General features: G+C 41.9%; 3 protein-coding genes across 3 annotated transcripts; 2 read left to right on the top strand and 1 right to left on the bottom strand.

Annotated features, from left to right (window-relative positions):
• Positions 1–42,288: 42,288 nt before the first annotated feature.
• On the top strand, positions 42,289–42,696 carry Nhlh2 (nescient helix-loop-helix 2). The gene has a single exon (XM_027940220.2). It carries the CDS (start codon positions 42,289–42,291, stop codon positions 42,694–42,696), a length of 408 nt encoding a protein of 135 aa, XP_027796021.1.
• Positions 42,697–103,628: 60,932 nt separating this feature from the next.
• On the top strand, positions 103,629–164,950 carry Casq2 (calsequestrin 2). The gene is made up of 11 exons (XM_027940276.2): positions 103,629–103,944; positions 125,281–125,365; positions 128,298–128,398; positions 130,392–130,503; positions 135,728–135,801; positions 142,123–142,253; positions 143,653–143,698; positions 149,392–149,446; positions 159,743–159,843; positions 161,995–162,069; positions 163,726–164,950. Exons 1-11 carry the CDS (start codon positions 103,711–103,713, stop codon positions 163,951–163,953), a joined length of 1,242 nt encoding a protein of 413 aa, XP_027796077.1. The 5' UTR covers positions 103,629–103,710; the 3' UTR covers positions 163,954–164,950.
• A 6,308-nt stretch (positions 164,951–171,258) lies between these two features.
• On the bottom strand, positions 171,259–224,077 carry Vangl1 (VANGL planar cell polarity protein 1). Its single transcript, XM_027940217.2, has 8 exons — positions 223,976–224,077; positions 214,944–215,150; positions 207,503–207,635; positions 202,672–203,279; positions 185,063–185,196; positions 183,534–183,666; positions 182,450–182,684; positions 171,259–178,236 (listed from the first exon to the last, which is right to left on the bottom strand). Exons 2-8 carry the CDS (start codon positions 215,012–215,014, stop codon positions 177,976–177,978), a joined length of 1,575 nt encoding a protein of 524 aa, XP_027796018.1. The 5' UTR covers positions 215,015–215,150; positions 223,976–224,077; the 3' UTR covers positions 171,259–177,975.
• Between the last annotated feature and the right edge of the window lie 64,281 nt (positions 224,078–288,358).

Below are 288,358 nucleotides of genomic sequence, written 5' to 3'. Positions count from 1 at the left end.
TATCTGTGATACTTTTATGAAATAATTATACAATTTTATTGAGACAATAAAAAAAACACCTAAGTAAATTTGGAGGTATATTATGCTCATAGGTTGGAAGCCTTAATGATGCAAAGATTTTTTTTTTTTTTTTTTTACAAAATTGATCTATACAGTTAAAGCAATTCCAATTAAAATACTATCATATTTCATGGATGTTGAAAACTGATTTTAGAAGTTCTATAGAAGAATAAAGCAACCAAGATTAGTCAAGATGTTTAAAGAATGAAAAAGAGGGACTCACAGTCTCAGATAAGAAGACTTCCAAGAAGCTGCAGTGAGACAGTGTTACTTGTGTACAGACAAACTCTACAGTAGAGTAGACCAGAGAATGCAGAAACAGATCCTGGAAGATCATGGAGCTTTGATAGTTGATAGAAGTGATGTGGGAGGTCAGTAGGGGAAAAAAACTATTTACTAATTTTACTGGGGGGAGGGGATAGCCATATGGGAAAAAGTAAGATTAGTTTTTAATTGCACACCATAAATAAAAATCTCCAGATAACCCAAAGACTAGAACAAAACTTTCACGTTTTCTTGGGGGGGAAATATAGGTAAGTATCCTCCCCATCTCAAGATCAGGAGAAATTTTTAAAGAACAGAAGTGCTAACCATAAACAAAATTGATAAATTCTAGTATTTTAAGAACATAGATTTATCAATAAACACCTTATAGAATGTGAAAAACAACTTTAGAATTGGGTTGGGAGAAATACTTCAATATATATAACTGACATGGATTAATGTTAGTAACATATATTAATAACTCCTTCTAAACAGTCATAAAAAAATAAACATCCCAGAAGAAAAACAGCAAGACACAGGAATAGGTATTTTATAGAAGAGAGAATACCTAAAAAGATGTTCAGATGGAGGAAGATACTGATCAAGTCCCTAACAAGATATATTTTATGTTTATTCAATTAGCAAAATTAAGGCCTTCAATGATGCTAAGTATTGGAGAGGATATGGTTCCACTGGATCTTCTATAAATTGTTGGTAGGAATGTAAATGTGTATAAACTCTAGAAAGCAGTCATTTCATTTCCAGACATATATCTGAGACCACTATAGAACACGGATGCAGATGTTTATACTCTGCACTCTTCATAATGGTGAAATCTGGCAGCAACTGACACAGTTGCTTTTGGTATATTCACGTATTGAATTTCAGTTATATGAAAACAGTATGAATGTTGGGTTTGTCCAGGCCCTCTGAGGAGAAGATGCCGAGGTGGGATTAAAGGCGCATATGTTTTCTTAGGAGACATATTTGCTTGTGAGACAAAACTAGGGAGGAGCCAGGCAAGGGTGGGAGAGACTGAGAAAGTGAAGAAGAAAGGGAAGGAATGTTAAATAGAAGCAAACTAGGCTGCTGTTGGGTCTGAGAAGGTTTAGCAGGTCACCCAGGTGTGTCCTTAAGCCAACTTCAGCCGTCAGAGGAGCCTGTGTCTCCAGGAAGGGAGCTGCCCTAGTGTCCCTGGCACCCTCAGTCATTGACCGGGAACAGGATCCCAGGAGCAGTGAAAAGCTTATCCTTGGTGCAGCTCAGCCATGAGGAGAGAGTGCAGCAGTGGAAGGCTGGGTCAGTTACACTCCCAGTGACTGCAGGTCTGTGAGGTACCCTCCTGGCCCCCACGTATGGCTTTGCAGTGTACTACTGAGTGGGACAACGTAAGAAGATTGCAAAAGGGATAATGTCCTTTATATGAAGTTAAAACTAGTTAAAGGCAAAGACCAAAAAATCAAAATCTAAAACATCTTTTAAGAATACGTAAGATCAAATGGCGTGTTTTTAAAAGTGAGGAAATGATACAGACAGCAGCCAGGACAATGGGGACAAGGCAAAAAGTCAGGGTGCAAGAGTGGATATGAGCTATTGCTAATATTTCAGTTTTCATATGTTAGCAGAGAGCTCATGTGTTTTACTGATATGGTTTAAGAAAAACAAGTTAATAAACATATGCATGCGTATCAACATAAACAACCAGGACCACGCATGGATGAAAAGGGATACGACGGATGTCATTCTGTGACTCTATTGACAATATTGTCCATTTTCTCTTCTATTCTACTTTATTTGTCTCTAATTGTTAGTGACTGAGCTATTGATAGAGAAGAAATTATCTATATAGCACAGATCAAATTATAAGTTTGTTAGAGTCTGTCCCAGTCTGGTAAGTTGGAATTTGTATTCTCAATAGAGTGTCCAAAATCGAGGTGCTCAAATAGGAGAAAGAGGACAGTTGAGAGGTAATGCCATTGCTGTACCTGGGCTTTTCTCCAGGAGTACTTGTCAATCTCTTTCTCAGACAATCCGAGAGCCTGAAGTTCAGAGTTCTAGGAGTAAGGATCTAGTATTTGAGGCATTAGGTTCAAGGGACCAAGGAGACAGCAAAAGATAACAAGCCAAGGATTATTGAGAGGCCCTCTAGCATAGAGACTGTGATATGGGACCTGAAGCCACTCTCTAGGTTTGATCCTAGCTCGACCACATTTTAGGTTTTCATCTAATCTCATTGTTCCTTGATTCCCACATCTATAGAATGTGAATAATAGCACATTCTCTGTAGTGTTTGTAAAAAAAAAAAAATGACACAATATACATAAGATGCTTAAAACAGACTGGGCCAGTGTATGCACCAGGATGTGCCAGGGTATGACTGTAACAGGCACCTCTCAGAGGCTAGCATCATTAACAAAAGGTATAATTTTTGTGTTAAGATTTAGATCTGAAGTATCCCCCCAAAGCTCATGTGTTGAGAGCAAGATCCCCAGTGCGGCATGGTTCAGAGGTGGGGGCTTTTAGGCAATGACTGGATCATGAGGGCTCTGACCTCACCATTGATAGTTGGCTGGACTACTGAGAGGAGGGACCTAATTGGAGGAATCAGGTCACTGGGAGTGTTTTCTGGAAGGGTTTATCTTCTCCCTGGTCCATCGTCCTCCTCCACCCCCCTTTCTGTCTCCCATGAGCTGAGTAGCTTTCCTCCACCTCCTCCTTCCACCATGATGTTCGGCCTCATTGCAGACCCAGAGCAGTGGGGCTGGCTGACTATGGGCTGAAACCGTGAGCCAAAATAAATCTTTCCTCCTTTAGGTGGTTGTTGTCAGGAATTTTGGTCACGGGGATAAAAAGCAAACACACACATTCGTCATGTACACAAAGTCAGGGAGCCCAAGGTAATGGACCCTGTGCACAGCTGTGGGATGTCCCTGAACTCCTCCACAGAGATACTTAAAGCCAGGGGGAGGGAGATTTAGGATCCTCTATAATGGTTTTATTTACCCAGCATCAAGAACTCTGCCCATGTGGGTTTTGCTGCTCATCTATAAAGCATCAGCTGAGGGGCTCTGTTCCATATCGTCTCCCTGCAGAGTCTAGGTAGATAGAGTCTTGCTATTTGGAGAATTGTTGATTGCTAAGGCAAGGGGGAAAAGATATGGCAACCTGTGCACTAGTCTTAGAGCTTTATTCTCAGATATGTCATGTGTCACTTCTACTCACATTCCACTGGTGAAAGCAAGTCACATGATCATGCTTTACTTTAAGTGCACAAGGAATTACAAACCTACACATTCCTGGAGATGGGAAAAGCAAGATATTTGTAAATAACACATACCTGATGCTATCTTCTAGTTATCATTCTGGAAGATTTGCAGAGTCCATTGAAATCTGAAGATTTGCAAAGTTCATTGCTTTTTATTCCTGTGACCAAAATTCCTGGCTAGAACATTTACAAGTTAATAGGACACAGAGAGGAGCCAAAAGGGCAGTTCAGATTGTGTGCAGGTCCCTCCTTTACCAGTCCAGATGCCTCCAAGGGACCATATCTTACCAATACTTATATTACGAATATCTGGAAGCATCTGGTCAGGCCCCCCCCCCCCCCCCCCGCCGCCAAACATCTATGACTGACACTAGTGACCAAATGATCAAAGAATGAAAAGCAGCTTCTGGAGAATGTCCCTAAAGTAACCATCTGGGTCACTTCCAGGATTACAAGTTCAGGGCCTTATATCAGTTTTCTGGGTATCACTCAACCATGTACTTCCTGATGTCAAAAGTTCTAGAAAGAAGAGTCACCTGGGTCACCATGTCTGCTACATGCATCAGTTCTTTGCTGCTGCTAAGGAATAACACCGGCAATATCTCCTATGGTGTGACAAAGTGTATTTGAAAATGACGGAGGAATAAACGTCCTTCAGACCAACACTCAAGCCTGTAGGATCTCTAATGGCATCAGCACGACCTGGCTCCAGCCCATTATTCCATCTTGAGACCTGTGGATATGCTGAGCTAAGTTACTGGACTGCATCAAAGCCCCCACACACAGTTCTTACTGCTTTGACTTACTCATTCCCAAATCAACAATGCCATTTGTTCACCTTTAGCAAACACTGTTTATATCGTGATCAACAATTGACATTGTCCCCGTTCTCATGGAACTTTCAGACCAGGATAAGGGTAGGGAGAAGGACTGATGTTAAAAAATAAAATATAAGTGGTCCTATAATTGAAATCGAGCTATGCCATCTGAAGGGAAAGATCGTCATCCTATAAAACCATGTAACAATAGGATGTGATCCAGGTGTGGAAGGGACTACAGAGTATGTCAGGGACTCAGCAGAGGATTTCTAGAAATGATTTTGAAGCTGACATCTACAGAATGACTACCCATCAATCAAAGTTTTGAAGAATGAGAGGAGTGCTTCTAGGCAGGAAGAAATACTGGGCCAAAGGCTCTGGAGCAAGAGGGTATATGATGAAAACTAAAATAATAATAATAAAAAAATAATAATAATAATGTTTGGATAGAATGCAGAAGTAGAGAGAGAGTGTGACAAACAAAGTTGAACTGTCAATTCTATTAAAAATATGTTTTCATCACAAGAGAAATAAGAAGGTTTTGAATAAAAACAAAAAAGAGTCTTTTTAAACGTATGTGAGTCATTGCATAATGTCCACGGAGGAAGAGGGAATACACAATGTCTCCCTGCTGTCCTCTGCTAATGGGAAGGAGGGTCAGTTTCAATTGCTATTTCCTAAACAGACTTCCTCTAAGCATGAGTCCCTTGATGTCCCTTTCAAAAAATATTGCATTCAAAAAATTGATGAAGCAGTTACATAGTATCAAGCCCCAGAGAGTCACAATACACATGAACTACATTAATGGTTAAGTTCTTTAGGAAAGATGAATACTGTTTAACCCAATGTTTATAAAACTTCTGTGATTTTGGAGGTATTTTGTTTTCAAATAAATCCTATTTCCAACCTGTGGAGCTAAGGTCCAGTGAAATACTTTCAGATTAGCATAGACTACTTGGGTTCATATGTGATTGTAAATATCAGTTTAAAAGATCAAAGGAAACCTTTCATAGATATAAAAAATTAATATGGAAAGTAACAAGAAATCAGCCAGAAGAACTTCAAGAGACTCCAGAACATCAATATGTTGAAATCCCACAGTTGATAATGGCTGGGTGGAAGACAAGAAGGACAGTTTTCAAATAACAGCTTAGAGCCCCAGTAAGCCTCTGGGTGGGGCTGTTGATCCCAGGCTGTTCTGTGTCAGGAGAAACGGTCCAGAGTGTTTAGTAAAGTTCTGCAAAGTGTAAGGCTTCAAGAGCATGAATCTGGACTTCATGGTGGCCTGGACCCATGAGCTGGGGGTGTGATGGCACAAGATGCTTAGAGTAAACCTCCTTTGTCATTACTAAGTCCACAAAGAAAGTGAGAGAGAGTCGAGATTCTTCACAGAAAAAGGGCTGGAGCCTGTAGTTCAAAGAAGCGGAGAGAGTCAAGGGTGTATGGTGGAGTGCACGTGGCATGGGGAGAACTGGGACAGGGGGCAATCTCACGGCTCTTGGGGTAAGTAACAGGAGGAAATGAGTAGCCTGTGTCCCAGGCTAGAGCGGGAAGGTGGTGGTGCCATCAGGCTCCTCAGGGATTGGAGTGGGAGATTCTGAAGGCTGGAGATTAATTTAGAGATTCTAAAGAACTTCTCCAAAGCCTTGCAGCCCGAGCACAGCTGAGCCCATGCTGGAAAGCCATGCCCTTACCCCTCAGTGCAGGCTGTGGAGCCCGGTAGTGACTCTGGCAGTGCAATATTAGTCATTAAAAACAAACAAAAAAAAAACAACAAAAAAACTAATGTCTCCAGAGCCTAAATTACAAAGAGCTTTTTATTCCTTAGAAATAAAAAGAAAGGCTAAATTTTTCAGACAGACCTACACCTGGGAATTGAAAATGGGCAGTTCCCAAAAAGAGATATTGGGTGTTTTCTTTTTTGCACACTCATTCACAAAAATGTGTATGGACTTTGGGTTCTGGGAAGAAGGGACTGAGCACCTTTGACCTTATCTCTCTTGCTAAGGACTACTGAAAACCCTGGGCAAAAAATAGAATTCAACTCTGGAAGGTCTCTGAAAAGTGGATGAAAGCAGGCAGGGTGGGCAAGGATTACTGGACTCAAGGAATGAGCCTGTGGTGATTTCTATAAGTATTTAAATTTTTTTTTTGCCTCTTCTATATCCCGATGTGGGTGCTAGAGCAGACTAAAACCTAAAATTGCCAATGTGCATAGACAGAAGAAAGCCCCAAGGAAAGCCAGTCTCTAGAAGAGGAGGACTCCAAGGGACCAAATCCTTTTGACCTTACCAGCCCTATTCCAGGCAGACATCTGCATTGTTACCCCTCCCACTCCCAGGGGTCCCCTGAGATGGTCCCTGAAGGTGGAGCCCTATTGACTCTTCCTGCGCTGCACCAGGCAATTGCCATCCAAGAGGGAGAGCCTCTCCTTTCCAGCACAGAAGACTCATTGGGCAGGAAAAAAACCTCCTCTTTCTAACTAGAACTCAAGGAAGGGGAAGCCCTGGGAGCCAGCTGGGGGGAAGACTGAGGAATCATAAAGAAGGAGGGACTGGAACAGGATGTGCAGTTCTGACTGGAGTTAGCACTGTAGACACTGAATGCTCAACTGTAGGGTAAACCTTGCTCAGGTTTCAGACAGGCAGCTGGGTGATGAGCAGGCGGCATGGACCAGAACGGCACTGTGATTACAAAGTAAGACTAGGCTATGCAGTCTGAACCCAGCTGGTTTGCCTGCTGATTTTTTTTTTTTTAAAAAGTCAATTCATTTTTTTAGAAAATTTAAATAGGACTTACAGGTTTTATGACCTAGTCAAAATGTCCAAAATATAACCTAAAATTACCTGACATTTCAAGAGCCAGCAAAGCCAAAACAACTAAACAACTCTTAAGAGAAAGGGCCGAATTCCTCCTGTTTACCACAGTCTCTAACAACACAAGCAGGACTTCTTCATATGTTTTTGCTTTTGTGATGCTAAGAATGGAACCCAGGGTTTTGTGCATGCTGGGCAAGTGCCCTACTGCTGCTGAGCGTAAACCCCAGGCCTGACTTAATGTCTTGATAAGGACTTACATTGCATAATGTGAAAATGAAACTTTTGAGATTTCCTTGAGTCTGGTTTTCATTTCCAAACTGCCTTGTGTTTTCATCAGTTTAGTCTATTCTAAGACCATCTATATCTGCTGGCCTATAGTGGGTCCAGGAAAAGAAAAATGTCACTCACTGTGGTAATGGGAGGAATAAGTATATGAGGTCTGAGAGAAAAGGTGTTAGATTAGAAAATTTAAAAATTTCTCTTTCAGTCCTGACTGGTGCTGACAAGTAACTTGAAACTGCTGAGCAGATGCTGCCACTGGGAACAGCAGGGTACAAGTGCCATCCTGCCCCAGAGCTAAGGAGGCAGGGTTTCAGCTAAACCTGCCGTTGCTTACCTTCTTCCCTGCAAGCAGGTCCAGCTAGCTTTGGGGGTATGGAAGTGAGAGGAGGATAGGGATGATAGGAGTGAGATTTTATATTCGAATATATTAAGTTAAAAGGATATATTAAGAATATATTAAGTTAAAAGTCTACGTCGAAAATGAGCAAAAGAGAGGAAATGGTAGCACTGGCCAGCTATGAGAGAGTAAGACAGTGGACATAAAAGAACTCAGTAGTATCATTATCAAACTTAACACCCTAGTACACATTTCTGTCTCTCAGAGGTGCTCAGATTCCAGGGTAGAACTTCCTGAGGAAAAGGAGTTTTACTACATAGAAATCCAAGTGGGTCTGGGCTGCCAACAGAATAATTTTTGTTTTCACTTAGAGTTAAGACCTATTCCTTCACCAAGAAAAAAAAATAGCTTGGAAAGTACAGGTGTGCTCCCTAAACAATGCATGAACAGCCAGCCCCTCCCTTCTGCAATTAGAGGAAGCAGAGTCCCAAATGACCAGAGATTAAAACCGCTGTGATTATTTTCATTTCAAAAAGGGTCCACTTAAAATATTTACTCTGATAGTTCCTTCAAGTGTGGACCACCTCTAGGGCATTTAGAGTTCTTTCATAAATCATTAACTGCAAAGTCAAGGGCATGCAGCGAGAGGGAGAGTTCAGAGTCCTCGCCTATGGAAGATCAATGGAAGTAAAGGTAAATCATCTCTGCAATGATGGGAGTCAAGGGGAGAGATGAGACTGTGACTTACACCCAAGGCTTCAGAAAATGTGTCCACAGAAAGAAGGGAGCCAGCAGCCCTGGGTATATGCAAGTGGGAAACTGCTCTTCCCCAAGTTGGCTGTGTGGCATGGAGAATTGGGAACATATCCTGTCACCTCTCTCAAAGGATCTGTGAATAGATGTGACAGGTATGGCCAGCGTTAAATCCCTTCTGCCTTCTGGGCCCCACTTGCTCATTATCAGAGGGCCACGATTTCATTTCAGATTGTCAGTGCAAAACCTGTTGTCATATTTTATGTGATGATGTTGACTCTGCTATGAAATTATACCCTGAGAGTACCCCAGAGCTGGCTCAGTACATATAAATAGCCATTTATCAGATGCAACCCATAATCTCCTTGTTGCTGTGACCCATTCTGTAATTTTCCCTTGGCTGACAAGCTACAAATGAAGAGTGCACTTAGATTTCAGTTAGGAGGTTTAAAATATGGATGTGGATATAAAAAGCTCAACCCTTCAAGAAGAAACCAGGGAATTTTCCCATTAAATTCTACGGACTTTGGTCCATCTGCTTTGTACTCATATAAGAATCCAGTGGTCCTTCATGGCCTCCCATATGATTTCTTACCACCGATTCTCTTGCCAACTCCCTCTCCACCCATTTCTGCATTTGTTCCCTGTTTCTCCCACCAACACGTGTCCTTTTCTCATCATGCATAGAATGTCTCTGCAAGCTGAGACCCTCTTGTTTGTGGACAAAGTGATGCAAGCTTCAGCCACTGAATTTATTCTCTTTCCACCAAAACCAACCTACGATAGACTATTACCATGTGCCAAACACCACTACTAGAGACCTTGCACATATGCTTCTGTTTTATATATGAAGAAACTGAGGTTCAGAAAACACTTGAGCTATGACTTGAACTAATAAGACTAACAGATTCTGTATTAGTTTCCTATGGATGCTGTAACAAATAATTACATGGTGGTAGCCTTGCTTCTTCTAGCTTCTAGAGGCTGGCTATTTGCATTCCTTAGCTTATGGGGACATCTCTTTGCTCCATCTTCACAACAGCTTTGTGTGCCTCCATCAAAACTCCCTCTACCTTTCTCTTACAAACATGCCTACAATTGTGTTTAGGGCCCATTCAGATGATCAAGACAGGCCCCTCCTCTCCAGATCCCTAAGGTAATCATATCTTTTGCCATGTAAGGTAATAGTCACAGGTTCCAGGTATTTAACATGAATATCTTAGGGGTGTGTGTGGGGCTGTTTTTCAGCTCACTGCAGACTCAAAGCTGTCAAAATCCCAATGGACTGAAATCCCCATCTTTACCCAAGGACAAGATGTCCTTGAGCTTTGGGGAATTGGAAAAAGGAGCCGCCATATTGTTCCTCAGCCAATCTTCACTTACATGAAGTTTCCAGGTGCCTGAAATCCACAAATTCCTTTAGATTCAAACATGAAAGTTTCATAAGAAAGACACCTGGGAAGAGTAATAATCACCTTGATCCAGAGAAGTTTATTAGATGAACTTTAATCACTCCCAGCTCTGAGAAATTACACACAAACCAGGTCACATCTGAAGGCCCAAATTGGGCTTTTCCTATTTCGCCATGTACCACATTATGTTCACATAAACAATGACTTTGAAATGTCCCTTGAGCCAATTTTTTTTTTTGAGGTTTTATCTGCTGGGCACTAAAACATTTGGATGGAAACATGCAGTACTTAATTAATTATGTGTACATTTTTATCTACATAATAACTTTGCTATGCTTGATTATCCACAGAAGTTAGTTACCCAGCAAGCCCTTTGTAAGTTGAAATTGTTTGTCAAATTGGCATTTCTTGATCTATTTATTTGTTGTCTCTATTGCCTCATGGCTGGGAACCCTCCAAAAATATATATATTTTTTTCTTTGTGAAAAAGACCTTTGTATAACCTTTTTAAATAATGTTTATTTTTTTCAAAGAATTTTATGTCAACATTTAAGAACATCTTTGAAAACCGTCCATAATTCTACCAACCTAGCAAAGCACAGTTTTAAGGTCCTAACCTTATTGAACATGACAGTGCTCTTCTGTCAACGGCTTGAGATTGTATGCAAAAGAGAAACAGGGAAAATATTTGCTTTTCAGTTCTGAGGCATGGATCTATTTCATGATTTGATTAAAGCACGTAGGTACCCTGGCAACAGTCACTAGTAAATAGGTTCTCATCACGCCCTCGCACCTGAGCATGTTAACAGATGCAATAAAATAAGTGGGCCGTAACCTAGAAAATTCCAAGTTCCTAGGAATTTTCATCATGTCTCATGATGGTAGAACCCAGGGTAGAAGTTTGTCATAAGAAATTAGATGGGTCCTCATGGAGCTTCTGGAACTTCTAATGCAATATTTTCCCTCTTGGATTCACATTCGCTTTCAAGACCTTGTCCATCATCTATTAAGCCCAAGGAATGCTCATGTTAGAATTACTAGAAAGTACTAGGGAAATATTTCCCCCTTCTTGGGTGAAAATACTAGCCTATGGAATATTGTTCACATTTAAAGAATTGTTTAATGTTTTAATGAGAATTGTCATGAGAACATCAATGAAAATGATAATGAGCTCACTTCAGGGGGAAATCATCAGACTGGTAGCTGTGCCATGCTGATCTTGGTATTTCACCCTTTATACTCCTGAAATACAGCCCCTAACACACATTACCCTAGTGCTCTCATGGTGACTTGATTGTCACAGAGAAGATGGGTGGGCCCTCATTCAATCTAAGCTGGGAAGGTTTCAAAGCAGAATGCTTTCCCAAACTCTGGGGAGCTTGCAGGAGGAAGGCGAAGGACAATTCTTGAATGTTGGCTTTGATTTTTGTGACAAACGAAGGAAGTGTGGGTGAGGGGTGGCAACTTTTCTGTAGCACCTCAACCTTCAAATTATACCAAAGGGGTGACCCCTTCGTGTGCTTAAAAAAGTGAGATCTTCATGGAATATGTGTGTGTGTGTGTGTAAAAAGAGACTGAAGAAGAGACAAAGTCCACCCACACTGAAAGAAATCGACATCAAACAAGTCTCATAGCAAGCACAATTAGAAGAGGTTTGTTTTGTTTTTTTTTTGTTTTTTTGGTTTTGCTTTGTGAAACTGAGTAAGGCAGCAGGGTGTTTTGTGGAAAATGGTATTGACTGGGGAGGGCAGAAATGTAGCTGCAGATGTGACCGGAAGCCTCTGTGTCACTGTGGGCAGGTCAGAAAATCCCTCTCTGCCCCGATTTCCTCATCTGGGAAGTGGGTGCTAAAGCTGACTAGCTAAAAGGTGATTTCCAGCTCTTAAAATCTGACTTCACTGTTTTATAAGGTCAGAGTTTCTTAAAACTGGGTTTTGCTTTATAATTCCACAAAGCAATAAAAATTGGATTCTATTAACAAATGTCACTGGAGCACCACCTTTGTGTTAGACTCGATGCTGTTGATCCTCACCACTCACACACAGGAACATTAGATTATGTTTCCACTAACATTTCTGTTCTCGCCTAATGTTTGTTTTCAGAGTTAGAGATTCATCTAATCCAGAAAGGCTCTTGGAGATTCAGCCCCGCCATATGCCTAGAGCAGAAGCGTCCCAACACATGGGCCTCTGACTGAACACTTACATGCTTCCTCTCAACTAGCCATCAATGACATTGTCAGCTCTAATTTAGAAATCTTTTCCTTAGGTATCAGTCTGCTTTTGTGTCACTGTGACCAAAATACTCAACACGAATAAGAGAAAGAAAAGTATTTTGGTTCACAGTTTCAGAGGTTTAGTCCACAGTCAACGAAGTCCATTGCTCTGGGCCCAAGGTGAGGCAGAACATCATGGTGTAAGGGCATGGTGGAGACAAGCTACTCTGTGCTTGGTAGCCAGGAAGCAGAGGGAGAGGTAAGTGGGGAAGGGGCCACAAGGTGGTGGTTTCTAAAATACATACCCACCCTTGCTTTAAAAAGAAGTGCATTTGTCCTTGTTCAATCTTCTTGGGCAAGTCCTCCTCTGGTTGCCCTCAGGGCTGACATAAGGGCTTTTCCCAGGCACAGCCGTGCATCTTTCATCCAACCAGCAAATCTGCACCCAATTAAAGTGAGAAAGGGCCTGTTAAGTTCCCCAAACTCTGGGGAGCCTGCAGGGGAAAGGCGAAGGACAATTCTTGAATGTTGGCTTTGATTCTTGTGACAAACGAAGGAAGTGTGGGTGAGGGGTGGCAACTATTTATTCAATAGTTAGTGCTCAAATCTTTTCCCTGCCATTATCAGGCTATCCATTACCATTCAAAGATAATTTTCCTCGATAGAGAAGATTAAAGAAAAATTATGAAATGAATTGTTCTGCCTTCGTGGTGCTGCTGTTAACACTAAATTGAGCAATGGCAATTGTCCTCCCTGTCCTTCTTCAGCTCCAAACATACCTTAAGAATCTTTTGAATCATCTTTAGCATGCTTCACAAGCTTCCCCGAATTCTGTGCTCTGGTGTGTAGGCATAACGTACCCATTTGTGGCCTTCTGTGTCTTAGCTGGATGTTCGTCATTCACCTTGTGCAAATCTTTTAAAGACCTAAAATTATCAGGATCTCCTTCTTTGGTCAGGCTGAATTGTCTCCTTCCATGCCACCTACTTTTCTCCCTAATCATAATAATTTACAGCCAAAGAATTAAAATCTCTGTTTAAAATCATTTTTATTCTTTTTTCTTTTCTTTTTTTTTTTTTTTTGGCGGGGGGTGGGGACAGGGGCACTTAGCCACTGGACTACACCCGCATCCCTTTCTTATTTATTTTTTATTTTGTTAAATTGTTTAAGGCCTCACTAAGTTGCAGAGGCTGGCCTCCAATAATGGGATCCTCCTGCCTCAGTCTCCTGAGTTACTACTGGATTAAGGTGTGTGCTACCACACCCAGGCTCCCTACAGCTTCTCTTAAGTCACCTTCTCTTTTTTTGTATTTAGACAAAGGGATCACAGCTAATTTTTTCTCCAAACTTTTTGAATTTTTTTTTTCTTTAAATCTCAGTCTGGTGTCAGGACTTTGATATTTTCTCCCTTCTCTATCATGTGAAGGTCCCTTGAACATGAGGCTGCCGTTGATTCCACTACTTTCCTCCCAGTTCCCTGTTTAGGTCAGGAGAGACAGATGGTAACCACTTCCACCTTCTGAGACTTAATTTCTAGCAAAGGAAGTCAAGAATTTGTTAGGTATTGTGGGTTTTGAGGGTGGAGTGGAATGAGACTTTAGTTATTTTAAGCAAACTTTTCATTGCATTTTAACTCTTGGGCAGAAAGTCCCTAAATCATGCCTATAGAGATCAGTGAATTTTCACAAATGAACACACTCATCTAAGTACCCAGTCATGGAACCTATCAGCTCCATTATCAGCCTTTCCTCTCACCTCATAAATTAGTGTTCATGGAGTTATCATCTGCGCTGTTGTGTACCATAATAGGTAGCAAACACTTGTTGAGAACTAAACTATATGCCAAGCGCTATGCTAAACACCTTATAGACATCTATATGCTGCCTACTTTAATCTCCACAACAGTTCTACCGAGTAGGTCTTATTATTATCCCCATTTTAAATATAAGAAACTGCAGTTTAAAGAGGTTAGGTTACTTGCCCAAGATCACTAACTGGGATTCAAACCTAGGTCTAGCTGATTCTAGAGCCTACGCTTGAAACCATTCCATCAGGGCCCTGGCCCACAGCTTCCACCAGCAGACTCAGGGCAGGGCTGAGCAGCCCCAGCACCAACGACATCTGAGGCTGGAGAATTCTCTCTGTGGCAGCTGCCTTTGCCATTTCAGGATGTTTTGTAGCTTTCCTGGCCTCTACCAACTATATGCCTGAAGCACCCTCATCTCCCATCACTCATGATGATGAAAGATGTCTCCAAACATAGCCACAGGTCTATGGGGTAATAGTGCCTCTAGCTGAGAGCCCCTGTTATAGATAACCCCTCTTTCCATATTCTCACCCATTAGCTTTCTGCTAGGAGCCTATGCTCAGATGCATGGATGATACAAGGTATGCACCTTCCCCATAGGCAGTGATGTGCTGAATCCTGGGACCCATCAGTTTCTTTGGAAGTTCTGACCAGCAGTTGCAAGTTTCACTCACGTGTTTTACTTAACAAACTGAGTTAAGGGTTCTGCTTTGTTTTGTCCTCCAAATCCATTCAATGCCATGGGCTCTGGTACAATCGTTACAATTCCTGTTTCTCTTTTCTTTTGCCTTCCTGTAGGAAATCACTGGGTACTTCTTCCCAATCACTCCCTTTTCCTACCTTGAACTCATCCTTTTCCATACATAACTATCTGTCAGTCATGGAAGAAAGAGCTGCCCTACCCATGATGGCATTTGGAGAAGCAGTTATTAAAAGTCTTACTTACAAAAGAAGAATATGATGTAGGGAAACTAAGGCTGGATATTACAGCAGCCTGGGTGTCTCAACACAAGACGTTGTTACTACTCCTAGTGAAGGATGGGAGGAGGGAAATTCTCACAGGTGGCTCTGGCTAGAACAAGCCAAAGAGAAGACATGGGATCCCAGTGAAGCAGCCCCAGGCACAGAATAAGGGCAGGAGGGCAGTGGGCAGATCTGCAGGGCAGGTGGAAGGTGTGCAGCACAATACCTTAGTTTCGTCTAAGCACATTTCACTGGTCCCTTTCCTAGATTCCCCTTTGACTCCTGTTTACCAAATCACAGAGCTTCTTGCCAAACATATTCATCCTCATTTTTCAGAGATGCCTTCTTCTTGCCAGGAACTTATCATTCTGGTATCACCAGCCCTGGTTTAGAAAATCAAATCCTGTTTTTGGATACAATCTAGAGAGCCAGCTGTTCATTTCTCTCCTGTCTTTTCCAAAATTACCAATCTCAATTGGAAGAAGAAATGAGATTTGTCTGGTGGCCCTGGATGGATTTCTCCATCCGTTGGGAATAAACCACCTTTTAGTTCTTTACCTGATGTTCGGACCAGGATTTCTTGAACCTGTCAGTGCATGAATTGTCTCTTGGTTTTTCTCCAGGGCAGGTGCTGTCTTTTCCTTGAATCTGGATTCATCCTGAGCAGGAAGGTCCTTAGGACTAAAGGAGAGTATGATCAGCCTTGAAAGTGAATGTTCTTTTTTATTTTTTTTTGTCCCCAAGGCACACAATGGTTGGGATGCCCCTTTGCCTTCTTAAATTTTCCCTCATTCTGGATTATTTTTCCCACTCAGTCTAGGTATTCTTTGTCATCTCTGCTAAAGACAGCAGGGAGTATTTCCTCGAGGCTTTTCACCTTCTCTAGGAAGATCAGTGGTCCCTTATGGCACATCTGAGACAGAGAAGAGAAGAGGTTGGGGGAGACTCTTGAGTGCTTCCTTAGGCGTTTCTACCACCTGAGCCTCAAGTGGAAAACAAATTCCATGATTCCTCCACTGTTTTGGCTGTGGGCTTCTGAGTTCCTGGCCTCTTGGGGACTCATGGTGACAGTGCCATTAAATTGACATGGCTGCTTTCTCCCTCTCTCACCTCACTTTGGATACTCTGCAAGGTATTGCTAATCCGCAGTGCATGGCACTAGCGGTGAATTGAGTTCAGTTCCTTTCTGTGAACACAGTGAGGCAGCAACACAACTGGCAATACTTATTATCTTCCCATCTCTTGCTTTGCGTTCTATTTTGCTGCTGGGATCCTTGTCATGATTAGATAATGTTATGCCTATGGTAAGACTTTTCTTCTCAATATACTAGTAAATTTGTCCACTGGAAACACAGACACATAGGTATATGTACATGTGTAGATATTTTTTATTTTTGAGGAGTACTGGGGATTGAACTCAGGAGCACTCGACCACTGAGCCACATCCCCAGCCCTATTTTGTATTTTATTTAGAGACAGGGTCTCACTGAGTTGCTTAGCGCCTCACTTTTGCTGAGGCTGGCTTTGAACTCTCCATCCTCCTGTCTCAGCCTCCAGAGCCACTGGGAATTTAGGTGTGCACCACAGCGCCCAGCTGTGTATGTATTTTAGATTAAGGAAGGTGAGCACTGTAAAAGAGCACTTAGTTATACTTGTGAACCACCTACACATACAGGCAAACACTTAAATTGATAGAAAATAATTATGACAATCTTTAAGTTATGTGATATTTTTGCTTTTCAAAGCACTTTCATCTTTTTCTAAATGTTTACAGAATTTCTGTGGAACGTGGAAAGCAGGAGTTAGTTTTCAGATGAAATGACTCAGGTAGAAACATTTGATTTATTATTATTGATGATTTCACTACTTTTACATTTGTTATCTGTTCAGATTAAGTCAACCTCTTTAAATTCTGCTGTCAACATCAACATTAATTTCTTGATTTGAAAACTATACTAAGGCTCTATCTTCATTTTTTTTAAAATCTTTTTAATATTTATTTTTTAGTTATCGGCGGACACAACATCTCTGTTTTGTATGTGGTGCTGAGGATCGAACCCGGGCCGCACGCATGCCAGGCTAGCGCGCTACCGCTTGAGCCACATCCCCAGCCCTCTATCTTCATTTTTAAGAAATATATATATTGAAGTATTTAGGAACAAAGGAGTACAATCTGCTGCTCATTTGTAAATAATTAGAAAAGATTATATTTGCATGTGCATGTGTATGTGGATGTGGGTGTATATACACAGAGGTAGACTGAGTATCACCCAATTATCCTGAAAATTGGGAATTAAAAGGAAATAATTTTAAATCATCTACTAGTCAGATATTATGGGTGAAAAAGTTATTATATAAAAGGTTAAATATATTTATATAGCTAAATATATTCTTTAGAAGGTGTTATCCAAACATTTAGTCACATATCACAATTGGTCAAAAATTGTTTGAACAACATGGGTCTATTTATTTATAATTTACACATAAGCACTAATGCACTGAGATATTATAGGCATGATAAGGTGTCCATATTCCCCCAAAGGGAATACCTAGATAGTAAATAAATTATAACTTGAAATAATATTCATTTTTAAAATTAATAATAGAAACTTTCTTTCTATCTTATTAGAATAAGATTAACAAACTAACAAATAATGGAGAAAGCAATGCCATTGAAAATGCTTAGTTGATTTTTTTAAAAAAATCTTGCTTTAACACTTTGTGATTCAGCAATTCAAAGTTGTGATTGACCACTCAGTCTATTCTGATTCTTGGTGGTGTTTGTTGGTGTGTTGTTTTGGTTTTGGGTGCTGGGGATTGACCCAGGGCCTCCTGCACACTAAGCATGTGCTCTACCACTGAGCAAATACCCAGCCCATGATTCTTGGTTTTAAAAATAATGTAAGTGAGAAAATATCTTATAATATGTGCATATTCAAATGAAAGAGGTGTATCATTATCTGAACATGCAGGTTTCGTTAAAAATTATTTGGTAAAGTTTTACTTTTCCCTGCTATAAACCACATTTCCTTGCAAACAAATCAGAAGGCATTGACCCTCAATATTCAAAACACCTGGCCTTAAAATTCATTGAAATCCCTTGCTTTGGAAAATTTTTAAACAGACCAACATTATTTCTAAATTGTCTTTAAGAGTACAGATATTAGGGTTTTGAAATAGATGACACACACTTTTTTTTCCTGGTAATAAAATCACATTCTTATCCTTCAGAATTGTTCCTCGAAAGCATCAGTTGTTTTGTGAAACATTGTCATTTTTTTCCCATCTTGTTTCTTTGAAGGAGCAAATTAATTTTGTTTTTCTTTTTTGGTCACAAAGTATTTAATGGCTTATGCTGTCAGAGAAAGGTCAGTGACTTTGGAGCACTTCTTTTTCTGTAAAAGAAAAATGTTAAATTCCACCTCAAAGTTCATAGCTCTTCAAGGTGATTTTTCATGAGTTCACCAGCAGATTTCTCTGGCTAGAAAAGATTTTCATAGTCACTTCTCATCTCATTAAAAATGCATCATAAAGATTCTTCTGTTTTAAAGGTCTTGCTTTAACAAATCTGGCCAAGTCATTGATGTCCTTAGCACTCAGACCACAAGCCCTGGGAGTCACTGAGAGCAGCATGACATCTGGAGGTAGGGTTCCACTGCTAGCCCCACCATGCCACCGAGTGCCCGCATGGCCTGTGACCAGCTGATACTGATTCAGTGAGGTCATTACTGTCAGTCTGTATATTAAACACTGGTAACATTTTTAGTTAAAAACCAACCTATAAAATAAAGTTTGAATATTTTCTTCTTGTCTTCCAAAGGATTGGCTTCTACTTCTTTGGGGGTACACACACCTTAAGAGGAACATGGCTTTGAGATTATATTCCAGTTCATCTGCCCTTCCTTCATTGCTGCCCACCATATGCGGCGTCATCATCCTAATCACTGTAGTTTTTCCATCACTAAGTTTGAATTGCATTCTGCGGCTCATTCTCGAATGTTTCCATGCATTGCAATATTTGCCTCTTTAGACCTCATGATTTACAAATCCACCCAGAAAGGCATGAAATGAAGACACCATTCTAATTTTACAAATTGACATAATGTAGGATTTGGGCATAAATATTGCTTGTCATTCCAAGATACAAGAAATAACTAAATGCCTATATACTGGAGGCTGATGGAATGAACTATGGGCATCCATACAATGGAGTAAAGTGCAAGTTATAAATAAGAATGACTTCTTGAACTGAAGTGATTGCAGAATATATTGTTAAAGAAAAAGAGGAAGTACAAAATCTTCTTTTAAAATTTTATTGTTATCATCATCATCATCATCATCATTATTATTATTATTTGGGTACTGGGATTTGAACCCAGGGGTGCTTAACAACTGAGCTACTTTTTTTTTTTGTATTTTTATTTAAAGACAAGTTCTCACTAAGTTTCTGAGCCTGCCTTTGAACTCCCAATCCTCCAGCCTCAGCATCCTGAGCTGCTGGGGCAAAATCTTTAACATGCTACTTTATATAAAAAATAAGGCCTATAGGTATGATTACACTAGTGGTGTGACTCTGCACCATGTACAGCCAGAGGAGTGAGAAGTTGTGCTCCATTTGTGTACAATATGTCAGAATGCACTCTACAGTCAAATTAATTAGTTAATTAATTTTCAAAAAAGAAACAAGGGAACATTAGAAAAATATGTGTGTCTTCTCAGTCTGTGAAAAGAAATAGAAATACTTACCAGAAACTAAAGAGACTAATTACTTACAGGAAGTAGAAGGTTATCGCGTCAGGAGAATAAGGGGAAGAGGGTGGAGAATGAGCCACTTTGTCAGGTATTTATTTTATCCAGCTCTGACTTTTAAAACCATATTTTAAAAATCTATTCAAAAATTAAATAAATAATAAAAATCAGCCAGGATGTAGAGAAAACAAAAATGGAACCTAAACAAAAATAAATCAATTTAGCAGAATTGTAATTGAATAACATCATCATACCAAAGAGTTTGGGGAAAAAACAAAGTGAATTTTAAAAATATTATTTTGATTGGATAGGGCACCAGTCAGGGTTCAACCAGAGAAAGATCAGAAGGACTTGTACGTTGAGAGACTGGTTGCAAAGAAAGGGTTTGCAATATTGTGGGTCTGTCTGGCTTAGGAAGTCCAAGTCCCCCTGGGGAGGCCATCAGGAGGGCAGACCAGAACTCCGGAACTCCTGCTCCTGAGTGTGGGCCGAAGCTGCTGTCTGCAGGAAGAATCCTTTTCCTTCAAGGACTCTCAGATCTTTTCTAAAAGCCTTTCCATGATTGAATTAGGCCCACTCGGATTAGGATTATTTCCTTTCCTGAAAATCAACTGATTGTGGATTTCAGTCCCCTCTACAGAACACCTTCACAGGTTTGGTTGAATAAATGAAGATTAGATCTTAGCCACATGGACACGTCCAAACCTGTGTGAGTCATTTTCCCATCACCATAACAAACACCCAAGATACCCACTTGTAAAGAGAAGAGGTCTATTTGGGCTCAGTTTTGGAGATTTCAGTCCATGATTAGTTCACCCTGTTGCTTTGGGTCTGTGGTAAGACAGCACATCATGAGCAAAACCACTCACCTAGAGGTTGGGAATGAGAAAAAGAAGAAGACGGGGTTGGGGGAGGCAAGGCATGCCCCCAGTGACCAGAAGACCTCTCACTAAGCCCCACCTCCTAAAGTTTCACCTCCCAAGATCATCACCCCTGTACCAGCCTTGAACACAGGTGCCTCTAGAGTACAGTCAATATCCAAACCGAAGCACTGATCATCACAGACACCATATGGTAAAGAAAGAAATAACTGTATGCAAATACTGTAGTGTGGTTAGTAAGTTATTCTTCACAAGGGGTGACTAGGCAATTTTAAAACTGTGCATTCTTTGAGAAAATAATTACATTTATGGTGCAGAATGTGAGCTAGGTTTCTAGAACTACCAATAAGGAAAGGGAGAAGGAGGAGGTAAACCCTGGGTGTGTTGGGTTGGAAGAGGAAGTATCAGAGATGTACACGAATCTTTGTGTACCTTCATACTTACATTTGATGGCTGTGTCTGAGAGGGCCAGGCAACACTGACACCCTAGGTCCCAGATTGGGCTTCTAAATCTCATTCTAGAAAGAAAGAAACAGAGAAAGGAGAGAGAGAGAGAGAGAGAGAGAGAGAGAGAGAGAGAGAGAGAGAGAGAAGGAATTTATGGAAAATGACTGATTTGAAGAGATGGGAAAGAGAAAATACAAGATGATCCTGGAACATTTTGAGGTTCAAGAAAGTCAAGAAATGCTCCCAAAACAAGGAGGACATATTGAAAGGGTACAGGAGTCAACTAGAAGCAGCTTCAAGGACCAAAACTGGAAATGTAAGCAACAAAATCAACAGTGAAAGAGTAGAATATAATTCAGAGAATAAAAAAAAAAAATTCACAGAGCCATACTCACATAAATACAAATAAGGAGAAGGGAAAACTCTTTCATAGAGTGGAATTCCAATTAATAGGGCTGGGGATGTAACTAATTAGTAGAGTGTTTGTTTCCAATGTGAGAGGCCCTGGGTTCAAGTCCCAATAACACACACACACACACACACACACACAAAACCAATGAATAAATGTATGAAGAATTATGAAATAGAAAAAGACTCTTTAGACATTTGAAAATTTTCTATTTCATGATTCCATATACATTTGGCCACTCAATCTAAACTAACTCCTACCCCCATCACACACGACAGTAATCATAGTTGCAAGCAAGAATCATCAATGCATACATAAATTGGAAGAAAAAAAGTTCAGGAAAAGCAGGATAATTGCACAGTCACACAGTGTCTCCCCACAAGATGCTCATTAATTATAGGAAAGAAAGTAGTAACTTTACAAAAGAGAAAAATGACAGGTACCATTTTAAACACATGATATCACCATTGCTAATTGTAGTTAAGGAGGATGTTAATGTTTGAAGGCTACTGTGTAAAGGGTAGAAAGAAACTATTTTTGCTGTTTTTTATATTTTTGGTAAATGTGAAGCTATTTCACACTGAAAAAATTTAAGAAGAGAAATTACAAAGAGACGTAAGTGATGATTGCTTGCTAATATGTATTGATACTGCCCTTGTCCACCATCATCTCTTATTCAGGGTATTGCAACAGCCAGTGTCTGATGCTTTACCTTCACTCTCTCCTTTTCCAATTGATTCACTAAACAGTAGCTGTAGTAGTTTGATGGTCAGCTTTCTGTTGCTGTGACAAAATACCTGAGAAAATCAACTTAAATAGGAAAGGTTTATTTTGGCTTATGATTTTAGGGGTTTCAGTCCATAGTTGCTTGGCGCCATTGTTTCTGGTCAGAACATCATGGCAGGCGAGTGTGACCGAGCAAAGCCACTCACCTCATGGTGGTCAAAAACAGGGAGCTGGGGGTACGGGATGGGACAGGACAAGTATACCCTTCCAGGGTTCAGCCCCAGAGATGTTCTTCCTCCAACTAGGCCTCCCCCCTACAGTTTCCACCACCTCCACTGGGGAGATGAGAGCCCTCTTGATCCAGTCCCTTCACAAAATCCCAACCTTGCTGCAACTGGGACCAAGCCTTCAACACGTGAGCCTTTAGAGGACTTTCCAGATTCAAACTATAACAATGATATTATATATGAAACCAAAATCATGTCATTCCCACACTTGCCCTGCTTCAGATTTCCAATTAAATCCAAACTTTTGGTAGTACATGCCATGGCTTCAGTTGCCCTCCTGTGCTCTAGCCAGACTGGTTTTCTTTCAGTTCCTCCTAAGTACCAATTTCTTCCCTGCCTCAGGGCCTTTACATATGCTGTCTTTTTGCTGGGATCATTCTTGCTCTACCTCTTTGCCTGGCAGGCTTTATTCATCCTTCGGGACTCACCTAAATGTCACTTTGGAAAGAGGCCTTGTATGCCTATTCCCCACTCCAAAAAAGGATTGATGTCCTCTAGTTCTTCACTCTGTCTTCTTCACTTATTTTTTTCTTAACTTATGCTTTTTGTTTGTTGGTTTGTTTAGTATCTGTTTTCACCTTTGAACTATGAACTTCGTGATGACAGAGGTTGTTTTCTTGTAAACAAATATGTCGTGTTTTTTTTTTTTAATTTGGTAAATAAAATTATAGAATCTGGGCCAAGCAGAACATAGTTCTAATTCTGGAAGAAGACACAAAGTTCTCCACCCAGGGAGTAGCCGTCATACTGTCCATGTGGGAGGTCCACTGGGGAGGCTCAATTGCCTTCAGGACTCCACCTCAGCAGTTACAGAAGCTGATTGGAAGAAGCTGCAAGCCAGACATGATGACAACAACCACACAGTGCACCCAGAACCCCCGGAGCGGTGTTTGGGGGACCATTTAGGAGTACTGCAGAGCAGCTATTACTGGTGTATCTCAGGAGTCCCTTGAGCATCAACTTATTATGTGTGACATGAAACATAATTGATGTTGATACCAATGACCCTAGTCACTGTCACCCACTGATTTATGTCCTGCCTCCTTTCAGATACAAGGCCCTGTGGTCAATATGAAACAATTAACTCATGTTTACAGTGGTCCTCTGAGCAGGAGATTTCTACCTTCCCCCCCCCCCCATTTTTTTGATCAGAATTGATTATAAAAAAAAAAACTGGGCTAATTTCTACCAAGAAAATATAAGATATGAAACTGGCTCTCAAAAACCTAAGTCATCTGCAAAATAGCCTTGGGTGGAGACTCATTTTCTTCTCGATGGTGCCAGGGCCCCAGGACTGCAGGTGAAACCTGGGCCCTCGGGTCACAAAGCTTCCCCTCCCACAGGGTCTGGACTTCCTGGCTCAGTCCCACATCCGCTTCACCTCTGGAACTCAGATCGCCTCCTCCTGAAAGGAACCCTTTGTCCAGCTCCCAACCCCAGCACCCTTACCCCCTGCCTGGGCTCCACCCTTCCTCCTGCCCCAGCCTCCCCCGCTCCCAGCCCAGACGGCCGTGTCCCTCCTGGGTCTGATTTGCCTTCCAGGGTCGCCCCCTCTCAGGCCTCTCCCACGGTGGTAGGTGAATGTAAACCACACTGCTCTTGGTGCTGTGGGAAACCCGTCTCTTCCCTGAAGACATGGAGGTCCCTCATTCACCAACCCCTGCAAACCTTTAGGTGGTCGTGGTCCTCACTTTCAAGGCTGCTCCGGACTCACTCTTCCACCTCCAGGCAAATATTCCTGCTCCTCTGAGGATGTTGCCACTGTGCCCCGCCATTTTCCACTCCTCTTCCCTCTCACTTAGGGACTTTCCTGATGCACTGAAAACTCGAGGGTCCCCACAGTCTTCCTGTCCATAGCCTAGTGACTTCAATCTCCTGTGGGATGACGGGCCAGCTCCCAGCCTGTCTCTTTCTTTTTTTTCTCTCTCCTTCCTTCCTTCCTTCCTTCCTTCCTTCCTTCCTTCCTTCCTTCCTTCCTTCCTTCTTTCTTTCTTTCTTTCTTTCCTTCCTGTGGGTTGAACCCAGGGGCTCTTAAACACATTCCCAGTCCTTTTTGAGACAGGGCCTCACTAAGTGGCTGAGGCTGGCTTTGAACTTTCCATCCTCCTGCCTCAGCCTCCCATACTGCTGTGATTGCAGGCGTAAGTTCCCAACAGTGATTCCAGTCACTGTTCCCATGGAGCTGAGAGTCCTCCCTAGAGCACTCTGCTTCCTAACCACAAGGCCTCTCCTTCCCACTCTCTCGCCAAGCTTACTTTTTAGTTTCAAGCAACCTCCATTCCTAGGTTCCTCCAGTCTCCCTCGGTCCCGTGGGATCTTGCTTCCTTTCTCCCACTCAGCCTGGACTCAGAAGAATCTGGCCTCTGCTTCTACCATGGAAACCGCTACCATTGAGACGAACAAGTAAGTAAACTTGACGCTGCTAAACCCAAGGCCACTGTTTTCATTCTTCCTTTCACTGAAGATTGCTGATAGCAATTCTCTGCTGCCTTAGACACCAGGACCATTTCCCCCTTCTTAAAATGCTTGACCCTCTTGGCCTCTGCGATCCCACCCTCTCCCACTCCTCTTTGTACTTCTCGTTCCATTATTTTGCTGCCTCTTTTGAAATTTCTCTCCTCGGGCTCCTGTTGTAAATGTTGCTGATCTTTCGGGGATTTGCCCTTGGCTCTTGGAGGGATTCGTGGGGTATTAGCTGGGATCGGGCTCCTGGTTGGATTCCTTGACCGTGTGCTCATTGGGTGGTAAGTACTAGGGCCATTCCTTTCCCCTTTCCTTCCCGGCTCCAGAATGTGGACGTACTGCAGAGCTCTCTCCTTGCTCCACTGTCCTTTAACTGTGCCCACTATTCTCTGGGCCATCCCATCTCATTTCAGGGCTTCGTTACACATGCACCAAGGATAATGAGAAGCCCACACTGCTCCCCTGAATTCCAAGCTTTGGAAGTCACATCTTCAGTTGCCTGATGGGTGCCCCCACAGGTGTCTCCAACTCAGATTGGAAACCACACTTAACTGCCTCTAATTCGCCTTCTTTTCCCATTTAGAGGAAGACCTTATGGGTCCTCCTGTGGTTTCACATCCCATTAGTCAAGGCCTCCGTCTCCGTCGCTACGTGCTTTGTACCTATCCCTCCTTCTCTGTCTTAAGTCAGTATCTTTTCTCCACCACATCATGACAGCAGTTTCCTAGCGGGTCTTCTTTCCTCAAGTCTGATTTTATATTGACAACACAAATGACATATCATTCAGACCTTGTCACCTGTTCAATATAAGTGTTTTAACGTGTCGTTTAAGATTCTTGATGAACAGATTCCTGCTTAACTTGCTAGGCGAATCTCCCCCAACAACCTGGCCATGTTACTTGGCTTTTTGTCATTATAATAAAACACCCAAAGCAAGGCATTTATGAAGAAAACAGGTTTGGAGGTTGAAAGTCCGAATGGCACTTAACAGGCTCTGGCAAGGGCGCTGTCCTTGGGTGCATCACAACATGGCAGATGGCAATGGTGGGAGCGTGTGTATGGGGAAGCAATCACACCTTGAGCAGGATGTGGGGCTGGAGAGCAGGCTCTCTCCTTTTATAACCACCCTCTCCTGGAAATACCAAGGGGTTGCAGGAGAACTACTTCAATCTCTTTCAAGGTCATGTTCCCAGTGACCCAAGAACCTCCCATCGGGCTCCTCCTTTAAGATGGTTCTACCATCTTTTGGGAGGTTCCACCACCTCCCAACTGCTGCACCTTGAGAACCAAGCCTTTAAGACTTGGGGCACTGGGGGACTCTCAAACTTTATTAAAAGCACAGTACTGCCTTACATTTTTCAATCTAATAGCATTTTTTTCTTATGCATAAAGTAGCTTCTTGATTCCATTATCACCTAAATAACACCTGCTCAACATTCAAGGCTCAGCTGAGCTGTTTCTTCCTCTCACAAGTTGCCTCTGCTGGGCATCAGTCCTCCTTGTTCCTCTTCCCTGCACCCCCAAACAAGGTTAATGGAGCCTCCTGTGATCTCCCATAATGTGCTGTGAAAACACTAGATCAGTATTTAGTGCAGGGCTTTTTAAATACCCATTTTATTTCTCTACCTCTCCCCTAAAGACTCTCTTCTTTAACTCCTCCTATACTGTGTATGGCTCTTGTCTCATTTTAATCACTAACTTTTTTGCCTTTGAAAATAAGTCAGCTGAGCAAGGATCCATTTTTACATTAGGGGGTGGAGTGGAGAAGAGGCCATGGGGCGATACATCCTATTTGGCTTCTTTGGTTCTGCAGCTGCCCCAGTGCACTGACCTCTGCTGAACTAGTTGGAAGGTGCTGGAGGCCAGGAAAGGCAGCCACAGTCAGGGTCAATGAACACATCCACTGAACACATTCCTTGGCCTTCTTCCTGGTCCCTATGCTACTTGTGGGGTCAGATTACAGGAACCACGGTTTACCCCTTAGGATAATGTATGCACCCAGACCCTGCATACTCTCTACCTTGCTGATGTTGTTCTCTTTGATTTTTAAAAAAAAAAAGACACTTTTATCTGTGTCTACTGCAATGCTCTCCAATGTTAAGGCTCAGTCCAAGTGGTCCTTCTCCATGTACACGTCTCTAAGACCAAAAGTTACACTTAGTTCTCGTCTCTAAAATCAAATGGGTATCACCATCAATGTGGTAAAATTTAGTCATTACCTATCATCTTCTCTAGGGTTCTGTTTTTCTTACCTGACACCATAATTGACCCAATCCATTTGGTGAATGAACAGATCTCCTACAGTCGGAGATCTTGGGTTCATTTATTCAACAAGTAAATATATGTTGCCTATGTACAAAGTATCAGGCCTGTACTGTGCATGGGCGGAACCAAACAGCCACTGAGACACAAGACCAGCCCTCAAGGAACTCACAGTCTAGGGCAGTGTTTCTTAAGCTGGGGGTATGCAGACCAACGAGGATCTTAAGGTCTAAGAGAAAGTATTTGAATTTCTAACATTTCTAATTTCTAATATTCTAGAAAAGTTTTCTAGAGAAAGACTAAGATTTGCAGATATTCAATATGCGGATTGCTCCTGGTTCTCAGTTGGCGTCTGTGTCACAAGGTCATATGTCCTATAAAGGATCCTCAGGTAGAGTGGAACACTCAAACTCAGAGCAGTTGCCAGTAGAGACCACTGGCCTTTAATCACTTTCAGCCTCCCATGATGTTCTGCAGTGGGGGTGTACTTGGATAAGAATATCTGCAGTGATATTATCCAGCTTTGAGAAAATTAGCCCTGCTGGGCTGGGGATGCAGCTCAGGGGTAGAGCACTTGCCTAACATGCACAAGGGCCTGGGTTTGGTTCCCAGCAGTGCTGCAAAATAAACAACAAAAAAAATTTTTTTTGACTGTCATAAAGAGACAAGTGACCTAAAAATAATGCATTTTAAATAGCATTACTTAAGGGTAATATTAATAATGCAGGCACAAGGAACCAGTAAGAAAATGGCAGTGAGCACTCTCTCCTCTCCTAATAAAAACACTTTACCACCCATATTTTAATTTTTTAAGAATTACTCTAATAAGAATTTGTCCAAAAATTCAAAACTATCAAGAACGTTAATTAACAACGAAACTCAACCTAAGTGTATCTTTTACCTTGAGATACACCTAATGATAGTTCAATACCATAATACCAAAACTTTAGATAATTAAATGTGAGGTGTTTCGTTTTGTTTTGTTTCCTATTTAGGATACAGGAAGCTCCAAAGAATGTTGCTCCCATTTTAATCATGAGAAAAGTCCAGACCAAAAAAAAAAAAAATAAAAAAACTGTGACTTGTAATAAACCTGTGGGAGAGCAGAGGTCAAAAGACAATGCAATGACCTGAGTTCCAAAGGGAGTCAAGCCCTTCCAAGGGGGAAATGAAAGACATAAACTCTCTCACCCATTGCAGGCCACAGTTCATGTGGGGAAGAAGAAATCACCTGTGTTATAAAGGAACTGCTAGAGGTTGAGTGTGAGCTGGTGTGTCAGTCCGGAATCGTGAGGGCCCACCAAGGGAGTTCATACTCATTCACAGGCTGCTCTCCGGGGACCTCTCCTGAGTGCTCTGGGGGCAGAGCAGGTGTACAAGGGTAACTAGGAGGCTTAGGGGGTCAGACCCCAAACACCATTTGCTTCTCTCTTGTGAAGCAAAAGCTTTGTGCTTCTGGGAGAGGGACAGCAAGGACTGTTATCCAAAGCACAAGAAAAGATGCATCCAGGGGAGGAAGAAAGGGCATAAGAAGAGACAATCTCTGGGGAGAAGTACAAAATCATTTGGGGTCTAGGATCTTAAACTAACATCATGCAGTTTTCCCATCTTTGGGGAAGGGAAGGAGAACTCCTGCCCTAGGTCAACCACAAAGATAGGGCAGAACTTGGCTGCACAAGGAGAAGAAGCAAGAATGCCCAGAGAGAGGCCTAAGCACAGAGGCCCTCCCTAAAACTTAGACTGGTCCAGAAGAGCAGAGAAATCCTCTTCCTCCAACACAAGCCTGGCACAAAGAACAAGCAACAGCAGGCTGAGGCTGGGGAGGAGGCAAGCCTGTGGCAAGAGACCTATCCTGTGGTACAGGCATGTGGGGCAGCTGATGGTGGTGCTCCTCATAAGCACCATCTATCAGTGAAGTACGTGGAGCCTTTGGTGGGTACACTACTGGTAACTACAGGAACAACAAAACCCCAACCCAATTCAACTCCTAACTAGATTAAGTGAACTCTGCACATTACTAACCTCCTTATAAAAGAAGAGTCATGGTCCCTTCCCATGAAAATTATTTACCCCAGTCTCTACATTCTGTGGTTTGGGTGTGGTTCTGAGTATTCCTCAAGAGTGTTTTGTGATTGAAAGTTTGGTCCACAGAGTGGCACTACTGGGGAGATGGGGCCCCAGTGATTCCTAGATGTTGGAATAAGCAGACAGGGACTTTAGAAGGACTAAGCTTAAAGTGTGAAAGAATATAGTAAGAAAGGTAGAAAGCATGCATAAACAAATAGGGAAGTTCACGGGAAAGATGGACGTGTCTGATATTAAAAACCCAATATTGTAGAAGAAAAATGCTTTTGACATACTTGTTAAGTAGACTGAACCCCGATGAAGGCGTTAATCAAATTGAAGATCTTTCAAAAATAATTACACAAATAAAAACAAAAGGAAAGAATAGTGAAGGAATAAGACCAGAAGGAAGCATTCAAGAAATCTGTGGCAGTAGCAAAGATGACAATATATGGAGTTCCAGAAGGATAGGAGAAAGGGAAAGGGGCAGAAGAAATATTTGAAGAAACAATGGCCAAGAATTTTCCAAAAATAATAAATCCAAGGTCAGATGACCTCAATGAGGAGATACAACAACTGAACAAAGAAAAACATTACACACAGGTATACAGGTTGACATGGCTGCCTGGCCACCAAGCTGGTGCAGCCAGCTCACCGGTCTCTACTGAGCAGCAGCACAGTGGTGGCTGGTCCGCTGCCTTGGGGAGCCCACCATACCAGCGTGGGCCTGAGGCACGGTGCTGGCCTGCAGAGGTGAGCTGGGGCAAGCCAACCTGTCACCCCATGGTAGCCCAGCCTGTACAGGGTGTGGATGCCCACCGAAGATGCACAATCCATGCAGTGCTACTGAGCATGCGCGATTCACTGACTCCAACCTCCAGCTTCTGGAGAAGTGGGGAGAAAATGGAAGTAAGGCAAACTGAAATGGGATTCAGGGCTAACCAGTAGCAGTTAGTACTTTTCCAAACTCTAATTAACATAATTTTGGACAAAGAGCATTGGTAATTTTTTTTTTCAAATCCTGATTAGCATAAGTTTGAGCCAATTAGCGTTGACCCAAGTGCTACATAAACCCCTAGACTAGCACACTCAGATGGCAACTCTTCTTGGGGTCCCTTTTGCTCTATAAGAGTTCTTTTTCTTTTTCTTTTCTTTTCCCCTCCCTCCTTTCCTTCCTTCCTATACCCAGGATTGAACCCTTGAACCACATTTGCATCCATTTTTTATATTTTATTTAGAGACAGGGGCTCAGTGAGTTGCTTAGAACCTCACTAAAAAAATTGCTGAGGCTGACTTTGAACTCAAGATCCTCCTGCTTTTGCCTCCCAAGCTGCTGCGATCAACTGCATTGGACAGGAGTTCTGTTTCTATGCACATTTGAATAAATTTCATTTATACGCACTCCCCCTGTTTTCATTTTTTGAATTCATGAGATGAGAACCCAGAAAGAAGAAATTGGCGGTGAGCTGCTGGGGTCTGCTGAAACACTGGACGGCACAGCCCACCATTAAGAGCTGCAGCCTTATGCAGACCCCACCCTCCTGCAGAAGCAGAGAAACTCCAGTCTCACTTGACAGCAGAAATGGAGGATTGAAGTTCAATTCCACGTTCCATGTCACAGTCACTCTACTGAAAATGTAAAAAAAAAAAAAAAAAAAAAAAAAAAAATTGAAGAGGCAGTTGGAAGAGGGAGGAAGGAACTCGGTGTGTACAGAAGAACAAAGATAAGAGTAGATTCTGACCAGAAATATATAAGTCCAAAAGAAATGCAGCAAGATCTTTCAGGTACTGAAAGAAAAAGTAAAAAACAAAAACAAACAAAAAACCTTTATCACTCAGAATTTTATACCCAGAGCAAATTTTTCTGAAGTTTAAAAAAAAAAAAAAAAAAAAAAGCATTTTAAGAACAATAGCTGAAAGAATTCTATTTTAATACCCGTCAACTTTCTCTGGAATAAATGTTAAAAAGATGTTCTTTAGACAGAGGAATGCATTGTCATATAGACACCTGATCTACACAATAAAATGAGGAATACTGGAAAAGATAAAACGAATACTACTCAGCAATAAAAATGAGCAACTGTATGGGTGAATCTCAAAGTTATAACTGATTAAAAAGAAAGTAAACAAAAAAAGAAAATATTGTATGATTCTATTTATAGAATCAACAATTGCTAGTGACAAAACAATGTCTAGAGACAGAACATTGATTAGAAGTTTCCTCTGGGGTAAGAAACAGGATGCATGAGGAGAATGGATCACAAAGAGTATGATGAGTATGTTTACCATCTTGATTGTGGTGATGTCTTCAAGGTTGTGTACATGTATCAAAATTAACTATATTGTGCCCTTCATATACATGCAGTTTTTTTTTTGTGTGTGTGTGTGTGTATCAGTAAAGCTATATGAGGGAGTAAATACAAAATAAAATCACAACGAGAGAACTCGGCACCTATTAGAATGGCTTAAAATAATTTTTAAAGCTAACAATAACAGATGCTAGTGAAAACGTGGACATACTTGAGGTTTCTAGTGGGAAAGCAAAATGGTACAGCTACATTGTAGAGCAGTCTAGCAGTTCCTCCTAGAGTCAAACACTCACTATAAGGTAAATATAACAATCTCACTCTTATTTACCCAGGAGTACTGACTTTACATGACCTCATGAAAACCTGTAGATGTACCAGATTTATTACCCATGTTGTTAACATCCAAAAATTCAGAAACCACCTAAAGCCTACTAATTTGTAAATGGGTATAAAATTTTTGCAACATTTGTATTGATACATGTAACAACTGACTACTGATACATATAATAACATGGGTGAATATTTTTTAAAAATTTATGCTTACATTAAAAAGCCCAGATTCAAAATTCTACATACTGTTTGTTTTATTGATTGAGTGATTGGTTGGCATTCTGGAAAAAGAAAAACCATCAGAACAGAAATCAGATCATTAGTTGTCTGAGGTTGAGCTTGAATAAAGGATTGGCTACCAAGAGGTACAGGGTGATAGAAATATTCTGTATTTTGACGATGTTGGTTATATATTAATTGCATAGTTTGTCTGATTCATACAATAGAATACCTTTGAAGGGTGAATTTTACTGAATATAAACCATACTTTAATGAACTGACCCTAAAATGTATGCATCCAAAATACGAAAGCAAAAGTTTTTTAGTGACGTTTAAAATCACACTACGCTCAATCCGGTATTTTAAATATTTCTCTAGGTATAAAGATAAATGTTTAGAAGCCTTTTTGGAGGTTTAATTTTATAGCAAAAGCCAACCTCTTGGGGAAACAGCTACAGTAATACGCAGAAACCAATAAGGTAACAAAAATGTTTCCCCGTATTGGCAAGTTCCATTGATATACACCTGAGAATCATCGCTGACCACTGTGGAGGATTTGAAGAAACAAGTGTTAAAAATACTTTGTAGTGTTGGATCATGAGATTTGTTATTTATTTGGATGAAAAAAACCAGCAGCAATTTCTACCCTGTTTCAGCCCATGGTAATTTATAGATTCTATTTCAGTAATGAAATACCATAAAGAACTATTTATAAGGGGCATTAATGGGAAAATGTATGGGAAGAGATATTTTCACAAATGAGATGATCTTTAATACAAGGAATGATTTATAGAAAAATTGTGCAGGCATAACCACTGAGGAAAAGGCTTTTTGATTCAAATAAACATAAAAATGGTCTGTGGGCAGAGATACCACTACAAACAAAATTTATTTAGCAAATAATTCCTGTCCAGAATTTGCATAAGGATTTTGAAGCAAAAATGTCCAGGATATACTGCATAGTTAGTTTTAAAGTAAGAGTCTTTTGCTGGGCATGGTGGTGCATCCCTGTAATCCCAGTGACTAGGGAGGCTGAGGCAGGAGGATTGCAAGTTTGTGAACAACTTCAGCAACTAAAAAAAAAAGTCCTTTAAAATATAATAGACTTAGTCATTTTTTTAAAAGAAATTAATTTGTTTTAATTACTGAGCACCTCTGATACACTGATTTAGGGGCTGGAAATACAAAGACTAGCCTAAAGTAACATGCCACCCTGTCCTCATGTTGCTTGTTTGGCATTTTAAATTTAAAGGAAACAGCTACATACAAATAGATATTCTCTGATATATTTGTTCTGAACATCATCTAACTGCCCAACAATTAACAAGGCAAAGATTAAACTCTAGCTTGTCAAATTCTTAAAAACTAACCATTAAAATGAGAATTATGAATTAAATAATTAGAATTTTCTGAATAATATTGCCAAATAAAAAATTAATTGATAATATGCCATGAATATAAAAAAGGTATGGAAAAATTCTGGAAAGGAACATCAGAATGAAAGAAATAGATAAATTCAATGTTCTACAATGTGTTCTCTATAATTTTTTGTTGCAAAAATTTCATTTAGTAATTTGAAAACAATAATGAGAAAAATAATATACTTTTCATAAGGAACATTGTAAAATTTGCTGTGTCTATGTTCTACTGTGCTAAAAATCTCATGCAATTGACTCAAAACATACACGTAGTTGAGCAATTCTAACTTGTAAATAAAGACATCTCAAGTCTCAAAACATTTTAAGCAATTTCAAAACATTTTGAAATGGCAGTTTCCCAAAGTATGTTTCATGAGTGTTCTGTATAGTTTTAATTATTTTCTGGAAATTGTTTAATCTATGAGATCATTTTTGCTACTTACATTAATCTATGTATTCTTTATATCTCATATTTTTCTATTATACCCATAGGTGATATTGTCAATATCTCAAGGTCAAATAAGTTTGGAAATGCCAAGCTAATAGATATAAAAGTACTTTGAAACCTGTAGTGTGCTTTCTAAATAAAAGACTTTATTACTATAAGGCTTATTTACTATATATTGAGACTTGGCAATAAATGAAAAAGATTATACTTTTCCTACAAAGAAAAATGCTGTAATAAGTGGAAAAGTACTTGAAAAGTTGTTCACCTTGAAGCTAAGTGTTCTAAAATTATGTATTCGGTGACACTGTGGATACCAGCAGATGTTTTTAAATGAGCACACACTCAATGTGTGTCATTAAGTATATATTTCAAATGACTTAACTGGCAGCTGTATAAAAAGAAATTTGTACTATGATTTATTTTTTCAAAAGAAGACATGTTGAAGAGATACTTGGAATTTTTTCTATTGTTATGTGGGTTTGTTTTTTTTTTTTTTTTTTTTTGCTGCTCAAAGTAATGGAAATGTACCATTCATTAACATCTTTTATACCTGAACACTTTAGACACTTGGAAACATAAATTTTCAAACTGTTAAAAAGATTTTCAAATCAAGAGCTTCAGGAATTTTAAACCCATTTGTGAAAACAATAATCAGATTCAAAGGAAACTTGATATTCAAATTTCAACAAAGCTTTGACATATTGGCAAATAAGAGGGGAAAATGAGAATCATAATGTTGTCAACACAGTAAGGAATTTCTATTGGAACCTTTGAACTGTTTGGCTTACATAAAATAAACTGGAATTTTACTGAATTTTTAAAGGTGGGGAATGGTCATCTCCTTGACGATATCAGCCTGGCAGCATTAGAAGTAAACCACAGACAATTACAGAAGGAACTAGGAGATGTCCTTGTCTGTCTTCACACTCCAATTGTGTTGGCTCCTGCACTGATCAAGTTTTCAATGGTCTTAGTCCTAATAGTAGTCTCTTCCCTTAAAGAAAGTAAACTCAAAAGGGAAACAAAATAAATAAATAAACAAAATAGTGAACACCCTCATCACTTAAAATCAAATACAAAAAAAAAAATGACAATAAAGAAAACTATTTAATAGATAAAAGAGTAAAGAGATAATACAGCATAACTAGATTGTGGTATAAACATGACTTGCTCAGCCTGCTGATGTTCTAGGAGACTTATTGAACTACAATTGGCATACCAGAGTTGAACAGCACAACTCAATGTGGTTTTTTTAGTGCATTTAAAGAGTTGTAACATTATCACCAAAGTTTAATTTCAGAACATATTGTCACATCATCTCAGCTAAAACTGTCCATGAGGAGTCACCCCCCCACACTCCTGCACTGGCCCTCTGCAGCCAGTTATCTCCTCTCTGTTGCTACTGGTTTGCCTGTTTGGGGCTTTTTCCTAGGAATGTAATATTGCAGTATGTATTCTCTTAGGTCTGGATTCTTTCATTCATGTTGCTGTATGTATTAATACTTTATTATTTTTTTTTGCTTGTCTTTATTGCCAGATAATCAATTGTATCATGTTCTGGTTAACCATTTGGTTGTTTCTTTTTGATTGGTTTTGTTTTTAATTGAAAAATGAAAATATATACATTTATAGTATATAACATGATGTATATTATAAATGTGTGTATACACACATAAACACATTGTAGAATTAAATATTCATCAACGCACATATTTATCATTTTTTGTGATAACATTGAATTTTTGTGTTACATTTTGCTCTGCTCTCTAGGCCATAAAAAACAGGTTCTAAATAAATTGAGCTGAAAAACAAGACCATCAAATCATGTTTTCACAAAGGGTTAAACAATGACTTTAACAAAATGAAAGGGGCTGGAAACTTATCTCAATGGTAGAGCCCTGGCCCCGCTGCAACAGGCTCTGGGTTCAATTTCCCACACCACCTCCATGACAAATGAAGCCTATTGCTATCATAAAACATATATTACCAGTAATATGGTGTACCGTTACTAGGTTTTTGTACTGTTAATAAATAAAAGTAACTATCTCATAAATCCTTATTTTATGTTTATTATTGCTTTAAGATGTTTTGTACACTTAAAATTATATAATATTCTAGCAAAGTAGTACATACACCCACACATATGTATGTATGTATACTTATGCACACACTGGATACGCCTGCTCAAAGCTTTTTATTGATGGGGTGCAATATTTAAGAAAATAAATTGGAAACAGCTAATAGAATCGATTATAAAATCTTGGTAGTCCAACTTTATCTGGCACAATTTTATATAGACAGTATTTAAAACTATTAACTCACTGACCTCCCCCCAAATGCAAAAGGTGGCAATTCATCTATGTTTGTGTGAATGTGTATTTCTTCCTTAGCATGCACATTTTACTTGGTGAATAATTCTGCATGAGTATATTTGTATAGGACACAATGATCACAGAAGCAGTATATAGTGGTTGAAATACAATTTCCAAATTTAGATCACCTGAGTCTGAATTTTGGCCCCATGATTTATTAGCTATGTGACCTTGAATGGATTACCATTCTTTTCCATGTCCCAGTTTCTTTGTATGCAAAATGGGGACAGTAACAGAACCTGTATCATAGGTCTGTGGTGAAGATGAAATGAGTTCATGTGTGAGTCCCTAAACCTATTGTTTGACACCTGGACAGTATTCATTAAAGGCCAGCTAGCCACCAGAGCTACAGATACACACACATACACACACACACACACACACACACGATCTGACGGGTATATCTGGACACATTATATTTTCTATGTAAATATATATCTGGTGTTCAATATGTACTTATATTGACAAACAACAACAATATTATTAATAACATTTAATATTTATAGCCAACATACACCAAGCTTGAGTTTTCGGCATCAGTTTAAGGGCTATGCATATATTGCCTACTTCACTTTGGGGAAAAAAAAATAGATGACATAACAACATAATGTAACATCCTATATTTTCATTTTTCTCATTCTTCAGATTAGGAAACTGAGGCCCAGGAAAAGGCTGAATAACATAGCTAGCCTAAGTTCACATGGCTAGCATGTGACAGAAAAAGAAAATACAGCTCCCTAGATCATCACCTGTAGGTTTAATAATAGTATTAAATATTACTCTTATATTTCATAATATCTTTATTTGCATGGTTTTGTTAAATGCTTTCGCATACATTGAGACTTACTACAAGCCTGTGCAGGGAGAAGGGCAGGGTTATTATCCTTGCTTTCATAGGAAAGAAAAAATACAACTGGGACCATGGGTGCTTTTTGGTGGAAGTGTTTCTATGTTGCAAATGTCCACAGCCTCTACATGCAGTAGCCAACTACCACAAATGAATTGAGTACTTATAGTGTGTCAATTCTGAGGTCAGAGCTGGGGAAAGAAGCAACAGACCTTTTCTGGAAGCCTCACAGCCTACTGGAGAGACAGGATTGGAAACCAAGATTCACTGTACATAATATGTAGTCTCAAAGGGAGATGTGAAAGAAAGGCTTATGGAGCACAGAAAAAGGGGCCATCTGTGCCAGGGAGGTCTTCAAAAAGGCAATGGTGGTGGGGGAGGGGGAGGCTTTCCTGGAAGACAGAATGCATGTGTGTGTGTGTGGGAGTCCATGTTTGTGTCAATGACAATGAGTCTAGGTGTGGCTGTATATAGATCTGAATATGTACCTACAGAGGTTTAATAATGTAAGCATTAATTATAAATATGCTGGCTTAACAGTGTGTAATAAATAAGCCTGAACATGAAAGAGAATTTGTCTGGATTCACACACAGCATAGCAGAATTGGACCAGCCTTATATGTGCACCCTCTACACCCACTCCCCAAGACCAGAGGAACCAGGGACATGGGTCCCATCCTGCTCCAGCAGCTGCCCCGTCATGAGCTAAGATGATTAAACCCATCAGGTTTTTCAGTCCATCATTCTGGATGTGTAGCCCTCCAATAGAGCCAGCAAACTTGTATGAGTACTGGGGGTGAGGAGGTACAGGCATCTATGGGTGTGCATCTGTGTACACATTTCTGGTTTTAAGGAAGTGCTTAGTGTTGGCTGCTCCTAACCAGATTGGGAAATTTCCTTTCTATCTTCATCTTCACTACCTTGGGGAGTTTATCCACTTACCTGTTTCCATTGCTACCCACATGAGGCTGCCTTTTGTCTCCACTTAGATGTCCTGGGGATATCTTAAATACACACTCCTGTGCTAGGGCTGAGCGGAAAGGCAAGGCTGAACTGTGTCAGTGCCCCTGTTCCTTGGAGGCACTCTTTCTTCCGTCCTATTCCAGCCTCATTCTGGTCCAGGTATCCCCCCCCCCCCCCAGAGAAGTAAATGTGTCATCAAAGGCAAATAGTGCTGTGGCAGCTATGAGGACCCCAGAGGGTCATTCTCAGGGGTAGGCTGTTCAATGACCTCCCCACTGCTAATAAAATCTGTTTTTAAGGCAAATCTGATAAAGGAGTTAAAGTGAAAACTCCTCTCTACAATTCCTCCAGGAATTAAGAATGTGGACATCAAGGCTATAATACTTATTTCTTTTAAGATGAACCAATCAAAAGAGCTAAAATGAGCACAGATGATACCTAATCAATGGAGTAATTGACAAAATGTAATTGATAGCAAATAATATGTAATTAATGGTCACCAACATTATCTCTATTAAGTGGCAAAATAACTGAATCCGTTATAAAGCGTATAAATTCAGGGCAATGGGGTTGTACAAGGCACAGGCATTATGTACTGAAATACACTGGTGATTTGTAAGTGTTTACATCCTAGCCCAGTGCACTGCCACACTGCTAAATGTATTCACATGTTAAGATGGGAAAGAATAAGGTGCAATAATCTACACATGTAGCATGTCATATTTAAGTTGAATGAATGAGTGGATGAAGAGAAAAACAAACACTATCAGGAAAGTAGAATTGTTTCATATAGTGGTCCCTGACTACTTAAATTCTGTTCCTAGTTCCACCAATGATTTATTCTATTTTAAGATGTATTTTAAAATTCATCTATTGATGTTTGATTCATAGCAAGATATCTCTCAAAAATATCAATATGCTTAATCAAACCTTGTTGAAATGTCTTTCAAAATGCAAATACTCTTTAATAAATATTAATTGCATATCTGAATACTTCATGTTAATTGTAGTATCTTATATAACATATATTTCCACATGTTGGGCACAAATATTTCTCTAAACATGAAGGAAAGATGCTGGGTTTATAATACGCCAGAGAATTTTTTTCCATAGTCGGGATATTTTTAATTGCACTTACCTACTGCACTGATAATCTGAAAATAAGAAATACCCTGATTATGGCTAGAGATTCTGTTTAAAGGCTATGGTTTCTATCATGGACTGCTTTCAACTGTTATATTTTATGGCACAGATTCAGTGGGAATCTGATCTGCTAAAATATTTGGGCTGTGAAAACTCCCACACTGTGACAGATGTCAAGTCCAATTAAGTGACTCGTGTCCAGGTTTCTGTCCAATAGGATTTCCCATTAAATATCAATTTAGGGGGAAAAAAATTCCATCCCCTTCTTAAGCCTTTATCTCTTCCACCATCTCCAGGCTGAGTCAATTGGTACCAGGAGAGCCAAGAAGCCACACATGCATCTCTGCCTCTTTGCTCTGGCTCTCCACCCTCTTCCTGTCTTTCTCTGCTTCTCTGTCACTGTTACTCCAGGAGACGTTCACTTTTCACCAACCTTTCTCCAAGCATCTCCAAGCCACTGACTATATATATTTTGCTACAAGGTAAAGAGAGGAGGGGGTGGGGCGGTGGGTGTAACCAAGCTTTGAAAGACTTTGAAACTGGAAAATAGGTGCCTTTTTATAAAACATACAAGTAAATGAGGGATGAGGAAGAGGCGACCTTAGCTCTGAGTTACAGTATTGTGTTCCTGGGAACTGGGGAGACATCAGCTGAACAAAGCCTTATCTAGAAAAAAAAAATCACTTCTGAGCAAGATCTCTGCCCTGCACTTCCCAGTTTCTGCTCAGCCCTATTAAGGGAAGGAAAGGATCCTTCCGGGGCAGAATCTTATCTTAACCATCTTTCTTATTGATTATTCCGCTATTAGAAAGTGGAGGAATCAACCCTTTGATGTGATTGTGTTTATCTCTGCATCTCTTTTGTTATTTATAGAGCCCTAGAAGAGGAGAAAAGCAGGAGACTTTTCAACACATCGTTTAGAAAAAAATCAACAACGAGTTTTTCAAAATGTTTGAGAACAATTAAAAGGAAAAGGCATTTTTGATCTATCAACTAAGTGAACAATCATTCATGTCACCCACATTCTGAGATACCGTTCCTCGATGTGGGCACCGGCGAGGTGGCAACTGCTCCTGCATTTTTGAATGTAATAAACATTTGCTGCTTTTAATATTTTCCGGAAATCCCCCCTCGCTATTCCCTGGAATTTTAACTCTAAAAGATTGGAGAAAAGATTATCGAAAGGGCTTTTGCAAGGTAAGACTCCTTTACATTTTTTTTTTCCAGCTTAAAACTAAGTTCATTCATATTGCATTTATTTCAGTCCGGAGTTAAAGAAATAAAATGCATACACGACATAGTATTTATGAATATTTAAAATATGCCTGGAGGAGAATTTAACATGTTTTGAGGGGAACCCAGGAACTTTTTATGCGAACTACAACTATGTCGTGGCTTATTGTGATTTTCTATTGCTCGCCAGATATATTTTTGCCCTTTCAAGCCGACTGTGTAAATGCAAGTTATTTTACTTATAAAGGTAGCCGAGAAAAACCCATAGGGACTCAAATGTAGTTCACCTGGAACATTTGTTTTTATTTCGCCTTAGAGGATCTGTTTTCCTTGCACGGAAACGAAAGCTGTTTTGGAGCCCGATTCGCTCAGAGGCAAGCGCGGTGCTGGGAGCAGATCCTACATCCCCCGCTTTGTTTCTCTAGGAGCAAGCCCTCCTACATCTTGCATTCGCGGTTTTCTCGCGCGTGGAGAGTCTCTTGGGAGGCACACGCGGGGACCAAGTGTTCGCAGCCGGGTTGCCCCTCCGGTTCACCTGCGGGCTGTGCACGCAGCTGGTGCGGGAGCCTTTCCCTTCCAGCTGACCCCTTTCTTGAAGCCCAAATTTCCCCCGAAGCCCAGCGGTTCAGAGCGGGCCCCCTCCCAGAAGACGCGCAGGCCGGGGTCTTTCTCCAGTGGTCCGGGCTCGGTGGCTTTTCAGGGAGGCCATCATCAGAAGACCGCTAAACACAGACTCTGGGCCTTGGCCAGGCCTCCCGTGGACAGTTGCGCGTCGGGGATCATCAGTTCCGGGAGCGCCCAACTTTGCCGCGTAGATGCCCTTGGCGCCCAGGCATCACTCAACTGTCCGCCCGCCCCGCCACAGTCCCTGGCTTTCCCCATCCCTCTCCAGCCTCTCCTCCTAAAGCGACGTGACCGCCAGCATTTTCCCCGTGAGGTGGTCGGCAGACTGCCGGGCATTGTGTTATCTCACATCGCTGCGTCCCTAGGTCCCCTATGTGTGTGGCTGTCTGTATGACAGATGGTGCACCCGGAGCGTGCGAGGGCATAGGAGTCAATTTTCTTTTGAAAAGAGCCTACACGTTTTTCTTTAGTATTTCGGAGGAGGGTGAGGGTTACCAGGAAGCCCCGGGCAGCCTGCTATCAGCCTGAGCTCAGGGATAGGGGTCACATGCAGCCTGTACCCCAGAGCAGTGCGCCCCCCGTGCAGCACCAGGACCTCGGGCGCGGCGGCTTTGCAGCTGCTCTGCTCCAGACCCTCTGGACGGGAAGCAACCACGTTTCCCCGTGCCATTAAAACCTAGGTGTATTCATCGTTTCCAATCATTCGTTTGTCTGGAAAGGGGACGAAGCGAGGGAGGCGATGTAGCGCAGTTGATGGTAGGCCAGAGGAGGCACAAAACCCCACCGCGCTCAAGGCCTGAGGTCATTCCACAGCCCCAGGGCCACAGGCCAGTCTTGGCCTCTTGTGGGCAGAAGTATCTGTCCGGGATGTGGCCTAGGCCACGGAGAGACCTCGCCAGCTCCTGCGCCTCCGACCAGCTACTCGGCGCTTCCGCGCGTAATCCCTCCTTGCGCGTGGGCCTGCTGTGGGGAGGGGGCCCGGGATGTGCGACCGCCTGGAGGGCCGGCGTGGCAGGCATCTGTCTTCCATCCTTTATAGCAAAAGAAGATCCCGATTCCCTTTATTGACTGATTTTCTAACTCCCCTTCAGCCTCCAAAATGATGCTGAGTCCGGACCAAGCCGCCGACTCGGATCACCCCAGCTCGGCGCACTCGGACCCGGAGTCGCTGGGAGGCGCGGACGCCAAGGTGCTGGGCAGCGTCTCGGACCTGGAACCGGTGGAGGAGGCCGAGGGCGACGTCAAAGGCGGCAGCCGTGCCGCGCTCTACCCACACCCGCAGCAGCTGAGCCGGGAGGAGAAGCGCCGCCGCAGGCGGGCCACGGCCAAGTACCGTTCGGCCCACGCCACCCGCGAGCGCATCCGCGTGGAAGCCTTCAACCTGGCCTTCGCCGAGCTCCGCAAACTGCTGCCCACGCTGCCCCCGGACAAGAAGCTCTCCAAGATCGAGATCCTGCGTCTGGCCATCTGCTACATCTCCTATCTCAACCACGTCCTGGACGTGTAGGGCAGGGGGCGCCGCGGGAGGCCGCCTGTCCCAGCGTTCGCGAAAGGCGACCGATCCAGGCGGCCGCCACTGGCAAGGCAAAGGCGGCGACGGCCCAGCGGGAAGGCCTCCGGGAGACACTTGGACCGGGGAAGAAGCTCACAGCCTGTTCTCTCTGGTCAGTGGGACAACAGGGGAAGGTTTCCTTCGCTGGGAGGTGGGGTTGGCTGGAGAGCTCTGGGGCGCACAGAGGGTATTTTCCAGGCCAGAAGAACCTTCTGGAGGCACCCAAGATGAGCCGCCCTGGGGCCTTCCCTCTGTGTAGTAGGCTCCCCTTAAGGGTTATTGCTTTAACCCACTGGAGACTTTGAGTTCTCCTACACATCTTCATATTTTGAAAGAAGGAGGGCAGAAGCTCAGAGTACAGGCTCAGAACTTTAAATTGTGTGGAATTTTTCTAATTGACAAATCACCAAATGCTGGCAAGAAAGAGAGGAGGGAACTTATTCCATACAAAGATTAAGGCACAGGAAGGTGGGACAGCAAACTTTCTGTCAAAAGAAAGATTATATTAGAATTCAAATAAAACAAACCCTGAATATTTGGTAAGGTTAAAAAGACACATGGAGAACAAATACACTGTGGAAGGATTTGAGCTTGGTGAGATTTTAACCCCAAGATAGACCATTAAAGTAGACAGGATAAACCATATTTAAATGGAAAATTTAATATCTGATTGCTTTTTCAGGCCAAGTGCCCCTTTATATATCCAAAAACATCTATTTGTGACCTTAAATATGTGGACCCATAGGTGCAGTTAGAAAAAGACAACCTATTTTTATTTATGTTAGAAGGAGTAGAGTATTTTTTTCAAGACATTTATTTTTCAGAGTGGTGATAATTTTACTTTGGATACTCTGTGCCAATTTATTTATAGTCAAGTGTTTACACTTTTTCCTGTGGAATAATTATGTCTAACTTTTTATGTGTATGTTGAGATTATACTGTGGTCTTTCTTTTGCTCTAATTATATTGCACTTGTATAAGAAATTTCCCACTTCTCCCTGTTTCTAAACATATTTTATATATTAAGATGTTTGTTCTTGAAAGGTTCTTTTGTTGTGAGATCAGCAACACTAGCACTTCACTATTATAGTTTTTTAAAAAAGTAAGTGTTGTTTTTCTTATCTGTATTTATGTCTGAAAAGTACTTTACAAACTGTTTATAAGGAGAGTAGCTTCTTTGTGTGTGTGTGTGTGTGTGTGTGTGTGTGTGTGTGATGTTTGTGTGTGGGATGATTTTAGGAAATTAAGTTATTTTCCTAAAAAAATAAAATAAAATCAGAACTACTTTCCTCTGTGACAACCAAAAAGAAAAGTCTATAACCTGACAATGTTTCATGTTCTCAGCTGTGAAACTCTTAAAGTGAGGAGTGTATTTTAGAGACAAGGAAAAAAAAAAAACACATCTGCTATCCAAAGATTTTAGTCTTTTTCAGGGTTTTTTTGTGTCTCTGTTGCTTTATATAATGCAATATTTTGTAGTGAAAATAGATATAATCTGGTTTCTATCTGACGAGTTTTTCATATCTCATGAATGGTGCGCTGTTTTGCATATAAATAAAGGTATCAAATAAAGTCCTCTCTTTTATTTTAAGCATCTGTCTAAAACTAATGAACATGCTGGCTAAGCATGAAATATCTTAATGGATTCAATTCCTTAGAAAGGAACAAGTAAAACAAAAACAAAAACCTTAATGTAGACATATTCATATACTGAGATTTGTGTATTTGATGCTTTTCTAAAATTGGGCATGGATTACTCTATAAGTGCATATCCCACATACAAGAGATGACATAGATCATGCTACCCCCCAGTGAGGAAAAGCAGAATGTTTATGTAAAATATTACTTGAATCACAGATTCTTTTGCTTTAAAGAAAAAAAAAAGTAACTATCTTATTAAGCAATCGTATATAGTAATCAACCCCTTCGAGGCAGAGTTGGGAAACTGAGGCTCCAGAAATGACCTGCATTAAGTCACATAGCTACTTAAATGGCAGTGAGAAAAACTGCTATTACACTGTTATGCAGTGACAACTCTCCCTCATGGCCCTTATTAAAAACAGGAGTATATTACTCTTGTAATACTCAAACATTTAATCAGTATACAGATTCAGGACCTAACACCTGCAAACAAGGAGATAAAACAAGACCAAAACCTGGACCAATCTTGAGACAGGAAGAATGTCATTTACAAAAGCCTAGGGCTCGTATAAAAATGTGAAATAGTCATCTACAAGTAGCATATGTAAGTATCTTAAAAACTAGATGTCTGTAGGTGCACACACATATATAGAACAACATGAACTATGAGTCTATATCACACCAAACTCCTGGTTTTGGTATACAAAATTCAATTATGGAGATGCTTGGTTTATGTACCCAGCATCTGCAGGATTATGAACATTTATCACTTTTCTCCCAGGTTTCTGGTAGTCATACTTACAGTTCCCAAAACGTGGGACTTCATTTGGTTCCCTTTTAATGGAGTTGCTCAGTAGGAAAGCACTCCCTACCCAGGACATGGAAGAGAGCAGCACCAGACTTTGCCTGGAGTCTAGACAAGGTTTTGGCACCACAGTATGACTGGCCACTGTCTGACCTACAGAGACATATGCCGTCTAGGACACTTGAGTGGCTGTAGGTGTACTCACTTCTAGGCAGTGAGAGAGACAACTACTCTCAGTCCTCGTAGCACCTCTATTAAGTAACATAAAATGTGTCGCTGTTCTTATGCCAGCGAAGTAAGGTCAACTTCTTACTTCTGGAAGCCTTCTGAGAGCCATCTTTTGCCGAGTGATGTGCCTCATTTTTGACCGACCAACACAGTCCTCCCATTCACATCTAAGAGGGACCGGTTCACTCACCTGCCCTTACCATTGGAGTTGGATGGAGGGCAGCCTCCCTTCCCAGCTACACAATCCATGGGAATTCCAGGAGAGGATCTTTGCAATGTCATTTCAAATGCAAAGCCACTGAGCACCCTCCAGAGAGAAATGAGGCACTGTGACACTCTGCTGGAGCAGAGGGTGACTGATTTATCCCTTGAAGGTAGCATGGACTCAGTGATTGGACAACCTTATGTGAGAGAGCAACAACTCTCTGGAATAATGGTGATGGTACATTGGTTATTCTTAAGTCGAAACATTATTTATTGACAATCTACTGTGGGCCAGGTGATGTTCTAGATACTAAAAGTAGAAAAACTGTATTGTTCTGGAGAACACCATTTTGACAACATACAAATAAACCATTTAATTTTAGATAATGCTAAATGCTATGGAGAGAAATAAAGCACTGAAAGGCAGGGCAGCAGGAGGTGCTGGGTGGGGAGTACTTTAGACAGGGCTGTTAGGGAGGCCTCTCCAAGGTGACAAGCTCTGCCTAAAACTTCCATCTGCCTGGCCAGCTTCCAAAATAGCTGCCACTTGAATTGCTTTTTCTTCTCATCATCTGTTACCATGTCCTGAGTGCTTATGAGCATAGAAAGAGCCCATGTGGACCACCACCTTTCCCCAGCTGGCCCGGGCCTTATCCTTCACCAAATTTGGTCTTTCCCTACACCAACCTGGAACCACCTGGAACAACAGTTCCTCCTGCTACTCTCTCACCTCTCTGCCCCCCCCACCGACTGCTCAACAACTTGCCCAAACATTGCTACTCCCCAGAAATCTTGGCCCCATCTAACCCAGTGGCAAGGCCAGGTGTGCTGAGTATCTCTCTGCCTAGATGACATTTTCCTTACTTCTACCACGGACCAGAGACTTCCAGAGAACAAGGAACAAAGGTGCTAGCCAAAAGGAAAGAAACAAAAGAAGAAAAAGAAAGGAAGAAAAAGAAAAAAGTCATTTTTTTCCCCCCAGGGAGAGGGCAGAGGGGTTGGGCAGTGGGGGAGATCATGGGATCGTGGGTGGCGGGATGGAGTGGGAAAGAAAGGAAGAGCAGACTGAGGGGAGAGGCAGTGGGTATGGACAGGAGCCAAGCTGAATGGGAATGGGAGACTTGTGGGGGAACACCTGCTTCCCACAGGAACCCTGTTTGGGGGCTACCTCCAGTGGCTCTGCTCCATAAACACATGTCACCAAACTGTGTGATGAGGTAAGTAGACAAAATCAACCTCCAGGATGCTATGATTTAGGTAGTTCACATCACAGCTGTCTGTCCCTGGATGCCAGTTTCTTCCCATTTAAGAACCAACCTTGAGAACATACAGCCAACGCCATTTTCCAGGTGCAGATGGGCTCTCTCATTATTATTAGTAGTAGAAATACTAATAGTTAACATGTGTCGAGTTTGTAGGATGCGCTCGCTGAGACAAGTGTATGGATGCATTATCTCATATAATTCTCACAACTCAGTGGGAGAGACACTTTAATCATTTCCATTTAACATAGGAAGAAATTGAGTCTTCAAGAAATTAAATAACTTGCCCAGAGTCATGAAGCCACATTTGTTGGTGTATCAAAGTGTCTGTGCCTACCCATCATATTCTAAAGGTGTCCTTTGATATTGGGTGGCCATGCCACACCCACCCTCCCTGTGGCCCCCCATACTGCCTTAGCCATTCGTGTGCATAGGGGAAGCCTCAGCTCTGGGCACACCTAAAGTGTACAGGGACAGCAGTGAACAAGGCCACTTCACCCAGAAGATGGATGAGCAGAAGCCAAACCTGAGGCTCTGCTCTGTTTGCTAAGTTAAGTGTGCACCCTGAAGTGGCTCTAAACTGTCTGGAGGAAAGGAGGCCTTTTTCTATTTTGCAAGAAGACCCTGCAGGCTGGGCCAGCAATCCTGGGCCAGCACCCCTGAAGGGGAGTCTGCAGCCAACCTGGCGCTGTCCGTGGCCTTACTGTGCACCAGCACATGGGTGGGTCTGACTCTTTAGTGTCCCCCATCTATATTCCTCACTGTCTCCTAGTCTTTAGAAACATCTTCAAAAATCATTCTCCTGCCTGAAGACTTACCTATTTTGAAACAAATGGAATTCAAGTTCTTTTCCTGAACAAAGCAATCTTTTAGTCTTGATCCAGACGCTCACTAGCAACCATCTTCAGCCACTCTCCCCAAGGATGAATGTTGCTGCCAAATCCAAATTTCTCATTTCCTCAGACAAGTCAGGCCCCCTTTTTTTTGGCAGGGGAGGTACCAGGGATTGAACTCAGGGGCACTTGACCATTGAGCCATATCCCCAGCCCCCCCCTTTTTTCCTGTATTTTATTTAGAGACAGGATCTCACTGAGATGCTTAGCACCAGGTTGTTGCTGAGTCTGACTTTGAACTCTCTCTGGATCCTCCTGTCTCAGCCTCCAGAGCCCAGCCGGTAGATTACAGGCTACAGGCATGTGCCAGGCCCTTTTTAACCTGAGTCTTAGCACTTATTTTTTCTCTGCTGCTGATCATTTCCTCCAATCTTATTTTCCACACAGAAAATTCCAATTATTGCATAGTGACCCAATTCAAACATAACCACTCTGCAATGCTTTCTTGGACTTCTTTGATAGTATTAGCTGCTGTGTTCTTTGAGTCCCACAAACATACATCATTATGCTAGAATTTATTGTTTCTCTCATTCCTGATTCTGGAAGCCAGGTTCATACACTGGCTCTGACTTATCCTAAATGTATGACACTGAGTATGTCTTAATCCCTTAAGTCTCTGATTTTGAGTATGTAGCATGGGACAATATATGTTCCAATCTCAAATGGATGCTATAAGGTTTCCATGGGATAATGTATAGTTTTCAGAATAAGAGAACAAAGTAAATGGTCAATATATGCAAGCTATTTCCTAATGTCTTTGTATTTATACTATTCATAAGAAGTTAAATATAAGCTAAAATCAGTTTCAATTTATGAATGTCTTAAAGATTTCTGGTCTCCACCAAGTATATGTATCTGCACATTACTAGCTCTACAAAGAAATCAGAAAGTATCTCTGTCCTCTAAGAGAGAAAACATAAGTAAGTGAATAGTTCATTAATAGTGAACTGTGGAATATGCCTCAAACACACTTGTTTAAAGTTATGTACATGTCTAAAAATGTCACTTTACTACCTGTTAGAGGCTTGGCCTTTGAATTTTCTGTTATCACCTTGGTTTTTAGCAGTGCCAAAGGCTGTGATAGACACTACAGCAGAATGGTCAGGAACAGATGTGAACAAAGTATGTTTGTGTAAAAATTCCAGCTCTCCTACTAACTGGCTGTGACCTTGAACAGATTATTAATTCTATGCCTCATTTTTTCATCTGTGAAATGGGGGGGGGATACAGTACCTAGCAGTAATATTTTGGGGATGACTGAATTAAGTCACATAAAACACCTAGAATATGTCTAGTGCCAGAGATTCAATAGAATTAACTGTATTAGCTCTTAAGTTAGGTGACCTTTTCAAAAATAGAATTGAATAGTTAAACTATTCTTGAGGTTATGGACAGAGAAATTGTTGAGGTTTTCTGGTCAATTTTGTTAAATATTTCCAGGTTGGGAAGGAAGACATTTCTCATCTCCTTGCTGATTATTCCAGAAAGCTATCAGGAAAAGGGTAAAATTCAGGAACTTCTTGAGTCATGAGAAAGGTGGTATGATTGATAGATGTGGGGAGGGAGTCCTCTTAGGATCTTCTGGAGTCAAGATGGACTAACTAGAAGAAAAGATCACTGAGGTCAGTCTCCTAGAGAGGAGCAAGGGTTTGACCAAATAAAGAGATGGAGATGAAAGAAATGCCTCCAGAGGTACATAAATAGAAAGTAACCAGGGCTGGAGATGGTCCTAGGAGTGGCAAGAGGTAAGTTGTTCCAGAGGGTGGATCTCTGTGATGAGGGGGAGGTTGCCTTAGATCAGGTGTTGATCCTCTGGGGCTTGGGTAAGTAACAATCAATTGGCATGAATTTTTCACCCAACTGCATTTTACAAATCACTTTTATGGAATAATTCGAGACATCTACAAAAGCCAAGAGAATGGTACAATGGATTCTAATATACCCAACATCTATATTCAATAAATATATCTCATTTTTACCCTTATCCTCTCTCCCACTATTCCTTTGAAATTTTAATTTTTATTGTCTATAAATATTAAAAGATAATATAAATAATATGAATACATAAGTATTGAATTAATAAACGTGATTCACCTGATGTTTTTAAAATTGTGACTAAATCACAAACATGTTGATCAGTTTAAGAAAAATAATAGGCTTGTAATAGTTATGAAAGTAAATTTTAATAATAAATAATAATAAAGCAAATCTTTTCAATATCATCAGTGGCTGTTTCTTTTGGGGTTAAACCAAAAAAACAAAACAAAGCAAAAAAAAAAAATCACCATTTCTGTCTTCATATTTTAATATGTCCATGCATTCTAAATGTATTAACAGAATGAAAGCAGTTCACATGGGAAATTTCAATCTGAAGATAATTTTTTTAAAAAAATCACAATAAATGATCATATGTGTGATCATTTTTAAATTGGGACCCAAACAATTCTAAATACAAAATCAAAAACAAAAAAACCCCACCCAAACCAAACCCAACAAATGTGCATTCAGTGCATGTAAGTGAAATGTAAATTTCCAAAATAACATACATGCCCATTTATATCAGATTCAGCTGTCACAATAAATTCACTGTAACAGACAGTAATATGCCTCTAAGTCCCTTCCCCTTGAAAGTCATAATATTTCTGGGAACTCATTCATTTTCTGGTAAGAATGTGTTCATCCAAGGGAAAAAACAATGTTGAAGGTGTAGGTCTGTATGCTCTAGAGATTCTAGGCTCAACTTTTTTTTTTTTTAATACAAGTTATAAGGTATTAGTAATTGTATGTTAAAACAACCATTTGTTTTTTGAAGTAAATCCCAAACATGGCATCTTTTCACCCATGAAAACACTGGTCAGTCTCTGAAAGAACAGGAACACTTTTTTTTTTAACTTAACAAAAATACCATTATTGCAGTAAAACATATAAACAGCATTTCCTGAATATCATCTATGAGCACTTGTATTTCTAAAGAATTTCAGAGAAGGTCTAATATACCTTTCCCTGATTATCCTCTGCCTACACCTAGTTTGATAATCTTGTTGGTCATCTTCTATCTACTTTGAAAATTTGCCTCCTGTCCCATTTACTTTGGTACTTGTTCTAATGCAAACGTTTAATGTGAGCCCCTTTCCCCCTGCCCGCTGCCTGTCATGGGTGCCATGCCTCAGAACTGGTGTCCTAGCACAGAGGGCCACACCACAGTCCAAAGCTGCCCTGCAGGGTGTGCAGGGGCAGCTGGCACTTGGCGGCTATCTAATGACAACATAGTCGAAGAAAAAGTTATAAAGGACCAATAGAACATGTTAGAGCAAACACATTGCTGGAACCCACTTTGGGCAGTTTTCAGTATTTTTTTTTTTTTAAATCAATGCCAAATTTTCTTAGGCATTGGTCAGGATAGGGGTTAGAAGGTGACCTGGAGTAGGAAGCTCTGTGCAGACTTAGGAGAGTGGGCCTGCCAGCCCTCCCTGACAGCAGCAGCCTCTGGATGCCTGAGTGTCACTAACAACAGTTCCTTGTGTGCGCCTTTCAGTTTAGCACACTCCTCTGTTACTCGCTAACTCTGTGAGTCTCTCAAGCCTGTATTCAGAGGAAATCACTGATACTAAATGGTTTAGTGACTCACCTACAGTCTCACACTGCAGGGCAGAGCCACCTAGAAGTCTTTGGATGCCAGTCCTGTGCTCATTCCACATGTAGGCCCCACATTCTCTACCCTGGGCTGTGCTGCGGCCTGGGGATTAACAATAATATCAGCAAAAATAATTACACAGGCATAGCTTCTACCCTGTGCCAGGCACTTTTCATTGTTAGCACACTTGATTCTCTAAAAACTCAGTGAGGTAGGTGGTATTATTTTCTAAATTATAGATGAGAACACTCAGACATAGAGAAGTCACATAGGTTACATGGCTAATAAGAATTTGAATGGAAAACGAGCCCAAAGAGCAATACAATTCAAAGGCACTTTAATAAAATGAAAAAAAAAATAGTTTCTTTTTCTTGGTGGGGAAAAAAAAGAAACAAAAACTATAGTAACTGAAAGTTAGAACAAATGTTCTCAGAGACAGCCCCAGTCCTGGTCTAGATTTTGGTCCTCTTCAGGCTTGTGGTCTCAGGCCACAGAGAGAGGGCTCAGCATCACAAAGGGTGGATCCTTGCAGAAGGGCTAGTGCTGGGCGTGTTCTCAAAGTAGCTTTGCAAGGTCCCCTGCTCACCTTACTGCTCAGGATCAGGCTTGGGGAGGATGTCAAATAAGCCACTCTGGCAGGATGATCCCAACAACTCTGGCTTCAGAAAACATGCAGAGAGGCTTAGTGGTCAGTGCCCTGTACATTTCTCCTAAAATGAAAAAAAGAAATGAGTGCCTTTATTAGAGGAGACTCAGTGTGAGTAGAGGGAAATGTTCATTACGACCATCGTAGCTCATTAATGAAATTTTTTGAAAGTGAAAACCTGAAAATTAAAGTTTGCGGCCGCGTTTTGGTGTTTGAACTTGAGGAGTTCAGAGCTGCCCGGGTCTGCGGCAGGCTCCAGCGAGGCTGGCGGGTGGCGAGTGCTCGCGGGCCTCTTGTCTCTGCGTCCTGGGCGTATTTGCATGTGGGCCCGGATTTGTCTTTGGCTTCTTGTATGGTTTGGGATGAGACCCTCGAGTCCCAGGGGAGGGGGGCAGGTGTTACTCCAGTCGAGCGAATGGAACCAAATTACAGGACCGTCTGTCACCTCCTCTGGGAGAAGGTGGAGGGAGGGAGGGGGACTGCAGCCCGGGAAGGGAAGAGGGGGAGGGGAGAGGCCAGTGGGGACGGGAACCCAGAGCCCCGCTGCCCGCTCGGGCTGGCCAATGAGCGCCTCCTTCTCCCGAGGATGTTCCCGGAGTCAGCCACCCGACACCAGCACCCCGCGCCACAGGGGACAGGGCCGCAGAGCGGCGACCCGCCCGCGACCCTCAGCTGTCCCTGCCCCCGCCGCGTCCACGCGGCGCCGGCGAACGGTCACACTGGAATTGGCTTTCACTAAATTGACTGATATATATTTTCTGACTGCACTGACTTGGGGGCTGTGTGTCTCTATTCCGCTGAAAACAGAAACATCTAATGGATCCATTTACCTTCGCCTTTTAGTCTAGAGGAGCGGCTTGCTCTTTGTCACAGACACACTTTGAGCCACCCTAGTTTGCACGCGTGGACGCAGAGTGCACTGCGGAGTGTCAGCCGGGGTGGGCGCAGCCCCTGCACCTGGGCGGCGATCCGTCCTTCAGCAAAGCGAGTGAACGCTGATACCACCCTGCTGCTGTCGTGTAGCTTCATTAACATTTGGAAGTTACTTTGAAGCTACCACCTATACCGAGAGAAGGATGAACACTTTGCTGTCTCGGGAGGTCCCCAGAGATGCTCCTCCTACGGAAGGTGGAAGGTCCCAGGAGGGCAGGACAATGTTATTCTAAGCTACCCAGGAAAAACACAAACAGCTAATGTGAGTCCTTTGTGGAAAACAGAGAACAGGAATAAAAAATTGCCATCCTTTGGCTTTCTCTTGTAGATGGAGTGGTACAAAGCACAGAGGAGAGATTGGGTGGGAAACAAGATCTCAAATCAGAGAGCAGTTCTAATAAGAGACAAGTTCTTGTCACATTCTCTGGACCTGCATAGAGAAAACGGTGTTTTTAGTGCCTATTCTTTCTCCCTGCCTCTGGGGTAGGAAAGGTTAAAGAAATTGTCAGTTTCTAGTAGCACTTTCAGGGAGAAAAGAACTGAGGCATAGAGTGATGATGTACTGCAGGGCCAAGAAGAGACAAATTTCTTCCCCCTTTCTTTGACAATAAAATGATTGACAGAGATAATTCCTCATGTGAGGGGGGGGGGGAAAGAATCCCTTGCAGATAATGGGCTCTGCTTAGATTGTGGCTGATAAGACTCTGTCCATCTGATGTCAAGTGATGACTGAGAAGTGAAAAATTAATTCCACTATCCAGCTGTTATTGCTGCGAGGTTCCCAAATACCCAGATGTTTAGAAACATCCAAACATCTGGGTATTCGACAGCATGTTTTTACTGTGTATCCAGATGTTTGGTGTTGTGTAGACAAAGACCAAACATAGACATGGAAAAGAAAAAAATCACTAACTGGGAAGAGGGATGCCAAGAGTTGGTTGTATAAGGACAACTAAGAAGGAATTGAGTAGAGATGGGGGAAGGATAGGGGAATTAAAGAGAGGCACTGGGTTCAATCCTCAACACCACACAAAAATAAATAAAAACAAAACAAAGATACTGTGTCCATCTATAACTAATAATTTTTTTTAAGTAACACATTGCTTTAAAAAAATAAAAGCAAGTACATTTTAAAAAAGAGAACAACTTTCTATTCATTAATAGCCTAGACCTTGGTTGCATTCTTACCAGGCTCCATGATAAGCATTTCTGCTTTTCCAGGTCTGGGTGACAGGAGAGAGGTCAAGATAGCAATACCCAGAGAAACATCCTTGGCCCAGGCATTAAGTTTCACTAGAGAGAGCAGCTATCTGTCTTCTAAGAGGTGAGACCACAAAGTGGAAAAGTGATTAATATACTCGGGGAGAGGAATAGTTACCACACAGAGGAACGAAAAGTCAGAATTCCAGTCAAGGGTATCCAGATTAAGTAAAGCATTCAAATGTCTCAATTAGTCAACTTTGCTTTTAGTTATCCATCAGGATATTGAGCTTAGTGTAGACAGAGCCAATGATGGTGTAACAGAAGGAAGAGGGTAATTGAGTGGGGGAAGGTTGTGCAGTTTGGTGACAGATTTAGGGGAGGGGACATGATGTGATGGAGGTGACGGTGGGAGTAAGTGTTAGGCTTTCAGAACAGCTCACAAAGGCTCCTGTAATTCCCAAGCTGTCTGTTATCTATGAAATGCAAATCAGGAGGGGAGTGACATCATGTCGGATTATGGCCACAGGGAGTAATTATTTAGACATTAAAGGCTATTGAAGGGAGTGGTTGACAATATTAATGATGTCCAGATGGACAGAGTGTGATGCTAAAATTATTTTCTAGTACAAAGAACAAGGGAATTTTTATCAGATTTATTCTTCTGTTGGACAGTCTATCTCTTGGAGGTTTGCTTCTCAAAGAGAAGGTGACACTGAGAGATGACCTCTGGAATCAAAGCATAGTGAGGTTTGCAGAAAGAGCCACTTTCTCCAGCTCCTCCAAGGAAAGGCACAATCAATATGCAAAACATTCACATAATAATTATGACAGTAAAAAAGAGGAAATTATCTCAGGAAGCCTTACATAACCAGCCTTACATAACCACTATTCTCTCCTAATAGTGCCATCACCCCATTCTGCCTTTCTTACCCCAATACACAAGCACACAGCAACCAGTGGATTTTTATGGCTCTCTCTTCCACCCCACATAAATACTAGTGCAGACACCCTGGTACTGAATGCTGATATCAGCTGCATTACCACAAGCACTACCAGCCTAAGCCACTGGTACATGAGGTGTACACAAGAAGAAATGAAACCTGAAGACCACAGTGTGGACAAAAGGAGGGAGGAAGCCACATCCTAGGATCCAAACGGGGAAAGATTCACAGGCAAAGGAAGGCAAAAGGAAACCAGCTTCAGGAAGAAGATCCAGAGGCCCAGTAGATTGATGTGGACTGTGGACCTGCTCTCATCACAGAGCAGCTACCCAAGATTTGGGTGGGGACTCACTGGGGCTCAAAACCTGCAGCTCATCTCTCTGACTTATGTGAGAATGAATGAATGATACAACCAGAGGAAACTAAAATGTCTCTTTGATATATATGGGTTTCCTGCATGAAATGAAAGGATTGGGACACAGGTAATGCTTTAGCTCTTTATATTTGAAAATCATTAAGTCGTTAAAGAAAAGATAATCTGGAAAGCAAATAGGTAACTCCAAAGGTGTTTTCAAAGACTTCCCTCACCTCCAGTCTCCTGAGGTTGTGGTTTACATTACAAAGACATAAGGCTCTTGGTGGTAGATTATATGGATTGTGATTCCCCTAATCCAGGAGCCTTCTAAAATGCTCCTATGTCCCTTGTACCAGCTTCTATCATAGCACTGGTACCATTGTCCCATATTGGTGTATTTATGTTTCTGCCTTTTCTCCTAGGTTACAGGCTTCCTGGATGGAGGTGGGCATTCTAACTTATAGCCATGGACTCATCAGTAAGTATGATGTGTCAGGTGTATAATAAGCCCTCAATTAATATTTCAATAATGAACCGGAAGAATGTCACAGCTCACTTTACAAACTGTTCAAGAGGGTTTAACGTGAAAACCTGATAGTGAGGAAGACAGGTGTTTGATGGAAATATTAAATCTATTATTATGAAAGATAATAACCAGTGACATAAAGAACAATAGCATCAGAAAAGATACTTGTAATTATTAAGCCAAAATGGTTAGAAAGAGAATCAGGAATGAAATGTGTTGCCGTGTCCATATGCCAGTCTTCAATTTGGTTATTTGAATTCAATTTAACAGCTATTTACTGAGTGCCTAGCGTCATGCACAAAACTGAGTAATTATAAAAGAAACATACAATTTTAAGACAACTCAGTAAATATTTTATAGAAAGTACTAAAATTTTTGGTGTTTAGAAACATGAGTGGAAATTGTCAGTAGTTCACATATAAATCAGTACAGTATTTCAGTTTAGATAAAAATTAACACTACTCATGATGTGAATTGAAAATCACATAAAATTCAAATTTCGTTGTACATAAAGTTTTATTGGAACATAGCTACACCCACTTGTTTTTGTTTGTCCCCAAGGTAGTGCAGCAGAGTTGAGCATTTTTCAACAGAGGCGTTATGTCCACCAAACTTAAAGTTGTTACTATCTGACTCCTTATGGAGAGGATGCCAGACCCTGATTGAGAATATAGAATCAGAATGCTTATTTTCAAATCCCGGTGTTACTGCTACTTGCTTTCTATGAAACTTTGAGGAAGTTATTTGACTTTTTTTTGTGCCTTGATTTTATCATCTATAAAATGGGCCTAATTCTTTAACGAATTTTTAAAGAAATGAAATGTCTAGAATACTTTTTAGAAAGTGTCTAGTGTACAGGGTCCTCAAAACTCAACAATAAGATACTACAAAATCCAATTAAAAACCAGGCAAAAGATTTAAACAGCCATTTCACCAAAGAGATATAGATAGCAAACAGCACATGCAGAGCAGCTCAGTACTGTCACTTATAGGGAAATGGCAATTGAATTCATGATGAGATACTGCTGCACAACCATTAGATAATTATGACACACTTAAAAACAAACAAACAAACAAACCGTATGTTACCAAGTGTTGGCAAGGATGAAATTCTACACACTGCTGGTAGGGAAGTAAAGTAGTATGGCCACTTTGGAAAACAATTTGGAAGAGTCCTTCCCAACCTGTTCAGTGTGTCTTTTCTTATTTCTGTGCTCCATTTAAAAGCTATGATCACTCACCTGATTCCTTTTAGGTCTTATGACAGTAATTTTGTGCATGGATAATTGTTCAAATTGATGTTTCTGTGAAGGGATGAACCCCAGGAAGTTCTATTTGACTCTCCTGCTAATGTCACTCTCAAAATAAGTAAATCTGACATTAGAATTAAGAAAGATAACTCTCCCAGAAAGCTATTAAAATAACTCTGTGTAATATTCTTGAGAGATTGTATTAATAAAGATATTATTTTCATTAAAAGATCAAGAAAAGACAAAAAAGGAAAATTGGATAGCAACATAACTTTATGGAGTAAAACAATATAATTTGTGAAGGACAAATAAATAGAAGGATTAGAATATAAAGATGGGGAAACTTTTCACAACATTTTCCAAAAACATGGATTTCATAAAAGACAAGTCATATGGAGATTCGTACCAGGAGATCAAAAATAGTGATTCTAGGAAGATAAAATGAAATAAATAGAGGGGATAAAATTATAAAGAAATAATATAATCAAATTTTTTATAGGTAAAAGACTATACAATTATTCATATTGAAAGGGCATTGATACATATCCTTTCTCTGCTTCAGTTTCCCCATCTGTAAAATGAGGGAAAGAATTGCCTCACAGGTTGTTGTATATGATAATATGTATAAAGTACTTCAAACAACATTTAATATCTTAAGTGCTTAGTTCATGATATTTCATTGTTGTTATTTGCTACTAAGAACAACATGAATGCAGAGACACCCACACATAAGCACATTCCTAGGAAAGTTTAGGTCTTCAAAGATAAACCAAAATTTAAGGTTCCAGGGGGAAACCTATAAAAGAACATAACTTGCATTGATATTAGCATCTCATATTATGCAAAAATAAAATGAAGCAATATCTTCAAAGGCTTCAGTGAAAAATGGTTTTGAAATTGGAATTTTATATCCATCCAAATTATCAATCAAGTACGAAAACAAAATGAAATCTTTTTAAGACCTTAGGAAATTTGCCTCCCACTTACTCTTTTCAGAACATATTTGAATATATACTACAGGAAAAATTAGGGCTTAAACCAAAGAGACACCAACATAATATGAAAGTCAAACAAGAGTTTTTCCTATTTAGGAGAGCAGAGAAGCAAAGATCCAGAATGATAATGTTACAGCCAACCTCAAAAGCAAATAGTCCAGTATGGAGGAAAAATATAGAAGTTATCAAGATGGAGGTTCCTGAGGGATTTAAATACTTGAGATCTGGGAAAAAATAAATATGAGATATGATAAAGCAATTTGAAAGGTCATTAGAAATATCAGTAAAAATGCAAAACTTCAAAGAAAAGTCTAAGTTCAAATATGAAGCAGCTAGTCCAAATCTAATCAAGAAGTTAGTGGATTTCAAGAAGAAAATGAATCTGTTCTGAAAGGTGAAGTGTGCCATAAAGAGGCAATTGAGATATGAAATGCTAAAATGTAACAAAAGATTTCACAATTATTTTGTTGCAAGAAATTAGTGTCTATTTAGCTTTGCTGTTAGAAACATTTCCTTTGAAATGGAAGAAATTTCATAGATTGAGACTTTGCAAACATAATATACTATTCAACTTTATAGTAGGTAGTATTTGCTTAGTCATAAAATGTAAATGTTGTTCGTAGTTTGTTTTCACTTTCTCTTTTGAAAAATTTGGAGCACATACAAAGGTATTTTATGTTATAATAAACTGCTACGTGCATTAGCCAACCTCAACCATGAATTTTCTCATGGCCGATTTTGTTTCATTTATACTTCCCATTTACTTCATCTCCCCACCTCCTGTGTTATTTGGAAATATATCCAAGTCCATCATATCATTATGTCCACAAATAGTTAAGTATTTGGCTCTAAATGATAGTCTTTCAAATAAACTCTCTACACTGGTTTGTACGTGCTAGAGTTTGGATCTGGAGTGACCCTCAAAGGCTTGGCTACCAGCCTGAGATATTCTTGGGAGATGGTAGAAACTAGGAGGTGGCACCTAGTGGAAGGAAGTTAGGTCATCGGAGTGTGCCCTAGAAGGGTATGTTGGACTCCCAGTCTTGTCCTGTCTCTCTCTAATTCTTGGCTGCCACAAGGTGAACAGGTCTCCTCTACCACATGCTCTACCATTACGTACTGTATCACCACAGGTCCAAAGCAATGGTGCGAAGTCATCATGGATTGGAATTTTGAAACCATGAGCCTCCTTTTAAAGTGCGCTGTCTGAGGTATTTGGCCACAGACACACAAAACTGCCTAACACAATATGCCTGCCCTTTAAGTATCTTTTAATCTGTAAAGATCTCCCTCCACCCCTTGCTTGCTTACTTATTTATTTAGAAACCAAATTATTTTTCTTATTGAGTTTCTAATAGTCTGGGGTTTTTTTAATTATTATTTTCTAGTTAAGTCTCCTTTGTCCTTTGCATTTTCTATAAATTGGTAAGTAGATTTGGAAGCTTGCTCAGGTTCCAGTTTGAATTTTTGGCAAGTCAGCTTTTATACTTCTATCAGGAGGCTCATCATGTAGAGTTAGTTCTCTTTTATAGATATGGAAGCCATTGATTATCATTGCACAGTTTCATTAATCGATTAGTGAATTTAAGTTTTTTTTCCCTCCCCTAATTCTCTCATTCCTTCTTCGTTTATTTTTTTGGGACACTTCTAAAAAGATAAACTTTTTGTCACCAACCATTTGGTTAACCAGAGGGACAGGTCAAATAGGGAAGACAGGATAAATTGTTGCTTCTTTTCTTTCTTTGCCAGTTTTCATTAATGAGTTTATTCTCTAACACTCTCTGAAGGTGACTTAAAGATTTTTAATGTGCTTCTATGTGTTATAAAATAGTGTATTTAAAGTAATTGCATTTCCTTTAATCACAGGTATTATTTTTATTAATGCTCAAATTCTGCCATCGTTGGCCAGTGAGAGCCTTTTTAAGTTAGCTTCTACAGTCCCTTGATAAAATCCAAGAAATGTTTGCAAATATTCTTGCTTTTGATATAATAAGATGTTCTCAGATCATCTTGTTCGTTTCCTTTCCCAGATCTAAACTTAGCCATTTTTCTAAGGTACTCTAGTTCTTTAGTGCACAGTGATGCTTAGAGACCGCAACTCAAGTAGGGGGTCCTCTTTGCTATGGGCTTGTCATTGCTGCTAAACTTTTTCAGAGTGCAGTCAGGAAACACTTTTGTTTATTTTGCTTTAGGTTAAATCATTACTTCCAATTCAAATTCAAGACTTGGGATTGGCTTATTTCACTTAGCATGGTAATCTCCAGATCAATTAAAAAAATCACAAAATTTTTTAAAAAAGAATAAATTCAAGACTTAGGGCTTTTAATTGCTCCCTTTTGACTTTGCCCTTCCATTTCCTTTCTTCCATGCTGAATATGCCAGTTCTCAATGACACCAGTATAATTACGTATTTATTTGCCTCATCCTACATAAAAACACAATATGATCTTAAGATTGAATAGAACCAAAATTACTGTGAACGATATGATAATTGAAGGAGTCTGAGCTTTTTTTTTTTCTTTTCCCCAGCAGTTATTTCTAGGGATATGCAGTCATATTTATTGTATTTTAAGTTTACTTGAAATAGCTTCTTTCTAAGGAGTAATGCAGCCAACTGGATTTTGAGTTAGGATCATATGTTTCATTTTGTTTTCAATTTTTCAGAATTGCTTTTTTGAAATTTAACTTGAAATAAAGAAGGCTCTACATATTAAAAAGCTGTATCTACAGAGTTACTTGAAGGACTTACTTTTCATTCTGGTAACTGCTTCCCTTCTATTCTCTCCCTCTTCCTGTAGACATTTGTTTTCATAGTTTGTCCTTCGTTTCCTTATATCATCAATTTTTGTGTGTGTGTACATATGTGTACATATAGGTATTAATGCACTTCGCAAATATAGTGGTTTTTTTTTTTATAAATTGAAGGTTTGTGGCGACCTTGTGTTGAGCAAGTGTATAACACCACTTTTTCCCAACAGCACAGGTGATCGTTAACATTTTTTAGAAATAAAGTATTTAGAAATAGCATCAGAAAAGGGGCTAGTAAGCAGAGAAATCATCTATTTGTGTTAAGGTATGACCATATGTGTATTCACATCTCTCACATTCTTAGATAAATGGTGGCATACAATATGTATTCCTCTTCACACCGTGTTTTCATTTAATGATATCCTGGAAACCATTTCTTAAACTCATGTAGAAATATTCAAATTCCTCTTAAAATATTTTTACTCACATCTAATGAAGATAAATTGAGAAACAATAATCAACTGAAAATATTTAAAGTATATAATTTGATTAATTTTGTTACATATGTAGACCATAACCAACACAACAAGAATTTGTATTACTGCCAGAAATTGTTTTATGCCTTTTTGTACTTCATCCCTGTCCCCGACAATCTCTGGTCCATTCTGACACTGTAGGTCAAATTTCATTTTCTAGAATTTTATGCAACATACCCTTTTCTCCCTGCCTTTTTCCACTTGCACAATGATTTTAAGTTTCATTCACGTATTAGTAGTTTGCATATTTTTATTGCTGAGCAGTATTCTGTTGAATGTCTATGGCACAATTTCTTGGGTATTTGGGTTGTCTCTGGTTTGGCGCTCTTACACATAAAACTGCTGTGAACATCTATGTGTCAGTATTTGTAAATGTATCTTGTCAGTTTCTTCAAAGATGAATGTACACTTACTATGAGACTCAATTGATCCACTCCTAGATGGTCTCCTTTTGTATCAGCACAGTACTCTGTTGTGTGGTTATACCACATTTCACAGGACAAGTTACCTAAGGGTGAACATTGAGACTATCACTACTCTTCTATTATAATTAGCACTGTAATACATAATCTTGTGCATATATCTTGGTTATTTTTGATTTTGTATATTTAAGGCAGATTCCTATTAGTTGGACTTCTCTCCTACGTTCTCCTGAGGAAACAGCATCAGAAAAGGGGCTGGTAAGCAAAGAAACCATCTATTTCTGTGCTATATGGTCAGCTTCCCCTTACTACAATGAAATGCCTGAGATAGGTTACTTATGAAGACAAAACTTACCTCACGGTTTTGGAGATTCAAGTCCAAAACTGAGCACTCCTAAGGGTGATATAATCATAGCAAGAGCAGGTGTCAAAACAAGTACTCACATGAATCAGGGAGCAGAAAGAGAGTGGGAGACCCAGCAGCCCAATGACCTAAGGACCTCATTCTAGTCTCTGCTTCTTAAAGGTATATAGCACCTTCAAATACTGCCATCCTGGGAATCAAGCCTTTTTATGTGGAATTTTGAGGAATTAGTATCCAAACCGCAGCATGTGCCTTCTCAGAGTGATTGGAATTGAATTCAAAAGTGAATCAAAATTATCTGAAGTTATAGTCAATTTCCTCTTACCCCAAATGATAACAAGATCCAAGGGAGATACACATTTACTGTGGTTTTGATGTGGTTTGTCCCTGGAAAGTTCATGTATTGGAAGCCTCACCCCTGAGTGTTGATGCAGAGGTGGTAGAAACTGTAAGAGGTGGGGCCTAGTAAAAAGTGGTCAGGACACTGATGACATTGTCCTCAGAAGGGAATAATGTAGTTCTCAAGGGACCCCAGTTTGTTCCTGCAAAAGTGAGTTTATAAAGAGTTAGCCTGGCCCTTGAAAGTCCTTCTGACTTCTTGTCTTGACATGTGATCTCTCCCTTTTCACACACTCCCACTGAGATGCTGTCAGAATGCTCTCAGCAGATCCCAACAAATGCTGGTGTTATGCTCTTCAGTCTCCAAAACCGAGTGAAATAAACCTCTTTTCTTTATAAAATATTCAACCTCAAGTGTTTTTTATAGCAACTGAAAAATGAGTTAAGACATTTCACAGCTAGACATATCAAGAATATATAGCAATTTAAATTTCCATATGCAATTGAATATTGCTGGGTTTTTCCAAAATTTTACTCCATTATTCTGTCTATTCACAGGTAAATACTATTCTAGTTTTTTATTATGGCTCAGAAGGGCTTTGTTCTGGTAGTCTAGGCTCTCGATTTTGTCCCACTACTCTTAGAACTTTTCTAACTGTTCTTGTTTTTCTCTCAAAATGGACTTTATAACCAATTTGTCTGGATACATTGAAAAGAGCTATTGATATTTTATTCTATCATGTTGTCTATAAACTTAGGAAGACAAGATGTTGCATCTTGCTACTCAAGAAAATATATTTTCCCCTGCAATTCCAGAGGCTCAGAAAGCTGAAATAGGAAGATCACAGATCCACAGGTTCAAGGTCTGCCAAAGCAATTTAATGAAACTCTGTCTCAAAAAAAAAAAAAAAGGATTGAGGATATAGTTCAGTGGTCAAGTGCTCTGGGTTTAATCCCCAGCACAGAAAATAAATAAATAAACAAACAAACAAACTCACATACATATGCATACACATATGTGCATGTATAAACACATATCTGTATATATGTGTGTATATAATTTTTCATTTATTCAGCTCTATTTTGTTTATTGGTTTTTAACTTTAAAATAAAGCTATAGATAAATAACAGACTTAGTAATAGTTAAAAAACAGAATACCCTCAACCATGGTAATATTAAAAAAAGAGAGAGAGAGAAAGGAAAGCTAATTGCAATTGAGAGATAAAAGAAAAGGAGGAGGGGTTGAAAGAGGTATAGCAAGACAAAGGTTCTGAGTCAGGTCATTGACATCAGGCCAATCAGTACCTGGAGATCCAAGCCTATTTTGCAATTTTCCCCACCCCCTGAATAACAGATAGCTAAAGTTATAAACCAACTCATGTGCAACAATTCCCAACCCTACAGACAGCTCGCTGCACCTGGGCAGGGAAGGCAAGAACTAGATGATGGGTGTCTTTTCACCTTTCCCATCTGTGTTGGTTAGCTTTTCATTGCTGTGACCAAAGTACCTGACAAGAACAACATAGAGGGGGGGAATTATTTCAGCTCACATTTTACAAGGGTTAGTCCATGGTCAGCAGCCTCCATTGCTCAGGAGATAAGGCAGAATGTCTTGGTGGAAGCATGTGTCAGAGGAGCACTGCTCAGAACACATCAGCCTGGGAGTCGTGGGGGATGGGCTGCAGAGAGGATGCACCCTTCCAGGGCACACCCCCAGTGACCCACCTCCTCCAGCCACCCATCACCTGCCTATAGTTACCACCCAGTCAGTCCATCCAAACTAGGATGGACTGATTAAATGACGGTTTTCATAATCTGATCATTTTACTTCTGAATACTCCCACGTTAACACAGGTGCTTTAGTGGGGGACACCTCATACCTAAGACATAACACCATCTTCTTCCTGTACCCCAAAGGGGGCTTCTTTCCTTTTAATTAAATTGCAGGAATTAATTTGATCATTTATACTCATTAGGGAAAAGTAAGTAGGTTATAAATTACTGAGATGAATTTACTGAATTCAATCTACAATCATATAGGCAGTGATTTGGGAAAGCAGAAGGTGAGGCTTCTTCAGTTGGTATCTAGAAAAGGTCCAAGACTCATCACACCACCAGTCCCTAAAGCTGTCCAGGACCTCTCAGCAAAGCCTTTCCTAACGACTTCATTCCCAAGTCCTATGTGCTGGCAAACACCTCCCCCATCTTGACTTGCCAGATATTTGTCACTGGGAAAGACCCACATACTTATTCCAGGAAAATAAATTATGTTTGTAAACATTAGACTGGAATAAGGAAGCTATTGGTCTCAGCTTTGAAACAGTTATAAAGATGACCTAAGGTGACCCAGATGTGGGAGGGAAAGAAGCAAAGGATGGAAATTAATAAGAATAAGATGGGGGAGAGTCCTGCAGGGTTGAAGGAAAGGCGGGGAGTTTTGTGTCTGAGATGGAACTATGACAAAATGTGAGTTGGGGGACAAGTTTGCCTACCCCCAAGGTCTACCTGCTCCTGCTGTTCATTGGCCAAAGTACCAGACTACCCTCAGAGCCACCTGCAGGTGGAATCTCATCCCTTCCACACTAGGTGACTGGTTGGTTAGAGGGCTGCCCCCTAAGCTTTTTTTTCTCCACAGATCAGTGCAGAGTTCTGGAGCCCGTGCCCATCTCTGTGAACTACAGGTGAAGGAGGAGGAAGCACAAATATAAACAGCTTCCACTTCCTTTTTCTTTGGGTACTGGGGAGATTGAACCCATGGGGACTTTACCACCAAGCCATATCCCCAGCCCTTTTTAATATTTTATTTACAGACAGGGTCTCACTAAATTACTTAGAGCCTCCCTAAATTGCTGAGGCTGGCTTTGAACTTGAGATCCTCCTGCCTCAGCCTCCTGAGCCGCTGGGATTACAGGCGTGCACCACCATACCTGGAGGCTTCCACTCTCTTGTGTCCCTGAGACAGCATGGCTCATAAAGTGGAGCCAGTAAATCTTAGACCAGTCTCTACTCAAATGAAGTCCACATCCTCTCTGAAGGGCAGACAACCTCTCCGAACTACTAACAGAAATCTCTGGCCCTTAGAAACTTGAGCTTGGTCCCCCTGATGCTGCTAAGCTTCTCTTTGCCTTAGTGCCACATGCACTCTCTAATTCTACTCCCATAGCCTTTCTTGAAACTCTTGCAGACTTGGCCTGTCCCACCCACATATTTTCAACTGCTGATTGCCAACATCTCTGTACCAGCAATTCAGCCAATGTTTGTTTGCACTGTGGGGTTATTCTCTATTTGGAGGGAGATAAGACGTCTGATAACAGAATTAACTGATACAAACATAGGCCAAAAGCAGGGAGAATGGAAATATAAATTAAACCCTATGGGAATCCCAGAGAAAAGGTGATTAATTATAACTAAGTGAATCAGAAAATGCTTCATGGAAATTGTATTTGCACTTGGCCTCCGTAGGCAGGTTTCAACAGGCAGAGTGGGGAAGAGGCATTCCAAATGGAAGCGTGATGTCAGACAAAGACAGAATTGGAGGAGTTCAGAGCAGGTAGAATTCTGATCATCTGGGTCCTTGAAAGCTGCACTCAGGAATTTGAACTTTGCTGTAATAGTGGCAGGCCCGGGAAAATGTCTAAGCTGAGGAATGATATTGGATCTGACAGTGATGGCCACTTATTGAGTACTCACTACAATGTGGGCCATCAAGCTAAACCCTTCACAGTCATTCTCTTACTTAGCCTTCACGCTGACCCCATGAGCAGGGTGAACTTGGACACTAGTGTGAGACTGGACCACAGGCCATTACTTCAAAGGTTTAGAGTCTACTAGAAACAGGAATGAGAACTGGAGTTAGAATTCTGAGGAGGTAGAATTAGAGGACATGGGGACCTGGTGACAAATTAGCTCCTGAAGCCAATGGAGGCAAGTGACAGGAGATCTAGAAAGAAAGACTCCAAGTAAACCATGCCAGCAGACCCCAGTCCTGGGGACTTAGTTCCTCTGCTCCCACCCAAATTCCAGTCTTAGGAGAAGAGATCCTTTTGCTACCAACTAAATGTGAGTTTTGCATACTCAGGAGAGCTAGAGCAAAGAGGGTTTTACTCCATGTGACCCAGGTAGGAGACCAGAGAGGATGTTGAAGGAAATTAACAAAGACCAATAAAGCATTCTCCTATGTGAGGCACCCACAATGTGGCATATCCTGAGCTGGGCACTTCGTAGACCTTATCTTAATATTAACAATGATCCTATGCTGTGCTCCCTGTGTTACTCAGAGAAAACTCACATTCAGAGGGATTTAATGACTAGCCTGAGCTTGCACAGCTACTTAGCAGCAGAACTAGGCCCACACCCAGACTCCCTGCTTTTCTGATGGGGGCCAGAGACTACCCCAAGAAGAGGAGAGAATTCTCAAAATGCAGACAAGTCAAGTCTGGCTCAAGATGGGTTCACTCTCATATCTAGTCATGAAATTTTTCATGCATTGATACATACCTGCACCAAGAAATTACTGAGCACCTGTGATGTAGTGGAAACTGTGGTAAGCGTTTAGGACAAAAAAAAAAAAAAAATTAATGTCATCATCTGTCCTCAGTGAGAATATTCTAGAAGTGGAGACAGACAAGTCAACAGATCATTATAATGCATAGAGGAGGAGAGCTGACCTGGCTTGTGGAGGTGAGGAGGGAGATGGAGACTTTCTGGGGTAACATGTGGGCTTGGTTAGGAAAGAGTTGAGGGTGACTAGGAAGTGAGAAGAGATAATGATCAGGATGGAGGGCTGGTGCCAAGGCACAGGACAGACAAGAAATAATGACCTCTGTACAGAGAACTGCAAGCGACTCGGGTTGCCAAGGACAAGGATGAGAAGCAGAAGACAGAGAGGCTGAAGTGGGGGTGAGAGAATGTTCCATTCTAAGTCATGGAATTTGGGTTTCTTCCTGTAGGCCATGGAGAGCCACTGAGGAGCCCTGAAGAGGGGAAGAGACAGCCGCCCAGGAGGCTGCTGCAGAGGTACAAGTGAGGGACCGTGCTGACTCAATGCAGAGGAGCAGATTTGGGAAATGTGTCCCAGATCTTAGCCCTTAGTGAGTGATCCTGGATAGAGGCAAAGGGCTGGGGTCCCCCTGAGGAACTCCTGATCTCGGCTGCCTCCAACAAGTGCTTCACTCTCAGCAGCTCTGCACAGGCACTTTGGACATGGACCAATCAGTAGGCCTGGTACAGAGGCCTGACTGAATGCCTGTGGTTATAAGACGCAGCTCTCATGGGGGCGCTGAGTTCTATGGCGTGAGACTTCAGTCCTGGGGCCACTGACCAGGAAGGGTGCTCTCAACCCTTCCCTCCTTGTAAGGGAAGAAAAGGGTTAGCTCAGGGGGTCTGAGTTTCTCAAACCTGCACATTCCTAAGGAATGCCTGACTTCAGGAATAGCCCTTGGCCAGTTCCTGGGAGAGAAGCTCTGAGCCTCTGGAATGTTCTGTCTGACAAAAGGCCTTTTCTATGCCTGAAGCCTTGGGCCACATGGTACCAGTTCTACCAGGTAGTTTATGTTAACAGTGTGATTTGCAGTGAGCCCTGGCTTTCGCTCTGGGGTGGGGGCGGTGTTGCTGGGGGAGCAGAGTCTGAGTAGCTGAAGTCACCCAAGCACAGGATGTCTACAGGACAGAGTCCAACAAAAAACCCTGGACACTGAGGCAGCAATTTGCATGTGCTCCTCTCACACACAGCTGCTGGGAGAATTAAACGCATCCCAAGCAACTTTGTTGGAAGGGGACACCTGGAAGCTTGCCCCCGATTCTCCTGGACTTTGCCTCAGTGCCTTTTCCTGCCCTTATTTGAATCAGTCTCCTTTTGCTGTAACCATGAGTGCAGAAGCTTTTCTGCATGTGGTCTTGGGCAATTTGACACACACTTCACCCTGGGGTGACAGAGGAGAGGACCACTGGGAAAGCATGCAAACCAGAACCCAGCATTTTGTCCCTGGAGTAGGTCTTGCACAAGTGACATAAGTGGAGTACTCTGGTGGGCTGTGATGAACCTTCTGGAGAACACGGGAGGACATCTGCTTATCCAGGGTCCAAGGCCACTCTGTTTCTCTCTCAGTGGTCCTGGGAGTTTTATTTTGGTCCTTATCTTATTATCCAAAAGAGCATTTCACCTTTACATTTTCATTTTTACAAAAATTTTAATTGCCCTCCTTCTACCCCTCCAGTTTGTTTCTTATGCCAGATAATTGTGTCAAAATTGGACCTGTAACTGTAGGAAATTTCCAATATGGTAAAGCAGAATTTACCCTGAACAACAGATGTGCCAATCTACAGTATGCCCCAGGAATGTAATACATCACTGTGCTAGAAATTTATAGGTTATTCAAATAACATGCTGTGATACAACAGGGCAATTAAACTTCTCAGCAATGGGTATAATCCACAGCCAGAAAGCCTAAGGTTTGGTTTGATGTTAACACAGGCTTTCTGTGCTCAGCCCCACTGCTTATTTTTGTCACTTCACCACCTTATTTATAGCACATGAGATATATTTAATAAGCGGTACCTTCCTCCTCTCAGGTTTATCTGAAAAGACTTAGGTTAACAGATATTTCTGTGGATTATGCAATCTAAGCCCATTCTTGTTTTCAACCCCAAGTCTAGGCACTAGGAACCTTTTACAGTATTTCAGTTAAGCTGAAGACTTTTACGGGTACATCCTTGAACATACTTGTAAAGCCTTTCTGGGGTCTCCATCAACCGAGGCTAACAGCAGACACCTTTCCCCTGGTCCTGCCGCAGCCTGGCTTAGTTTCCTCTCCATCGTCTCCCACTCTCTGCTAGCTTTGGAGCTCCCAATTCTGCACCTATATTAATGGTGAGTAAGACAGGGAATTCTTCATTGTTTGATTAACTTATATGAAGCAGGGTTCAATGTAGGAAATAGGAATCTGTTCATTTTAAACAGAAAGGGATTTAATGCAGGAAATGAGGTAGTGCAAAGTACTGAAGAGGTGGAGGAATGGATTCTAGGCTCGGTCTCCAAAAAGCTGCCACCAAAAATGTTGAGCTCAGGTTCATACTGCCATGCCTGCTGACCCAGCATCTGCACCCTTGGTTGCCTTCACCTTGACTACTTTTTGACACCAAGAAGTTAAGGACTGACATTATTGCAGGACATGCTGTGTCCTTGTCCTTGCTCATCAAAAACAACAGCCCATAGAACAAGAAAATGGCTCCTCCCTGACTTCCAATATTCAAATCTCGTTCATGCATATAAATGACAGAACTTAAATTGCATGCAAGACCCTGGTTACAAGCAAAGCTTGGGAAATGAAACATTGAACTTCCCAGCAGCTGAAGTACCAAAAACACACTAGGAGGTGAGGATGGAATTTGAGTCAGGTGATTTGCTGCATCTAATGTAGGTCATTAAGGTCCCTTCAAGATCTGACATTCCAGGCATGATGAGGATCCTGAATAGGAAAATGCAGCAATTTCAAGAGAAGGATACAGAGGAAGGTAGCATGCCTTCAGTGACCATTGCCTTAGGAGGAGATGATATCCAGGTCATGTGCTGGGGTGAGTAGAAGCTCAAAGAAACTTGAACCTGGATTCTGACTAAAGCTTTGTCCTAATAGTCCAGAGGCCTTCACGGAAAGGGTACAATATCTTCTGAAACTATGATTTCAAAGTTGTAAGGAGTTTCAATTCTTACAAGGAATGGGGATGGAACACACACATAAATTCTAGTCTTGGAAATGTCCTAGAATAAACATTTAGAAATTTAAATGAGAATCGGGTCCTATAATTAGGCAGTGAGCTACTTGAGACACCTTAACTAAAAGGAGAGATGTGAAAAATAGAAAAATGTTTTCTAAATTTTGAGCAGAATTACTTCTCTGCAGATCCTGTTTATTTAAAAAAATGCTTATTTTCTAAAAAGAGATTTGGACTTTGCTGTTTACTTATTTATATGAGCCCGTGTGTGTGTGTGTGTGTGTGTGTGTGTGTTGGTCAATTAGCTGCATCGGAAGCAGGCAATGCTTTCATGAAGGCAAAACTTTGAGGGCAGCAGCAAACAGAGGTGAGGAAAGGATATGTCTCTATTTACCATGAACCTCGGCTCAGATTAAAACTTTAAGGACTGGTGATGACGGAGAATGTATGGAGTGGATCTTGGCTCCTTAGAGGAAGGGAGGAGGATGCCATTTAAAGTAGCAATGTTGCCTCTCCTTCTAGAGTCTTCCTAATTAATAGACATCAATTAGAGGGGGAGTACAAGAGAAAAGCGATGACCGATGTCACATAGTGATCACAGTGGGCAGTTTGGTTTTTGAGCACATGCAGGGCACCTCTTTGATGACTATTCAAAATACAAGAATGGGGAATGGCAGGACTTGAAGGAGTGGAGGGCAGTGGTGAAGACAAGCAAAATCTTCCCTAATTGAGAACCGTTCTTAAGCTATAGGCTTTGGCATCAGTGTGCAGACTCATGTTGGCAGTGCAAGTCGGGAAGAGAATGAGGTTGCAAACATCCGGAATCTGGAAAGTCAGCCAATCGCTTTTCATCTTACATATTTTTTAAGGATGTCTTCAGGACTTGAGCAAATACCTCCTCCTAGCATTTCCTCTTTGGTCCAGCATACCCCAGACATCATCACTGAAAAGGGCTCCCCCTAGTGGGCATGCCGTTCTCAACCCTTCATTTTTCAAAAGCTTCCATCTTGCTGCTTAAACTCAGCTGTTCCAGCAAACCCATGCCTACCCTCTTTCTACCCTGTCGTTAATGTACTGAAGAAGTTCAAAGGTCCTCTACCATCCCGTGAGTGAGCTTCAGTAACCCTCCTACTCTGAAATGGGATTTCAGGGTCTCCTCAGTCAATAACTGTTCAAAACATGTTTGGCCGGAGTGCCTCTTCATTGGTCCCAAAGCAAGCACATATCTGTGCTCACATGAGACTCTGTCTGACCAGGATATATCTCTTCAGTAAAAGATTAGAAAAGTTTCTATAAAAATATCTCTGTTATTTTCTCTGTGGTACCATGGGACTTGCCAACTCCAGCCATGGCTGAAATAACTGTCCCTGAAGCCTGCACTGAGTCCAACCAGGGCAGAATTCCTAAGAGGAATGCCCTTAGTATCAAAAAGGGGGCTAGGGTTGTGGCTCAGTGGTAGAGTACTCATCTAACATGCATGAGGCACTGGGTTTGATCCTCAGCACCACATAAATGTAAAATAAAGATATTGTGTCTACCTAAAACTTAAGAGGAAATATTTTTTAAAAATATCAAAAAGGCTTCAAAGTCCCTACTATCCCTAGAGAGAATGCAATCTAGGATTCCTATAGCAGGCATCTGCTGAGCTCAGGAGAAGTTGGGTGCAGAATTCATTCATTCTATAACTTTTGAGTACCAACTGTATGCCAGGTACTGGGCTAAGTGCACAGGACAGAGAGAGACATGATCCTGCCTTGAGGGGATACACCATCAAGCAGAGAAAGTTTGAGGAATAAAGTGTTGAAATAGGGAAGGAGAGGTGCTACAGGAGCACTTTCAAGGGTACAAGTGAGGATTATCAATGACATCTAAACTGTTGGATGGAAGGGCGATGGGACACTTTATAATAGTTGATTCAGTTCAAATCATCTGGACCCAGCGATGAATCCTGGCATCTCTAAAAATAAAACTAACAGTCATTATGTTCCTCCCAATGTGATGGGGTAGGAAGCACACAGTACCATTTACAAAGTATTCTTGCAAAAAGCAAAAGCAAAAAAAGACTGAGTCTAATGAAGTCTCTGGATTCAAATACCCAATTATAGAAAATACAAGGGATAAAGGAACATGTTAAATGACACAAGGAGGAGGCAATTAGGCAAATTCAGAATAAGGGAAACCCCACAGGGTAAGTAACATAGTTTCTTCAGCAAATAAATTGAATGACACAGAAAAGAGGTGGGGAGAAGAAACTATTAGAGATTAAAAGAGAATATTAAAGAGTCTAACCAATTGAATGCATTGTGTAGATATGGTTTAGATTTCAAACAAATCAGGCACAAAAAGAGTTTTGGGGTGCAATTACTGAAATTGAACATGGATTAGGATATTAGATGAATTATTATTAACTTTGTGGGGAAAAATAATGAGTATTTTAGAGATGGATGAGGAAGAGTAAATTATATGATTTTTGCACTTGGCTAAAATATTCTATTTGTATACTACCACTAAAAATACTACTTGTATACTTAAAAGTTAAGTGAAAAGAGAAAGAAAAAATAAAGTGTAAGGAGAAGATCTTTCCTATTTACAGCACAAATTATCATTGAATTTAATCTAAGAAGCTGGAGTAGAAGACAGGTCTAAAGAAGCCAGGCTCCAATGCCATAAATTACTATAGGTAAGGTCTTCTGGAGGAGACACAGAACCAGGTGGGATGTATTCTAACACCTTGCATCAAAGAGTTGTCCATGGACCAGCGCATTGGCATCTCTTAAATTATTGTAAGTGCAGGATTTCAGGTCCACCCCAGATCCACTAATTCCAAAGCTGTGTATGATCCCTGGGTGATTTATATACACATGAAAGTTTGAGAAACATCACTCTCATATGCATCCACATCTTTTAATAAATTTGCTTCATTTTCCACTTCTGAAAGCTTCCAGAGACCAAATCTAAGGTTTTGTGCAGGTCCCCTGAGAGTAAAGATTTGTGTATTAATCTATTGCAACACCTATACCAGTTTCTTTACTAATGCCTGATCCACCATCTCTTCCTGGCCCCCAGCCACACAACATCCTCCCTGCCATGCTTCCTAATTGGTAATCTGCCACCCATGACCTTGGCCAGATGGTGTACTGCCTTGGGACCCCTGGCCTCATCAGCTGATTCCACACTCAGGCAGAGCCACATTACAAAGGGAGGCTAGTGCATGGAGCATCCATAGAGATGGATGGGCCCCCAAAGATTGTGGCATGCAATTAAAGGGAAAGAACTCTATTAAGTATTTTTATGAGAGGCCAACACCCTTTACAGATAGGGGTCACCAGACCTGCCATTAATCTAGTCTTGCTCTGTCCTCCAAATAGAAAATACTTTACATATGAAGAAATATGAGGAGAGAATAGGGACAGCTGTAAAGTACTTCAAATCCATTTGGTAAGTGACTTTTCTTCCTCCCTCTCTCTTCCCAAGACAAGAAGGAAGGTCTCTCTCTGTGAGTACTATCTTTTCTTTTGCACAGAATCAATTTGGGAGCAGCATCTATGTCTTCTTTGTGATTAACTTTTGTTCATGCGTGTGGCTGTTTAATGAATATTGATTCCAGTGATTGCTTTGATTAATAGGGTCTGAGGAATTTCACACTTAATATCTGAGTTGAGATGAGGCAGGTGGCATCATTTCAATTCTCAGGGAACTCACAACCACATTACAGCCTTTTATGAAGTGTCTCAGAAGAAACCTTTTTGATGTTTAAAGAGTATTTGCCATCAGGCGTGCCCAAACTGACTTTTAGGATCAATTAGAAAGGGTGAAGTATTGGGACTAGGTTGGGTAGTGGTTTAGGATATGGGCTATAAAGCCAAATTGATAGGGTTCAAATCCCAATTTTACCAGCTGTGTAACATTGAAATAACTCCTCCTTGCCTCAGTTTTGGGTATGTAAAATGGGGATAATAATGACATCTATCTTATAGTTTTGTTGTGAGGATTAGATCAGGCAATACATATTGAGACACAGAGCGCCAGGTACAGAGTGGGTGCTTATTAATATTATCTATTATGACCTGTGAAAATACTTCCTGCGTTCTGAACCGCTAGTCTCCAAGTCAACAAGGTGTCTTGTAATGCCGTTCTGACACTCCCCACGATACAAGGACAAAGTCCTTCAATTCTGACAGCACCTGAAGTTAGCATCCCACAAGACGGAGGGCAATGTCCCCAATTAGGCTGCCCTTACTTCAAACGCCAGCCACAGGTGGTACCCCCAGGAAACCTGTGCTTCTGCCTGACATGGCTGTACCTTTGCGGGGTCCACACGATCATATTCAGAGCCCATTATTCTCTAGAATGACATAGAATTCACTGAAAGAACTATGCTTACAACTAACGTTCCATTATGTCAGACAAAAATCTCAGGAAGCCATTGTCTTGGGCTGAGCTTCTGAACTAGGTCCCCATAGACCCAACTAAAAATCAAAACGAAGTCATCCATGCTGAAGTTCCACCTCGTCACCAGGCTGAAACCATCCCGTTTATCTGGCCTCTGGGAGGTATCAGGATGAGAAAGCACGTCCATCTCTTTACCGACCAGCAGGCTCCCCTCAACCTTGGTGTCCAACATTTTCATCCAGGCTCCCATTACAGAGGCAAGATCAATTCAACCAATGGCCACATGATTGAACTCAATCTCCAGCTGTCCCTTTCTCCTTGGAGGTGTGGAGGGGGCCTGGAAATCCCAGCCTCTAATCACATACTTGGTGCTTCTGATGTCCCTGGTCCCTCCCATGAATTAATCTAAGGCCCCACCATGAGTTTCTCATTAGCATAAACTCAGGTATGATCAAAAGAGAGTCTTATGAAAATAAAGGCACTCCCATCACTTAGGAAATTCCATGTGATTTTGAACTCTGCGCCAGGAACCAGGGGCAAAGACCAACTATATTCTAAGTACTCATCCTAAGCCAAATACTATGCTAGACAGAAGAATATATTTTCAATAGTTTTCCTTAAATCCTCTAAAGATCATCATCCCTGAGGGGATCCTTGTCCTACAGATAAGTGGGAGAAATGCTACACGGACCAGCCTTGTTGGGTTTCCCCCGCTACTCTGTTCCCACTAAGGTGAACTCCTTTCATCCAGTCATGTTATGTTTTGGATCTGGAATGTTCTCTCCAAAAGCTCACGTGTTGAAGAAGACTTGGTCCCCAGTACAGCAGTATCCACAGTAAGACTTTGGGGAAGTGATTAGGTCATAAAGTCTCTTGCCTTATTAGTGGATTAAACCACTTGATAGATTAGTAGTTTTAATGGACTACGGGAGGGGATAGAAACTGTAGGTAGTGGGGCATGGTTGAAGGAAGTAGGTCAATGGGGGCATACCACTGGGGACCATGTCTTGTCCTGTCTCCACACCCCGCTGTGCTTCCCAGCTACCATGAGCTGAGCTACTTTCCTTCATCACAACCTTCCACCAAGATGTACTGTCTTGTCTCAAGCCAAGAGCATTGGAGCCAGCTGACCATGGTCTGAGACCTTTAAAACCACAAGCCAAACAAAGTTTTCCTCATCCTCTAAATTATTTGTGTCAGATAAGTGGGTCACAGCAATAAACACAAATCACATTTCTACTCCACTGTTCATTTTTTTTTTAGAATATAACCATAAAAACAGTTTCCCCAGAGTCTTCAGGTCTTCAATTTGAAGGTTCTGGAATCACATAAAACTATGATCAAATACTTTTGCTATGCTTTTCTCTTGTTAACCTGTCTTTTGTTATAGGTGTATTGTTCATGACCCTTATGATGACAAGGTATCGCACCTTTCTGCCCCTTCATTACGATCTTTAGAGCTTTGCTATTCTTTAAGTGAGGTTACCCCTCAGAGCAAGACTTTTCACATGGTATGCAGCTTGACTTTTATGCTGAGCATTCACAGCAAAACCTAGTTCTGCTCACCAAAAAATTTTTTGGAGCCAACCCTTTAAGAACCCATGTTTTCTGTAAATATGGTGCATTTACATTCCTATTTTCCTTCAGAGATAAAGGAGGGAAACACAGGAGTCAAATGCATGCAGGGTACCAGTTATTAATGCCGTGGATTCTACTCCCTGTGGATTGTCGGGGGTGTGTGTTTCATTCTGGGTCAACACTGACCAGTGTACCAGGGGAATAAAACTCATTTTAAAATTAGCCCAAGTAAAAGTAAATAATGAGGAAAGAAAATGCTTTGTGAACAAAGAGAAGAAGGAGGAGGAGGAGGAAGAGGAGGAGAAGGAGAAGGAGAGAAAGAGGAAGAATATAACACAGATGAAAACCAGATAATGCAGCTTTGCTAATCACCGCTTTGGGCTACCCTCTCTGCTTTTCCCATGGACAACTGAATGCTCACAATACAAAGAAAATGAGCATTTATGACAATATATTCTATCAAGATGGTCAAGAGGCACTGGACTTGTGCCTCACTGGACTTCAAAGCCCCATCCCCTAATTCAGAATATTTCTCCCTATTTTGAAAGCCATACCTCCTAGGTATAAGTGTTGGTTTGCCTTTGGTGGGCAGCTGAGGGACCCCCTGTCAAAGGAGCCATACTTCCTACCTCAATGGGTCTTGGGTATTCATTCCATCAGTATTTCCTTGGGAATTTCCTTGGATTTTCCCAATTCCCAAGAGATCCTAAGATGACACTTCTCTCTCCACAGCCCTCTTTTTTTCCATTCTTTGGAAAATATTTTAAAGACATGGCTGTTTGTTTATCAACATATAATGATCTAAACATCTTAGCTCCTCAGCTGCATTGGTGAACCTTATCTTCCCTTTCTTATCTATTTTATCATAGGTGTGATAGCATCAGAATTAAGAGGAGAGAGTAGAATTCATTTCAGACACTTTCCCCCCAAAAAATGATAAGGCTTTTTGTAAAAGGAAGGCAACACAGTGACTGTGAGGACTGACTGAAAATAGAAGTTTTGTAATACAGATAAAAGAAAATTGATGGCTTGATGGCAAATTCACTTTCCCGGCTATGATAAGAATATCTGATAGCTCCAACTTAAATTTAGTGAAGCCATAACCAGGAAACCTTCCTTCTCCTGTCTTGATGAATAGCAGCATCTATCAGAGCACTGGCCAGCCTTGGGGGGGGGCGGGGAGAAAAGAAAACAACCCTGAGGCTGTCCACTGGGACTCCACAGCCAACTCTAGGAGCCAGTGGACATCAATGAAGTAACTGCTCTGGGGAGAGTTATTCTGACTCTCCTGAGTAGCTGGCCAAGCTTCTATGCATAAGCCAATGACCTAAAGGTCAGAAGGCAACTGGTTTCTTGTCCACTACTGGAAATTACAATAGTTTCATGGACTGTCTTTAGGAAGTGAGGGAAGTACCTTCTTTTACTCCTTTTATTCTAACACTGATTACTTGCATTTTGAATTTCATACAAAATAAGTGAAATTAGGCTTCCACAGCTGCTCACTCAGGTGGGTTACTCAGCATATTTCGCTATAATCAAATTGCTTTTTTCTTTTCCTTTTATATTTTTCATTTTTCAATCTAGGCTGACAAATGTAGTCATTGGGGAAAAAAAAAAACAACGAAGCCCTTGGGCCTAATGTATTTTTTTTTTTATAATTTTAAAAATAAATGGAAACTACATTGGCCTGACTTCCTTTTGTCTGAATAAAAGCTTAAGCACAGTATAAAAGGGTTGCATGTGCTGAAATGTCGCCCAAGGATATGTGTTATTATTCCTCCCCCCTTGACCAGCAGGGTCTCGGTTCTGTTTCCCTTTCAGCCTTTTGTTTGAACAGATGGGATTGGGGAAGCTGGGGGAAGAAAGCCATTCTGTTCTCATTAACTCTCCCCATACACAAACACAACCTGGGCTTCAGGGACTCGGAAACTGGACAGCTCCCACTTCATTGCCATTGAGACCGGTGTGCGGAGACACAAAGGAAGCCAGGCTGAGCGCCCATGTCGCCACATCAATGAGACTGCTCACCAGTGCAATTACATTTATAAAGAATTTTAGAAATACATTCACAAAAACACATGCCTATATAACAGACAGCAACAGTAAATCATATGTGTGTAAAATAAATCAGTTATATGGACTCTATTTAAAAGATCTTGTTTTTAGAAATTCTTCATCATGGATAATGATATCTTAAGAGTGCAGATAGTGTACTTGAAACTGAAGATATTCTTTGAGCTAGCCAATCCTTTTCACTTGTATGAACTCTTTTCTGTATACGATGGATAATAAAAAAATATTGAGAAGAGTAGGGTTCTTATTTCAAGTTCTTGTTTTAGTCGTGATGTAAAAATTGTGATTGAAGTTCCCAGTGTGGGCTATCTTGGGTGTTACAGCGTTCCTGAGTGGGAAAAATGTCACAAATATTTTAAAACACATAGACTAAATATTAAAATCTCTTTCTTTACAATCCTTCTGAAAGGGGGTAACCCTTTGGATATTTTGAGAGCGTGAGAAAGGTCTTAGAAATGAGATGGGGTGAGCTCATTCTGGGATTGCTCTCTTTTGTGTGGGATGTGGACTAGAAAGTGTTCTGTCCTATTTTTTTTTTTAGATCGTATTTGCTTTTAAATCTCTGTCCATCTTCATTACCATGACGAGGGTACTGAGGCAAAGACAAACCAAGCCTAAAGAGATGCCTTCTCATGGCCAGATGCACCTGAGCTTTTGATGCTGTGAGCCTGTGTCTTAGGAGGGAAAGGGAGGAAAGAGAATCCAGTCCAGGAGGAGCAGGTGCGTTTGTATTTCATAGCACAGCCATACATTGGGAATGCAGGCCCTGGGGAGCAGGAAGCTCCTCTTCTCCCAGGGTTTCCAGAGAGTGGATCTGCTTGGCTTCTCTTTCATTGGGGTCCCAAATAGGGGGAGTGTTTGTGTCAAAGGACAAAGCAGTTCTAGGGAATAAATAATTCTTTGTGGTCCTATTAAAAAATGTCTTGGATCACTTTACTTACATCGGAAGATATTGAGCCACAGAATGTCCTGGATCTGACTTTGTGATTATGTGTCATGTGTTCCAGTCCCTGAAATCAGACTGATTGGCTCCAAAAGAGACTGAGCAAAATATTTTCTCCTTATCAGTGTTTGTTAAGTTGTGAACACACGATGCCAAAGAACCTGTTGAAAAATGGAACATTCAGTCAACTATCCCAATCACCTCAAGTTACATTCATACATACTTCATGTGGTGCAATTCGGTTTTTTTAACCAGATTTCCTCCTGCTGAATAGAAAAAGATCTAGATCTGGACTTCCACTGGAAAGCTAGGGATAGCTCTCCACATTTTTACTTTCATAATATGTTCAGGCTGCCTCATTGAGGACAGGGGTAGATGACTATAAATTGGACAAACAACTGCAAGAAAAAAGGCCTGTGATAAAAGGCAGCCTATCCCAAGGGGGGCTGTCTAGCAGGGTGCAGCAGGGGTCAGTACTGGGTTTAGTCCTGTTTCATATTTTTATTACCAATCTGAAGGGGGAGGGGAAGCCGCATAAAAATGAATCTGCAGATGGCTATTCATTACAGAGGATTTGCAGACCCCAGGAAGAGCAGGAATGAAAATCTGAGGTTCGTTTTGAAAGGTAGTCAGGAAAGAACAAAGAAAATACAGACTGGAAAGCCTTGAGATGGGGAATCCGAGCTCAATGCCTTCAGGGCCTCCAGTGCCACATCTTGAGTGGCAGGAATTCTGAAACACATGAAGTTTTACCTGTCCTTGTTGAGAAACATGCACATCCATCCTTTTAAGTGACTGGACCAAAAAACTATAAAGGCATTTTTCACCTACCATCATGAGATTGTCTTTAGAATGCTGGCTTCAGTGACATGGTGACAAAGGGAATTTAAGTTAGAATCTCTGCTTCATAGTTGCATGTGTTTCTGCTGAGGGTAAATAACAGAGAAGACTGCAAAAGCCAGTACGCAGCCAGGGCCTGTGACGTGGCGACCCACAGAAGGCTGTTTGTTGATATACACAGTCAGGACTCTGTCCTCAGGGCCTATCACTCTATGCAGCGTGCCTGCTTCAATGTACAGTTAGCATGAAGCTTTTCTTTGGGAGATGCAACCTGCCATCCTGGCCTCCCTGGGTCTCATTTCCCAGTGCTCCATGTCTGACATTGTTCCAAGTGCTGCCCCTGAAATTTCTGCAAGTATTTCTTCTATTTCCCTTATTTGCTCAAAAAAAAAAAGAAAGAAAGAAATTGTCCATCAACAGATCACATCTCCCCTCTGCTCAGAATCTTCCGTGGTTCCTCAGTACCTGCAAAGAAATTGGCATTCCTTAATTTAGAATTCTGTCTTCCAAATTGCATAGAGGTTACTTCACAGTCCCTGGAATCAGACTGATTGGTTTCAAATAAACCACACACCAAATGCCCAGGACTTTAGATACTTTCTTCAATTACCAAATGTAAATAATAAAAGTAATATCTGCCTCCAGTATTGTTCTAGGGGCTAAGTGAGGCAAATGTACATCAAGTGCTTCCTCAGTGTCTGGCACAGGGCAATCACTCAATGGGTGAGATCATCTTACAATCATCTTACAAAAGGATCTTTTAAAAGTAATCTCCTGGGGCTTACTTATGATATATGTCTTATCTTATAAGAAAAAAATATTTAATCTAGCACATAAAAATGGGATTTTTTTCCATGGAAACTCCATGACCTGATCCATGATCAAACAGGAGCTGCTATTTGTACCTAGTTTGTAACTCTACTTTGCAATTGTGGTCAGGACCTTATGAGTTTGTGAGTTATGGGATAAAAAGTGCTACAGAGAGGAAGGAAAACCTCACTTGGATTTGCTTCTCATATAACATCCTTTACCCTCTGATCTCCACCCAACTCTGGAGCCTCATCTTCCACTCTTCCCCTTCCCCGAGGCCTTCATGTTGTCTTTCAGGCATATCTGATTACTCTCAATTCTCCAATCCACCATGGACTCCCTTACCCTACCCACCTTGGACTTCCACGGTGTGTTTCTCAGTTACATGTAACAGTAAATCCCAGTTATTCTCTTTAAGTCTCAAACAAGATGGCACCTCTTCTGTGATGCCTTCCAGAACTGCTCCCCTCCTCCCCTTCTCTGAGAAAACTGGTCTCTTTTCTGAGTTTTCACTGTTAGAACTCCTAACTCTGTACATACTACACGTCTCTCTCTACCTAATCTGAGAGCTCCTGGGGTCAGAACTTTGTCTTACTCAATTCACCTTCAAAATTTCTGACACAGAAACCTTCAGTAAGTTTTTGCCAAGTGTTTTGGCTAAACTTGTTAAATTTATGAATGGAAGCTGTCTTTCTAGAGAAAAGGGGTAAAACCCCCAAGAAATCTAAGGATTACCTATGCAAGGGGCAGATCTAAGGTCTGGAAAGAGACAGAGCCTGGTCTGTGCACTAGGACCCCCTGCTGGAGAATAAAAGGGTGCTCGAGGAGCTTTGAAGCCAGCCATGGGGCTGGGAGCTGGTTCCCCACTGGAATTGCATCTGGGTCAGCCACAGAGAGGTGCTGGACATAGACTCCAACACGCCGTCGCACACTTGGAGCAGTCTTCTCCTCCGGCGCAGCAGCCCACATCTGTCCTGGGACAGGCAGACTGTGTAATCAGGCTCAGCTGGTAATCAGGGAACTGCCAAACAGACGCAAGACTAAATTATCTCCCTGTCCCAGGCAAAGTGGCCTTCTAGATGAGGGTTAAAACCAGTGATGGTAGCAAAAACAAAGGAAGGGAAGTGGCAGCTGCTACCAAACACCTGGCCAGTGGAAGGCTCCCAAGCTGTCCCCATTCACTCACAGACCCTCCAAAGCCAAGGTTGCTTAACAAGGAATGGGAGTTGCAGATCGATGGCATTTGGTGCCAAAGTCATCGTTAGAGGAGGAAAACAATTTGTGCCCACAGTGACAACAGAAGAGGGCAGAACTAATTTCCTGTCAACAGCTCTAACACTTGCCAACCGCCAGCTGAGTAAACTTGGGTGACAATGTGCCTCAGTCTCCCCCTTTGTTAATTAAGGGAGATGTGCCCTCACATCCAAGGTGTAGACAGTAAGATCTTTATTTAGAGAAGACTCCATTTCTATTCATACATTTGTGACCTTGAAGTCCCCAAAAGGGACTTCACAATTGTGTCCAGGACCTTATTAGTTTGTGACTTATGGGATTAAAAAGTGCTACAAAAAGGAAGAAAAACCCAGAAAAACCACATGATTATTTAGGGAAAGGGCAGCTCTGAAGCTGGGTGAGAGATACAACTCTATCTGATTCAATAGATACCCATTAAGAGCTCTGTGTGCCAGGCACAGTGCTTGACACTGAGCACACAGCGCAGAGCACAATCAACCTGAAGTGTTTTCCTTACCCACATGAAGCCCACCATCGATGGGACACATGGACATTGAACAAGTATTCCTAAGAGTAAGTGTCAAATCATACCTCTAAGTTCTGTGAGGAAATAAACAGTTAGGGGAGTGGCTGGTGGGGAGCTTGGTCCGGTTAGGGAAGGCCAGTGAGAAAGTGGAGCTAATTCTGCAGAGCAGGAAAGGATAAGCCCTGAGCTGCTGGAACAGCACAGGCAGATGGAGGTAAATCGGGTTTTGTTCTTCACTGTGTTCATTATTATCTGGTTCAGATCTATAGTGAATGATGCCATACCATACCATACCATATACCATATACCATATACCATATACCATCCTATTAAACTATTATAGCAAGGTTGCTTTCCACTCTAGGATGGAGTGATGAAGCAGGGTTGGTTGGTTAATGTTTTGTTTCTAAGTAGGATTTTCTCCTTCAGCAGGGGGCTGGAGGCCGGTCCTCTGCTTCACTCAGCTCTCTGGCCAGCAGAAACAAAGTCAAGTTGTTCTGATGTAGTACCTGAGCAACAGGCAGGAAGATGGGTAGGACAAGGAAGGGATTTCAGACAGGACCAATAACAGTGTCATGTGTACTAGTCAGCTATGAGGAACCAGTTGTCCCAGCACCCAGGGGTTACCACGTGCTCATGCCGTGCTTGTGGCCTGCAGGTTTTCTGTAGTTGAGCTACTCTAGGATGGGCTGGCTGCCGGGGAGGCTGAGTTGCAGGCTGTGGGCCAGCTAGTGGCCATCTTGGTTTTAGGTTGGGTTTCCATCTGTGGCGTCCAGGTGGAAAGGGAAGTGGTACCCGAGGCACGTTCTTCTCACGGCACATCACTGGAATACAGAAGTCAAGCCCCATAAATGCATTCAAGGCCTCTGTTCATATCATGTCCATTAACATTCCATTAGACGAAGAAAATCACAGGGCCTGGCTCCACACCAACGGGACGAGAATGTACAATCCACACGCAGTGAGTGGGAAGGGGTGGGGAATGGATATTTGCCGAACAATAATCCAAATTATCTCACCATCCTTAAGGCCACCAGATGTATGGTTACCTGAGGATCAGAAACCAGTACCCTGGAAACTCACTATTTGTACCGTCTGCTATTATTTCCTTTTTGTTCTTCCCTAGTATTTAGTTAAATTCTTTTTGAAAATGTCAGGTTGTCTCAGCTGTGCTATGAAGAACCAAGGGAAACAGTTCTGCCCACTATTGAGCCTGAGTTTTAAGTGGAAGCTGATGTACCCTGGGGCTGAAAATCCCAAGTGAGAGAAGAAACTCAGGGAACTCTGAATTTCTTGTTCAGAAGCCCCTCTTCTTTGGGGAGGACTCTCCTTCTAGCATTTTTCTCTGCTGGTTCCACAATGGTTTCTGGGGTTTTATTTTATAAGGAAACAGTTTCCTTGTAGGGTGCATGAAATGTCAGACAACAGCATAAATAGGCACAAGGCTGTAACCACTCTCTGCCCAGAGGATTCCAGTGCCCTGTGACCCACAGTAGAGATGCCTTCACTACAGCAGGGGCGTCAGGAGTTCCCTGGAGGCCCCTTAGCACTCCTGTGGAAGCCAACAACTCCAGGAATTCAGTTTGCAAACCACAACAAACTCTGGGCCCAGATGACTTCAAAGATCCCTCCTGTTTCAAGGACCAAGGGCATCACCCCATCATTAAGAGTGTCCCCTACATCTAGGTGAAAGTCTGGAACTAAAGACTTGCAAACGTCATGCAAAAGGCTGGGGTTGCTTCCCTTCTGCTCTTTAACACACAGTCAGGCTTTCAGGGATAATGAGTACATGTTAAAATCCCGAGTATAGTGGACCATTCACAAATCTTTGGTGGAAAGGGGCAGAAGAAGATTGATGAAGCTTAAGCAAAAAAACGAAAAACCGTAATTTGTTTACTCACACGTTCAGCCTGGGGAAAGACAGGTGTTGCTGATCTGAAGACAATGAAAACCAAAGACTCTCTTTTCCTTCTCTTATCTCTGCATCTAGTATGTGTGAATTCTGTCACCTCTCCATGAAGTGGGCTAGAGACAGCTCTGAACTGTCCATCCTTCAAGTTTAATAATTAGAAAAGGGGGAACCTTCCTCTGTCATACCGTATCTAGTTGAAAGCCTGAAAGGGAGGGCTCTGCTTGGGCCATCCTAGGCTGTGGATGGACCTGTCACTATGGACAGAGGGTGGTGTATGCTCTGTGGTGGGCAGAGTCCTCTGGAGCAACATGGCTAGAGGTGGAAGGCTATTATGAGAAGAAAGAGTGAGAAAGGAAAGAAAAACAACAGCTAACCATTACATCTGTCATTCAACGCTCCCCTCTGTCTGGGTCCAATATATGTTCCCATCATTATTGTCCACGCTGCTGCCCACAGCTCCCACTCCAGCCAGGCTGTCCCTTATTTTTGCTTTCCTTACCTGGCCTGGCCACTTCTTTCTTCTCTTCCAGTCTCAATTCCATCTTCAAGGGTCAGTTCAGTGCATATCTATAATCTCGGTGACACTGGAGGCTCAGGCAGGAGGTCACAATTTCAAGGTTAGCCTCAGCAACTTAGCAAGGCCCAAGCAACTTAGTGTGCTAGTGGGGTTGCTGGTATAATCAAATTTATTGCACTGCCTGTGAGTAGTATAAAAGTATAGCACACACAAACATGTACAGTACCTAATAGTCAATGATAATAAGTGACTGTGCTACTGGTGTAGGTATTTACTACAGTAGGCTTTTCATTGTTATACTAGAGTATATTTCTTCTGCTTATGTACAAACAGTTCACAGTAACACAGCATGCTGTTACACTAGCAGCAGCCTCACACACCTAGTGTTGACTGTGTGTCTTGACTGTACCAAGAGGCCATGTCAAGTGACTGACATACACCATCCAGGTTTGCATAAGTGTACTCCATGATGTTCAACACAAGGATAAAATCTCCTAAGGACGCATTTCTCAGAACATAAACTAGTCACTAAACAATGCATAATGATAATTGCATTTTTACATATGGTTATTTCCCATTTTATGTAAGAACCCTATGACAGCAAACTCCCTCTCTCTGGTCTGTCCTCTGTTCTACTATTATCATTGCAATTTATTTTTATTTATGCTACATACATCACAATACATTTATATGTATTTTTCTCTAAACAGTCATACATACCATATTCTTCTGAAGCTATCAACACCTTTGTTGAATTTCAAATTTCCTTCTGATATCATTTCCCTTCTGGCTGGAAAATTTCATTTAACATATCTTATGGCATAGGTTATGGATCATGAATTTGTCAGCTTTTATTTATCTGAAAAAGTTTTAATTTTTCCTTTTTATTGATAATTTTTAGAATTACTGATGCAATTTTAGAATGAATTTTAGAATTTTAGAATTAATTTTAGAATTACTGATGCAAAATTAACCTAAATTATAGTAAACAAAGTATGATTGTCTGTGCATATGTGTATTTCCACTAACAAAATCAAGATACTGAACATTTCAACTTCACAATGTCTTCCTACTCCTTTTTAGTCCATTTCCCTTCTGACAGATATTTTTTTCTTAGCAAGAAATTCTAGGATAACAGGGATTTTTTCTTTTATCATTTTTCTTCAGTTTTTTTTTTTAAATCTTACAGTTTCTAGCAAGAAATATTCTTATATATATTTTTCCTTTGTACTTAAGTGTCTTCTCTGGCTGGTTTTAATATGTATTTTTACCATCTTTTCCAGATACTTGACTATTTGTCTTTCATGTTTCCTTTTTAACCTTTCTCTGGTGGGGTTTGTTGAACTTCTTAGATGTGTGTGTTTATAGTTTTCATCAAATTTGGAAATCGTTTCATTGTTTATTTCTTCAGAATTTTTTTCTTCCTCTTTCTCTCCCCTTTCAGAGGCTCCTTGATATTGTCTCATTAGAGCTCTCAATTCATCTCATCATCTTTTTTTTGTCTGTATTATATTTTAGAAAGTTTTAAATTGCTATTTCTTTTGGGTTACTTGTCTGTTGTTCTGCAGTGTCTAATCAGCTTTTGATTCCAGATATTTTCGTTTTCATGGCTAGAAACTCCATTTTGGTTTGCTATTGGGGACATATCCTTGTTACTTAGACATTTAGAGAATTTGACTAGTCTTCCCTAGTACTTAGTAAGGTCAAGAAACTTCTTGGAAATAACCTTGCAAAGGATAAGGAATTCAAAAATATGTAGACACGGACCATCTACAGTGTTAGTTGTGTCACCTTAGGGAAAATCATTTAACTTTTCTGTGTTTGAGAAGTCTTGTGTATGGAACTGGAGGGAATGATAAAAAGATTATCTGTGTAGGAATTAGTTGGAGCAGGAAACAGGTGGAACAGGATTTGGGGCCCCTCCCTCAGGCTCTGGAGCCTCACCCCTTTGGAAGCTATCTTCAGTTATGAGTCAGAGAAAGGATTAGCAGTTCCAGTGCCCTCAGAAGGAGGGGGGAAAGGGTTGTTTCTGGATGTTATGAGCCCAGACCACACGTTGCAAGACACAGTGGCTATTCCTGGAGCATTGCTGAGATGATGGTGTAGAGGCTGTCGCTCCTGCTTGCCACAGTCCACAGGTGTCAGGGGGCTGCTGCACCAACACCAGCAGGACCCACCCCCTGCCTTGCTTTGGTCATGTGTCCATGCATTCCTAAGCACTTGAGAAACCTGCCCAGAGGACAGAGTCTCCCAGAAGCATGAGCCTCTCAACTCCACCAAGTAGGTTTGTGTGCTGCGGATAATAATCAGGGAATTTCGATAATGGGTGGCTGCGATTACAAGCATCTAGCAAATAAGAGAGGCAGAAATAGAACCAATGAACTGTATGAAAGCATAACTGAGGGCAGATAAAGAACCAGGCATGCTTTGAATAACTTGCCTTGGAACAGTTAAGGATAGAGTGCTCTTCCCAGTCTAAACTTATCCCATAGCTCATGAGGCCAGGAGACGGAGCCATAAAGAGCAACAAGCCCCACAGCTGGAGCTTGGGACACAAGCTCGTGCGCCAAACAAGGAATGAAATGTGCCACATATTCTTCAGGGTCAGGATTACTGCTACTCAGGTCACAAGGATTTACCAAGGCCCTGGGTAACGTCCACAGAGAGGGAATCTCAGTGAACACATATGAGTTCTAACTTAGTTCAGCCCAGAATCTTTCAACCTCAGCACCAGTGACATTTTGGTGTTGGACAATTCCTTTCCATGGGACATTTTGTACACTGTAAAACGTTCAGTACACCTCTGGCCTCTATCCATTAGGGACCAGTAACACCCCAAACAACTCCCCCTGGGTTCTGATCACCAAAAATATTTCCAGACATTGCTCAGTGTCTTCTGAGGGGCAAAATTACCTCTGATTCAGAACCACTGATCTAGCCTCAGAAGAAATGATTGCATTTGCAATAATATTTCCGGAGACTAGCGCTTGGTGTGAAATCTAGACACCTGTGCTAAAATTCTGACATTTGCATTGATTTATTTATATCTGTGAAGCCACAAGTCATTGTTTATATAAGATTTTTTTTTCCCTCAGCACTTAACAGAGGTATGAGATACATGGTTAATTATACATAATTTGCAGCCAGAATCGCAGCTGCGGAGATCCCAGCTTTACTCCTGACTATGTGCAACATTGGGCAAGGGAATTCTGTGTTTTTTGCATCATCTCAGTTTCTTTCTCTATAAATTAGATAATGGCAGTGACACCTCACGGGGCATCTGTGAGGATATATATTCATTTGTTGCATGTGGAGTGTTCAGCACAGCACTTGGCACATGGCAAGCCCTGCAAATGATCTCTGCCAGCACTTGTCAGCCAGGTACTTGGGACTATATTCCAAGTGTTCATGATGGTAATAGCACTGAGGTCTATTTTTTTTTACTTTATTTTTTAATAAATACCTAAACTATGAACTTAAATGTCCTGCCACTTAAAAAAAAATAAAACTGATGACAGCTTTCAATTATTAACCCCTTGGCCCTTTGCAGGGCAGAGGAGCCAGCTCCTAACTCAGGCTTTCACTCAGACTGAGACTTGCACTCAACTGTCACGGTGGTTTTAATGACTGCAGAGCTTTCAGTTACCTTTACTCTTTGTCATTACGTTGTCTCCTTTGTGCCTGTAAAACACTCCTGTACACAGACAAGAACCACAAGGAATGTTGGTGCTGAGATTCAGAGACACAAGTTAAGTGGAAGCATTCTAATGCTATTTGTTTTGCAGATTCATCTGGAGATAATCTTTATAACCCTGTTAGTTTAACTTATCTGACACAAATCCCAATTTACACATCCAGATGTCTCTAAAATATCCAAAGTCAGAGTCTAAAAGAACCATCACAATTATAATAAATCTGGCTTTCCATTTATTAGGAATGAAGAGATCACTGCTGTGTTGTGCTCCTTGCCCCCCAAAGTGTTTACAAGTAGCACAATGCCTGTCCAAGAGGACACTGTCATGGCTTCCACACATTGCTCTGACTTTTCTTTTTAAATTTTTTATTGGTGCATTATAATTGTACTTAATAGTTAAGTACATTAAGCTATATTTGTACATGCACATAACAATTTGCTCAGTCTCATTCCCCAGTACCTTCCTTTTCCCTCCCCTCCACCTTCCCCCTGTTTGGCTTGCTCTACTCTACTGATTTCCCCTCAGTTAATATTATTACTATTTTTAAATTAGTGCATGATAGTTATATGTATGTGTATGTGTGTGATTCATTGTGGTATATTTGTACATGGACAATAGGATAATTTGGTAGACTTCATTCCTCAGAACCTCCCTTCTTTTCTCCTTCTTGACTCCCTTCTTGTATTCTATTAGTCTCCTTTTATTTTTGTGAGATCCCCTCTTTTATTTCCTTTTTTCTCTCGCTCCCTAGCTTCTACATATGAAAGAAAACATTTGGCCTTTGACTTTCTGAGTCTGGCTTGTTTGCTTCTCACAGTGTTATCCAGTTTCATCCATTTGACAGTGACCTGAGTATTCTTTGGTCCTAATATTTTTGGGTACACAAGGACTTTCTGGGGAGTTGACTCTCCTCAGAATCTGAATGATTCCATATGAGCGTATTGCTTGGACTTTATTTTTCAGAGGTGGACACAAGATGATTTTATTTTATGAGATTGGAGAAGATAGTTGTTGCTGGTTTCTGGGGGGGGAAAAATCTCCACGCTCTCTTTTTGGAAGCAAAAGAGAAAGTATAGAGCCCATGAATTGTCTGCAGCTATCTTTCAGCAACCAAGCACAGTCAATAATATGACGAGAGTTTAAGAAAAGAGAAGGCAGGAAACTTGTTGAGAAGATGAATCATGCCAGCCAACAGCCCTCCCACCTCCAGTTACACAAGCTAAGCTAACTTGCACTGTGGCGTGGTTGCTTGCATCTTAACACAATCTCACTGACATATCTATAATTTATAATTATTTGAATAATTTCTAGTTAGCTAGAAATAGATAAAAAATTATAAAAGCTAAACTACTCAGATAAGAATGCAAAAATGACTGACATCAGCTCATAAAAAGCTGTTGCCTATTTTTTCTTGTATAATCCATAGCTCAATGTTACAAACTGGATATTTATATCCATACAACCCTAAATGCATATGCTGAAATCCCAACCTCCAATTTGATGGTATTAAGAGGTGGGGTTTGGGGAGATGATTAGGCCACGAAGGTGGAGGCTTCGTGAATGGGATTAGTGCCCTTATGAAAGGGATCCCAGAAAGGCCCCTCAACCCCTCCACCATGTGAGGTTACAGCAGAAGGCACAATCTATGAAATAGGAAGTGGGCCCTCAACAAACACTAAATCTACTGGCACTTTTAATCTTGGAATTCCAGAACTGTGAAAAATAAAGTTCTGTTGTTTATATGCCACCTTGTCTATGGAATTGTTATGATAGTCAGAAAAGACAAAGCAACAAAATTTCTGTTTTCTAGTATTTCTATTTCTAGCCAAAATGCAATAAAAGAGACAAATTTACCCTCCATCTGAAACCATCAGAAAATAAGAAATAAGTAACAAAATAATAAAATACTGGAAACAACCATTTTTAAGACACTGCACATTATGCAATGAAAGAACGTGATCCTTGAGAGGTACAAAGTGATTTAAATACAAGTGGCCCTGCAGAGTGCCTGAAGAGCTTCTGGTAGGGGCAAAAGGAGTGTGAGCAAGGTGGGGTCCCTGTGTGGAGGAAGTGGAGAGAAGAGTCTAAGGACACAAAGAGGCTGAAGTTCACTGACCAGAGCATCGAAGAGGAGAACCATCCAGAGAGACAACCTTGCAGGGTCACCCTCAAGGACCGAGCAAAGTTATCAATGCCAGAGGACAGGTATTTTAAGGAAATTATGTGAGACTGAACAAAACACAATTGAAAAGATCAGAAGAGAGGGAATATCACCCACTGCTCCCACAGAGCAGTAATAGGTCCAGCTTCCTCCAACTAGACTGGAAAATCATGTGACTCACAGGACACCAGGTAACTTTTTGCCTCAATAATGGAGAATAATTATTCTTGGGCTAGTTGCTGCTCTGATCCTTAAAAACAAAATAAAATCTTAACATAAGACCTGGAAACAACCATTTTTAAGACACTGCACATTAAGCAATGAAAGAATCAAACTTTTTCCAAATACCTTCACTACATTGCAGAACAATGGTCAACAAGACTTACATAAAAAAAAAAATACTGACCCCAATGAGGTAAAATTCACAAGGAGGACTGGCATCCAATCTAATATTATCAGGCATTTTAAAAATTCAGGAAAATATGATTCATAATGATGAGAATAAGAATTGAAACTGACCCAGAACTGAGGGAAAATTAGAATTAACAAAAGATGTTAAAAGTTATTATAATTCCATTCCGTATGCTGAAAAACTCAAGGCCAGAAAGTATAGGAAAAAACCAAGTCAGACTTCTAGAGATGAAAACTATCATGACCAAGATAAAAATACACTAGATGATATTAACAAAAGATTCACCGTTGAAGAAAAATGATTAACGAACTCAAAGACATAACAATAGAAACTACCCAAAATGAAATAAAGGAAAAAATAGTTTTAGAAACTGAAAAGTACACTAACGGAGTCAAACCCACAGAGTCCTTAAGAGCGGGGAAACAGGGAAATTTCTTTTTTTTTTTTTGCTTATATAAGAAATATGTCTTTGTTATTTGAGATTCTGGAGTTGTTTACAATGCTGAATAATCTGAGGCTGAAGTCTCCTCCAGACAGCAGTTCATGCATTTGTTTGAGGAAATGAGATGAGAGGCAGCAGACTAGTTAGGAGATGATTGTGGTTTTGCAAGAGAAAAACAAAGAAGAGAAAATAACAGATTAAAGGAAGACTGACTTGATAACTCATTATATTCTTTCTTCGAATAAACAGTACTTGCCAACTATTTCTATGCAGAGACTGAGAGAGAAGACCAAAAGATGTATAAGAAAACTCATAACAGAGGGAGTTGACAAACAATGGCATCCCTTAGGCTGGAAAGCAAAGTATGGTATTGAAGAGTAGAATACCTCAGTACAAATGAGACACGTGCAACACTCCTGGGCATAGACATTGATAGAGTTTTTGATCACATAAAGTCAACTCTTAATAGAAATCATCACTATACAGTGACAAAAATCATAGAAAATCAAGGAGACACACTCGGGCAAGGTTCCTACCAAACAGCAGAGAATGTACTCTCCCAGGTAGCCAAGTAACAGGATGGTGATCCACCATGATGCACTGATGGAAAACAAAGGAGGTATGGCGTGGTTAAGAGAGTTGCCTGCTACTTAGAAACCAAAGGGTAAAAGGACTGAGGAAAGGCAAGTGGAGTTAGCAATCTTCCTTTTGACTTTCATCTTGTGTTTAAATGCAAATCCTTTTGATACATGTGGCTAATTGGAAGAGAAAAAAAAAGATGAGGGCTTCTAAAAGCATATAGAGTGAAGGACTTGGAGGCTTAGATTGTTTTTCTCAATAGAATTGTCACTTGAGTGATATTTACAAGGATAGGGCAAAATAAAGAAAGACACAATGAAGGTGTGCACATTATTGTGGGGTTTGAGAAGGAGGAAGGAAGGAAGGAAGAAAGGAAGGAAGGAAGGAAGGAAGGAAGGGAAGGAAGTGAAGGAAGGAGGGAGGATCTTTAGTTACTATGGAGCAGAGAGAGGAGAGGGAGAAAGGTCTAGTGCACAATTGCTAGTTCCATATGACCTCCCAACAAGCCCACTAATTTGTATTTGAGTAAGTGCAAACTTAATGATCAGTGTGACAGTATGAAGAGGTGGGGTTTTTATGAAATGATGATGTCATCTGAGATCCCAGATTAGAGAACTTATCAAGGAAGCTTGAAGGAACCCCTAGACCCTTTTTCCTTTCTGCCATGTCAGCTATCAGAGGAGCCATCTTGGAGGGAGAGAGTGAGCCCTCAGCAGACACTGAACCTGCTGGCCACTTGATCTTGGATGACCCAGTCTCCAGATCTATGAGAATTAAATCTCTATTATGTGTAAATTGGACAGTTTGTGGTATTTTGTTATAGCAACAGGAATGGGCTAAGACAGAGGATTATGTTAATTTTTCATTCTTAATAATAGACTCTGGCATGAAAGTTAAGTATTGAAAGAATTTCCCCTCTCCTCTTTTCTCAGTAATGATGATAATGAGGAGGACAGAAAGAGGAGAAAGAGAAGGAGAAGCTGTATTATGGTTTGGATGTAAGGTGTACCCCAAAAGCTCACGTAGGAGACAATGCAAGAAGGTTCAGAGGAGAAATGATCGGATTGTGAGAGTCTTAACCCAATCAGTGAATTAATCCCTGATGGGATTAACTGAATGTTGACTAGAGGCAGGTGGGGTGTGGCTGGAGGAAGTGGTTAATTGGGGCAGGGAAGATATTTGAGTAATAATGACCAAACCTGAACACATCTGATGAAAACCATGAACCCACATCCCCGAGGCGTTCACAATTCCCAAGCACAACAAGCATGAAGAAAATTGAACATCTAAAGCAAGGCAAGTCACAAACAAATTGCTTAAAACCACAAATTAAAAAACAAAAATCTTAAAAATAGTCAGAAAAGTTACATAGAGTGGAACAAATATAAGGATGACAGCAATTGTTTGTATGAAGCAAATGCAAACAAGGTAGTGGAGCAACAGCTTTAAGGGACTGAAAGAAAACCACAACTACAACTGCTCACCTGAGACTTTCACTGGCGTCCCCAGAAATTATATCTTTAAAAAATTACAGCAAAATAAATCATTTCCAAACAAACAAAACTCAAGGAATCGATAATAACAGACATGAAGAATGTTCAAGGAAATCCTCTGACAGATAGAAAATGGCGGCATATATACCCAATGGAATTTCACTCGGCAATAAAAGAGAATAAAATCATGGCATTTGCAGGTAAATGGATGGCGTTGGAGAAGATAATGCTAAGTGAAGTTAGCCAATCCCCCCAAAAAACAAACGCTGAATGTTTTTTCTGATATAAGGAGGTTGATTCATAGTGAGGTAGAGAGGGGGAACATGGGAGGAATAGATGAATTCTAGATAGGGAAGGGGGAGGGAAGGAAAGGCTGGAGGCAGGGGATTAGCAAGGATGGTGGAATGTGATGGACATCATTATCCAAAGTACACGTATGAAGACACAAATTGGGTGTCAACCTACTTTATATACAACCAGAGATAGGAAATATTGTGGTATATATGTGTAATAAGAATTGTAATGCATTCCACTGTTGTGTATTTTTAAAAATAAAATCAATTAAAAAAAAAAAGAAAATGGTATCAGGTGGCGATGGGGACGTCTACACAAAACACAACATGGATGGCTACACAAAGCGTGACAGGCCAGTACCCTTCATGAACAAAGTTGAGAAACTTTGGTAAATGGGATCACAGAATTTGTAAAAAGGATAATACATCATGACCAAACAGAGTTTATCTGAGAACTCTAAAGTTGATTTAACTCTCAAAGAATGATTGATTTGATAACTTACCAAATCAATAAAGAAAAACCATGGGTCATCCCAATAATTGTTGGAAAAGTATTTGACTAAATTCAACAGCCATTCCTGATTGACTCTCAGCCAACTGGGCAAAAAGTGAACCTCCTCAACCTAACAAAGGGCATCTATAAAAGTTCTACAGCTATCACTATACTTAACAGTGAGTAGATTCACCCTTTTTCTCCTGAGATCCGGACAAGGCAAGGAGGTCTATTCTCTCACTCTCAGCATGTCTATTCAATATTGTACTGGAAATTCTAGTCATTGCAATAAGGTAAGCAAGAAACAAAAAGGATCAGAATTTCACATGAAAAAATGTAAAGTTATTTATTTGCAGGCAACATGACTATGTAGAAAGTCTAACTGAATTTACAAAAATCTCCTGGAACTAGGGGGTTTAGCAAGTTCACAGGTTACTACCAATAAGCAAATGGTAATCAAAATTTTATAAATTCATGATATTTAATAGCATCAAAAACATAAAATACAGATAAATCTGGCAAAAGATGGAAAAGACCTATATGGTCAAATGACACAACATTACTGAAAGAAATTTTAAGAAGACTTAAATCTATGGAAAGAGACACTTTGTTCAAGTGTCTCTTTGAGGACATCCAATATTGTGAAGATATTATTTCCCCCTAAATTGATTTATAGAGTCAACACAATCCCAGTCAAAATCCCAATGGACATTTCTTTAGAACTTGGTGAGATGATTCTAAAGTTCACATGGAAAAGCAAATTACTTACAGTAGCCAAAACAACTTGAAAAAGAACACCAAAGTTTGAGCGCTGACACTGCCTGATTTCAAGACTTTCAAAGGCACAGTCCTCAAGACTATGTGGTATCCACATTTAAAAAGATAAACAGATCAAAGGAACAAAATAGACAGCCCAGGGATAGATCTACACATATACAGATAACCCAATTTTGATGAAGTTGCATAGGCAATGCACTGGAGATACATCGTCATTTCAAGAAATGATTTAAAAAAACACAATTGGATATCCCTATGCAAATAATAATGTTAATTATAATAATTGGATCCTTATTTTATATAAAATCATGTAAACTAAAATGAATCCCAGGCCTAAACTTAATGTTCTTAACTGCTTTATGTGTGAAACAACCCAAATTTCCACCAATTTTGGGAATGGATAAATGCATAGTGTATACTGACAATTTTAGGGAGCAATAAACATGAGGGACTAGTAATATATGGAATATGTTATTGAATCTTAAAATAATTATGCCATTCTAGAAAATGAAAACTAACCTGTAGTGACAAAGAGAAAAAGAAAAAGAAAAAGAGACTTCCTAGGGACTGAAGGGAGGGGAAGAGATTAGAAGAAAAAGATAGGTGGATTGCAAAAGGACTCAAGAAATTTGTGCGCATAGATATATTCATGATCTTGATTATAGTGATGGTTTCATAGGTGTCTGCTTATGTCAAGACATCAGGTTTTATATTTTAAAAGTGCAATTTACTGTAGATCAATTTAAAAAAGTAAATTTAAAGGATGAAAAATTCTAATCTTTATTTCTTACATACATATGTGTTTCTCAAACTAATAAGCTATTTAAAACATTTATTGGCAACCTTTCTCTTGCATAATTATTTTAATTAATTTAAGCAGAATGAATAATTTATAAACTTGCAAATTGAAATTCATCCTTATTCTGTATATAATAATTATTGTTGGGAATGATATTGTTTTAGCCAGCTTTTTTGCTGCTGGGAACAAAAGACCTGACAAGAATAATTATAGGAGGAGAAGTTTATTTTGATGTTTTATTTTGGTTTCAGAGGTCTCAGTGTCTGGATGGTCAACTTCATTCCTCAGGGCCTGAGATGAAGCAGGTGGAAGAGTATGGCAGAGGAAGCAGCTCAGGACATGGAACCAGGAAGCAGAGAGAGAGAGAGAGCTCCTACCAGGTACAAAATATATACCCCAAAGGCACGGCTGCAGGGACTCACCTCCTCCAGCCATATCCTCCCTGCCTACAGTTACCACCCATTAATCCCTATCAGGGGGTTAAGGCACTGATTGGTTTAAGGCTCTCATAAGCCAATTATTTCACTCTGAACTTTCTTGCATTGTCTCACACACATGAGCCTTTGGGGGTCACCTCATCTCTAACCCATAACAGATATTATACTAGAGACTGGAATAATATACCAGTCTACACATGTTTGAAAATAATTCTTTTTGAAATATATTATGTAAAAATGACAACTTTTTTTTTTGCTTTAATTCCTGAGAAGAAATGTGGAGAGATTGTGTATTACTATAAAACAGCCTAGAAGATGGAGAGTGCTGATCTCCCCTCCTTTAGGGAGCCAGAGAGGTGAGAAGTGAGTGACCCAGAGACACTGTCCCAGCTCCCTCAGAAGTGAGGAGCCAAGGCCCCATAAGTGCAAAAAGGCCTGATTAATTCCCTGTGCTGATCTGTTCTCTCATGTCTTTGGTGCTGACAATAGGGCTAGGTGAGGATGCTATTACAGGTAAAGCAGCTGAGGTGTGGGACAGGCTGCTGTCCTTCACTTTAGGATTCAGTTTCCATGTCTTACATCTGTATTAGTTCCCTACTGCTGCTGTAACAACCTAGCCACAGTAGTGAAAACAAGACACATGTGTGATGGTACAGGTATGGTGGCTCAAAGTCAATGGGCCAGCCGAGCTGCATTCCTTCTGGAGGATCTTGGGGAGTCCTTGATTTGCCTTTTCTACCACTTGAAGGCTGCCCATGTTCTTTGGCTGGTGGCTTGGCATCATTCCAACCCCTACTTCCATGCTCACAACTCCTTCTCTCATTTGGACCCTCCTGGCTCTTTCACAAGGATCCTTGAGATGACTGGGCTATGGAGACAATCCAGACCAATCTCCCTATCGCAAGAGCTTTAACTTAATCATATCTGTAAAGTCTCTTGCCATGTACAATAGCATATTCTCAGGTTCCCAGGATGAGCACCTGGACATTTTAGGGGGAGAGGAGCAGTGTTCTACCGACCTCGCCCTCTGTTTGGACACTTTGATAGGGCCTCTGTCTAAAGTTATTCCCTGTTCTTTTACTACCCGCCCTGAGAAGTCTTCATTTGCTCTCTAGGTCCAGGACAACCTAACACTTATCTTTCCATTTGTCCTAGTGTCTGTCTGTCTATCTCTCTCTCTCTTCCCTTGTGGTGCTGGGAATTCTAAGGAAGGCTTTGCACATGCTAAGTAAGTACTCTACCTACCATCAACTTATACCCTAGCCTTTTAAATTTTGAGACAGTGTTGCCTAGGCTGGCCTTGAACTTGCCACTCTTCTGTTTCAGCTCCCTGAGTAGCTACAGGTGGCCTCTGTGTCTGGTTTAACTTTTTCTCTGAACCTCAATCCTATGTTCCTTCATTTCCTCCTTCCCTCTCTTCTTTCTTTGCTCCCTCCCTCTCTCTCTCACCATCCCTCTAGCTCTTCTTATTAAAATATCTGCTTTCCAGCAGGGCACAGTGTCACACACCTGTAATCCCAGGAATCGGGGAGGCTGAGGTAGGAGGATTACAAGTTCAAGGCCAGCTTCAGCAACTTAGTGAGACACTGTCTCAAAAAGGGCTGGGGATGTGGCTCCGTGGTAAAGGATCCCTGGGTTTAATTCCCAGTACCAAAAAAAAAAAAAAAAAACAAAACAAGCAAATCTGGGTTTCTTTTATTTTCTTGTCCTGGTAATTCTATGTAATCTGATTTTCCATTTTTATTTTCCTCTGAAGGGGACAACGCAGGCTGCCCTCCTTAAGCACAGCAGTCTAGGATTATAACAAGCCAGACCAACACCAGTCCAAATCCAGTCTCTGATGCTTAGCAGTTTTGTGGCTTGGACAGCTATCTTGACCTTGCTAAGCAGCCTCAGTTTCCTCATCTGTGAAATGGAAGAAATAACACCCAGTTTGATGAAATGAGATGATGTGGAGAGTGTAATGAGCCAGTGACTGACCCATAGCAAACACTGAAAGCATTAGTTTCTTTCTCTCTCCCTCCCACAGACACAGGAAGGAAGGTGATTTGGTTCAGGACCAGAAACCAGGACCTCTCCCTGATGAAGCAGTCCCCCATTGTGGGTGGCCACCTACAGCTGCACAGCAATTCCTGGCTTGCCTATGTGACGTGAGGTCCCTGAGAGCCCTTGGGCTGGTGGTGACTATAAGCATTAGGGAATAGACACAGTAGCCCATCTGCTGTGGCCAAATCCCAGCTCTGCCAATACTGGCCATATGACTCTGGATAACATCCTTAACTTCTCTGTGCCTCAGTTTGCCCATCTGTTAAATGGAAATACTAAAATCACCAACCTCGGCAGGTGGTCAAGAGGAATACATGAGTTAAATCTGTAAGTACTTTTAAAAAGGCCCAGCACAGGGCTTGGGTTGTGGCTCAGTGGTGGAGCGCATGCCTAGCACGTGTGAAGCACTGGGTTCGATCCTCAGCACCACATAAAAATAAGTAAATAAAATAAAAGTATTGTGTTCATTTTTTTAAAAAGGCCCAGCACAAATAACACTACACATTTATTTAATAGATATTTGCTGAATACTCCTCTTGGCCCCAGGGTGGCTATGAGGAATGCTATGAATAGATGCTGCCTCTGTTCAATAGGTTAAGTGCACCTTAACCTCAGCCTCACTTCTTCTTTCTGTAGGCTTTTGTCTCCCCAGTACCCTCCTTATTGTCCAGCATCTTTCTTCTCAGGCCTAGCTGAGAGGAAAAGCACTCCCCATGGGAGGAATGTATCTGAGGACAAGCACAGTGTGTAGAGGAAGCGAATGGCCGTCCACGGTCTACACTGAGAGTGTCCCTGAGGAACTGACATTGGTCAAAACATGGGATCCTGTTGGAAGAACTTTGGGCTCATCTTTAGCCTGGTGTCAACCCTTTCTGCTTGGTTGCTGGTGCTGGGAGGCGGAAGGCTCCTGGGACTACAGTGTTAGGAAGAAAGGAGGGCTTTGGGGTCGCTGCCACACCTGTGCTGAGCTGACCAGAGGAGCACAAGGCCAGCCAGGTGCACTGGCTCTGGACACAAGCATTTCTGTGCTCTCCTCACCAGCCCCAAAGCTGCCCTGCCTCAGCAGTGGCCCAGCAAAAAGGAGGAAGGAAAGGAATCCAACAAAGAAAGGTGCTGTGTTCTGATTCACCCACTGGGGGGAGTATTTTAACCAGAGAAGGCCCAGAGGAGGCACTCAGTGAGGACATTTGTGCTGTGGAGACAGGCAAGCTAGGACTTGTCCAGAGTCGCGCCCATAAGGACCCTCCTGGCAGGGGAACTTGTCACACTTCCTGGAGTACAACCCCGTGCTGTGCTTAAAGGGAATCTCAAAACAAACTTCCACATTAAAGAGCCAGAAAGGGGCCATACATCAAGCGCCTGATCCTGTTTTTAACACTTAGAAATGTGAGAGCTGAGGAGGGAGGAGGGCTGACCTAGGCCATGTGGGTGGGCCAGGGCCAGGTCTCCTGACTTCCTGGCCTTGGCTCTTAGTTGCTCAGATAGACACCTTGCACTCAGGCGTGACCTGGGAATGTAGGTATGAACACGTGTGTTTTATTACAAAATAAAATAGTTCGCATGAGAAAACTAATGTTGGCCTAGAGAAAGGAAGAAGTATATAGAGGCTCTACTCCTAGACCTGGTGGGAGGCCTTGGGGCTCAATGGGGGAGGCACCCTGCCCGCACCCTGGGGCGAGCGTCCTAGGCAGCTTACCCTCGGCTTCACTCCTTCCCCTCGGTCAGCTTTCTGCTCCCAGCCCTCCTTAGGGATGCTTTCCCCCAGCACCAGGCCACCAGTCACTAAGTGCACCTGAGCCTCCCTCGGCTGTTCTTCATATAACTCTACTGGATACAATATTGTGCCTGCGCTACATACATTTTGTTTTTGTTTACCATTATCTCTCCTCTAGGATATAAACTCATGAATTCAGGTTTACAATGTATCTATCCCCTGTACACAGAAGAGTGTCTGTTACTTAGAAGATGCTCCATAAAATTTGTTTAATTGACAGGTGAACGAAAGGCCACGGCTTCCAATCCCCATTCACTCGTAAAATGCAGTTATCATGAAAATCAAATAATAGATACAAACTCGCTTTGCCACCTGTCAAGAATAAACAAATGAAAGGGACTATGTTAAAGGGATATATAAAGGGATTCTTGATGGTGCCCACATAGAAACTGTTAGAAAAACCGGGACCTATGTCATATGTTGTGACAATAATTAAGTACTAATGGCACATAAAAATATACACATCTCAGCAGACACACATAAACTAGGAGTGCGTGCCATCCTGGCTAAGACTGGAAGGAAATAGCTGATTTGCAGAAATGCAAGATTGACCTAGAAATGAATGAAGCTTTCATTGTTTACCAAAGTTGGCGAGCAATAATACAAAGAAAAAACAAAAAATTGGAAAACAAAGAGCAGGCAGAAAAGAAGGCTGGTACATAAATCGTAAACCCCAAAAAACTGCTTCTTCCTAAGGGTGGGACATGAATACAGACCCTTCTACCCACCAATGATGGATGCACAGGGTAACCTGATCCCCCGTTCCAGCATGGCAGGGCTACGCAGTCTCAGGGTTGGGCTGCAAGCCCCAAACAGTCCATGATTTAGGGACGAGAACTTTCCACAAGGGGGCTTTCAATCAGAAGCCAGACTCCAATTCTAAATTAACATTTTAAAATTTTTCCCTCCGCCTTGTAGTTTTGTCAATTGTAAGTCAATAGGAAATTCAATGAATCCGACTTTCAATGTATCCTGATTTTTCAGCAGCAGAAGAAACACACACACACACACACACACACACACACACACACACACTAAGAAAAGTGAAGCAAATTCTAAATAAAGGTAACCCCGATGAGATTGAGACAACTGGGACCCATTTTGGGAAGCTGTCCTCAAAAAGACAAGACATACGGTGTTCCACTCAGGAGTCTTTTCCCCCTTAAAAAGAAAGCAGAGATCTCACATGCTTGCCAATGATCTGGAAAGCTAAGCGTGCCTTGGAATGGTTATGTGCCTTGGCTCCGTCTTTAGAAAGTGTAGAGGCCACACTATTGGCAATCACTGAATGCTCTCAAGGCAATCAAGGACGGGTTTTCAAGGCCCTGGCTTCCTGGTCAAGACATTCCCTCCTCTGCTCCACCGCTCCTGCCTGCAGCAGAGGGCCCTGCCCAATGGGGAGAGGCCGCTGGGCTTTTACTTTCCTTCCAGCCTCTGCAAAGGATGCAGTGACTGATTTTCCAACCCAAAGAAGACAAAAACTTGGCCAGAATTGTAAGGGTCAGGCTCCTCCAAGGAGTGAGAGGATATGACTGGACCACCACGATTAGACCTAAAGAGATTGTCGAGAAGTCACTTCAGAAAAGAGGTGTCTGCAGGGGGCTTGCCTAGGAGAGAGAGGTGAAGCAACAGGAGCCCCAAACTTTCAGGAAGAGTTGAATTCTCAGGCTGGTTGTGGAGTTTTGCAATCTCGGACAAGCTGCTGATCTCTCTGGAGCTCCATCAGTTCATCTGTAAAATGAGCATGAGTCACTTCTGCCCCCAACCACTTGCTGATTTTAAGGAAAGAGTAGGCAGGAAAGAGTCCAGAAACAGTTAACATTGGAGACTGACAAATAGTCATAATAAGGAGTGTTCTACCCCCTGCAGTGAGAATGCAGTATAACAGCTGCTATTTTTGAGTCTGTACTTGGTGCCATGTTTTTCCATCTATGTGTTCCAAACCTTCTAGTTAAAATTCTCCCCACTTTACACAGGGGGATCTGAGAAGCCGAGAGGGTGAGCGATCCTCCAAAGTCCATCAACTATTAAAAGGCAAAGCAGGGATTTGAACTCTGATGTGTCCAGCTCTGAGAACCTCTAGACCAGAGGTTCTGTAATGAAGAGGAAAGGGGCAAAATGGTGCATTAAGAGTTAACTTAAAACAAAAGAAGTTGATAGCAGAAAATTAAGAGGGTTTCTGAGGGAGACTGCTAAAGCTTTGTTTTATTTAATTTTGAAATGAGTAAGGGTTCTCCTGGCATTGGCAGGACTCAGCAGTGGGGGAGGGTAGTAGGGAAGGAGCTGAGGCCCAAAACAGGTGCTGAGCCTCTGGAGCCCTGTGCGTGCAGGGCTGGTGGGAAAGGGTGTCCCTATGTCCCTGGCCTAGGGCCTGAGAAGGCCAAGTGAGCACAGTCAGGGCTGGATTTCCAAGAAGAGTTGCAAAAACAGGTATGGAATGTGATTCCACCTCTGGCCTCTGCTTGGTTCCCGTGTTACAGTGAGAGTTGTAGCGCAGCCAGGAAAGGACAGGTTGCATCCTCCTCCAGTGGAACTCAGCAAGGCGATGATGTGAGTGGCATTTTCATTTTGCATATCCATTTTCTTATTGGCACCATCATCACTTATTTCTCTCTCTAATTATTTTAAATTCCTCCCTCTCTAGTTTCACTCTCTTCTTTGACTTTTCAAGCCTCCGTATTTCACACGTGCAATTCCTTCCTTCTCTCCTGCCCGCTGCCTCTCCACTATGCTGACACACTGTATCAGTGAATCCCTCAACTGTGTCCTATCTAACTTTTTTTTATTCATTGCATGATTTATTTTTAGCTTGAAACAACTGCATCCTAAAAATGGAGCTCCTAATGAGACAAGGGGTGGGCAGAGCTATGTAAGGTATCTGGGGCTTGGCCTCCCAGCCTCCCTGCCTGGCTCTTTCTTTATGCGCATGTGTGCAAGAGTCTTGGCTCTTTGTCCTGAGCCCAAGATTACACAGCTCCTGGGACCCAAGGAGGTCAGGAGAGATCACCTTCTCTCTGCTCCCTACTTGGCTCACCAAAGCCTTCAAGAGTCTTCCATCCTTTCTCCTGCACACAATATTTTGGGGAAGCAGAAACAAAACTCTTCCCAATGAAGAGAACTCACCTGCTTGTTGTGGGGGTCTATCTACTGTCCTCCTGCAGGGCAGAAGAGGGGCTTAACTTCCCCACCTATGATGGCAAGGACCGGGTGGTGAGCCTTTCTGAGAAGAACTTCAAGCAGATTTTGAAGAAATACGACCTGCTCTGCCTCTACTACCACGAGCCAGTGTCTTCAGATAAGGTGGCCCAGAAACAGTTCCAACTGAAGGAGATTGTGCTGGAGGTGAGTCCACAGGGTGGGCGGAACACCCTGATGTAAACTGGGTGGGGGCGTCTATCCAGGGCTTGGGATGTGGGAATGAGGGTGCAGGGAACAGATACTGAAGTCTGTTGCTTTTTTTTTTTTTTTTTTTTTGTATCCTATAAAATGAAGATGTTCTTGCTGCAAAGCAGGGCGGGGGTGGGGCTGTGAACAAGGAGGGATGGGTCTAAACTCTCAAAGTAGAGGGGACTGAGCATGTGGCACAACACTGGACTGATCTAAAGTTTTCAAATCGTGGTTCTCTTATTCTTGTTATCTCATCCACTGTTCTTCCAAAAGAATGTTCAAACTATTATTAAAACTGTTGGCTGAAAAATTTGGGGGCTGCTTGTAGGTTTCATTCGACGTTCCAATTCCCCACTCTTTGCTCCCTCAAGTCTCCCCTAGATCCTGCAGAAAGAAGACTCATTCGACCTTGCCTCTCTTCCGGGGTCAGATGGAGAATGTCACTAAATGGTTTTTCTCTCTGATTCGTTTTTAGGCAGCACTACAGAGTGTGGATGTGTGAGCTTCATGTTCATTAATGGGGACTTGTTTCTTTCTCAGAAAGTTCTTGGTGTGAGCTTAGGGAAGATGCTGAAGTCACTTCTTATTTTATCTGCATTACGTGGCCTGCTGGTAACCTGGCACTGGGGCCACTTCCAATCCTTTGCCAGGACCCTAACAACTGTCCTGCAGCACCCCCTGCAGAGCTAAAGACTTTCACCCTTTAAGAGCACCCAGGCTGCCAGGCATCCTAGAAGACACCAAGTGTCCCCCCAGTCCCCAGTCTGTTGAAAGAGCTATTTGATAATTCTAAAGTTGATTAGCCAGTGCAGATAGGGAGCTCAGGTTAATCAAATACCTTGATTAACAGAATTAGCACAGAGAACCCATGTGGGCTTAAATTCTCAAAAAAAAAAGTTACTGACTATAATAAAATTCAGCAAAACTACCCTAAATGCATCCAAATAGGTTGGAAGATTTATAAAGCCCTTCAGAATTCTAAGTGTCTCCTGGTCATCAGAGAGCGCTGGTGTTTTAAAAATATCACCACTACCATCACTACCATTGCATTTTCCCTCAGGCTCCACCCCGGGGGCTGAATGTGCAAGTTCAGTTCTCTCTGGTTTGCAAGGGAAGAGAAAGCAGGGCTGGTGATTAGGTCCTTTGTACTACAGAAATGGGAAAATCACAGGCTGGAAAAGAACAGGACAGGGATCGTGGCTGCTGCTGAGCCCATGAAATCAGCACTTACACTGTCATCTCCATCTCTAACTGCCATGCTCAATTACTGACAGACATTTTTATGAAAAAGTTAATTGAAGGCATAAGGATTCTACAGTATATGCTCATCACTGTCCAGTTAGCCTAGACCTAGAAACGAATGCCTATAGGTGGCCACACAAGCCATGGCACGCCTTTCTGATTCCCTATCATATTAAATTGTATGTGTGTACATATACATGTGTGTATGACAATATGTGTGATTCCCTATCACGTTTAATTAAACATATGTATATGTGTGTGTGTATATATGTGTATGTATGTATGTGTGTGTGTGTGTGTGTGTGTGTATACCCCAAGTATGTACCTCCCCAACAACTTAAGTTCTGGACCCCCGTTCAAAATCATGAGAAGGGGCTTCCTCTGGGCTCCCCATCCTTCCAGACACCTTTGATCCAAAAGTACATCTTCCTGCATAGGTGCCAGGCCTGGGAGAGACAGATGAAGGGATGTTCAGCACAGGAGCTAGCCTGATATTTCTTAGGCACCTAGAGCAGTAATAGGGCATGATTAGGGGAACTTGCTGCCAGAGCTCTGGATTTAAGTTCTGGCTTTGCCTCTGTTAGGCACATGACATAGAGAAGGTTACTTAATTTCTTGGAGCCTCATTTTCTTATTGGTAAATATGGAAGAAATAATAACTCTTATACAGGCCTAGGGAAGGTTAATAATAATTAACATTTGTGGACTGCTTACTGTGTGTAGGGACTGTTCAAAGCACTTTGTATGCATTAACTGATTTAATCTTTACAATAAATGTATGAAATAAACACAGTTACTGTCCTCTTCTGTGGATAGGAAAATGGAGGCACAGCTTCCATTTTCCAATTGCCCAATGTCACCCAGCTAGTGCACATAAAGGTAGGCTTAACCCCTACACGGCACAACTCCAGGAGTCCATGAGACAAAGTGCAAGCAGCTGCTGGACACCCCGCAGCCATCTGCCTTAAACAGAGTTGCTCAGCTCGCCTGCATCGCCTTTAGAATCCCATAGCCCTGATCCCCGGCTCATGCAAAAGCCCAAAGCAGGGAGGTGGCCCTACTCCCTTGCAATGGTGCGGGGAGGACATGCCTTCCTGGAGGTACCTGTCAGTTCTTAGTTCTGGTTTTCAGAATCTAGGACAAAAATGGCTCCAGAAATCCCATTGGTGAAATGATAGGGTGGATATGAATGAGCCTTTAAGTTTTCTTCTTGGTCAAAGCAACTCTTCTTAATTCTCTAAACCCCAGATTTACACTATGCAAGATATTCTTCCAGCTCCAGAGCGGGGGCTGTTCAGCACATGGAGGGACAACAGGAGGCCCCAGCTCCCTGTCCACAAGGCAGTGTGGCGTTGGCTATGGCATGGCCACCGAAGAACAGAGGGGGGCTCGTTTCCTCCCAGTGGTGTAGGAAGGTCGCGTCCCATGATGTTATTGTAACCTGGTGTGACTTAGTACATAACACACACACACCTGAAACATGAGTTTCATGGGACAGTACTTACCCTTACTTGGGGCATCCTTGAATTTTTAAAAAATTCTTTTAGATTTTTAGTCTGTTCTATTTTACTTAAAAAAATATTGATTCCAACCTATTAAATTGGATTCATTCTGCCATCTCCAGTTTGAAACACCTGAGTAATGTTTAAGGATTGAAATATAGGGATTAGATGTTCATAACTAATCATGGAAAGGCCACCTGGTTCTGGTAAAAATCCAAAGCTACTATGGTCAGACATATATGATTTGTCCACTGCTCTAAAGCACCACACCAAGGAAAAGACCCAGAAACAGTTCCACCCACAGAGGAGGGGATCACTGCCTAGGGAGGGGCCCTTGAAATGCTGCGTTATTTGTGCATCTGCAGGTTCTCTATGCTGGGCCCTGGTGTAGATGCTGTGGACACAGGGAAAACAACTCAATTGGCTCACAGCCTAATACAGAAGAAGACATGCAAACAAAAGGCCGCAGTGTTGTGGGTTACTAGAACAACAGAGCAATTTAGAGCAGTCCCCCCCTTGCTGATGAGGATACATTCCAAAGACCCTCAGTGGATGCCTAAAATTGCAGATGGTACCTAGACTTACATATACTATGTTTTTTTCCATAGCTATCTGGATACCCATGATAAAGTTTAATTTGTAGATCAGGCACATTAAAAGATTAACAACAATGACTAACAATAAAATAGGACAGTTATGGCAATACACCATAATAAAAGTTATGTGGATGTGGCCTTTCTTTCTCAAAATATCTTATTGTATTGTATTTGCTCTTTTTTTTTTCTTTTCTAATTAATTAAAGAACTTTCACCTTTTTACTTAAAGGAAGCAGTTAATGGCAATTGTTTGATATATAAAAATTGTCAGCAACACTAATCTTGCACCTTGGAGGCATTATTAAGTGAAATAAGGATTACTTGAACACAAGCCCTGTGATATTGCTACCACAACAGTCGATCTGATAACTAAAAAGGCTACCAAGTAACTAATGGGCAGGTAAGCCATACAACATGGATACACTGAACAAAGGATTGATTCTCACATCTTGGATAGAATGGAGCAGAATGACACGAGATTTCATCACTGTACTCAGAATGGCACACAATTTAAAACTTATCTGTTGTTTGTTCATGGATTTTTTTTTAACTTAATATTTTGGGTTCTCAGTTGAGGGCCAGGAGTAACTGAATCCAGGGGAACTGGAAACCATGGAACTGGAAAACACAGATAAGAGGGACCTGCTGAGTAAGGTTTTCCAGGAGTGCAGAGGAAAGAGGAAGAGCTCCAGTCTTTTGGGGGAGAGGTGGGCATGATAGGGAAGAACTTATTTCATTTCGTGAAATAAGAATTTATTGGGTAGGGGAGAGGACAGAGAGAGCAAAGATTCCAACAACTCTCAACTATTTTTCCACCTGCTAGCTTTTTCCTTCTTTGAGATAAGATTTCTAGCCCTACCTGTCAAGTCCTTCTGGGAGAGGCAGCCCTTTAGGATGTTAGCAATCACGTACACCTCCCTAGGACTGAATCTGAATTCTGTCCTAAAGACAAGGTTTGACAAGAAGAGAGGAAGAGAGAGACTATATCGTCATTAAAAGCTTAGCAGGAAAAGGGCAAGTTCAATGTCACCAGGAGGCACCAAACTCAAACTTTGCCTTCAGATCTGGCCAGGGTCAAGTGTTTGAGGTCCCAGGGTTGGTACATGATATATAGTTCTATATACAGGTGTGTTATACCTGCTTGTTGAGTGAATGCGTGGAAAGTCAGAACTCAGAAGAAACTTTGGAAACATCTGGATTGTTTTGAACCCCCCACTTCCTAGATATGGCCTTGACTTTAACAGCTGGTAAGCCAAATTTCTGGTTGGGCCTGCTTCATCAAGAAAATAGCATATGATCTTTAGAAATTTCAGAAAAAGAAGAATAGTAGAAAAGTAGAATAGTAGAAAAGAATAAAGGAAGCCATAGGGGAACTAAAAGTAATCTTCTGATAGATTTCTTTCTGGTATTTTTCAAGAATAAATATACATTTTTGAACTAGGATTATATCATCTATACAGTTTTATTTTCCACATTTAAAATTTCCCTGTATTGGGAGTATGTCATTAGTTTTTTAACCGTTGTACACATAATGTTAATGCTAATATAGTATGCCAGCATATCACCATTCATACTTCAAAAAAAATTTTATTTTAATTTTTTCTGGTACTGGAGATTGAACCCAGGGGTGCTTTACCTCTGAGCTGCATCCCCAGCGTGTTTTTATTTTATTTTTTATTTTTTTATTTTGAGACAGGGTCTCACTGAGTTGCTGAGACTGGTCTTGAACTTGCGATTCTCCTGCGTCAGTCACCAGAGTCACTGGGATTACCCAGCTACCATGCACACTTTAAATGTCACTTCCCTGTGTTTGGATCCTGACACAATTTTCAGGGTTTCAGAAATCTTTATCTATTTAGATTTTCATTATTGTTTTCATGAACATTTCTTTGATTTCTAGCTAGCCTGATTTTGTAATATCATTATTTGCCATTTTTTTTTTGTATTTAATTTATTTTTCTATGCCTTTTCCCTGTTTTTCTATTGGGGCATCAATAATAATCAGAAAGGGAGTTTCTAATTGTTTTCAACGCTGTCTCCTGCAGCCTTAGCGAGGGTAGTAAGTTTATTCACACTACAGCAACCAACTCCTGGTAGCATTAAGAGGCTCAGAGACTCAAGAGCCAGAAATGAGCAGTGAACGGGCTTCCTCCTTTTTGCTTCGTTTTCTGCTTCTTCTTTCTCCTTGAAACTGCTGTGCAAGCTGCTGCTCCTATCATGTCCTATAAACACCTCCAGAAAAAGTCCCCCAACATCACCAGTCTTCTCTCAGGTTGAAATGCTTAAGAGATGGTGCACTCCAACCTGGGCTTCTAAATCAGACAGGCCTGGGTTCCATGCCCAAGAAAGAAGCCTCAGCATTCAGATCATCTATAAAGTGGAGATAATCCTGTTGATGTGAGGGCTGAGTGAGGTTGCATGGCAAGAGCACAGCTTCTGCCACACAGAAGGGACTTAATAAATACTGGCTCGTTTCAGTCAGGATTTGCATCACAACCCAGCCTAACTCCATCAAGCTGAGATGGGCACGTGTTGCCATTTTGCTTACACAGCAGCCAGCTAAGCCCCAGAGAGGAGGAATGCCCTGTGCCTGATCACGGACTCTTGAAGATCCCCTTCTGATCTCCACGGCTTTGCTGAGCCTGAGTCAGATGCATGTGGCGACCTTGTCAACACTCTTTATTAAATTAGCCCTTCTACACTTTCAGCCATGGTTTCATCTCCCTCCCTTTGAGATGTAATTCCACTTGACTGCTCACTTCTCTTCTAAGTCCTTCTAACTTACTCTTTCTCCCCCTGGAGACACATGTTAAGATTTCTCCCTCCAGATTGTCAGCCTCCTGAGAGCAACCTCAACTCATAAGCAATTCAATAGTAAGGGAAGCAAAACAGCAGCAACCCCCCAAACTGAATCAAGTTCACATTGGGCAAGGAGGATCAAGGAAAATGCCTGAGAAGCAGAAGTACAATGGAGTGAATGAACTGGTTATGTGAAACAGTCAGGAGTCCCAGCTGGCTATGTTTAAGCAACATGGCACCCACAGGATGAGTTTCCAAGAGTTCCTGAAATGGGAACACCATCTGCCGATGACCTAAACCAGCAAGGGGGAATTGTTTACTTCTTTTTCTCCTTCTACCTTCACATAGATCTCATCCTTGATTCCAAAGCCCATATCTTTTCTCTCCATCACTCCTCTGCTAGGAAAAAAGAAAGGAAAAAGAAAAAAAAGTTTTTCCTGGCAGGTTTCCTACTTATATAGAAAAATAATTTATGACCATTTTATACTTTCTCCAGAAGGAAAGGAGGAAGGCGATCTGAGAGCTCAGTTTTAGACAATTTGGGTGCTTTCTGTTTTGAACTCACATATATTAAATTTAAAGTTCATGCTATTAACTGAGTGTATGTATTTAGAGAGGGTGTGGGAGGTGGGGAATAACTAAATAGACCAACTGGTAACATTTATTGGACTGAGGCAAGTCCTAGGTTTTTTCCCTCAGTCAAGTTAGTGCTTTGGAACATGAAAATACATACTATGAATCCTGAATAGAAATATTCATTCATTCATCAAATATTCATTGCCCTCAGCAGACACACAACAATCTTAGCATGATAAAATGAATGAAAGAGTGAACCTATGGATGATAAACCAGCAACACTTTCTATATTGTGAATATTCGAAGCTTATTTGTTTTGGGTGAGCAAGGTCCATTGGACTGACAGGCCTGGGGCTTGGCACAAAGAGAGCTATATCATCTTGATAGTCAGACAAAAGGTTGACCAGCTTCTTGATAGGCAGCAGTTAGAGTTTGAGGTCTGGAGCTATCCTTCAGTGTCCCCTCTGTGGGGACACCTATTCTTCCTGTTTAAGAAGGTCCCACTTTAGCTCACCATAGAGAAGCTATGGGGACTCTTCTGTCATCCAATCAGAACGTTCACAGATTCACTCTACTAAAGCCTCTTGAGTGTTAATGTCAGGAAACAACTTATCCATAGCAAGAAAAATTACCATTAAGACTAATTTCCCCGTGCTGGGATGCAGGTTACTTTCTAATAATTTTTAGCACAGATGATCCATTAGGCACTATAGGAAGGATGAGGCTGGTTCCATCATCCACAGCAGAATCCAGAATCAGAATCTCATACAGTGTAGGCCTGTGGGTTCTGCAGCTATTAGGTGAGTCTCCTGATACCTCTGCTCTCAGGCTATGAGGGTCCCTAACATCTAAGCTCCCTTCTTTGTGCAAATCTCAGTCCCTAACTGATCTGTATATCTGTGCAAACCAATCTTTAGCTGGGAGTGACTATGGCCTTTTCACAATCTGCATTGAGCCCAGCATCATTGACAGGATTCTCTAGAGTACTTGAACATGGTTGTCATTGTGTGTCCAACCTCAACTGAGGTAGCTGTGATTGGGAAAAGTAGACAAATGGACGTCAGAGGACCTGAATTCTCTCCCATTTACTTGATATGCAGCAAGCCAAAAAGACTTACCGCCTCATATTCTTGCATAAAATCAACCATATCATTTATGTCAATAAATTAAGAAAATTCAATGAAAACAAAGGAATAAGAATGTCATTTAAAACTATAAGAAGCTGTACAAGAGTTAGGTATTCCTATTTTTTTGTATGTCAATTGCTGTTGAGGAAATTCATCTATGTAGAATGCCTGAGTACTTGAAATATAGCAATATAGCTGGTGTTTACCAAATAGGGCTTTCCTTTGTCTGTCATCGAACTTTCAAGCATGTTCTTGGCCAATTTCAGTAGTTCTCAACTTTGCATACTGGGATCACCTAAAGAGTTTTAAAAAATACTGATTCCTGGACCTTATTCCCCCTAGACACTGCTTTAACTGCACAAGGAGTGATGCCAGACACTATAATTTTAAAACTCCCTGGGTGATTCTAATGTATGGCCAAGTTTAAGAACCACTTGAGCCTTGGTGCTGAAAATATAGACCTCAGGCCAATCGTAGTGACATTGCCTGAGAACATGCTAAAAATGAAGAACCCCAGGTCTCATCCCAGAAACAGGATTACATTTAAATGGGTTCCCTAGATGACAAGGTCCATTCCAATTTGCAAAGCACTATACAGATCTACAGGGTTGGAAAGATTTTTTTTCAGATGACTGGATCGTGTTGCACCTGTTGGACCTTTGGTCTTCTGACTCTCCTGAGTGATATTAAGACCTGTCATCATTCCTCTGATTTAAAGGAGGGCTGAGATAATAAATTGGGTCTGAGATTACAGGGATCCGGCTTTATTCTGGGACTCAGCCAGACCTCCCAGGGTTCTCCCACTGATTCTACAGTCACACAGTTAGAAATTTGTATGTTGAGCCTCCTTAAAAGGAAATGGTCTGGGTACTCAAGAAATCTTGTGCTCTTTGGGAGCTTTCCTATTGAATTTCCTAGTTTTTCTAAGACCAAATCAGAAAGTGCCCTTCTAAGTCTCAGTGGGTCCAGGATTCACCTTAGAAAAGGGAAGACATACGTCTGTTGGATTGCTGAGTCCCATTATCCCTTTCTACAAAAAAAAGATGGAAACTCTGAAAATCTTGGAGGCATATGGATGTGGGATATGAAGATGTTTAATGGGAACCTACAGGAAGGTTTCTTAGAGCAAACTGGTGAGTGTTCTATAATGTGAAGCTAAGTCCTGTGGAAGCCCAAATGGAAATATTCATGTTTGCCTTTATTCATCAAATATTCATCTTATTTTGAAAGATGCAGACGGCATGTGCCCAATATCTAAGATGGTCCTCTTTTGTTGATGATAAGAAGTCACTTCCTTTAGGTCTATACTTAAATGTCAGCTTATCAAAGAGGTTATCTCCCTGACCACCTATATAAATCACACCCTCCAAGACCCGGTTTTCCTCCTCTATCCTGCTTTATCTGTCTCCATAGTACTTGGGCGACATATTGCACATTGTCTGACATGCCCCGTAGAATATAAAAAATCCACAAAGGTAAGGACTTTGTTCTATTTGTTGTTGTACCCAAGCACCTACATCAGGGTCTGACTCAGTGGGTATTGAATAGTATTCTTGATCCAATGTTGAATGAACTGAAGGGGAAGAAGGAGAGGGAGGGAGTATCTATCATTCACTTATCATAAACCAGGCCCAAGCTGGTACTTACATATTTTACTTCTTTCTTATAACATATTACAGAGAAATGAACAAGAGAATTGAGTAAAAAAAATTGCCCCAAACTGCAAATTTACAAAATAGCAGAACATGAATCAGGATTTTAACATATACCTCTTTGGTTCTAAATAGCATGTGCCTTCTGCTACAGCAAGGCACAGCTGATAGGAATACCTTCATGTTCATAAGCAGTAACAACTTAGGAAAGGGCAAGTATCTTTATACTCTGGATTTTCACCCACACTTAGCAAAGTTAAATTGTACAACTGCATTAACTCTGTGTGGAGCCTAAATGACTAGCGAGATTAAATGGACAAATACTTAGCACTTGTTTGGAATTTAATAAATGTTGCCTAGATAAATGCTAGGAGAGAGAAGGAAAAGGCAAGGAATTATAAATACATCACCTAAATTGGAAATATATGTTTCCTGATCTTTTTTAAGAGAGAGGGGGGGCGGAATTTTTTAAAAGTATTTTTTAGTTTTTTCAGTGGACACAATATCTTTATTTTATTTTTATGTGGTGCTGAGAATCGAACCCAGTGCCCTGCGCATTCCAGGTGAGCGCACTACCGCTTGAGCCACATCCCCAGCCCTCCTGATCTCTTTTTAAAATTGTTACATAATTTTTTTTAAAGTATTGAGTACAATAATAAGGAGTTTGAATTTATCAGATCCAGGGACCTGTGTGAAACACTTGCTTAAGCTTAATGAAATATGGGTGTGTTAGACATTATTTTGTTGCTATGACAAAATACCTGAGAAAATTAACTTAAAAGAAGGAAATGTTTATTTTTGGCTCATAGTTTCAAAGATTTCAGTCAATGGCTACTTGGACCCATCACTTTAAGCCTGTGGTGAGAAAGAACATCCTGGTCAAGAGTGCATGGCGGAGCAAAGCTGTTGGTTTCATGGTGATCAGAAAGCAAACAGATAGAAGAAGGAGACAGGAGTACCAATATCCCCTTCAAGGTCATGCCACAATGACCTTGACCACAATGACTAAATTCTTTCTACTAGGCTTCACTTCCTATGTTTCTACCACATCCTAATAGTATCACAGGCTTGCAACAAACCCTTTAACTCATGAAACTTTGGGAGACATTATAGAACCAAATTGTAACAGTGGGTAAAACAGATTTTTGTCAACTAGAGAATACACACACACACCACAGATATATGCATATTCATTCACACATACACATATACATATATAGACATAAATACACATGGGCAGAAACTTCTAGGCTCTGTAGGGCTGACCTGTATTCTGAACCTATTTAGTACTGGCAAATGTCCCAGTGATTGCTTTTCCAAACCTCAAGGCAAAACAAAGTTGCTGGAGTCAAGTAGATCTACAGATGGAGAGATGTGGGAATACTGGGCAGAGAATAGCAACACACACAGGATTTGGATATTTTTTCCAACTGCTCACTGCCCCAAAGATGGCACTCTTGAAACTCGCACCTGCTCCACTCTGAAAAATCAGATGAGGTCAGGCTTATTTTGGTTTGGCTTTGAGAACGAATCCTCATGTGGAGCCCATGCTGTCCCAGGAGAGACTCACTTTTAAACTGCAGTCCGTGGTAAAATCCCAAAGCCGTGGAGCTATTAGATGAGCATTTGCTGGACACTGTTAAGTAATGCAACTAATGTTTGGAGTGAGATGGTGAATGAACAAGAAGTGCTGCTGTAAGTGCATGGATTGAGTTGACTGTAGTTAAGTTGTTCCTTCTAGGTATAGAATTAATAAGGAATAAAGATTCTACAAAATAGAAGACACACTGTTGATGCATAAGTGTTTAGACCACTGGAACATTCTCATTACTCCACCCTGGGAAACGCCCATTAGTACTCAAGACCAAAGAGGGTACCTAGTCATCATATTTCTGAAGTAGACTTCTGTCCCCATTTTTTAGAAATCAAGAAAGTCATCATCATGGAGATATGGTAAGTTTTATTTTACAATATAAAGTACTCCCATAAAAAGTAAGGTAAAAATCAGTTTTAGAATCACAAGAGTTTTCTTTAAATCAACTGGTCTCCTCTCTTGCTGTCTGTGCTTTATAGGCTAGTGAGGAGTGTAAATGACTTAGTGCTTATCTAAAAATGACTTGTTCCACCTAGAAAGCCATCCCCCTCAAGTATTGAGCATGTCTAAAGTAGCCTCTGAGACTTCCCTAGTTTATGAATTGAAAGCAGTAGGCCAGAATTACCCAGATAGCAGTTTCTGTTTGGACAGCCACATGGGAAGATGGCCAGCGTGCCATCTTGCAGTGCTGTGGGTAGGCAAGCCAGGGCCGCTTCTGTGTGCCCGAGGTGCCTGGTTCCAGGAGCTCCCTCCTGCTGCCGAGTACCCCAAGCCAGGCAGGCCTCTCCTCCCCATCTGCTGTGTGCGGGGTGGGCCAAGGGAGCCAACAGGTCGGCCCTTCCATGCTCACCTGCCTCTGCCTCACACTGACACACACACACACACTCTGGCTCAGGATATCAAACCATTAATGAGCGTGACCAAAACCCCCCAATTTCTCTATGAAGGAAATGAGAACGTTCCCTGAATTCAGGAAAAAGTGATTACAACACATAAATCAACAACCACCGACAGCACCAAGCAGTGTAGGAAGCCCAGGCTTTAAGGTTCAGACACTCCTTGGTTTGAGTCCTGTGTGGCTGCAGGCAGGTCACGTAACTCCCCAAGACTGTGTTTGTTTTGTTTTGTAAAATATAAACCACAATATGTTCCTTCCTCCCAGGACATCTTATGATGATAAGAGGTGTTTGGCATGTGTAAAGTGCCGTCACAGGTTTGGGGCTCAGTGGAGGGCTGATCTTGAACTCATTGTGGATGTGTGAGTCCCTGAATCCTACACCTCTCTGTGCACGTTAGTTATCCATGATGTCTGCTGGCGTTAGCTGATGCTATCAAAATAAACACCAACAGACATTTTGTAAAATTCAGCCAAGCAGTAACAGGCCCCTATTCTGCTTTATTAATGTGCACAATGGGAGAGAAAAGTCAAGGTTTCCTTCATCTGGCCATTATTTTAACATTTAGGAGATCTCTCCATAAAGAATCCACCCCACCTCCCTTTTAACAAAGACACCAACTATGAAAGCTTAATCTAAAAAGGGGTGAGTTCTCTCTGCCTCCAGAAAGTTACTAAATACTGCGTGGGAGAGGGCGTTTCCTGGGCATGTTGGGGTTCAAGCTGCTGGACTGCATTTTAAAAAGCTTTTGAGCATAGACCTCTGCTGAGAAAAATTGGAAAAGGGCATGGACTAGCCCCATGTCCGTCAAATCGATCTTTAAATTTTATTTATTTTATGTCTTTGCAGTACTGAGGATGGATCCCAGGGCCTTGCTCATGATAGGCAAATGCTCTATCACCGGGCTACACCCCCAGTCCTAAGATAAAATATTATCTTAGGTGTTTTGTGGTTTCATTTTTGATAGTCTTGGGGATCAGATTAATTTTTTAAAATCCCATGCAACAGTATTGTTAGTATAAAATTAAAAAACAAAACAAAACCCCTGGTCCCAGGGACAGTCTGTCTGTTTGGACATCACAAAATGCTACACAATAAAAGGTTATGATTGCATGTTGAGATAGTAGAACCAAGGTTCTTCACATATGTCCCCAGGGCCAGGCACATCCAATACCTGGGACCTGGTCAGAAATGCATTCACTTGGGTTTTGTCCAAGACCTGCTGGATCAGACCTCTGGGGCAGACCACTCTGGATTGTTATCAGCCTTTCTTCCTGGAAATGCTGATGTGCACTCACTTGTGTTTGAGAACCATAGGCTTAGCAAAATGGGATCGGCCCTGTAATGAATTTATAGAGAATAAATGTTCATTAAACACTGGCATACGTGTTACTCCTGCAAGCATTAGATTTCTTTCTTTCTCTCTTTTTTTTTTAGATTAGAAAATTGAAGGCCAGAGAAGTTGTAACCTTTTCAGTCTCACAGCTGATAAGCAGAAGAGGCAGGGTTTGGGCTAGGTGCCTTTGAGGACCTCACACAGATTAGATGTAACGGTCAAAAGCCTGGACTCTGGGGCTAGTGTCCAGGTTGAAATCCCAGGGTGGGTGAGGGCTTTGTGGGCCTAGGGCATGTTGATTAAGCTCTGTGCCTCTATTTCCTCATCTGCAAACCTCTATCGCAGGAGAATTTTGTGAAACTTCAAAAAGACAATTCATGGAAGGTAGTTGGGGCAGTTGCTGGCACAGTGAACACCTAACAAATTCTATTTTTATTGTTGCCGTTTTACTGCTTCTCAGTCTGGTGGGTGCAATAAGCAAACAGCATAAGCACTCGGGTCTCTTCCTAGGCGTCGGTCAAGGTGATGGTCCCAAAAGTGCTAATAAAAACAATCCACATCCTCCCCCTCCCCAAAAGCTCTTTGAGGGCCCACTTATTCCATCCCTGAGAAACCTCTATAGTCTTGATTCTCATAAAATAGCTGCTGTCCTCCCTCAACCAGACTCATTCTGGACACATCACGTGCCAACTGCCCAGCTAGCTATACATAGCCCAGGTCCAATGTGAGGGCAGCCGAAAGTGACAGGAGATTACCGGAGATAAACGTCAGCTCTCTGGTTTCAGAGGAGGGCACACAGTTGTTGAAAAGTTTGACATGTTGCCAGATGGTATCAGGGACAGTGGGTAAAAACAGCCATTTGGCTCTTGGCTTATGTGGAAAGAGCAGGATGGCAGCCAGAGTATTTTTAATGACTGGCCTGAGGGACATTCACTTTGAGCAGAGATCTGTGATATTTCCCCTCAGGCATCTCAGTTCTTGATTTTTTAATTTTTTTTTCAGATTCTTGCCTCTATAGAAAGTAATCCCCACCCATCTCCCTTGAGTAAGGGACATCCTCCTCTTTCTTTGTAGCTCCATCTCTCTCTCACCTCCCCTCTAATCAGGAGGGAAATTAGTCTTTTCTACAAAGGCAGATCTTGGCAAGTGGTACAAAAGTAACTTTCTTCCTCCCTGGATTCTTCCTCCCTCCTTCCTTCCCTGGATTAGGGCTGATGAATTCCATGAAGGGACTGGACTTGGAAGACATAGGCGTATTGGATGTGCTGTCCTCGGAGGCCCAGGGGACAGTCGGGCGGCACAGGGAGCGTGCCCCTCTCGCAGCAATGTGTGTCCCCCCCCTCCCTTCCTGGGCAGACTTCTTGAACAAGTGACCCACACCTGCTCTAGCCTGTCCTTGCCACCCACTTGACTGCTTAGCTCCCAGTGCTTTGGCTTCTGTCCCAGCTCTTCTCTACAAGGTCACCCATGACTTACCAGTCCAGAAAGGAGAGACCCCACGGGGGGTCCCATGCCTCCTTGTCGGCCTGACATGTAACACGACTACTGGCTCCTTCGTGACTTTGGAGTCATGGGGGCACAGTGATCCCTTCCTCCTCCAGCTTCCCCAAAGCTCCTCTCTTGCTCCAGGGCAGGCTCTTCTTCGTGTGTTGGCCTTCAAGATGGCAGGCCCTGAATCCTGTGGCTTTCTCATGCACTTGCCTTCCAAAGATGTCACCAGCCTCATGCCTCCAGCTCTGACTTCCACAAATCTGTTTGGGGCCTCCCTTCCTAGCTGGCACCCCCAGCTCTTGGCTGGACCTCTGTGACCATGAACTCACTGCATCTGAATCCACACCGAGAAACTGGCCCCTGGCTCTGTCACGCCCTCCTATTGTCACTGTTTGTCCTTGACTCCATTCCCTGGCTAGAGGCCCTGACATCATCTTGCCTTCTCCTCCCCTTTGTTCTAGATCCCTTTCTCTCTCCTAAGCCAAGGAGGAGCCATCAGGTCTGACTGACAGCGTCACCTGCTCCAGTTACTTCTCCTCATGCCTCTGCCTTCGTCTGAGACCAGGGCCGTCTCCTGGTCAGATCATAGCATCCTCCTCCCAACTGACCACCTTCCTTCCCTCTCCCCTTTCTCTCTGTCTGGTCTGTGCCCTCAGATTCACCTTCAAATGAGTTATATTGTTCTTTCAATCAGACAACTCCCAAATCAGAACTCCCAGTCCTAATATTCAAGGTCCTCATGCTTTTTCCAATATGTCTTAAACACAGGACTCCTTTGAGTTCCCCCAAATATATTCTGCTAAAGTTGAGTTGCCCCACCTGAATCAATCAGCCTGATCTCCTACAGCCCCCTGCATAGTCCCGTCTCCAAACCTTTGCTTATGTCCTTTCTTCTTCCTGGGATGTCTGTGCTGCTCTGCTCTGCCCAGCCACCCATTCTTCTTTCAAGATCTTACTGGCCTCAGCCCTTCCATGAAACTTCCCCTTTCATTCATTCATTCAAGATTTTTTTTAAAAATGTGCTCCATTCCTGTACTATCCTAGGTGCTAGAGATAGCATGGAGAGAAAGACAGACACAGATATAAAGCCCACAGGCTTCAACATGGACAGTTGATAGGAAGGCAGTCATAGCAATGAATGGGTACTTACAAACTGAGAAAGAGCTGCAATGGGAAAAGTACAAGGTGACACAGTCAAGGCTAAAAAGAGCACCTGATTGAAGATGGGAGTCAGGGAATGCCTTTTGAGGAGCTGAGGCTTAATTGTGGACTTCAAGGATGGCTGGAGTTGAAGAAATGCAGGGGTGGGGGTGTGTGCAGAAGTCCTCTAGATAGAGTGAAGGACATATGTGAAAGCAGAGTGTGTTTTTGTGACTTTGTGTAAATTTGGGACAGGTTCTCCTTGGAGGCAGCTGAGCCTGTGACCAGACCTAGGGCTTGGGAGCAAAGCTGAATGAGGTGATCCCATGCAAAGACTAGAGGCAGGAAAGAGCTCCAATTTTGAGGAGTTGCAGAAGAGTGTATTAAGTAAGATAGAGAGTGCCCCCGCCCCCAACGAGGCTGGTGCAGTGGTCAGCCCAACCAGGCAGGACCTTTGGGGGGATTTTAGATCCACCCTGAGTGCATGGAAATCAAATCCACAATACTTATCACAGCCCTCTAGACCCTGTGTGATTTGACTTCCTTGTCTCTGTATCCCTTATTTTCTGACCTCATGCCTTACCTTCATCCCTTGATAAATCACAAGATCCTCACAACTGACATGTGTCTTATACTTTACACATTTTTTGTTTTGCAAATTACTTGGAACATAGTAGGTCCCCAATTGATGACTGTGGTTCTCTTTCCATTCTGATAATTTGGACTTTGGTATTTTTGAATTAGCACAAGATCCATAACCTTATCCAGTTGCCATAATATTTAGAAGGAAATGTAGCATCCATTGAGAACTTACTGCATTGTCAAGATTAGTGTCAAGCACTTCACATGCATTATCTCAGTTTGTCTTCGAAACAGTCCTATGAAATAGATATTGCCATTGTCTAAAATTGACAGTGGAGTCACAGCAAAGGCTTCTGACCAAGTAAAGAATTCAGGTCTCTGATGCCAAGTTCTGTGTTATTAACCACTGGGACCCATGGGGCATTCATTTAAAGATGACATTTACTTGGATCTCATCATTACAGAGGTGCAATAAATACTTACAGAATACAGTATACAGTAAGGATATACTGTAAACATCCCCTTCTTCACTATTGCGATGCATGTTATTTATGTAGAACTTTATAAAAAGTTCTTTTTGTACTTAAAAAATTATGGATGGTTAAAGCAAATCTTCATGTTTCGGGAAGGACTGAACACAGTACCAATGCCCAGGTGTTTCACATTACCAACCAGTAGACAAGCCCATTCTCTAGGTTGGACCCATCAGGTAAAACTGAGAAGTAACCAACAGGCCAAAAAACAAAACCAGCAGACGAATAGTTGCAAATTAACCAAAGAAAACTGCAATCATGACTGGAGAGTATTCCAGGTTTCTGGGCATTTAGGAAAACATTGACTCTACCTTTGCTTCTCCTCATACTCGAAGAGTAACTCTTAGTCTCGGTTTCTGGTGAAAATTGCTTCTTGCCCCTTTAGCTGACAAGCCCTTGGAACTTGTGAAGCACTCAGCTGAACTCATCCATTTATCCACAAGTGTGCTGAGTGTCTCCAAAGAGCTGTGCAAGATACAAAAGAAGCACACAGCAGAGTCTCTCTCCTAGGGAGGAACGAACGAGTCTCAATATGGAAGAGACTTACACCCAACTCTAACGATTACAAACTGGGTACCCAAGTGCTGTCCCTGTGATGGGGTATTGAAATTCCAGAAAAGAGAATGAGGTGAAAGATGAGCTTAGAGTTGAGCTTTGCAGCCAAGGGTGGCCAGGGCTGGCAGTCACCTGAGTGTGGTGAGACTGGATTGCAGGAGAGAAGAGAAGAAGTAAGCTAGAGACTTATGGCTGGAGTAGGGTGGAGACAAGGTCAAGCCCAGTGTGAGAGACAAACAGTCCAACAGGGGACCCTGGTCCTGAGGGATCCAGAAGGTCCCAGGCTTCCACTATAGCCACTCTCTATACCCAGTCTCAAGGCACTTTACAGTTGCTCTCAGCCCTGGCCACACTGAATTCAGGCCCAAGAAGGGTGCTTGCAAGGGCTGATGGCAGTGATGAGCTCAAATGAACAGGCTTTGGGCCCAGTCAGGGTGGGAGGTGAGAGTGACCAGAGGCACTGGAGGTTATGTGCATCAGGGTGCTGAGGAAGAGGTGGGCAGGTCTCGGATGATGTGGCCTGCTGGCCATCTCTAATTGCCTGTTCTGTCTATCTATGCAGCACAGGGGATAGTGTTCAGCTGGGCTTAGTTTGCCAGGAAATCAGGAAAACAGAACTGGGTTAATCTGAGATAGCACCTCTTAACTCATATAGCCTCAGAAGTCACGTGAAGTATCAACATGCTAACTAGAAGACCATGTTCTGCATGCTTAAGAGAGACACATTTGTATTTACCTAAAAATAAACAAAATGTGGATAGCATGGACCTAGGGGAAGTCTGAGTTCAATTCCTTGTTGAATTCTTAGAGTTAATTTATTTTCCTTCTTGGATGTTATTCTTCCTATTATTACCACTCTTCTCCTGCACCAAAAGTAGAGAGGCCAAAAGAGCCAACATGGACTCATACTGTGACATAAAAGAGCACTATGTCATATCACTTTTGGATGAACCAACAATTGTTTATAGCTGTTTTCCAAGTGTGGTTTGAAGATCTGATGCATCAGAATCATGGGGTGTGGTACTGTGGTTGATACAAATGTGAATTCCTGAACTCAGCCCAGCTCTGTTCTTTACTCTCTGGTGCTGAGGCCCAGGAACCCCTATTAACCAGTTCCCCAGCTGATTCTTATGCACACTGAAGTTTAAGAACCACTGTCAGAGGCTCATGCTCTGGAAATAGGCAACCTACCATATCAGAAGGCCTTTAAATCTCATCATTATTGACTTTGAATGATAGACAAAGGAATATTTAAGTTGAGGTTTCTTACAGCACTAAATAGGACAGAGTGACTTACATTGAAAACCAGCCATTAAAATAACTTTGATAGATTCAATGCAGCAGCCTAACGAGCCCAGGGACTTTACAAACACTGCACCTGTTTAGGCACTGCAAGAACACTGACACGAACCCTTTCACACTAAGCTTCTGTGGTCCCAGCCAAAATCCAAGACAGAAGAGAAAACTACACGAGGGGCAGGGGATGTAGTTTGTTCTCTGCCCCTCCATCCCTCCCTCCACCTTCAGGAGGGCACTCTTCAGAGTGCTTCTCTGCACTCTGTCATACAACCTTAACCTTAGAGAAAAAGGAATGGTTAGGAGCCAGAGATAAGGAAAAGGAGTGGGGATCAGGTGAGAAGGTGAGGGGAGGAAGCACAGAGAGGTAAGGAAAGACCTAAGGAAACTCAGGAGAGGAAACTCAAGGGAGGAGGTGCCAGGCTCAGTGAAAGAAGACATGGGAATGAAACGGGAAATTAAAGAGCAGTCAGAGAGTAGAGGGACATAGAGAGTGAGTTGTCACCCCAGGGTTAATACGCGGAGAAGAACACCCAAAGCCCAACTTATAAGTGGAAAAATTGATAGATCAAAATGCAGCAGAATTGAAGACTTTCTGTGAAAGATCCTGGTTAAGAAGATAAAAACACAAGTGGGAGAAGATATTTATAAACCACATATCAGGGGGAAAAAAAGAGCAAATATTTAAGAACCCTAAAAGCAAGCAAAAAAACAACCCAATTCAAAAATGGGCAAAACACATGAATAGGTATTTCACAGAGGACAGCATACATAAGGTGAATGAGCATATTGGAAAGAATGTTCAAAATCATAAGCTATTAGAAAAATGCAAATTAAAACCACAACAAAATATCACTACACACATATCAGAATGACTAATATAAAAAAAAAATAGTGACACCACCAACTGCTACCAAGGACGTGGAGCTGAATCACTCACCCATTGCTCATGAGAATAGCACTCCAGAAAGCGCTCTGAGAGTTCCAGTAAAAACTAGATGGGAAACCACCATGTAACTCAGGATATCTACTCCTAGACATTTATCCCAGAGAACTTAAAACTAGTATTCAACTCAAAAACCTTTATACAAATATTTATATCAACTCTCTTCGATATAATAATAGTCAATAACTGGAAAAAATGCAGACTAGTTTCCATGGGCGAATGGTTAAACACAACGTTCACATACACCATGGATTTCTCCTCAACAACAACTTGTTGGTACATGCAGCAATACGAACCTCTAGATAACTACGCTGAGTGAAAGAAGACAATCCCTTTAGGTATTATACAATTTTATTTACATAACATTCTTGAAAATGACAAAATTATAGAAGAGGAGAACAGATTAATTAGTGGTTCCCAGGGCTAAACAGGAGATGGGGCAGGGGCCAGTGGATATGACTATAAAGGACAACAGAGAGGTCCTTACGGTGATGGAAATGTTCTATATCTTCACTGTAACCATGTTCATATCCAGGTTGTGTGACTGTACCTCAGTTTCATAAGATCTTACTATAGGAGAAAACTGGATAAAATGAATGAAAGATCTCTCTGCATTATTTCTTACAACTGCATATTAATCAATGATTTTTTTAAAGCTTACCTTTAAAAAAGTAATATCAGGTCGGGGGGAAGTGAAGCTCAGTAGTACAGCACTTGCCTGTCATGCGCATGATCCTGGGTTCAATCCCCAACACCACCAAAAAAAAAAAAAAATAGTATTGGTATCTCATGATCTCTCTGGTAACTTCTCCTCAATTCTATTTCAAACCCCATTTTAATTCGATGCCAAGAATTAGATCTTGGTCAGTTGAGTCTCCCACAATACTTATTTCTATGTTTCAGGAAGCTTAACTCGATGCCAGTCTTGCACTTGGTGTCGTCTTCTGTGCTGGTGTCCACCCAGAGCAGTTTCCAGCCACCTGTCCATCTAGTTCACTGCTGTACCTCCTCATCTTTGGGGCTGATGATCCCCCTGCCTGGGTTCATTTGGCAGCTCGGGAAGGGCTCAGAGCCCCTTGATGGATATCCATGGGTGATCAGTTACTCTTTGTTTCCTTTCTAATACTCCTTTCTTTCAATTCAAAGTGTATCTACCCTGATGACACAAAAGGGTATCTGACAGTGGTTATAGTCTTCCAAATCTTATATCATAGGTCTGTTCCTCTCATTTTCTGCCTTTGATTCTCATCATTTTGCGGACTCATCCTCCTTGGGGACAAGTATCGAGTCCCTTCGCTGCTCTGGAATAGGTCAGAATAGCAGAAGTCTGGAGGAGAACCCTCCTGTCAACACGCTGAAGTATTATCCTGGGGTATTTTCTACCATCTCTCTTCCCTTAGCCCACTTATCCTCTTATTTGTCCCCTAGCTTGTGGCCCAGGTCCTGGAACATAAGGATATAGGCTTTGTGATGGTGGATGCCAAGAAAGAAGCCAAGCTTGCCAAGAAACTGGGTAAGTGTGATTTTTGAGATATACGAGGAAGAGACAATGGTGTATTCTATTAAAAAAAAAGTATAGTTGCATTTATCCTTGCATGCTAACTTGGACTATTTTTAAATACCTGTAAAATGATCTTGCATACCTCATGTAAATCTACGCCTAAACTAAATCTCATCATATTAATCATTGAGTGCATCTTTGTTATCAGTTTAACAGAAGGTTTCTGGTTTAGAAGCTAACTCTAAAGACTCCAGCCTTTATTTCTAGCTCCTAAAACAGCTGAAGGCTTCTCCTCCCTCTCTTGGAGAAAGCTACGCTCTCTTATTCCATCACTACTATTTTCTTGCCTCTTGGCTAAAGCAGCCAGCAAAAGATACTATTGATGGCTGTGACTCCAGGGCCCCAGGAGTTTCTAAACTTAAGGATCAGCCCCAGCTGGACATTATCACCTAGGATGAGGAGGAGGATTTAGGGGAGGTACGGTTAAGTGACTACAAGGTGGGAGCTATAATCTCTCGTGTCAATATGTCATGCTTAAGTGCAAGTGCCCTTTAAGATTCTCACTCTACAATCCCAAGGAGAGAGGATATAGGTAACTCCTCTAGTTTCCAAACAGCCACTTGTATGTACTGCCCATTTGGCATTTTCTGCATGACCAGTGAAGAATGGCTATTAAAAAAAATAGCAGGAGGTTATAAAACAGGACCTTTGAAGAAAGGTTAATTGGATTTGGAGTAGTAAGCACAGAAAGAAAAAAAATAGCTTAGTGGTGGTTCAGGTACATGAAAGTTCGTTATTCTGGAGAATTACAAAAAAAAAACATTTTCTATTTTATTTTCTAGAGAAGACTTAAATTATGGAAAACTATTTACGTCAGACACAAGGAAGAACTCATGCCTAGAAAATGATAATGACTTATGAAGAATGCCTAGGATATCTCTTTCCCTGGAAAAAAAATATTAAGGAATAGTTTTTTTTTTCTCCTTGAGTATGGGAGCAAAATACATTGAACTGTTTTCCTAGAATCAAAATCAATTTTATGAATTCTGCCTCTTCCCCTGATAGCCGACTGAGTCCTAGTTGTCTCCTAGCCATTGTTTTAACGAGTATGTTGCATTTGGGAGAATTTTTGGTAGATTTAGCTAGAAGAACCTGCTCGTGTCTAGCAATCTATAAATTCAGTTAGGACAAGATGGGCAAGAGTTAGTAAGTAAAAAAAAAAACAGCAAAAGTTGGGATAGGGCTTGGTATGTCTAAGTAAACTGTTTTCTAGGCTCAGCAAGGAAGGGCTGGGGGGTAGTGAGAGGTAGAACACTTGCCTAGCATGCATATGGCCCTGGTTTTAATCCCCAGCACTGTGATAACTATATAAATAATAAATACAAAATTTAAAAACAAGCTCACCTTGGGGGAATTGCAGGAGGTTTCTTCTGACTGTTTGATCCTTGGGGTCCACAGGATGTGATCACACTTTGTTAATGAGCCCTTTTATCCTTGACCACTCTTCCATTGGCCGTAGTCTGGTCTTTGGTAACTGGTTCTGCTCAGGACAAAAAGTTTATTTAGACCTATCAAGCCCCTTCATGTCTTTTGCTGATCTATTCTTATGCACTCTTGCCCAGCTTGTTCTAACTACATTTGTAGATTGCTAGAACACTAGCATTTTCTTCTAGCTAAATTTACTGGACATTCTTTCAAACACAACATCAGCAGGACTCTGGCTGATGTTCCCTGTAGTCCCTTCCAAGATCAGCTATTGCCAGCCTCAAAGACACCTAGCACATTTCTCCTTTTTATTTATGAACAACGCTCTCTGATATGCCAAGGGTTCCTCAGCAATCCAGCCTTCCTGCCCCTGGAGGTTAGGCAGAAGAGTTCATTTGGAGAAAGCATTCTCCAACTAATAGAGAATTTGGAAAAAAATTAATGTAAGGAATTAGGGATGTTCTGCAATTGGAGTAAATACCAGCCTCACCTACTTACCATCACTGAGGGGCTGGAAATGCAGTTTTTCAACAAGCATTTGTTGAAGCACATGACAGTACACCAAGGGCACTGGAGGGTAGCAAAGAAGATATAGAGCCGTCTTTGCTTTAATCTCTCAGTGGAGTAAGGAAGATGTGCCTTTCAGTTAGAATAGAAATGCAGGCTGTCCACATGCATTTATGGGGTACCGATCAATGTGTACAGCTCTGTGCAAATCGCTACGACACCAAGAAGACAATGACCCTATCCTCAGAGAACCTGTTAAAGTGAGTCCCTGCAAATGGAACTGAGGGAAGATCAATAATGGCATGAACCCTGTGAGATCGCAGTGATGTTCTCAGGAAAAAAAATGAGTCCTAAGCTAAGACCTGAAGTAGCTAATGAAGACAGGGTGGAGGGTGGCCCAGTGGAGGTCACCCCAGGCTTGGGGAGCAAGGAGAACCTAAATGTACAGAACCCTGCTCTGGGACTCTTCCTTTCCACAGCCTGTCATTTCAGCATGTGGGCAGGAAGCAAAGGGAACGGTATGAGTGGCCAGAGAGCAGGTCTCAAAGGAGAGGGTGTAGCCAAGGGAGGGTGGAAGACATAGGATTGTCACAGGGGCAGAGGGACTTGAACACCAGGCTAAGGAGTGAGGTGGGTAGTGGGTGTTAAATTTTTCCAATAAGGAGAATGATGTGGGACCAGCAGTGGTTTTTTGTTTTGTTTTGTTTTTAAAACATAGTGGTAGGATAGAGAATAGATTTTTCTTTTAAGTTAAAATACAGATGCAATTGTTAGTTCTTGGCTATTTCAAATTATGCCCACTTTGAGAGCCCTTTAGATGGGTTGTTTTGAGAAGACCCGTCCTTGGGTTAAGGCTATTTCCACTAATCCCAATCCTGCTGCCACTCAGGGCCAATGTGGTGACTTCCTACATCAGAATGACCTTATTCTTGGGCCTCTTTGTATCTTCCAGGTTTCAATGAAGAAGGAAGCCTGTACATTCTCAAGGGGGATCGCACAATTGAGTTTGATGGCGAGTTTGCAGCTGATGTCTTGGTGGAGTTTCTTTTGGATGTGAGCATTTATGCACAGTGGTCTTGCATGGAGGGAGGTAAAGCCACAAGGAAGAACAGAGGAGATGGTGAGAAGACAGGTTTCTCAGGCTTCAAGAAAAAACGAAAGAACAATTCTATCCCCGTGCTAACTATTTTTCCTGGGATTTGGCCCCTAAATCACCCTAGAAATTGCATATCAGTGATCAAAGAGTCACAGATTGGGACCATGCAGTAGTAACACAAGGGTTTTTTACCAGTAGACATTGACGTCCACTGAAATTCCCTCAGCTGGGCTCCAGTGCTGCTGAGGAGGAGCTGGGGATTATGGGAGAGAGTGGGAAACCTGTCACTGGAAGAGAGAGGAGGGACCAAAAGGCTGAGTTGTCCCAAGTTTCCTCAGAACAGCATCAAGGAGAGGCAGGGAGCACTAAAGAGCCCCCCCAAAATCACACTCACTCCCAGCAGAAGAGGTACTACAACCTCAGATCCATAAGCTCAGAGAAACCGGAGCAAACGCTATAAAAATATTTTACTCATAGATAAACTCACATTTTCAATACCAGCTGTGGAGCTAAATGCTTTGGAACACAAATTCTGCAAGATAAAGGATCTACCATTGAATCTCTGTCCATACTGATCATTCCTTGTCTACCAGATGGCACCCCGTGGTTTATTGCTTCCTATCTACAGTCTACAACTCAATTCTGACCTGTTCTCTCTCTGCCATCTTGTTGGCTCACACTTATAAGCCCTGAAAAAGTTGAGAGAAGTAGCATAATAATAACTCTGGACCACCATGGTGCCCCTTGCCCCTGCAGCTTTATCAATGAGGATGGGGCTTTGCAAATGAGTCTCTACCTTCTTCAAACAATAAGCCATGTGATTGACCAACATAGGTAGAAAGTCAGAGTTAGGGCAGACTTTATCCAATCAGGGTTCTAGCTCTGTAAATCACAGATAATTCTGCTTTCAGAATCTGGCCTTGGTCCTCAGCTGACTATTCTCAAGTTAATTATAAGGTGGCCGGAAGATGGCTGATGTTTCCTCATTGATATCCATGAGAGAAAAACCCCAACTCTGGCTTCTCATTGTTCTCTTAAGAATCCCAAACTTTCCCAGAGCCTCGTTGGGCCAGAAATAGGCCACATGTCCATTCATGAATCAATAAGAGGCAAGTGAAGTGATGGAATGAACCCAAGTGTCCATCAATTCATGAATAGATAAAGAAAATGTAGTGCATCTACACAATAAAGTACTATCTAGCTTTAGAAAAAGAGAATTTGTTATTAGCAACAATATGGATGGAACTGGAGACCATTATGCTGAGTGAAAGAAGCCAGACCCCCAGAGACAAATATTGCATGTTTTTGCTTATATGTGGAACTGAAAGCAATTGAACGAAAAAGAAGCAGAGAGTAGCATAATGGTGCCAGAGACTCCAGTGGGGGCGGGGGAATGGGAAGATGATCAAATGGGGCCAAGCCTTGATCAGACAGAAGGAGTAAGTTTTTTTCCCTGTGAGATGTGTTGCATAGCATGGCAAGCACAGTAAATAGTAACAGATTGTACATTTTAAAAAATCACTAAATTTCAAATGTTCTCGTCACTTTTTGTGATGAGACAAATATATGAGGTGGTGCTTATTTTAATTAGCTTGATTTAATTATTTGGCATCATATCCATAATTCATAACATCACTTCATACCCCACACATACATACAATCACAATTTGTCAATTTACTATATATATATATATAAATGGCAATAGGAAAAGAGTGGCCCCCAGAACAATCATCTCATCCCTCTATTATAAGGTCAGTTTCTTCAAAAGTACTGTGGCTGAGCTGCTTGGGGAGTGGGGGATGGATGCTTCAGGTCCCAACCGCAAAGCCTGCTACAGCTTCCCCAGGAAGCACTCTGTTTCCCCGCTGGGGAGGACAGAGTTCTCTGATTTGAACATATTTGTGTGTGTGTGTGTGTGTGTGTGTGTGTGTGTGTGTGTGGCATTTCAGGTGATCGAAGACCCAGTGGAGATCATCAATACCAAGCTGGAAGTCCAGGCCTTCGAACGCCTTGAGGACCAGATCAAACTCCTTGGCTTTTTCAAGAGTGAAGACTCGGAATGTAAGTTCCGTCCACCCCTGCCTGCAAGTCTAAAGGCCAGATTCCCAGCAAGGATGTTAGATTATCTTAATGGAGGATGTGTCTTCAGCATCCCTATTCTGGGCAGGATAGTGGTTAGAATCCCTCCTCTTCCCTGTGCAGGGGAACATGTGCTGGAAGAACATTAAGGTGGGGCCATGATCTCTGGCCTTTCCGCAAGGAGAAAGCCCCTTTCCTCCACTTTCTTACCCATCCACCTTCCAGTTGGATTCTCCTCTAAATTGGAACACACAGTATGTCATCTCCTTGATACTGGTAGTTCTTGTGGTCACCAGTTGGAGAGCTTCTCAGTCAACTGAGAAAGAATTAGAGGAAAATTTGGATGGGGATGGGCTTAGCAGCTGCTACCGACTGTGGAAATTGCTGGTCAAACCCACAGCTGATGACCAGGCTGCCAGCCCCAGTGCCACCACACCCTTGGGCATCTTCCTTATGAAGGCTTTGTGGCCAGGTTTGGGGTGGGCACAGGAACTGAGCAGAGCATTATCACAGCCCATTCAAGGTTGAGATGGTGGTGGGTGGGAGTCAGGCAGAGGAGGAGGAAGGGACCAGAAAGGTAGAAAGGGCAACTACTGAGTGCATTTAAAAAAAAAAAATTGCTTTGGCAGTCTGGACCCAATGAACTGAGCCTTTTCCTTGTGTCTCAGCCTTGGAGAGAGGAAAAATGAAAGAGGGTGGGGATAAGGATGAGAGAATCTGGTGGTAGCATAGTACAAGTAGGAGGTACAAATATGGTCTGCTTCTGACTATTTCTGGAAACCTCCAAATATTTTGAAGTTATTTGCAAAGCTGTGTCTTTACTCAGTCTGCCCACTGGCACCCTCAGTCACCTCATCAACAACAACCCACCTGTTTTCTCTCTTCCATGCCCCAACTTAACCCTCTTCTCACTCGCTTCATTAAAACCTCCATTCCCAGTGCTCAAAAGGGGTGCCTTCAGGAACAGTGCCAGCCCCAGAGAATTTCACCCCAGTTCTTTGGGCACTGACTACTCCGGGAAGCTTCTCCCGTCCCCTTCTCCTTTCTCCTCTTTGTATAATTTCCTTCTGTTTCCCATTTGCTGTTCGGTCCTTCCCTCTTCATTGTTTCCACCCTATGTTTCTCTCTCCTTCTCCACTGAGCTCAGGTGGCTGGTAAGGTCAAAGGTGAAGCTAAGCATGAGGAGCACCTTTCCTACCTTTCTTCCTCTGAGCTAGTAATCATAATAGCTCCATTTAATTAACACCTATCACAGTCCAGGGCCTGAGCTAGGAGCTTCATATGGAGAATTTCATCATCACAATAAGCCGGTGAGGTAGTTATCACTGTATCTGCATTTTAATAATGAGGAAGGGGTGGAGCAAAAGAGTCAATGAACTCAACCAGGATCATGCAGCTAGTAGATGGGGGAACCACGATTCTAATTCCAGAACTTTAGAGTTACTAGAACTACTGGGTTATACTTTTGAGACTTCAGGTCATGGCACACCAAAAATATGATAATGCTTAAAAGCACAGAATGAGGGTAAACTGGAAGGGATTGGGGCTTAGTTAAAAAAAAAAAAGAGTTTACTTTCTTTATTTTATATAATAATGGTAGAAGGTAAAATAGGAAACACATCACCATATCACGCTGTAAAAATTTTTCAGATAAAGTATTTTTTAGAATTTGAATAAGAATCTTCAGCTTGTTTCCAAGCATGAAGCCTTTTGATATCAAGCATTATGCTTGAAGTCGCAGCATGTAACTCCTGACCAAGGTTTTTAGTGAAGAGCTCTTCAAATTCTTGATGGTCACCACTGATAAGAGACTTGCTTACACATATAAATGGTGGCCAATGACTGGATAGCATTCATTGCTTTTTCTTTAACTGATGAAAATTCTTTCTTGTCTTTGGACATAGTTCAGATCATTAATAATTAATAATAATAATTCAATCTCGGATAATCCATTCAATTTGACAGCTATGACTCTGCTTTTCATTGACAAATATAATGTTCATATTTCTTGTGATAATTTGATTGGATTTCAAATCAAATCAAATCCTTTTACATCATATTGTATATTTTGAAATAATAATAAAGCTTTTTCTTAGGAATTTATAGATACTATTTTCCTGGTCTTTATAATCATTCTTAAAATCTAAATAACAAAACTACTAGTAGGCCATTTTTATTTCCTTTTTTAAGTGGAATTATTACTTCAGTATTGCTAAACATTTTCAGTACATTATATGTTTCACATGGGCATATTTTAATTAAGTTCAGTAAAATGCTCTGCAAGATTCAGTGTTTTTCAAAGTCAATGATTATCCTCCAAAATTTTTCCAAAGTGAGTACAGTTCACAATTTAGTTTTTAATTCATGTCTTTGCTGATAAACTTTTAAGATTCTCCTTGGAGAGTTAATCTGCATCACTGTGATACAGAGCAAGTGGGGGGTTCTTTACCAAAAGGAGGGTTTAATTGGTTTGGATGTTAAGTCACCTTCTTTTTTAAATTTACTTTTATTTTTTTGAGACAGGGTCTCACTAAATTGATTATGACCTTGTTAAATTTCTGAGGCTGGCTTTGAACTTGACATCCTTCTGCCTCAGCCTCCCAAGTTGCTGGGATTACAAGGGTGCACCACCATGCCCAGGGAGGTACCTTCTCATTTTATGTGCAGTTCAGACTCATAGGTAAAACTTTATATGACAGAGCTTTTCTGTGAACGAATGTCACAGAATCTCAAGATCCTCAGAAAGAACTATGTATAAGCCTTAACACCTTCTCATTGCTGCAGTTGCATCATTAGTGAACAAACTAGAAGTTTTCCAAAATCTGTTGAGATGGCATTCGTCTACCCTTTTGAGTATTTCATGCCTCAAAACATGGTTTGATTCTTCTTTATAAGACAAAAGATGTTATCTCAATCATTTCTCTTCAAGGTTTCTAACTGGTGCAATTAGCCACACCCAGCTACTCAAGTCTGATATACTAATATCCCAGTGGGAAAAAACCCTGAGAGAAGGGGGACATGAGGGAACCCTAAGTCTTCGGTAAGCTAGAGCTTGAGGGATGAATGTTCAGGATTATTGGACCCTAGACAGAGCACACAAGAAGACCAGGTGTTCTGGAAGACAAGTGCTAAAAGTTCAACTACATTTTGAATCACCAACCTGGTGAGCCATCTTGCTCCATCCTTCATCCCAGAGCCCATTGGATCTCCAAGAGAAGAGGCTCCTGACACAGGACCAGTAAATCCTTTCCATCAGAGTCTGAGTTTGAGAGACTCACTGGGAACACTGGGGAAGTGGGAACAGGGGATTCTTAAGGTGCCCACTGCTTCTTTGGTGTTGCTCTAACCATTCCACTTCCTCCCTATCTGTCTCCTCATTTTTCAAATGCCCTCACCTGTTTTCTCCCCCTGTACCCAAACCTTTACTGCAATTATCAGGCTGCAGGGCATCTTTCCTGACTTCCCTTTACTGTGGGGGATGGGGTTTGATCGTATCATCAGTACCAGTGTTCTTGTAAATCTTCAGCCCCGTCTCCTATGCATGCGGCTGTCATCTCCATTAGAGCAGCTGTCACCCTGCACCGTGATTCTTTAAAGCATCCATAGCCCTCCCTGGGGCTTTTAAGATCAGTCTTTTTTAAAAAACTCATCTTAAAAATATCCCCCCTTAAACCAGCATTATTCTCAAAATATTTTTTGATAGGATCTTAGAAAATCCTGCACGGTCCCAGAATCCTATCAAAAGCTACACTCCTGATGGATAAAGGATATGGAATTCCATGAAATGGAAGAAAGTTAATCTTGTTAAGAATAAATCATAAAGGGGTTGGGGATGTGGCTCAAGCGGTAGTGCGCTGGCCTGGCATGTGTGCGGCCTGGGTTCGATCCTCAGCACCACATACAAACAAAGATGTTATGTCCACCGAAAACTAAAAAAAAATAAATATTAAAATTCAAGAGGAAGTGAGGGGAAAGGGAAAAAAAACAAGGGGGAGAAATGAATTACAGTAGATGGGGTAGAGAGAGAAGATGGGAGGGGAGGGGAGGGGAGGGGGGATAGTAGAGGATAGGAAAGGCAGCAGAATACAACAGACACTAGTATGGCAATATGTAAATCAGTGGATGTGTAACCGATGTGATTCTGCAATCTGTATACGGGGTAAAAATGGGAGTTCATAACCCACTTGAATCAAATGTATGAAATATGATATGTCAAGATCTATATAATGTTTTGAACAACCAATAATAAAAATTAAAAAAAAATCTCTCTCTCTCCTCTCCCTCTCTCTCTCTCTCTCTTTTAAAAAAAAGAATAAATCATAAACTCAGGGAGTCTCAGGATTATTAAATTTATTTGAAACAACCACTGCTACTGCCGTTACCATCACCCACACAGCTAAGCCTCCAGTGTGGGTATCTTTACCAAGTACCTGCCTCGGTGTACCAGGGCACAGCATCCCCACATCACATGGGCATGCATGCCTACCTTGGCCAGTTTGGACTCAAGTTTAGGACCAGAGTCAAGCAGAGGCTTGATTAAATTTAAATAATTCTCTCAAAAATGATAGGAGGGAGAGGAAAGAAAACTTTAAAAAATAATAAAAATAAAAGGAAAGAAAGTTAGAACTCACCGAAACCTATACTCCTGCTTTAAGAAGTTTAAAATACCTTGTGTGATGACATTTTTGATTGAGATTACTTCACTTAGGTGAATTTCCTTTTTATCAGGGCTCATTTATATAGCTAACTGTACTCTGTCTAGTCAATGCATAACTAACAGCTCTTCAAGTGGACTTTCTTTTGACTTTTTACATGTTTTTTTTTTAAATCTCACTTTTCCCTCTCTTTCCTGTTTCCTGCTTTCCATCCAAAATCTTCTTTATAGTATGGTGAAGAGACCTTTTCTTTGGCAATTGAGTGCCAGTCAATTCAAACACATTGGAGAAAATATGGGTTTAGATAGCACTCAATAACTAGCTATCTAAATAATACCTGTTAAATAATTATTCAATCAGGATTCATGGCTTTGTACTCTCTCTACATCATTTAAAAAGAAATGTGGGGTTGGGGCTGCTGCTCAGTGGTAGAGTGCTTGCCTAGCACACAAAGGCCCTGGGTGCCAACCAAAGCACTGAAAAGAAGAAATAGAAGTTGCAGTTTTTCTTGAAAATATTTGTCTCTTTTGATTGTTTTTTTTTTCTCCTAGATTACAAGGCTTTTGAAGAGGCAGCTGAACACTTTCAGCCTTATATCAAGTTTTTTGCCACCTTTGACAAAGGGGTGAGTACCTATGAACCCCCCCCCCCCCCCCGTTAAACGCAAGAAGAATTAAAGACTGAATTTTCTATCACTTTTTCTTTTCTTTCTTTTTTTTTTTTTTTGGCAGCCTGAACCATCCTCCTTTGCCTCTTTCTCCAGAAGAGTTAGAAGTTTTGTTTCAGTATTGATTGAGAGATGAATGCAAAGATGATTAATTCATAGGATGTAAGCATATTTCTAAACACAGCCAGTGAAAGATGAGGGCCACCTCTTAATTTCCCATGCACTAAGAATGGGAAGCAGGTGACCCCAGAGTGTGCAGGGCACTAGCCATCCTTTTCCTGTTCCTCTCCCTTCCTGGGGTTGCACATGACCTCTTCTGCTGAGTTAAAATGGGGAATTAAATGGGGAGGAACACTGACCACATGAAGCCCCAGTGCTTTAGAAAGTTACCTTCAGGAGATGTCGTTGATGTAATTTTCTATAATCCAATTGCTTTTTCTGACTGGTTGTTACATGTGATTTTATAAGCCAAACAACAGCAGAGACCAATAGACCTTAAACCAATGGGTAGTTTACTTGGGGTCTATTACAATCAGAGTACTCCCCTCTGGTTCTCATAACTACTGTTATGACCACTACTTATTGAGTGTTTTCCTGAGTTTGGCAAGTTTGATATAAATTCAACTCTGTATCTGTGGGTTCTGCATCCAAGGATTCAACCAACTTCAGGCAGAAAATAATTGGGGAAAAAAAAGACCTGTTTGAACTGAACATGTGTCCACTTTTTTCTTGTAATTATTTCCTAAATAATACAGTTTGACACCTATTTACATAGCATTTACATCATATTAGGTATTATAAGTAGTCTAGAGATGACTTAAACTATACAGAAGATGTTACTTGATCATAAGCAAATAACATGCCGTTCAATCAAAGGAACCAGAGCATCTAGAGATTTTGGTGTCCTTGAAGGTCCCAGAGAACCATCCCCCGTCAGGTACTGAGGGATGACTGTATTTCATCTATATGATCTCTAACCCTTTAAACCACCTTGAGAGGTAAGACTCCTATTTATCAGAGAAAAGAGACTTAGAAAGATTAGGTAGTGGGGCTGGGGCTTAGGTAGAGGGAAAAGTGCTTGCCTAGCATGTGTGAGGCACTGGGTTCGATCCTCAGTATCACATAAAAATAAATAAATAAAATAAAGGCATTGTGTCCACCTACAACTAATATATATACACACATATATATGTATATATAAAACTAGGTAGCATCTAAGGTCTTAAGATAATTAATGGTAGTGCTGACATCCCAATTTAGGACAATCTGTGCCCCAAACCTGTGTGTTTTCTCCTATATCGTGACATTAAAAAGAAGATCCTATACCTGCCCTTAAGATTCAGGACGCATGAACACACACAACACATGATACACATATACATAACAGACACATCACACACAGAGAGAAAACACTCACACACACACCCCAACTGAAAACCATAAACTAACACATTTACTAGAACAAGAAAATCTAAGACAAACTAAATTTGAGATCAAACTCACATAAAAGTTAATCAGAGTGGCCTCCTAAGGAGTAAGGTAGTTGGTGGGCAGTGCTCATGGGCCTTTATGTCATGATGGCTTCAAATATTCTCAAAAAAATAAGGGAAACCAGGACCAGTAGATGCTGGATTAGGGAAGGGGCACAATAAAGAGATCACATTCTGTTTTATATCCTCTTCTGTGGATGTGGCCCCTGTCTTTAAGCCTACAATTCAGGAGAAAAGTCTATAATCTATGTAATGTTATCTGAACCTAAGCAAGTGTACTGTACTTGATCATATTTTAAAGTTGAAAGAGATCTTAAGCAACGACACCCAAACAGTAACAACTATTGCTTATTAAGTACTTGCTATGTGCTTGGCTCTGTGCTAAGAGCTTCTTGTGGATTTTCTCATTCTAGTCTCTTACTGGGCCTGTAAGAGAAGAATAAGTATTCCATAGAGGATGAAGCTGAGGCAAGGAGAGATCAAGTGATTTTTGGTCACATAGTTGAGAATGGTGAAGCCTGATGTAGGTTCTCTATTCCCATACTCCAGAGAAAGCAGCAGCATTGGTAAAATGCTAACTGGTGTTGGGCATGTAGTAAATATTCATTCAGTGTTAGCCAGAATGTTATTAATAAGACAGTGGACATCTAGGCCCATGATGATGAGAGGTTGGGATGGGAACTTAGAGAAGAAGGAACACAGAAGCCCAGGCTGAGTCCATCTCTGGCATTCAATTCTGACAGGCCAGGAGTGGCTGAGGGGCTGCTGGTTAAGAACCCATCTGAAGGGAAGAGAGTCAGGCAGATGGACTTGGCCAGGCGACAAAGCCCTAGTTTTTTGGAGGGGTGGTTCCATTCTGAGCTCAGGGTAGTATTTGTTTTCAGAAGTTCTTCCCAGTCCCTCTGGATGGTTTCACATCTGTGGCCTGTAAAGAAGGTGAGGTCAGGCTATAATTAAAAACTCCAAAACCTTCTTTTAAAAAGCTTCTCAAAAAACTCCGACAGACACTGAATCATAAGCACCACTGTTCATGTGGGTTTTTCATAACATTTAAAAAGAGACGCGTTTTCTCCACATAGAACACAGAGGCTATTGCATCCATCATGGGGAACGAACGGGCAGTGTAGGTCCCAAACCTGTGCATCTTGTAAAAGTCCCCGGGAAGGTAACTGATAATGCAGATTCCTGGGCCCTGTCACAACCCAATTCCAGGAGTGATATCACAGATCATTACTTTTAAAAGCTCCTGGGCGAATACCAATATTGACAGTGGTTAAGGACTACTGACTTCCACATCTACATGACCATCTTTGACATGTCCCTGTCCTTACAGTTCTTCAACTCATGGTAAAGGTTTCAGTTTATTCACTTATTTACTTTCTGTTTTCCCATCTTCTCTCCCACACTAAAATCTAAATTCTATAAGGGCAGGAATCAGTTTTTCTCAGTGTTGTAGACCCAACTTGACTTTTAAGAGTAGAAAATATTCTTATTTAACTGCAATGCCCCTGTAGAAGGGTCTGTTCCTAGATCCATGCCTCGGATACAGAAGACTCCACTAAATATTTATTGATGAAATAAATGAATAAATGCCTCAGCCAGTCAAACCTCCTTCAGTCCTTGTCACCCAAGGCACGATTGTAAGAAAGAGAAAAGGATCTTCTGGGAGACAAGATGAGGTCACTCCCTGAGGGTGGAGGGAAGTGAGTGAAGAACCTTGTTTCGCTCAGATTTCTCACCGTTGTGACCAAAGGATCTGATGTGAACAATTTTAAGGAGGAAAAGTCTATTTGGGGGTTCAGGGTTTCAGAGGTCTCAGTGCATAGATGGCCAACTCCATTCTTTGGGACCTGATATGAGGCAGAACATCATGGTGAAAATGTGTGGCAGAGGAAAGCAGCTGGGGACATGGCACCAGGAAGGAGGGAGAGAGAGAGAGAGAGAGAGAGAGAGAGAGAGAGAGAGAGAGAGAGAGAGGAGGAAGGAGAGAGGGAAGGATCCCGACGCTCCACGGACAAAATATATACTCCTAAGGCACACCCCCCAATGACCCACCTCCTCCAGCCACGCCCTCCCTGCTCCAGTTACGGCCAAGTGAATCCCTATCAGTGGTTTAATGCCCTGATTAGTTTATGGCTCTCATAACCCAGTCATTTCACTTCTAAGATTCCTTGCATTGTTTCACACCTGTGCTTTTTGGGGGACACCTCATATCTAAATCATAACAGAACTTCTGGAAAATTTTATTCAGATTTCCCAGTATTCCAGCTAAGAATGTGACAATCCAATTTTACATTCATAGACTTAACACTCAGACACTTGCCAGAGGGCCACCACCTCCACCACCATCACACACACACACACACACACGCGCAGGAATGCCCATTCTGCTTGCCTTGACAGTGGTTCTGACCAGCTCTCTACCACTGTCAGGAAGCCAGAAATATAGCAGATCATAAAGGGGGTGAATTGATGAGAACATATTACAAGAAACACAAAGAAACATCTCAATAAAACATGTGCAGCACCAATGTAATGTTTATAGGGAGACATTTATATCCTTCCCTTATCACATCAAGAGATAATTGCAATGCCCCTGTAGCAGTTCTGTTCCTAGATCCATGCCTTGGATACAGAAGACTCCACTAAATATTTATTGGTGAAATAAATAAATAAATGCTTCAGTCAGTCCAACTTTCTTCAGTCCGTCATGGGGAACGGGCAGTGTAGGTCCCAAACCTGTGCACCTTGTAAAAATGCCCTCATCTTGTCTCCCAGAAGATCCTTTTCTCTCATTCTTAAAATAAATTATCATTTATTTTCAAATAAAAAGACAGTTGGATGGCAGGCAAGCTGGAGGTTTGCAGTGCTTCACTGATGTTTTCAAATTCTGAATTCTAACTCTAACCATCACCAGATATGTGAACCTCATCAAGTGGTAACCCAAATTGTGCCTCAGGTTTCTCATTTGTAAAATAAAACAGTTAAAACAGTTTTTACCTCATACAAAATGAGGACTAAATAAAGTAATCCACCTGAAACCCTTTGCCTGACAGACAGTAAGCACTCCGTGTGTTTGCTATTACCCCTTTTGTTCTCCCCATGGCTTCCTGTTTCAGAGAAGCCCAGGTTCTTGGTTCCTAGAAAACATATCAAGTAATCTCAAAGAAACCAGAATCCAATGTCATTTTTCAAGTTCATTCTAGCTTAGATCCAGCTTTGCAAAGAATTGTGTGTGTGTTGGGGGGGAGCAGAAATACCTAGCCATCTCAGCCCCCCATGGGACCTCTCTGGCAGGGCCCCAACTCCTAGTTTTCATACCCTTCTCCTTGAATGTGGGCTGGAGCTAATGCCTTATGTCTAATAAATAGAATACACCCCTTCCAAAACAAAGAATTGTTAGTAAACCCAGACTCTGGTTGTATGTTTGCTCTTCCTCTCCTCCCTGGCTTCCTGCCTGATCACTTCCTCATCCACACTGCATACTCACCCCAACAAAGAGAGCGAGGAAAGTAAGGAAAACCCCACATTTCTCTCTCTCTTAAAATAAAATCAGCATGACAATAAGACTGTAGACTGCATGATCTTACTCTTCACGTGGCCTGTTTTCTTTAACTCTGGGTAGGCTGCGGGGATTTCTTTCCCTAAGTACTATAAGAAATATCTTTTGGGATATAGTGACCTGGAATTAACAGCAACTGATGACAAAAGCCATATGAAACCAAGTGTTTCCTCAGAATGGACCTCCTTGTGTAAGAGCTTATGTAACACCCAGTTCTTCCCTCTCCCCAATTAGTCACAGCCCCCAGGTCACTGGGTCACTGCATTGTGGTTACCACCACAGGGCGTCAGCTCTTAGGCAATTCCTCTGTAGTTTCAAGGGAACCACTGTTCATCCCAGCACTTTCTTGGACTAAAGCTCTGAGCTAGAAAAGAATGGCATGGGTTTTCTATTGAGCATTGCACATTCCAGGCCTCTCAAATCATGTCACAAAGAAAGATCCTGAGTTCAGTGGCTTTGCAGGCAAACACAGACATGTAGCCACTTTAATCAAGAGGGAAAATGTGTTCCAGGTTAAGGCCTCGGCCCCCAAGCTTTTTAATCTATTATAGGGTGAGCCACTCATCCTGGGTTCCTGGGAACTATCCAGATTTTAGCACTGAAATTCCCACATCCCAGGAAACCCCTCTGCCTTGAACAAAGCAGGATGAATGGTCACTTTACAACTGTTGGTTAATAGGCTGGGCAGTTCCCAGAGCCTGCCAAACCAGGCAAGGCTGGTACTGAGAGACTGAATCCTAGGGCCCGAGCTTCCACCTAAACAGAAGTTAGGGTGCAAGAGCTGGTGCAGGACAGATTAATGGATTGACTCTTGATTCTGTGTACTTGTATGCTTTAACAGTTTCCATCAATTACCTGTTTCATCAAAATGGGTTCAATTAAATCCATTCAACCCAGTGTATTAAACGTGCTCCATTGGCATTTCCTTCCTCCTCCAGCGCTGGCAAATGCAATAGAGAGATGGTGATTATACAGTTAACTTTGCATTCCAACTCTTCCCTGCCCCTGTTTGACCTTCATTTGCCTCTTTGATCACAGAAGGAGATTGGTCCAGCCCAGGCCACATGTGATGAGGTCCCGTTGTTCCAACCTTCGGGCTAAAACTGCACATACGCTCTCATGTCTTCATCAGAGAATATGAACACTTCTGTCGGATGGGCAACCCACTGCTACTCTGAATCACCATCCAAACACACAAACTAAACTATTGTCTTGTTTGTGCTACAGGTTGCAAAGAAATTGTCCTTGAAGATGAATGAGGTCGATTTCTACGAGCCATTTATGGACGAGCCCGTTACCATCCCCAACAAACCTCACACAGAAGATGAGCTTGTGGAGTTTGTGAAGGAACACCAAAGGTGCCAAAGATGGCAGATGGGGAGAGTGGGGGGCTGGGGAATTAGGAAGAACCTCTCAGACCCACAAGAGCAGCAACCTAGATAGAGTAAGTTCCCTAGCAGAAGAGAACTCAGTAGTATGGCTTTGTTAGTCATTGATATGCTTATCAGCATTACTCCCATAAGTTATTATTGATGAATATGGGTCTGTCCTTGAAAGTAGGTCAGACTGCCTCCCCTCACCAGCAAGCCCCCTCAAAGTCATAGTAAAATATAAGTAAAATTCTACCCTAATAACGATATCTGTTTAGTGAAAACTTCCTCTGTGTCAAGCACCGTGCTGGGTGCTTTATGGGAGCTACTTGATCTCTCCAATATTACGAGGTGATCATTATTATCCCAGTTTGACAGACTAGGGAATAAGACTCAGAGTATTTAAATAACGAGTCAAGGATAAACATTCTATACATACAACTTCTGGGAGAGGAATATTTGATACCACTTAGAGTAGCTCTAGCAGAGATCAACAAACTTTTTCCCTAAAGGAACAGCTAGTAAATATTCCAGGTCCTGTGGGCCAGATGGCCTGTCTTGAAGCTGCTCAACTCTGCCCCTGTAGCATGAAAGCATCCATAGACCATGTATAAACACATGGATGTGGCCATGTCCCAATCAAAGTTTGTTTACAAAAACAAGAGTCACTGGCTGATTGGGCCCACCAGCTGTAGTTTGCTGGATGTGCTCTTGGTGGAGAGACAATACTGGAACATGGACCATGTCAGTGGGTTCACTGCCTCGCCCATCCTTCCTACCCGACACATGCAAAAGTGTGTCCATTGAACCTGGAGAATCATGATCCCAGTGCCTGGATAGTCCTAGTCTCTGTAGGGAGGCAGCACTTGGAGGAACAAATATTAATAAGTCTAACACTATTTGCCAACATTCAGAAAGAAATGAAACTGTGAGCAAATGTAGATCCTTCCTTCCCCCCTCAAAGATTCCTAAGGAGCTTTTTTGATGGATGGACTCTGATAACAAACAATGGCAGATTCTGGGCTGGGACAACCAAAACTTCCTGTTTTTTCTCTCCAGCTTCCTCCTTCTGGGCCTGTTCTGGGCTCTCAGGAGTGGAGCTGTCAGTTAGGAGGGAAATGCTTCTTGCCCTGGGTATGAATGGCCCCTGAAGCCTCTGACCCATTGTTTGTAGTAGGCTTTACATGCCTTGGATCAAATGGGCCTATGAAGAGGCTGAGTGACTGAGACCCAGCTCCGAGCCCCATACAGCAGGGTAGAGCAGCTCTGCTTTCCTAGGCAGAGAGGAGTTCAGGGCTCTTCATCATGTCTCATCTACACCTGGTGGGGCTGAGGCTGGTCTCCCACATGGCGATCTCTCCTCAAGGAAGCTCCTCCTTTTTTTCAGACCTACTCTACGTCGCCTGCGCCCAGAAGATATGTTTGAAACATGGGTAAGAAACTGGCAAACTCTTCCTGCCTTGTAGACACCCCTTTGGTTAAGTCCCAGGACTCAAACTAGGTCTTATTTGGCTGGGGTGGATGTCTAGATGGTGGACTATTTGGAACGTGGACAGTGCCATGTTCAGTTTGAACCCAGTTTTCCGTGGATCCAATGTAACCCTCTTCGGTATTTTTCACTGGGCAAAATTACTGTGTTGAGCTCATTTCTCACATGTTTTGATGACTTCCATTGATAGACCATCAGAGACCCAGAATAATATAGTGGAAGGAGCTCAGGCTATAGAGTCATAGAGACTTGGGCTCAAGTTCAGAATGTGCCACCTAGTAGCTTAGTATCCTACATCAAGCCATGTGGTCTGGCTAAGCTGTAGTTTCCCCATCTAAAATCAGGACTTTCTGTAAGGATAAGTGAGATGAAGAGTTTAGAATATGGTAAGTACTCCATTAGTGAAAGGTAACATTTAAAAAAAATATCAACTCAAGGCACTGGAAAGTGACTGAATCAGATTGTCCTTGTGGTCAGTGACATAGACACTATGCCAGATAGTAATTAGAAAGAGGCCCCTGGAGATATACTCCTCACCCTGGCTTCAGATTTGTACACATTCCATCAACAATAACAACCAAAGTCTGTGGAGCATTTTCCAAGGTATTTCGCATGTCCTTTTTATTGGGCCTCTCAACAGTTCTAGAAACTGGGGTAGAACAAGTATCACTTTAGCCCATTTTACATATGGAAAAAATGATGATCATGCATATTAGGTTAATTACTCAAAGAAACATAACTCATTAGTTTGGGGGACTTTAATTAAGGCCATCTGAAGCCAACTCTCATGTTGTCTCCAGTATGCCTCCCTAGAGTGACCCTGTCCCCACCAGTATGCCATTTGGGGTGGGAGTAGGGGTTAAAGGATTAACATGGAAGCATTTTTTTTAAATACTCTAATTCATGATCAGGGGTGATGGATAAACAGGACCATGGAGTAACTTTATACATACTGTTTTGTCGGCATGTAACTCAGATGAATTTCTGAAAGGAGAGAAAATATTTCATAGACACTGAAGGACGAATAACTGAGTCTAGAGGAGTGCATTATTTAAGAAAAACCAAGTATAGTTAAAAACCTATTTTCCTAACATTTAAGCCTTTCAAAAAATTAACCTTTAAAAGGTCTCGTTCCTAAGTTTAAAAATAATAACAACAAAAGGGTATAACAATGCTTTAAATGTAATATTCCTTTTAAAAATTGATCTAACCTTTTACTCTAAAATAATTTCAGCTTAACAAAATTAATGCAGAGAATTTCATTATTTCTTCACCCAAATTCCCCAAATGTTAACATTTTGCCATCATGACTTCCTGTCTCTTTCTCCCTCTCTCCATAAATATTTGTGTGTGTGTGTGTGTGTGTGTGTGTGTGTGTGTGTGTGTGAGAGAGAGAGAGAGAGAGAGAGAGAGAGAACTGTTTGAGAGTAAGTAGCAGATGTGATTCCCCTTTATCCTAAATACTTCAAGTATTTCTAAACATAAGCATTTTTTCTAATAGTCATAGAACAATGGTGAAAATCATCACTGATGTAACTCTGCTATCTAATCCATAGACGTTATTTATACTGACCAGTTATTTCATTAATGTCCTTCATTGCAAAAGAAAAACTTTTATTTTTTTCCTGGCCTAGGAGCCAATGCCAGATCCCATATTTGCATTCAGTTGCTATGTTTCTTTAGCGGCCTTTAATCCTGAATAGATTCATGATCTTTCTCTCTTTCTTAAAACAAATTACCATTTTAAATTGAGAACGATCACTCCCAGTCTGTTCTGTTGTGTCTTTATCTTTAGTTTTTCTATTTCCCTTATCCCTAAAAAACAATTCTCCGTGATCTAGGCAAGGGTATTTAGTTTAACCAAGTCGAGAAAGGACTCTAGAATGGTTTGCTCTTTCCTAACACCCCTGCTTTGCCTTCCTCCCTGTTGGGAAACTTGGATGAGGGCTGTCTGGGTCTGGTTAGGGCTTCTGTGACTGGTCCAGAATGTGGATGCCCAACTGGAGAGCACTGCTCCAGAGTGACATCCTCATAGACCACCTAACCAGGTATTGTGGAAAGTGGCCAGTTAATGAAGTTAAGAATCTTTATCTTCAACAGCCACTTTCTCAGACATTGAAAAACTTTTAAATAAGATAGGAAAGCTAGCTAGAATAAAGTAACTATTTACCTTTTTCTACCCCCCACCCCAATTATGCAGGTTTCTAAAGTCATAGATCATCTGCAACCTATCGTATTATTACTAAAGAAATTGGTGCCTAGTAATATTTGGTATGTGTAAATCCAAGAACACTTATTTATTTGTAACACTAGAAAAATTTCAAGGTGAGGCAGGGCAATCCAAATGCAGTGCTGACCTGTCATTCTCCTTGGACACTCCACCCCCATCCTGGCAAATGGTCAGTCAGAGTCCTTGGCAAGTGTCCAGAGGGGATGAGAATCAGTGCTTTCTTCTAAAACAATCCTCTCTCTATTGCAATAGCAAGGCACTTCCAAAATGAGGCCAAAGACTCCTAGACAAGGCCGAGGCCGCTACACTGCACCTCAGTTAGGAAGCCTGTTAGCCTAAACTACTTATTTTTCCCCTCTGTGCCTCTTCATTCAATAGGAGAACATTCAAAAGAGATGAAGGAAATAAAATATTGACACTGGCAACATATCTGGTTATTAGAAAAGTGATAAGGCTAATTTCTTCTTAGTATCTCTACTAGTATCTAGTTTTCTTTAGTGACAATCTAAGATTTTTATAGTCACACTCTTTTTTTAATCAATCAACATTAATAAGAACCTATAGGGCTGGGGTTATGGCTCAGTGGTAAAGAGCTTGTCTGGCACGTGTGAGGCACTGAGTTCGATCCTCAGTGCCATGTAAAAATAAATAAATAAAATAAAGGTATTGTGTCTATCTACAACTAAAAAGAAAGAAAGAAGAAAGAACCTATAACATTGGTTTCTATTTTGAAATCTCATGTCCAAGGTGATGGTATTAGAAGGTGGGGCCTTTAAGGGTGTTTGGATCATGGGGGCCCTCATGATTGGGGTTATTACCTTTATGCAAAAAGTCGCAAGAACTAGTTAACCCTTTTATCTATGAGCCAAAGTGCAGGGAAAATCCAAACTCTGAATCTGACAGTGACTTCCTCTTTGACTTCCCAGCCTCAAGAAAAGTAAGAAATAAAGTTCATTGATTTCTGTTATTTATAAGCTCCCCACTTTGATATTTTGTTATGGCAGTCAGAATGGACCAAGGCAGTGGGCTTTGGGGCCAGAAAGAACTGGCTGGAATCCCACTATGTCAATTACTAGCTCTGCAACCTTGGTTAAGTCACCAATTCTTTAAGTATTAAGTAGGAATAGGATTTTTATTTGAGATTTAGAGATAATATATTTACAAAGTACTTATACAAAAGTGGCAAGTGGAAGATACTGTCAACATTTGAATCATCATTTTTTCAAAATATTCTTAAGTTGTCAATGGATCTTTTAAAAAAAATTTTATTTACCCATTTATTTATATGCAGTCCTGAGGATTGAACCCAGGGCCTCACACATGCCAGGCAAGTGCTCTACCACTGAGCCACAACTCCAGCCCCTCAAAATTGTTATTTTGAAGCATGATAATTCTCCTAGAGAGCTGACCACCTAGTTGATAAGAAAAGATTTGTGCAATTAAAAAGGGAATTTCCAAGGCAGTATGATGTAAAGGCCAGATGGTTGCTCTAGGTAGCAAAGACTTCCAGGTTCAGAGAAAGCCCTTAGTTTTCTCAGTCCTGCAGGGAGCTCACCTCTTTCTGGCCTGTGCACACTGGGTTCTTACCGACTCATGGGCTTGCCGTGGACTCTTGTGAGTTTATTACTGAAAATACCTGGCCCCTAGCATGCACCTGCTTCTTCTTGGGTGTTCAAAAGAGGTTTGTGTGCTGAATCTGTGAGATGCAGGCAGAGAGGGGCTCTGTCCCTTGGTTACAGCTCTCCAGCCAGGGACAATGTCAGGCCTTGGAGAGTGACAGGCATATTACGAGCAGCCTCTTAGAAAACGAATATGGATTCTTAATTCAAAAACCAATTTCCAAACGCCTTCTAGAAGGGCACACAGAAATGAGGCCTGCTTCAGAGAGTTAACAGCACTCACTTCCAACTGATGGCAGGAGACAGAGATGCAGGGCAGCCTAATGAGAACTGACCGGGATATTCCATCTGGCAAGAATAGCAAATGTAAAACAGTGAGACCTCAGACTCCCCTTCTGGTTGCTGTCGGATTTGTGTAATAAACTGGCACGCACACACATATCTATATCTGTAAAATTCAATTCCCCAAAGAATCTGACCAAGGCAGTGCCCACTGTCTTGTTTTTAATAATAATATTTTCTATTTAATCTCTCTTAGAATTTTTTGGAGGTTTTGTCCATTCTATACTCATAGGGGAAAAATTAGCATTTAGATAGGATTGCAACAGCATTAAAATCAATTGAAATGGAAACGGAGATCTGGGGAGGGTTGAGATGCATGGAGTTTTGTTTTTTTTCCCCCTATAAGATGATTCTGGTATGCCATTCAGGGTGCCCAGTGAATACCTCTCCCATGTCATAATCAGTATTCACTTGGCTTTGTCCCCAGGTGCCTCTATCTCACACATATTCCTCTCCAAGTCTCCTAGGCATCACATTTCTTTTCACAGGGCCCCTCCGATGCTCCTACTTTTCCTCCTCCTGCAACAATCAATGCAAAGGAGACACAAGGCAGAAGGCCCTTTGTGTCCAGGATGTGGAAACACAAAATGCCTCTTGCTTGCCCATTATTTGAAATACTCTCTCTGGTTTCTTTTCCTTGTCCTGGCCCCCACCACCACACTCACTATTCCCTCAATCATACACCCTCAATCTTCCAGAGACCCCAATTCATGAGTCTTCTTGAGGCCTCCCACACTCATAGAAATGCTCATACTGATTTGGCAAGCTTTGGATTGAGAGCAGAAAGGACCCCAAGGAAACCCCTGGAGGTCACAGCCAGCAGGGTGTCCCCCTACTAACTTCATGGGCTGTTTCTTCAACCAGAGTCCTAACTTGTATAAACAACAACAACCCACATCCTAATAGACCTGGAGGGTTCTCATCTGCTGCCCACTTGGGGATGGTTTCAGGATCTATCAGCAGCATGCAGAAGTTCCCATAATCTGATATATTGCTGATGATACCTCCTGGTGGCAAATTCTTGAAACAGACTGGTAGCCGCAGTCACTGAGCTGCCTCTGCATGCTTGCTTCCCCGGAAGCTCCTGATAAGCCAGACTCACATTCTTCCTCATTTCACTTTTTACTGCTGCTCTTCTGGACTGACCAAACCCAGGAGTGAGATCCATGTAGTGCTTATGTCTTGGTATGTGTAGCTGGTGTTCTCCCATCTAGCAAACCCATTTATCCAAATCCCTGATCAAAATTCTATGCATTCCTGCCAGCTGCTCATCTCTGTCCCCTTCCTTAATGTATGCCCTGCTCTGTTCCTCTGTATCTCCATGTCCGTTCCCCTTCCACGTCCTGCAAACCTCCACCCACCCATTTCCAGTCCAAACCTCTGTGTCCCTGTCCCTGGCTCACTCCTCCATCTGAGAGTGTGACCTTGGTTTCTTTTCTCCTTCAGGAGGATGACTTGAATGGGATCCATATCGTGGCCTTTGCAGAGAGGAGTGACCCAGGTAGGACACCCCCCATCTGCTTAGCTGTTAGCAGAAACTGTCTCACCTTACCTTCTCCTCCCTCGCATCCTTTCTATGTGGCAACCGCAAGATATTGGGCACCCCCTGGTGGTCACCTGTTAGGTGTGAATCTGTCTTCAGTTGTGCACACAGCTAAGGGAAGAGGAGAAGGTGTGGACAAATTAGAACTTTAGACATTCTGCTTAGCGGCCCCAACTGGAGGAGTGTTGGGCACTGGCGAGAGCACTAGAATATGCAAGCTCGACAGGACATGTGTGTATGAACTTCTGTTCACTTTAAATATTTAGTCACCAATTTCATGATCTAGCCTACATAAATCACATCTTATGTTAATGTAATAACACATGTATCCTTCAACAGAATAAAACATATTTCCCTAAACTATGAGAACTAAGCAAACCAAGCAGCTTATTTTACAAAGTGCAAGACTGACTCTATAATTGAATGAGTAATTCTTTTTATTGCAACTTGCACAACTTTTCCCTGGTGAAGTGCAGAAAAATTGAATTTTGCAGGAGGTGAAATGCTGGTTCCCTAGGGCGATGCTCTGTGAGATACAGTGGTCCCCAAAAGAAAGTGAAAATAGAGATCCTGTGTCCTTTTAGAGACCTGAAACCATCCAGAATGCAACCTAGGATGCAAGGAGCTCCATCATGAATGGCTTAGCAGCAAGGCCTTGGGCCATGAGGTGCCTGGGCAGGATTCCAAAACCTGACAGTGTCCAGACTGCAAAGTACCAAAGATCCCTTGAGCTACCTGAGACAGACCTTAGCCAAGTTGTATGCACCATCAGACTTAGGAAGCACTGCTCTAGGAAATGTAGACTCGAAAGGTGTTTGTCAGGACTTTAGCTACTCTTGGAGGGAGACATCGAGAGGTGACCTCCAACAGGCTCAGAGAAATTTTACTAGCTATCCAAGAAACACACTTGGTGGAACATCATGAAGGAGAGACAGATGTCTTTCAGTATACCTAATTCTTCAAAATGCCTTGACAAATGGCAGGTGCCCAAAAAATATTTGTGGGACAGATTGTCAGATTGACTGCAACCCAAATTCTTTTACAATTAAAAAAAATTAAAATATCATCCACATCATCATTACCCTTTTAAAATGCACAGTTCAGTGGGGGTTTTGGATATCACCAAGTTGTGCAACTTTGTGATACTACTTAAGTCTATAACATTTTCATCCTGCATGATGTTTCCTAAGTGTACCTGTGATACAGCGTGTATCAGTATTTCACTCATTTTTAGGATCAAATAATATTCCATTACATCAAAACCAAATTTATACTCCAAATCACCTGAGAGCTTCCTCTACCTCTCCTGTTCATTTTTTTTGAATATCTGTTAATGTGCCAGATTTCTTATTATAAATTTGCACAGTTGGAAAACCTCTTCAAGGAGATCGTGGCCTTGTCCATAAATAAGTGAGTAAATAAATAAAAGCCAGAATAGTTTCAACTTCTTTTCACAGTTTCTGACCATCCTCTATCCCTGGGGGAGAAAATACCAAATGAAGCCAGTTGCCTAAGGTTTACAAGCAATAATCAAACAGAATCGGATCCCTGGTGTTGTGTGAACTGAGATGAAGTTGCTACTGGCAGCTGCTGGCTGGCAGGACTCCAGGGAACTTCCTTCCCGCCCCACTGCCCCCTTCCAGGATTGTGGGGAGGCCTGTCTGGCTCTCTGCAACAATGGAACAAAGAGCCCTCCCTGAATTGCAGAAACCTGTTTGACCGAGATTGCTGCTGCAATGAATCAAGCTCCTGAAACTTCTTCTACCTCCTCCCTACACAAATATCCCTGGGCCTGAAAGCTCTGCCTTTCTCCCAAGGAGACCAAGCTGGGGCTTGTTTCTCAGAAGCCGAAGCACTGCACTGAGGGGAGGGGGAGGAGCTCTGCAAGCATCGTCTTTCAGCAGAGGGAGGACCTTGCCAATCAGACTGGAAAAATGAAGGGCTTTTCCATTCTGGTCCCTGACTTTGACTTTGTGGTTAGTCAGTGATTTACCTGCAGGGCATCCATGTGTAACCTGGGCCCAGAGGCCTGGCTACAGGATTAAGAATTTCAATTCTGCCCAGGACAGTTCCTTGGATAATTTTGCTCTTGCTAACAAGTTGCGCAGGACCTATTGCCTGACCAGACTGCTACCTGCCCTGCCAAAGGAGGAAGGGTATACATCCAGGAAAGCAGCACGATTCTTCTTAAAGAGCTAACAGTATTGAAGAACTGAGCTGGGAGTTTTCTGTAGATGATTTCATTTAGTCCTAAAGTCATTCGGTGATGTGTAGATGGTGATTTAATTATTATTCCAGTGACATATGAGGAAAGGGAGTCTTAGAGATTAAGTAACTTGCCTGTAGCACCCACAGCACTTAAACTAAAGTTCACATTCTAGTAGGCTCTCTAGAGCATCAGGATTAGGTATCGTGATTATGATGAAGGTGGTAATAATGTCATTCACTGTGTGCTTATATGACATAATCCCACAAGGGAGGTTCTATTTTTATACCCATTTTAGGAGTGGAGGAAGCTGAGGCTGAGAGAGGTTAACTTGCTGGGAAGCAGTGGCATTAAGCTGAGGGCTGTGTGGCTCCCCACCCACACCCTTATGGGGAGACATGCTGCAGACATTTACTTATATGCCATTCTGAGTCCTACCATTCAGTACACCTTCTCCCTTCTCCGCTGTCTTTCACCACCCCCTCCACCTCCAGTATTTGAAGGACAAGAAAATGGAAACCCAACAAGTTCAGTAGCATGCTCAAGATCACAGGGCTATGGGACCACAGAAATGTGAGCTTAGATTTCCTGAGGGCTTCTTCTGGGAAGAAGTCCACCCTATCACACCACCTCTCCAACAGTGCCCCTGCCAATCGGCAGGCCTCGGGCTCTGAGCATGCTCAGTGCTGCTGCAGTGTAGGGAGAAAGGGCAAGGGCTGTGTGAGCAGGAGGAGGGCAGGAAAGCGAGAAGAGAGCAGAGCCATCTGGGAGCTTGAGTGCCCAGTTAATGAAGACGAATCCCACTTTCTTTGCTGCTCACTGATGTTCCAGGATTTGGAATCTGAGATTATAAAGCAGCATCCATCACTCATATCTCTCCCAGTGGCCTGGACCCACAAGGACTCTTGTTGCAGTTCTGACCTTCACAGGGCTATGGTGGCCCACCACAGAAAGCTGAGGATAGGCAGGCCTCCTGGGAGAAGGCAGTGCCCTCTGTCCTGACCCTGGAGCGTAACCGTCAGGTTCCTCCTTGCAGTAAGCTCCCATCCCAGTGCTGTCAGGGAGACCTGGCTGGGAAGGACATTGCCTGGGTTCTGTTGTCTTGCTGGGGACCCACAGCAGCCCTAGTACCTCCACCCAAACCTTCTTTCCCACAGCAGCACTCAAGTGCCGGCCCAGAGCTGCTTGTTTGACAGCTTTGAAAATGAACGGCTTTCTTGCCTGCCTCCCCCAGATGTGTCTGCATCAGGCTGACATCTTCTTTATAACACTTGATGAAAGGTTTGCAAAGCAGCGTTTCTACATGAGCGCGTGCTGGATGGATATCCTCCAAGGGCACCAGGAATATTAGCACTAACAAGCTGGAAAGGCAAGGACAGGCTGCTGTCTTGAGGAGTGGAACAGAATTAGTGACAGGCCCTAGAAGCAAGTCTCCAAGCCCTGTTGCACCTGAGCTTCCACTGCCTCAGGTTCTTGTAAAAATGATTTTGAGACCAATTGTCTCCATCAGGAACACTAAATGCTTCTTTAAGTTTTTTAAATTTAAAGTTGGTTTAGCAAGTTCGATATTAGATTCTTACTAGCTTAGATGCTAAACATTATTCCAAACATTAGTGCACGTAATCTTTACAATAATTCTCTGGATAAGGGCTGTTATTTCATCTTCCCCAGGGTACAGATGAGGATGCACAGGTACAGAGAAATTAAATAGTATCCCACAGTCATATATCAAGTAACAGGTAGAAATGGGATTCAAACCCAGCAATCCAGCCTCAAGTCTGGGCTCTGTAACCACCACCTTATGCTTCTCTCCATCATGAAAATGCATCTGTCTTCCGAATTCTGGGGTTCAAGGATTAGGAGAAGACAGAACATAGAAATAAGTCTAAGTAAGGAGCAGCAGGGTCCTATGTCTCAGGCACCATCTCAAAAATACAGGGCCCACACAATGTCCCCCATTCTAAGTAGACATCTTGCGCTCACATGTGGCTTCTGGGTGACTGTGTTTTGTCAGGGAGAACTGCCAGCTGTGTCTGTCCTTCTGAGGCTCCCTATAGGGCACAGGCCCACAGAATTCTGCTGTTGGAGAATTCCATACCTACTAAGTAGGCTTTGGCCTGAGGACCCCCTGAGCCTTTCTGAGAGAAGACCTGCAGGGGTGGTTATCTGCCTCACATACCTGTGTGTCCCAGCACCTGGCCCTGGGCCTGGAACATTGTGAAGATTCAAAATATACCTACCGAAGGCAAAAGGAAAAAAAAAAACAAACCTTCCCATCAATGAAAAATGAAAGTAGTGAGAAAAAACTTCAAATGAATAAAAGGTTGATATGGGTATAGGAGGGAAAGGAAGAAGGCCCAGGACAGGTGCCCCACCGTCTTTACATGATGACAATAGCGTCTCCTAATTATCAGCAAGCCTATGGAGTAACAAGGCAGCTATTTGCTCCATTTCCAGAGGGAGAAATGGAGGACCCAGAGGGGTTAAGGAACCTGTGTGAGGTCCCCCAACTTCAGACCTAATGTCCTCTCCAGACATAACCTCTAAGCTGCGCGACGGGCTGGCCCCTGGCCTACTTATTTGTGTACCTGTCACATGGCTGTCCCAACCCTCAGCCTCTATGCCTAGGCAGAGACCCTAAGGCTCACAACTCTCCATGATGTGGAGTCGGGGGAGGGATCCTTCCAGTGCCTAGTAGGGTTAAGCACAGCCAGTTCCCCAGGATTAGCTTACAGGACAGAGGTTAAGGGCAGGGGGGCAGCACGGCAGGCCTGTCTGCTCCTGGGCCATGGCTTTGACTAAGACATGTGCCTCTGCCAGATGGGGCCTTGGCTCCCATCATGGCTGCTCCCAGCCTGGAGCTAGTCCCCAAGGGCTTGGTACAGGCTCATTCCCACCAGCCTCTGCCAGGGAATCAGGAAAGGATAATCACCGGTTTCTCTTCCCACAAAGATATGATTCCCAGAGGCCACTTGCTTTCCATGGGAAACCTTCTGGCTCAGCATGCATCCCTCAGTCCTGGGTCCTGGACTCTGGGGACTAAAACCCAAGTGGCTGGAAAGGAATTGGAGTTCTCAGGGCCTTCCTCTTTACTTTGGTCCATATCTGAGATTCTAGTCGTTGTATTCAACATCATCACCAGGCTAACCCACCCATCTCACGGTGGCTGTGGGGAGGACAGGGCTCAGGAGTGTGATCAGAGGTAGGGCGGGACTACCCTGCAACACGGGAAAGGCAGGAGCAGCCCACCAGTGCCACGGCTACAACACGGACTGGTCCCTCTGTGACCCAGCCCCTGCCTCCCTGATGTTGAAGCTGTTACTCAGGGTTTGAGGTTCTCGGGGGGCACAAATTTAAGGAAGGAAGGAAGATGGCAGCATTACTGTGAAGAGGGCTGAGACCTTAGAGGGAAGATGAATGGTGGAAACAGCTCCAGACATACAGACTAAAGATCTGAGTTAGACTCCTGGATCTTCCACTTGCTCATATGTGTCTGAACAAGTCACTTCCTCTCCCTGTATCTTGCTTCCTTTCTTTGTGAAATGAAGATAAGACCATCAAGACCAGACGTGAAGACTAAATGCAAAAGTACTCTGTGCTCAGTAAGTGCTCAACAAGTAAACGTCGGGGCAGCATGATTATGGACTTTCTGCATACAAAGAACAAAGTCCTGTGTCTATAAAGGAAGAAATGTGGAAATGAACTTCTTGTGAAGAAGGAGATTTCACAAGGAGTTGGGTGCAAAGAAGACATTCTTGACTGTTAAGGATTATCAATCTCATTTTTGGCCTTTAGGAGGGTCAAAGGATTTTAACCCTGCAAATATTCAAAAGAAAAGACAGGGGGCTGTGCACCTGCCTGGTGTTCAGGATGTTGGGGATTTTCTGTGGCTCTGGAAATTGGTGTTTCTCTAATAGCCTCAGGGAATAGTCCTCTAGCTGCCAAATCTAGGGGGCTTTCGGCCTGCGGGTCTCTGAATAGCATCCCACCCCCCCCCCCTTTTCTCTACATGTAGTTTTTGAATTATGGGCTATTCCTTCTGAAAGCTAGCTGGTCACAAGCTAAAAAGAACTTGAAGCCAGGTCCATCACTGATAAAGTAAACATTTATTCACTTCAAACTCACTGGTCCACTCTCACAATTCCAGCTGTGCTCTAATCCTGTGCTTAATGTCTAATTACAAAAGTGAAATAGGCTTTCTGCAGCTGCCGTCCTGGGCAGAGGGGGCTCCCCAGTGGCTATTTTCCTTGTTCAGGGTATCTGCCAGTTTTACCAAGAAACTGAAGCTCTCCAGAGCAGAAAAAGGAACTTAAAACTTAGGATTTTAGCAATGGAATACATATGACACCAGGTGAGCTGCCCTAATTTAGGTTTCCCAGCCTGATGAGAAGCCATTCAAACAGCTCTACTCCGGGCTGGAGACTGAAGAGGAGACAGCCTTGGAGGCTTGCACCCCTTGAATCAGGAAGATTCGAGTGAGCTAATGCCTTACAAACAAAGCAGTTAAACTGGCTCTAATTCAATTATGAAGGCAAGGTTCTCCGTCAACCAGCTGGTACAGATGTCCCAAAACTCTTCATTCACAGAATCAGCAACAGGAGCCACAAAGAACCACCCCTGGACACACTGTCTTATGGGTCCAAGACTGTTCCTAACCTTCTCCTGGCACCCAGGTCACTGCTCTTAATACATATGTGTAGAATACACAGATGAATGGCTGGGCTTCTGGGGGCTCTTCGGCTTCCTTGCATTCAGAAAAATGTCGGATCATTGAGGAAAAATAATGGCTGAACCTTACTGCGTGCCAGGCACTGTCTTAAGTGCCTCAGAGATACTCATTTGACATAGTATCACCCCATGAAGTAGGTAGTATCATCATTGCCCCATTTTACTCACAAGGAAACAAGACATTAAATAATGTGGCCTGAATCACATGCTGATTTAGACAAGGTCATTTGGCCCCAGAACCCATGTGTTTCAGTGTTGTGATGGCTACCTCCTTGAAGAACGGGCTATTCTGTTATTGAAAATATCCGGGGCCATTGATGACTGCCCATTATGGAATCTCTCACCCCACAAGTGAATGGGCTGCCCTTGCTGGACGCATTGGTGCACACCTGTATTCCCAGCGGCTTTAGAGGCTAAGGCAGAAGGATGGTGAATCCAAAGCCAGCCTCAGCTAAGCAACTCAGTGAGACCCTGTCTCTAAATAAATACAAGATAGGGCTGGGGATGTGGCTCAGTGGCTGAGTGCTCCTGAGTAAAATACCTGGTACCCCGTCCCAAAAAGGGCTGCCCTTGGATCTCAATGAAACTTCTCTGCTTTAATGCCAATCTTATTTATTTTTTTCTTTGAATGGTTTTTGAGCTTTCCTTGTTCCTTTGTAGACATGAAGAATATTCTCTTCACAAACACCATTCATATTCTTAAAAACAGGCTTTAAACCCCCACTTTTGAATTATTTTATTTATGTCAAAATTCTAATCCACTTTATTTTTTCTTCTACAACTCAATTTTTATTCTTCTATTGTTTTTATCTCTGAACCTGCTATAAAATGTAGAATAGAAATGTGCTGTTGGTTCTTTCATGGAACATTCCTTTTGATGAACCCTAACATTATGTGAATTTTTTTCCATCAGAAAACTCCAGTGCTCTGTTGTACATGCAGCCTGTAGTTCTGACTACAGACAGTGCCCTCTGCATCTCTAAGCATGGCTTCTGGAGACTTGAGCTCCTCTCTGTGGCCTCAGTTCTCTCCTTTTCTTTATGTAAATCAGTCTCAGGTTGCACCTCAGGTTTACTCTCTACTTGCCTTTGGGTCTGTGTTGTTGGGTTTCATCCTCTTTGTTTTGTCAAGGTCACTTTAACATTAGAATCTCATCTTCCAGAAGATAGGCAATGTCACCTCAATTATTCTTCCTTTTCTTCTCTGCTGTTGAAAGCAGTAACTGTAGATTTTTTTTTTTTTGGGGGGGGGGGGCTTCCTCCTAGCTGTCTGTGCATTATGATCCACGAATCCACAGATGCTCTGTGCATTTCCTTATTTCCTTCTCCTATGACATGGGCACATGAGGAGAGCCACAGTCACCACATAGAGCAGCTGGTGACATTCTGGAGGGGCTTGACCTTCTCAGTCACACCTACAGGAAGCAGGAGCAGAACCCCACCCCTGCCTCCTCTATCCCTGTCCTCATCCCTGAGGTGATAGATGCACAAACTCTAAAGCACAGGACCTGTCAATCTCAGGTGACTGCCATATAATCTCATTTGCAATATAAGGATGAGCAGAGATTGACAAACCACTTAGGCCAACACAGTCATCTCTGCAGGAAGAGACTGCAGGCCATAAAAACCCTCTTCTCCATTAGTGTCACTTTGATTTCCAGGTAATAATGCCTAAGGGCACCAGTGGGACTCCTCAGTATGAGTTAGTAATATTTAAAGAGACTACACCCACCCAAAGCAGAGCTGCTAATAGTATGCGTTATATCTGGAATATATTAGAGAAGAAGAATTGTAAGCAACACTTTGGCCAAAGGGCTGAAATAGCCAAACAGAGGCCAGTTGCTGGAGAGGGAGTTTTGTTAAACTGAGGCCATGGGGCATGGGTGGGAAGTTGGGAGGAAGGAAGATGCTTTTCAAAGAAACGGAAGTTGCTGGACTGAATTCTCAAGCAGTTGGTGAGCTGTTTATAATAAACGTCTAAACTTCAGGCCATAAATTCAGCTATGCGAGAAAGTAACTGAATCGTTTAGAGCTGAACCTAAATGTCTACTTGGAGTTGTGTACCACCGAATTAATTGTCCCTCAACCCCACCCAACCATCCTAAGGACTCGGGTCTTGCTGGTTCCCAGGCATAGCTGGTGGGGTCATCATCATCTGTCCACATGGGCTTCTTCAGAGAAGTCTGTCATTCTGTCTGCCAGGTGGCCCTTGTTCTAAGCAGGTCACCACTGGCCCGGTCCCTTACTATTTACCTGTAGTAAATCATCAGGTCTGCCTCCACCTTGACTCTAGTCATGTTTCTCAGAAGCACAGACAGCTCCATGAAGCCTCCTGACTCCTTCTGCCCTCGTGCTAAGGGTGTCTCTAAAACACTCTGGGGACCTCCATTTGCCTGAGTTTTATTCTGAAGCAAAGTGTGAGTCCTCTCTACTTTTGGATTCCCTGACCTTATGGAGATTCTATAGGTGGACACATATGCACACACAGCTTGGGTTCCTGCACACACTTACACACACACACACACACTGTTTATTCTCAGGGACATGCCAGAATCTAAACTCTTATCTGTTCTAGCTAAGGATAGAATAGTGGCACTGAGGGTTTATAGTATGCCATCTCTTACCAAAGAGTTCTTCTAGGATTTTTGCTTATAGTGAAGATTTTATGCACCAGCTCTTTAAGGTTTAGGCTTTTGAAAGTTTGTTTCTTGAAGGTTAGAAGCCTTGTCTCTGCTTTTCCTATATGAATCATCTCTCCCTGAGGGCAGTGAATACTGCTGACTGAACAGAGGGAGGGCAGAGTATAAACAGAACTGGTGAAGGAGGGAGTGGGAAGCCCCATTTGACTGTGGAACAGGAGCACACTTTGTTGGAAGATTTTAGGAATTCCAGGTTGCACAGAACCAAGGGAAGACTTAAATGCTCTTGGCCCATAGAGCAGATGTGGGGAAACTCTGATGGATAGCACATGCTGTAAGAGATGGCTCAGGGTCACTGGGGACAGGCAAGGGTCATCTGCTTGGGCACTAAGCTTTTTCACTAAGGCTATGCAAGTAAAAAAATGGGATTTGGCTTTAGGTTAGAAACTGGTCAGTTCTGTGTGAGCTTTTAATTTCTTTATTGAAAACTTTTATGGTTTCCTTCATATAAGATGCTTTGTGGCTGGAACCCTCACATGACTCATTTTATAGACTAATCCTATAATTGAGGGTACACACCAAATGGCCTAAGACACCCTCATGGAAAGATGAGCTCTCCGCTCTCCGTGTGGGAACCCATGTGTGTGCAGGGGTTACTCAACCTTCTTGAATCCTACTTCAGATGGCTATGAGTTCCTGGAGATCCTGAAACAGGTGGCCCGGGACAACACTGACAACCCTGACCTGAGCATCGTGTGGATCGACCCAGATGACTTTCCTCTGGTAAGTGGCTCAGGCCAGGGCCCCATTTCTGGTCTCCTTCAGTCTCATGTTTGTGTGTAGCATGAGGCTCTCATGCATGAAGGAGGAGATAAAATAAGTAAAGGCACTTAAAGAAGCCCAGGGGCCACCCGTTATGGTGTGGGAGATCCTGGCTCATGGGAGAGCATTGAACTTGGGGCCTGGTGCAGTCACTGAAATGGCCAGACTTACTACTGTTCTCATAACCCAGAGATAGGAGTTGGAGACTCTCAGAGAGACCCACCCAAGTGAGCAGGGTGGATTCCTTCTGCCATTCTCCATCGATGCCCCTCATCCCACCACTCTCCCTCCCTGTAACTCCTTTCATTTTCTGGGTGAGGACCATCATTTTTGTGGGAAGGGGGTACCAGGGATTGAACTGAGGGGCACTCAACCACTGAGCCACATCCCCAGCCCTATTTTGTATTTTATTTAGAGTCAGGGTCTTACTGAGTTACTTAGCGACTCGCCATTGCTGAGGCTGGCTTTGAACTTGTGATCCTCTTGCCTCAGCCTCCTGAGCTGCTGGGATTACAGGCATGCACTGCTCTGGCCAGCAGGGACCATCATTTTGAAGCAACTCGAATTACTACATAATAAAATCCAGAGATTAATATTTTTTTGTAGAGTTAAGAACTTGGTGGAGAGACCTCTTTGAGGGCAGAGACCATGCCTACCTCATCCATGGTGCGTCCCCCAGGAGCTGGGGAGTATCTAACATGTATTAAAGGTGCAAGAACCTTAGAGTCTGAACTCTAACCAGTGTCAATGATCAAGGAAACTTTCATTATGCTTGGCTTTAAAAAGAATAAAGAGAATTTGTATGGTACGTGAATCCGGTAGTAATGATTATGAATATAGATAATGCCCTCTACTGGGTATCTGCAACTACAGGGAGTTCTGTCCATGCACCATCACAACTCCTCCTCTCAACAACCCTGTGACACAGGTGCTATCATGATCTCTATCAGACAGATGAAAAGAATGACAGCTGAAGAGATCTGCCAACCTAGGTCTATGGTGATCATTTCCAGTAGAGCTAACTGCACGTAATGAGTATAAGTTATCATTCAGTAAATAAAAACTTTATCTCCCAGGAATTAATATTAGTTGTGTAGGTTATAAATTATGATTAAATCCAGGAAATCATGAATACTATGATTAAATACAGAAAATTGAGGGATATAATGATCTCAAGTATCCTGATATCCAATCCTGTGTGGAGATGGGTGAATCAAAGGCAGAGACTTCTACGACACTTGAAACCAATGTTGTAATTCTGAGTAATTCTAGAAAGTCCTGGCCATATATGACTGAACAGAGCACAGCTTTTTTTAAAAAAAATTTTTTTTTGCTTCTGCCTGGTTGTATTTCTTGTTTATCTTACTATTTTGTTATGTAAGCTTGTAGATAATCTGCAATGCTCTTGGTCACTTCTGTGTGTTTGACTTGGTTTTTGCAAAGGAGTAAGCTTAACACTATTGTGATTTCCAGATTCCTGAAAATCTCAGTGCTCATCAGTCCCTATATTTCCCTGGGACACTTTTTACCACAGGGTATCTCCATTTTCTCAGCCCGATGGCCTCTGGCTCCTGCAGTCCTGTCCCAGATATTTGTCCACATGGAGCCCAAGCCTGGCTGAATGAAGAAATCTTCCTTTTATTTATTTTTTATGCCAACTTATGGTAGATCACTGCTTTTTTTTTTTTTTGCCATTTCTTGTATCAAAGTGGCACAAGATAAGGGATTTTTTTCGAATGGAACACTGAGAGAGAGATGGAGGGAAACAGCTCTTTCATCACCCTTGAACTATAAAAGAGCCACAAGTAATTTGGGAATCAATGTTGGACCATCTCTGTAATTTTCTTCCTTACAGCTGTAGAAGCTTTTATATTATATGTTTTCGTAGTTTGGGCTATGACATCTTTTATTAAGTGCTTATTTAAAGTGCCTGAGGGCTGGGGCCAAGTCTTCAATTTCCTAAGTACCCACAAGTGTGCGGAAGACCTTGAACCAATGGTGACCCAGTTACTATGGTAGAATGGCAGGTGAGTCCAGCCACAAAAAGTGGCTGTAACAGGGATCACCCTCTGCTTGCTGTCTAATCTGATTTTGTTGTTGTTGTTGTTGCAGCTTGTTGCTTACTGGGAGAAGACTTTCAAGATTGATCTATTCAAGCCACAGATTGGGGTTGTGAATGTGACAGATGTGAGTATCTCCCATGAAGGTTTGCTCAGGCACCCTCAGCGGGCATGGTTTGCTGCTCTGTGGCCCAGACTGTGAGATCATCAGCTGCTTTAGCGACAGGCAGAACCCTTGGCCCTGCCTGAGCTCGGGAAACTTGCCACTGTGGCCAAACCTGGTCTCTGAAGCCAGTCTTAAGCTACAGTTCCGTGGCTTTGCTCCCTGGGTACATTCCCTTGCTTGAGACCAGCCTGGTCCAACTCATCCATCTATAACCTTCCACCCAAGAAAATCCTCTTCCCAACGCCAGACAACAAGCTCTGTTCACATAAGGGAGCCCACACCTGGAGCGGTCATTGCATCCCCATTGAGGGGTCGTTGTGGTGCAGAAGCTCATGCAGACAGCTGTCCCACAGCTGGAGAGCAGGCCATGAAGAGAAGGAAGAAAATCCTACACAGTTAAGGGGATTCTTCTCACAATTCAGGTGCTGGTGAACTAAGGTGAGAAGAACCAGTGAGCTGGACTGGCAGAGTGTGAGGAATTTCAGACCTCAGTCCAGACTCTGATGCAATTCCACCATAACAAGTGAGAACAGATTCAACCAGGCAAACAGCAGACAGAAACGATGATCACCAGAGCCCGCAATAGAGCCATAGTAATTGAAGTCGACCATCTTGTGAACAGGGACCATTAGCAATGTCCTCTCGCCTTGTTGTTAGTTGTTCAATCACCCAGGGAGCTCTACATTCATTTACTTTGTAAACTACTTTTAAAATTAGTAATAATAAAAAATAATTTTTAAAAAATATGCTTTCTGGGCTTGGTGGTCCATGTCTGTAATCCCAGAGCTTTGGGAGGCTGAAGCAGGAGGATTGCAAGTTGGATGCCAGCTTCAGCAACTTAGTGAGACCCTGTCTTATCGTAAAAAATAAAAAAGGCTGGGGGTGTAACTCAGTGGTTCAATCCCCAGTACCTAAATATGAATAAATGAATATATGTTCAAGTTAAAACAATTTAAATAAAATAGGGGGGGGTATAAATGAAATAGGTGATATAAATGATAAAAATGAAATAGTAGGATAATAAATGAAAAGGAAAAGTGTTTTTTTCCCCCTCTCACTGCCTTAACTTCATCCCTAGTCCCATTCCTTGACAAATCATTGGTTCTTGTTACATTGAGTTTGTTGTTATTTTGTTTTGTTCTGTTTTGTTTCTGCAGTACTGGGGATTGAACCCAGGGGCACTTTACCCCTGAGCCATATGTCCAGTCCTTTTGATTTTTAATTTTAAGATAGGGTCTTGCTAAGTTGTTTAGATGTGCGCTAAGTTGCTGAGGCTGGCTTTGAACTTGCAATCCTCCTGCCTCAGCCCCCACCTCCACCCTTCCAGGAGCTGGGAGTATAGGCATGCACTACCATGCCTGCTGGTTGCTGCATGAGTGTCCTACCAGAAATTTCATATATGTGTATAGCCACTGGGCAGTGGGATACACATTTCATTTTATGTTACTCGAACAGAGCACTACACATACCATTCTGCACCTTGGCATTTAACAATGTGTACATATTCCTGGTAGGTGTAAGAGACATGGGGGCCACTCCACACAGCTGCTTGGAACCTTCTGGTCTGGCCCTGCCCTCATGCACCTGCTCACTGGTTCATTGTGTCCCCTGCTGCAGGCGGACAGTGTCTGGATGGAGATTCCAGACGATGATGACCTGCCCACAGCGGAGGAGCTGGAAGACTGGATTGAGGATGTGCTTTCTGGAAAGATCAACACTGAAGATGATGACAATGAAGACGAAGATGATGACGATGATAACAACAATGATGAGGATGATGATGAGGATGACGATGATGATTCTGATGAAGAGGAGAATGATGACAGTGATGATGATGATGAATAGCTCTGACTCCAAATGGTTCTGGATGAAGACAAAATCCCAGCCACCTCCAACCATATGATGGCCAGGGTGGCAGAGAGCAGCCCCGCCTCGCACCTAGCCGACTCTGTTCCTTTTCCCAACAATGTCTCCCTGCTCATCAGGAGCGATACAGTTCAGTAGATGCCTTTTCAAATCCAGCAGTCCAACTCAGCAGGGACAGGAGAGGCACGTTCCATGTTGACCTGTCCTGACTGTCACACAACAGTTCTGGTTCTTTCCTAGACCATCCAGGGTCCTAGCCATGCCTGAATCTGGCAGTCTGGGCAGAACCATCTCCTAACACCTCTACTTAAGTTTACTTGTCACCTTTGACTGAACCAGTAACAGAGATGACCCTTTGCTAGTTCACAAGCACGGTGTGACCTTGTCATCAGAGCCCAGGGAGGGCACACTATTTATCAATTCAGCCCCCAGACCTAGAACATCGGTGGACTCTGACCGGAGCCCTTGGATGGCTATTGAGAGGCCTCAGGACTTCTGTTTAGGTGTCACTGTCATTTCCAGGCTATTCGGATGCTGGGGCGGGAGGTTGATTTGCTCTCTGAACTTCCTACCAGGTGACAAGTCTCACGTATTCACCAGCAGTGGGGAAGAAGGGAAGAGACTGAAGGCTCAGAGGCTCTTTATTTTTCTCCTGGGAATGGGCTACCCCTTAGTCTGAGCAGGGCATTGAATACCCCTTCTCTGTGCTGCTAGTGAGCCTCCCCATGTAAAGGTCGCTTTATCCAGTGGTCAATTTATCAGCACTCCCACAGTTGACCAGGGCAATAAAATAATTGGAGTTCATAATGATGCCCTGAGGCCATGGGGAAAGGGAAAAAAACAAGACCCAAAGTGCCTTCTGAACTGTCTAAAAGTTACGTTATGCTTGATAGGTTTAGTATTAAGTGTGCAGTACAATTTCTAATTTATTTTCTCAATCTGTTAACAAATATAAGATACTACGCAAATTTTTTGAAATTAGGGCAAATTTTTTTTTGTGGAATAGTAGTTAACTAATGGTCATTAAACTCGTATTTTGAAAATATTGAGACTACCTTGAAAATCCTGTCTTGGTTTTTCGGATTCCATTCATTCTCCTTTGATCCAGTCCTTCCTTTCTATTTCTTCTCTGTTTTGTTGGTGTTTTTTCACTGTCTCTGCACTCTGTCCACTCGTCCATGGCAATATCACCCTTGCACATCAACTACCACCTGTGTGCTACTCCTTTCCAATATAGCTCTCTAACCTTGACTTCTTTCTTGCCTTAGTTTTAGATCCACTTGCTCAACTGCCTCTGGTCATCTTGGTTCTAATGCACTTCACACACTTCAAACTCAACACAACACAACATGTAGTTATTACCGTCCACCTGAAACAGCTTCTCCTCCTCCTCATGGAGTCCCAGTTTGGCCATCTCTACCGTTGTCTGTGCACCCTGTTCCCTTCTGCTTCCATGGCATTTTGTGCATGCTCTCGGTCATGACATTTATCATTTTAATTATAACCTATATTTGCGCATCTGTCCTTTCACTAAATTGCAGGCTCCCTAGAAGCAAGAAATTTACTTATCTTTGACTCTCCAGTTCTTAGTACTTTGCTCATCACAAAGTAGGTGCTCCTCTATGGAGCTAATAATTGTAGAGCTATAATTCCCCAGCACTACTGGATGATGGAGTTTATAGAGTGTATTAGGGAGCTTGGGCTGCTATAACAGAAGACCACAGATCCAGTGGCTTAAACAACAGAAAATTTTCTCACAGTTCCAGAGGTCAGAAGTCCAAGATGAAGTTGCCAACAGGGTTGGTTCCTGGTAAAAGCTCTCTTCCTGGCATTTATGTTCTGGAAAGGCCTTTCCTCAGCAGAGACAGAGACAGAGAGAGGGTGCACAGGCAAGTTCTGATGTCTCTTCCTCTTCTTATGAGGATACCTGTCCTATCAGATTGGGCCCCATTCCTATGACTTTATTTACCTTTGATTCCCTCCATAAAGCCCAATACAGTCACATTGGGGGTTAAGGCTTGAACATAAATTTGGGGAGCACACTTTGGTCTACAATACAGGGACTCATTATGTATGTATTTCTCCTCTCACAAAATCAGGGAGATGCTCTTCAAGCTGTACTGTGTTGCTATCCACCCAGGTCCAGTCACCCTAAATAAGCTCTTAGAGAAGGAACTGTACAAAGCAGTCCATGATGCTAATCCTTCATGCAGCCAAGGAGTGTGGTCCATAACGAATGTGGTCTCTATTTCACAGACAGAGAAAATTTCCTCATTCTCAGAGGCCTGAGAAATGTGCATTAAGTTAAAATCTTGTTATGGTGCTCCCACATTAGAATCACGAGGAGTTAAGCCAGTCCTGTCTGTAAGTCCTAGGGCCTTTTAGTCTTAATGTTTTAGGTTGGCAGTCATGGAACATTTGTTATGTACCTAGAGTACTATGTTAAGTGCTTCACATGTGTTATCTCATTCTCATTTAATCCTCAGTGGTTTATGAGACACATCTTGCTATTGTCCTTATTTTACAGATGAGGAAACTAAGACAAAGGACTCAAGTAGTTTTCCCATGATCACACAAACACTTGGAAGGAATGTAAATGCAACCCCATTTTTTTATTTACAAGGATTTAAATTAAATTGATTCCTTAAAGATCAAAGGATTGCTTATTTTTCTTAGATACTGTGCAAAGATGGACTCAGTGAATTTCCCATAATATTTTTTATTGCTACAACCAAATGCCCCTTTTTCTTTCATTCTGAGACCATAATCAGCTTAAATAACATTTGAAATGTGGACTAATTAGAAACACAAGATTTAGCCATGCTGTTGGAAAAAGAAAAAAAAAAGAGAGATCAGATTCATTATGTTATCCAGAATGAACATTTTTAATGTATTACTGTTTAAAAAAAAATCCCAGAACTTGAAATGAACTTGTCTCTTCTGTAACAAGCTTGTGTCCCATTCAGGTCCTTGGGAATCCCATCATGTTAATATTATTCATTATAAGTCATTATCAAATGGTTTTTGATCCACAGACCCTGACAACCCAGATTCCTCTTAAATGCTGGTTCCTGAGGCTCTGTCTGAAAACTTAACATTTCCAGGTTAAGTTCCAGGGTTTTGCAGCCCTGTGAAGTGAGCATCAGGATCACACTCAAGTTTTTTTTAGAAAACGCAGACACCTCTCACCAGCCCAGAGCTATGTCCATGCCATCCCCAAAGCTGGGTACTGAACATCTCCATAGTCACGGGGACTGACACAAGCCAAGGTTGGGGACCACCCAACTTCCCACTTGATTGGGTCATCTTATCCCACCTGTGGCTTCCCCACTTCCTCTGTCTGTGGCCTGGCCTCTCTGAGTTCTAAGCTCCGAGTCCACTGCCCCTGGCAAGCTTCCTCTGTGTGTCCCATGGGCATCTGGGATCAACAAAGCTTTGGGGGCTCTAAAGCGATTTCCTTAAAAGGTAGCTCTCTTTCTAAGATATTTACCAATTGAAAAATCAGGTCAAAAAGTCAGCACATTCCAAAATATCACCGTTATTATGGAAAAGCAGAACTTAGGAGACTAGAGTTTAAGAAAATGCACTTCCCAGTTTCCTGCCCCCAACTGAGCCTGCCTAAGGAGGATCAAAAGGCTAGACCCCCCACATAGGAACTTTACCCTTAGAAACTTGGACAAGAGGTGGTCACCTACTAACCAGGACAGTAATCAGGGCTAGAAAAAAAAGCTCAGCAGCATTTTGGAAAAGGTCCATCTTCGTAAAGCAGGGTGGTGGGAAGGGGCACCCCCCTCTGACAGTGTTCAAGCCAGAAGCCCTAGGGCCCTTCAGTGCCTCTCACTCCTATGTCTGTTGGAGAGCAAGCCCTGCCCTCCTCTCTTCCACCACCATCACTACATTGACAAGGCTTTTTTTCTCTCATCTGGATTCCTCCAAGGTTCCAACTGGCCTCTCAGCTCCAGTCCAGACTGCGTACTGAAATCAAGTGATCATTCCACAGCAGAAAATTGATCACGCCATGCTCATGCTTGACATTTTTTAATGGCACTCTATTCCTGATATGCTATGCCATCCCGATAGATGTTTAAACATTATTTTTTAGCCTAAGAGGCCAAATAGTAAACTCTGAATGGAAACATTTTGACTGCCAAATGTGGAGTCTAGGATATGGGGTCTGAGGTTGGGGAGGAGTTACAAGTATGTCTTGTAAAAACCCAAAGTCCTTTCCTCCCTATGAGAAGAGCCAAGTCTGAGTGGCACTGAGTCTAGTGATGCCAGACTCACAGGTTAGAGAAGCACTGGACTAGCTGGCGTGACCTCCACCATATACATGGATCACACATGGAGTGTTCATCTTGGGATTATGGCATCCAACTACCTAGTTCAGGATTATGGCACCCATTTGTTAATTTAGCAGAAGTCAAGTTAGCACCAGTGGCAAAAGATAGGGGGATAAGTCTACCTTTGTCATGGGAAAAAGTCAATTTCCTCTGTAGGACTTCTAAGATCAATATGAGCTGCTTCCTGTCACATCTCTCATGCCATCTCCCACTCCCTAACCCTCTAATCTTAGAACCTGAAGTTGGTGGAAGCCGCCTGGTTGCTTAAAACCTCCAAGCCTTGTGGTTCATGCCCTTCTGTCTGTTGGAATGCCTGTCCTGCCCCAGCAAATTCCCTGCTGTCTTAATACCATGACCCTTTTTCAGTCATGCCTCAGGCAAAATGGCCATTTCCTCCACTGAATCCTCACTTCATCCTGCGCAGCCTTCTCTTATGGAATCTATAACGGATTGACCCAGCATGTTTCTCACTTGTTAGTCTGAAATTAACCTTAGGGAAAAGACAGGCTGATTTAGTTACATCTTCAGTGCCTACGTTTTGATAGGTACTTAACAAATCTTATCTAAATACTCTTTAATCACAATGCAAAGTGAATTTTATAAGGATTATCTCTAATAAGAATATGCAAAAAAACCCCAAATCTAGTGATTATTGAAGGTAAATCTTATCAGAAAAAGATTTTTGGCCACACACCATCATCTATTCAGATTTTCTTAGGATAGCTAATTGCTACATAAATTTCACTACATAAATGGGAACAGAAAATCTCCTTGGTTTAGTTAGTGAGAAAATTTCTAGTGTGGGATAGTCTATTTTTCTGAAGTGAGTAAAGTCTTTCAAAACAGTCATCATGAGAAGTAAAGCAGACTAAGGTGGGGTGGGGGGAAAGGAGAAGCGCCAAGCCCCACACTCTGGGAGTGAGTTGGCCGCAGCCATCTACTTAATGCATCCACAGACCCAAATGTTTGCAAGGTGAATTAACAATCTCTTTGGGGATTAATATGACAATTTAACAATCTGAACTCTTTAGAGCAATGATGACTAGAATTCTTAATGATAATCTTGGGACCTCATAAAACTCTAATAATTCCCCCCAAATCGTATACAGTTAGATTGTAGCTGGTAGTTTTGGCATTGAGCATACTATCATGTTCTCATTTGAATAAACATTTGCTCACTCAAAAATTCGACAGATATTAGAATAAGATATACTCCATGTATGTATAATATGTCAAAATGTTCTCTATTGTCGTGTATATCTAAAAAGAACAAATACAAAAAAGAGAAAAAATAAAATAAAAGGATGGACCCTTAAATCTAACCATGTGTAGGTGACTGAAGGCAAAAATGTGGAGGTGAATGGAAGAATTGATCAGAAAGTTAGGAAGGAAAAAAAATGTTTGAGTCACCTGTGTCTGTTCTACAAATGCATCTTCATTTTGCCCAAGACATTTTAAAGTCTCAGATCACAGAAGCACATGTAGATGCGAACACAGTGTGCACACCCAAAAGTCAACGATGATTTTGGATTGTCCATGCCCATGTGAGCCTGTGTGATTAGAGAATACTTTCAGGAACACCGATGGGGAATCGCCTCATGTCTCCTACAGCAGGAATCCCACCCATGCATACCCTCCTACTGGGGGGTTTTCTCTGGCTCTTGCTGTACCTGGTGCCATCCCAATATCCCTCACTCCACTTCCATGATCTGATGGTGTGTCATCTGAGATTCTTAAAACACCTCCAAATTCTATAGCTATGTCATGGGTAATGAATGAAAAGAAGAGCCTTTGGATTCTATCTGCATACGGCTTCAGTCTTTTCTCTAGCAGGGTTTGCATGCACAGTTATGAGCTGTGCACATCTTGGCCGATGGCCCGAAGAAAAAGCTTATCAATAATCTGCACAATGAATATCTTCAAGTCAGTTGCTTTCTTTGATCTTTGACCATGCAACTGATAAGAATATAATCGTGTACTATCAACATTCCATGTAGGTAAAGGATATCTGAGTTTAGCAGTAGGTAATTATCAACATTTCTCTGTCAAATAATCAAGTTCTCTTTAAACAGACCTACCTAAAATAAGTAATTTAAATTGAATTGTCAAGCAAGCCACTCACAAAAACAATCCAGTACTCACCCCTCACCCCAATCCAGGGTCTGGCACTTTTCCTCTTTAATTGACTCAGTATCTTTTTCAGTGGATTTACTCAAAATCTAAAGGCCTGCTTCATTTCCAAGTTTTAGGGCCTAAGGTTTCCATTTTTAGTTATCCATTCATTCCAAACATTTTCTGCACCAAAAAATGATCATAAAAAGCAACCAGTAGTTTTTGCTACAATAGTAATTCTACTTTCCAAATCTATTAAACTGTCTTGGTTTTCATAAAAACATGACGGGTTGTTGTTTTGGTTTGGATGTGAGGTGTCCCCCAAAAGCTCATGTGTGAGACAGTGGCAAGAAGGTTTAGAGGAGAAATGATAGGGTTAGGAAAGCCTGAACCCAATCAGTGGATTAATCATCTGATGGAGTTAACTGAGTGGTGCTGGAGGCAGGTAGGGTGTGGCTGGAGGAGTTGGGTCCCTGGGGGCACACCTTTGGGGTGCATATTTTGTATTTGGAGAGTGGAGTCTCTCTCTTTGCTGCCTGACCATTATGTGAACTGCTTCCCTCTGCCAGACTCTTCCGCCATGAGGTTCAGCCTCACCTCAAGCCCCAAGGAATGGAGCCAGCTGTCTATGGACTCTGAAACTGTGAGCCCTTGAATAAACTTTTCCTCCTCTACAATTGTTCTGCTCAGGTTCTTTGGTCACAGCAGCGAAAAATGCTGACTAAAATGGTTGTCTTTAAGAGGAAATCAAATTTATGCAAGAGTGAAAATGTTCCCTTATAAAAAAAAAACTTTTTAGATTGAAATAATCACACAAAAGAAAGAAACAAAATACAATTTGGGATTTCAGTTTATTTTCCATGTTTACAGAATAAAAAATGTAACGTGTAGAATGTTTTATAGTTAATTGAGATGGGGGAGGGCTATCACTGGAGGACCCAAAAGGGAACAAAGTAACTTGGATACCAGCTGTACTGTGACCATGACAAATGCTAACACTGCTACTAACATCACAATGAGAAGAGGCTTCGAAGCATAAACTTGGAGATGTAAATGGATTTGCATAGATGATTGCTGGTGTCTAATTCATTCATTTACATATTTAGGAATGTCCCAATAGAGCCCACCACCCAGTTAATGCAGCAGCTCACACTCAGGCTGTCTTATACATATAGTGACCAGTGACCTTCAGCAAAGCCAGTTTGCAAAACTGTCCCTCCAAGTTACAAAGTACAGAACTAATTGGAAAGAACATAAAAGGTCACTGACCACATTTTTTGCAATTGACTCCATCAGAAATAGATAGAATGATTTTATCACTGAACTTTCTGGTTGATGCTGGAGTAGAAATTCAGAAATGTGGAGTCCTGCTAACAAAAGCAATTGTCAATTAATCTCTTCTCAAATAATCCCTGGCCCAGGCCTCTCTGGTCCTCTCATTAGCACCATTGTCGAGGATGTGAGTCAACTACCCTGGGGAGTCAGTATATGTCCTACGTCATCCTTGCTGGTGTTCTGCCCTCTATGCAATAGTTGTATATATAAATGACAGCTTAGAAATAAAATCTGGTTAAACACGTCAAAATTTAGGGGTCCCAGAGTAAAATCATCATAAAATAAGGAATTATCATTAAAGTTTAGTTTTTCTTATGTTCCCCCTAAGTACTAACACATAAGTACTAGTACTGACATAATACTAAGCACTTAGTACTAAGCACTTAGTACCTAAATACTAAGATATAATACTTCAATTTTGTGTGTATGTCTGAATATTTCTGTATTTCTGGAACTGAGGGGCACTTGCACATGAAAGCAATGGCCACCTCTTTCTTCCTGGTCTCTAGAACAGTGATGAATGCGCATCTATCTAAATCTCCCACAATAAGTTGAACTAGACTTGTCACCTGCAGATCAGATGCCCAGGTCCCATAACTAATTCCCTGAGCAATAGTTCCTTCTCAGATGAATCTTTCCTAGATTTCTTAGGGTTTAAAAACTCCTAAAGGATGAGCAACTTCACAAATGAAGGCTCCTGGCCACAAGTGAAATTTCAGATAAATAGAAACACATGTAAATCCAGGCGGCTGCACATTCAAATATTGTGGTCCATATCTAAATCCGGTGCCAAAAGAAGTACCTAAGACACAGTTCAGATAATAGCTTGGGGGCTTGTTGCATTTGTCCCCAGGGCTTAAGAGAAAAGTCTTTTATTCTAAGATAAAAACACTGATGTTTCTGAGGGAGACATAACTGGTAGGCTGGTAGTGCCATATTGAAAGCAACCTCTTCTGTGCTGCCTCAGGCTTTAGGAATCTTGGGGAGACTCTAACAATGCATTAAAGAGATTTATTTCACAGGTGAAACAAACTGGGTTACCTAAGAAGAAACAGGACAGGACCTAACCAAAAGGACTCAGAGAGTCCTAAAGTCTGATTTTATTCAGTAGTTTTACATTTCTTGCCCACCCTTTGAAAGCTCATTTTCATTCTGTAGGAGAAGCGACCCTGAGGGATGAGCACGCCACCCTCCCTCTCCTGCCTCCCACTGAAACAAGCAGCTGGGCAGAAAATGGTTGACGCACAACTGAATCAAAAACTTAAAAATAGTTCCCCACCCGAGTCCTGAGTCCTATTTTCTGTTTTGTCAAGTCCTGAGGGCAGGTGTGGGGAAACAGTGGGATGCAAATTGCTTGCTGAGAACACTCAGTCAAGGAGCCCTGCCAAGAACCCCAGGCTCCAGACCTCCCAGGCTGCCCTGCAGACAGCATCTCTCCTACCAGGGCTGAGCATAAAGGTGTCCGGTGTCCTTTCACCAGGAGGAGGCCAGGCCAGGTGCTCCGAAGGCCCCGATGCCCATTCTGCACCCAAGGCCCAGATGGATTCTGCACAAGCCAGCAGGGAGGGGAGGAAGTTGGGGAGGCAAAACTCCAGGTGGCTGCTGGGACCAACAGCACTCCTGTGTCTGGCAGCAGCTGCAACACTGGCTGTCTGGCAGGCTCTCCAGCAAGAAGGGGCCGTTTTGAGTTCTTTCCATGGACTACCCCAGGAAACCTTCCGGCCTAAGGGAGAAAATCGAAGGGACTATATAGTGTGAACCTCAAGTTGAAAGAAGTGATCCTGGCTCCCAAGCAATGCCCCACTGCAGGTTCTGATGCAAGGTATGACTCTAGGTCCCTCCTCCACATTCAGAAATGCCAAGCCACTTGGGTCATGCTTTGGGGTATACTGGACAGAGAGGGACTGGTATCAAACACCTCTGAAATTCCACCTACTGGCCATGGGTCCTCGGGCAAGTCCCTTCCTGTCTGACCTTCCTTTTTTCTCACCTGCAAAACTGAGTAATTCTTATCTCAAAAGAATGTGGGGATTGCAAGGCTGTGCAGAGCAGGATCTGATATACAATACCTGATAAATATGTGTCGGTGTGCTTCCTTTCCTTCTGTGACCAACACACATTTTGTCAAAAAGTGATCCAAAATCTAATATTCTGGGCATCCGTGTGATTAAAGCTAAGAACAGTGGTTCTGATGGAGGATCTAACCATTCAAGAACTGCACTAGGGGCTCAAGAACAATCCACATTTTATTTATAAAGGAATATGACATGGTAACATAGTCGTAAATTCACAGTAGTGATTTATTCTCTGTATGTAACAAGATCCATAAAGCAAAAACACTACCCAGAAATACTTAACATTACTTTATTCTAGCAGGGTCTCTGCTGCAGGATGATTTAAATAAATATACTGATATTTCTGTGCTACTTTTAGTGACCCATCACTGGTTATTTTTTCTTTCTTTCTTTTGGTAAGTTATATTAAGAAATAGATAGTAAGGCTTCCAGGGTAGTGAAGTTTGAGTAGTAATTCTCATAGAGCTTGACCTTTCTTTGTTTCTTGCCGTTTTCAGGTTATAGGATCCCAATGCAAGAATCTAGCTACTAGGAAATCTCTCAAATAGGGCATCTGTAGCAACACAAACACCCTCAGGCATCCAGCCACATACACATTCACAAGTATCCGCTGAGACATACACCCACCTGCCACAGGTAAGACGGAAGTTAAGATGGCTATGTACATACGTGCCATCTGCCTGTTACGCAGAGAAATGCTCACATCTATGGGAAAAAAACACACACACACACCATGTAGGGGCCTTCCACAGCTGAGCTCAGGTGGAAAAGGGTAAACCAAAGGCTTGACTTTGCTGGTTTCACTGTGTGTCTGGAACATTCACTTGGTCCACAGGGTGGTGGTGAGGGGAAGCAGGCAATCAATTCCTATCATCCAAGCTGCTGGTGGGATACCAGAGCTATAAACTGTATAAATATGAGCACTTGAGAAGATGACAGGCAAAAAAAGGAAACAGACCACCACCATTGACTGTCCCCAGAAGGGACAGGGTGAGCACCTCATTCCTCTCCAACACATGCTAGCATGGCTGGTCTCGAAAAGGGAGTCCCTAGCTCCCAGCAATGAACAGCAATGCAGCCAACACACCAGGGCCACCTGGCTCTCACCTTGTGCTATTAAGAATTGGTCATCTTTGTAGATTTCAAGAGGACAGAGGAAGAAAGGCAGATAATAATAGTTCAGCCCCAAATGGGTGGTCAAGCATTTTCTCTACGGCTTACTTTATGAACTTCAGCAAAACGATGATGCATTTTGATTTAATAGTACATGATAGTACAAAGAATGGATAACTCTCCAACTTTCTCTTTTCCAACTCCCAGAAGGCAGGCTTTTACAAAATCTAACATTGAGTTCATGGACTATTAAAAATTGTCATATTTTTTTGAAAGTACATACTTATCATGAACAAAAGTTCCCTATTGGTTAACACTTTACCAGGGAAGCCAGCAATCTGAGACCTATACTCCTCATTAAGCTCTTCTTTCACATTTAATGTTAGATTTTAATAACTTAGGTTGAAAGTTATAGAAAATCTATAAACATTTAAGGTAAATGAAATCCTATCTCCTCTCATAGGAACATACACTCTACTAGCCTTGGGGCACCGTTTTGCCCCATTAGAAAGAACAGCCCGCTGTTTCCAAGAACTGAAATAAAAATTTATTGTGTTCAATTGTGCGATGCAGCTTTCTGCAACCTTACATTTTTTAATGCCATCTACATAGTTCCCATTGCACCAGTAACTCTAGCTATTAAGATGTCGAAAGTACAAAGGCTTTATAAGGATCCTGTATTTGATTTTGTTACTCTTTCAAGAAGGACTCAATACAAAGTTCGTGTAAAAAAAAAAATCGATATTCAATTTAAAACAGAAACAATAATTTCAGAAAGTCTGACATTCTCCTGTACAAAGAGTGGAAGAGGGAGACGATGGGGAGAGGAGGAGAGAGAAAATAAATTCCTTAATTTAAACCTTTCTTCACCCTGCTGGGAATGTACATGCCAAAGTGAATGAATCCAACTTAACTCCTTCCAGACTGGTAATTTAAGATACGGTTGGAAGCCCAGTATTTTAAAATGCTAATGAACAGTATCATTACTGACTCTAGGTACACACGTTCACGGCACTTCCCAACTGCACCGTATTCATGGCACAGTGGCTGGTCTGAGATGTTCTCTTTACGTGGCCCAAATCTCACATATATTCACCCTCTCTTATCCTACCTATGAAATATTTCCTGAGAAAGGCATCATAAGGAATTTCCAGTTTGAAGGGACCCAGAGGCAAAAACGAAGAACAAAAAGCACCATGGTTACATGGTATGTGTTTTTCATAAACAGAACCATGCTGTTGAATCGTACATCCTGGCTCCACGCCACACCCACAGCTTTCTCCTCCTTTCTTCTCCAACCCATCTTTTTGAGCTGAAGGCTGTTGAATCAAGAACAATGTTAACTTTTTCAGGTACAGTTGTAGTTACAGATATCTTAAAGCCAATTTTAATTTTAAAAAGGACCCACAAAATACCACGCCGTTTGCAGAATGCATGGAATGGCAAGTGCGTATGCAGACACATTGAACAACAGACATTTTAACGCTGCCATCCTCCACTGAGACGAGATAACTGGTCACCCTAAATATTGGGGAAAGGGAAGAATGATTACTTTTAATAGGTTCGCTGCAGATAAAGGAGGGTAAACAGAAGCACAAACAACTGAAAGGTATCTAGATGTGGCTCCTGAAGGCACTCCCCTGCAGCAGGATTTTGCCCAAGACAGATCCCCTGCCCACAGTTTGCAGCAGCTTGGGGAGAGCCCTCAGAAGCCAGCTGCCTTTAAGAAACAGATCACAGAAGAACCATTTTGAACTAGAAGATTAGCTCCCTAATCTCCTTGCCCCATACTCTGTAGCCTCCTCCATTTTCCTTCTCTCCACCTGACCAACAATTGAACAATTGATATATCAGGAACCAAGCAAGCCCCCAAGCAAGTGGCTGAGGTGATAAGTTGCACAGTGACCGTGGTCAGAAAACAACAGGGACTGGCCAGCAATAGTTGCCAGTGTGAACGGCATTGTTTGGTCTCCCTTGGCAGGGCAGTTTGAGTTGCATGAGAACTTATTGCCCTAGGAAATCAGATGGCTTCAAATGGCACCTGCCCACCTCAGAGTCACAATGTTAGTCTCCCCTAGTTGGTATGGATCCGTGGGGAGAAGGACAGGGTAGGGTGGAGTGGAGCTCCTGCTGCAGCCTAGGAGGGCATGCCAGTAGGTCTGCTCTACTGGGTTCTACCTGGTGGGCCATACTTCCCTGTGGAACCCAAGAGCCTGTGGGCACATGTGGAGATCTTTGGAGGGCTGAGCTTGCCTAGCCAGGGTTGCCCGTCAGGTAGGGCCATGGTATGTATGTATGCTACAGAGGGTGGGATGGAGTGAAGTCCAGCTGGGCGATCCCAGGGAGACAGGAAAGGGCTCCCTGGTTGAACGAGCAGAGGAATGGGATCAGAAACAGAGCAGGAAGGTTTTCTCTTTGAAAAAACAAAAAGTTAATCACTTAATAGCTGTTATCTGATAGTGCACATTGTGTGTGTGTGTGTGTGTGTGTGTGTGTGTGTGTGTGTGTGGAGGGGGGATCTTTCTCTGAGGCATCTAAGGCAACAAAGAACAAAGATGAAGGCTAGGAGTCTCTGGAACTGCCCGTGATTCCCACACGGATGTGCAGTGTCTGGTGAAACAGAATCAGATGGGTCCCCTAGAATCCAGAGGAGGTTGACCAGAAGCAACGGGGGATGTGGTCCTGGATCTGGACGAGAGGCAGGGACTAGTTGTAAGGCGAGGCTCCCGAGGACGCAGCAGCTCCGCTTTGGTTTACAGCCGTCACAGACTCCAGAGAACGGCTTTTTGAGAAGTCCCCTCTATGAAAGTCAGGGGCCACCAGTCACTTTTTGTCAGGATGGCTATCCCCTGCTTCCTTACAAATAAAGTGCAGATGGTCAAAGGATACTGGTCTATCATCTGCCAGTTTCAGTCATCAATGAAGAATAAAAAAACTTTTTTTTTTTTAAAAAAAAGACACCCCTCTGGACATATATATCTCTCTATATATTCTTCTTTTTATATAAAGACACAAATATAGGACTTTTAAACTGATGTCTCAGATTGTAGGCGAAGAACGAATTTGTGAGATTTGGGGTCTATGAACTCTTCGGAGAGGACGATGAATGGAATTTTCTTCACATTGACTACGAGGCTGAAGTCCAAGCATTTAAGGACGAAAACGATTCCATCCCGTAACCCGTTCGTCACCGCCTCGTCACTAATCAGTCTCCACTGCGTAGACAGCCAACGCTCCTTGTCATACTGCAAGGTGGGTCCCGCGCTGAGGTATCGTTCTAAGAAGGCCTGAAAGGAGAGAAAGATGGTTATGGAGGAAATATAATCCGAGGGGAGTCCTGCCAGCAGCCATCTGCACACCTAGGAATATGTTTTCCAAGTACAATAAGACCTCAGGGCGGTGCTTTTCTGGCCACAGCAAATTCCCACCAGATCCTCCCAGTTGAGTCATTACTGAGGGGGGAGACTTCTTGGACTTCCTCATTCCCCTGTGCCAATCTCCAACCAGAAGGTGAGGTGGTGGTTCCCACAGACGAGGGAATGTGGGGTGGCTGGCAGCCATGGTTACTTGGAAGTCATTGTGACTCCAAGGGCTGGACCCCTCTGCTTATACTCCTCTACCTCTTTCAACTAAACCAAGTATGCCTTGGGGTCAGGGTAAACAGCAGGCCCAGAGAAGTACTGAGTAAATATGAATAGTATACTGAAAAAGCAGATCAGCATTCTAGCATGGACCAAAGTGTGTGTTTCATGACTTACTGATATCATGACCTTGCTCCAGATATTTCCCTTCTCCTTAGGGGGACATAACAGGGCTTCCAGGAAGAGGGGAGGGTTAGTTCTCAGAAAGTACTCAGAGCCCTGCCTGGCATGCAGTGAGTTCGATCACTGTGAACACTGTTACTGCATGTTGAACTGAGTGCCTACTTAGCCAGCCAATGTTCCCCTTCCCTCTCGTGGGCTCTTGCTCCACGATACCTAACTCCCTGGAGTATTCTGGCTGAACTCCATCTTCCTAAGTATTATTCCTCCTGCTAAACACTGTTGTTTTCAGCAAATTCCTCCCTGTCCTCCAAATCTTCTCAAACCATGTCTCTGAATCTCTCAAATGGGATTCACATGCCCTTCTCAAAGCTCCTATAATCACTGGCATGGTCCCATGTGACATTTATTTTCTGGACAGTTATAGCTGACTTCACTGTATCGGAGAGCAGGAACTGTTTTTCTTTTTTCTTTTTTTTTCACATTTGAATTTCCAATGTGTGTGGCATAGACTAGGAGCGCCATAGCATATATATGAAATCAAATGCAGACACTGATTAATCTGTGAGAAGAAACTAAGAAGAAGGCAGAAATACATATAGAAAAATACTGGGATATATCAATCTAGTCTTAAATAGAGATCAAGGACAGTTTTTAAGTGGTTTCCCCTTCCATCCATACCTCTCTGCTACTGCCAGGTACATTATTTCTGATCTGTGGTGCGGCATCTTTTCTAAGGCAGAAAGTGGGGGTCCAGCTTACTTTCTCACTTCCAATATAAAAGTAGCTCTTATGAATCATAAGAAAAAGAAATACCTCATAATTAGAGAAATAATTCTAATAACCTATAGAAGAATTATCACTGATGGAAAATAATATGAAATTTTTGCTATCACATTAATAACTAAAGAAATCTATAATAATAAAACCTTTCCTCCTCTCAGATGGTCAATGATTAAAAAGCATGATAATGCCTCATGCTGCCAAGAATGTGGGAAAATACAAATTCGCAGATGCCACAGGCAAATGCAGGAAAAGAAAACCCCCCCTAAGAACATAATTTGGCAGAATCTGTAACTTTGATCCTGCTGTTTCTCTAGTAGAAATTTATCCTTCAGATATGAAATACTGACAGAGATACATATGTAAAAAAAGTCTCTCACTTCAGCCCATTAGGCCAGGGGTGGAGAGACTTCTCTACAAATGCCAACAGTTGCAGCTTTTCCAGCAACACTCTATCCTAACTCCTCCGCTGATAGAGCAAAAGCAGCCACAGTGGTATGTCCAGAAAGGGCGTAGCTCCATCCTATACAATGTGATTCACAAGAACAGGCAGCCTCTGGCTTTGAATAATGAACCTCTTAATCCAAATGTGCATCAATAGGCAATCAGTTAAACAAATCATGGTATCTGGGAAGAAAAAATCATAGAGCTTTACATGAAAAAAGTAGGTTTCCAAAATATATACATGGAGTGTGATTCCATTTCTGATTTTAATTTCGCGTGCGCACGCGCGCACACACACACACACACACACACACACACCTATACCTGAATGGATACACACCAACTTAACAGAAAGAACTGTTGGAGGTGGGGGATGAAAATGGCAATTATTCTACTAGACTTGTCCTTAGTATTTGTATTTTTATGCTAAAAATACCTATTATTTTTAACTCAGAGAAGTGTAGGCATTTTAAACAAAACAGGAAGCAAACAGGAAACTAAAAAAATCTTGAAAAAGGGAGAACAACTGTTTGTTCTACAGGATACAAGCCAAGGCTCTGTATACGCAGACTTAATTTTCTTCATTTGCAAACAGTGTAGGTACTTTGTTGCATTCTGCTTTTTGTAACTTAATACTCTTAACAAAAATTTTGCCCCACATTTCAACAGGTAATATGCCATAATTTGTCAATCACTGTTCTGTTTTTAAATTATTTCCAGTTTTGAGTTATGACAGGTTATTTTGCAAAATAAATAAAAACTTCATGTATATTCTTGTATATAATCATCCCTGCGTATCCACGGAAGGACAGGTTCCAGTCCCAGTTCCTCTTCAGATACTAAAATCAGGGAAAGCTCAAGTCCCTCATAAAAGGAAGTAGTATTTGTATATAAGTCACACACCCTCCTCTATTCTTTATTCTTTGAATTACCACTAGATTACTTACAATATCCAATACAATGTAAGTGCTATTCAGAAAGTTGTTATTCTGCATTGTTCTGGGAATGATGATAAGAAAAAAACTGTGTGTGTGTAAAGATGCAATTTTTTTTCCTGAATATTTTTCATGTATATGGAATTTATAGGAGTGGAACTCACAGATATGGAGAGCTGATCGCTTATCAGATTGTGCTGAATATCTTTCCTAGGAAAGGGATTAGTGAGTCTCATATGGAAAACCTTATTTCTTACTGAATATTTCAGTATTTCTTTCCTACAGGCTGTAGGACTGATAATAGAACCAGCAGGATCCTCATATGGTGCAATATGCTCCTATGTATAAATAGCTTCCAAATGTTACATAAGCACGATGCCAAGCTCAGTCACTTGTACCATGTGATCTACATTTACATATCACCATACTTGATATCATTCTTAACAATCCAATGAGGTAGATATTATCCCTATTTTATAAAACAAGCCACGAGTGTAGAATAACTTGTGCACAGCCACAACCAATGTGGTAGGTGGGACCAGAATTTGAATCCACCACTGTCTAAAGAGATGGCATATGCTAATCTGACTCTACTTTGCCTCCTTGGCCACAACTCTCTATTATTATATGCATGTTCTTTAATATCCCTAAAAGTGTATTGATTCATAATCCAAAAGACCATTCAGGAAAATGAATTCTACAATATAGAAAATTCCCAACAAAATGATGGCATGATTTTGATCAACAGCAATGGCTATTTCATTGTCCTTATCATGACAGGTGCTATTTTAAGCATTTCATATAAATTAATTCTTTCATCTCTCATAGTGACCAAGTGAGGTAGGCATTACTATTATCGCCAGTTTTCAGGTTAGAAAATTGAGACACAGAGACATGTGGCATTTGCCCAAGGCTGCACGGCTAGTTGGAGGAGGAGGAGCCAGGTTAGAATAAGTCAATTCAGCTCCAGCACCCACAGAGCAGCCCTGACCACCAATCTATCCTATTTCTAGGTAGAAATTCTTTCCTCTCCTAGAATGTAGAGGACTTTGAAAGGCAGATTTAGAAAACAATTGTACTAAGGTAATAGACAATGAATAAGAATCACTAATTCTTATTCCTTGGTGTTTTAGAGAAGGTTTTCATTTTGTCATCCCTTTTACCACCTGGATTAGACTGAGCATCTCTAATCCAAAGATTCAAAACCTAAAATGGTCCAAAACCCAAAACTTTCTGAGCACTGTCATGATGCCACAGCCTGATAGCCAATGTACAGAAACTCTGCTTCATGCACAAAATAATTTAAAATTCTACATAAAATCACCTCCAAGCTATGTGTATAAGGTGTTTATAAAGCATAAATGACTTTCCTAGTTAGACTTGGATCTTATGCCCAAGATATCTTATTAGGCTCATGTGAAAGTCCCAAAATTTGGGTGAGGGGAGCCCAGATGTGAAACATTTCTGGTTCCAAGCATTTTAGATAAGGGATACTCAAACTAATAACACCCTGAATCCTGACTGGTCATGTTTGGTGATGAATTGGGCCGACAGCACCAGCCAGCCGAGGAGCGCACCTTGGGCGTCATGCTGTTGGTGATGCAGAAGGCCAGGTGCTGCAGGATGCTCTCCATGCTGTGGTAGTGCTGCTGCCGAGTGGTGCGCAGATACTTCTGCAGCGCCCTGGCCATAGAGGGGAAGATGGCCTGCGCTGCCTCCCGAGGGTCCATCACCTCCCCTGGGGCTTTCTGCTGCTCCTCAGCCTGGAGACGCTGGATGTGGATGAAGGCCTCTTCCACTGCCACCACCAGCCTGGAAAGTGATGTGACACAGTCATCAGGGCAGCACCCATTGCAGGCTTCAGAACAGTCCCACAGGACCTTGGAGGGCCACCTGTCCAACCTACAGGAGCCTGGCCACCACCATCTCGGCCAGGCTCAGTCACACAGCTTGCACCCCTAGCTGTTCTCCAGAGGGTTGAGGGAGAGGGAGAAAAAAGAAAGTTAACAGCAAAAATTAGATGTGGGAGGCAGGCACTGGGCCTGGGATATGAACTCTGTTCTCAATTTTGCTACCGATGAGCTTGGGAAACTTACTTTAATCCATTTTTCCATCTCTATGATGAAGGTTTAGACAAAAAGAGTTGTAAAGCCCCTCAAAGGCTGGCTGAAAAGAGATCAGCACACACCGAGAGGTAGCTGTTGTGCAGAAGCAGCTTACAAAGTACCAGAGTTCTGTCCCTTTGATCCACCCACCCACCCTGTAGCCACTGGAAAAGGGAAGGAAGAGGCACACCACACATGAGGGCCATCACCTTTGTCCCCTGCAGTCAACAGAAGCAGATCTGGAAAGCCAGCAAGGATTGAGGGCGTAGAGCAGGACCACTTCAAGGCAGGCCAGGCATCACCTGGAAATCTGTTAGAAATGCAGATTTCCGGGCCTCATCCCAGACCTACTGAGTGCATAGGGATGCCTTGACCCTGTGACCTGTGTTCACAAGCCCTCCTGGTGCTGGCTATAAAGTCTGGGAAACACAGGAGCCAGGTACACTCCAAGGGCTCAGGCAGATCATTTGTAAATAGAAAGTTCATTTGGGCAGAATAAAAAGAAAGGGGAAATAAATCCACAACAAAGGGGCGTGGTGTGGGGAGGCCCACATACCTTGCTCTCCGCTTCTTCACCCGCCGTTCATGCTCAGCCTCTTCGTAATACAATTCGTTGTGGCTGGAGTCCCTGCGCCGAGCGGCCGCAGCGATCATGGCCCGGGACTGACCTGTGGCATTGTTACTGGGGCCTTTGGGGAAAGGACGAGGAAGAAGAGCTTTACTACCAAGGGGCTGGGAAACAGCAGATAACTAGAACCGCAGTCCATCAGCATGGTCCACCCAGCCCCCAAGAAGCCACATACAGTCCCTACAAGTCACTTCCCAGGAGGGGGAATAGGACCCCGGCTCCACTTTCCCTATGACCAAAGCAATGAGAGCAAGGAAATCTAACCCCAATCTGATCAGGGGAAATAGAGAAGGATCTCAGAATGCTCAACACTTAAAACACTGGCCAAAAAACAACACCCAGAGTGTGCTGAAGATGTCACTTACCATCTGTTACACAAAGTTTCAGTTTGGCCATAAGGGCAGCTGGGACATCACATGTCAGCAAACAATGAGAGAGAATGAGCAGGGATGGGAGAACAAGGACAGACAGAGAAAAAAGAAAGTCAAGGGACATGAGACACTGGTCACACACAGGAAGACAAGCTAGGCTGGAACGTCACGGCAGTCACAACGTTTACAGAAAATACCCACGCTTAAGGACATGCAAAATGGCCCATCTGTTAATTCAAACTTAGAACCACCTTGGTTCTATCACTGCTGACCTTCTTATCAGAAAGACACGGCAGATTTCAGGCTTTCTAATAATGGGTGGCTTACTTGGCTGGTGACTTGATTTCACTAGGGAGAATCTACCTAAGTTTTTAGATCACAGGTGGAATTTACCAGACCTTCAGGATTTACCAGGAAGCTCTCACCTTGTTCACTGCCCCGAAAAGGCAGGAAGGATATTGCCACCAGAAATGGGCATAAATAAATCGACTTGTTGACAGCATAATCCTCTTCTAGAGTTGCAAAGCTCTTACCCTGACCCAAGGTGCCCGGCAAGAATGACACTGGGGTCTTGTTTCTTGCACTTTACCATCTGACACCCTGAAACACAACTTGGACTTCCCCAGCCTGGCCACCAACCTCCTGCCATCTACCTCCTAACCAGGACGGAGAAGTGTCTCCTAAGCATTTCACCAGGTGCCCGAACCACCGAAATTTCTAATCTGAATGGATCTGGGTAGCTTTCTGAGTCTTTTTATAACTTCTTCAAATTTTCAAAAGTTGCCCTTTCCTAACAGCTTTCAATATATGCGATTCCCAGCAGGAGGCAGGAAACACACCCACTGTTGTCTTCAATCGTAAAAATCCCCAAATGAATAAACTTCCCACATCGTCAACATTCCTCTGCAAATGTTTGCCTACATTCAAAAAAAAAATAAATAAAAAGGAGAAAGAAATTGTTCTGGAATGAGAAGGTACACAGGTAAGCACAAAGAGAAGGTAGAATCCAATATACCACGACATTTAAACTACACCGTCACTCCAATGTGCCCCTGCACACACCGGACACGGTTTCCAGGTACATACCATCTACGTTGTAGACTTTCAGCCCGGCCATGTGCTTGGCTGCTCGGAATTTGGAGGCTGTGAGGAGGTTCGGGTTATAGATGGTGAAATCTTTGTAGTAATTTTCCAGAACCACCAAAGCTGCTCGTTGGATGCTGCAGAAAGAAGGTGAGATTAATAGAAAGGCTTTTTCAAGGGATAAGCAGGTCCTCAGTGAAAAATCCTCTTTCTGAGTCAGGCTAAGTAACAAAACATAAGGATAATTTCCCTCCAAAGTCGGCTGAGCTCCCCACACACCCTGTGTCACCAGGATGAGACCTCAAAGACCACACTGAGTCTCACTGACATATGGCTTCCCTGTCTTTCTCCGGGCTCCGTGATTAGCTGTATTTCATCCGGCCAACAGTTGGAAGAGGAAGAAGTGACAAAGTGTCATGGACATTTAGACATAGGTTGTGTGCAGTATTTCCTATTTTTCCTCGGTTTACAAAAGAGAAAACTGAGGATGCCAGAAAGGGCAAGAGACTTAAAGATGGTCACAGAGCTCATGAGCGAAAGAACAAGAGACTCAGGTTTCCAAGGACCTTGTTGAGAGTTCTGTGTCATACGCCACCCTGCCCCCAGGAGTAAGGAATCCTGGGGCTTAGGTCTATATCGATCAGCAGCACAATGGCAGTCACATAAGGGCAGAGTCCTTAAAAGAAGGTGACAGCTGAGATCACTTGAGCTTCATGGTCCACAAGGCCTCCGACCCCTGGACTGGCTCTCAGCAGGATGTACGCAGAGAGTGGCCATCTCTCTCCCAGTGCTCAAGGTCTCTAAGCTTTCATCTGCTAGAACCATGGGTGATCCCTGGGGAAGCAGAGGACAGGAAACGTCCACCGGGAGGAGTGTACATGGGGGGGAGGGCACCCGTACTCAGGAATGAGCAGGGGGTGACACAGGAACACACTCCTGGTGCCAGATGCAGGATAAACATGACCTCAAAGAGGAGTTTGCTACAATAAGACCAAGAGTTTTACATGCCCCATCTCTCTTGGCCCATACAATCATTCAAGGCAAGAACACTGAAGCTCAACAATGTTGGGTCAGACACACGGGAGAGCTGGGATTCTGATGCAGACTCAAACCTCCTACCTGGGCTCTCTCTGCTATAAGATGGAGCCCCTAAGTATGAGTGTATCCTAATATCTGTAGATCTCCAAGCTCTTCACCAGCCATCAGGGTACTAAATACCATAACTCTGTTTTTATCTTGCCCTTTTGATTCTCATTCCTAGTTCTCTGCTGAGTCTTGTGAGGGTGATTTATAATAGCTGGAGCACCCAGCGGGTGGGGGCAGGCAGTGTCTTTGATTCCTGGATGACCATGCTGCATTCCAACACTCTCAGGGAAGCCCAGGGATCTCCACTTCACACCAAGACAATGAGGCCCCTGGCCTACCAGCTGGACAGCAGAGAAACTGCCCTGTCCCCTTAGGGCTCTGCTTTAAGAGTTTAATACAGAGTCCAAAGACAATCTAGAAGTCAGTCAGCTAATCTCCTTGAGAGAGCAGCCTCAATTAGTGATCTGCATAATAACACACACACACACACACACACACACACACACACACACACACAGAGTCATGTAAACCAAAGGAACACTGTCAGGGGAAATTTGGTGAGGATCAACTTTGTGTAATGGAAATCTAAGATTCCTAAAAGCCAATTCCTATTTTGAAAGTCCTAGTCATCCCATCATTCAGTGAATTACTCACCATTTATTTTGAGGGGAGTGGGGGTACTGGGGGCTGAACCCAGGGGTGCTCAACCACTGAGGCTGTTTAAAGCCTCACTAAATTGCTAAGGCTGGCCTCAAATTTGAGATCCTCCTGCCTCAGCCTCCTGAGTCACTAGGATTCAGGCATGTGTCAGTGTACCCAGCTCACTCACCATTCTCATACTTAGGGACCTGCATCCGCCAGCACTGGGACTATAAGGATAGAGGAAGGATAGCCAGGTGCATGGAATGTGGCAATGTGACAATGAGCACGCTCTTATTCCAGAATACATGGGGACTGCACAAGCACACAGAAGAGCTAATGAGGGTGCAAGATCAGCTTTCCTGGGGAGGTGGCCCTTGAGCCGTGTTTTGTGTCACTGTGGACTTCTGTGCAGACGTCCACCCTGCTTGTCCTGAGCTCTTGGTGGCCCTCCAGTTCACTGTGCTCCCAACCTTCTCCCTCACCCTCTGCCTGTGGCATTCTCCCCAGGGGGGCGGGTACTTCTCCATGCCGACTGCACCCAGAGGCTTGCCACGCCCCGCCCTGAGTAGTGCACGCACATGCGTCCTTGCACACTTTACTCCTGGCCCTGTCCCCAGGCTGATTTTCCAGAGTCTTTGGGCTTTTGTGGGACAGGGAGCTCCTTTGCACAGACATGAGCCTCAGTCACACAGACAGACACTGGGGACCACGCTATTTCATCCCATGCTCCTACACTGACCTAGACTGTCCCTGGGTGCCTGGCTTCTAGCAGAAAATTATTTCCCTGATCAAAATTTTAAGATGAAATGGCAATTTTAAAGGTTCTCCTCAGGCCCAGTTTCAAAGTAAAACTCTCCTGCGGTTATAGGTTTTGCATTTCTATTCAGCAAGGCCACGAGGAGCAGCCCAGGGAATCCCACTAAGTCTGTCGGTGAGGAAATAACTGCGATCTGCAACGCCTCCAGCCCACGACCACCAACAAGTACCCTCTGCTTCCTGGAGAAGGGGCTCTGTCCCTGCCCCGCTCCAGCAGGACTCCCATCCTGCTGACTTCCAGCAGACACCCTCCAAACTGGGGCAAGTCCATGGCATCTGACCGTGGAGCAAAGCCTAGGCATCCCCTGGAAAGTGCACAGGGTTGGGACAGGTACCACTGGACAGAGACCTGTTAAAGTAGAGGTCTCAGTCTCCTGAAGGCCTGAGACCTGCTGCTCTGAAAAACCACGCAAGGGAAGAAGTGCAGGCATCCTCCTCTGGTCTAGCACCTCCTCAGAATGACTCAGAGACAGCAGGGGACCTGGCTGGCCGCCCAAACTGACAAGCTAAGACTGGCACAAGCTAAGACTGGCGCTGAAGGACTCTCAGCGTCTTTTATAAATGCCTCCAAGAGCTGTGTACACTCTCACCTACAGAGAATGGTCTGACACTCAACACATCTAGCAATACTGGGGAATGAGAATTTCCACAGGACTCAGATAATACTTCACCAATATGCCTAATTAAACAAACAAACAACAACAACAATAACAACAAACAGTTGTGATCTTTTGGACAGCATCTTCAACATATGGTGCTGGGAAAACTGGAAATTCATATGCAACAAAATAAAATTGAACCCCTATCTCTCACCATGCACAAAACTTAACTCAAAGTGGATCAAGGACCTAGGAATTAAACCAGAGACTCTGTGTCTAATAGAAGAAAAAGTAGGCCCTTATCTTCATCATGTGGAATTAGGCCCCAACTTCCTTAATAAGACACCTATAGCACAAGAATTAAAACCAAGAATCAACAAATGGGACGGATTCAAACTAAAAAGTTTTTTCTCAGCAAAAGAAATTCCTGAGGTGAACAGGGAGCCTACATCCTGGGAACAAATTTTTACCCCTCACACATCAGAGAGAGCACTTATCTCTAGGGTATATAAAGAGCTCTTTAAGATAAGCACCCCCCCCCCAAAAAAAAAAGAACTAATCCAATCAATAAATGGGTCAAGGACCTGAACAGACACTTCTCAGAAGAGGATATACATTCAATCAACAATATACAAAAAAAAAAAAAAAAAAAAAAGCTCATGATCTCTAGCAATCAGAGAAATGCAAATCAAAACTACTCTAAGATATCATCTTACTCCAGTAAGAATGGCAGTCATTATGAAGACAAACAACAACAAGTGTTGGCGAGGATGTGGGGAAAAAGGTACACTCATACACTGCTGGTGAGACTGGAAATAAGTGCAGCCAATTTGGAGAGCAAATTTCCAAATTCCTTGGAAAGCTGGGAATGGAACCACCATTTGACCCAGCTATTCCCCTTCTCGGACTACACCCAAAAGAACTAAAAACAGCATACTACAGGGACACAGCCACATCAATGTTTATAGCAGCGCAATTCACAATAGCTAGACTGTGGAACCAACCCAGATGCCCTTCAAACAAAGGCAAACCCTTCCACTAATCCCAATCTCTAGACCAGGTCATCTCTGGGCAAGGAGGGAGGTGAGAAAAATCAAGTTGGTGAGAAACTGCCACTGCTCTTACTATGATTATGTTCAGAGAGCAAAGGCAGTGACCTGGCTCAACAGACCCCATGCAGACCTGAACTACAGTCAGGGGGAACCAGACTATGGAGATGGCTCCATCAAAGCCTCAGGCAAGAAGCCTTCTCCCACGATAGAGAACTCTGAGCTCAAACATAGAGAAGCCTGAGCTCAATCAATATTACATGCCAATATTCTCCTCTACCATTCTCCAAGGAAATATACCTTCCAGACCACACAGATTCGTGGAGAATAGCATGCAGTGATACGCCTGGTCATACCAAAAGAAATTCATTCAACATCTACATGTGAAAACAGAAACACAGGAACCCCAGATACACGCATGAAGACAACACGGACCAAGAGGAGGGTGGTGTCATCAGTGGAAAAGAAGCTCCTCTGTTGGGCTTGGGCCCAACCGGAACCCAGGGGAAGGAAGAGGGAGCAAGGGGTCAGCACAAATGCTGAAGGAATCTGACAGCTACGACTTCACTTAAAACCCATTGTTGACCAGCTTGCCTTACTGGACTATTTTCTTTTTCTTTTTTTTAAAAAATTTGTTATTATTAGTTATACATGACAGGAGAATGTATTCTGACATATTATACATATATGGAGTATAACTTCTCATTCTTCTGGTTGTACATGATGTAGAATTACATTGGTCATGTGATCACATATGCACATAGGATAGTAATGTCTGATTCATTCTACCGTCTTTCCTATTCCCATTCCCCCTCCTTCCCTTCATTCCCGTTTGTCTAATCCAGAGTACATCTATTCTTCCCCCTCCCTCCATCATTGTGAGTTAGCATCCACATATCAGAAAGAACATCAGCCTTTGGCTTTTCGGGATTGGGTGCCCTTCAACAGATGAATGAATAAAGAAAATGTGATATATATATATCTCCACACACACACACACATACATGTATATATATACATGTGTATATATGTGTGTGTGTGTATACATACACACACACACACACACACAATGGAATATTATTCAGCCATAAAGAAGAATGAAATTATGGCATTTGCTGGTAAATGGCCTATTTTATTTGAAGGACAAAGAAGATGGAATATGAAAGGATGTGGTCTTTTGTGTTTACACAACCACAACACTTCCAGTGTTGACAACTCCATAGACTACAGTGGCAACAAGAAAGAAGGGGGCTCACCTTTGTACAAACCTAGAAAGATAGTCCAAATTGTAGTCCAGAAAATCTGAAAGATCTATCTGTAAAAGATAAACTAAGAAAACAAGAACACAAACCCCTCCTCCCCCCAAAATGTTCTACACACCTGTACCTTCCCCTGCCTCCCCCAAGCTCTGTGCCCACCTAAGGGCTGGTACAGAGACAATAGAAGGCAGCATCACAGCAGAAATAGTGCCGATAACATGCAGCCAGGCTCTCTCATCTTTTCTTGGATCATAAAAAAAGTTATTAATTTCTCCAAACCTCAGATTCTTCATCTGCAGGATAGGAGCAGCAACCCTGAATGCCTTGTCATACCATGGTAAATGGGATCCAAAATACTCACTGGTATGAAGTATATTCCCAAGTCTACAGAAATGATGGGGATGTGGCACTATGGCACATTCTAGTAAGAGATGACGGGATCCAAATATAACAGATACAGGTTAAGCCTGCATCAGCATGTGGCAGTTGTTCATGAGCTTAATTATTACTGGGATTCTGAGTTCTAGTACTTTCCAAGACTTCAAATTTAATTGGCATTTAAAGCAGGAAAAATACTGGAGCCTTGGGAGTTCACCATCTATTTTCCTGCTTCCTAAAGAGGAGCTGCTGGCCTGATTTAGGTTTGTTCTAAACATGAAGTAAGATAATATTTTTTAAAGTGCTTGGCTCAAAGGAAATACCTCATAAGTGGAAACCATCATAAGCGCATAAGTTGGCATAAGTTACAGAGGCCAGTCTGTTTCCCATATGTACCTGCGTCAACCTCCCCACCAAAGCCTCACTGCAAGGGTGTTGCAACAGGACATGAGCCATGGTGGGTCCCTCTGCGTGGCTATCCTTAGGGACAGAGACCATAAAGTTAGGTTACTCTTTATTTCAGTATTTCCTCCCAACTGTAAGCTTCCTGGAAATAAAAACTCCCCCCAGGGAGGAGTCCACAGTGCACAAGGTTGAAACAGCACGCACCTTAGTGTCAGAAGGTCTGGATTCCAGACCCGATCTTGCTACTCTAGAACCCTCTATAAATCATTTCACTTTCTTGGCGGATGATGGAGAGAGAATCCCCACCACTGCATGTGGTTGCTGAAAAGAGCAAATGAAATCATGCCAGTGAAAGCATTTTGTAACTTCACAAAGCATTCTACAAATAAAAAATGAATCATATTGCTAATGATGGGCATGAGCATCTTGGAACAAGGATGGGACTGGTTGGTGGCTGGATAATTCATGCAGGGCCTGGGCATAAAAGCACAATCCAACTTCCACCTATTTGGAATCACTGTTATGATCTGGATCTGAAATGGACCCCAAGGCCATGTGATGTTATTGGGGGGCGGTGAAACCTGTAAGAGGAGTGGTCTGGTGGAAGGCAGTTAGGTCACTGGAGCACATCCTTGCTGGGGACCGTGGGACACCAGCCCCTTCCTATCTGACTCTGCTTCCTGGCTGCCATGAAGTAAGCCGCTTTGCTCTGTCTGCCATGTGCTCCCTGCCATGTTCCACCTCACCTTGGGTCCAAAGGAATGGGACCAAGTGACCATGGAGTGAAACTGTGAGCCCAAATCTACCTTTCCTCCTAATAAGTTGATTATCTCAGGCATTTGGTCCCAGAATTCTAGAAATGGAGGGAATCTTAGTTCACCCAGAGATTCAAGAATTGAGAAAACTGGAGTCCACTGGACTTAATCTCCTAATCCATCCATACACCAAGCCTATTGATAATACCTTGAACGATCTCCAGCCTCGGACTGAAAAGAAAGTTCTCTCTCACGTGGAAATAAAGTAATCTTTCTTCTCCTGGCCTACCCACAACTTCCTCTGGGCCCAAGTCCCTCTTTCTTGTTAAAGTACATCAGATACTTGAAGGAAAGAACCGTGGCCATAAACCATCTCCTTTTTAAAAAAAAATATATATATTTTTAGTTGTCAATGAACCTTTATTTTATTTATATGCAATGTTGAGAATTGAACATAGTGCCTCGCACATGCTAGGCAAGTGCTCTACCACTGAGCCCCAGCCCCAGCCCCATAAACCATCTCCTTTTAACCTCTTTATTTTACATATAAAGGCACTGAGGCCTAGACCAGTGTGAGTAGACTCACACACAGACACGCCCACACCCACAGGGTTCCTGTGAACTACATCCTATTTGTTCACTTTTCCCTGGACTTTAATGTGGCTTCTGCAATCAAACTAGTGCACATTATTAAAGTCAGAAATTAGCCCTGAGCTTTGGAGTTCATCCAGGCTCAACTCCTCACTTCTTACAGAGCAGGGAGGAGAAGAGAGGACATAGCCAAGTGGCCCTGGAAAAAGCCCCTTTCAAGTTGTAACCACTTCTTAAACATTAACTGGATCCCCTTAACTCTATTAAAAATAGCTCTCTTCACGTGTGGAAAATGTGAAGACCCATCTTGCACGCTAAGGCTCCACATCAATGCCAGGCCATGATTCTGATTACCTAGGTAGGTGCTGATAGGAAAAGCACTGGACAGTTTTCTTATCACACAGTAAAATCTGGAAAGACTTCCTTTTAGAGTATGTAGTCATTACCCTGTGAGCCGACGAAGGATGCTGACACTCAGAGAAACCCTAATAACCAGCCTCTCCTGCTCCATCCCAAGCAATTATGAATTATGAGCACCTGCTAGGTCCCAAGTGCAGAGATACGGATGTGAGTCAGACCTTCAAAAAGGTTTCCACTCCAATCAGTGGTGACAACCACCCAAGCAGCAAGTACAATCAAGAGATTCAGAGGCAGTGGCAGGACGTGTGGAGGGGTTAGCTGACATCCATGAGGGAGGGAGAGTAGAGTTTCTCAGTTAAGTCTGAAAAGATGAATGATGATCCTACTGTGTGGAATACAGGCTATAAGGCAAATTCCAGGCAGAGGAAGCGGTGCAAGCAGATACAGGGTTAAACAGCTTGAATATCTACAAAAATGGGAGCAGTGGGGTCAGCATCCACTCAAAGGACAGCTTTGAGAAACCCATCCCATTGGAAGTGGCTCGTGAAATCTATATCCACCCCGAGCCTTAGAATGTGACCTTGTTTGGCAACAGAGTCCTTACAGATGTTGTTAAAGTAGGGTCACACTGGTGTGGTTAGAGGACCAGGGGACACAGAGGGATGGAGGAGGCAGAGACTGCAGTGAAGCAGCTGCAGGTCAGCAATGCAAGGGTTGTCAGCCGTCACCAGGAGCTGGGAAGAAGCCGGCCAGGATTCTTCCTGAGAACCCTCCCAGGGATCGTGGACTGGCCAACACCTAGGTCTCACATTTCTGAGAAACTGAGAGAGGAAACTGCTTTGAGGGACCCATTTGTGGTCATATATTACAGGAGCCCTAAGAAGCCAACACATGTATATTTAGGGGAAAAGGAATGGGAACAGGAGAGGGCAAGGCGGGGCTAAGTCACTGCCAACTGAGGCTCTGCACAAACGCAAAGGTGAAAAAGGATGAGGCACGAGACAGTGGGACGGAGTGTGAGCAGGTGACTATGTTTACCTAACTGCCACTTCTCCCCCAGAAAAGTCTATGAGAGCCGAGTCTACCTGTGTGTGTGTGTGGGGGGGGGGCTTCACTGCTCCCCAGACCTGAAGTAAAACGGACAGTCAGTTGGGACCCCTTGCAGCAATGTTCCTGCAAGTCCCAGAGAAGCAAATATAATTAGCCCCTGAATGCTGCTGTCTGTACTGACAACCAGACACATGAGTGTTTACGTCTCCCGACCCCTCTGCCTTTTAATTAAAATGTTCGTCTTGCAGTTGCATCTGGGAAGTTGGCATACCCCAGTCTCACACAGATAACAGGCAACGATCACCTTAGAACCTGAGGGGACCAACTGCAATTGGCTCATTTACTGACCTGGGAGAAAGGTTAAGTTTTCTGGGACTCTGTCAGGACACATCCAGCAGGACACACTGCTTAAGATCTTGAGACAGCAGGCACAATGACTATCCTGAGAAAGGGTGCACATTAATGGCTCTGTCCTGCAGTCAAGGCCTGCAGGAAGACCCCTACCCTGGTTACCTGGATTTATAAGTGCCCCGGCTTGTTGGCTTCCCAGGTTCTTTGAACTGATCACTGCAGGCTGGAAAGTGTGCAGGTCTCTGCTTTGAATATGAGGCTGTGGACAAGCCTTGCAGGGCATCCACTCCGAATGACGAGCAAGCGGAGTGGAAGCCTGAGAGATCTCATCCCAGAGCTTGAAGGGCACAGAATCAACAGGACTTAGTCATCATGGAATGGCCTCCAAGTGCAGGCTGGAGGACACCCACGGCACTTCTTGATGTTCTTTATTTTCCCCCATTTTAACTTTCTAATGATATGGTATAGCCTTGGGAAACACCCACTTGAATACTACTAAAATAACGCCCAAAGCACGTGCAGAGGCAACCACTCTCTCCACAGTAGGAGCAGTCTGTGACATCAAGACCTGCTTCTGTGGGTCTCAGGAGTGAAACAACACAAAGCTGTCACGATTCAACCATGGGCTCTGAGTGAGGGGACAGCCCTGTTGAGCAGACAGCCTCCTCCTGAACAGCTCTAGTTATATCTTCTCACAGAACAGAGATGACAGAGCCCTGTCCCACTTAGTACCTAGGAGACACATCCCCCTAGGTGGCAGGCTTGGCTGTGCCTTGGTCTGCTTGGCAGGCTGGTTTGCAGGCCTCAGCACAGACCCCACCACATTGTCACCTCCCTGCCTGGTCCAGTCTGGGCCACGCCTCCTGCCTGGGATGGGAACTCAACTTTCTCAGTGTCTTAAATTACAGAGCTGAATTACACCAAGATAAACAGCAGAGATCCAAGGATCAAAGACAAGCGTCTGCGGAGGGTGCTCTAACAAGTCCATCTAGATATAGACTAACAGCACCTCCCAGATCCTTACTTCCTTACCTCACCTTCCTCTACGTTAGCACCTCTGGCCCCTGGAAGACTGCAGGGACACAGGGGAAAGGCCCGGAGTCGGAGGGCCACCAGCCTGTCCAACTGGATCTCAGCTCACAGACACAGGGTCAGGCCAGAACCAGAGCAGAGCTGGGTGGTGGCTTCGCAGGACAGGGAAAGGCGGCCCCAGGCCATCAGCCTTCCTGAGTGTCAGCACCCCACCATGCACATATCTCATCACACCCACAGATCTGCAGATCAGTGTGTAGAGTATGGGCCAGGCCTTTGGAGAGAGTCCTTGAGGGGAAAGAGCAGCCCTGGTTCAGGGACATGACCTTCTGCCCCCAGGAGGGCCATCTACACCAGCTTCCCCTCCAAGGGCAGCGTGCTCCATGGAGGTGAGTCCTCTGGGCCTCAGTGTGCCGCAGGGAGCAGACGCCAGGAGTGTGACAAACCATCCAGCTGTGGCCACTGCTGCCAGGAGGCAGCTGTATAAACACAGGGCTTCAGTGTCCGGCATCTTACACACTCATTAAAGCCACTTTCAAACAGGCACCACAGCACAGACCACAAACGGCAGCTCCGTTCCCGCCTTTCAAACCCTCCTCCCCCCAGCCAAAGAGTCTGAGCAGAAACCTTCACACGGCATCTTTAAGTTTGCATTCATTTTTTATCCTTCTGCTTTTATTTATTTATTTTTTTTTTTAGGGAGTGGAGGCAATGATTGCTGACTGCTGAATTTATCCTTATTGAAAAGTAGTTACAAAAGTAAAAAAAAAAAAAAAAAAAACCCCACATTTCTAAAAGTAACATTGTATATGAAACCACGTTCACAGTAACATGAGCCAGAACCTCTGATGGTCATTTTAAAACACTCCCTGCTGTCACAGCCAATGGCTCTGGGGCCTCTGAGATCCCTCCCTGACTGTTGGTGCCAGTCCCAACACAGGAGGGAGGGGCCTGGCCCAGTGTGGCGGTCAGGTCTGATCAACCCTGTGATCGCCCGCTTGGATACTACTCCACATAGAATCATAAACATAAGATTTCACGGGGAGCTGGAATGTCCTGGAATTACAGCAGTAACTTTAACTTCCCTGGGAGACCTGCCCTTCTTCGTTTTTAACTAGAAAACCAAAGTGCAAGCCTGAGAAGCAAGGCCCCCCACTCAAGCTGGGAGGATGTGGATACGAGCCGGAGAAAGAACAAGAGGCGCTGTATCATCAGGGCTGAGCTGCACTGATTTTGGGGGCTCTAGGGTCAAAAACCACTGGTGTTCAAATATTCCTGTTTTAGCCTGAGCTGTCCTAACAAAATATACAAGATGGGGTGGTTTACACAACAGAAATTTATTTTCTCACAGTTTTGAGGGCTAGAAGGCCAACATCAAGGTCAAGCCATTTGGCTCCTGGTGAGAACTCCCTTCCTGGCTTTCAGATGGCCACCTTCTTTCTATGACCTCACGTGGCCCTTTCTTTTGTGTGTGTGTTTGGGGGCAGCGGTGGTATATGGAAATAGAGCAAGCTCTCTGGTGTCTCTTTGATACAAGGGCACTAATCTATCAAATCAGGTTCTCATTCTATGACCTCATTTAATCTCATATACTCCCTTAGAGGACCCCATCTCCAAATACAGCTACATTGTAGGTTAGAGCTCATATAAATTTGGGGGTAGGGGACATATCTAGTCCTTTATACAGAGTAATAAAACAATCATGCATAATCAGAAACTTCCACAGTTTGAAAGCACTCCAAGAATCAGTCTAAAGCGCAGAAGGTTCCAGGACTAGTTACTAGAGCTTTGATAAAGAGGTTCATGTTCAAGGGGCCGATTTATGAGATACTCCTGGTCTCAATGAATGGAGCATTTATTGGGGCTGGGAATGTAGCTCGGTGGTAGAATGCTTGCTTAGCATGTGCAAGGCTCTGGGTTCTATCCCCAGCAACTCCCCTAAAAACCAACAACAACAAACAGTTAACATCTCCTGCTAAATTAGTTACAATGAAACTTAGCAATACGAAAACCCTAAAGAGTAGGTCACCGTGAATAGGGGTTCCCCAGAGTACAGCACATTGTGTCTACTTCTGTGGGTTCTCTGCCTCTTCTTGCTGATCACTATTGGTAATCCCTTTTCATTGGTGTCTATGAAAGCAGATTCTACTCCCTCCATGTTACTTCTGGCATTTCTAAGGCATAGAGTCCAATAATTGAGTCTGTTAGAATTATGTGCAAACAAAGAATAAATAGTCGGGGAATGGCAGCTCAAGGTGGTGGGTGTCTGCTACACTGAAGCAGGCTTCCTAGATTTAGTCCCCACCTGTGTAGTTATCAATCCTAAAATCTGGGGTAGGCTGGGGCTTTCTCTAACCAAGAGAATGTAATAGCAGTAAAACACAGCCAAGTCTAGGCCTCAGACTTAAGGGGCCTGGAAGCTTCTGAGTTATGCTAGCGGGAACCCTGAGCTGCCCTTTAAGAAGTGTGAATATCCTAATGTAGAAACAACAAAGACAGGCTATATGGAGAGGAAAGCCCCTCAGAATACAGGATAGGAAAAGAAGCCCGGCCCAGCTGACTCAACTACACAGGGACCACCAGCAGAAGAGCCTCCTGGCTGAGCCCAATCCACATTGCAGAACACGAGAAATAATAAAACGGTGGTTGGTTTAAACTATTACATTGTGAAGTAGTTGTTACATAGTAAAGGGTAAGATGTCTTCCTGAGACATGTGAAGCAGAGACTGCAAAAAGGTCTGGCCAGGGCTGGGGCTGTCACTCAGTGGCACAATGCTTGCCTGGCCCATGGAAGGCACTGGGTTCAATGCTTAGCACCACCTAAAATTAAAAACAAATAAAATAAAGGCATGCTGTCCACCTACAACTATTTAAAAAAAAAAAAAATGCCCTGACTATCCTCTTCATTCTGTCCACTCCAGCCCTGAAGCTAAAAGTTGAATGAAAAAAGAAAATGTGTACAATAGCTAGTACCCAGCTTGGGACACGGTAACACTCCAACAGTGCTACCAGATGCTCACCAACAGTGCTACCAGAGCTTGCTCACATGCTGTGGCGTGAAGATGAGCCTCCATTCAGAGGCAGAATGGTGAGCGCTTAAGATCATTCTGCAGCCAGATCACCAAGGGCTCAAAATCTGGCTCCTCCATTACGAACTTGCTTAACTCTCCATGCCTCAGTTTCCTCATTAAAAATGAGGATAACAGTGCCTTCCCCTCGGGATTGTTGTGAAGATCGAGTTGCATGTTATGAGTGGAGAAGCGTCCTGGCAGATCAGAACCATGTGATCAGTCACTGTTGAGGTTTTCTTTGTCTCTGTTTCTTCACCTCGTGTTCAAGCAATGACACCAGTGTCGGCATTCCAATGTTCACAGTACTTTCCTTGAAAGATTTCAAAACTTAGAAATTCTTAATTAGAATAATCACACATCATTTTCAGTCTCTTTTCTCTATTCATCTGGGTTTCTCTTCAAATACAGTCAGATCGAAATTCACTTGTCCCTCTTGAAATGGCAGAAAAGTTAGCAAACCATGGGAGAATGGTGCAAGACCTGTGGGATGTGTGTGGAGAATTGCGAACCAACGACGCCAAGAGCTTAGAGTGCTCTAGAAAGTTTGGGGGGTGTGATGCACAGCAAGGTGCTGGCTCCTTGTGACCTTGAGCAGGTCTCTTAACCTGGAGATCAGCTTCTCAACTGCAATAGGGAGACACTATACCCAACTTGCTCTGACTCCTGAGGTGGGGTAAATTAAGACCAAAGGTATGAAAAGCTCCTGTAACTTCTAAGGCACCGGGGGAAGGTTAGGAAGTCTCTTGATCTATTTGCAGCATTATCTATCCTATAACAATAACCTTTTGCATTTAAAAAAAAAAAGTTTTCAAATAAGCCCCAAATTCTATTCTTGCCAACAAGCTGGGCCACAGCAAGTGCTTTTTATGAGAACTAACAAGAAGCCTATTTTCCTTAAAAAAAAAAAAAAAAAAAAAACAACTAAAGAGTAGGCATTCTTTTGACAACTTTCAAAAATAGCTCGGTGCATTCAATGAAACCATCTTTGAAAACAGGAAAAAAGCACTCCCCATCACTCTGCACCTAAGCCCAGTAGGTCGCTGGTGCAGCGAAGGCTTTGCATAAAGGGAAAATGGAACGGCCTGTCATTCTGGTCAGGTCTGATGAAGACCTGCTATTCTGATGTCTGAGGCTGGCTTTTGTGCGTTCCCATGTGCCTTTCCTCCTGTCTCTATACTTTACAAAAAGGCTTAGAAGTTATATTTCCAGCCCAGTGACTCTTTCAGCCACTGCTGGGTTTGGATCGGATTTAGCCCAAGGATCGGCGGGTGACCAGGCCCACACAGTGCCAGGAGAAATGCCAACTCTGCTCCAGCCCTTGCAGACTGCCTGTCACAGGTCATCCAGCCCCGCTGAGGGCTCTAATTGGGAGGAAAGACATCTCTCCTTCCCCAGCCAATTTTTCCACCTCATAATTCAGGGTCTCCACAGGAAGGACAAAGGGGGCTGGACACAGGGCAGGAAGAGGAAGAGGGGCCGAAAAGAAGATACCGAGAACCATTCAAACGTTCTCCCCACCTCAGCTGCTGGACATTAGCCAACGCCTAAGTCTCCCTGGGGAGCTGGGGTGATTGGCTTTGCTTTAGAAAGTAAAGACAGGCAGTAGTTGGTCACAGTGAGAGCAGACTGAGGTTTGCAGCAAGCCTGCGGGCCCTGCAGCAAAGCCCTGCTGTGGCTTCTCCTCCTCGTTCTGACCAGTACAGCTGTGTGGTGAGATGCCAGGACTGCCACCGGTTATGGCATTTGGGGGGGGCTGTTTGATTTGTTCCCCTCGATTCTACTCAGATGTGGAGTGCAGATCAGATTGACCAGACTTACAGGGAGTGAGAGCTGATGGAGGGGAAGTCAGACAAAGTACCCTAGGTGTGAGAAAGGTATCACTCTTCCTATCACAGATAAGATTGGCACCAAGGAGGAATGAAGGCCAAAAACCCGAACCCTGGTAGGTCCCACTCCTGGCCAGTGCGCTGGCTGCTCACATTTCACACGCAGTTCCAAATACTACCTCTCTCCACTTGCCCACAGCTGGATGTCTCTCCATTTGCCTTAACTTCTCTAAATCCTGTCCTGGGACATACTGTTCCCTGCTGGTCTTGGTCACTGCCACTGTCTGAGATCTCCTATCCATTGTCCCCGTCACCTGTCTATAGGCCTATTTCATCAACTATCTGCCACAGAGCAGTATCACTGGTCTCTCTCCAAATGACTGCAAACCCCAAGAGTCCTGATACAAAGCAGGCAGTCACCCAGGTGTCTCTGGAGTTCCAAGTTCTGGGCTCTGCACACAGAAGTACTTAACACAAATCTTCGGGTCATTTTCCAAAATGGAAAGAAAACTGAGATTAATATATAGCAGTGACTTATTTGCCTTCAGAGCCACACAGTCATCTTCAAAACCCTCAAAACACCATATGTGGTGTGCAGAGCATGTGAATCAGACACCAATTCCCTCTGAGGATCAATTAGGGTGGCAAGTAACCTTGAACGCTAAGTCACCCAGTCCTCCGTGTGGTAGGAGCAGAACCAAAGGAATGAAAGAGGTGACTGCCAACTCAATGGCTTAAGTGTGACCTGACTCCAAACGGGGGCTGAGCCACCCGCCTGGGCTCTAGCCAAAACAAAGCCAATTGTTCTGTTTCTCACCAAGATGCCCTTGCCGACCTTGGCCACTTGGCCAGCTTCACTACTGCAGATCACACACATCAGCACATTCTGTCCAGGAGTCAGAAGGGCCTGGGGAGTGAGAAGCTTGAAGTCAGACATCCCAGGGACCATCTGAGCATGTGCCATGCTCCATGCTGAGCACTGAAGACCCCAGGAGAGTAAGAACCAGGTCCTGTCCTCAGGGAGTTCATTGTGGAGGGAAAATAAGCTCCTAACACCAAGGGAGAGATGCCACAATGGGACGTTAACTCAGCCGTGACATCTGAGTGAATTCTAAACAAGACTAGTCATATTATTTTGTACAAATTACTTAAATTTCCTAAACCTCAGTTTATCTGCAACCATGGGATTGACACTACCTGTATCACAGGTTCTGTGAAGACTAAATATGTAATTCATATGAAGTGCTTACCTTTATTTATCCATAAAATAAATGACGATTCTCACTCTTGTAGCTAACCCAAAATAATGGGATTTTTATGCAGAGGCTTAAACTATGACACCCCAGTTGATTTCTAACTTTTTCTCATGAACATATTTTCAAAACACTCAACCCGTACACATCTGGGAGTCTTTAACCTGTATTTGATTCTTTATTGGAGGATCAGTAGTGTGACCGTATAATTTACTGCCCAAACCAGGATATCTCTGAGAGTAAAAAAAAAAAAAAAAGGAGGGAGGAATGAATAATAATTCCACTGGAATACCACAGTAAACCAGATGAACCATTTGGGGCAAAATGGAATTAATAGTCACTTTATGCACTGCCCAGAAGACAATTTCATGGTCAAGGCAGGCAGTCATCACTAGGTACACCCTTTCTGCACCACTTTAGAAAGCTGTCCACAAGTTTTGAGAATAGTCCTGACAAAACCTGATAGGGTTTAGATGTGAGACCTCCCCAAAGAAGTTCATGTGTGAGACAATGAAAGAACATTCAGAGGGGAAATGAGTGGGTTATGAGAACCTTAAACCAATCAGTGAATTAATCCCCTAATAGAAATTAACTGAATGGTAACTGGAGGCAAGTGGTGTATGGCTGGATGAAATGGCTGATTGGGGGGAATGGAGTCTCCCTCTGCTTCCAGATCATCGTGTAGCTGCTTCCCTCCACCACCCTCTTCCGCCATGATGTCTGCCTCACCTTGAGTCTCAAGGGATGGAGCCAGCTGTGTATGGACTGAAACCTCTGAAACCGTAAGCCTCGCACCTCCCCAATAAACTTACTCCTTTAAAAATTATTCCGGTTGGATCTTTTAGTTGCAGCAGTGAAAAAGTCAACTAAAACAAAACCTGACTTGGCTGGCCCCATCCAAAAGTCCAGCTAACCGATGCACAGAGACACCCCCACTACCTATACACAGGTTCATGCACACAGCTCCTCCCCCAAACCAGAAAGGAATCCAGCCCTGGTCCTGGCACGTGCATCTGTCATACTGACGACCAGCTGTCTTCCAGGGATACCAGTTGGCCTTTCTGCCTCCTGAACGCTCCCTGCCCTTACCTCAGGTGTCCCAAGCTGTAGAACCGGGACTCTCCATCAGTGGAGCGGACCACCTGCAGCGTGAACATGGGCTGCAGCTGCCGGAGCTCCAAGAGGACGATGGCCAGGTAATGGATGAAGAGGAGGGCATCCACAAGGGAGACCGCGTATTGCACAATGCCCTGGTAGTTTCGGTCCCGAGAGTCCAAAATACGGACTCCATAAAAAAGCCAATAGGAAACCACAAAAAGGAAGATGAGGACCAATAACAGGGCTCGGAACACAAACACCCGTGGCACGTCGGCTTTCTGCTTGCGGAAGAAAAGGGCCCAGGTTCCGATGAGCAGAATGAGGAGTTTGAATGACACGGAGATAAAGAGTCCCTCGCAGATTGTGCCACAAGGTTCCAGCTCATCCCTCCACAGGATCGGGGGTAACAGGATGAAGGCAATGGGGGTGAGGAAAACTAGGAGTCCCAGAAACGAGGCGATGGTGAGGCCCAGGTAACGTTTACAATCCAGCCCCACACTGTCCTCCATGTCCTTGCTGATCCTGGCAATGTCCTCTTGGGATATGCTGTGCTCCGAGGTGCCCGTGATGGCTGTGGTGGTCTCTCCCCAGTTGTCATCCTGATGGGAGAGGCGACAATGAGGATGATGAGCCCAAAGAAGCAGGTCATTTGTAAAAGCCACCAGAAGACACAGTGTATGTGGAGAATGCACCCCATTTACCCAACTCTACATGCTGGGCTTTCTAGAAAATGGGAACTGAATAAACATGCAATAGAAGAATTTTAAACCTTAACAATTTTCACTGAAATCTTCAACATGTATCATGTATTTATCTTTTTTTAAAAAATTTTTATACCATTTATTTATTTATTTATTTGATACCAGGGATTGAACCCAGGGGCACTTAAGCCACATTCCCCAGCCCTTTTAATTTTGTATTTTGAGAGAGGGTCTTGCTAAATCGTTTAGGGCCTCTCTAAGTTGGGGAGGAGGGCTTTGAATCTGTAATCCTCAGCCTTAGCTTCCCTAGCTCTGCTGGCTTGTATTTACCTTTCCAAACAGAGAAAAACATAATTAAATCTTTGTATTGTTTGGGTGATTCATTAGCATAACTCTGATTACCATCCCTGGCCGTTGACAAGTCTCAAGAAGCTCTGGGCCTGGGGCTATTTGCCCTGCAATAAAGACCCAGCTGTTGGATTAACCTTGTGAGAGATCACTTACAGAAGAAGCTCCCTGTGTTTTCCTCCTAATGCATGCAGACCTCTAAAAGCTTACAAAGTCCAAATTCTGGAAGTGGGGAACATTACCACACACTCCAATAGCTCTGTGGAGCAATAGCTCTGTGGCACAGAAAGGGAACTTACATCACTATAGAAATCCAAGCTCACCTGTGGCTGGTACATGCATTTAAAAAAAAAAAAAGCTCTGTATGATGTCGTAAGACCCTCTCAGGAAGTAGCAATATAAATATAAAGCACTTGCTGACAGCAGTTTTCACTGACCAAACTAAGCAAATTCAAGAATCTATTTATGCCAGGACAGCTCAGAAATTCTTTCCAAAACACATGTTCTGGGCAAACTAAACACCTAGAGCATACAAATAACCAGCATTATTGTCCTGTAGTTTTACTCTCTTGCTTTCTCTCTCTCTCTTTTTTAAACTTCTAGGTAGTTGCTAGCTGGAGCAATTAGTCTATTCATTTAACAAGATCCTGTTGTTAGGGTCTCAAACACGCCTGCTATTTCCCTAGCAGCTGTGACTTCATTCCAAAGCACAATAAAGCAAGAAGGGACCAAAAAGCTATGAAGTCCAAAGAAGTTTTGCCTCAGAGATTTGTGCATATGATTTAACTCTCTCTCTCTCTCTCTCACACATACACACACACACACACACACACTGAGTCACAGCAGCAAGATGGGTAAAATGAGGACATCAACTTAAAGAAATCTACTCAGGTATACAGATCTCTCATAATCAAATAACTCCAAATCTAGTAATGATTAAAAAACAAAACAAAATGACCCATGACTTATGAAATGGACAGGCCAGGTTTAGAGGTGACAGTGGTGGTAAAGGTCCTAACTGATGAACAAAAGACCTTCATCTTGGAAAATGAGAAGTATATAAAGGCCAAGAAGTATATAAAGGCCATTCCTACGAATAACCAGAAGCACCCAGGACTCTTGGACATCACTGGTGGACGTGTTAAGTTGATAAAACACTTTTGGAGAACTGGCCTGGCAGTTTCACAGAAATCTGAATACACCCTTAACTAGGTGACCCAGCAAGTCTATGCCTAAGCTTTACCCCCAATTAATTAGAACATATGTCCCCAGAAGATTTGTACAAGAATGTTCTTAAATGCTTTGTTTGTGAACAGCCAAAGTGGTGCAACTCCAATGTCCACCCACCAGGAGAACAGATAAAAAAGAATTGCAGTAAATTCATACAATAGAATACTACTCTGCAAAAAATGAAAAAGAATGAACTGTTGAAACATATCAAACCATGGATAAATGTCAAAATCATGCTGAGTGAGGAAAAAAATCATATGATTCCAATTACATTAAATTCTAAAACAGACAAAACTCATCCAACAGAGATAGAAATCAAAACAGTGGTTGCCTTGGAGAGGTGGAGATGGGGATAGGGATTGACCAGGAAAGGCCTGGGAGAATCTGTGGTGAAGAGTGTGGGTTGTAGAGGTGAATTCATCTATGAAGACTCACTGAAATGTTTAAGATCTGCTTTATTTCTCTGTGTATAAATTTAGGTCAATTTTTTTAAAAAAAGAAAAAATACATCAGCCAGGGAGAAAGATACAAATTCAAAGACAAACAAATTTTGCTTAATAACAGGTGAGTTCACAGTCTATAGGAAACAATTTACTTTGTAACCCTCTTCATAAAGACAAACACTGGCTTCCAGATTTGTATCAGGGCTAGGAAAAAGTTGCAAATCAATGCTGAAGTAATTATTAGTACCTTGTGATCATTTTCTTGCCAACCACATTGCTCTGATGTAGCTGTTCATTTTTTTTTTTTTTTTTTTTTTGCCAAAGAGTTACTAAATCTCTTGTCCAGTTTAAGAATTTGTGCACATCTGTGCCTAAAACAAAATGTACATGTACAAATGTTTCTCCAAAGCCTGAGGTTTTTAGAACAAAAAGGAATGAACTCCTCTAATCCAATCCTCCAGATTTTCAATGAGGCCAGCAGAGGCCCACTCCACTTGATTGCCCAAGGTAATACAGCTATTGAGGTATACAACCTCTGAATGCTTTCCCCACCGCATCACCCTGCAGTAAACATCAACAGCTTCCCAGTGAGTACACGGTGTAGAGAAGCTACAAACAAAGAAATGTCTTCATGGCATTTAGCATCCACTTCCAGGAGAAAGCTGAGTCCTAAAGCACTTAATGAAGGTCCAGTCCTAGGACTGGCCCCATTGGTCCATCTGTTCATCTGTCCATTCATCCATCCATCCATCCACCCAACCACCCATCCTCTCAGAGCCAAGGCAAGCAGTGCAACAGTTCTAAAGGCATTTGCTCATCACTGAACAAACCCCACATTCAACCCACGCCTGCATTTTGGGATCCCAGAGCACCATGTGTGCTCTGAGGAACTGCCAGTTCTGTCCGTGGATGTGACTATAAGCGCCTATCTCTGTGCACCTACAGTTGTATTCAGATACAGGCTTATCTTCAGCCCTCTATCTTTACAGCTGTGTGTGCACACTTGGCTTTGTTTGTGTGAGGCAAGGCTGGACACGCATGTGTTTCAGGAGGTGCAGCGGTTGTGCAAGCATGCTTCTGAGTCTAGCTCAGATGTTGATTTAAGTCAACAGGCTGCCAGGCAGGGGCCCAGAGAAGAACCCAAGTGATATCTTCAATAAAGAAATAAACTGACCATATTTCAAAATTGGGTGATTTCCTAATCACCCTAATGCCTGGCTTTTCTTTTCTTTTCTTTCTTTCTTTTTTAATATTTAGTTTTTAGAAGTAGTTGAACACAATACTTTTTATTTTATTTATTTTTTTATGTGGTGCTGAGGATCGAACCCAGGGCCTCGCACCTGGTGGGTGAGCGCTCTACCGCTGAGCCATAACCCCAGCCCCCTGACTTTTCTTAAACACTGCAACACCCATCAGCACTTAGTCCTTGCATTTCCAAGCAGCAGGAAGTCTCTGGAGCTGAGAGAGCTGCTGTCCCTTAGAAGAGGAAACAACTTCTCCAGTTCGTCATAGATCCTTCTCTCCATCCCAAGGTCTTCATGCTGAGGGATCACAGAGGCCATTACCACCCAAAGCTTGCTTGATATATACCTGTCCCTTCTCTTTGATCCAGGTGGTACCTCATTCATCCTGTTTCCCTACCAGGCCTGAGTGTCCAGCCCCTGGTTTATTTCACATGTCCAGGAGTACATCTGAGCTGTCCTAACTTCTTTCCTCATCTTCCCAACACTACTTAGCCTTGTTGGAGACGGAGATTCCTGCCCTAATACTGTTCCATTTTGGAAGGAGTCTCCGGAGACTCCAGCCTGGAACTTTTCCCTTCCCTGCCCCGTCGTCAGCAGTCCTGGCTTCTGTCCAACACCATTCAACGCAGGCCAACCAGTCACACTTCAGGAGAATCCCCAAGCTATCCAATGGCGGGACAGGCTGTCCTTAGACCAACAAGAAACCACAGGACATAGATAAACTAATTAACATGCTAGAAAAATAAAGGTTAAAAACCCAAGAGAACCTATTGCAACAGGACTTAGGAAAACATTTACAGAAAAGAGACGTGGTCAAGGGGCAGCAGTATACTTACAGACCACCTGTGAGCCTTACCTGAACTTCCTCGGTCCGAGTAGAATCGTTTGCCAACAGGGGCTCTCCGGTGGGAGCCTGAATGGTGACAGATTTTTCTGACCCTCTGCCATCTTTATTTCGGGGTGATTTGTGTCTCTCTCTAGTTCTCTCCCTGGGGGACAAAAAATGATAACAGCGAGCACATTTCATGTCACAGTAATTAACTCTCTGGTTCATCAAAATGCATTATATGTTTCATTTTGAATTTAGGAAAGTCGTATACACACACAGCACCAATACCCACCCATCCCCACCCCCTGCAAAGAGTAAAGTGTCCTTTATTCCCTACTTAGTATTTTCTTTCTGCCATTCCAAGACCTGACACAAAGACTGTCACTCCTCCTCTATCAACAGTGGTCTTAATTTTCCAGAGCCTCAAATTTTTCAATTCCTGAAATGGAGGCACATTTTATGGTAATAATTACTCACTTGACTTGGTTATAATTTGCCCAAGTTAATTTTCTAGGATTTTATTGGGCCATCACTGTAGAATATCTAAGCTTTGTTCTACCCCCCAAAAAATCTGGGACACATTGTCACCCTATACTTTTGGACAAGAGAAGAAAGGAAACTCTAAACCAGGACAGAGAATCATTTTCTCCTAATTCTTACGAATTCCAAACTAAAAGTCATTCCCATAGGTTCTAGGTGAACTCAAAGACACCCGCAGAAACAAACAAAGCTAGGACAAATGACACCCAGGAGTGTGTGTGTGTGTGTGTGTGTGTGTGTGTTCAGGCCTCCTAAGGAGAGCAGACTGCGGCATACTTTCAACCCAGATGAACTTTTCTGGGTGGTCTCCCATGCTGACTGAAAGGGCACCCCACTGTGGGGGTTAATATTGAAGTTACAAATCAATCAATCACTGTGGCCAAGCCCAGAGGTCACAATCTGGTCAATAACCACCTATGGAAAGTAGCACTCTAGCCTCCAGCTGCCAATGGTGAATCCAGGAGCGACCCAGCAATAGAGCCAGCCCCTCAGTGGTCAATAGTCAATAAGTTCCCTTAGCCTCTTGTCCCCGTAGGCCACTTGACATCAGTCCTCCTTCCTATGACCACTTGCCCTCATTCCCAAGACAGGGAAAGCATTGCACATAAAGGTTGTGCAAAGAGTCCAATCTTGATCTGTCCCTACCAGATGTGCGACCTTGCACAACCTCTAAAACCTCCATCTCCTCATGTAGGAAATGGGGAACAATAAAAATAGATAATGTACATATGCCCAGTACATAGTAGCCACTGTGGCCTACTGTTATAATAATATCACTACTATTATTAAAGACCAAGAATGGTTTCTTGACTTTGTGAAGCAGAGTTTGTTACCTTGGAGAAAGAGATGTAAACAGAACCATCAACACATCATCAAACTCCCTTCCTTTCCACACAGATCTTCTACTAACCCACCATTTAGCAAAACAACAACAACAAAAACCCAAAAAGCAAAAACTGCCATGTGCAGGTTTCATGTCAAACTTGTACCTTATCATAAGCATTGGATAATTCTTTCTAAGAACCAAGAGGCACCCATGGCTGCAGAGGATCTTTCAATAAAAACAGTTCTATCCCTAGAATAGAACTAGGAATAGACAGATTCTGGTTAACTCTTTATTTCAACCAGGCAACTAGGAAAAAAGTCATATAAGTGGCGAATTTGTTCACCCAAAGATATTACAACACAACGTCAATCATCTTTGTCCCCATTCCAATTTCAAAGCACTTCACTATGTGCTTGATAGTTTCACTCAATCCTAGCTATAATCCTCTGAGGCCAGTATTACTGTTCCCATTTTACAGATGAGAAAGCTGAGGTCCATGGAATTTAAGTGACTTCCCAAAGGTGTAGGAAGTGGCAGAGTAGTATCCAAATCCAGGTCTGTTGCCACTATCTCTATTCAAACCCACGATGCTACAGTGTTTTGAAAAACAATTTGGAAGATTTTACAGCATAAAATTCCCGATGCTCACCCTCATACCCTCACATATGTCAAAGCTACAAGAGCTATGAATTACGCCTTAAAGATACTACTAGGAGTCCTGATTGCACTGTGACCTTAGATAGCACAAAGTTGTGTGCCCCACACTCTCTGTTGTCTAATAGGATCATTTAAAAAGGTACTCCGTGTGAGAAGCAATAAACAACGTGGGAGAGATTCGCCCATGCATGGCCAGTTTTCAGAATGAGTCGTCAGACAAGGGCCAGAACTGTCTCTTTGGTAGGTCGTACCTGCAGCCAGACATATTCCCTTCTTACTCTTACTGCTGCCACATTTATCATTGCCGCGGCCGTCAGCCAAGTCACATGCTTCCCTAACCCATCTCTCTATTCACAAGTCCCATGGGTCAAATCCTGTGACAGCACAAATTCCACTGGAAATCAAAATCTTTCACTGAGTGCCAATTCCTGGATCCTGCACACTAGCAGGGCAGAGAGCAGGTGGGGGAACCGCCCAGGGCTGGAAACAGACTCTCTGCTCTCTCCCAACCCCCAACCCACCCAGCCTGGCTCCTACAGAAACCAAGAGGACCCAGACAGGGAACGACTGTCTAACAACTACCCTGGTAACATCTGAGGAAAACCAGATAAGAACCCTTAATCTGATAACTTGAGGGGAGTTTTCCATCCTCCAGAGCCAGAAACCAGTGCCTCTCAAACACCAGTGTACAGAGAATCCACTTGGGGTGCAGATATAGGTAGACTGGCAGGCTCCACCATCAAGGGATTTATCTGGAAGGGATATGATAGGAATCCATATTTTCCACCAGCTTCTCAGGTGTGCAGGATGTAGGCAGTCTAAGAAATTTCCCCCAAGATTCTCCAACCCAACTGGCCCTGGGCAGGGGGCTACTGGAGTGACAGAGTATGCCTTGCACACAGCAGGGGCTACATAATGGGAGCCACGAGCCTATGCTCAGCTGCACCATGACACAACGCACAGTGCTTCCTTATTAAAATAGTGCAAAGTAGGTGAAGGACAGTGTGCAACCAGGAATGAAGGCTGCCCAGAGCCGAGAACTTTCCACGCAGGATGTTATGGTTTGGACATGAAGTGCTTCCTACAAAGCTCCTGTGTTAAGGCAAGAAGAGCCAGAGGTGAAATGATTGGGTTGCGAGAGCCGTAACCCAATCAGTCCATCCTAGTTTGAATGGACTAATGGTTTAATGTTGCAGGTGGGGCATGGCTGGAGGAGGTGTGTCACTAGGGGCATGCCCTGGAGGGGTGCACCTTCTCTGTGGCCCCTTCCTGGCTTCTCTCTCTCTTTCTCTCTCTGCTTCCCAGCCACCCTGCCCTAAGCAGCTTCCCTCACCATATCCTTCTGCCATGATATTCTGCCTCACCTTGGGCCTAGAGCAGTGGAGTTGGCCCACCATGGACTAAATCTCTGAAACCAGGAGCCAAAATAATCTCTGCCCCTTTAAGTTGTTCTTGTTAGGTATTCTGGTCACAGTGACACAAAGCTGATAACACATAGGTCGATTGAGGGGAACACAGAGCAGGTCCTATCAGTGCACCTACATTGTGCCAGGGGGTCGGCTCTTTGTATTGGTCTTGTTATGAAGGAAGCACACAACCCACCATACAGCTTTCACAGAAATCACTACTCCTGCATGACTGTTCCAGGTACTAAGTCAGGGTAGGATTTAAGAGCGACTTCCAACAAAAATATTGCCATCCATCCAGTGCTTTCCAGTCTGCAGAACTGCAAGTGGCCACCTCCTGGCAGCAGGGGCCCAAATGCTCTCGATGCTGTCACTCCAAGGAATCTCTAAGGCTTCCAAGTTTCCTCTGGGAAAGTATTCCCCATTCATGGAGACAATGGGTCCACGTGTCTATGAGCATGGCAATAGGAGATCAGAGGAGTAAACAGTTTACCAAACCAATGAATGAGGTGTTACAAATAAATACATACTTATGACAGACTTTTCCAACTTGGCCTAATTGGTTGGATCACCTATGTGCCTTTGATGAGCAGCTGTATCATCTAAGGGAATCTTCATATCTCTATCTCTAAATCTATCCCCACACACCCTCTGCCCATATAAGCAAAGATAAGTATATTTGTGTGTGTATGTGTGTGTACACGTGCATTAGATGGTGGGAAGAACAAGCAGCAGTGTGTAGGAGGCACCTACAAATGTCTGCACCTTTGTGTGTATATAAATGCATCTATTGAGGCCAATTCTGGAGCTGAGCTCTTGGGGGCTGCTGTAACCAACCCCCTCAGTATGTAGCCAGAATCCTCTAATTCCCATACTGTTTCCACTTACTCTTGGAATTTCCTGGGAAGATTATTTACTCTTGTTTCTGTTGTTTGTGTATTTCTATTTGGGGAAAGCCAGCCCCACCGGTTACTCCTCCCTTTCCTTCTCCACCACCACCCACTACCTGTCCTCTCTCTACTGACTGCTGGGTCTGGCTGGCTGCTTCCTCTGGGCCCTGCCTGGGGTAGGAGGGCTGAGCACTGGGCAAACTGGAACTGAAGTGGCCTCAGAACAAAAGTACCATTTTCTCCATTGTCCAGGCAGCCCTTTTTGGACGATGCACCTTAATACATCAGTCACACCAGCTGCCCTTCACTTCCCTTGCAAAAGTGGCATTTCCTTTCTGAAGGATCATGAGCCTGAAATCTGTAGGGTGCCTCTACAAACCTTGTAACTTCAGGCAACAATGCCTTGGTTTCATCATCTGTAACATGGGCTACCACCTCCCACCCTCCTAGGACGGCTGTGACCATGGGAGGAGCCAGCAGGGACTCCCAAAGTGGCTGTTCATATTATTGGCAGCTGCTGTGTTTAAATTAGGAAACTTACGCTCTGAACCCCCGGGTTAGGTAAGGTGGGCTGAAGTTAACTGGACAATCTCTGGAGACCACAGGCATCACCAAACCAGGCCAACAGCCTCTTTGCTACAAGAGTCACCTGTCAGCTCTCCAAGATGATCATGATGTCATCAAGCATACCATGTTTGGCGCACTTTATTATTCCTGAGTTGAAATCGTACTAAAATTACCAAATCGACAAGGCCCTCCCCTTTCTTGCTCTTCCATTCAAACACCTGACAGGGCACGGAGGAGAGTAACCTGCCCAGGGAATCTCCTGGGACAAAATAGATGTCCTTGGCTGTGTCTCAGGCCTGCTCTCATGCCTGTGGAAGGTACAATTACTGCTTAACATTCTTTATGCCCTAGCAAAGCACTCCATAGCACACATTATCTGTAGATCACAACTCCCCTCCAGTTTCTGTACCCGGCTTTGCCTACAGTCAGACAATTCACCCCCAAGGATAATGGTGTTTTGTAAAGAACCATGAAATGCACCTCCAAACCCCTTGTGCTCACATTGCTCCACTTAGAGGTCCTCTCGGAGCAGCATTCAGTACAATTCCTTGAGTAATTGATCAGAAGCCTCGGCTTGTATTAACATTTGCCAAGTACTTTCCACATAGGTCCAAGAAGGCACTGAGAGTTCTGTGTGTTGTTTTAATACAAAGTTATAGTTCCTGGAAGTTCCCACAACTGAACTGGGCTATCAATTTCTGGGGTCTCCAAGAGGCAGAGAGCAGCAAAGGGTCCCAAAGCGTGGAAGTCAGAATACAAGTGTAGACAAAAGGGGCCAGAGCTGGTTCCAATCCTGTGAGCTGTCACCCGTATTCATCCCCAAGTTTCAAAAGCACCCCAAATTCCTACTTCCATCACTGTGGCGTGAAAGAGGAGAGCCCGGAATGTTGACGAGGGAGTGGCTTTTCCCACTTAGGTCCAGAGTTGATATTTCAAAACAGCCGCTTCTGGTGTGTCATAACTAATCTGGTAAGTTCACCCACTGGTGGAAATTTGTGATTGGATTTTTATCACCTGAGGTTTCTAGCTCTCTCAGGACCTGGGCTCTGGCATGTGACTGCAGGCTCCCTCGCCCCACCCCTGCAGCAGCCACACTTGAGCACTTCTGCTTTCTTTTCTGATTGGAAAGGCCAACCTGGGCTCCAGTGCAAAGGGTCAAATATGTATGACTATAAGAGCCATGTATAAAAACTCAGAAATTAATGAAAGTTTAAAAAGAAAGTTAGCCACCCATAATCCTATACTCAGAGACAGGCTTGATTAATACTGATCTTATTATGTGTAGATAGAACTATATAAGACACAATGTTTTGAATCCCATTTTTTTAATAACATGGTCTTGTGACATTTTTCTCATATCATCAAATAATCTTTGAAAACCTTTCCTTTGTACTTTCTTATTCATTTTTTTAATCACAAAAGACATACTTATAAAAAAAATTGAACAACTACAAAAAGACAGTATAATTGAAGGTCCCATCAGTCACCATCTGTGGCTGACCCCCTTCCCTGGGAACGACTACTCTTGGCAGCTTGGAGAATATGCTCACAGATCTCTTTCTGTGTGTGTAGATCCACCCAGGCTCATAAATAAATTAGCAAATTTGAGATGCACAAAACAAAAGCTCACTCTGCAACGGTTGCTTGTGTGGAGAGGGAAACAAACACCAGGAGCCACCGTTCCCACGCTAGTGCAGAACTGTGGCCATGGTGGGCTCTTGGGCTGGGATCAGTGGGTACCTTAACACCGTGGTGCCATGACAAGGGACTGGTTAGCAACCTCCAACTACAGTGCTAGTTTAAATGCTTTACATAAATTAAGATTAAATCTTGTTTAATCTTCTTAGAATGCTGTAAGGAGGGGATCACTGTACCCATATCACAAATCAGGAGAACAGGATAAATGGCAGCACTGCAATTTCATCAGCTCTACTCTCAACCAGCACAGCACCCCCTATGTATTAATTTATTTCTTCCATCATTCACTCGTCTTCCACTCAGCAAGTACTCTGTGGGTCAGTAACACGCAGGCCCTGTGAATACCAGTGCAGACCTGCCATCACATTGTAGAGGAGGGAGAAACTGGCCCCATCACCCCAGACAGTGCTTTCAAAACCCAGGCTTTACTTGGAAGATTAGTCAAAGAGAAATAAGGGGCCTGGCCAATCACGCGGGTTTGCGTGTGAGCCTCATGGCAAGGCATCATGGACAATGAGTCAGCAGCCTGGGGTGACACCCACAGATCAGCACAAGTTTTTAAACTTTTCATTTGCATTATTGGTAAAACTGACATCTAGAAGTACCTAGAAATGAAGAACATTCCCACGGCCAGGGAAACTTTAATTTAAAACCAATTGTGAGAAATTTAGGTCATCAACGGTAATGGTGGCTATAAAATGTAAATTGGTGGTATAGCGACTCCCAACACATGTCAACCGTGTTCAGCTTCTCATGCACCGGAGGACTGAACCTCCAACATGAACAGCCCTGCAAGCAAGCGGTTTGAAAACTGAGTCTAGAAAGCTCCAGCAGCCTGCAGTTTTCCCCAAACAGAAAAGTGGAACAATTGACAGCTTACATACCCTTGTCTGTGAGATTTTTTTGAATGGCTTGAATAGTATGAATATCCAGAATATGTGGATTCGGTATCCATAGCAATGAACAGCTTCCTCTTGATGAAGGAGCAGGCGCTGTTTCTCCTTCAAGGCAGATAATTTCACCTACTGGTTCCTAAAGCCTCAAGGGGTCTGGGAACCAGAGGAGGAGCTTCTCTTCACCAGGAACAAATTCTGGGAAAGAGGAAAGAAAGAGGGATCAATCTTCAAAGCCAATCTTAACTGGGCTGAAGGATAATGGACAATAGTCACCTCTTCTCAGGTGCCTAGGATGGGTGTCAATTGAGCCAAATCCCATCCCAGCAGCAGGAAGATGGGTGGTGGGAGAGCCAGGGCAGTGGTCCATTTCCTGAGCACAGCCTCACCCTCACTGGCTTTAGCTGTAGGAAGTGACTTCTCACACCAATGCTAGACAGAATGCCCAGCCCCCCACTGCCAGTTAGTTGAATAAATAAACAATACTTAGGGAAGTAGCTTTTGGGTCATAATTTCCAAATGTCAATTTAAAAACAAATTCTATCTCTTAAATTCAAGAATCCAAACACTTAAAAATTTACCTTAAAGAGCTAATTCTTAAAGAAGAATAATTATTCCCTGTCTCTAATACTAAAAAGCTAAAAACAATCTAAATGACCGCCCCCCCCCCCCCGCCCCAAACAAAGGAATCAGTAAGGAAACTCATGGTTCATCTAACCAAAGAAATATCACATATCTGTACAAAGTGATAATGATAAAGAATGGAGACTTTTATGATGAATGACAAATTCACAAAGCAGGACACAGGATTGAAGATGCACATGCACGATGAGTCTAAACATTACAGTTATAATCACAGAAAATAGCTTATGTAAGAAAAAAGAATTAAAAGAGGACATCAGAAAATGAAAGACCATGACTGATTGATTGCAGGCTCCTGGGTCCTTCCCCACACTTTCATTAGGTATTGCTTTGCAATAAAAATAAATCGGAAACATTTCCAAGTACATTCCTGAGTCCCCACTTGCTAAAGCTTTACTTCTAGGAAATTCTGTCTCTCCCAGCACCCCTCCAGAGCTGGACTCCGCCCAACAGGGCTCCTCCTTCCAGCGCCCCTGGAAGCTGAAACTGCAAACACAGCCAGTGAGATAAGTGTGAAGAAAACACAAAGGAGTGGCAAATGCCATACCCCTACCCCTACTGGGAGGAGGCCCAGTCTCACTGACCCCAGCTAGCAACAAGTGTCTGAAGGGAATCTGGCGGGTTGGGGCATGAATTGGGCCTGCATGTCACATCACCACACACCAACCCACTCCCCAGGGCTTCGAATACTGATTAGGATGAGACTGTCCTGACTAATTGTGCAAGGTCTGTCTGCTACCCAGGGTAAGCCTCCTTTACCCAGGGTATCCTGACTCATCGTTTCACTTCTCCCAGGCCATGAAGTCCAAGGCGAGCCCTGAGGAAGCCTAGGTTCCAGCCCAAGCTCAGCCATGTCTTACAACCTGGGATAAGCCACTAGCCTTCTTGAGCCTTGTTTTGCTAAACAGGGATAAATCAACTAGGCACCACCCTCACAGGGCTAACATGAAGACCCAAGCAGATATTGTAGTATCCAGAGCTGGTTGCAACCCCATACTTGACTCACTTCCTAGCTACAAGACCTCAGTGAAATGATTAAACCTCTGAACTTGCAAATGGCAGGATGGCTGTAATGAGCAAACATGGCCAGGCACAGGGTGAATGAAAATTGGAGGCCATCAACACTCCCTTCAATGGTTCCAAACTCCAAGTTCCCCTTGTCCTCAGTGAGAGAAAAGCTTGGGAAGGAGCCGTGGGGGAAGAGCCTGCGTGGGAGGCTTCCCACCCTGAGGCTCACCTGCAGTCCACCACTTACTAACCAGTTTTGCACTTGAGCTTAACCTTGGAGCCACAGGTTTCCCACCCCAGACCCTCTTTGGGGGGCGGGGGTAACTGTAAAGATTAAATGTGAAATACAACAGGCATTTAAGAAAATGTTAGTTTGGCTCCTGTTAGTTTCCACCTTTCTGGAAACTTCAAGAGCACCTTTTTCTCTCCCTGCTCCATCTCCTACCATTATCACTAGGCGTTCCAGTGAGCTCTCAGCATCTTACAGTCTGACTTCCTTTCTGCTCCAGGTTTTGGTGCTTTTTTACCAGCTTCATACCTGGCAGACACCAGCCTTGGGAGATGCAGCCAATCTGTGCAGCCTGGAATGAACTGAGTCTCTTTTCCTGAGAGCCCATGGCCCACTCCCTGTTGACCTGCATGTGTCAAGAAAACTGACCACCCTTTTTCAGATTCATAATTAACCGTGCAGAACTCCTACACTCATTTCTGCCTTTCAACCATAATCCTTAACTCCTTGTTCCACCCTAATATCGAATGTTTTCTTGCTAAATGCTGAGGGGTATCTAAGAGGCGGGCAGCCTAGGCTCTGCACACCAGTGCTGATCCTGTCTCCATGCTTCCCAACCGTGACACCACAGGTTAGATGTTGACCTATCTGAGCTTTCAAAGTTCCACCCATCCACAAAGATCCCCAAATAAAATGAGGTTTATTTAATACTCTCTTTCAAGGGCCGTTGGTAAGGATTAAATGGTGGGGAGCCTCTAGCTCAGAGAACCCAAGTTTCATTCTCTTCCCCCGCTCTGCCAAAGGTCATCATTCTTTATTCTCGTTAAAACCTTGACTATCCATTAGGGCAACTTCAGGCACGTCTCTCAAAGGAAATCACAGCCCCCAAGTGCCCTCTGGGGAAAGGCTTTTCCTAACTCTACCAACCCCCATGCCCAGTTTCTCTCCCACGCTTCCTGACCATACTTGCCAAAGGGGGATCTGTACATGCTGTCACTCCCTGTCACCACCAAATCCTCCATCCTCACCTCTCCACGGAAGCAACTCACTGCAGTTGCCCAGAGACTGCTGTGAGCCAAATCCAAAGATCAAACCTGTCATCCTTCTCCAAGTCCTTCTTACCCAGGTGATCCATTTATTCACCTCTATATTTAAAGAGTAGCCATGAAAGAATACTCTCAGCAAGGAGAGGGGTATAGCAATGACAGAGACACACTGCTGTCCTTTGGGACTCTGCTCCTGGCTGTCTTCCGATTCAATGGCACTTGTACCTCTACTACATCTCCAAACGTGTCCTCCCTTCTCCTGTTAGGTCATCCCTTGACACTCAAAACATGCACCATTATCATTCTCCATCTGTGGATTTACTATGGTACAGGCTCTTTGGAGGCTGTGCCATACTTTGATCATATAGGTCCCCAACAAATAATGCCTGAAGGACAAAGCCCAGATGAATATTTCCTGCTTGGATATTTCTTGTTCCATTTGGGATTATCACCACCCCCTGCTGCTCTCTCAAGTCTTGGCCTAATCTTTCTAATTTCCTCTGCTGCAGTGATACCATCATCCTATTCATCTTATGAACCCAACCATATACCATTTGGGGAACACTCACTTCCCTTTATCCCACACCTCCGACCACTGTTAAGCTCTGCTGGTCCAGGGTACTACCTTCATGCTGCTGGTTCACAGTAACACTACGCCAACCTTAGCAAGACCTCTGGGTTTCCTCAGTTAATCCAGTCAGTGAAGAACCTGGCTCTTCTTCTAAGTCAGACTGTTAAGACTGTGGTTACCAATTCGTGTTCTAAGATCTGAGTGAGGATTAAGGAGAAGCAACAGGTAACAAACTAATAAAATCCACAGTGCACTCATTTTAAAAGAGGGTTTGAGCTCAGGTTAAGAGCTTCGATCCAGTTAATAAAGAAGCGTATCCTAAAGCTGATCCCTGCAAAGACATATTTATGAGACAGTTCCCTGTATGCACCAGGAATTGACAGCACTCACACAAGGTCAGAAGGGATCCCTTATCAGGGAAGATTCTAAAGTATAAAAAGGAATCAGTTTCCCTGGGTAATAAGTTTACAGGCTGCTGCACCAGTCTGAATGCATGGAGTCATTCAAAGGAGAAAATTTGGACCCTAAAATCTGGAACTGCCTCCTTATTGTACCCGTCACATGACCTATTTTGTTTGGCCCAGGCTGGGCAGCAGTCAGAGGCCAGAGTGACCTTTAAAATTACAATGCAGACATCACTCCCCTGTTTAAAACAACTCCATGGTCTCCCCCTGAATTTTGAATAAAATACAAAATCTTCCATTTGATCTCAATGTCCTGCCCACCAGGTTCCTCTAAGGCACGGGCTCTTTCCAGCCTCCTATCTTTGGCAGAATGCAGTGTATCTGCTGGTATTCACTCTTCACATGCCCAGTTTTGCCCAATTCCTCTGAATTTAAATATAGCTTCTTCCAAGGGGCCTCTCTGATCCTCCAATCTAAATCAGGCCCTTCCCAGAACCCAGCACTCTTCCTATCCCAAAATTTCTACCTACTTTTGCTTGTATGGTTATTCAGTGTCGGGCTCCTGTATGGACTATGAGCTTCACAGGGTAGGAACCACTTCCAGTACTCTCTCTCCAGTTCCTAGAATATAATCAGTATCCAATAAATGTTTGCTAAATGAATACTGGGTTCTGCAGCAGATCTTAGGACACAGAGGCATATATTCACTGTGGAAAAATCCTTGCAGAAGTAGATACAGCAGTGGTGTCAGAACTATGGAGAGTTGTAGCCACACCACTGGCTCACACCAGAGTTCATATTCCAGATGCATCCTGACCCTCCTGTCACCCACCCCTTAGAAGCTACAGGCACTGCTTGGTAAGGGGTGGAAGCCCACATCCGGACAGGAAGGGAACTCTTCAAGCTACAACGCATGCCAGCAAGAGGAACACCATTTAGACAGGTGCACAGGGTGCTTTTTTTCTTAGTGGAAGTGCCTTGAATTCTGGAATTCCCAGGCAAAAAGGCCCAAAGGACCTCTTTCACCACCCTTTATTCAGAGCAAGAAAAGGTCAGTGGCCTCAAATAGAATCTTCCCCTAAAGTCATGTTCACTCACATAAAATACACCTGACTTCTGACTTGAAAGAAAAACAGTGCTCAGAAAATCATGAGGGAAATAATAGGTTATGGTAATGACAGTGGTAAACATAAGCTAATCTTCATGAAAAGCAAATTATAAAAACATCAACAGCTTTGCCTAGAGCTATTAAGTAATTAAGGGGGCTTTGGTTGGGAGGGTAGAACATAAACTGTGCAAGAGGTACAGAGATGTACACGGAACTTCAAGAGTCAGCCTGCTCTCCCAGAGGTGGATGCATTTCCAAGGGAAAGCATAAAGCACAGTTTATGTATCAACTGTGTTTATATATACTATGTGCATTACTTTGAATATTTTATTTTTACCATACATAGAATTCTAAGGGTTCACTCCATGATTTATTGTTTATATTTTGAAGTGAATATTTTGCTCCAAGCACACACTTTTAATTATATAAGCCTCAAGGGGAAAATAACAACTTAAATAATTTTGTTTAGAGCCAACTTTTCCTCCAGAGAAGACTAGCTTATGAGCCCAGATTCTGGAGTTAGACCATCGCCATTCAAATCCTGGCTCAGGGTACTCTTTAGCTGGGTGATCTCAGAGCAAGCTACTTTTCCATTCCTCAGTTTCTCGACTGTGATAACAGAATTACATTTTTCACTTACCTTATAAGTTTACTGTGGGTATTAAATGAAATGATTCCAAAAAATCATTTAGAACACTACCAAGCACAGGGTAAGCACAACCATCGACTATAAATTCAGTAAAGTGAAATTCCTGGGTTAGGAAGAATACCTTTGAGTGGCATATGACTTAACATACCATTTTCATTGAATTTTTACGTGTATCATTTTGGTTTGATAGTCAACTTTGAACAACTATTATTAACTGTGGCTAAGTAATTTAATAATTTCTACTCTGCCCCTTGCAAGCCTCCTCAGGTTGGAAGTGAATGTCAGATACATTAGAGAACGTGGTGTGGGTGTATCTGGAGGACCACAAGGTTGAGTGGAAGAGTTCAGAGAAGGATGACAAGAACTAGAAAACATTTTTCTGAACCTGTGTCCTAAAACACTGTCCAGGTCACTGGCATGAGGATCTACAGGGCCTGTGGCACTTGTGACATACCTAATAATCCTTTCATGGCAACAGAAGTCTTATAAATGAATGATTCTGGGCCACTATTCACATGGAGAGAAAATATCAACCTCCTTTTACCTGTATTGCCAATGATTTCAACTCACCTTCCCAGAATAACTGCTCCTGGCTTAAATCATTAATTACTTCTGAAATGCCTCCAACTGCTGCATATAGATTTCTAAGAGCTGTGAAAGGTAAATGCATTTGAGGCTCTACAATGGATATTTGTTTGTAAGCAACCCCCTGCCCCTGCTAGACTTTTCAGCTTCAGAGGCAACAACAACAGAAAAAAGAAACACAATTTCATGAGAACTAGCTCTTCTCTGAGTTCTATGGTGCCAGGTCCAATGACAACTGTGCAATAGCTGGGACTCAGGAAAACGCGGGCAGGAACAGACAGTAGCAGAACATGCAGATGCCTTTTCAGCAGGTTTCACTGAGACCAAGACTGCTTGTAGAAACACAGCCTCGCAAGCAAGCCACCTATGAAGAACAACCGAGCACCATGCCCCAGTCTCCTGCCACATACAGCCATGCCCCAGTTCATTTTACAGAGAGATGATGGCAATTATAGTCTAACAGCTTACATTTATCAAGTGCTTACTATATATTAGACTCTCAGAAGTTATTTGCATGCAGTATCTCACTTAATTCTCATAACAAGCCTTTAAGGGAGATAAAATATTAATTTCATGGCACAGTTAAGGAAACCAAGGTCACACACCTGGTATGTGCTCCAACTAGGGCTTGAACTTTGGGAGACTAATTCCAGAACGTGTGTTCTTTGCTATGGAAAATTTATAGCAATGTAGCAATTACCAGATCTGTTTATTTACATAGAGGAGGGTAGGCAACAATCATAAATTGTTCCAAACCACATTATAACCTCACAAAGAATTTGCAATTTCAACTTCTATTCACAGCTTCAGTGTCCTAACTAAGCATTGCAAGGGGTGTTAGTCAGGAGCGGGATAGGGGGGTAGTTCAGTAGAAAAGAAATGAATCTCAAATAGTTCTAGTTCTTAAGGGGCCCACAACCCAAAGACAGAGACCTCCAACTAAAATCCAACCTGATGAAGGCCCATCAAAGCCAAGCAGCAGATGAAGTCTAGAGTAGCTAACAGGGTATGTGTATGTATTAGGAGGATAAAAGAGATGGTACTTTCCTCATTCAGCATTTATTAATTTTTCAATAGACAAGGATGACATTGGAATTGTTGCTTTATAAGGAAACTTTAAATTTCCTTTATGGTTTTTGCCTATTGCTCAACACATAAAACAATAAAATGCACTGTCTGGCATGCAGCCCTTGCAAATATGCCACTCTCAGAATTCTTCTCCTATTTTACTTACAAATTAAGTTGCAACCAAGTCACACTGCCAACACTGTAACAGTGTAAATTTCACACTGGGTGTTTTCACCAATCATATTAGGAGTCACCCACATTTGGAAGTGCTAAACGCTCACGAATAGGTGAAGGGTGTTATTTCTTTGAACTGCAGAATAGAACAGTTTCCTCCCAACAAATCAAAGCCCCAACCATATCACATTGATTTAATTCAAAAAACTCTAATTAGTGGTTACATAAAATAGCTAATTATGTCTCCCTGGATTCAGACAGTTTCTGCCATCTCCCTTAAAGAGCCTGGGAGCTGTGTAATCAAACAACCCACCCACAGGAAAGAGAATGCTAATTAGCATTGTTGATTGGTGACACAAGTTGTAATATTTTTCAGCAACCCTGTAAAATTTATAAACATGTCAGTGAAAACACCAGATTCTCTACAGCTTGCTAGCTTTTGGAATAAGTCTTTAAGAATACATCCATTTCTAACCACAGCCCCCTCAAAAAAGGGCTTTAACGAACTGCACGTACTGGCCACACAATCGCACCCCGCCCTAACACCACCCCAGGAGCACGGCAAGGATCTCTTTCTCAAGGCGTGGGCATTATACCTGGTTTGGAAGTGTAAAAGCTGAGCAACAGATTTCTTGGGCTGCAAGTCTCACCAGCTTCTCGCCAGCCGCCAGGCCGCGGCTCCGCCCCACTTCTACCTCCACCACCGACGCGTTTAAATTTTTATAAAGCTTCACACTTTTCTGGGCGCGTTGCTTGGGGCAGTTCAAAGGCTGCAGGAGGAAATGAGGTCCTGCCAGTGGCGAACATTACCCTAGCGCAGCGAGACTTCCCAGGATAGGAACATCTCGGCAGAGACTGGCCGGCACGACTCTGCTCCACCCCGGCTTTTTTGAAAGTAAACTCCTACCTGCCTGTTGCGCTCTCCGATGCGCAACCGGACGCGCCCCCCCAAGGCCTCCCGGCTGGCTCAATTTTGCAAGGGAGGTGTGAAACACAGGCCAGCTGTGTCCCGGTACCTGGCGATCGGCCAGGTGGCACCCGGGCGCTGGCGATTACACAAGTCCAGTCCGGCAGAGGGGTGGGAACCCCGGTGCGCGCCCGGATCCTGGGGAGCGCAGAGCCGCTGAGTCCCCACCCCTTTTGGCCCAGATAACTGCCCCCATCGATGCTCTGCACTCCCTAGCGGCCGGCACGCGCACCCAAGTGGCGCACCCCAAAGGCCAGCCAGGGGTAAAGGGGGGCGTCCAAGATAACGCGCTGGAGTCGGGTGCAATGGAGAGCGCAGGGCAGGGGCGGGAAGGCGCCCCGTGCAGGGATGGGAGGAGTGAGGTCCCGGGAAGCACGACCCGGGAGCGGTCTGGAGGAAGCCAAGGGAGCCACCGGCCAGAGAAGAGAGGGCCGCGAACCGCGATCGGAGTCCGGCGGAGGGAGTGCGGGAGGAGGGTGCAGGGGCGCGCCGAGTCCGGACGGGGCATCTCCCCACCCGAGGTCTGCCCGTAGGCCGCCGCCTCGCCGCGCACGGCCTCCCGCGGGACTCACCTCCGCGCTGGCCAGCTGGGCTCGGCGGCCCGCGGTCTCGGCTCACAGCGGCCGCGTCCCTGCGGCCTGTGCTGGGCTCTTGTAGAGGCAGAGCCCCACCACCGCCGCCGCTGCACTGCTGCTTTCCGCTTCCTGTCCCGGCGCCGCCCCGCAGCCCCAGCCCAGCCCTGCAAGCCCAGCGCTGCCGCGAGCCAAGAGCTGCGAGCGCTGCGGGCCCCTTGGCGGGCCCGGCCCACCTGCAGCGGGGGGCGGGGCCGACTGGAGAGCAGTCACACTCGCTAACACGGGGGCCGGGGACGACCCCCCCCTTACATACATTCACCTTCATGTACACACTCACACTCAAACACGGACAGATATCCAGCAACCCACTCTTTTTTTTTTTTTTTTTTTTTTGGCATACACTCACATGCATCACGAATTCATGACCCAGGGATTTACCCTCCACCCCAGGTCCCCGACAGGCTTGCACTCCCAAGCTCATGCACATACACAAATGCACACATAATTAGAATTATGCACAAAATCCAAATCGTTTGCTTTCACATAAGGCCCACATATTCACAAGGCTCAGGAACTAACTTCCACCACCACCCTCGCCCCCCAAGACACACTCTCAGTTACACATATTATAATAACTGACCCACAAATATTCATATACACCCACGTCTCAATCCACATAGTATTCACACTTAAACGCACCAGTACCGCAAGAAATGACTCCACAAATAAATAGCCATACACACTCACACTACTACAGGCTGTCACTACTCCTCCCCTAACAGAGCAGGCACTCCCTGCTTCAAGTCTCCTAGAAATTGCTGAAAGAGTACATTTCTGATGACAGGTAGTCCAAGGTTCTGTGCTGATTCAACCTCGTCTACTTTTTTTTCTGCACCTTTGTTTCCCTGTCTGAAAAATGACAAGGATGCTAATGTGGACCTTGCAGGATTGTGATGAGATTTACCAAAAGTGGAAATGCCCAATAGGCGAGGAGCAGTGGGCGACTATTTTCGTGAATATTTGCACTCTTAGTTGCCTTGTGTTGTTAGGGTTAGGGATCCAGATTAAGTATGTCAGATCTAGCTGGACCCAGAGTTGCTGCCATGACAAAATTTTCTAGTGGAGGCAGTGTATGATGAACTGCTGAATTTGCAAGCGTTGTCTACAGGAGTATTGTGAACATTTAGGCTGGGAAACCTCAGCACATCCTGGACTGTCTTAGGGACCTTTAGCCCCAATCAACCCTTAATCCCCCATCACTTCTCTCTTATCCCCTCTTGCACTCATTTCTCCCTTATCTATTACACATCCTAAGCGGAAACCCAGATGTTCAACTTTACTGATTTTCACCACTCCCAGGATCAGGATCCACTGCCCCCCCTTGGTACCCCAGACCATTTGCACCCACACACCTGACCTATCTGGGCTCCTGAAGAAGATGCTGCAGACTCCAGCAGAGCTAGATCCCCCCAGTCAGACCAGTTGACTGTCCACCAAGACTGGGTGTAAAATTGTGGAGCTTTGCCAAAAGTATCTCATTTTGACATTAAGAATCTTTAAAATTAAGCAGGTTTTTTTTTTAACTCAAGTTGTGATGCTGCTGTAAAATAGAGTCCTCAGTGAATTTTCATGGAAAGTAATTTCAATTTATTTCAGTTATTACCTCTAGTCACCATACAATGTTTTTGTGGGAAAGAAGTGTAATCTCAAACTATTTTAAAATATTAAAGTCACTTTTAAATACCATTTACTATTTGTTTCTATCCAACAATCTTGGATTTTAAAGTTGAGAAGGTTAGCACTGGAATATTCTGGGGCACTGAGTGATTGTCAGATATTGTTACTGCTGTTGACCGGTGAGGAGTCCTTGCTTCCGCGAATGCTGAAGTATAACACCAGAGACGCACGCCGAGGCAAGTGTAGAGTGGAAAGTAGAAGGTTTATTAAAGGACAGCAGAGAGGACTTCTCCCAGGAGGAAGAAGGGGACCCAAAAGGCGGAATCTGTGGAAGGGGGAGGTCTTCCCTTTTTTTATAGCTTAGGTCTTCTTTCAGCTTTCCCACACTCAGGTCTTTTGTTTCCCTTTATCTTTCAGTGATAGAATGCAGGTGGGAAGGTCCAAAAGGTGGGAGACAGCTAGGAGCTGTTTCATTAACAGTTCCTTAGAATGGGTTCTAAGGGTCTTGGGAACATTAACGTTTCAATTTCCCCAAGTGTTGCTCTGGTTTCCTGGACTCCATTCTCTATAACAGCCTCCATTTTCTTTATTTTACTCCATGTTAGACCCGATTTACCTAACTACACTAACTACCTATCTTTGAATCTAGCTTCAGTATCACCTAGAGAAACTGCCTGTGGCAGTTTTCAGCCATAGTTGGTTTTCCCCTAAAGGTGAGTCCTCCAACTTAGGCTAAATCAATAATAAAGGTAATATTGTGGGCATCGTCTGCCACTCCTTTGTCTCACTCATCCATTTACTGGAAACTCAACTGGGGAGGAGAGATCCTGTGTAGTGGGTGCTCTTCAGCATGACTGCATCCCATGCTTGCATGTGAATATTTCATCCTCTTTGCCATTCTCATAGTTTTCCCGAAGTCTAGAATGCTACCTACTAAAATTCTTCACATTGCCAAGACCCAAATCAAATGTCACCTGTTACACAAAACCTTCCCCAGTTCTCCCAAACAGAATAGTCTCTTCTTCCATTTAAATTCTCAAAACTCTCTGATTTTTTCTGCCTACTTTCTAACCTTGTATTGGCTATTTGAATCTTATCTCTTCAATAATGTGTAAATATCATGTCTTATTTGCCACCCCCTTTTTTTGTTTCACAGATCTTTCCACATAGTAGCTGCTTTAAAATATACTTAGCAAAGGAATGAATGACTATCAAAGACTTCTTGCCCTTGGGAAATTCATAACCTAACCAGGGAATGATCTAGTTGAAAAATCTTGACAGCTGCACATAAGATAGCTAACAAGAGGTAACATATAAAGGCTGAGTGCTCTAAAATCATACTTTCTGAAAAGTTAGACATCCGAGAATTCTGAAGAAAGCCCCCAAATGGGAGTTCAGTGAGAAAAAACCTCTGATCAACAAATTAACTTACAGAAGTCTATGTTTTAAAGCAGATACACTTATCAATAGGAGATTCTTACCTACATTTAAATACTTGTACACTGAGTTTGCAGGCAATTCTAATAACCTTCATTATCTAATTCCTAAGTCTCTTATAGATTAGAAACACATTCAGAGAAAGTCAGAAGCTGGTGGCAGTGTTTCACGCCTGTAATCCCAGTGGTTTGGAAAGCTGAGGCAGGAGGATCTCAAGTTCAAGGTCAGCTTCAGCAATTTAGTGAGTCCCTAAGCAACTTAGTGAAATCCTGTCTCTAAATAAAATATAAAAAAGGCTGCGGATGTGGCTCAGTGGTTAAGTGCCCTGGGTTCAATCCCTGGTACCAAAAAATAAAAATAAAAAAGAAGGGAGTCAGAGTTGATCTCAGAGGGACACCAGCGACTGCAAAGGGGGTCATTATGAGGATCATTTGATTCCAATGCTCATGGCCTTTTCTTTTACCAGGTATTCCTCCTGGCACAAGACCATACCACAGGAAAACATTTAGTCTACCAGGAACGAGCCTGCATTAGAAAAGCCTAGAGGGATGCTCTCTATGCAGTATTATATTTAAGAAGACAGGGAAGCAGTGAAGCAAACATTAGAAAGATTTCCATGCAAATGCTTGACATGTTAAAAAGCGATGATTTTTTAAAGAGCCATTGTCTATAAAATCTACATATATGTAATGTCCATTTAGTGGTTAAATAAAGTTGTGATGAGATGCTACCATATGGGTCATGAGTGCCCAAAGGGGTTCACACAGGCCTGAATGGTCAGGGAAAGATTTCTAGGGGAGAGTCAGCTTGTCTTCACCTTAAGAAAAGAGAGAAATGAAATATTCATCGATGGAAGACGGGCACTGGAAGAGCAACTGGCCTAACCCAAGCACTCACTGTCTTCATGTTGAGTCAATGGGTCAGTAGTATTTCTGTGAAGTGTGGGTGAGGGTAGGGAGAGAGAAATGTTTGGGATATACTCCAGGGCAGGGAGCAGAGCAGTCAGAATCAAGATAAGGGCTTATCCTGAGACACAGAGCCATCAAAATTGAGTGACTAGGATTAGAAAGTAGGAGTGTTTGAACTTTTTAAAACAGGCTAGCAAAATGATAAAGTATTCATTCATCCAAGAACAGATACAGACAGAGGGTTTTAACTTGACTTAAGATCTACTTGCAATTTTTCAACTTTGCAGTGGTGCAAAAGCAATACACATTTCATAGAAATCATACTTGGAATTTTGGATTTTGAACTTTTCCTGGGCTAGCAGTCTATGGGGACCCTCAGTGAGCCCCATGATCAAGAGAGTGAACAGCTGAACAGTGTACTATGTGGCCATAGGTTTGTTTTTTGTTTTTTGGGTTTTTTTTTTTGATACATATATCTAATAATAGCCAATACTCTAAAATAGATTTTTTGTTAGATGCTTTTTCCCAACTGTAGAATAACTTAAGTGTTCTGAGCACATTTAAGGTAAACCCGGCTAAGCTATGTCTGGCATTTTAGGTATATTAAGTACACTTTGAGCCTCCCATATTTTCAGCATATAATGGGTTTATCAGGATGTCACCTCAAGGTACATCAAGGAACATCCATGCTTAGTATTTACTATGTGCCAAGCAAAATGTAAGCTGCTAGAGATAAAGTTAGGTAAAGTAACATTGATCAGTGATCCAACACTTTATTCAGCAAATATTTATTGGGCACTTACTATGTACCAGTCACTACTGTAGGCTCTGGAGACACATCAAAACAAACAAAAGCTTTTACACGCATAGAGTTCACATTCTAGTGGGGAGAAATGGATAGATGAGCAGTATAAACATGTCCTCCCTAGCAGCATGACGGCTAAGGAGAAAGCAAAGCAGAAAAGACACAGGAGAGGGGGCGGTAAGGGTGTGTGCAACCCCCTCCTGGAGGACCTCAGGCATTCCTGGGAGAGGCTGCTATGTAAACAGAGACTTGCAGTAGAATATGATAGTGCTGTGACAGAAGCCAGGGGCAGGATAGGAACATCATGGGAGCAGAGAGACGGAGGACCCAGCTCATCCTGCAGAAGTGGTATGGCTTCTGGCTGTGACCATGAGACTATGAGTATTTGGCAGATAAAGAGGAAGAGGGCATTCTGACAAATGCACAGACCTGTGACAACAAATGCCCAGGTTCACTGACAGCTGTGTGCAGTAGTGATGAGCTGGTAAAGCGCAGGGACAGGGGCATTCCCCTTGAGGCTGCTGTAGAACTGCAGGTTTGGGGGGGGTAGATGCTGGAAATACTGATGTTTGCAGGGGGGGAAGGCAAAGGAGGAACCAGGTGTTGAAGTGGGAGGGCTCCTTAGGACACCTGTCTAGCCTGGGGAGAATATAGAGGAAGCAGGGATAGGATGGGTGGGAGGGTGGACAGAGTCTGAAAGAGAGAGGCAGAGACCAGAGCTCAGGGAGCCCTAAGTGTCAATTTCATGTAGTAGGCAGTGGGGAGCCATTGAAGCCATTGGGTGTGGATGAAGAGGAATAAGAGGAGCTGACTTGACTCAGCTTATCTTATGAGGGCAGTTTGGTGGGAGGGATAAGTGAAGCAGGGGAGCACTGGTTAGATATAGGAGGCCCAAGGTGATGAGTGGGCCTGAGCTAATGCAGCCATTGCAGCCAAACATCAATCTCAAATGGAGAACCAGGAAGAGGAAGAGGTTCAAGGAGAAAAGGTAAGTTCAGTCTTAAGCATGTGGAGTGTCAAGTACCTCTGCAGTTGTAAAAATAGTATTTTACATGTAACGTGTCAGGCACCATGTTAAGTATCTTACAGGTCTTTTTTATTTCTCAGCACAACCATTAAGTAGGTATTATATCATCTACACTCTACAGAGAATAAAAGTTTTCAGTTATTTACCTGAGATCACACACTGCTATCTGGTGGCACCAGGCTTTGAACCCAGGTTAACTGACCACAGATTGCTCCTGTTTAATTCAAAAGCTGGTTCTGCTTTTTGGCCGTGGGTTTAGAACTCAGGACAAGATAGGCTAATGGTAGTGAATATAGGTTTCGGATAGTCCTCATAGCTGGGAATGCAGTGGAGAAAAGAGGAGAGGAGACAAACAGCGACTATATGAAGCAGAGAAAAAAGGTAGGGACATGGCAGAGGTAACGCAGTTGTCATTTTGTTTCAAGATAGGAAGTCCTAAGCCTTCTTATAGACCAGGGAGAAATAACTGTAGAAAGGTCCAAAGTTTTAAAAAGAAGGAGTAATATGGAGGGCACAGGGGGCATGTGATCAAGAGCACAGATGGAAGGAAGGTCTAGAATTGCACAGATGAAGCCCACTAGGCAGCAGGTCAGGGAGCCTCAGCATTTTATGTGTAATAGGAGGCAAGAAGATCTAATGGAACCAGGAGGCCAGGAGATGGAGTCAGGCCAGGTAAGAAATGTGTCCAGTGGCTCCTGAGGGGGGGGGGGGTGTCTTTGAGAATCTGATTGCCAATGGGTTGGAAACCATGGAGAACTACACATTTGCCATCTTTTTTTGCAAGCAATTTGAATGGGACCAAAGACCTCGAAAGGATTCCAGGCACGGTGCTCTCTGAAGTATCTCCTATGACTAAGAACTCTTTCTTCTATGAGTTGGGATAAAGGTGGGATATCCAAGTGGAAACTTTAAAAAGCAGTTGAAATGGTCTTATTTTCTATTAAATAGCTTAACCTGGACTTGGATGTACAGTCTGGGGACAGGACACAAGTGTGTTCCATGTAAAATCACCAGGCTTCTGGAGGCCTAAATAGTAGTCATAGACTGTGGACCAAGTGCATTAATTCTCAGGACAGGCCAGTCCCTAGGGTTCCCCCACAATTTTCTGCAGGCCGGGACAGGCAGGCAGGCAGGTAGAGAGCTCAGATCTCAGGATCATGCCAAACCTCCAATCAAGCCCTGTACTTGGGCAGCCTTGTTATCAGTGAAAGGAATATAAGCTAAGCTGCCAGGCAGAGGGCCCAATAAAGACACCAGTCAATGCACATGACCTTGAGCTGCTAGGGAATCCCAAAATGATTCCATTTTCCTGGGAGTGCAAAGGATAGACTCAGAGCTAATTGTGGGCAGAGCTGGACTAGGCTAATGATACCTTCGGGGACCTGGATGTTTCTCCTTTAATGTTGTATTTTAGTCTGTGGCATCATCATCAGTAATTCATTAACTATTTATGAGAAACACTTGAATAACACACCACATATGGTGCTAAACTAACTATTTGGACTAACACCAGGTGGCATCGTTTTCCAAGGGTGAATCAGCCTCTGGAGCTGCTGGCCCGGGTTCAGACTCCTAGCTGTGGAGCAGAAGCAGGCATGGAAGGAAGGCCTGGGCCCCTGCCCACAAGCAGGTCCAGTCTCTTGCCTGAGTCACAGATGGTCTCTGTGGGAGCTGCAGGAGGAGACAGCTGAGTCTGGGCATGGTAGGTCAACACTATTAGCTCATCTTAGCAATTAGGGTTGGTATTCATCCTGCCTTTTTATTTTCCATATTTCTGATGCTTTGACATCAGGACCGTGCTGACCCAGAGGCACTGCCCCTCCCAGGGATAGCTAATTCCTGCAGATATTAAACACTCCCATGTGAGCATAATTCCCATGTGCAAACTAAGCCGTCCCGAACCCACACCACAACTACCTCCTTGACTGGGCTCTTGTGGGGCTCATGCACTCTAGACCACACTATCCCCCTGTCTTAATCACCCCAGGGCCAGGTGCCAGAGAAGTAGACACAGTATCTTCCCCCAGAGCCTGCAGAAATTATTCCAACTAGCCAGTCCTACACTGCCTAACCAGACTCTTCCCACAGATACCACAGTACAACTGCTTGCCCACATTCTGGGGCTTCCCCTGTGTGGCCCTCATGGTGTGGCATGTCTCCTCTTCTTGGGAATTATCTATTCAATGGCATTGTCTCCTGATCTGTTGGCTTCCCCATTTCAGGAAATTAAAACATGTACATTTTAAAATGGGATTTCTATCAGATTTTTGCTGGTTTGAGGACTCTACCATTGGCCAGAGAGAAGAGGTTAATAGTTTTTTTTTTCTTTTTTGTTCTTCCAATATTTCAGTCAGTGTGAAGACCATCTTTTATCTATTATCCATTTTGATAATAACACTATCAAGTAATTATTTTACAAAATCTTGAATAGGTCATGACTTTCCTAAGGTTACAAGACTGAGGCTGAACTCTCAGGTCTTCTGATTCTCAGCCCAGAACTTTCCTGCCACCCAGGTTATAGATAACTAACACAGATCAGTTAGTTTTTGTTGTGTATTTCTATTTTCTTTCCTAATCAGGAATCACTGCCTATCCTACCCCGCCCCACCACCTCTTCTTTCTTTCCTTCTATCTTTCTTTCTTCAAAAAAAATCATCCTTTTGCAAAGCTATGTGTGCCCCTCCGGGAGGGAGGGGGGAATCTGAAATACAAATAAATATAAACCATAAATTCCAAGAAATAACAAAATTGCTTCTTTTGGTTGTAAAAGCCTTTAAAGCTTGCTCCTGAGGTTTTCAGGCTGAGGCGCAGGGAAGGCACACCCACCTGGTGTTCCCCTTGCATTGAAGAGGTGGGGTGAAGACTCCAAGGAGGCCTCAGACACTAGAGTCTGCAGGCTAGAGTGACAGGGAAGAAAGCTACAGGGGATGAGAACTCTAGAAACCTACAGAGCTCCCCTCAAGAATTCAACTAAGTACTACTAGTGAGAGGAAAGTATCCCCTGAATGGACAAGAGAGAAAAATACCTAGAAACTCACACAGGAAATTAAATAATACCTAATGACGATAATCAGCCAGGTTGAAAAACCTCATAATCCATGGGGCATTGAGCGATGTAATCAGAAAGGTCTTGCCTCAGTAGTGGGGCAAAAAAGCCCTAGATTAAATGCTGCTCTGGTTGTGCCAAATGCAGCTAGAAGTAAGACCTGAAAGTGGCAAAAGTTTTCCAAGTACTTTGTATTACAGAACAATATTTCAGAGTATTTATGGAATACAGCATTCAACAAAGTAAATGTACACCAAATGGAATCTTATGGAAAAAATTACCAAGCATGTAAAGAAGCAGAAGAATGTGACCCATCATGAAGAGGAAAATATATCAGTTGCAACTCACCAGAACTGACACAGGTGATAGAATGAGTAGTAAAACACATTAAACTGATCATTTTAATTGTGTTTCAGATGTTCAAGATGCCAAAGGAAATATTAAACATGATAAGTGGAGAAATGGGAGATATAAAAGAAAATTGAGCTCCTAAAGGTGAAAGTTACAATTTCTGAAATAAAAGTCACACCAGATTGAATTAACAAACAAGACCCTTCAAAAAAAAAAAAAAAAAGATTAGTAAGGTTTGAAGGTTTAGCAATGAGACTTATGCAAAATGAAACACAAAGAGAAAAACGAATCAAAATAAAAAGTGAACAGAGCTTCAGTAAGTCATGGACAACTTGCAGTGGTGTAAGATCCATGTATTGGCAGTTACCACAGGAGAAGGATGCGGAAATAAATGAAGAAATAATAGCTTCTAAAATCCCAAATATGATGAAAATCATGCACTAGCAGATCCATGGAGTTTAATAAACTACAAGAAACACAAAGAAAGTGATGCTGAGACCCATAAAAATCAAACTGCTCAAGGCCAGTAACAAAGGAAAAAGACAAGGAAAAAAGACATACATTACCCACAGAAGAAGGAAGATAAGAATAACAGCAAATTTATCATCAGAGACAGTGAAAACAACGGAACAATCTTTAAACTTAGTTACTAAAAGAAAAAAAAAAGTTAACTTATAATTTGATACAAAGATATACTTTTATATCAAATAAAAATATCTTTAAAAAATGAAGATGAAATATAGAAGTTTTCAGACCTTCCCAATATGAAAGAATTAGTCACCAGCAGGTTCACTAATCTTTTCTTCTGCAATGACTAATTGGTTGTTAATCTCTTTCAGTGCATTTTTCCATTTCATACATTGTAGTTTCCATCCTTGAAGTTTTATTTGGGTCTCTTTTGTTTTTGTTTTTGTTTTTTTTGGGGGGGTCTCTTTTGTATCATTCATTTTTCTACTTAGATATTTGAAAACACTGGTTGCAGTCATAATAACTATTTTAATGTCCTTGTCGGGAAATCAAACATCTGCATCAATTCTGTGTCATTTTCAAAAAAATTTTTTTCTCTTGTTATAGATCAGGTTTTCCTGTTTTTTTGCATGGTGATTTTTTTATTGCATGCTAAACATTGTGAATTTTCCTTGTTAGATGCTGGATTTTTTTTTATTATTATTTCTCTACATATTCCTGAGCTTTGTTTTGGGATAGGGTTAAGTTACTTGGCAACAATTTGATCCTTATAGGGATTGTTAAAAGAGACATGAGTAGTATTTAGTCTAGGACTAATTACTTCTAGACACCGATGGTGACTTTCTGAGTGCTCTACCCAGTGGGCCATGGATTATGAGGTTTTCTACTGAAACTCTGGTTATCTTAGTTTCCCTGGGCCCTGAGCTGTGTCTACTCAGCAGATAGTCTTTTAAGGTTTTCCTAGATTTACTTTCCCAAAGCTGTAAGCCTGGGCAATCACTCCGAAGTCTCACCATGTTTTTCTCTTGTCTCTCAGGGATCACTCTCCTGTGGGGCCTCATATTCAGCATCATGAAAACCATCACACTGTGTATTTTGTCCAGTTTCTTGGTTTTAAGCAGAAAGGTAAATCTGGTCCCTGTTATTCCCTCTTGGTTAAAAGCAGAAGTTCTAGAGCATTTACATTTAATCTAATTGTTGAAGTGATTTGCTTTCTATCTGTCATGTTGCTATTATTTTCTGTTTGACTGTTCTTTTTCTGCCTTCATTTATATTAATTATTCCTTTGCAATTTATTTTTTAACCAATTATTTGTTCTTTAATTATACCCCTTAATTTTTTTCAGCAGTTGGCCTTGGGTTAACAATACAGCTCTTTTATCTTATATTCATCTTAGAATTGTATTATACCAGTTCATATACAGCATAAGAAACTTAGAATATACTTATACTCTCTTCCTCCAATCTTAAAAAATTTTGTTATATATTTTACTTTAATATATTTTACAAATTGCATACTAAATTTTTTCTTTTAGTCAGATAATTCAGAATAAGTGGAATACTGTGTTTAATATCTAGCTTTTATTTTCTTTTCTATTCCTTGATTATATTCAAGTTTCTATTTGGTATCATACTCCTTTTACATGAAGAACTTAAATTTGAACATTTCTTATAAAACAGTTCTACCCAAAATTAATTTTCTGAGACTTGGGTTGTCTGAAGAAGTCATTATCGTGCCTTCATTTGTAGGAGTTATTTAAATGGTGTTTAATTTATTCTAATTATATTCTGGATGGACAATGTCCCCCGACCCCCCGACCCCACCCCCAGCATCTAGTACCCTCTTTCCTCCTGTGCCAGCAAGGTGACTCTCTTTGGTTTCCCTCCCTGTCCTAAGTTTTTGAGGTTCATGAAGAAGAGCTTGCCAGTGAGCACAAATTCTCCTGTGTCTGGGGCCCCTAGTTACTCCAAACTGACATACTTGTCTGCCCTCAGCCTCTAGGATTTGTTGACAAATTAGCTCACTTCACTCTCCTCACTTATTTGGTGGCTTTGTCTTTCTCTCATGCCCTGCCAGAGGAGACATGATGCATGTGTCCAACCCAGCCTTTGAGGGCACTGTCCCTCCTTGCAGTTTAGTTCACATGGTAGCCTTGTGACCTCAGCTCTCCCAGGGGCTCCACAAAATGTAGAATTTTGTAATGTATCCAGTTTTCCTCATTTTTTAGGGTGGGAACAACATTCTTTCCAGCTTTCTTCACCCTGAGAGGAGGACTCATTTTCTTAACGCTGGATTCTTTTTTCTCAATGACTGGAAGAGACTAGGTTTCCCATTTTACATGCAGGAAAAACTAAGCTCTCAGAGAAGTTATTTTCCTCAACTGTGATTAGGTGATGAAGCTGGGCTCCTAAGGATCTGTGAGGCCTTCACTGGAATGTATGAGGGGAAGACAGAGACTTGGGGTGGGGTGAGGATCACAAGAATTCACACCTCTCTCAGAGTACTAATGCAGAAACCACCAAGAACAAAGAGCCTGCCTGGGTGGTTTTTTAAGACATCACTAATCAGGAATTGCCGCAGACAGGGTGGGGAAGGACAATTGTAGGATGACTGAGGAGATCATCCACACAACTCCAGTGCTTTTAGGATCAAGGATGGCTACTACCTACCCTCCCTACCTACACAGGGGTGTGTGCCCAGCACTTCCTGGACCTGCTTTACCCCACCATCCACAATGCACACACCCTGGGCTCCTAGCCATTCTCTGAACATATGCCTCTCTCTCCTGCCTTGGATGACTTTCTTTGAGGTATTTTCTCAATGAAGTTGCTCTGCCCTACTCTCACAAGGCTACCGTCTCTGGAAAGTTCTGCCTTCCCAAAACTAAGGATGGAGGAAAAATTGTGTGTGTGTGTGTGTATGTGTGTGTGTGGTGTGGTGTGTGTGTGTGTGCCTGTGTGCACTCATTTGTGTGCATTATGTGTATGAAGTGAAAGAATTGGAAAGGTGTGAGTAGCAGGGTTAGAGGACACTCAAAGGAAAGGAGAGCCAAACACAACTGAACTGCTAATTTTACTGCAATGTTAGAGCAGCCCTGGAGAGAGGCATCTCATCCATCAGCACTGATGTTTCAGGTAAGATGCAAGTGTCTCGCTATCAGCCAGACAGAATTATCACAGCAGGGAAAGAGTGACAACACACACTGGGATAACATTTGGCAAAGTATTTGCCCAGGTGTGCTCTTTTGAGCCTCATCACTATCCTATGAAATGGACCTAGCAAGGTTGGGCTCAAAGGAGTGTCATATCTTGTCTCTGTGTGTATGCTGTAGAGAAGAACTTGAATTCAGGTGTTCTGAATGCAAATCCGGTGCTCTTCTCATTGCCTCAGAATGCATCTGATGTACAGGGGAGGAATGTTCTTAGGAGACAACTGTGTGAAGGGGAGCATGGCAAGGGGCCAGGCTGCAGAGACAGAGGACAAGGGCAGGGAGGGCGTGTTTGGTATAAAAGCAGGGAAACCACTTAGGAAGTGATAGCAATAAAGGAAATGATGGTTATCAGGCAATGAGAAGAGATCAGATTCGGGATAGAAAGTGGAGCTAACAGAGGTGCTGATGGGCAGAACACGGTGTGTGGGGGAAAGAAAAAGGATGGCTCTAGGACATTTGGCTTGAGCAACTAGCAGGACTAATTTGTCCTCTGCTTCAGTGAAGAAGACTTTGAGAGGAGCCAGTTTGGGGAGGGTTGAGATTCTTGTTCATTTTGGCTCTTAGGCTTGACACCCAAAAGGAACAACCATGTAGACAGATGGATGAGTCCCCCATGCAGGGTAGAGGGAGAGATTGCAACTAAAAATGGATAGGTCAGGTAGAAAAGTATTTGAGGAACTATATATTTTCCCATTTACATCTAATTTTAAGGAGTATACAGAAGGCTCTCAGAAGTGAGGGGCAGGGCTGTGAACTCTGTTTTTCACATCAGGCTCTATTTGGTGACTCCCCTATTTTGGGTTCATTTTTTTTCCACAAAGCAGGGGTTGGACAAGATTCTCGAAGGTCAGACATACTATAGTTCTGTGGGAATCTCATGAAGATTCAGATACGCTTTGAAGAAGAGGTAACACGTCAAACTAGCAATAACTTCTGTGAATTTGTTAATTAGTTGTCCCACATGGAGAAGCATGGGGAAGACCCTGAGAGTTAGAATTCACAAAGGTAAAGTGGGGTGGGTGAGGGCCTATCTGGAAGGATGTGGGACATACTCTTCTGAATGGAAGAGGGCAAAAAATGGGTTTCCTAGGTCTGCTCGGAGAAGCAGCTTCCCAGCCTGGCTCTGTGAGAGCTTGGTCATCCCAGAAGATGTGGAGCTAATTCATTTATCAGCTCAAAGCTAAGAGTTCTGTGTTCCTAAGAGAATTTACTGCCTTTCCTAATGGGAGCTATATCCCAACATGGATGTCCATCACATCCAAAATTTCAAGATTCAGTATAGGCTTGCATTTCTGTGACTAATTGAGGAAAATAGCTCTTTGGCCAGAAACCCAGCAATCTGGTTGGAAGCCCCTTAGACAGTAACCATAATATGGTTACCTTTGTCTATCAACTTGATTGGGCTAAGAGATGCCCAGATAGCTAGTAAGACATTATCTCTGTTTTTATTTTCCTTTGAGAGTATTTCCAGAAAATATTAGCTTTTGAGTCAGTAGACTGAATAAAGTTCTCCCTCATCCAATTCCTTGAGAGCATCAATTGAACAAAAAGGAAAAGGAAGGCAAAATTCTCTCTCTCTTTTTTAGCTGAGGCATCCATCTCCTGCCCTTGGACATTAGAGGTATTGTCATTTTAGCCTTCAGACTCCAGAATTTAACCCCTACCCATTCCCATCCATCCGCTTTTTTCCATTCCTTACTCTCTATCCCACTTACCACATTTTCCCCCAGACCTCAGGCCTTCAGATTTAGTTTGAAGCACATCTCTGGCTTTTCTGCTTCTCCAGTATGCAGACAGTGCATGATAGGACTTTCTGGCCTCTGTATTTACAGGAAGAAATTATCATAATAAATCTCTTAAACCTCTATGTATATATCATTGATTCTGTTTTTTTCTGAGAACCCTGAGCAATTCAGTTTTCCAATGAGGTATCAACTTCATTTGGCCAAGAAAGAAAGAAAAGAATGCCACTAGAATTTCAAATTGTCAAAAGGGAACACCTAAAGAATAACTAAATGCAGGCAAATCAAATTAAACAAGAATCTAAAGCAAGCCGTGGATACAGGGCATGCTGGGATTTCAGTAAAAATGGTTAAGAATTATACCCAATAGGTTGCTCACTGTGAGTTATACAAGAAATAAGTGATACCCAAAATGAATTCTAAAAATTCATTTACAGCAAGAAATTTTGTGTCACCTGTGTTGCTCCAAGGGAAGGTAAAAATAAGAATTATTAAGGGTATGGTTCTCAGACTCTTGTTTGTGTAAGAATCACCTTTTAAAACTACAGATTGCTATATTCATCCCCAGATTCAGCATGTCTAGGATGTGACCTGGGCTTCTGCATTTTACCAAGCACCTCAGGTGATTCTGTTTTGAGTGATCATAGACCACCCTTGAAGAAACACTGATATTAAGAGGGAAAGGTCTCAGTCAAGGAGGCTGGGGGTTTGGGGAAGCTTTTACTTCCAGAGAAGTCCTTTGCTGACAGCAGACACTAAAGCCTAGAACTTCAGTCAGGCCAGCCAGGGCAGCAGAAGGATCAGGTTGCTAACTGAGTCTGTATAGACTCACCCCTAGGGTCCAAGTATTGGGTCCTACAAAATGTAATCAAGGGCTTCCAATTGGCAGACAGGACACTGGAGGAACTAGAAGAAGTAGAGGCAGGAGGAGGATATCTAGGACTCCATTTAGGATGAATGGGGCAGCAGAAGCAGAGAATTCTTCTTCTAAACTATATGATAAGGTAACACCCTAAGTTATATGATATGTCAACATAATTTATGAAGTGTGTGCACATTTCAACCATGGCTCACTGACACAAAAGGGCTTTGTTTCCAGAGGATTCATTAACAGGAGTGTTATTGTCCAAATCTAACTTCTTGTATTCTAATGCAAGTAAATTTAAAAAAAAAAAAAAAAAAGAAAGAAAGAAAAAAAAAAGAAATTTTAAAGTCAGACACAAAAAACCAAGCAAGAGAATTTTATTATAAATAAAAGAATAGTAAGGATCAAGCAGAGAACATTGTCAAGAGAGAGAATGGGTCATCTCCAAACAGAGACCAACAAAGAAAACAGTGCTGTTTCTAAACTTATTGCCATTTTATGGTTGCCTTGAGGGCTGGGGTCTGCTTTCTGCATTCTTCACCAGTCAGATCTTAATACTTCCTTCACATCAGGAGAGTGAGTTTTCAAACCTATTGGGTCCTCTCCAGAACTGTCAGGATGGCCATCCTATTCCAGGGGGGCTTTATCTACAAGTCAGTCCTATGTTAATGTAGATACTGGGGTCAGTGGCTGGACAAATTTTACCTTAATGTATGTGCACTACTAAAGAAATTTCTCTTTTAAAATACATTGAGAAACCTATGGCCATAAATTCTAACTTTACAATACCTCAGTAGACCCTGTCAGAAGTTAGCCCCATTAATCTTTCTTAATTGGCTCCCTTTGTTTCTCCCTGTTTATGCTCAGGGTTCATTCACTGTTATTTTTCTATAAGTTACTCAATTATTTATTTGCCTTAAAAGCAATTTGCAGAAAACCCGTGATCCTACCATGCTACTGGTTTTCATTTCATTGCTCATTACTAACGACTATCTAATATTATCATTACCCTGGTACTCTCTGGCTGTGTATAAAATCATTGTTTTGGAACTACAAGTGAAACTGTATGAAGAAGAAAGCCTGTCATTGGAAGTACGTTCATGTATGTGAGCAGATGTGCTCTAGAGGGTAGGCTAGCATATCATTTTCCCTTACGTCTTTGATGTAGAAGAGGGTTAGACTCTAACTCTGAATTCAAGATGTGTAATCCACCAGACCATGGTTATGAAGGAGGCCTGGCTAGCTCATATGACTACCCCATGTGGCCTCGTCACCCCAACCTATGTCAACACAGTACTGTGGAGAAGACAAAGTAAGCAGGAAATGTGGAGAGAAGATGCAGACCTGCCTCAGACAGAGTTGGCACCTTTCCAACCTCCATCTAGCATAGGTTCATTCTGATGAAATTGTGGGTTTTCCCTTTGGTTGTGATAGCAATTTATAATCCTGGATGTGTATAAGTATAGAAATAATGAAAGAAAATGGATTCAGAATTCTTTCCTTTGGGTTGTACTACATGGGATTGGTAACAAGCCTTAAAACTATTAAATCATTTTGTGACTTTGTATATGGTTTGTTTGCTTTTCTGTTTTCAAAATGTCTGAAATAAGAGAATCTGATTTACCACATTTTCAAGATCAATTTATTAATTAACCAAAGTGCAGAACTGCTGAGAATAATTTTGCTTTTTAACCTTACCATAACAGAAATTTCAATTGTATGGAAGAATCTGATATATTAAATTTGTAGTATAGTTTCAAATGTCTCAGGAAATATGATTAATTAAAAAATAAGTGGAGTAAACATTTAGAAAGGATTTGGTATGTTAAACTTAAATTAGCTGAGCATTGATCAAAGAACAAGTAGAAATAATTTTTAGAGTCTTTTTTTTTTTTTTTACAGGGCCGGGCTCTCTGCTTTTTTTTTTTTTAATATTTATTTTTTAGTTATCGGCGGACACAACATCTTTGTTTGTATGTGGTGCTGAGGATCGAACCCGGGCCGCACGCATGCCAGGCAAGCGCGCTACCGCTTGAGCCACAACCCCAGCCCCTAGAGTCCTTTTTAATTGCTAACTTTTTAAGTAGAACAAGATGATATGTAGTTTGGATATAAAGGCTTAAGAAAAAAGGCTTAAGAAAGGTTTTAAAAATTAAAACTTTTATATATTGTGTATTAGATTTGAAAAATAAAGAGTAATTGATACTTGACAGGTATGAAAGCCACTGTTTCCCATATGACAAAAGAAAACAATTATAATTATATTCTCATGAGCCCCTGGCAGAATTGCTCCAGGTATGGATTGTTATTGCTCTTATTAATTTCTTCCAATCCCCGTAGGTCAAAAAGTGATATTTTATTGTTTCTATGATTACTAGAGGTTGAATATTCTCATTTTGAACTGAACATTTCTTGTCATCTCAGGATTTCTGCTGAAGGCTCAGAACTAAAAAAAAAACAAAAACCAAACAAACAAAAAACCAACAGTAGATGAAAAAAATACTAGCTCATTCTAAAGAAAAGTATTGAATCCATCATGGCACTAACAACTGGTTCAGAGTTTCCCATCCACTTTGGGTTTACAAAAAAGAAAGAAAGAAATAAAAAAACAAAGCAGTGGATCAGTGAGAAAGGAAGGAGATCCTACAAGTGAACCAACAGGAGTGGGAAATGCCACAGTTCCTCCTCCTCTTCCCTCCTTGGGACCATAACTTACTGTAAAGTCTGATACGAAGAACCCAAAGAAGGTCATTCTTAGAAAATGAGTGGCAAGTACTTTACATGCAAAGAGGAGTGACTGATGTTTTTTTCACTGAGAAGGTGCCGGCGCTTGGAGGGTTATAGGCGCTTCCCTAGGGGACATGGTAAGGGCTTTACTTAAAGTATGGCAACAACTTCTACTTGGTCATTTCTGGCTCCTCATGCCAGTGGGGCAGCAGGCAAAGAAAGGAGCTGCAATATTGGTGGGTGATTGGCCCTAGTTACCATGAAGGGAGACGGTTGCTGGGACACAATGGAAGCACATCTGGAACCAGGAGATGTCCTTTTCATGGACCATCAGGTGCCCTGATCCCTCTGAGAAGAAGATCTGGGCAACCTGGGCCAAATGAAGTATAGGCAGAGCCCAAGGGAGACACAGGAGTAGCGGAGAAGCATGAGGAATAGGAAGCACAGCCTTGCCAGCAGGTGCAGCAGCACGCACTGCATCCTCTGTGAAGTCAGACCACACACGAAAGGCTCTGAAATAGCCTGGACTTGTGTTAGGCTTGAATCTGAGTGGTGCAAAAGCTGGTTGGTTGTACCCAACCTCTGGTGTCTAAATTCACATCTTTTCAGCTCACCTACTCATTGTTAAGGCAACCAGCTGGGCATAGGTATAAACGGACAGCACCTGGCTACAGCTGCATTGCACATGCCTAGCTTTGAATGTCCAGCTTGCAAATCTCTCCCCTGGGGTTTCTATGGCTTTGCCATGTGATATGCCTACATGAGTCCACTCAGCCATTCTGAAGTATATGCAAACCTGGAAATTGGAGGAAGTTTACACCCCTGGGGAAATCCTTGGTTATATCAGCTGAGTCTACCAGAAAGCAGATCCTGAGATGGAACTAGAGGTGCAAATTGTTTAGATTTTAACAACAATTAAAAGGGTGTGTTTTGGAAAAGTAGAAAGAGACAGGAAAAACTCTGACTGCCCTGCAGGTCAGACACCTGAGAAAAGGAAGAAGAGTTGGTCAGGGAGATCTCCAAATGATGAAGGAGATCTACAAAGTCTTAGCTCAACATGGAACTCTGAAACAAAAACTGTCCATATTGGACACAAATGGCAAGGCCCCATTGCCTGCTCACCCATTAATAGGTGCTGCCCCAGAAAAGCATAATTTAGGCTCAAAAGCTGAGGCAGATCTTGAAGGCACTGGGACTGGAGGCATTTGGCTAAGAGCACTCCTTGCAGCTAACTGTCACTCCCTTCTTTCTTGAAGGGAGATCCCAGCAGAACAGTTTCAGGCCTGCACCCGCACGAATTGGGGAGAGAACCAGTACTGTTGAATGCTCCCCTCTTGTATCTCTAAGGCAGACAGCGCTGCCTTCTCCATGGCTCCACAGTGGGTTTGCAGACAGGTTGAGCCTGATCTACACACAAGCCTTTGCTTTGAGCTGTGCGTCTCCAGCCTCAGCCTCCTGAGTCCCTGGGATCCAGGCAGGCAACCCGGCTCCCAGCCACTGGGTTTCTTAATTCAACAGTGCCCTCTTCTGTTGGCATAATGAAGTTCAGTTTCTTGGATGAATGGTGCATATCCTTGCCCACTCTGGCTTGCTTGTCTATGTTATAAATAGCATGAGTCTAATTTTGTGAAACTGTTTCTGATTTTAATTTTAATTATTTGTTATTCTTTTTTTAATGTCAAGCCTCTACATGATGGCTCCTTCTTCCAAGTTACCTCCACCCCACCCCACCCCCATGTCCTTAAGGTTCACACACTTTCTAAGTCTCTTTATTTTGCTCAGATCCACTTAGTCTCAAATTTATCATCAGTATCTCTCCACCCAGGATGGAATGTTCTCCTTCCATCTGGAAAGCAGCTCTCTGGGGGAGGTTATTTATTTTCCGCTACTACAGGGTGGACCTTGCTGCCCTTCTCTTGCACAAAATCCTTGCTTGACTCTTGTTTCTCCACTCCAGAAAGTGTTGTAAAGCTGGCTGTGCTCCTTGTAGAGATTTATTCTGCACTTATGTGTGAATTGCCTTTCAGTACAGGTGTGGCTTAAAAGAAATCTTACTTGCTCTTCTCATTGTCCTACACAGGTTTTAGAGGACGTCTGCAGCACTTCTTTTAGGTGGCTGCCACTTATCCTGTGGAAATCCAAAGTCCTCATTCAGAGCTGGGATTGTAGCTCAGTGGCAGAGCGCTTGCCTAGCACGTGAGGCACTGGGTTTATCCTCAGCACCGCATAAAAATAAATACATAAAATAAAGGTTTTGTGTCCATCTACAACTAAAAGAAAATTAGGGGGGGGGGAAGTCCTGATTATTCTAGTTTCCTGTTTCTTCCCAAGTCAGTTTTGAACGAATAACTAGAAAATAGTCCTTTTTCCTGAGGCTTCAAATTTATTGATAAAATTGACTTAAAATATTTGATTACTATATTTTAAATCTAAACTATCATATAGTTCCACTCTTCATTATGAATCTGGTTATGTGTGCCTTTTCTATTTTTTCTTGATCATTCTATCACAGTTTTTTTTGCTAAAGTATTTATATATATATTTTTTTAATTTTTTTATTGTTGGTTGTTCAAAACATTACATGGTTCTTGATATATCATATTTCACACTTTGATTCAAGTGGGTTATGAACTCCCATTTTTACCCCATATACAAATTGCAGAATCACATCAGTTACACATCCATTGATTTACATATTGCCATACTAGTGTCTGTTGTATTCTGTTGCCTTTCCTATCCTCTACTATCCCCCCTCCCCTCCCCTCCCCTCTTCTCTCTCTACCCCCTCTACTGTCATTCATTTCTCCCCCTTGTATTATTTTCCCCTTTCCCCTCACTTCCTCTTGTATGAAATTTTGTATAACCCTGAGGGTCTCCTTCCATTTCCATGCAATTTCCCTTCTCTCTCCCTTTCCCTCCCACCTCTCATCCCAGTTTAATGTTAATCTTCTTCTCATGCTCTTCGTCCCTACTCTGTTCTTAGTTACACTCCTTGTATCAAAGAAGACATTTGGCATTTGTTTTTTAGGGATTGGCTAGCTTCACTTAGCATAATCTGCTCTAATGCCATCCATTTCCCTGCAAATTCTATGATTTTGTCATTTTTTAATGCAGAGTAATACTCCATTGTGTATAAATGCCACATTTTTTTATCCATTCATCTATTGAAGGGCATCTAGGTTGGTTCCACAGTCTTGCTATTGTGAATTGTGCTGCTATGAACATCGATGTAGCAGTGTCCCTGTAGCATGCTCTTTTTAGGTCTTTAGGGAATAGACCGAGAAGGGGAATAGCTGGGTCAAATGGTGGTTCCATTCCCAGCTTTCCAAGAAATCTCCATACTGCTTTCCAAATTGGCTGCACCAATTTGCAGTCCCACCAGCAATGTACAAGTGTACCCTTTTCCCCACATCCTCGCCAGCACTTGTTGCTTGACTTCATAATGGCTGCCAATCTTACTGGAGTGAGATGGTATCTTAGGGTGGTTTTGATCTGCATTTCTCTGACTGCTAGAGATGGTGAGCATTTTTTCATGTACTTGTTGATTGATTGTATGTCCCCCAGTATTTATATTTTGAAAGAACTTGTGTTTGGGTTTACTGATCTATATCTTTGCTTTTCATTTTATTAACTCCTTTTCATAATTTTGTTTTAGTTAGTTTTTTGATGCTGCAACCAAAATGCCAACAAGAACAACTTAGAGGAGGGCAAGTTTATTTTTGCACATGGTTTCAGAGGGTCAGCCCATGGAGACCCATTCTGAAACTCCAAGGTGAAGTGGAACATCATGGTGGAAGGGCATGGCAGCTGAAAGCAGTTTAGGACATGCTAACCAATCAGGAAGCAGAGGGAGAGTTCTGCTCACCATGGACAAAATGTAAACCCCTAAGGTACACCCCCCCCACCTGCTTCCTCCAGCCATACCCTACTTCCTACAGTTACTGCCCAGTTAATCCACGTAAGTGGATTAATCCACCGATTAGGTTATACTTCTCATAATCTAATCATTTCACCTCTGAAAATTCTTGTATTGTTTTACACATGGCTTTTGGGGGCATCTTATATCTAAACATAGCACTTTATCACTTATTTTTCTCTGTTTTCTCTGGATTTATCCTATTGTTCCTTCTCTAACTTCCTAATTGGATAGTTAATGCACTCACTTTCCATCTTCTTTTTAAAAATAAATATTTAAAGCATAAGCTTCTTCTTAGATAGTTCTAGGTGCATTCTAAAGTTTTTATGTGTCTGATTTCTTCTTGCTTTGTAAGTTGCTCCTTTAGAAGGCACAGCCTGGAGCAGTAATTAAGATGTTATCCTGTCTGGAATGTACAATCCCAGGGCAGCCAAGGTGAGAATAAAAGGGACCACAGGATGGAATGTGATACAGTGCCTAACTGTGCTCCATGCTACTTCACAAGGAGCCATGAAAAGGCCACTGAATCTCAGCAGTTGTGTTCACTCAGTGGGTTGAATTTCTCCAGAGAAGTTGCAAGGAGGGCCCTCCCCTCAGAGTTAAATGCAGGAGGAAGGGGGGGGGACTTTTATTTTCTCAGGTGCCTTTCATCTCCCATTTCCCATTATTTGATATTCAGGCCACAGGAAATTCATTATCCTCTACTTCCAGGATGGCACATCAGCCCTCCTTCAGTGGCTGTGTAGGAGGAAAGATCCCACACCCCACAGTCAGGTCTTTCACTGAAGCCCAAGCACAGAGCAGCCGGTGGGGAGACCTCTAATGGAGGTTGTTATGGTTTAGATGCAAAGTGTCCTGCAAAGGCTCCTGTGTGAGACTATGCAAGGTTTGGAGGAGAAATGATTGGGCTATAGCCTTAAACTAACCAATGGAATTAATCCCTGATGGGATTAATTGAGTAGTAACTGGAGGCAGGTGGGGTGTGGCTGGAGGCAGTTGCTCACTGCGGGCATGGCTATGGGGTATGTTGGGAGTCCCCCCCCCTCCAAAGACTAACTTCCCCATCCCCAAGAAGAGCTGTCCAATGGTGAGCCCTGCTGGCTCACATGATTCTTACCCACCAATCAGACTAGCCCTGTTGGCTCACCTGATCCTTACCCACCAATCAGACTAGCCCTGTTGGCTCACCTGATCCTTACCCACCAATCAGACTAGCCCTGCTGGCTCACCTGATCCTTACCCACCAATCAGATTAGCCCTGCTGGCTCACCTGATCCTTACCCACCAATCAGACTAACCCTGCTGGCTCACCTGATCCTTACCCACCAATCAGACTAACCTGCTGGCTCACCTGATCCTTACCCACCAATCAAAAAGCACCCCATGCCAACTGTCAAACCACCCCCGGCTCTATAAATATGCAGAGTTGTTCCTCAATAAACAGGCATCTTCTCCTATAGCAAGCTTTGATGGTTCTTTCAGGGTATGTATTTTATATCTGGAGAGTGGAGACTGTACTTTCTGATCATCACGTGAGCCACTTCCCTTTGCCACACCCCTCCACCATGATGTTCTGACTCACTTGGAGCCCATGGGGAATGGAATTGGCTGAGACTTCTGAAATCATGAGCCCTTAAATGAACTTTCTCCTCTACAGTTGTTCTGGTCAGGTCTTTCAGTTACAGCAGGAAAAAAAAAAAAAAAAACTGACTAATACACAGGGAGGAAGAAGGAGGTAGTCAAGAGACTGAAGGGCCACCCAGGGTTGTTTCCCCAAACACTTTTTTTTTTCCAGTATAGATTTTTTGACCCAGGAATGATTAAGAAATATGTTTCTCAGTTTTCAAATATATGGACTTTGAAGGCCATTGTTTTTAAAAATTGATTTTGTATATGCTTGAGGAAAAATGTGTATTCTCTCTGGTTGTTAGATGCAAAGTTCCCCATATGTCCATTAGGTAATTGTGTTGTTCAAATCTTTGGTATTCTTACTGATTTCCCATCGGGACTGATTCTTTAGGTTGCTGAGAAGTTATGATGAAATCCATCATGATAGAGTGATGTTTATCTCTGCAGGTCTGTCAATTTTGCCTCTCATAGGGCCACAGGGTACATCATAATTTCTATGTGTATGTATGTATGTATGTGTATATATATATATATATATATATATATATGTATATATATATGTATGTGTATATATATGTATGTGTGTATATATATATATATATATATATATATATATTCCAGATAGAATACATTTTTCAGTTCAATGAGGTAATCTCTTTAATCCTATTTAATCCTATATATAATGCCTTAAAATCCAATTTGCTCGTTTTAATGACTTGCTGTGTTACTTGCTACTGGTTAACATTTCCTGGAATATCCTTTTTTCATGCTTTTGCATTCAGTATTTCTGTATCTCTACTTTTTATTTGTATCTTTTAAACAGAACATAGATGAACGTATAAAAAAAATCTCATTTCTAACAATCCTTGTGTTTTAACTTGAAATTTTAAGCCAATCCTATGTACCATGATTACCATGATCTATGGACTCATTTCTAACATTTTAATTTTTTTACATTCTAATTTTTTCACCTTTGGATATATATATTTTTTCTTTTTAAATTAATTTAAATACATTTTCTTATTCCATTTTCCCACTTTGCTAGTTTAGAAGCTATTCACTCTTTTTCTCATAGTGTTTATCTAGAAATGGTAACACACGTACTGATCCCAGGCCATCCGTCTTATTCACTGTCTTCCCAAAGAAGCTCAGAACCCTAACTCTGATCATCCCCTCCCGTCTTAGATTCTGATGTGGTCATGCTGTTAATCTCTTTTTAAATTTCAAAAGGCATCACTGTGACTGTTGTATCATAAAGTTAATACTCCTTCAACACTAGTTAGATTTATTCACATCTTTGCTGTTTTATTTTCTTATTCTTTTTTTATGTCCCAGCTCTGTCTTCTGGAACAATTTTTGTTCTTTTTTTACAGAATATCCTTTTGAATTCCTTTTAGTGATGGTCCTCTGAGATCCACCCTCCAGCTTTTGTTGTCCAAAGATAATTTTTCTTTTTCTTCTGCAGTCCTGGGGATGTTATAGTTAAAGCCTCGTCCCTGGGTTTCATAAACTGACTTCCAGACCATTCACGTATAATCGAATCAAGCCTTTATTGAAGCACACCAGTGGCGGCTGACCAGAACATAAAGCTGTTCCCCTGATCAGCCCTGAACAATTGCAAGGGCACTCCTTATAAGCCTGAAGACCGCAAAAGGGATGTTCGGGGGGTCTAGCCAATGCAAGCAAGCCAGGTTACAGAAGCGGGACAGTGCAGTCAAGCGGAGGGAAGCCTAACCAATCACAGTTAGCCCAGTCACCCCAGTTACAGAAACAGAGCCCCGTTACCCTAGTTACAGAAACAATGCCCCATTAGGTAGTTCCGTGTTCTTACAGGTTTCTATAGCAAAAGGAAAAGAACATCTTGCCCCAGTCATGACTATTCTACTTGGCCTGGTTGTTTCACAGAATGGAGTCACAAAACAAAATGGAGCCACATTTGCTCCTACCACAGGGATAGAACACGGGCCTCAAGCATGTGAGGCAAATACGTTACCATTGAGCTACATCCCCAGTAGATTTATTTCATCTTTTTATTTAAAAGATATTTTTCTTAATTTTAGTTTTTTTTTTGTTGTTTGTTTGTTCATTTGTTTTGGTTAATCTGTCTTTGCTTCGATGTTTCCTTTGGTGTTCTGTAGTCTTCTTGTGGATTTATTTTTTTTAATTTAGTTTAGTTAGTAAACACTTAGCTCTTTACTAAGTGTCAGTTGAGTCTAAGCACTGGGCATATATTAACTCATTTAAATCTTGAAACAACCTTAGAAGGTATTATGAAGTACCTTCACATAGGAGAAAACTGAAGCCCAGAAATATCCAGTCACTTCTTCATAGTTACACAGCTAGTAAGTGACAGAGTTGTGATTTCTGTCAAGGAAGTCTGGATCTGAAGTTTTCTTTATAAATATAGGAATGTTCAGGTTTTTTAGTTTCTTGAGTGCACTTTGGTAATATGTCTATCAAAAAAATTTATTCAGTTTATCTAAGTTTCATGGAATGTATTGACCTAAAGTCTTTTGTAATATTCCTTTGTTATCCTTTTAAATTTAAGTTGGATCTATAGTGATACCTTCTCTTTCATGCCTATTATCCATAATTGGCATCTTCTGCTTTTTATTTTCTTTGCTTGCTTTGGGTTTAATTTGTTCTTTTTCTATTTTTATTTTTTTACTTATATATGACAGTGGAATGCATTACAATTCTTATTACACATATAGAGCACAATTTTTCCTATCTCTTGTTGTATACACAGTAAATTCACACCAATTTGTGTCTTCATACCTGTACTTTGAATAATAATGATCATCACATTCCACCATCATTAATAACCCCATGCCCCCTCCCTTTCTCTCCAACCCCTCTCCCCTACCTAGAGTTTGTATATTCCTCCCATGCTCCCGCTCCCTATCCCACTATGAATCAGCCTCCTTATATCAAAGAAAACATTCGGCCTTTGGTTTTTTGGAATTGGCTAACTTCACTTACCATTATCTTCTCTAACTCCATCCATTTACCTGCAAATGCCATGATTTTATTCTCTTTTATTGCTGAGTAATATTCCATTGTGTATAAATGCCACATTTTTTTTTATCCATTCATCTGTTGAAGGGCATCTAGGTTGGTTCCACAGTTTAGCTATTGTGAATTGTGCTGTTATAAACATTGATGTAGCTGTGACCCTGTAGTATGCTGTTTTTAAATCCATGTCTCAACATCATAAAGGCTATCTATGCTAAGCCCCAGGCCAACATCATTCTAAATGGAGAAAAATTGAAGGCATTCCCTCTAAAAACTGGACCAAGACAGGGATGCCCTCTTTCACTACTTCTATTTAACATAGTTCTTGAAACACTGGCCAGAGCAATTAGACGAAAGAAATCAAAGGGATACACATAGGAAAAGAAGAACTCAAATTGGCACTATTTGCTGATGAATGATTCTATACCTGGAAGACCCTAAAAGTTCCACCAGAAAATTTCTAGAACTAATAAATTAATTCAGCAAAGTAGCAGGATATAAAATCAACACCCATAAATCAAAGGCATTTCTGTATATCAGTGACAAATTCTCAGAAAGGGAAACAAGGAAAACTACCCCATTTTCAATAGAAATAAAATAAATAAAATAATAAATTTGGGAATCAACTTAACAAAAAGAGGAGAAAGATCTGTATAATGAAAATTACAGAGTCCTAAAGAAAGAAATCAAAGAAGACTTTAGAATATGGAAAGATCTACCTTGTTCTTGGATAGAAAAAATTAATATTATCAAAATGACCATACTTCCAAAAGCACTATACAGATTTAATGAAATTCCAATCAAAATTCCAATGACATTCCTCATAGAAATCGAAAAAGCAATCATGAAATTCATCTGGAAAAATAAGAGACCCAGAATAGCTAAAGTAATCCTTAGCAGGAAGAGTGAAGCAGGTGGCATCACTATATCATGTCTTTTTCTAATTTTTGGAGGTGATAGTTGAGATTACCGACTCAAAATCTTTATAACATTAACATGAATGCAATAAATTTCTTTCTGAGCACTGTTTACATCTTAATATGTTATAATTTTATTTTCACTAAGTTAAAAATATTTTCTAGTTTTACTTTTGACTTCCTTGTTCATGCATGAGTTATGTAGAATTTAAAAAATTAATTTACAAATCCTTGAAGATTTTCCCATTATTTTTGTGTTATCAATTTCTAGTTTGACTACACTGTTGTCAGAGAATATACTTTGTATAATTTCACTTTTTTTTATTTCACTAAGGCCCAGAAAATGATCTCTGTCCAAGTTTCATGTGTACTTGAGAAAAGTGTGTATGATGCTGTTATTGAGTGGGGTGTTCTATATTTGTCAATTAGGTCAAGTTGTTTCAAAAGTGTTCCTCAGTTTTCTATCCATTGCTGATTTTTCTTCTCTTCTATAATCACTGAGAAGGGAGTGTTGAAATCTGTAGTTACAATTATAGGTCTATTGATTTCTCCTTTCAGCTCTATTAGTTTTTTTTTCCTGTTTTTTTTTTTTGAAATTCAGTCATTAGGTGCATATACATGTAGGATTGTTATGAATTTTTGCTTAATGAACCCCTTAATCAATTGTGATCACTTTCATTATCCCTGGTAATATTCCTTGTTCTGATGATTACTTTGTTCATTTGTTTTTTTGGTTGCTATGCCTTTTTACATCCTTCAGCCTTTAATCTGTCTGTGCTTTTATATTTAAAGTGGGTCTTTTTAAGACAGAAATAATTAGGTCCCGATTTTTAAAAATCCAATCTGGAAATGTTCATTTTAACATTGATATATTTAGACCATTTATATGGAACATCATATTTTGATTGGATTTACCATTTGTGTTTTATTTAGCCCTCTTATTTTAGTCTTTTGTTTTTCCTTTCCTCTTTCTACAGTCTATATAAAATTAATATTTTATCCCTTCAAGGAAAATGTACAAGTCTTGCAACCATTTAAGTCTTTGTTCCCACTCTTTAATTTTCAAATATATTTCATCCACATATATTGGAAACCCACCAGACAATGTTAGACTTTTGCTTTCAAGAGTAATGTACATGTTAAAGAAATTAAGGGGTTGGGGTTGTGGCTCAGCAGTAGAGCGCTTGTCTAACAGGGCAAGGCCCTGGGTTCGATCCTCAGCACCGCACAAAAATAAAATAAAGGTATTGTTTCAATTACAACTAAAATAAAATATTTTTTTTTTAAAAAAAGAAATTAAGAGAGAGAGACTTACTATTTTCTTCCTTCTTCATTCCTGAGTTCCACATTAACTCTGGTATCATTGCTCTTTAGCACATAGAACTTCTTTGAGCATTTACTATAAAAGAGCATGTTGATTTGTGACAAATTCCTTTAGTTTTCCTTCACTTGAGAATGTCTGTCTATGCAGACATACCTTCAAGAGTATTTTCCTGGACATAGCATTCTGGGTTGTCCTCCCCTTCTCTCAATATACAGATGCTATACCACTGCCTTTTGGCCTCCATGATTTTCGATGAAAAATCCATAACCAGAATCATTGTTTTTCTCTGTATGATGCGTTGTGTTTTTCTGGCTACTTTCAATATATATATTTTTTTATCTTTGGTTTTCAGCAGTTGCTAATGTGTCTCCACGTGGTATTCTTTGAGTTTATCCAGTTTGTTTTGCCTTTCATCAAATTGGGAAGTGTGTGTGTGTGTGTGTGTGTGTGTGTGTGTGAGAGAGAGAGAGAGAGAGAGAGAGAGAGATCTCCCACACTGAATTTCATATTCCTTACATCCTTCCACTCCAGTGAAATAAATATTGGAACTTTTATATTGGTGACTCACAGGGCTCTATTTACTTAAAAAAAATATTTTGCTCTCTATTCTTAAGAGTAGATCATTTCTTCAAGTCTCCTGTTTCTTTCCTCTGACATCTCCATTTTTCTATTAAATCCATCCAGGGAACTTTTCTATTTTGGACCTTGCTTTTGATAGTTCTAACTGAGTAGTTGTGACTGAGACCATATGGCTTGCAAAGCATAAGATATTTACTGTGTTAGGAGGTTATTGAGAAAGAGTGTATAAGGGTCTGAACTCAAATAGTAGCAGAGATAGAGAGGAGAGGACAAATGTTTATTTTAATTAATTAATTAGTTAAAGCATTTATTTGTTCATTCATTTGCAGTACTTGGGATTGAATCTAGGGGTGCTCTACCACTGAGCTATGTCTCTGGCCTTTTTAAAATTCTTATTTTGAAATAGGGTCTAACTGCGTTGCCCGGGGTGGGCATAGAACTTGCAAGCCTCCTGCCTCAGCCTCCCAAAGAGCTGGAATCACAGACATGAGCCACTGCACCTGGATCAAGGATATAAGTTTATGAGACAAACTTATCATAAAACCATTGTTTAATAGCTATGAGGGAGTAAGGAAGAAGACAGACTCAAGGATAATTACCAGATTTCTGGCTTGGTAATGGGAAATATGCTGGTACCTAAAAGAAGGAAAAAGGATTGTATGGTTAATTTTATGTGTCAACTTGATTGGGCCATGGTTTGCTCAGTTATTTAGTCAAATGTTACCCAGTACCCAGATCTACATTAGTCTGAGTTCTCCCAGAAACAGAACTGTTAGGAGTTTATTCATTCATTTATTTATATGATTCTTGAAATTACAGAAGTTGTCATACCCCAAGACCTGCAGAGAACCAGCTGGAGAATCAGGAGAGTTGTGGTATAGACTGGCAGGCTCGAGACTCAGGAAGAGTCCACATGTCAGTTAGAATCTGAAGTCAGTAAAACACTGGTGTTCAAGTTCAGAGGCAGTCAGGAAGGAGGAAATAGGGCAAGGGCCCCTGGACATGGAATTCACTGGCTTCGTCATGTTCCCCACCACACTGAGGCAGCTGGTTTGATAGAGGGTGAAATGGCTTTTGCAGAGATTCAGTCACAGCGCTAGCTAGGGGGCAATGCCTCTCAGGGCTGGGGCAGTCTCTCCAAAAGGCTGTGTGTGCTCTGCATCGGCATCCAATATGTGGTGCTGTTTTCCCAGGATTCACAGACTCGGAATCAAGAGGTGGAAATGGGGCCCTCTAGTGACCCTAACTAGCAACATTTTTGCTTCCTGTTCTTGTGACCTTATGCTCAGGAGGTCTCAACTCCAAAGGAAGGAAAGCTTCCCCTAGGAGACACAGTAATTCCACTGAACTGCAAGTGGAGACTGCCACTCTGCTCTGTTGGGCTCCTCATGCCTCTGAGTCAACAAGAGGGGAGTTAGGGTGTTAGTGGGGTGACCAATCTGGACTACTGAGGGGGGACTGAGCTACTGCTCCCAACAGTGGAGGTCAGGAAGGGCACATCTGGAGAGCAGGGGATTTCTCAGGCTCTCTTGTGGTATTGCCTTGCCCTGTGGTTAAATCAAGGAGAAGGCAAATGGCCCAATTCAGAAAGATGTCTTATGGGAGGAATAAGGTGAAGAGCCATGGTCAGACGAGGTGCTTGCTAAAAACAAAGGGAATGTGGGTAGTGAAGGAGGGCTGTGAGAGAAATACAGGAACACGACTGTGTGTACCTATGGAATATTGTTGTTTTCCAATCTCTCTTTTCATTTATCATGTAGCATAAGATGTATTGATTTTATAAGAAAGTATTTAAGTATTGATCTTTTAATCATAGTATTTAGGTCATATTTAGGGATATCAAGAAGAGTGATATTGTGGTATTTTGGGCGAAGAGTCACATTTGAATCATTGGAAGACTGAGTTAAAGCAGGTTGTCTTCCCTAATGTGGGTGGATTTTATCTGATCAGTTGAAGGCCTGAATAGAACAAACCCCTGTTCCTCCCACAAGTAAGAGGAAACTCCTCCTGCTGGAGTTGCTTGAACTGGACACTGAACTTTTCCTGTCTTCAGATCCTAATGGAAATATCAGCCTTCCTTGGGTCTTGAGCCTACCAGCCTTTGGACTAGAACTTAACACCATCGATTCTCCTGAGTCCTTAGCTTGCTGATTGCAAATCTTAGGGGGATTCTCAGTCTCCAAAATTGCATAAGTTGATTCCCTATAATAAAATTCTTTCGGTATCTATATACATTCTGTTGATTCTTGAACCATGAGAAGGGTTATTTGGGAATTGGGGATGAGGTACCAACTGAGATTAAGGACTCAGGCAACCGTGTTAATCAGTGCAGCAATTTTTGGAGTTTCAAAATAGCAACTAAATTCTGATTCTGCCTGAAGATACAGAATAAAAATAGGCAGTAGGTCCTCAAAGCCAGGCAAGTTTATATAATAACCCAAGCAGAACAGGATACTTAGGAGATACAGTCCATGAGACTGGTTCTCAAAGTGTGGTCCAGAAAGCTGCCTCACAAACACCTGAGAGTCTAGTTAGAAAAAGACATTCTTGTATTCCACCCTTGACTCTGGAGACAGGAGCATTCATTTTTAAGAAGCATCTCAGGTGACCTTCATGTACGCTCAATCTGAGAAAGAAAGGTTGCCAAGTAAGGAGCTAAAACTGCCTGCAGATGGTAGCTGTCGCTGGGGTGCAGTTGGACCTCTGACCACTAGATGGCGCCACATGCATTCTAATCCTCCAGTTTTGCAGCTTCCTCTGACATAATGGTAAAGGACTTTCTGTCCACCACTCCTGACAGGGAAGGAAAGACAAAGATCACAGGCTGACGAAAATGTAGACACCGATACTTATCACTCACTCTAAGAAAAGTCTGTCTGGAAGAGACTCAAATGATTAGCAGAGAACAGGTGATAATTCTCTGCTGATCAACTACCTTAACTACCCTTGGATCCAGCTAACAATCCTGGATAGTAATGGAGTGACCCTCCCAAGAGCATGGGGGAGAGCCTAGGGGTCAGCTCCCTCCCCCTACCACCCATGCTCCTGGTCTGTTTGTCCATGTGCTCCCAACAGGGTCAGGCATAGTCCTGGCTTACCCCTTCACGTCCTCTGAACTAGGCACTCCTGCATGCTCCTCCTCAGAAGCAGTGCCCCCTTCTGCCCTCTGTCTTTTCTAGGAGCTCTGATGATGCTATAGTTAGCTCCAAGTCAAAGTTCATCCTCCTCCTCCAACATCAGGGCCCCTCACATCTCCACCCTCAGCCTCTCACAAACTAGGAACTCCCCTTCCCCCTACCCGCTACCTTCACCCTCACCCCTGTGCCTCACTCTTGGGCCATTTCCATAGCATTGACTTGCACCCCACCCCAGTCTCCTTGACCTCCTCTCTGCCTGCATATCCAGCTGTTCCATCTTAAAGCACAATCGTTCCAAAGTCTCACCCACAAGCCTGGCACTCAGAACGTGTATATTTGGTGTTAAAGAGTTGGGACATCGCAGGTCAGAGAAGCATTGATGGAAGGGGACTGGGAAGTAAAGAGGAGGCATAGGAGCCACTGGGTCCCTGGACCAAGAAGGCAGACATATCCCAAGCTTAAGAAAGGGAGGAACTAGGCAGTGTATCAGGCAGGAAACCCCTGGGGACTCCCACACAGGGCGACTGAGACAAGTTTCATGGCAGAAAAAGAGACAAGGGAATGAACAGGATCAGAAAAAACAAGGAATAATGATTCATAGTTGTGTCTATTTTAGTCCATTTTATTTGGCTACAGTAAAATAATGGAGGCTGGGTACTTTGTATAGAAAAGAGATTTATTTAATTCACAGTTAGTGAGGTCCGAGAGCTTGATGCCAGCATCTGCTTGGCTCTCCTGAGGCCCTTCTGGCTATATCACCGTATGGCAGATAGCATCATGGTTGAAGGTGTGAGAGAGGGAGAGAGAGGAAAGGCAGTTGAGCTTGTTTTATAACAGCCACTAATCCACTCCTCGGACCAGCATTGATCCCTCCCAAGGGTGCTGGCCCCATGAACTAATTACCTCCCACTAGACCCTACCTCCTACAGGTTCTCACACCCCTGGACATCACCACACTGGGGACCATGCTACCAGCACTTGAAGCTTTGTGGGTGGCACTCAAACCATATCCACACTGTAGTACCATTCCTAAGATGCAGGTCAAGTGGAAAGGGCAGCCACTGGGATTCGGTGGGAAAGCCATAGCTGTAGGAGACAGCTGGGCCTGAAGGAGTGTATGGTAGGAGTACATGCCCCCACTGTAACACAGGATTGTGTGAGCGCTGGAGAGTTCATGTCCAATGCGCCTGAAGAATGAAGTCCGCAGATAACCAAGGGAGAGAATTCAGTAGCAAATTTATTAGAAGCAAGCAAAGAAAGCTCCTACCCATGGGATGGGTCCCAAAGATGGTCTGTCAGTGGCTCTTTGTCTGGGGATTTTTATACTGTTTTGATGAGGAACTAACCTTGCATTGGGGAGTCCCCCTTGATTTTCTTCTTCTTTTGGCTCAATCCAGAGGGTACAATTATGATTTCTTATTGCTGTAATGGGATGGTTAGCTTGAGTTTGTCCTGTACTTATTCCCTAAAACCAAAGAATGGTTTGGATTCAAAACAACTCTTTGGGGTTGATTAATGTTAGGGTACTCAAGGAAGCCTGGGCAATAAACAGATTACACAGGCATCGGAGCATGAGTGGGGCCTTCCAGCCAGGTAGCCCCAAATCCACCCACCAACCAACCAAACAACCAACAAACTGAAAGACCCCCCAAGCTTTAGCCTAGGGTTGTGCTCTGGGGTTGTGGGATCCCATTCTCTGAGGTCCCCATTTCTATCTGCCTTTAAATAATCCATCTCCTGCCTCATTACCTCTTTGCCACATTGGCACTCTGGGGAGGTGCTACCAGTGGGGACTGTCCCAGTCCATTCCAGAAGCAACGATGTGAATCCCTGATGTTAACCTCACTAGCATGAATAATTAAAAAAATATTCATAAAATAAAATAAAGTAACATAAAGGCCAGAAAAAGTGCTTGGGAGGCAGATCTGGCCTGGTATCTTCCCTCCCTTACTCAGAGTTACTAAACCTTTCTTTGCTCTCAAATTTCCTTCTCTACAGAGTGAAACAAACAATATCTATATTCTAGGATAACTGTTAGGATTCAAGCAGATAATGTCTGTAAAACATTTAGCCCATTTACTGGCACAAGGTAAATGGTAGCTATTGTACTATTATCCTCTTCCTCCCTCAGGATTTTCCCTGTATTATATTAGCAAGTTAATAAGCTGGCTGACCTAATTGTTCCCCCTCAACACATTTTTAATCCTTGGTGGCTGCATCTACAGGCCAAGGCTTTTGCCTCCAGAGGCCAGGGCCCCAATTTGTGATCTTTCCCAAGCTGAGTGTGGGTGTTTCTGAGATTCTGAGGCTCTGGGTGCCCCCAGGTGACTGCATCCAGGCTAGGAGTTTGTTCCTGGAGAAAATCTCTGCAGCATCTCCTGTGTATTCCCCATGTGTGATTTTTGGCTGCTAAGGCCGGAGAAGCTAGGCTGGAGGGCTGGCCCCTCCTGGGTGGACCTCAGGCTCAGCCCTGTGCTGGAGAGGAGATGGCCCACCCACCTAGAGGAAGCGGAGAGAAGGCTGGGCAGCCCCAGGTCTCTGGTCAGCTTAGAATTTATTTTGTGGGCTTTTCCTAAGAGGCACTCCCTTCGAGAAGAGGGGGAGGGTGGGTAGAACTGGGAGCAAGACTGCTTCTACACCAAGTGCCTACTTCATCTTAGATATACTGCAACCCTCTAGGGTAGGGTCTTTCCCAACTGAGGAAGGCCCAGTGCACTGTTTCTTGAAGTTTCTGCTCCATTTAAAGAAATGGATAAATGTTATAATGGAACCAGAAAAAGGGCAATTTATAAATGTTTCAGTAGTACTTTTAGTAACAACAACAAAGTCTCTGGCAGACCCTCTGGATCCCCAAGCACATAGTGAGTGAAAGAAGGATGAGGAGAGGGACCCTTTGCCAGAGCACACATCTTTCCTCATGGCCAGGAGGAGTACTGTAACACCAGAGGGGTATTTAGGAAGTCATTATCAAATGGTTAGTGAGCACCTCCTCTGGGCAAAGGCTCCTCTTAGACACTTTCTAGGACAGCAGAAGTTGCTCCTGGATTGAGGGAGATGTAGAGGAGACTTCAGGCTTCATTGTCCCCATTCTTCCCTCCACACCAGGGAAAGAGAAGTCAGTGCCCCCTCAGCACCAGGTCCCCTCTATCCTACTTATTAAAATAGGGAGGATGGTTTTGAGAAGGATCTGCTATCTCCCTGGAGAGGCTGAGGGACGAGACACACCTGCTTGTTCCCTTAGAGTAACAAGACATGAAGTCATGGGTCAGAGTATAAGGATAGAGGCCTAGCCTTCTGGTCTCCCAGACTCCCTACAGAAACAGGCAGGGGAATTGGGAAAGGATAGAAACGGGGGTATCTAATGTGAATTGAATACTTCTTATTGACTATATGAAAATGGTGTCTTTGTAGATCAAAAACAGTCAAATAGCAGCAATCTCAACTTAGTACGTGCCAACACACAATCTTTTTGAATTTGCACAAAACCTGGAAGATATATGTTGTAGGACTTCACCTGCAGTCCCTATACATTTCAGTAAATCCCTCTCTTCTGAAGATCCCTCTAATTTTCTAAGAACCCTGTTTTTTCCAAGAAGCGATCTTTTTAAATTGCTATTTTAAGAATAGGACTCCTGCAAGACAGTATCATATTCCCAATGAGGCATAAGCTCCATAAGTAAAGTCAACCCTTATTCTTTGAGAGTGGCTGGCCATACTGGATTGCATGAGGATCATTTTCTAATATGACACTCTAGCTAAGGCCCCAGTTGCACAATCCATTTGTCCAGTTAAGACCTGAGCAAATAATTATATTGCACAGAAAATAAGGAGATCCAGAATTCAGAATTTCTGATTGGGGGTTCAGGGATAATCAGATATCACTCTTACATGTCTCATTTGAATTTACAAATGTAGAGTTTACTAAATTATTTTACATTACAGAAATCTTAGGAACAGAGACAATCTCCTACTTATGATGGTCCATCTTACAATTTTTCTACTTTATGATGGTTCGAAAGCAATAGGCATTCAGTAGAAACCATAGTTGGAATTTGGAATTTTGATCTTTCTCTGGGCTAGATGATGTAGTACAATGCTCTGCTGTGATCCTGGGTGGTGGTAGCCAGCCACAGCACCACGTAATCCTGAGGGGAAGTAACCAATACTGTGTAGTGTGCTGTTTTGCTAAGCTATCATGTGCAGTAGGCTAGGTGTATTAAATGCATTTTCGACTTATAGTATTTTCAGCTTACAAAGGATTTGTTAGGGCAGAATCCTATTGAGGAACACCTGTATATTTGCAGGGAAGATAGACCAGTAAAACAATACCAACACCATCAAAGCTAATTACTTTATTACCCTCTAAAACATATCCCTTTGCCAGTTCATTAAGTCTGAATTTTGTTAGTTTATATTTTGAGAGAGGGTCTTGTTAAATTGCTTAGGGCCTCACTAAGTTACTGAGGCTGGCCTTGAACTTGCAATCCTACTACCTCAACCTCCTGAGTTGCTAGGATTTCAAGCATACACCATCACAGCCAGACAGCAAATTCTTGTTCTGCCAGATCTTGAGTAAGAAGTTTGCCTTCATGAAGCTATTTGTCTCTAGACTAAAAATGAGTCCTGGAAATCCTAACCTAGAAATTCAGACCATTGTTGTGGTCTGAATGTTTTCTAAGCAATGTCAGCACAGAAATGTGGACTGAAAGATTACCCTTTGAAGTGTCAGTAATTTGTAGTATCTGGTGCTGTCATTTCTCTCAAGCCAGTCACTGTGACTGTCCTTTGGTGAAGACAAATGCTGGTCTGTATCTTACAGCAGAGACTTCAAGCAAGCGTCTGAGTGAAACAAAAATGATTGGTAAATAGCGGTGAGACAGACAGCAGCCAGTGTGTACAAATGAACTGACCCACACTGTAGCAACCAGCTCAAGAAAGCCCAACTGGGACCCTGGCAGCAACTGGTCCCAAAAGGCCAGGACTTAATTAATGAAGAACAACTTCTCTAGTTTGTCCTAATACCACTGCTGATTTTAGGACCAACCTGAGAAAGCCAAATGTGGTCCCCTAACTAATCATATAGGATGCCCTGATTCTGGTTAACCACATACAGCTTCCCCATGGCAATGACCTGCAGAGGTGGGGGTGGGGGGTGGGTAGGAAGAGTGGGGGGTGCTCTCCTCTTACCCACTCTTTTGATGCCAAATTCCCTTTCCTCTGCCCGTCAGTGATTCTCCACCAAACACAAAGTAATGAATTCTGCCTCATTTGCTAGAGAAAGCTCAGAATATATAACCTTTGCTTGTTTGTATTTGTCTTCACTTACTGGCACAACAGAGGCCTAGTGGCTGTAATTCTTTTATAACTGATAATTTTCAAATGTGAAAGGTTTGATGAAAATTCATAAAATGAAAAATACAGCTATGGAGGAAATTGGGTTGTTTGACCCACAAAATAAAGATGAGGAAGTTCTTAAATTTAACATTCAGCAATCCTGACATGGAAGTTCTTTTTCCTAATAATACGAAGTAAACAGATTCAGTAAATATAGAGCAATGCCTGGATATTTGTTTTTTTATAGAACTCCAAGAATAAGTCTGATGTGCATCCCAATCTAAGACCCATTGGCTAAGAAAATGCTTTATGTAAATTATAGTAAGACATGGCAACCTAAACATTTCAATAATGTGCAAAATTCTTACTAATAACATGAAACCGCTGTTGCCCAATATCAAAGTACCTTAAGATTCTGATAAAATATAGGAAAATGAAGCAGAACTATTTCATCAGATTTGTTTTTCAGTGTTATTCCCTCTAAAAAAACCAACATATTATGGCAGCAAGAGCATTGAGAAATATTCAGAAACTTCCAAGGAAGCATACAATTCCCAAAGTATTTATATTAATAACATTTTTTTTTCTTCTGCAAATCTCACCTAGGGCAGGTTGAGCATCTTTTCTGACTTGACAGCTTTCCCGTGTAGCTGTTACAGTAGAAGCACATCAAATAGATTTAATTATTTCTAATACTTCTCTTTTTACAGATAAAAGAACAAAGAGTTGTGGTTTTCCAGGGGACTGGAAAGACAGTTTTTGGTGCAGAGAAACTTTAAAAGCTTTTTAAAAAATATTAATTTATTTATTTTTGCTGTATTGATATCAAATTTTGAGTGGAAAAGAAAAAGTTGTAAGAGGGCACTAATAAGACAGGATCCTGGGTGACTGAGAAACACTTCATGGTTACTTATTTAATAAAAGTGACAATAAAACGTTTAAAAGTAAACATTGTAGTTGACATGGATTGGGAAGAGCCTTAGCTGTTTTGTAAGTAAAGAAACTTTGTTTTACTTTCTCTTAAACAATAAAAACTTGATAATGTCAATATTCAGTTTAGAGAATTATTCTGATAAGACCCAGAATTTCTAGTATGTGAGTAGATTACAAGAGGATAAAGAATTGTTTTTCATATTATAGTCAAATAAATGCATTAAGAGATCAATCAGTTCATCAACACTGCATGATCTTTGCTATAATTTTAATGTACTTTATAATTTTATTTTCAAACACAGATATGTTAAACCAAGGCAGATATTTTTGCTTTCCAAGTTTTGTCCTTCATTTGCTCTTTCATATTCTGAAGCAAACTGATATTTAAGGACAGGAATTCTCTATTGGGGATCCATAAGGTCAAAACTGTTTTCATAATAATACTGGGATATTACTTATGTTAATATGAAATGCATTTATCATTCCTATCTTTAATGAGTCAATCAATAAGAATATTAAACATTTCTTAGTATCATTTATAATATAGATAATATTGTCAGTTATAACTCATGCACAAAAAATCATCCTTAAGGTCTAGGATATGCAGCCCGCAAGATGATCAGCAATGATCCTGCCTCCTATTATTCATACCTTTGCATAATCTATTCTCTGGAGTGTGGGCTGACCTTACTGACTTGATTCTATGGAAACAAATATGGCAGAAGAAGTGAATATCACTTGAGATACTTGGTTTTATGAAGACTAAGACCTCTTTTTTCAGAGCTCTCTCTGACTCCCCGGCTCATTCACTCTGAGGGAAGTCAACTGCCATGTTATGAACTACCCTGCGAGAGGCCCAGGTAACAAGAAACTGAGGGAGAATTTGGCCAACAGCCAGTGAGAAACCAAAGACCCAAGCTAGTTGCCTGCAAAACTTACCTGGACTGTGATTTAAGCTAGCTGTCTGCAGAACTTACCTGGACTGTGATTTACCTGGACTGTGAGTTAATCTATTGAGACACTACTTTACCTGGACTGAGACAACAAACTATAATCTATAACAAATTGTAACTAGGTATCTTTGCAAACGGTGTCATTGCTGGTATAATTTTTCCAAGGGCTTATTGCATGGAGCCATCAATTGGCTTGGTATTGTGGCATTTTGTATCCTCCCTTTCTGTTTGTAGCAGGTTATTTATGGTGTTTCTGTAAAAACCACTATGGTCGTTATTTAAATTAAACAAAAGGGGGAAATGTTAGAGTCTGTAAACAAGTCAAAATAACACCTGGCATTTTGCCAGGGGAATGTTAGAGTTCGTAAACAAGTCTGGATGGTGCCTGGCAAAATGCCAGAGGGAGTGGTTTGAGAAGTAACAAGAGTGAGCCATTAAGTGTGGAGATTCCTGATTGGTTGACTGATGTATCTAATTTATGCTAATTAGATAAGCTGTGTGGAATGTATAAATACTGCTCCTGTCCTGCAATAAACGGCTTCCACTCCTGCTGTATCAACGTACACAAGTTATTCGTCACCCCCCAGCTATTTTGCCCAGCCAGCCAGGCTGCGGCAATCCACTGATATAGATTCACTGGTTATAACTGAAGACTGGTCACTGGGAGAATACCATTGAAGCTTATATCTTGTCCCCGATGAGCAGATCTCTCTCTCTCTCTCTTTCTCTCTCTCTCTCCCCCTCCCTCCCTCCCTCCCCCCTTCCTATTGCCATGTCCTGAGCGGCTTTCTTCCACCATGATGTTCTGACTCACCTGGACCCAGGGCCATGAAATTGGCTGACTATGGACTGAACCTGAACATGAACCCAAATAAATTTTTCCTCCTCTGTGTTGTTCTTGTCACGTCTTTCAGCCACAGTGATGAAAAAGCAAACTAAAACATTTCCAAAGATAAGAAATAATTTCACACTCTTTTAAAGAGAGATAAAGTCCTTTCTGAATTAGAGGAAAATTTTTACACAGACCTATAGAGAGCTTGTAGTTTCAGGTTTCCAACTTCAACCAGTCATGAAGAAGCATAGTAGCAAAAAATTCATCATTGCAAACATCAAAGAGCTATTCTTCCAGTATATGCTTAATAGTTTTGAGATAAAGGTGGGCAGATAAACAAGTAAGAATGGCTAACTGGATTGTCTGATATCTCTCCCCATAGAGAAGAGCTTTCTGTTATCCATCTAGAGCAATGAACCAAACTGTGAGGGAATAAACCAATTCTCAGATATTGCTGTCACCAGTGGTGAATAATTCAGCACAAGCAAAACAAACCAAAAGTCAAAAAACAAAAATTTTACTTCCAAGGGGAAATAAAAAAGACTAAAGAAATGGGGAGCTAGCAATGCTAAATTTCAATTAATTCTGCTTGGAACTCACCTCTAAGATCCAAGGGAAGACAAACTTGGGCTTAAGATTCCCATGAATTCACTCTGACAATGCACAAAGAGGTTTACTTGGTTCTGATGGAGGAATTCATTGGGTAACTCAGATAACCTCTAAATGATTAAAAAATATGTTTTTAAGCAAAAAGTATAAAAGTGATTCACACAAATGTAAAATAAACACATAAAATGAATTAAATAAAATCTTTGTCATGTGTTTATTGTGTTTAAGTGAGAAATAGCAACAGTGTGTGTGTGTGTGTGTGTGTGTTATGTGTGTGGAACATAAGGAATGTCAAAGTACATTTGCTTAATTACATGAGACTAATCCATATCCACAGGATGATAATTATATCTTCACCAAACACAACCTGCATTTACACAGATAAGAATCATATCTACTGTATGAATTTGTACAATGTACAAATCTGTTAAACAGCTAAAAAAAACCAATGAAAGGTAGAGGTAACCCAGAGGAAGAGTTTGCTAGAGAGGACCCCACCTAACCTTTCTTGCCCCTGTCAAGTCTTGCAAGAGGGCTTTGTGGGCATGCATGTATGTAGGCTCCATGTATGTTCCTTTTCTTGTGTCTGATTAAATAAGAATCTTTCCTGTGTATAGCACTTTCCTGTGTATAGCCTTGCTTGGACAATCAATATTTTCAATTATATCCTGGTAAAAACAGGAAGCAGATTTTATTGAACCTATTCAAATAGCTGTGTTGTTCAAGAAAGGTTAAGAAACTCCATAAGAATTTCTGATGGCGGTGCAGGGGAAGAGGAGTATCAGTGAGAGTTAGATGCCTTTGTTTTGGTTCAGACAAAAAGGCAGAGTCCACTAAACTAAGGGTTTGAGTTAGCTTAAGGAAAAGAAGTACGGGCTTCCAGATATATCCATTTAAAAAAACTCTGGATATTTTTTATGCAAACATTTTCTATTAAACTCATCTAATTTATTCAGATTAATGGAATAATGCAATTAACTAATTTTTATTGCTGGGGTTTCCATCAGTAATTTGCCTATAAGAAGTTGTTACTTTCAGACTAAAATGGGTCCTGGAAATCCCACTCAGCACACTGGTGTGGTCAGAAGTTGCCTGAGCAGTGTCAGCTTGGAAGCCTGTTGAAAGTCCCTGATGCAATCCTTCCCATAAAACTCTTGCTAATCCCCTTGGAGTTTATCAGAGAGCTTGAGGCATGCTTCAGAGTCAAACATCACTTGTAGATGACAAACACCAAAGGCTGAGGTCAATTGTAATACTAACCAATAATATCAGAATGTAGAAACATAAGAAAATCTCCAGCTGGGAATATAGCTCAGTTGGTAGAGTGCTTGCCTTGCATGCACCAAGGTCCTGGGTTCAAATCCCCAGTACCACACACACACACAAATCTCTTCTGGGGTTCAATACAGAACTATATCATATGTGTTTGATCACAGTTTTCCCCTGAGGGTAAAAACATATTATGGATTGTGAGCACAATATGATAGTTAATAATATTTTATCTATTTAAATTTAATTTGTGGAAGGCTAAGTGATTTTTATGATTTGATAAATCTTTCTATGCAGGTCCTACAATAAATGTTGAGTTAGCTAGATAAAAAACATAGAGCATGAATAATATATGCATATATATTTCTAGCATCTTTAAATTTGTAAGGTAAAATAACAAATTTTCAATGCTTTTCCTATGCTCTTTGGGTTATCTCAAATAGTTTTAGGTGCAAATAATATTCTAGAAATATTATTTTAGTTTTTCTAAATGTAAGGCCTGAACTTGGGAAGGAAAAACATTTAAATTTAATGTACCTGTGAGTTTGCTAGAGAGGACCCCACCTAACCTTTATTAGGTGATTTGATCACTTGATTTAGGGAAGTCTTGGATAGCTGAGAAACAAGTCTTGCCTGCTTAATCTAATTCTAATGAATTTTTTATGTACACATAGAAAAAAATGATATTTCTACAGAAACAGTGTTTGCACAAGTGAAGAAATCTTTTCAATAATAAAAAATAATCTTGAAATCAAAACAAAGCACAGAAAATTATTCTCTTTAGGCATGAAATCTTTACTCTGTAGATAGAGTACAGAGATGAAAACATTAATTCATTAATGTTTTCACATTCATAAATATAACCTTTCACATTATAGATGAAAAAAATAATCCATTAAACTCAAATTTTCAATTCTGTGAATAATTCAACAAAATTGACACAGGTACATTAAAATTGATTAGAAATAATAATCTATAACTTATATTTACTGTATTATCTTTAAAAATGAAAGTACATATTGTCCTATAAATAGAACACTAGGAAAATAGAGTAGGTTTTATATATGTAAGCCATTGTATAAATAGGACATTGGGCAAATATGATATTCTTTCATACATTACACAACATCAAAGAAGTGATTTTCATGACCTGTTCAACAATTAATTTTGGTAGAAAGGAGAAAAATACTTCAAAGTATTTTACATTATCAAATATGTTGTTGATTTTGCTCCATATGGCTTGTTTTGACATCATCATTTTTCTTACCATTTGAGAATAATCTAGCTTCTCATATCAAATCTAATACCATCTTGGACCGTGGAAGGTCCTCAATCATTATGCTTTCTTCGTCCTGTTGGTTTCTCAATGCATCCTTTTAGGTGGGCTAAGCAGCTGTGTTTTGAAATCCAACAAACCTAGGAGACCTTTCTTGTCTTCACAAATTTGTTAACAGTCATGCAATTAAGATATACATATCAATTACTTGAGTAAACAAATGCCAATACCTTTTGTTGTTGTTGCTTTTCTGGCCTCTAATAGAAGTGGTATATGTGAAAACCAACCAAATATGCCCACACCACCCTTGAAATTAGTAGTTACCCACTACCTTTGGTTGAGGTACATTGGCTCTATTCTTCATTTTTTTTTCCCATAGGGGAACTTTGACAAGTGGTTCCTGTTTATGAAGTTCAGAAACAACTAAAATAAATTGTTTGGTCATAAAAAATAAATAAATAAATAAGCAAACAAACAAATAAATAAATAAATGACATATTTATCACTGTTTGTATCAAGTCTGTAGTCATACAGCCTTCTTGCTTGATTTTTCATCAGTGTTGTGGGTTTTGGAGGACACTTGTTTATTCTGTTTTCCCTCATAGTGCCTGTAGGTTGGACCCAGTACTTTGCCGGTGTATCAGCAAGTTATAATCTGTTAAGAGTCAAAAAACCAGAGTGTGACTATGGATTCTCTACTTCTTCAAGAACTTTTTAGAACTACCTTATTCTCAGGCAAAAGATCATTGTGGATTCCTCTCAAACACTTTTTCTGTGATATAAGTAAAAATTATAGTGATGTCCTGATATTCTGCAGAGTGCTCACAACACAAATCTTATGGGCTTACTTTCTAAAAATTGTTTCAGTGAATTGTGTCTATAATATATGATAATCATTTCATCCACTGTCGAACACTTTTCATAAATGACTTTCAAATCATATTTATAGAGGATATATTTTAAAACTTTTATCTTCAATATTCTCTTGCCATTTATTATTTCATTATTGTTGCAAAGATTGTATGCTATTTTGATACTATTTCGCTCCTGGAAATGATTTCTTAACATTTTGTTTGTTTGTTTTGTAAATGGGCTTGAACTCAGGGACACTCTACCACTGAGTTATGTCTCCATGCCTTTTTATTTTTTATTTTGAGACAAGGTCTCAATAAGTTGCCGAGGCTGATCTTGAACTTAAATCCTCTTGCCTCAGCCTCCTGAGTAGCTGGGATTATAGGCATGAACCACCACACCCAGGTTGAGCAATGCATTTTTGATAATAGATATACCCAAGTCTTCATCATTTCATAAATGCCTTTCAGCAGTTTCTTATAGATGGTAGCTCATGATAACCTGGCAGCATAAGAATTCCTCACAATGTTTTAATTCATCTACAATATGTATTTCAACTTATTCCTACTTTCTACCGGACAGCTTACACTATATATTTCAGGTATTAATATTTCAAAATTTCCATCTAGCTTGAATACTCCAATGAATTTCTCATTTTCTCAAGCATTTAGAATAAGGTTTTCTCTCTCTCTCTCTCTCTCTCTCTCTATATATATATATATATATATATATATATATAAAATTATTTTCACATATATATGGTAATTTTTATATATATGTATATTTGGTACCAGGAATCAAACCCAGAGGCACTTAACCACTGAGCTACGACCCCAGCCTAGTTGTACATAATTAGCACAATCAGTTAAAGTTATTCAAGGCTTTTTTAAAGATCAAATATTAATGTATTGATATAAACCAAAGTTTAATCCTCTATGTGTTAAAGTAATAAGGATTTCTTTTTTTAAAATTCATAGTCTTAACATATATTTTATAGCAGATATAGTATTTGTGGCAAATACATATTAACATTTTTATGAAATACATGGAAACAACTGTAGATCAGTCTTGTATGTTATTGTATAAAATACCGTCCATTTGCTAATTCTTTTTTTCAATTAATTTTTAATTTGTTTTACTTAGTTATAAATGACAGTAGAATGCATTTATACACTTTGATATATCATACATAGATGGGATATAGTTTCTCATTTTTCTGAGTGTACATGTTGTAGAATCATATTGGTCATGCAGTCACATATATACATAAAGTAATAATGTCTGTTTTATTCTACTATCTTTCCTATCCCCCATCCCCTCTCCTCCCCTCCCTTCACTTCCCTCTACCTAATCTAAGGTAATGCTATTCTTCTCTAGTGCCCCTGCCTTATTGTGAATTAGCATCTACATATTAGAGAAAACATTCAGACTTTGGGTTTGGGGAATTGGCTTATTTTACTTAGCATGATGTTCTCCATCCATTCACTGTGGCATATGCTATAATTTCACTCTTATTTAAAGCTGAGTAATATTCCATTGAATATATCATATTTTCTTTATCCATTCATCTATTGAAGAACACCTAGGTTGGTTCTGTAGTTTAGCTATTGTGAATTGAGCTGCTATAAATATTGACGTGGCTGCATTACTGTAGTATGCTGATTTTAAGTCCTTTGGGTATAGATGGAGGAGTGGGATAGCTAGGTTAAATGGTGGTTCCACTCCAAGTTCTCTGAGGAATCTCTATACTGCTTTCCATAGTGGTTGCACCAATTTGCAGTCTCACCAGCAATATACAAGTGTACCTTTTCCCCCACATCCTCGCCAACATTTATTGTTGCCTATATTCTTGATTGCCATTCTGACAGGAGTGAGATGATTTGCATTTCTCTAGTTTCTAGAGATGTTGAACACTTTTTCATGTATTTGTTGATCGACTGTATTTCTTCTGTGAAGTGTCTGTTCAGTTCCTTAGTCCATTTATTGATTGAGTTATTTGTTTTTTGGTGTTAAGCTTTTTTGAATTCTTTATATATCCTAGAGATTAATGTTGTATCGGAGGTGCATGTGGTAAAGATTTTTTCCCAATCTGTAGGCTCTCTCCTCATGTTATTTATTGTTTCTTTTGCTGAGAAGAAGCTTTTTAATTTGAATCCATCCCATTTATTGATTCTTGATTTTACTTCTTGTGCTTTAGGAGACTTGTTAAGAAAGTCAGGCCAATGTGGTAAAGATTAGGGCCTATTTTTTCTTCTATTAGGCACAGGGTCTCTGTTCTAGTGCCTAAGTCTTTGATCCAGTTTGAATAGATTTTTATGCAGGGTGAGAAATAGAGGTTTAATTTCATTTTGCTACATATGGATTTCTAGTTTTGCTAGCACCATTTGTTGAATAGGCTATCTCTTCCCAGTGAAAGTTTTTGGCACCTTTGTCTAGTATGACATAACCATACTTAAGTGGGTTTGTCTCTGTGTCTTCTATTCTGTACCATTGGTCTACAGTCTATTTTGGTATCAATACCATGCCATTTTTGTTACTATAGCTCTGCAGTATGGTTTAAGGCCTGGTATTGTGATGCCTCCTGCTTCATTTTTCTTGCTAACAAGTGATTTAGCTATCCTGGGTCTCTTATTTTTCTAAATAAATTTTATGATTGCTTTTTCTATTTCTATGAAGAATGTCATTGGGATTTTAATAGGAATTGCATTAAATCTGCATAATACTTTTGGTAATATGGCCATTTTGACAATATTAATTTTGCCTATCAAGGAGCATGGCAGATCTTTCCATATTCTGAAGTTTTCTTCAGTTTCTTTCTTTAGTGTTCTATAGTTTCCATTGTAGAGTTTTATTAGATTGATTCCCAGGTATTTATTTATTTATTTATTTATTTATTTATTTATTTATTTATTTATTGAGGCTATTGTGAATGGGGTAATTTTCCTAATTTTTCTTCCAGTGGGTTAATCGCTGATGTAGAAGAATGCATTTGATTTGTGGGTGTTGATTTTGTTCCTGCTACTTCCCTAAATTCATTTATTAGTTCTAGAAGTTTTCTGGTGAAATTGTTTGAATCTTCTAGATATAGAATCATGTCATCAACAAATAGTGATAGTTTGAGTTTTTCTTTACCTATCCCTTTAATTTCTTTCTTTTGTTTAATTGCTCTGGCTAGAGTTTCAAGGACCATGTTGAATAGAATGGTGAACATCCTTGTCTTGTTCCAGTTTTTAGAGGGAATGCTTTCAATTTTTCTCCATTTAGAATGATGCTGGCCTTTGGTTTAGCATAGGTAGCTTTTACAATGTTGAGGTATGTTCCTACTATCCTACTATCCCTAGTTTTTCTAGTGTTTTGAACATGAAGCTATGCTGTATTTTGTCAAATGCTTTTTCTGCATCTATTAATATAATCAAATGACTTTTTTTTTGTGGTACTAGGGATTGAACCCAGGGCTTTGTGCATGCAAGACAAGCACTCTACCAACTGAGCTATATCCCCAGCCCCTGATCATATGATTCTTGTTTTTAAGTCTATTAGTTAATATGATGAATTACATTTATTGATTTCCAAAAGTTGATCCAACCCTACATCCCTGGGATGAACCCCACTTGATCATGGAGCACTATCTTTTTAATATGTTTTTGTATGCGATTTGCCAGAATTTTATTGAGAATTTTTGCATCTATGTTCATCAGGGATATTGATCTGAATTTTCCTTGATGAGTCTTTATCTGGTTTTGGAATCAGGGTGATATTAGCCTCATAGAATGAGTTTGGAAGGCTTTCCTTCTTTTCTATTTCATGGAATATTTTGAGGAGTATTGGTGTTAATTCTTCTTTGAAAATCTTGTATATCTTGGCTGAGAATCCATCTGATCCTGGGCTTTTCTTGGTTGGTAGGCTTTTGATGGCATTTTCTATTTCATTACTTGAAATTGATCTGTTGAAATTGTGTATGACCTCCTCATTCCGTTTGGGTAGGTCATATGTCTCTAGAAATATGTAGATGTCTTCTATATTTTCTATTTTATTTGAATATAAATTTTGGTAGTGGTTTCTAATTATCTTCTGTATTTCAGGCATGTCCATTGTGATATATCCTTCTTCATCTTTTATTTTAGTAATCTGAGTTTTCTCTTCATTAGGATGGCCAGGGGTTTATTTATTTTATTTATTTTTTCAAAGAACCAACTTTTTGTTTTGTCAACTTTTTCAATTGTTTTGATTTCATTGAGTTCAGCTCTGATTTTAATTATTTCCTGTTTTTTACTGCTTTTGTTGTTGGTTTGTTATTCTTTTTCTAGGGCTTTGAGATGTAGTGTTAGGTCATTTATTTGTTGACTTTTATTCTTTAATGAATGTGTTCAATGAAATGAACTTTCCTCTTAGTACTGCCTTCATAGCATCCCAGAGATTTTGATATATTGTATCAGTGTTCTCATTTACCTCTAAGAATTTTTCAATTTCATCCTTGCTTTCTTCAACTATTCATTCATCATTCAATAGTGTATTATTTAGTCTCCATTTGTACAGTAGCTTGTACTTTTTATTTTATCATTGATTTCTAATTTCATTCCATTGTGATCTGATAGAATGCAGGGTATTATCTCTGTTTTTCTGTATTTACTAAGAGTTGCTTTGTGGCATAAGATATGGTCTATTTTAGAGAAGGAGCCATGTGCTGCTGAGAAGAAAGTGTATTTGCTCGTTGATGGATAAAATATTCTATATATGTCTGTTAAATCTAAATTATTGATTATATTATTTAGTTCTATAGTTTCCTTATTTAGTTTTTGTTTGGAAGAACTGTCCAGTTGTGAGAGAGTTGTGTTAAAGTCATCCAGCATTATTGTATTATGGTCTATTTAACTCTTGAAATTGAGAAGGTTTGTTTCATGTACATAGATGGTCCATTGTTTGGGGCATAAATATGTGTAACTGTTATGTCCTACTTACATATACTTCCCTTAAGAAGTATGAAATGTCCTTCTTTGTCTCTTCTGATTAACTTTGGTTTGAAGTCTACTTTATCTGAGATGAGAATAGAAACCCCTGCTTATTCACACAATCCATATGAGTGATGAGTGTTTTCCCATTCTTTCATCTTCAGCCTGTGGATGTCTTTGCCCATGAGGTAAGTCTCTTGAAGGCAGCATATTGTTGGGTCTTGCTTTTTTAATCCCCTCTGCCAATCTATGTCTTTTGATTAATGAGTTTAGGCCATTAACATTCAGGGTTATTATTGAGATATGATTTGTATTCCCTGTCATTTTGATTTATTTCTGGTTTTTGATTTGTCTTAGTTTCTCATTTGGTTAAATGTCACTCTAGTATAGATCCTCCCTTTGCTGGTTTTCACTTTTTTTTTTACTTCATCCTCATGGAATATTTTGTTGAGAATGTTCTGTAGTATAGGCTTTCTAGTTGTGAATTCTTTAAATTTTTTTTATCATGGAAGGTTTTAATTTCATCTTCAAATCTGAAACTTAAATTTTCCTGAATATAAAATTTTTGGTTGGCATTCGTTTTCTTTCAGAACTTGAAATATATTATTCTAGGACCTCCTTTGATGGTTTGGTTTGAGAACTCAATTGAAGTTCGAACTGGTTCCCCCATATATGTAATTTAATTTTTTTTCTCACAGACTTTAAAATTTTATCTTTATTCTGTATGTTAGTCATTCTCATTATAATGTGTCTTGGTGTGGGTCTGCTGTAATTTTGTACATTTGGGGTCCTGTAAGCCTCTTGCATTTGATTTTCCATTCCATTATTTAGGTTTGAGAAGTTTTCTTCTACTATATCATTGAACAGATTGTGCATTCCTTTGTTTTGTGTCTCTGCTCCTTCAGCTAGTCCAGTGACTCTTAATTTGGTATTTTCATGTTATCCCATAATTCTTAGATGTTCTGTTAATGATTTCTTACCATCTTTTCTGCATGGTCAATTCTACTTTCAAGATTATATATTTTGTCTTCATAGTTTGAGATTCTGTCTTCCAAGTGGTCTAGTCTGTTGATGATGCTTTGTATTGAATTTATAATTTAGTTTACTGATTCCTTCAGTTTGAGGATTTCTGCTTGTTTTTTTTTTCATGATCTCTAACACTTTATTGAAGTGATCTTTCACTTCCTGTATTTTTTCTTTGATTTCACTCCTTATGCTATCTTTTACTTTACAGATCAATTTAACTATGTACAATCTGAACTCCTTCATGGACATTTCTTCTACTGTGTTATCAGTGGCTTCTGTGGTTGAAGCATCTTGGTTTATTTTGGGAGCCTTATTCCCTTGTTTTTTCATGTTGTTAGTGCGTTTTCCCATCTAGAAGTATGGATCTAAGGCAGCATAAATTTTATCCTGTAAACGTGTAGTGTCCCTGAAGGTTTCCAGTGCCTCTCCTTTAATGGTGAGATCAATATCAACAGTACCCAGGGTACACAATATATATAGTCTTAAACCTAATAACTCCCACTATAGCAGCTACTGCTTTCTCACATTAAACCAAAATGATGAGTTCAATAACTATCTATAGCATAAACAGAAAATTTGTTAAATTTGTTTATAATTTTGAATGGTGGATAAGAGAACAGGGGTAGGGTAATATGTAATATTTGTGAAGGAAGAAGAAAGAAGCTAGAAGTAAAAATTCACAAGAAGAGTAGAAGAGGAGCCAACAGAGATTGGCTGTTGGTTGGAGAAATGTTGGAAAGAAAATTTAAAAAAAAATAGTCAAGAGGGGAAGAATACAAACAAAGAGAAAAAATTAAAGACATAAGAATACAATGAAAATCAAAACACCATTTATATATCATTGTCCTCCACACACTGATGCATAAAAAATATCCTGTTCCAAATATGGTAGAGATATTAGTGAATCAAAAAATAAAATAAATCTTGCTGGAAAGTCGAACTGTCTCTGTCAGTGTTTAACATTTTCTCAGCCCCGTCTCTGACATCTGTCAGGAACACCAAACCCAGATCAGCCCTGACACACTGAGTCTCTATCCCACTGATCTGGGCTTCAGATACCTCAGGCTTGGCCATGCTTCAGTCCCAAGATCTCAATGCTGCTCCTACTTGCAGAGAGACCATCAGGGATACACTCATGCAAAGAAACAACTCTGAGATGCAACAGCAAGACAAGGGACACCAGCACTCTCAGCAGGAAGACCCCAGGCTCTTCCAAACCCACAGACACTCCCACACTAGAACTCCAGGTCCCAGCTAGAGTCCTCAGACAGAGGCTCTTGTGGTGGTAAACCTGCTGGCACCTGAACCCCAGCCCCTGGCTGGTGTCCCAAAATGGGTGCAGTCACATGCAATCAAACCTGGAGTCTCCCCCACAGCAGTCCTTTAGGCCTTGATAGCAGTGGTAGTGGCAGTGGTTGTTGGCAGCAGGCAGCGGGTCAGCAGCAGTGGTGGCTGCAGCGGCAGCATTACCAGGAGGTCTCCAGGGGTCAGCAGCAGTGTTGGCTTCAGTTGCATCCAGGTCAGCGGTGTTTTTTTTGTGGCAGCAGCAGGTGGTCACAGCTGCAAGGGCAGCAGCACCTAGGAAGAAGACCTCCAGGTGACCTCAGGCTGGCAGCAGCAGAATCAGAGGCAGCAGCAATGGTAGTAGCAGTGCCGGAGGCATTGATTGACAGGAGACCTCCAGTTCAGCAGCAGCGACTATGGAGGTAGTGTTGAAGGTAGTGTCCTAGGTGGCGGAGGCCATGCCCAGAGAAGAAACCTCTAGGCACAGCAGCAGCATCTGCAACAATGGTGTCTGAGATAGGGTTTCTTAAAACATTAATCTGCTCTATCTATCAGATAATTTCTTAGTTCTTACACCTCCTGGTAAGAGAAAAAATCACAGGTCTCTATCATCATTGTCATATTCATTTATTTTTTATTAATCTAATTCCAGTACTAATGTCTTCTTGTTTCTTCATAGAAGCACCCACCTCCCAGATGACTTTACAACCTGTTCTTTCCAAACCAGAACTTTGCCATGGACCCCTTAACTGACCAAAACTTTTCTAAAAGGGAAACACAAACTGCTTGCCGTATGTTGCCCACTCTCAGCCTGAAGAAGCCAGAGCAGTCATTGCCCTTTTCCCCTTACAGCAGTAAGGGTTCCCTTACTTAGAGGGAAAACAAAGGACAGTGGGTGGCAATCTTGCTGATCCCAGTTCCAGCACTTGAAAATGGACATACATTTATTACACTTAACAAAAGGGGAGATATGTAGAGCAGTGATTTGAATCACGGTCTCTCTGACTACCTTGTGGCTGCATAGAGCTGGGAACTTCCTGTGCAAAGGTGTAAGTCAAGATGGCCCAATTGCTATGGTGACACCAACCCTAGAAGGCTCTGTGCAAAGGCGTGGAGCTATATAGGTCAGGACCCTGAGCTCAGGCACCAGCTCCTGGGGATAGAGATTTCTGAGCATAACAAGATGACCTTAATGTCTCACCATTCCTGCATCCTTCAGATTGCCTGCTTTGCTAAAGCTTTCCCACAGATAACCTTTGGATGAAGCCTGTATAATAAATATACTGGTACTAGCTCTGGGTCATTCCTCTATCAGGGGTGATGTCCCACCTGGCTCCAGGTTTTTCTCTCCATGTGTGTCTGTCTTTTCTCAATCCCCCATCATCCCTTGCCAGTCTTTCCTGAATTAATGGCTGCAGCTGAGAGATGGGGCCAAGGCATTGCCTAGGCCTTTCTTTTTTTAAAATTTTGTAGTTGTTGTTTAGGACAACACTTTTTTTTCCCTTGAGAAGTTTTCTTTGTTGCTAAAATCTTTTAATACCCAGTATTGTTACTTTTAATCAAAGTAATTAATTTCTGTTTTACAGAGGAAAGGGGGATATAGGTGATTGGCCTCTGTCAAATAAAAGCATTTTAGCCGATCACCAAAGATTTTGAACACACAACACATAATTTTCTACACCTACCTAATATTTTTATAGCTTCTTAAAGTGGCAACAACAACCCCAAAGATACAGCTACTTTATAACACATAAAAATAAATGTAAAAGTAAATCAACTAAGATTAGTTTTAGTAATCAATATTTATATCTGATTTTTTTCTTTCATTTCATTTGGCTCACTTTAATATTAGTTCTAAGTTTTAAGTTTAACATCTTCACAATTATGTTTAAGCTGACACATGCAAAAGTTTCTGATGATATAAAAAGTTTGTTGGCCAAAGAAGTTAGCATTTTTTTTGACATGTAAGTCACTCTGAAAACTAAGAAAAGATGCTCTTGGACGTAAGCATCCTAGGAGATTCACATCTCATGCAATGCTAGTTACCCCAACCCCTCAGGAGAGCCCACTGGAGCATCTTGGTGGATGACCTCCAAACTGCTAAAATATCGTTTTTCAAAATGGCTAGTTCATGACTGTCATAGAAATTCATAATGAGTATATATCAAAGATTTTATGTAACTCCTTAATCAGGATTTGACTTGTAGTGATTTACAGTCTTACGGAAAAATTATTTTCATAGGTATAGACAGAAATCATTTGCATTGCTGTGGAAGAAAACATTTTCACTACTACAAATTTCCAGATTCTACAGAGTTGTAAAATGGCCTCATCAATCAAAGGCAATCATAAGCACACAGCCAACCTATAAAGTCAAATTATTCCTGAAAGTTTTATTAGAAAAAACCAATATTTCATGGAAGGAACTCTTAGTAATCCTTTTTCTTCATTTTCAAGTTTTTAACTGTTTTTTTTTCCCCTCTGAGAAACTAAGAGTTTTGGGTGGAGTTGAAGTGTGTGTGTGTGTGTGTGTGTGTATGTGTGTGAGTGTGTGTGTGTTTGAGAGAGAGAGAGAGAGGAAGAGAGAGAGAGAGAGAGAGAGAGAGAGAGAGAGAGAGAGAGAGAACACAGTGAGACTAGTTTATGAAAGCCTTCTACACCAGGCTTACAAATCTAGACTTTATAATAAGAAGGGTCCAAAGCAGGGAACTGACATGATCACTATATGTTTAAAAAATTACTCTGTTGTCATCAGATAGCTTAGAGAATAAAAAGATGGTGGAGGGGAGTCCAGTTAAAATATTTGTGTAATAGTCTTGGGAAAGAATAAGTGGATCATTAAAGAGCCAGAAGATAAGATATTTCAGGGTCAAAACCAAGGTATTAGTAAAAAAGGAAACAAACAAACAAGGTAAACCAATTAATTTTGGGGAAGGGATTAGATTCAGGATTCCAGACAGGGACCATAAAAGATCATCTAAGATTTCTAGCTTTTAGCCATTGTTGGAGTCCAGGATACAGAAGGGTCAGTAGGTTCCATAAGAATGAGTTCAGTTTAGAGAAGCTGCATGAGAAAAGGTCTGGGTGCCTTCAATAATAATAGGTAACTGATCAAAAGAAGGTTGGGAATTAAGAAGGTTATAACTGCACGAAATATCAACGCTAAGGAATTAATGCATTGTCTTGTGAGTGAAAAGAGAATGGATTGAAAAGTGAGTCCTAGCAAAAAGGAAAATGCAGCCATCAAGGAAGTTGGAAATCTGTGGTCATGGAACTAGAAAAATAGCAGAAGAGTTCCTTCCTCTGATCACCTTTGACATTTCTACCACTCTTGATCTTTATTATTGCAAAAGTTATTAGTTCTAGTTCAGTGAGACAGACACTTGCACAATAAGTCATGTGAAGCAAGTGTATTACTCATACAGGCATTAAGGCACACTGAAGTCTAGAATGTATGATAAACTGGTCCATTAAAGCCAAGAAAGGTGGCCCAGGGTGAATGGAGACTCGTCTGTGTGTACTCCATGTCACAACACAGCAGAGGGACCCTGAAATCACTGAACATGGATTTATACCTTGGATGAACTGGGATCACTGAGCACACATTTTGTGGAGCATCCTGTTCTAGGAGGAAAGAACATGTAGCCTGGATCATTTCAAACAATTCCTTCTTATCTCAGGACACTTCATTCTTGGTACATTCTACAATTATCTTTAGAGCTACAAGCATGAAGGAGAAGATCTAGTATGGACAAGGCCATTCAGGGATTTATCCTTCTATATCTATGTTTTCCTAATTTGAGGAGAGACTATTTGGTGATCTCTTCCCCTTAACCAACACCATTTCCACTGCATATCTCTAATAGGACCTGGAACACCATTGCCATATGATACATGTTCAGTAAATTAATGAAAAGAACTATGAATCAAAAGGACAGCAAGGAGAATTGCTAATTCACAGAGGAGGAACTGAAAAAACTGGTCTGTTTGTTAGAAATATATTGACATGGACCTGGGATTGTAGCTCAGTGATAGAGTGTTTTCCTAGCACATTTGAGGCACTGGGTTTGATCCTCAGCACCACATAAAAATAAAGAAACAAACAAATAAATAAAGGCATTGAGTCCATCTACAACTAAAAATATTTTTTAAAAATTTTAATTAGGTACATATGACAGAAGAATGCATTTTGATTCATTGCACACAATCGCAGCACAATTTTACATTTCTATGGTTGTACACAATATAGCATCGCACCATATGTGTAGTCATACATGTATCTAGGGTAATGATGTCCATTTCATTCCACCATTTTTCCTCCCTACTGCTCCCTACACTTTGCCCCATCAAAGTTCCTCCATTTTTCTCATGTCCCCTCACCCCCATTATGAATTAGCATCCACTTATCAGAGAGAACAGTTGGTTTTTTGGGATTGGCTTACTTCACTTAGCATGATATTCTCCAACTCCATCCACTTACCTGCAAATGCCATAATTTTATTTTCTTTTATTGCTGAGTAATATTCTGTTGTATATTTATACCACAGTTTCTTTATCCATTCATCTATTGAAGTGCATCTAGGTTGCTTCCACAGTTTAGCTATTGTGAATTGAGCTGCTATAAACATTGGTGTGGCTATATATATATATATATATATATATATATATATATATATATATATATATATATATATTACTATAGTATGCTGATTTAAGTCCTTTTGGCATAGCTGAGGAGTAGGATAGCTGGATCAGATGGTGGATCCATTCCAAGATTTTTAAGGAATCTCCATACTGCTTTCCATAGCAGTTGCACCAATTTGCAGTCCCACCAGCAATGGATGAGAGTGCCTTTTCCCCCACATCCTTGCTAACATTTATTGTTATCTGTGTTCTTGATAACTGCTATTCTGACTAGCATGAGATGAATCTTAGTATAGTTTTGATTTGCATTTCTTTAATTACTAGAGATGTTGAACATTTTTTTCATATATTTATTGATCGAATACATATCTTCTTCTGAGAAATGTCTGTTCAACTCCTTAGCCCATTTATTGATTGGTTTGTTTGTTTAGTGTTAAGACTTTTGAGTTATTTATATATCCTGGAAATTAGTGCTCTATCTGACGTGTGTGTGGCAAAAATTCGCTCCCAAAACATAGGCTCTCTTCACCTCATAGATTGTTTCTTTTGCTGAGAAGAAGCTTTTTAGTTTGAGTCCATCCCATTTATTAATTTTTTATTTTATTTCTTGCACTTTAGGAATCTTGTTAAGGAAGTTGGGGCCTAATCCAATGTAATGAAGATGTGGGCCTACTTTCTCCTCTATTAGGCACAGGGTCTCTGTTCTAATTCCTAGGTCCTTGACCCACTTTGAGTCGAGTTTTGTGCATGGTGAGAGATAGGGGTTTATTTTCATTTTGCTGCATGTGGATTTCCAGTTCTCCCAGCACCATTTGTTGAAGAGGATATCTTTTCTCCAATGTCTGATTTTGGCACCTTTGTCTACTATGAGATAACTGTATTTATGTGGGTTTGTTTCTGTATCTTCTATTCTGTACCATTGGTCTACCATGTCTATTTTGGTGCCAATACCATGCCATTTTTGTTACTAAGCTTTGTAGAATAGTTTAAGTTCTGGTATTGTGATGCCTCCTGCTTCACTCTTATTGCTAAGGATTACTCTAGCTATTCTGGGTCTCTTATTTTTCCAAATGAATTTCATGATTGCTTTTTCTATTTCTATAGGAAATGTCAATGGGATTTTAATTGGAATCACATTGAATCTGTATAGCACTTTGGGTAGTATGGCCATGTTGACAATATTAATTTTGCATATCTAAAAGCATGGGCGATCTTTCCATCTTCTAAAGTCTTCTTCAATTTATTTCTTTACTGTGCTGTAGTTTTCATTGTAGAGGTCTTTTACCTCTTTTGTTGATTCCCAAGTTGTTTTTTTTTTTGAGGCTATTGTGAATGCGGTAGTTTTCCTAATTTCTCTTTCAGAGGATTCATCATGATGTATAGAAATGCATCTGATTTATGAGCATTAATTTTATAGCTTGCTACTTTTCTCAACTTATTCATTAGCTTAATTAATTAATTATTTTTCTGGTGGAGTTTTTTGGATCCTCTAAGTACAGAATCATGTCAGCAAATAATGATAGTTTGAGTTCTTCTTTTTCAATTTGTATCCCTTTAACTTCTGTCATCTGTCTAATTCCTCTGACTAGAGTTTCAAAGAGTATGTTTAATAGAAGTGGTGAAAGAGGGCATCCCTGTTTTGTTCCAGTTTTTCTTCCAATGTTTCTCCATTTAGAATGATGTTGGCCTGGGGTTTAGCATAGATAGCTTTTACAATGTTGAGGTATGTTCCTACTATTCCTAGTTTTTCTAGTGTTTTGAACATGAAGGTGTGCTGTATTTTGTCAGATGCTTTCTCTGCACCAATTGATATAATCATATTATCCTTTAAGTCTGTTGATATGATGAATTAGATTTATTGATATCTGTATGTTGAACCAACTTTGCGTCCTTGGAATGAACACACTTGATCATGGTGCACGATTTTTTAAGTATGTTTTTGTATGAGATTTGCCAGAATTTTATTGAGACTTTTTGGCATCAATATTCATCAGGAATATTGGTCTGAAATTTTCTTTCCTTGTTGTTCTTGGTATCTGGATGATACTAGCTTTGTGGAATGAGTTTGGAAGGGTCCTTCCTTTTCTATTTCATGGGATAATTTGAGGAGTATTGTTATTAATTCTTCTTTGAAAGTCTTATAGAATTCAGCTGTAAATCTGTCTGGTCCCAGACTTTTCTTGGTTGGTAGCCTTTTGGTGGCATCTTCTATTTCCTTGCTTGAAATTGATTTGTTTAAATTGTTATGTCCTCTTGACTCAGTTTAGGTTGATCATATGCCTATAAATATTTGTCGGTGTCTTCAAGGTTTTCTATTTTACTGGAGTGTAAGTTTTCAAAATTGTTTCTAATTATCTTTTGTATTTCAATAGTGTCTGTCATGATATTATCTTTTTCATAACAAATTTTAGTAATTTGAGTTTGCTCCCTTCTTTTCGTTAGGGTGGCTAAGGGTTTGTCCATTTAATTTATTTTTTTCAAAGAACCAGTTTTTTTTTGTTTTGTCAATATTTTCCATTGTTTCTTTTGTTTCACTTTCATTCCACCCTTATTTTAATTATTTCGTGTCTTCTCCTACTTTTGGGTTTGGTTTGTTCTTCTTTTTCTAGGGCTTTGAGATATAAGACAAGGTCATTTATTTGTTGACTTTTTCTTCGTTTAATGAATGAGCTTAATACGATGAACTTTCCTCTTGGCACTGCCTTCATAGTGACCCAGAGATTTTGATAAGTTGTATGGGAGTTCTCATTTACCTCTAAGAATTTTTTTTTATCTCCTTCCTTGCAGGAAGCCACCATGAATTACTTGAGGGTCTTCTCTTGGTATGGAACCATGGAGATTAAGTTTTTCCTTGGGAACTATCCATGGCTCCCCCTTGTGCATTTGATTGCCCAAGGCTCATGACCTCTATCTCCACTCTTCTACAAAGACCCCTCTTGTAGCTCTGGAGTTGGGTGTAACGCATTGGGAACTGGCAGTCTGCCTCCTACCTTATTTAGCAAAAAACCTTCCATGGAAAACTTTTGATGTTCCCTGATATAAATAAAGCAAGTGAGGGCTCCATTTTGCTCTTTTAGTGTGGAAGCTTGAGCCATAAGATCAGCTAGCCTGTCCTGCTCACTTTCAAAATTATTTCCTGTGTTTTGTAGGTTTTTCTCCTCCTTATTTTTCTAAGCCTTTATTTCACAGCCAGCCCATTCCACTGAGAGGAACCCCATTTCCACCACCCGCGCAGGATGTAGGCAGGACTCTCTAATGTCTTTTGTTATCCATGTGTCATTCAATAGTATATTGTTTAGTCTCCAGGTGTTGGAGTAGCTTCTCTTTATACTTTTATCATTGATTTCTAATTTCATTCCATTATGGTCTGATAGAATGCAGAGTAGTATCTCTGTTTTTTTTTTTTTTTTTGTATTTGCTACGACTTGCTTTGTGTCATAACTTATGGTCTATTTCAGAGAAGGATCCATGTGCTGCTGAGAAGAAAGTATATTTGCTCATTGATGGATGGAATATTCTATATATGTCTGTTAAGTCCAAATAATTGATTGTATTATTGAGTTCTATAGTTTCTTTCTTTAGTTTTTGTTTGGAAGATCTATCCAGTGGCGAGAGACACGTATTAACATCACCCAGTATTATTGTGTTGTGGTCTTTTTGTTCTTGTATTTGAGAAGAGTTTGTTTGATATACGTAGATGCCCCATTGTTTGAAGCATAGATATTTATGATTGTTATGTCTTATTGATGCATGAATCCCTTGGGAAGTATGAAATGTTCTTTTTTATCCCTTTTCACTAGCTTTGATTTGAAGCCCACTTTATCTGATATGAGGATGGAAACACTTGCTTGTTTATGTGGTTCATGTGAGTGGTACATTTTTTCCCACACTTTCACCTTCGGTCTGTGGATGTCTTTTCTTGTGAGTTGAGTCTCTTGAAGACAACATATAGTTTATTGGGTCTTCTTATTAAATCCAATCTGTCAGTCTATGTCTTTTAATTGATGAGTTTAGTCCATTCACATTCAGGGTTATTATTGAAATATGATTTGCATTCCCAGACATTTTGGCTTATTTTTGGTTTTAAACTTGACTTGGTTTCTCCTATGATTGCCTTTCCATTAGTGTGGTTTCTCCCTTTGGTGATTTTCATTGTTGTTTTTCATTTCCTCCTCCTGGAATATTTTGTTGAGAATGTTCTGTAGTGCAGGTTTTCTCACTGTAAATTCTTTTAACTTTTGCTTATCATGGAAGGTTTTTATTTTGCTATCAAATCTGAAGCTTAGTTTTGCTGGATATAAGATTCTATTTCAGAGCTTGGTATATCTTAGTCCAGGATCTCCTGGCTTTGAGGGTCTGGGTTAAAAAATCTGCTGAGATACAAATTGGTTTCTCCCTATATGTGATCTGATTCCTCTCTCTTGTAGCCTTTAAGATTCTATCCTTATTCTATGCTAGGCATTTTTATTATAATGTGTCTTGGTGTATATCTGTTGTAATTTTGTACATTTGGTGTCCTGAAAGCCTCTTGAATTTTATTTTCCAATTAATTCTTCATGTTTGGGAAATTTTCTGATATTATTTCATTGAAGAGATTGTGCATTACTTTGGTTTGAATCTCTGTGCCTTCCTCTATCCCAATAATTCTTATATTTGGTCTTTTGATGCTATCCCATAATTCTTGGGTGTTCTACTCATGGTTTCTCATCATCTTCACTGTATGGTCGACTTTATTTTCAAGATTGTATATTTTGTCTTCATTATCTGACATTCTGTCTTCCAAGTGATCTAGACTGTTGGTGATTCTTTCTATTGAGTTTTTCATTTGGTTTATTGTTTCCTTCATTCCAAGGATTTCTGATGAATTTTTTTCAAAATCTTTGTCTCTTTCTTGAAGTAATTTTTTGTGACCTGCATTTGCTCCTTTATCTCTTTGTTGGTGTAATCAATGATTGCCTATATTTGCTCTCTTATCTCCTTGTTGGAATGATTAACTTTTGCCTGCACTTTCTCATTTAGGTCTTTCTTTAATTCACAGATAATCTTAATTATATATATTCTGAACTCCTTCTCTGACATTTCATCCACAGCATTGTAAATAAATTCTGTTATTGTAGTATGGTTTGTTTGGGGACACTTTCTTCCCTTTTTTTTTTTCCTGTTGTCTATGTGTCTTTCTTTCTTGCAGTGCAGATCTCAGGTATTACAGTTTCTACCCTGTAATCTTATAGTGACTGTGCAGATTGTCTGTACCTCATGTTGGTGATGGGCTTCCAGACCCTGCCAGATTCTCACAATGCTACTGTACAGGTGGTAGTGGCAATAGTGGAGGTGACTCAAGATAGCAGTGGGGGTGTCCCAAGATGGATGCAACCACTTTCAGAGGTGGAGCTGAAAGGGTGGTAAGTACCTGCCTACTAGGGTTGGCCTTCTTGGGACCCAGCTGCCATCATGGGAGAAAGATGGCCTCATTTCCTGAGGATGAAAGATCATATCCTGAGAGAAAGGACCAGCTGTCAGCAGAGCTATCAACCTAGTCACCAGCTGATCTACCATGTGAATGCAACCCAGAAATGATCCCAGGTAAACCCAGCAGAGCCACACAACCAGTGCACAGTCATGAAAATAATGAATCATTTTAATCCATTAACTTTGGGGGTTGTTTGTTATGTAGCAAATATAACTGAAATTCAATGGCATTCACATGAATGGACCATTCATTCATTCATTCATTAACATTTTTGCCAAGGCCTAGTAAATGCACACTGTCTATTCTTCACTCAGAGTTGACTCTGCATAAGGATCCATGGGCCCTTTGTGATATCTCTGTGACTCCAGAAAGTCCAAAACCCACATGTAGGGAAGAAAGTTTCAAATTAGGATTATATTCTACATAGAGTAATTTCAAGTTGGAAAAAATACATATAACCACGTCTCTTCTCCTCCCTTGGTCTGTACTGTAAGCTGACCCCTGAGTACTGATCTGAAAATGATGACTGTGTTTTGTACCTGCTTAAGCTAGTCCTTTTTGCTTTGCTTTACTCCAAGACTATTTTCTGTAAAGTGAGTTCTGGCCATGCAGTCTGTCTTTAACAGGAACTAAAGCATTAATGACATTTTCCAAAGTTCTTTAATGTACATTATCTCATTAAACATTGCAATAATCTAGGGAGGGTTTTTTTTTTTGTTGTTGTTGCAGGTGCCTTGGAGCAAACATGCTAACCTGGTTAGTACTAACCTGTCACCACTGATGGGCAGATAGATGCTTTTGAAAGCAGATTTAACAAGTAGTCTTGGAGATTTTCATAAACTTCTATTAAAGATGATGCCCATGTAATCTTCAATTTCATAAAGATGAAGAATGACTTCTAAATAACACAATTCAAAAGGTGATACTCCTTTATGAAATTAATACTTTTTTTTCAATTAGAATGTAAGATCAACTTCTCTTTTGTTCTCTGGAAGTTTTAATTAAGACCAAAAAACTTTAATATCTCACATCCTTCACAATAACCATTAAAGGTTTGGATTTTTCTCTTTTTGAGGCCCTCATCCCCTGCAGGCATATTTTAGCAAAAAGAATGTGATTCTAAGATTTCCAGATGTTACCGCTCAGATGTGTCTTAGCATGCATCTATAAACCATCTGGTAGCAGCAACAGCTGGATTGGGTCCAAACATAAATGTTTGTGCAGGTAAGAGGGTATTAATAGAATTTGAAATGATCAGTGGTTTGTCAAACAGGTTGTGTTACTGTTTGATCAGCTGTTGAAATGAGCTCTCAGTGACCAAGACAGGCTTTCAGAATTCTATAGTCAGTTTTCCTGTATGCTGAAGAGTGCCATGGTTTAATTGAAGTTTGTCCTCCAGATAATTATGTGCTGAAGTCTCAGTATCCAGTGTAGTAATGTTGAGTTGGGGTCTAGTGTGAGCTAACTAAGCCACGGTGGGCATTGCCCTGGAAGGGATTAATGCTGGTCTCAAGGAGACAGCTAGTTCTCAAGATAGCAGGTTGTTACAAAAGAATAAGCCAGCCTGCCTCTTGAATTACCCTGGCTTCTAGTCTTACTGTGTGGTCTCTCTCTCTTCATGTTCTCCCACCATGATGCCATCTGCCATGTTATGTTGAAACCAGGGGAGTCCTTCTCAGAGACTGAACAGATGAGGCTGCATGATATTAGACTTTTTTACCTCCCAAACTGAGAACCAAATGAGCCTTTTCTCTTTACAAAGTACTCAGCCTCAGATATTTTGTCATAGCAACATAAAATGGACTAAGATAAGCGTTCCTTATTTAAATATTCTGAATGTGTGGCTGAGTCATAAATTATTTGTCTTTAGTCTTAAGAGCATACTCTGCTTTGTTTAAAAGGTCTGAAGCATTTGTGGTGTGTTTGCACAACTATGAAAATACCTTTGCATCTCTATGCCCTTTGCAACTAATGAAAGAAAGTTCTGTTCCTGAAATGTGCTGGGGAGCAGAGATGGAAAGATTTAGTGAGTCTCTGGGGTGTGGGTAACTTCCTTGAAGAATCATCCAGTTTCTTCTAATTCAGGAAAAGGCATTAAGCATAGCAAGTGGCAGCATTCCCATCTCCTCCCCTAGTTCCTGGAATGAAAGATGATATCCTCCAGCCTT

Source organism: Marmota flaviventris, chromosome 10 (genome assembly GCF_047511675.1).
Source record: "Marmota flaviventris isolate mMarFla1 chromosome 10, mMarFla1.hap1, whole genome shotgun sequence".
NCBI classification, from domain to species: domain Eukaryota; kingdom Metazoa; phylum Chordata; class Mammalia; order Rodentia; family Sciuridae; genus Marmota; species Marmota flaviventris.
This window is presented reverse-complemented; position numbering and strand designations above follow the sequence as displayed.

Excerpts from the sequence above, each read along its gene's own strand:
- Vangl1 (XM_027940217.2), bottom strand. The coding sequence starts at position 215,014 with ATGGATACCGAATCCACATATTCTGGATATTCATACTATTCAAGCCAT. Across the intron at positions 207,636-214,943 it reads AAAAAATCTCACAGACAAGG|GGAGAGAACTAGAGAGAGAC; the intron begins GTATGTAAGCTG and ends TTTGTCCCCCAG. Across the intron at positions 183,667-185,062 it reads GAAAGTCTACAACGTAGATG|GCCCCAGTAACAATGCCACA; the intron begins GTATGTACCTGG and ends CTTTCCCCAAAG.
- Nhlh2 (XM_027940220.2), top strand. The coding sequence starts at position 42,289 with ATGATGCTGAGTCCGGACCAAGCCGCCGACTCGGATCACCCCAGCTCG.
- Casq2 (XM_027940276.2), top strand. The coding sequence starts at position 103,711 with ATGAAGAGAACTCACCTGCTTGTTGTGGGGGTCTATCTACTGTCCTCC. Across the intron at positions 103,945-125,280 it reads TGAAGGAGATTGTGCTGGAG|CTTGTGGCCCAGGTCCTGGA; the intron begins GTGAGTCCACAG and ends TTTGTCCCCTAG. Across the intron at positions 135,802-142,122 it reads TTGCCACCTTTGACAAAGGG|GTTGCAAAGAAATTGTCCTT; the intron begins GTGAGTACCTAT and ends TTTGTGCTACAG.